Source organism: Carassius gibelio, chromosome B9, assembly GCF_023724105.1.
Source record: "Carassius gibelio isolate Cgi1373 ecotype wild population from Czech Republic chromosome B9, carGib1.2-hapl.c, whole genome shotgun sequence".
Classification (NCBI taxonomy): Eukaryota; Metazoa; Chordata; class Actinopteri; order Cypriniformes; family Cyprinidae; genus Carassius; species Carassius gibelio.
This window is the reverse complement of record NC_068404.1, coordinates 24,965,615-25,219,947: the sequence shown is the minus strand read 5'-3', so window position 1 is coordinate 25,219,947 and position 254,333 is coordinate 24,965,615. Positions and strand designations below refer to the sequence as shown.

The following is a 254,333-nucleotide window of genomic DNA, read 5'->3' as shown; positions in this document are numbered from 1 at the left end:
TGTCCCTTCATCAATGTAATTTTTTGGTCTATGTTATTATCTGCTAACTTAAAAAAAGGAATGAACACTTATGCTTAACAAGCTGCATAATTTGAAGTCTTATCCACAACATAAACAAATAACAATAATACATAAAATATTTGTTCAAAACAATAACCTTCATGTAAATTATGAGCCACATAGGCTTTAGGATCTTCAATCCCATTCTAAAATGTGAAGGCACCCCCCAATGTATATACTATAGAACCATGAATATTATAAATGTCTAAATTATTATTATTTGGAAAATATTGAGTTTCTATAAAGTTACATCAATACTGTACTTTATAGTTTAACTTATTTATTTTTAATATACTTTGTATTTGATGTTAGTTTTATTTACTTATTTTCATCTTTAATTTGTATTCCATGTATTTTTTTATTAATTTAATTTACTTTTGTCAATTATTTATTTTAATCTTATTTCTATTATTTATTTTTCATGCATTCATTTTGTTTACACTTGTTTATGTACTTTTTTAAATCCCTTTTTTACATTTATTTTAACTTAAGCTTTATGTACTTATTTTAATCATTATTTGTATTTATTTATTTATTATTTATTAAGTTATTATTCATTTTGTATGGATTTGTTTTATTCTCATTTTTGTGTATTTTAATTTTAATTTAATTAATTTAAATATATATATATATATAAATCACTCGACAATGACAACAACCAATAACAATGATAACCACAAAAAAAGACAACTATTCTTCATCTCATCATGTAACCATCTATACATTCAGGATTCAGAAAAGCGCACTGACATTTCTTCATCCACCGCTGCATTCTTCTCCAGGGGAGAGTGAAAGTAAAGTTTAACCTACAACTTGAAATGGGGCCCAGATGCAGGGTGCAGACTCATACCAAATTGAAGTGTGCTGGATTCAGATAAGTGTAATGTCCTGGGGTTTGCGGCTCGGCGCTTCGCTCTGCTCTTGGTGACAGCAGGTGTGGCGTCAGCGCGAGCGGGGAGACAAGGTCACCGGGATTCTAGGCTAATAAATGGTGTGAAGATGGAACGGGCCGGTGGAGAGCGAGGCTGTGGAGCGATTCGCCACATACATCAACTCCACTGAGCAGAAAATTGAAATGGAAATCTAGGCCTTGAATGAGTGCAGATCCCATTGTCCCCAGAATGCAATCTGATGATGTATGATATCTTTTAAGGAGGCCGGTCCCGCTCGCCGCTTCATTTTGAACCACAACTGGACAGGTGAGCTCATGTGAAACTTTGCAGGCACGTCTGAATGAGGTTCCCCTGACAGAGTTTGATGACTCCTCAGTGAAAAGTGAGTAGCCTATAGGCTATATAAGTGCATTATAGATTCTTGAAGATCAAGATGGATGTCGGGTAAACTAATTGCTGTAAATAAGCTAAGAAATGTGATTAACACTTGAGTAAAGCAATTAAAGTACATACATAAATCACAATCTCAACTACAGCAAATTTCCACACAAGATTTAACATTTAAGTATAAACCAATAGCTTACAAATTCGCCATCACAGGAAAATACAGTAGGCTAAATCATATCGGACTTGTGAATTTGAAAGCAAATCTTTCTGTTGAACTGTCAATGTGAGTTGCGCATAAAACAAACACACAACACGACCAATGTAGAAGGATTCCCGAACAAATGATTCTTAGGAACCAGTTCTATTTAAATAAATCAAAATCACATAGCTAGCTAATGCGACCAGTATAATCCGATTCCAGAATGAACGACTCTTCTGAGCAGTACGCTCAAGAGCTATATGTGGAAGTTCAAATTTTTAGTACCGGTGCGTACTGGCCCACTTAAAGCATTGACTCAAATGATTCGCGAACCTGCTCCAAACTTCCAAACTGACTCAAATGATTTGCAAACCAGATCCGAACTGCTGAACTGAATCAAATGATTCACACTCCGACCTCCCAAATTGACTCAAATGATTCGCGATCCCACTTTGAACTCCCGACCTGACTCAAATGATTCGCGAACCCGCTACGAACTCCCAAACTGATTCAAATGATTCGGGATCCCCAACCTGACTCAAATGATTCGCGAACCCGCTTTGAACTCTCGAACTGACTCAAATGATTTGCGAACCCGCTCCGAACTCTCGAATTGATTCAAATGATTCGCGAACCTGCTCCGAACTCTCGAATTGATTCAAATGATTCGCGAACCTGCTCTGAACTCTCGAATTGATTCAAATTATTCGCAAACCCGCTCCGAACTCTTGAATTGATTCAAATGATTCGCGAACCCACTCCGAACAAAAAAAGGTCCCCAGGGCGTCCCCTAAATGGCCTCTGCAAACGTTCCCAGGACATCAGCGTGTAGGGTCCGCTTGACGTCGAGCAGACGTTCACGAAGAAGTTCACCGGACATTTACAGTGACGTTCACAGGACGTGCAGCGGCCATTCGAGACGTTTAGGGGACTTTCGCTTTAAATCCTCTAAATGTCATTTTATTGTACTTTTAAGCTAATCAAAGACAACAGAGGCAGTTGCAGGGCTATTTTCGTGTGTGTGTGTTTTGGTGGATGGTGTGACCGCGTGTCTCTGGTTGTCAGCTGTGGTTAGTCGATGGAATTTCTTCCCATTGTCTTCTAACCTAAAACAACAAAATGAACATATTCAGTAGTGTTATGACTTTATATGTCTAGGACTATCGTTTATCCATTGACAAAAGATTTGTAAAGACCGAAATTTAGGGGACATAACGTATGCATTTTTGCCGTAAATAGGCATCTCATGTGTATTTTTACCATACAAGTTCAATATCTGCCAATATCATATACGTTTAATCATTTTAGCTTTACAAGCTAACTTTAGCTAAGAAAGTCTTCACAGAGTCTAAAGTCAGCAGCCGCGGGGGACTACTTCAGAAAAGGTTTAAAAAGGTAAACTTCATCAAATGTAAGCATTAGGAGATAAACAGTAGTTACGGTAGCTATAATGTCTAATAATATAAAAGAATAAATAGCTTTTCGACAAAAGCGAGAACTCAAGGCCCCATCTGATGAAATCACCGGATGACCGTTAACTGTCACTGCTGAGCGTTGCCATGGATACATGTTGCGTGCCCTAAAGTGACGTCATTCGATCATGTGCTCATTTGATCAACAGCTGCTTGGATCCTATCTCCAGTGTGGCTATATTACTTTTTTATTAGAGCTCCATGTAGTATAGCAGTCTTAAATGCAATAACTAAAATAATTTATTTCCTAAATAACTTTTCTTGTCGACTTACCAACATCTTATACAATACAAGTTTATTTATATAGCACAAATAAACAGTTTAATACGTAAATGAAAATAATTAATTTATTTGTCTTACCTGTGTTATTTTTCAGTCTCTTTTCTTCATGTTGTCCTTGGCATTCACTCTATAACATTCTAGTAGAGCTCCTGGGATGCAAACATATTTTCTTCATTAATGCATAAACCTAATTGTAGCTATGTTCAATTATATTATTGAAAGGCATCATGATTTTGATGTTTAAATGCTGAAAACAGACTCCTGATTTAATGACATTTTTCATTACAGAGGTTTCTCCTATTTTCTTTTTCCAGAAATGAAAATTATTAATTTAACATTAACTTTATTTTACAATGTATTCATATAGTAAAAAACATTTTTTTTATTATTATTTTGGAATCTGTTATTATTACAGTTTTTTTTATTATTATTATTTTTTTTAGGATTTTGTTTTAGGCAAAAATACCCTTTAAAATCCAATATGAGTTTATATTAGTTTGATTTTGTCAACTATCTTTGTCTGAGTTGCAAGGTGTCAGGTCCAGTGTTGGAAAGGTTACTTTGGAAATGTTATAGGTTACAGATTACAAATTACCTTATTTAAAATGTAATATGTAGAGTCACTGTTTCAAGTGACTTTTAGTAATATAACTGATTACATTTGATTACTTTTTGATCACTTTTCTAAATTTCTATTGTTTTCAAATTTTTATTATTTTGAATCATTTAAAGCAGGCAGGGTTAATGATACAGTGGTACTCAACACTGATTACTCTCAGATTTCAGAATCCTTCTTCACTTGAATTAAGAAGTACAACCACTTCAAAATAGTACTTTAACAGCTCTTTTCCAATCCAAACGTCTGCCAGTGAACGTCAAAAAGCGGACCAAATCCGAATATCCGCCAGCGAACGTCAAAAAGCGGACCAAATCAAGCGGATGTTCAGAACGTCCGGGGTACGTCCCCTGTTTGCTGGGGAACTGACTCAAATGATTCGCGATCCCGCTCCGAACTCCCAAACTGACTCAAATGATTCGCGATCCCGCTACGAACTCCCAAACTGACTCAAATGATTCGCGATCCCGCTACGAACTCCCGAACTGATTCAAATGATTCGCGATCCCCAAACTGACTCAGATGATTCGCGAACCCGCTACGAACTCCCGAAATGACTCAATTGATTCGCGATTCCGCTCCGAACTCCCGAACTGATTAAAATGATTTGCGATCCCCAAACTGACTGATTCGCAAACCCGCTACGAACTCCCGAACTGATTCAAATGATTCGCGAAGCCGCTTTGAACTCACGAACTGACTCATTAATGTCACATTAATCAGAAATCATACTTGATATGCTGATTTGCTGATTATCAATATTTAAAATAGATGCGAAAAAATTTTCAGCATTATTTGATGAACAGAAGGATCCATAGATCAGCATTTATGTGAAATAAAAAGCTTTTGCAACATTACACTATATAATTCAAAAGCTTAGTCAGTAGGCCTATGTGTTTTTTTTTTTTTTTTTGCAAAGGATTCATTAAACTGATCAAAAGACATAATTTTAAAAGAGATTTATATTTCAGATAAATGCTGTTCTAACTTTCTATTCATCAAAAAAACCCTGAAAAAAATCTACTCAGCTGTTTTCAACATTATCATAAAATGAGTTTTTCTTTTTTCATCTTCTTTTTCTTTCTTTTTTTTAGCAGCAAATCAGTATATCAAAATTATTTCTGAAGGATTGTGTGACAGGTAATGATGCAAAAAATTCAGCTTTGAATTCTCAATATATTACATTTTGAAATATATACAAATAGAAAACAGCTATTTTAAATAGGCTAGTAAACATATTTCAAAATTTCACTGATTTGCAGTACTTTGGATCAGATAAATGCAGGCTTGTTAAACAGAAGTGACTTCTTTAAAAAACTTTAACAAGCTTACTGTTCAAAAACTTTTGATTGGTAGTGGATACTATAAGCAACTTTCATTTTTCTCTAATTTTTAGCTTTTAATTGGCTTAGAAATCTGTAACTGCTGGACAATAACAAATAATAATGATTTGTTTATATACTACAAACACTTTTTTATCACATAATAAGGCAGAATAATAGTTTCTATACTGTTATGAATGCCATTGGACTGCAATTAGAACTGCATTGTTCATATAATTTATTTATCACCTGCTGGAGATTTTTTTGGAAAATTCAAAACAAAACCTAGAACAACTGTTTTCAAACAGCGATAGCTGGACGCTGTTGTCCATATTAGGAGTTTCCTGTTATGACTTTCTGCGCGAGAGCGCCCTCGGCTTCAAGTATGAATGAAACACACACTGCAGGAGAGTTTAGCACTCCGTGTTCATTTCGCCTTTTAGTCCGAATAAAACATCATGTCATGCGCAGACTATCCTGTCTCTTTAAGTTTAAATATATTTATTCACAGCAGCTCTTGAAAACCTCTATACAAACACCCTTGCCCGAAAAAGTGCGGGAGACGAATTTCCATGATGATAAAAGTGGGACGTCCCCCGCGTAATCTACGCCCCTGCGGTACGCTAAAAACACGTTCTGGGCGCACGGAGAGGTGGCGGTACGCTCAAGAGCTATGTGGAAGTGGCGGTACCCACTTAAAGCACTGGCTATATCCCTTGCTACAATCGCGAAATTAGCCTACTGTATTTGCAATACTGTAATGGTAGGCTTAGGTTCTTTTTAATGAATCACAAACCAAAGCGAGATCACACTACAGGCTTGTGCGAGATGAGATGAGTCGGCATTCGGCAAAGCGCAATCCGATCGGTAGTAGGCCCTATCATATCTGACATCAGAGTACTGCGAGAGCGATTAGAAATCATACTGCTCTTTTATTTTTAAAGCTCTCGCGGTAGGCTTTCGAACAAGTCTAACATGATTCCTGAAAAAAATAGTATTGATTCAAATTCATTTTGGTGATCATAAAACAAAGCACAACAATGTGGTCTGAATTCCAAACAAAGATTCTTAAACCTGTTCTTAAATCGATACAAAATATATTTCACTTGAGCAATGAACGTCGGTTGCGCTGTAGTTTTTGATTCACTAAAAAGAACCGGCTCTTGGTTCAGAAGAGTCATTCGTTCTGGAATCGGACTGTAATGATCGCACTGTATGACTAAGATACAAACACAAGGGCAGGTGAAAACTCCTTTCTTGAAAAGATTGAACAAAACTGAGTCAGCAACACAATATATTTAAATTGTAAAATAATTATACATAATATATTGCATTAAAAAAAAATTACATGAATGCAAAATATATTTTATTCTTTATATTGTGATGAAAAGGGATCTTAACATATTTCCTTGAGATTTCCAAAATGGGTACCTGTAGTTTTTCAACACAGACAGGACTGCTGCAGAAGTGATAGCAGGTGGAGGTGTTAATGGAATAACTCCATCTGTTGAGGAACACGGTATCTGAACCAGCAGCTCCAGCTCCATTAAGCAGATCACTGAAGAAAATCAACCAACTACCACAGGGAGAAGCAAACTAATGGCCAAGGTAACTTCATTATGCATGACAAATTCTGTGGTTCTCTTCAGAGAAGTGGAATTATCTTGAATCCTGATGTAGTTTAATCACCATAAAAAGACATCAAACCTTTAAAACCAATATCCCCCCATTATGTCAATAACACGGCATACTGTTGCATGTGTCTGCAGACGAGAATATGATTAATGTCGTTTCTGGAAATTATTCTGGGTTCCCACTCTTTAATGACAGATTCAATTATCATAAACGACTGGAAGCATCACGGAAAAAGACTTCCTAGAAATCATTTTGAGATTGCGGTCTTAAATAGCAAACTAAGCATGATTTTCATCATGAGAGCATGCATTTAAAGATGAGTCATGCATAGCTTTTTGTGACTGAGTGAGGTCAAGTATTCAGATCTAAAAATATATATCTTTGGTTCTGAAGAATTATCAGTAAATAAATCCATGTCAATTATTTATTAACCATGAATGATTCAATGAAGTGTTTTCTCTGAAGATGTGGGGAGTCAAAGCTCAAGGTCACATAAGCGTGTGGCCATATTTCTTTGAAGAATCAGAAGTGCTAGCAAAGAGAAACCAACCATTCAAAGAAAATGATCAATGCTTTTATCCCATTAAGTTATGCACTGGAGATACCACAGCTTCACAAAAGGTATGTGAACTGCAGGGAAGGAATAAAGTTTCATATTTCTTAGCAACCTTCTTTTTTTTTTCAACATTGAAAAACCAAATGTGGAGAATCGTTAACTTTAAGGCATGCACTGAGACAAATAGGTAACATATAAATGAAGTATTTATTCAAGCTAAAAATATTAAGTTAATATTAAAGTAACTTAAAGTAACAATTGTTTAAGATTACGCTCCAAGTACATATTTTACATTTAGTTATTTAGCAGATGGTTTTATTCAAAGCGATTTACAAATGAGGACAATGGAAGCAATCAAAACAACAAAAGAGCAATGATATACGTTTATAATGATATAAGTTTTATAACAAGTCTCAGTTAGCTTAAATGCAGTACACATAGCAAGGGCTTTAAACTTATATAATAAATAAAAAGAAAACCGATAGAATAGAAAAATAATAGAGCAAGCTAGTGTTAGATGTCGTTTTATTTTTATTTTAAATAAAAAAAATTCTTATAAAGCACTGCAATATGGCCGAGTTGACACTGGACTACTTTTTGATAAAAAAATATTTCTATCTATGTGTTATAGACATTTTTATATCCTGAGATATAATTTAGTTGTAAATCTCGTGTCTTCTTAACTAGAGGATTTACAAAATCTTTGTCATCATTTACTTCCCTGACGTATTGTTGCAAACTCCTCTAACACACTCACAAAGAGAAATATTTAGCTAATAAAATTTTCAAGCTTTGCAATGATGTACATTTGAAAGTTTCCTGGCATTTCATGAGTGTGGGAACCTCTATTGCAGTAAATTTACCTCCCGTTTCTCAGCCCATATCAGCTGCTGAATAATTCCCTCTATTAATCCAGATAAAGGAGAAAGACCCAGCACACATGGGACTGAGGCATGAATCTCGATGTGCTTAAGATCTCAGTGAGCACAGAAGACTTCAGGGCTTCCCTGGACTACTACGACTTGAGAGGGAAACGACTCCCTGCCGAACATCATAAGCAAATCCCAGCGTTTTTGAGTGTGTCTGTGCTACTGGTTACTGATTCAGTATTAATAAGAGCACTATGTTTTTTTATATGTATCTGTAGCAGAAGTAGTAATTAAAGGGAAATAGTATTTGTTGGTTCAAGCATGCAAGTAATTTTTAATGATTGAAGTTGAATTCCCAGTTAGTACACCGGCTGAGGAAGAAGTTTTGGGAGAAGTTCTCCAGCACTGCTGTCCTGAAAATACCTCACCAAACTTCACAGGGGCTTGTGGGAGTGACTGTGGAGGACTGCTTAACCTGACAGCAGCAGCAGCAGCAGAGCATGCTCAGTTTCTGCCTGTGCAAGAAATAAAAAGCAAACAGACATCGTGCATGGCAGCGCCTAGATCTGTAACACGAGTGAGTGTCAACGGCACTGATCACAGGAAAATTACCAGTTGTTGTTTTACAGTGTACAGGGACATCTCAATGCCTCAAAACTTCCACTGTGCTCCAGATGGCATAAATGGTGCCTTCAAAGGGCACTTCAAAGAGAGAAAAGTCACCTCAGTCATTTTCCAAACAGAACGCACTAAATTTGTAAAAATGTAAATAAAACAAAGATGGTTATAGAATGTTTTGCAAGAAAATACTGCTTCTGTCTTTCTACTTTCCTAGAAAACATTTAAAGACAAATCACATAAGCTTTTGTGACCGAATCATTTTACATTTAATTCAGTGTGTTAGCCTACTTGCAATTTCTTTGTAATTATTTGTAAACGTAAAAATTGAATTATAAAAAAAAAAAAAAAGTGTTCATTTGGAAGAGTTTACAGAGTTTTTTCTTTTTTCTTCACTGAATAATAGTGATCTGTCCAATTTACGTATCATAATTTATATCAAACACCAATACATTGTGTGTGTGTGTGTGTGTTTATATATATATATATTTTATATTATATATTTATATTGTATATATATATAAAATATTTACCTATAATTGAGTAAAATTTTTATAATTTTTTTTTTTATAAATCACCCAAACTCCCGAACTGACACAAATGATTCGCGATCCCGCTCCAAACTCCCGAACTGATTCAAATGACTCGCGATCCCGCTCCAAACTCCCGAACTGACTCAAATGATTCGCGAACCAGATCCAAACTCTCGAACTGATTCAAATTATCCGCGAAGCTGCTCCGAACTCTCGAATTGATTCAAATGATCCGCGAAGCCGCTCCGAACTCTCGAAATTGATTCATATGATCCGCGAAGCCGCTCCGAACTCTCGAATTGATTCAAATGATCCGCGAACCTGCTCCGAACTCTCGAATTGATTCAAATGATCCGCGAAGCCGCTCCGAACTCTCGAATTGATTCAAATGATTCGCAAACCCGCACTGAACTCTCGAATTGATTCAAATGATTAACATGCTCCGAACAAAAAAGGTCCCCAGGATGTCCCCTAAATGGCCAATGCGAACGTCCCCCGGACGCCAGTGTGTAGGGTCCGCTTGACGTCTGGTTACATTTGATGACTTTTTGATTACTCTTCTAAATTTCTATTGTTTTCAAATTTTGATTATTTTGAATCATCTAAAGCAGGCAGGGTTAATGATACAGTGGTACTCAACACTGATTACTCTCAGATTTCAGAATCCTTCTTCACTTGAATTAAGATTGTAAAGTACAACCACCTCAAAATAGGATATTTAGCAGCTCTTTTTACTTTGCAATCTTTTTTAGGTTAAATACAGATTTAAAATCACAAGATATAGTTTAATAGCTATGATACTGTTTTTTAAATTAAATCTTTGCATAGCTATGACAGGAATCATTGGCATCTAACAATGCCTTGGAAAAAAGGTAGTTAATCTAAAAAGTAAAATAAAATAAAATAAATAAATAATTATTTACATAAACCGAAATAGGAAATAAAACAGTTATGGAATAAGCATGTGTCATATTCTGTGTCTTCAACTCTCCAGAAACATTGGTGTCTCATATTTTAAATATGTATATGTGTGAAAATATTCAAATGTAACTCCCTTTGTAATCATTAACAATATCATAATTAACTGTAATTTAGTTACAGTTTACGTTACATTAACAGATTACAGCTACATTTATTTATTTAACTAGTTACTGCCCAACACTGATCAGGTCTGATGATAAAAGATAAAGTACTGAATTTTTCAAGTGTTGGAATGGAAATGACAGATGAGGGACGAAACAGGGACGTTCACAAACTGTCTCAGACGAATGTCGTCCGAACGTCCGCCAGCGAACGTCAAAAAGCGGACCAAATCCGGACCCAGCGAAAGTTATAAAGCAGACGTACTGCGGACCTAAGCGGACGCTCGGAACGTCCGGTACGTCCCCTGTTTGCTGGGGAACTGACTCAAATGATTCGCAATCCCCAAACGATTTGCGAACCCGTTACGAACTCCAGAACTGACTCAAATTATTCGCGATCCGGCTCCGAACTCCCGAACCGATTCAAATGATTTTCGATCCCCAAACTGACTCAAATGATTCGCGAACCCGCTCCGAAAACTTCCGAAATGACTCAAATGATTCGTGATCCCGTATCGAACTCCCAAACTGACTCAAATGATTCGCAATCCCCGAAATGACACAAATGATTCGCGAACCCGCTACGAACTCCCGAACTGATTAAAATGATTCGCAAACCCGCTTTGAACTCACGAACTGACTCAAATGATTCGCGATCCCGCTCCGAACTCCCAAACTGACTCAAATGATTCGCGATCTCCAAACTGACTAAAATGATTTGCGATCCCACTACAAAGTCTCAAACTGACTCAAATGATTTGCGAACTCGCTCCGAACTCCCGATCTGACTCAAATGATTCGCGAACCCGCTTCGAACTCCTGAACTGACTAAAATGATTCGCTAACCCGCTCCGAATTCCCTAACTGACTCAAATGATTTGCGATCCCTCTCCGAACTCCAAACTGGTTCAAATGATTCATTCTACTCCGAACTCCCGAACTGACTCAAATGATCCACGAACCTGCTCAGAACTCCCTAAAGGACTCAAATGAATCACGCTCTGAACTCTCGAACTGACTCAAATGATTCACAATCTGAAGTTCCCATCCAAATCAAATGACACCGCCAGCGCTACTATTGGCTTAGTTCTCTAATTTCATAACATTTACTGATTTCAAGGTACGAAAAGTATGTTGTTAACAAATAAAATATCAATATTTCCATTCCGAACTGCTTTCCACGTCGAAACATCCACGAACATAACCAGGTGAGCAGATCACTCACTATTTGATTGCTCTAGTCTTTATCCACTCATCATCATCATCCACCAATCAGAACACACCAGAACTCTTTGACCACAGCTGCTGTGCTTCTTAAGGGCTTAATGCTCAATTCCGATTTTTTGAAAAAAAAAATTGTTTTGTTTTTTTGCAAGGCCGTTCACATTTCCAATTAAATGCGACCTTTTGTGATCTCCTGTATGAACGTGAAATGACTCAGAAGTGACCCGCATGCGCAGAAGAGTACTCAATGGTGATCGACGTCACTCGTTGTTTGCGAAAGTAGCTAATGTTAAACATGGATGTCAACAACAGTGTAGTCAACAGCGGAGCTCTTTTTGCAATATTAAAGTTATTTTCCCAACGGAGCCAGCACAATTACAATCTTCTCGTTTTAAGAAGAAAATTAAAAAGGAGGAGGAGAGCAAGGTTTTTGGTCATGGCGTTTTGTGGAGCAGTGTTAGCAACGTCGGTACAGAGAAACGTGTGGGTGCGGAGTCGACTCGCAGCCAGGAGTGGTGGGATACTGATGTGAGTGGCTCTTCTCGTTCCCGCCTACTTCAATGCAGAATTATGACGTTTGTTGAGTATCAATGACGTACAGGTCAGATACATGTGGCCTGGCCGTTCAGACGGAGGTCGCATTTCAAAAGATTGGATAAGTATATGATGTAGGACCACATTCCAAAGTGGCCTGGGTCACATTTGAAAAGATCGGATCTGTGTCGTTCAGACTGTCATGAAAAGATCAGATACAGGAGGCATAGGGGCAAAAGGAATTGGGTCGTTTCAGCCTGCAGTGTGAATGTAGCCTAAAGCTCTTGCAGCAGCTCAACACTGGTTTTCTCTGAGGTGGTGGATCACATCAGATTGTGGTAAATTTTGCAGATCATGACTTATATCTACTCTTCCTCTCCCTGCAGTTTGGTAATATAAAGATTCCTCCTTTGAACTCCCACCTCTTCTGTGGGTTTTTTTGTTCTGGGTCTGAATTTGGGCTCCTCTCAAAAAAGAAACCATCCTTTCAGAACACACACACACACACACACACACACACACACACATATATATATATATATATATATATATATATATATATATATATATATATACTGTATATATATACATATACAGTGGGGATCGAAAGTTTGGACACCCTTTGGACACCGAAAGTTTTCACCCCCCAGCTCTTTAATGCATCTTGTTTCCTTCTGGAGCATCAGTGAATGTTTGAATCTTTTTTAATAGTTGTGTTTGAGTCCCTCAAATGTCCTCAGTGTGAAAAGATGTATCTCAGAATCAAAAAGTCACTGCTGGAAAGGGTTCAAATATGCAAAGATGCTGGAAAACTGAAGAATCTGCAGGACCTTAAAGATTTTCCTGAAGAACGCTGCTCAGTTTAACTGTTCAGAACAAACAAGGGACTCATGCACAACCATCACAAAACAGAAAGACAGTCGAGGATCATCAGGTAACAGAACACAGTATTAAGAACCAAGGGTTCCCAAACTTTTGAGTGGGGTTATTTTAATAATTTCAGCAATTTTTTTGTCTTGTGGACCAAATGTTAATATCTTTTATGTACAATATCTTACTCAGGACAGTACTAAATAAAAAATAACATGCATTTAGTATGATCTCTCTTATTTTTTGAAAATTACTCATATTTTCACAGATTCTGCAAGGGGTGCCCAAACTTTCGATCCCCACTGTATATATATATTACGATATAACATTTCTGTAATATATAGCCTACTAGTTCAGTTTTTTAACAGGAAGATTTTTAATGTTTTGAAAGAAGTCTCTTCTGCTCAACAAGCCTGCCTTTATTTGATCCAAAGTACAGCAAAAGCAGTAATATTGTGAAATATTTATACTATTTAAAATAACTGTTTTCTGTCTGAATATATTTTAAATGTAATGTATTCCTGTGATCATAGGTGAATTTTCAGCATCATTCCTCCAGTCTTCAGTGTCACATTATTCAGAAATCATTCTTAATATGCTGATTTGCTGATTATCAATATTTTAAATAGATGAGAACATTTTTTTCAGCATTCTTTGATGAACAGAAGGATCCACAGATCAGCATTTATGTGAAATAAAAAGCTTTTGCAACATTACACTATATCATTCAAAAGCTTAGTCAGTATGTATGTATGGTTTTTTGTTGCAAAGGATTCATTAAATTGATCAAAAGACATCATTTTACAAGAGATTTATATTTCAGATAAATGCTGTTCTCCTGAACTTTCTATTCACCAAAGAAACCTGAAAAAATTATACTCCGCTGTTTTCAACATTATCGTAATATGAGTTTTTCTTTTTTTTTTTGCATCAAATCAGTATATCAAAATTATTTCTGAAGGATTGTGTGACTAGAGTAATGATGCAAAAAAATTCAGCTTTGAATTCTCAATAAATTACATTTTGAAATATATTTCAAAATTTCACTGATTTGCAGTACTTTGGATCAGATAAGTGCAGGCTTGGTGAACAGAAGCGACTTCTTTAAAAAAACTTTAACAAGCTTACTGTTCAAAAACTTTTGACTGGTAGTGGATACTATAGGCAACTTTAATTTTTCTCTAATTTCTAGCTTTTAATTGGCTTAGAAATCTGTAACTGCTGGACAATAACAAATAATAAGGATTTGTTTATAATCTACAAACACATTTTTATCGCATAATAAGGCAGAATAGTTTCTATACTGTTATAAATGCTATTATACTGCAATTAGCACTGCATTGTTCATATACATTATTTATCACCTGCTGGAGATTTTTTTTGGAAAAAAGTAGTGTTGAAGCTATTTTGTAGAGCAGGCTGCCGGATTTGAGTCCTCTTTTTATATTGTGTTGCACACAGTATTTGCAGTGGTAACGTGCACCTCACTATTTGCAGTGATTGATCTTGTAGTGTCTGTGCCTAAGTGTGAGTATGTCTGTGTGAAAAGGCAACAGAATCCGCAGCACGGGTGGTGTGTTGGTCTCATTCCTCTTCTAGGACAGGCAACCTAGACGGTTGTCGTATTGAATAACCAGTTAATAAATAGTTGTATTTTTATTGAAATCACGTCTCTGTCATTACTTTAGTATCTGTGTGTGAGAGCCCTCTTGTCTAAATCTAGGTGTTGGAGGCTTAAGGTACATCTTGGTGTGAAAGGCCCCAGGTGGTGTAGTCGAGCACCTACAGACAATACCTTTTGTCACTTAGCTCCCATAGGTCACATACTTTATAATATAAAAATTCAGCTAGTTTTCTGTGAAGTACACACACTTTGAAAAGTAAGGAGAAAAATAAACGACACCAATATGCAAAGGTAAACTAAGATCTTTTTTATTCCTTTCTCGCTCTTTTAATTTTTTTTTCTTTTGACTTATGTATATATAGATCTATTTTTTGTTCCTTTTTCTACATACAAGTCCTTATGTCGTCATGCTGGGTGCAGCTTCGGTGAAGTAGCTCATGCAGGTGACCCATGTGGATATTACGAAGGACAGGCAAAAGACGGGGTGGACCGAGATCGAGTTGAGACCGAGCTGGACCACCGCCGGACTCCACTGTACAGGCACCAAATCACAAGACGGTTAGAAACGGGCTGACCAGGACCAGGAGGACTCCTCGCTAAGACACGGCTCAGATTCCCAAAAAGTAGAAATCATAAACAGGAAAAAATCGTGACATCATCAGCTGGCGTCTCACGCCATAAAAATCCCCCGTGACAGAAGATGAAAGCCGAAGAGAAGGTGAAGACGAAATTAGGATGATGCAAAAGAAAAATCTCCAAAGTCTCCCGTCCTTGAAAAGTGTCACCAGCAAAAAGAGCTACTTTTTGCTGAGCCACATTTATGTAGAACCGACTGTGCTCATTAATTTCAGTCTGTAATCGTTTCCATTAGAGCAAAAGCAGTCAAAGTCTACAGTCATTAATCATTACAGTACTGCAGATCCCCATACGCTCATACAGGTCTGTCAGAAATACATTACAGCACTCTGCAAGGACACGGCCGTTCTTGCATTTAAAGTCCCTAAAACCAAAATGCATGTTGCTTTTTGAGTGGAAAATGAAAATTAGTAATACATATGCAAGGAGTCTACTGTAACAGCATCAGAGAGGGTCACAATATATTTACAGCAGTGCATCCACCGTGTACCAGAATACTGAGAATAATGAAGAGCGCGTCCCAAAGCCAGTCCTGACTGACCCAACTCGAACGTGCACATAAAAAAACAAAAATACATTAGAGTGAACGAACAAAATTCAGACAAGGCAGAACTGTAAAATGCTGAACAATCTTTGCACCAATAACCTTCGTGTCTTTTAAAAAATAGTCTCCGTTGGTTTAAATGCTTCAAAGGGAAAAGAAATTGACATCTTTGGTGAAGATTCCACAGCAATCTCTCAGTCTTGTTGCCATGATGTCTCTGCAGAATGCCAACTGGGCTCAGCAGCAGTTGCACAAACGAACACACTCGAACCAATGAAAGGAGAAACACGCATACTGCTGGTTTATTTGAAAGGTTTAAAATCAAAAAGAAACCTGCTGGAGAAACCTGATGCCATCGAGGGGAATGACGGAGGTCTGGTTTCATGGAAGTCTCAGGCTCTGTGACTATCAGTACTTTGAATTATTTGAAGATTTAAAGAAATAGTTGACCTTTCTAAAATCACCATTCCAAGTCAGTATGCAATCTTTCTTTTTTTTTTTTTGTAAGATTTATTTTTGGCGTTGTTGCCTTTATTATGATAGGACCGTTTAGATCTGACAGGAAGTGAAGTGGGATTGGGAAAGGTCCTTGAGCTGGGATTTGAACTCGGGACGCGCTGCCCACGAGGCTATCGGCGCCATGCTTTTAAACAATCTTAATGCAGCTGTACCCCCCAATAAAGACCACTGACCTACTAAATAACATTTATAGTAGTCAATATTCGATATTCAAGACTTTATTGATTGTAAATCTTTCCTTCTGCTGCAGCTCTCAGATGTCAAAAGTTTGGGGTCAGTAAATAATATTAATAAAAAATGAATACATTCATTCATTAAGTATGCACTGAATTGCTCAAAAGTGACATTAAAGACATTTGCATTGTTAAAAAAAGATTTATATTTCAATGAAATGTTAAACTGCATGTTGTCCACATTGATAATTCCATTTTTTTTTTTTTTGAGCACCAAATGAGCATATTAGGATCTGAAGGATTGCATGGCACTGAAGACTGGAGGAATGGTGCTGATAATTCAGCTTTGACATCACAGGAATAGATTACATTTTAAGATATATGAAAATATATATCAGTTATTTTAAATTGTAATAATATTTCACAATTGTTCCTTTTTTTTTTTTGATCCACAGCGCAAAACTTTGAACAAAACTGTACTGCATATTCAACACTGTGATTCTACTGAATAATTCCTTACATATTTCAGTCAATTTCTCATACAAAAAGTTTCCCAAAATCTAACATAAAATGCTCTGGTCATATAGAGAAAGTGAAAAATATACATATAGAGTAACGTTATGCTGGTTTTATGGTGATGTTTTGTCTTTTTTGAGCTCAACTTACAGCATAAATGAGAGTTAGAGGGTGAGTGCATCACATAATTTTCATTTCTGGGTCAACTACTCCTTTAAATACTAATGCAGCCTTGTATCTTTTCTTTTTAAGTGTAAAATTATGACTGAAATGTTATATAAATCCCAACAGGAGTTTATATTATACAGCAACACTCCTGGAATCCGAAAACCACCAAAGCCAAACTTTAAAAATGAATGATCGGTATAGAAAAACCTTACCAGTCAAACATGCTACACTGGATAAGTCATAAATCAAAGAGCACCTGAGCTCCTGGCTCAGACCTTCCTACAGCACAAGTCTGCAGAGGGGAAACCTTATCCTCAAGGACACAACTGAATTCAGTCTTGAAGTGTGTAGGCATTCAGGTCTATGCAGGAAATAAACCAAATTATCAAACAAGACACAAGGATAAAGTGAAAGTCAGAGTCGCCTCTGCAAACCCTCGCTTCCGCATGCAGAGATGGCTTTGTCAATAATAAACGTGCATATTACTGACCATTCTGCCATCTTGAAAAACTCCCACAATCCCTGCTCTCAAACCTGCAATGACTAAATGTGGCATGAATGTTGAAGGAAGAGCTCATCCAGAAATAGACTCACCTGCATGTTTCAAATGGATCATGATTCCAGGTTTGGTCTATTCTTTATGCGAAGCTTTAGACAATTTGGAAATCTTGATATTCATTTTCATATTTGGATGAACTATTCCTTTAACATATGTGTAACTCATTTACATTAGCAGATCAGGTTCACTGGGAAATCTGCGGTTTGGTTTGAGTGATTCGATGGACTCCATGGAGCTCAAAGTCAGTACAGTGTAGACACCTAAAAGTAGGGCTTCTAATGGTCCCATTATAGGCCAGTAAAGTATTAAACCCAGAATAAAGGGCTTTCTTTGAGCCTTATGTTAATTTGCACATGCATTTAAGACCTCTGAGAAATTTTAACATCCACGACACATTGTTTAATAACATCAATGCACTTTGGTTGCATCCATAAGACTACTCCAATTCTATCACTGTTTGGGAATACAGCTTATGTACGAACCATATGCAAAAATTCAAGTTTCCCTCCGAGGTCAAATTAAAATCTGAAATCTATTTTACTAAAAAGACGGCATACGCTATTTCTACAATAAAAGTCCTGACAAAATAAGTTTGTCAATCTAAAGGGACCATGCCGTATCGTTAGGATCTATGTGATAGAATTTCTTCCCCTTCTAAAATCCGGAGGGTATGGAATAAAAATATAAAGATGCTTATGTTTTGCATATCAAGGAGAACCATGCTAAAAAAGGTGAGCCAGCATTTGGGAAGGCTGGACCAGGAAACCATCAGACCCGTGCGCACAGCGGTGTGGTCGACCTGAAGCCACGTAACATGCATGTTTACGGCATCTAGGTTTTTTCAGAATAACCCTCTCACAAAAAACTAAAAAAACAAAACATTTTTCCAGTTACAAATGACATTACGTCCTATTATCTGCTAAAGGCTAATGCCGCTAACTTTAAAACAAACATACATTAAATGAAAATCGGATTCTACATTACAAATTAAAAAGGCAGAGTCATGATTCACACAAAGAGAGCAAAATGACAGACACTAAAGGGCTCTTGGTTTGTCTGAGAACAAACAGCATCACACACACATACACACATCCCCACACATCAAGTGAAGTATTAACAGCTGGTCGTTGTCATGTCCTGGTGTTTTTATGTTCCCTCTTCAAGAGTTCAGTGAGAACTGGTCCTGTTCTATGGGTTTTTTCACCCAGGCGCCCAGACCCGCTTTGTGAAAGGCCTTGATGAGGGTTTGTTTGGCCGTATGGTACTCCACTGCTGCTTGTTTGGCTTCGTGATACGAGCTGGGCTTGGGCACTTTGATTCGGAGAGTCGACGAAAGCTGCAGACACAAAAAAATAAATAATATGTATATATTATTTGTTTTTGCATTATTTTGTAATATAATACAGGGCAAACCTGCAATGAATAAATGTGGCATGAATGTTGTAGCATGAATAATAATATATATATATATACAGCCCGACCAATATGTTTGGGAGTAAAAAAAAAAAAAAGATATTACGGAGTAAAAAAAAAGCCAGATATAAATAAATCGGCTGATATTCTATGTGTATATTACGGTACAGTACCAGTCAAAAGTTTGGACACTTTCCCATTTGTGTGTCGAAACATTTGACTGGTAATATATATAGAATACAGTACATACATAAACAGAATATACAAACAAACAAATTTTTTGCAATGATAACTTAAATATGGTGATCAAACTCTTGTAATGATGTGACAGAGTAATGGAGGCAGGGCATTTAACAATTTAACAATAAACTTTATTATCCAATATGGGTCTGTCATCAGTGTACTGATCAGTAAAATTGAGGATTATTCATGTTAATTCAATTCAATTCCATTCAACTTCATTCTGTTGAAGTTTATTTTACTTGGAAACATTCATTCACAGATCTGCGCTACTGTCTTCACACACAGATGAAACCTACTAGAGAAGTGTGAAGTGTGACATAATAAGTATAACTTTTGAGTACTTTTACCACCCCTGCACAGACAAAAGTAGTTCAAGTCTTTGGTTCTTTTAATTTTGATGATTTTGGCTCACATTTAACAAAAACTCACCAATTCACTATCTCAATAAATTAGAAGATGGTGACATGCCAGTCAGCTAATCAACTCAAAACACCTGCAAAGGTTTCCTGAGCCTTCAAAAAGGTCTCTCAGTTTGTTTCACTAGGCTACACAATCATGGGGAAGACTGCTGATCTGACAGTTCCAGAAGAAAATCTTTGATACCCTTCACGAGGAGCCACAAACATTAATTGCCAAAGAAGCTGGCTGTTCACAGAGTGCTGTATCCAAGCATGTTAACAGAAAGTTGAGCGGAAGGAAAAAGTGTGAAAAAAAAAGAAAAAAGATGCACAACCAACCAAGAGAACTGCAGCCTCATGAGGAATGTCAAGCGAAATTGATTCAAGTTTTTTATTTCATTTGGAAACCAAGGTCCTATAGTCTGGAGGACGGGTGGAGAAGCTCAAGTCCAGTGTTAAGTTTCCACAGTCTGTGATGATTTGGGGAGCAATGCCATCTGCTGGTGTTGGTCCATTGTGTTATTTGGAAACCAAAGTCAATGCACACGTTTACCAAGAAATCTTGGAGCACTTCATGCTTCCTTCTGCTGAGCAGCTTTTTGTAGATGCTGATTTACTTTTCAAGCAGGATTTGGCACCTGCCCACACTGCCAAAAGCACCAAAAGTTGGTTAAATGGCCATGGTGTTGGTGTGCTTGACTGGCCAGCAAACTCACCAGACCTGGACCCCAGATGGACCCTGTAATCTATGCGGTATTGTCAAGAGGCCACTGTCAAAGAAACCTGGGCTTCCATGCCACCCCAGCAGTGCCACAAACTGATCACCTCCATGCCACACTGAACTGAGGCTGTAACTAAAGCAAAAGGAGCCCCTACCAAGAATTGAATACATGTACAGTAAATGAACATACTTCCAGAAGGCCAACAATTCACTAAAAATGTTTTTATTTTATTTTTATTGGTCTGATGAAGTATTAGAATTTGTTGAGATTGTGATTTGGTGGGTCTTTGTTAGATGTGAGCCTAAATCATCATAATGAAAAGAACCAAAGACTAAAACTACTTCGGTCTGTGTGCACTGAATTTGTTTAATACACAAGTTTCACAATTTGAGTTGAATTGCTGAAATAAATTAACTTTTTCACGACATTCTAATTAATTGAGAAGCACCTGTACACACACACACACACACACACACCCACACACACCCACACACACACACACACACACACATATATATATATATATATATACATATACACACACACACAAATACAAATAATATCTTTACTTGACTTTTCTTAAGCCAAGTCCAGCAATAATGTTGAAAGTGAATCAGTGGTACCTTAGAGTGTAGTCGCACCCAGCGGCTGTATAGGGCGTGCTTACAGAGACGTGAGGCTCTGCCCATGTCATCCTTGCCTGTGGTGGCGTTAATAACTTCTAGAGCCTGATCTCCCACCGTCCAGTTCACACTGAAGTTGGGAGCCTTTCCTGGCTGCCGGGCCTCAGCATTACTGATTCCTGCAAACACACAAACACACTAACCATAGTAGAAAATCATGCCTAGAAACAACCTTGGTGCATTTTCTTTTCTGCATGAATAAAAAATCCATGGTGGCCCTTTTTAAGCAGATGACTTGATATCAAGATATTTCTTAAATAAGACAACATTTGTTTCAAGGCTTCTGTTTTTAATGAAAGGACAAAGATAAAACAATGTGCTGAAGTTTGTGTATTCAGTATAAGACCTCTAGTCAAAACTGATGCTAAATGCTACTTTACAAGTCTTGTGAACTCAAAAAAAGAGAAAAATGTTACAGAACAGACCAAACCGGAAACAATTTACATTGACTAAATGAAGCAACAGAAATAAATTGAAAAAAACTTGAAGGCTGCATGCAATTATTCATTCATATTTATATTCTTAAAGCTTAAAATCTATTAAATAATATATTATTATGTAATACTTCAAGAATATTTACGTTAAGCATAAATGGCTCACTGAACTATGCATTACATCTTTACCTGCAGACCAAGACGCACAAGAAAAAAAAAGATTTCACATCATCAAATGAAGATTTTCAGCAGTGAGCCATTAAAAGCTAGTTCTACTGGGAATCTGATGTAACCCAATGCAAAAGCAGTTGGGTGTTTCTCTTGAGGAACAAAGTAGGAAAGGATATGTACTCAATTCATCATATGTACTTCTCCAAAAGCATCCAACATCTCCCTAAAGACATTTTGAAACTCAAGCGAGTCTTTAATCAGGAACCAGTGTCCAATTAAACCTATATAAAGGTTTTATGGAGTATAAACTACATAAAAGTAGAAATGCTACTGACTTAAACATCATATTTCAGTAGCATAACAATAGTTTAGCTTTTTGGAAAAACAGTTAAGGCATCTTTATATATATTGCTACATCTATATACAATACAGATTGTTCCAAAGCAGCTATAAAATGATGAACAGGGAAAAAAACAATCATCAAATAGGAGACAAATTCAAATTTAGCTGTAAAGAAGTTCTTATAGTGTCGTTTTTCCAGTAAGAACAACTGTTTGCACATTTATTGGAAAGAAAAAAGTTAAAACTTTCAAAATTAAAGTGGGAAAATCTGATTTATTTAGAGCACAAAAACTTAGGTACCGTATTTTTCGGACTATAAGTCGCACCTGAGTAAGTCGCATCAGTCCAAAAATACGTCATGATGAGGAAAAAAAACATAAGTCGCACTGGACTATAAGTCACATTTATTTAGAACCAAGAACCAAGAGAAAACATTACCGTCTACAGCCGCGAGAGGGCGCTCTATGTCTTCAGTGTATACTACAGGATCACTGAGCAGTATAGAGCGCCCTCTCGTGGCTGTAGACGGTAATGTTTTCTATTGGTTCAGGTCTCTCGGTTCATGTCAAATTAATTTTGATAAATAAGTCGCACCTGACTATAAGTTGCAGGACCAGCCAAACTATGAAAAAAAGTGGGACTTATAGTCCGGAAAATACAGTAGTTCTCATTTTTTTGTAGTATGCTTTTGTGTGTATATACTGTGTGTATCCACACACACACACACACATGAATGACGGAATGCAATATTTTATGCGCCGAAAATAAGTACCTTTTCATGTTTCCAAACGAACATATTAAGTGGCGGAAGTCTCCGCGTTCAGCGCAAATCCCGCCCTGCAGCTGATTCTAAGGCCGGTGAGGCGGCGACACACTGGATGCGTGGCGCAAGCGTCTCAGCTGCGTGCGACTCCCATGTTAACAGGTTACGCCTATTTCACATATAATCCGTCTGCATTGCGTATGCAGTCCGTGTGCGTCATGTATGTGGTGCTGAAGCAGCACGGACTCATTGTGCTTTCACACAGGACGCGTTTGCAGTCCGCTACTGATCCGCGTCAGTTTAAGCCACAAAAAAACAACATTTGTCCATTATTTTGATATCAAAGCATGTAAAAAAATAAATAAAACAAATCAAAAAAGTTTTTCAGCATTGTGATACTCTTTCATCACAGTACAGTAACAATCTTTCATAGACATATTTAAATTCAAATATAAACAACGTATTACTCATGAATTTGACTGCTAGGTTTTTATAATAAGTTGCTGAAACAAGCTGCAACACATTTAAACACAACATTAGCCTACTTTTCTTGTTAGGATATCACAAAACTTTAAAATTAAAACTCACCACTGACAGAAACACTCTCGTGCCTTTTGCATTTAAATCTTTATTACACGCAATCCAACCGGTCTTAAATAACTTTGTTTTTCTGCCTCTATAAAAGTGCATATATAATATTACCTTGTTTCTCTAAAGTTGCTCTTTTTCTGGTTTTAAATCAAGCCAAAACTCATGTGTTGCGTGTGAAACACAGTAGGCTTTAATTAGTATACATTTATTGTGAAATGACTGCATTTCCGTGTCAATCCATGTTCATTTTAGTTTCCATCATTTTGAACAAGCTTGAACATTACACATCGTGTTTTGTAGCTGAAAACATTAACAATGCGTGCAAACAAACAAAAGTACAGATTAAAAGCAAAAAAAAAAAGTGAACAAACAAAAAAACGTAAAGCAGCCTGCAGCAATTAGGCTATTGTAGAACGTAGCCTACACTTAACTTTGAAACTTTTAAACTGTCAGCAAATCTTTTTTGCTTTTTTTCTATTGTTTATGTTCTTGTTAAGAAATATGGGCATGTAAACATGATCGGGGGAAAGTCGGCTCCTTAGTCTGTTAAAGGGGGGGTGAAATGCTCGTTTTCACTCAATATCCTGTTAATATTGAGTACCTATAGAGTAGTACTGCATCCTTCATAACTCCAAAAAGTCTTTAGTTTTATTATATTCATAAGAGAAAGATAGTCTGTACCGATTTTTCCCGGAAAAACACGAGCGCCTAGAGGCGTGATGTGTGGGCGGAGCTAAAGAATCACGAGCGCCAGTAGGATTTTGAGTTGAGCGCGTCTGGAAGCTGTGACACAGATCCAGAGGCTGAAATTTAACAAGAGCAGCATCAGCAAAGGCGTCTCTATGTGGTATGTACTGAAACTGTATATATTTGCTTAGCGGTTTTGGAAAATGACTAAGTTCCACTTTGTCGTCTTTTTTTTTTTTTTTTTTTTTAAGCTGTACATGTGGAAAGTGCAGTTTGATGACAACATCGCATGTTGTTTACTTGATGTGCTTACACGCCGATAGCTAAGTTATTAACACAGAGATATTTGAAGCAGTTTTACTCACCGCCTGCGGTTCCAACACATGAACACAAAAACGCACTCCTTTTGTGACATTTCGCGACGCTCTCGCTGTGATGAGTGATTGTCTGTGCACAGCCTCTCTCTGCTCTGTTATATGGGAGCGCGCGCTCTTCCGGCAGACGCGCCCTTAGCACCCATATAAGGAAATTCCGCTCCATCTAACGTCACACAGAGCCATACTCGAAAAAAACTTTCCGAAACTTGTGACAAACCGGAAGGAGTATTTTTGGAACAGAAATACTCCTTCAAACTTACAACTTAATTTTTGAAACTTTGTCCATGTGTAGCATGGGAATCCAACTCTTTAACAGTGTAAAAAACTCAGTATGCATGAAATAGCATTTCACCCCCCCTTTAACAATAAGGCTGGCCGTGGAGAAAACGCGCTCTGACGGCACAGACGTTGGCGGGACTAACAAATGATGGTGTGCTAAGAGACCTAAGTTTTGTGAAGCGCTTCGTGTTTTCGTTTCACCACTGAATGGGATCTTCATCTGGTGGAATACATGGCTCCAGCAAGAACTGTTCCCACTCATCTCGGCTGGACTCTCTGTAATCATTGCTGGAGAACTGGCTCAGCCTTTTCCCTGCATTCTCCAAGTGAGCGGTGTTTATTTGCTGCTTGAGAGATGCCGCAACAATGTTCTTGAATTCGGTCAATTTCTGTGATTCTCCACAGCATATTTGAAGTACTGTAGAAGACCGCAGTTCTTAGGGGCAGTACATATAACGCGTATTTTGCACGCTCAAGTTAGTTATTTCCAATGTAGGCGCGCGGTATGCGCGCTCATAATTCAAGTTAAAAACATCTCAACTTTTCAGAATGCCGCAAGCGCACCGCAGGTCATGTGACAAGAACTAAACATTCAGCTGCATCCTTTCCCTTAACAATGTTGAAAGCTCAGCTAAGATGAAGGAACAGCTGATCATAGCTATATATGGATTGCCATTTTGAAATTAATTTAATAGCAGAGCTACTGAAAGCGATTTTTTTGTGCTGCAGATCCATTTATCCTTTGCTGAAATTTCCGCATCTTCATGGAGAGAGCGCGTCATTGTTGCTTAGCAACGACAGATGCCTCAGGAGCGCTTCTGCCCGAGCGCTTTGGAGAAGGAGAAAGGGGAGCGCCTAGCGTTTTCCATGCGTTTTAGGCGCGATATGTGAATGGCGCCTTATTCATTAATTAATTATTTTTTGCTTGCATACATCTTCAAATATGCTGTGGAGAATCACAGAAAGTGAGCGAATTAGGTTTTATTGTTAATTTTTTTTTTTTTTTTTTTTTTGCATAATTTGAATATCATTTTTATTTATCGAATAATTAGAGCAGAGCGAATATTCGAATCTTCAACTATCCGTGCACACCCCTAGTTAACATGGGTGCGTAAAAAAATACGCAACGCATACGCAACGCAGACGGAGTATTTATGAAACGGGCGTTAGAGCTTGCAGGCTGCCTGCGTTGAGACGCGCATCTCAGGTACGGCTTGAGCTGCGCGGAAAACGCCTGAATGCTAGAAATAGAACTGACGCCTATTTTCCACGGGACACGCAACCGTTTTGGAAGCGTTTCCTGGCTAAATAGAATAGGAAAATATGTTTATATGTCATTTTGTACACAGATACATATTAATTCATGACACTTTGATGTTTGAAAGTCTACAGGTTGACATAAATTCAAATATAAATGTAAAAAAAATAAATGAATAATTATCGATTATCAAATATTGCACCTGTCAAACATACTTAGTCTATTTTGCTGTTAATACTGTTGACGGTGTCCTTTATCAGTAGGCTTTATATTTATGCTCAACATGAAGTATAGATATTATTGTCATGAAGACAAGAGCCTGGTCTGTCGGCGGTCTCCCTGTTACCTACAGCAGCAGGCACGGTACGGTTCGGTTGAAGCAGGCTGGGATTGGTAATGCTGCACTGTAATCATAGTTATTTATTTATATTTTTCATTATATTTTATTATATGATATTGGTTTGAGACTGAGAGTATTTTAATTAATGGAGAACTTTGCACAGTATTTTATTTCTTATTCTTTTTTTTATTTTAAATATATTTTATTAAAAAGTATATAAAAAAAGTGTATAGTAATAAACAACCTGCAGTTTAATGTTTGCATTTCTTTCCCTTACTGTACCAAAAATGAACCGAACCGTGACTTTAAAACCGAGGTACGTACCGAACCGTGATTTTTGCGTACCGTTACACCCCTAAAAAAAAAAAAAAAAAAAATATATATATATATATATATATATATATATATATATATATATATATATATATATATATATATATATATATATATATACATACATACATACATACATACATACATACATACATACATATATGTATATATATATATATATATATATATATATATACATATATATATATATACATGAAAAAGTCAGGAGCCTGGTGGAGGGCGGCGATTTAGGACGGGGTGCCGATGACAATCATACATCTATGTATTAAATGCAAAACTATTAAATATGATCTTTATGCATTTAAAAAATTCTGCCTCTGAGCATCTTTTGGTTTGTTTTATTCGAGTTAAATTCTTTTAGGCAAGCTTCTATACGTAGCAACTTTAAAATACACTTATTACTCAATAAAATTATTCATCTGACTGTGTGACTGATAAATTTTGCTACATTGACCATTATTGAATGAACTGAATCAACATTGTTTTTAACTGAATGATTACAGTATTTGTCTTTGTATCATATTTGATGATTTAAAACAAAAAGTACTGTAGAGTATAAAGTGCTATATAATAAAGCTTACTTGACTTGACTACTTGACCTTATGACTACAACTACCATCATTTGAATTGTCCTAAAATTCAGAAATTATTGTATATTATGGGATTTTTTAAAACTTATTTTTTATTACTGATCATACATCAAACTGGCGTTTCCTAATCCTGCTATAGGCTGTGTGGGATTATTTTCCAGCTTCCTCTTTATACAAAAAAGAAAAATTGAGAGAAAATGAGAGAAATCAGCAGGGGAATCTTGGATTTGAGGCACGGTATGAATTACTGAAACAGGCCGGCAGTGGAGAGCAGGCCCATCTAAATTCCAGTAATTCATCAAACCATGGGGAAATTGAAGGCGAGTGGGGCAAACTGTCCGTCTAGTAAATGGTAATACAATTTGACACGGGTGCCATTTTCAATGATTTGCGAGTGGAAATGCGCCGGTGTGATGTTGTCTTACCGCTGAGCAGGGGGCGGTTGAGGGCGAATTGTTGGGGCAGGTCTTCGATGTCAGCGATCCGCTGGTACATGGCTCGAGAGAGATGATCAGCGTGATACAGGCTGCCCAGGATGATGCTGGAGAAGTAGATGGGCTCAGTGAAGTAGCTCATTAGAGAGCCCTGGATGCCCACCACGTTCCACCTGCAGGAAAACACACACACACACGCATGTCCAGATTTGATATTGGGCACCAAAGCAGCAACCTTACACAGACTGTTAAAAAGACTAACAATAATCAGCACTGTCATTTATTAATATTGCTATAAACTGCACAGACCCAACAGTACTGTATGCAGATAAAGTTAGAAAAATAATGGAAGATGCGAAAAGGAGTTATTGGACACGCAACAATAAAAGGTATGAGAAGAAACATTGACAAGCCTATTTACTGAGCAAAGTTTTTATTTTCATTATATTTAATTAGAATTTATTTACTTATTATTGAATTCAATCATAATATAAATATTTTATATATTTTTTTATATGCATTTATTTTCCTGTACACAACCCCATCAAAACAGACCTGCGGCCCATTTTTTTTATATTAAAGTTATAATTAATTTAATTATTATTACATTAATTATAATATAATTTTAATTACTGGCATTGTGTTGTTTTCCCCTTGCTGTACGCAACCCCATCAAGTCCTGCATCCAATTTCTATCATAATTCATTATAATTAATTTAATTATTCTTACTTTTTTATTTATTTAATTATTTTATATATATTTTTTATTGTCATTGTGCAATGATTTCCCCCTGCTGAACGCAGCCCTGCCAGAACACGCTAGTTGCCCATTTTTATTATAATAATACTTCAATTATTATTACATGTATTTATAATTATTTAATAATTTTATTATCACCATTTTGCATTGTTTCTCTCCACTTGTTGAATGCAGTCCCATGAAAACAGACCTGTGACCGTTTATTATCGTAATTAATAATTAAAAAAAATATTTTATAACTTTTATGAATTGCCATTTCACATTATTTCTCTCCATTCTGTACGTAAACACAATAGAGGACCATTATCATAATTAAATACAATTATTACCACATTCAGTTATAATGCAATATTACAGTTTTATCATTGACATTTTGCATTGTTTTTTTCACATCACTTTATTTGCCACCCAATTTTAATTAAATAATGATTATGTTTATAATTAATATTAAATTCAAATAGAATTTACACTTCTTACACAACCCCACCAAAACTTTTTTTCTTCTTTTCTTTCTTTTTTGATTGCAACCCATTTTTGGGTCCCGGCCCACCGCTAGACACACCGACTACACTGTTATTGCATTGACTCGTCATTACAAGAGTCCATCTATTTTGGATTTCATTTGTTACTAGCTTGAAGCATTTCCAGCAGTTTAACATAATGAAACACCGTTGGGGTTCCTAATCTCATTCCATCTAAAACACTGCAAAAATTACCACGTTCAGGTAGATGGAACATAAGACAACCTCGAGCTACAAGAATCCAAAACACAAAAGCTAAAAAAGCAATCTGGCCAGAAGCCCAGATGTGAATGATTTTCAAATTATATATAAAAAAAGCAACAGTGGAAGAATTGTTCAATTAGTGCAGTTCTTCCAAAGCACCTCGTTTACGTGTTTTACTCATTTACTCACCCACTGGGTCTCCCTCCTCAGCCGTACACAATCAAAAGGCCTAATCAGGCCCAGATCTGCTCCCCAAAACAACACCTGCTGTATGCAGCTGAGAAGAACCCAGACTCAAGTGATTGGAGTCGTTCTCGTCCGACCAATCAACAGCCTCCGATGCCAAAGAGACACAGTCCAACTTCTCCTACCGCTAGTAATACCACTTTGCTAAGCACTTCCCTCCTGTAGCCAGAACACTCTGCAGCTAATTTAAAGTTTCTGCTGGTGTTTATCAAGTCTACTTGCTTAACTAGACAGCTTTTCACAGTTTTGTTGACGGTAACCCCACAAATCCAGTGATTATTTCATCCTTAAAAGCATTCATTGCATTCAATTGTGTTTCGCAGAAGCCAGCAAATCAAATAGGGAGTGTTTGAGAGTTTTTGAGTGCAATATACAGCCAGTGAATGGACTTCGGGTGGTCGTCTGAGACTAGCCTTGGACAAGAACACTTGACCCTGGCAGTAAGAGGGAAATAAAAAGCCACACATTACAGATCAGAAGTTAAAAACCCAGGGCAACAGTTAATAATTCAGTCTTATGATATATAGATATATATCAGCAAATGTGCCATTAGATTTTTCTTGATCATTTCTGAAGAATCATGTGACACTGAAGACTGAAATAATGGCTGATGAAAAGCCATCACATAAATAAATAAATACAAATTATATATTAAGCACATGAAAATATAAATACTATATTTAATTATTATTTATTTGCATTTGATTCTGTTGTAAGTTTATGCAAAATAATAAAACAGGAGACCCCAGACAGATTTCACTGTTTCACTGAAATAAACAACATGCATTGGAGCTTCTTATATTCTTAGTATTATTTCAGACATAGGCTCATCACCTCCTGTGAAAAATTCACAGGAACCCCCTCCAGCCGCTGTGTCCCGGTTTGAGACCATGTTACTAGCAGAGCAGATACAGGTCCTGATGGATGAGACACAGTCCTATCAACACACATGCTCATACATCTCAGCAGATGGGCTGCTTTTCCTTGAGAGTGAGCTGTGAACATCACTTCTGCTGTGTGTGAGTGTCCCTGAGCAACACATAAACCAGCCCAGCCCTGACTAAACACTGCTTTCCTAGGAAAACCAGAGCAATAAACTTAATACACTGATAGAAAACAGATACTGAAAACATGAAACGCTCACTGTCTACTTCTCATTTTAGATGCCAACACATACAGCATATAAGTATTAAAGGGACAGTTCACCCCAAAATTAATTTTTTTCATACCATGGAAGTCAATGGGTACCGTCAACTGTATTTTTTTTTTTACCAAAATAACTGAAAATATCATCATCTGTGTTCATCAGAAGACAGAAACTCATACATTTACTCATGATTTGAGGGTGTGAAAAATGCAGTATTTATTTTTTGTTATCTTAGTTTGATAGAGACATTTTTTTTTAATAAAATTATTTTATTGTTTTGAGTATTATTTTGAATCAATTTTTATTTAGCTAAAATGTATATATATTAATAAAAAATTACACACACACACACACACACACACACACACACACACATATAACATTTTCAGTTACATTTTTTTTTGTTTCAAGTAATGAAATATGTTTCAGTTTAAGTTTCAATTATCCTTGGTATTAAGAAGGTTAACCCTAATATTTAAAAATAATTTCTTTAAGACACTGAAGCATGATTTTCAGTGAATAGTAACCTAAATTTCAATCTGTTCCTCAAAGCTATTATATGACTGCTGACTAAGAAGAGTCATATGTATATATTCTTTTATCGTAGTCTTTCGTCATGTATTGAGACTAAACAGTCTTGACAATCACAATCCCCATCCTCTCAGCTCTCATCCATCTCCTTTAGAATTGCAAAGAAAAAACGAAACAAAACAAAAATGAAATCAGAGCGATATGGAAAGAGAAACAGCCACGCTGTATTTTAGGTGGGATCATTTCTTTCATATTGCTTTTGCAAAGAAATTTAGCGCTTTTATTTTTGGATTACAAATAAAACAAAACAACATGAGAAAAAAGTAGTTCTGTATTTTCAACGCTGGCCCCAAACAAACAAATAAATAAACATAATTTATCAAAACATTAATATATGATAAATAGATACTGTGGGATGAGGATGATATATATGTGACCCCGGAGCACAAAACCTCTCAAGTTGCTGTTGTATATTTTTAGCAATAGCCAAAAAATCATTGTATGGGTCAACTTATAGATTCCTTTATGCCAAAAATCATTAGAATATTAATTAAAGATCATGTTCCATGAAGATATTTTATAAACTTCCTACCGTAAATATATAAAAACTTTATTTTTTATTAGTAATATGCATTGCTCAGATTATAGATTTACAAATAGCTGCATCTCGGCCAAATATTGTCAGATCCTAATAAACCATATATCAATGGAAAGCTTATTTATCCAACTTTTAGATGATTTCTATTCAGAAAAAATGACACTTAAGACTGGTTTTGTGGTCCAGGGTCACATTTAAAGTATTGAGCCTTTGGTCACAGCTGTCGCTGACACGTCCTCATCTGTCTGAAGAAGACACATCACAACCCTGACCACACAGGAGAAATGAACACTCCCTCCTACACTGTTAATACACTCTTCTTTATTTAACTAAGGTTACAGTAATGTTGAACCATGCACTTCTTCCCCTGTCAATTATAAGAGCCAATAGGCAATTAAATTCACAAAGCCCTTGTTCTCTTCCCAGCGGTGACAGGTACAGCGTGTACCTAGTGCAGAGAGATTAACCAGAAGGTTCTGGACTATTGCTTTTGCTGAGCTGTCTGCTATTCTAATGGAGAGGGCTGACAATAGCGTCGCTCCAGAAGTAAGGGAGCTCCCTAACTAGACAGCATTTTTAGAAGTAAAGGTAGAAAGAACATTATGCTCAAACTGTAAAAGTAGCATTACAACCCCAGTGTGACAAGTTCGGCTAAGACAAATTAAAAATATTTGTATTTCTTTAAATAACAGGAAGTAGCATTTTAAAAACTAAATTTGATTAAAAAAAAACAACAAAAAACATTGTTATTTTTTATATGCATATTAGCAAACAATGGCTTTAAATAACATGCTTATGGAATTCAGTTCAGGAATCAAGATTAAATATTTTTGTATATTTTTCATTTAATGCTTAATTACTTTTTTTAACAATTACAGTTATTATATATTATAACACTATTTATATATATTTTTTTAAATCTATATAAAATGTACAACAAACTAATGCAGTATAACTAATATTTTTTAATAATCGGCTATATTTTATCAGCTACTAACAGCTATAAACCTCAAAAAAATGTACATTGGATAGAAACATCTGTAAAACTGAGCCCTGCAGCTGTGATCCTTTTAGTGTTGTTGCTGACACAGAGCAATCAGATACATTTATATTTCTGCACTTCCACTGCATTATTCAAGATTCACGTTTATATATCTGTTCACATTTATACTAGATCAGTCTTTATCAGTTAAGATGTCTATGTAGATATGTATGTGTGTATGCATGCTACCAATCTACCTTGCGATTTTGTCACTGCAGGACATCGTAAGGAGCCGCTCGCCCTGCAGGACTCCGTCCCACGTCTGGATGGTGTTGCTAGAGCGCACCGGGATGGTTCCCTCTCCAGACTCGATCTTGGTCCTCAGCTGGCCCCTTGCCTTCCTGTTCGGGTGTCTGTCTCCCTGGTCTGAATTAGACAGAGAAATAAACATTTAAAAAGAATGGGCGGCTCTGAAATGTTTGATCTACTTCAACAAACCAGTAACTGATTTAATCAACCAATAACACTCGCCAATGTTTAGTTGCTTCAACTGCTTAATAATTGTGTGACATATAAAGCCAAGCAAAATGATTTAAATGCATCGCTCAAGAGCGGAATCAATCAGGCCACAAGGGGAGTCAACAAAGCCTGCTAATTAAAAACACTGATGAAATTTGTTTTCGGCATGCAGTCAGACACTCGAGTGAAATTATAATGAAATGCGACCTGATCATAAGAGGACCCATCCTTATCTTAATTGAATATAACGAATCAGTTTCGATCATTCATTTCAAACAAGTGTTTGAGTAAAACACATCCTCATCCACCTCCTGCCAGATCCTGTGTAAAGCACGGAATAGTTTGCTTTTATTGAAGCCTCAGTCTCACCCTCGACACCCGCCTCGTGAGGAGAGAAGATCCGGGCATCTCCGCAGGGCGATGTGCTGATATAAAGATGAAACTGGACGTTGTCTTTCAGCCGGAAGCCACGCTTGTCACACTGCGTGAATATGGACTTTTGGTGCTCCTCTTTATTGTTACTAAATTTAGAGACAAACGGCAGAAAAATTCTTCTCAATTCTACTCATGTACAGATACAAAACCATATGACCATAATTATTTTGACACACTGAACTTTAAGACAAACATTTAAAGGTGTGCTCTTTATAAATTTGTATTTAATAAATATCTCATACACTGACTTTTGAAACTGAAAAACCTGAATTGCATATAAAAATGTAATATGAAACCACAATAAAATCACCATTATAATAATTTGTTTAAAAGTTTGTGTTTACATAATAAATGTACTATGTGTGGAAGGTGTATATTTATATATTAATCAACTTTTAATACACATACTTTAGTACAGGCTTAATCAATTTGACAGTACTAATTATAATGATCACTTTTATAGATTATAAAATGTATTTTATTTTAAATTTCATAACTATTTCAATAGATTACAGTATTTGGTAGTTTAATAAGTTGCAAAAGGCTAGCTCATGATTAATCTATATCACGTATTAAAGCAGAGAAGAAATATTATATAGCACATAAGTACACTGTTTGTTTTGGTTCATTTGAATAACATATAGCTATGATATAAATACATATTAGTGCTGCCAAACGATTCATCGTGATTAATCACATCGAAAATAAGTTTTTGTTTAAATAATATATGTGTGAGTACGGTGTATATTTAGTATTTTTTCCCCTGGGTCATTCCATTTTATTACACAGAACTTATTTGGTTTGTTTTCTTTTTATATATGGATTACCGACATCTGGTGAAAATTTCATGTGAATAGCATCTGTAGAAATATATTTACTGAGAAAAATGGCAATGTGTTCAATAATTATTTTACCCACTGTATATACTGTTGTTCGTGTGCGTGTATATATTTTATTGCATTTTGTTTTTTATCATGAACTTTTCTAGATTACCATTTGAAATATATTTCCATACAAATGAAATTCAATCAAATTGAAGGTTTAATAAATTTAAATCGTAAATTCATCTCTATTAAAAGTGCATCTGTATTTAAAATGGTATACTATAACACAAAACATTAAATGAAAAACTGTTTATGAGTTTAATTTCCCTTCATCATGCTGTGGTGATGTATGAGACATCCACAGACATGCAGGAGAGTAAACCCAGCGTCTCACCTTAAGAAGTGCTCCAGCTGCATGTAGAGATACCTGATCAGAGAGCGGCGAGCGATGATTTCAGCGTGACAGTCGTTGAGCGCCAGGCCACGGTCGCTCATATACTCCCCGTTTATACACTTGGTTCCCGTGGAGACGCAGATGACCTGAGCGTCCTTGACATCGGTGCCTGAAATAAAAGCAAGAGGAATCCCACCAACAAAAAACACAAGACATGAAACCAGCTGCACTGAAGTCGAGGAATATCTAGAGTCAACATTCAGGTTCTGATTTCATTAGTGATCCGTTTAGTAACTTAAGCATCCTTCATTTAAAAGTACAGAAAATAAGTCAGTTCAGTCGGTGAGTGATTCAGATTGATTACTACAGAGTCTTTTTTTTTTTTTCTTTTTTAAACATTCTTAAAATTTGAAATGGAACCGTATTTGAATAAAAATCGTACACGGAACTCTACCTGTTGTCATGACCACACCAGCCAGAACTTTCCGTCGTGCATGTGGAGATGTGAAGTTGTCAGTGAGCTCGCTGAATTTGTCCACTACCAGACGAGAAACGGCATCTGCAAGGACCTGGGTAAAGAGCATACAGATGTCAGGCTTCACACAGACTGCAATGCTAACATCAATAACACATGCTATAGGCAGGCATGCTATATTCAGAACAGTACATGACTCATGGGTACAGAAGGCCATTTCTATCACGGACCAAACATTACAAAGGTAACTGATGTTTCATTTCATAATTCTGCCTTTGTCTCGCATAACATAGAAAATAAATCAGAATTTACCTGAAATTGCATCAAATACAGTTATAAATAAGTTATAAAATCAGAATTCTGACTTTTGTCTTTGGTTTACATATCACAGTTTGTTTTTATTGCTTATGCCATGTAATTAAAACATACAATTAAAATATACAAACTGAGATATAAATTTTGTAATCGCACAAATCCAGTTTTTATTTTTTCCACCCTGTTGCAGAAACAAGCTACCATATATGGGTGCATATTTTTCAAATATAATACAATTATCACTTTTTATCCTGTTTTTATCCCCTATCGCTTTCAATAAACTTGCTTCAGTATGTAATATCCACTTCTCATAATCCAACCGGTTACTGACGGATAAAATCGAGTCATGGTTCGACATTCTTTCTTTTTGAATATGCAATCCACGAATAAAAAATTTAACTTAAAAGTAAAATGTAATACTGAGTTTTGTAATGGACAGAACACAAATGAAACTCAACTGAATATTTCATTGAACCTGTTCCTCTGTGGATGACTATAAAGCAAAATTTACCGCAGACCTCAGATTCACCTTCTGCTGCTGCAATAAAATATCAATATTTCATCGAAACCCTTCAGGCACCTCTGTGATTCCTTTCCGCTAACAGTGCCCTCCACTTCACATTCCTTAAGCTCCCTGCTAATATGCTGGAAAATGATTATGCCAGGGAAAAATCAATGGCCGAATGGGCAAGAATTAGAGACATTAGTCTAACATTACTTCCCAAATACTTGGGAGTCACTCGCTCGGAGACGGCTAATGGGAGATTTAAGTGGAGCGTACACTCGATATATTAGTGAAATCTCCCACCGAACAGAAGGCTGCATTTTACTCTCATGATAAAACACACTAGTTTCCACCATCATCTTTATTTGCTTTCATTTCCCACTAGCGCCTGGGGACAGATGACAGAAATTCACTGGCCAACTAGACGCTGACAGATTTCACATGAGAGGAGCCTAGAAAACCAAGAAACTGGAAAAAGGAGGCTAACGCAGCATGCTAAAAAAACAAACAAACAAACAAACAAACAAAAACTTAGACTTAAGAAATTGCATATATAATTTATCATTTTAAGTGGCAATTACTGTGTAAATTATTGAGTAAATGTATATATAAAAAAAATTATAAATATCAGATATATTATTAGCTAATATGTGCCATAGAATATAATTATTATTACACACACACACACACAATCAATTATTATTTTTATATATTAAAATTTAATCTCTATATATTCCAATGTTTAAACATTTATGTAAGTAACATTACACTAATAAAATAAAATACAAATAAGTATTATTTACAAAAAAAATATTTGTATACACAATATACTATATATATATATATATATATATATATATATATATATAGGAAAACTATATCTGTATTATATGAGAATGTTTTAAATAATGGGCATTACAATTACCATTACCAAAATGTGGCATTATCTGATACTTTTACAGCAAAAATGAACACTGTCATAACACATTACTTTGACATATACATTACTCGATACATTATATACTCTATATATTATATATTTGACATATGGCCCACTGTCACTCCTCCTACTGTATATCATTCAACCTTTCATTGTGGATGTAAGGTCAGTCTGTATCGCCACACAAGAGCAGGAAAAACATGCCTGAAACGATCAGAGTCTATTTAACCTCTCGCCATCTGATTAATACAAATGCACCTCTCCACCTTGGGTCTCGTATTGACAGCATGTTAAATATGCGGCAGTCAGATTAGGGATGGATAATGGGGGTCTGCATTCATGGCGCTGTATCTGTCACGCAGACAGACAGCCCAAGAGCCTTCAGCATCAGAGACTAAACATGCCGCTGACGGGACTGCTCTTTAGTGGACAGGTAGTGGGCAGGCTGAAACAAAATGTTCTTGTTTTGACACGGTTCAGAGGAAGATGTTAATTAAGATTGGGTCGCTTCCAGGCCTGGCCTTATCTCAAAAGCAGGATTAACAGAGGATTTTAGAAATGTGTAAATAGACGTCTTCTCACATAAACGCCAGTCGTTGGTCATTTCAGACTCACTGTTGTTTCACTGACAGGAGTGAGCAATATATTGAATATGCATGACATATATCCAATGCTTTGCTTGTGAAATGACATTATGGGATTCACCAAGTTGTTTAATGATTTTAACATTTTTATTTAGCCACATTTCTTGAAGACCAATTCTAAGGTCCTAATTTGTCTAAACATTTGCATGTACAAAAATGTAAGTTCAGGACAATTAAGTAAATCAATTTAGAATTTCAAAAAATCAGTCAAAAATGATGAGTCTCAACATGAATTTTTTTATTATGTACATAAAAAACATTTAGATAAATGAGCTACTATGTGCAGATATGTTGGTGAAAAAGGTTAAGTCCTCTTTTGGCATAATATAAAAATAATAAACAATATAATAATAATTGTATATGCATAAATGCATAGAAGACATAACGTATATAACATATGCATACACAATGTAATAGTAAAACAAACAAAAAGAAAATTGAGCAAAATAGCTAATAAATGAAATGTATGAAAGAAGAATACCATCAAATGTAATAAAACATATCAAGAAAGGTTTTTAAGCTATATCACTCAATCCATCCCAATATTTTAACAGAGCTCATCTTCATTTCCATTAGGCTTTGTTCCTAATGCAGACGGCCGTTTGTGCTGGTTTAGCGCAGCACGTTATAAGGCTTTAATGATGTTCTCTGATAAACTCAAACAGATCAGAAACTTCAATGAAACACTAAGAGATGTGAAGGATCGATTTTTTTATATTCATCAGATTGTTACAGATCAGATACAATCAGACTTTATCAGCAAATCTGGTGTGTGTGCTAAAGAACCCGCAGTACGAGTTTTTAAAGGTTTAAATGATGTTCAATGGTAAAGTTTAAATTTGTGAATACTTTTATTAACTATTACTGTAATGCAGTCTTCTACAACATGTCTTTACCAATTGCGGCCAGCTTATCTCTAGGGTATTAATAAACCATCACTATTTACTGCTGCATAGCTGTTAATAAACTTGGTTTATAAACCAGGAACTTGGTGAATAAGCCAAAAGGTTAAAGGCCATTTAAGATGCATGGGAATTGATTTGTCTATGTTGTGTTACATCTAGATGTTTTAATGCTAGACGCCAACCCACATCTGTTTTGCTGTCGCATTGTGTCTCAACGGTTAACTTCATAGTTCATCTCGTGGTTTTGGAACATGCTCTGTGTGAATGAACGCTTAAAGGCATTACTCACACCCATGTTGTAAACCCACAGGAAATTGGTTAATCTTCCAAACACAAATCAAGACATTTTTAATGAAAGATTTCTGCACCTCCACTGAAAGTCCAGATAACCAAAACTGAAAAGATCCAAAAGGTTCACAAAGGCGTCATTCAACAAATCCATATGAATCGAGCTGTTTAAGCCAAGTCTTTTGAAGACATGCTGCTGCTTTCATTACTGTGCTAAACATTTAAAAGATTGTGTTTTAATTTTATGGTAGATTAATATATTTACTTGTTTTACGTGAATGCATTTAACAACAATACAAAGAGCAATGTGTAACATTTTACCAGATTTAGTCCTACACTTTCTTTTATTTGTTCCCCACTAAATAATAGTTATTTCATTAAATATATAGATTTTATAAAGCTATTGTGCACTCGTGATTTTGTAGAATAACATTTGCTGCTGAATTATCCACCAACCTAGTTAAAAGTATTTTTGTCATAGATTATGATTATATATATTTTTTGAAATTAAAAGAAGTTGTCCATATTTAGAAGATTGTGTTGAACACACAAAAGATTGACTATCAGGTCAACACACAGAAGTATAGAAATTCTAAATTAATGAAAAAAGAAAAACACCTGCACTGGTATCGGATCAGGATCGGTATCTGCCGATACTCTGAATTTTCTGTATTGGATTGGTTCTGAAAAAAAATGTATTGTTGCATCCCTAGAACAAACCTCATTGATTCATTGTTTTTATTTAAACAAAAGCCTAAATAATTCATATAAAGTTTCATAACTCTTGGATACACCATTGCCTAAATCCATAACAACACTTCCTCCAGTGAAAATGTCCATCTTATGTTATCTGCTCACATAAGCGTACTTGATCTTTGAATATTTCTCTCCTGATTCAGATTAGATGACTTTTTCACTGGAGAAAGCATTATTATGGAGACAGCAACTGTTGTAAGTTAAAAATGTTTTAATGATGTGTTTATAAGCATACAGCTTTCAGTTCACAAGATGTTAATTGATGGACTGGGGTGGTGTGGATTACTTGTGGATTATTGTGATGTTTTTATCAGTTGTTTGGACTCTCATTCTGATGGCATCCATTCACTGCAGAAGATCCATTGGTGAGCAAGTGATGTAATGCTACATTTCTCCTGTTCTGTTCTGTTCATTTTGGGTGAACTATTCCTTTATTAAACTATTTGGGAGATTTGATTACTTGGACTTTTAATGAAGGAATCATAAATGACCACAGAAGTTTCAGTTTTGGGTGAACTATACATCAGTCATTATGTGTAGCCAAGTTTTCTGGTCAGTATGAAAGACTTGTAGATCTCTTACCTGCGGCAGGTGCAGCTGTAGCCCTTCTCTTGGGATGGGTTGGCGGGACGGGGTCTGGTCCAGTTGCATGTTGAAGAGCGCCGACAGAGCCGCTTGGGCAGCCCTGGCTTTAGCAAGTTTCTTATTTCGGCCTGAGCCCTCAAAGGTCTGCAAGTCCACGGTCACCGACATCACAAAGTTCTTAGCGTGGCTCTCCCCGCTCTCTGACACGAACTCGTATTTGAGGCCCGGCCGCAGCTCGTTGAGAATCATGACAGGGTTTTTGCCGCTGGTCGAGGAGGAGGGTGGTGGCAGCGGCGCCTGCACGAGGCTGTTGGTACCTGGCACCTGGGGCACAGGATACTCTCCCAGCGGTTTTAAGGAGCCGTTGCCGTTGGAGCCCAGAAAAAACGTTTCCTCAGACGGTGCCGGCGTCTCAAACCCGTTGAAAAGCATGTCAGGGAAGTCAGCCTGGTCGGAGGTGAAATCCGTGTTGACGGTGAGAGTACGGCCCATGGCCAGGTGCGCCTCAGATGCATTTGGGAACTGCACAAAGGAGCGCAGTGCCTTCTCGGCGGCGTTCAGCTTGGCCTTTTTCTTTGTAGGCCCCGAGCCCTCGAACAACTGACCGTTTACTTCAACAGTCATGACGAAGACTGGCGCGTGGACTGGGCCGGTCTGCGAGAGCAGCTTGTACTGGAGACCCGGTTTGATCTCGTTCAGCTGCATCAGAGCGTTCTTGGGCAGAACCGGCCCTGGCGTTTTCTTACGTTTCTTGGCTCTGAATTTGGAGTGCGCGTGGCCATTGTTGCCCTCCTCCAGGGGCCGCTTGCGACCCCCTCCTCCACTACCATTGGGGAGCTGCTCCACCAGGCCAGCTCCCTCCTTAGAAGAGACGTTGTCCAGGTTGCGGTTTTCCTTTACGTCGGTGCTGCATGAACCTGCGGTGCCCAGAAAGAGTAACTTACAACGCCTTCGTTGCAGGATCTTGTAAATGTAAAATTTATAGATTCCTTTATCTTTCTTTGTAACCGAACAAGTGATGTGTGTTCCTTTTGTTGTGTGTGCCGAGGGATTCTAGCATGACACTTTTTGACTAATCTTGTGAAAAATCATTATGAGAGAAATTTCTGAGATGACACTGACCAAAAAAAAAAAAAAAAAAAAAAAAAAACATTTCAAGAAAAAAAAAAGGATTAATTAGCATAATTAAGGAAGACCATGAGGTATAAAATCTAAATGATCATAATCATCAGTTTAATTTAAAGTACAGTTTCAGTTTTGCAGGCAATGGCCCATGCAGAGTCAATCAATCATCTTGTTGGAGATAAAATATCTATTAATGGAGAACAAAAGCAAAGCTTTAAAAAGACTAAAAACGACTTAAATCAGTCTCGTTTTGAGGAATGACAAATTTTCTTTTTATAAGTGGCTATGAAAATACCAATAAAACTGGGTGAACACTAAACAATACAAGATTAAATATTATTAATGTGTTTAGTGTGGTGTTTTGTGACTTTTTCTTTATCAACCAATCAAGCATCATATTTCAACCTGAAAAAATCGAAAGATAGAATATATATATATATATATATATATATATATATATATATATATATAAAAAAGAAAAGAAAAAATACTGTAGTCAGTTACTTTAAAATACAAATAAAATACTTAAAAACTAAAACAAACAAACAAGTCTACATGAAATTATTAGGCTTGGCACTTTGTCTGGATGACATTTTATATATATGTAAAACTCTTTTTCACTCCTAAAGGTCTCAATAAGGTTTTAGAAATAATAAATTAATTAATTAAATGCCTTAAAAAAAAAAAAAAAAAAAAAAAAATTGGGGTGAAACAAAACCTTGACATTTTTCCATTAGACTTGTCTCATGTGTGTCCTTTTACAGATCACAATTGTTTTGCATTTATAAGCAGACGAAACACACATCATCATGTCCTGTTGACAAAGCGGATGGAACTTTGGCTAAATTTTCATTTATAACATCCTTCAGCAAAAGCTCGCTAGGTTACTGCTTTCAGTGCTCTGGTAGAGAGAGAATAGCATCCGTGAACAGTAGGGGAACAGAGTAAGAGCTCTCTGCAAACAGTAGGAACAACAGGGTGGATAAGGGAGTGGGTGCAAGGCAGGAGGAGAAATAAAATGAAGATATCTGAGAAGAGAGAAAGCCATGTGAGAAAAAGACACTGGGGGAGCAAGAGAGAGAACGTGGAGGAGAAAGAACGAAAAACACATACAAAGAGGAGAGAATTATACAAAACAGTCTGTAGCAGAATCTGAAAAATAAAAACCCTTCTTATGTGGGTGAACGCACATATTCTGTTACAAACACACACTCACTCACATACTTTTCATCTTGTGTAATCAATTTGACCTCATGTGATTAATTCTGTTCTAAATAATGCAAAGCACTCTTGCTAAAACCAAGCTTTGATCCAAAACCTAGTGAGCTGCCTAATTAGGGGGAAATTTAAAGCATCATATGCCCCCCAAAGGGTACTTGTTGCATATTCAATCTCATTCATTGTGACAAACTTCATCCAAAACTCTACAATAATTGATCTACAACAGATGGTGTTAAAAACATGCAATGTAACAACAAATTGACTTACTTGCATAGTATTTGTGTTTGCTATGCATTTTTATGCTGATAAGATTAATCTCAAATCTTTTTAGTCAAATCTGTGCTTTGTGTTAGGATCGATTAACTGTATGATGCTCCCTTTCTAGAATCTTACAAAAATTGAGGTTAAATTTCAATTAAGAAGCAGGCTGCGAGACCCTGTTACAGCCAATGTTACACCGAACAGAAATAAACCCTAAAAGATTTATGCAATGCAACTTAACTTTAACAGCCCTGGAAAAACAAAAACTGCTTTTTTTTTTGTTTTCTAGAGATGTTCAAGCTGTCAGTTTAGAGAGCTGCCCACCATCAGCTGAAAGTCAAATCAATCGCACATGCTGAAAAAACATAAAACTAGCAGTTCTTGCAGTTGGCAGTTAAAAACATTGCCTTGCAACATGCCATAAAATGATTTTTAGTTCTAAATAAAACAGAATATTAGAGTATGTTTTACAAGGGAATACAACTTTAGTCTTTGTACTTCAAAATATTCATGTTTAATTCAGTGTGTTACTTGATGATTCTTTGTAACTATTTCTGAAATTTACCAGCAATTTCTCAGTTAAAATAATTTCTAATGCAATTTTTTTTTCAGTAGATGTAAAAGCACACATTACAGGATCTTTCCCCTACACACAGGAAGTACACAGAAGTCTAGTAGAGTCAAAAAGGCCACCATGTTGATTCTCAATTGGTGGATGGAAATGCAGTCGAAAGCACTTCTTGGTCAAAATGGTCAAAGCGTTCTGAAATTCCTATAGAGAAAATCAATGGAAAAATACTGGCTGCTTAAAAAAGAAAAAAAAGAAAGAAAGGGGGCAAAAAATAATAATTTTTTTATTATTAGTCATAGGGGTGGAAAATCTGGTGCTGAATGATAACTGTCGCTCATACCAAGCAATGAATCGCTGTGCATAATCCTTTACTTTCCTGCTCCTGATAGAGAAATACGCAATGTCACATGAAGAAAGCTTCTGGATATCAACTATGCTTATCAGAAGAAAATCTAAATAAGAAAGTGTCCGCTTCACTACAGATCCGTAATAAATGATGGGACCCTCCATTGTCAGTGGCTCTGAACAGAAGTGGCTGAGTGACGGGACAATAGAGGGTTAGATTTCCTCTGGGTTAACAACTCTTCCCAGAACCTTCTATTCAAAGCACTGCTGAATGAAGACGATTGGGACTCCGAGACAGGGAAAGAACGACGTGTACTTCATCAGCCTTAAATCAAATCAGTCTTCTTTGATCACATTCAAGTAAAGCCCAAAGAAATGGGGAATGTTTTCTAGGTTAACAGGTTATTGAGCATCAATACTCTTAGTTTGATGGATCCACTTTATATTAACAAAAAAAAAAAAAACATACTTAAAAAAAAAAAAAGATAATGTTTTAGTGTTTTAAAACAAATTAAAATAAAATTGTATTATCTCTAATATGTTTTCAATTATTAAAATACTATTTTTTTTCTACATTTGCAATGACATAAAAATAAGCACTTCAAGGCAAAAGAAAAAGAAAATTGTCATCATTTACTCACTATCACCTCATTTATATTTATATATTTGTTCATTATTCAGATCAATAGAATTAATAGAGTTAATAGAATCTTATGTAGTTTGAACCCCAACTTTCTTCAAAATATCTAAATATAATATAATAAATGATGACGGTTTTATTTTTTGGGTGTACTAAGGTAAAAACCAAAAGCAATTATTATGTTTTCTGGTCATATGTTATTTTTTCAGGAGCATGTTGTGCTGTATGTGGATACATCTGGCATACAGTATGTCTGATACATGTTTAAATGAACAAATATTTAAATATTTATATGAATCTAAGACATTATTGCCAACCAAATTCCATTTCATTAACTATTAAATGCCGTTTTATTTAGATGAAAACAAACTACATTAATCAGAACAAAAAGTTATTTTTAAAAAGGCTAAATTGTGGCCTGAATGGACTATCTGTTTGTTTTTTAATGCAATACCAGAATCTATTGTCAACTTTCATAGAAGAAAAAAATATTCTCTCATTATAAAATTTTTAAATTGAATCCATATGTTAATAAGACATTTAATCCCTCAACTAAATTTGGATTAACTTGATTAAAAAGTTGATTGTATCAATTGTATTAAAATCAAATAAAAGAAAAAAGGAGTAGAAAATCCCAATATTTAAAATGTTTGTCAGACAAACTTATGGGATTTCTGAATGAACTGAAGATGCAATATAAAAATTCTGTCCATGTTTAAACACTGGACTCAACAGTAAGTGACCTCGGACATCTCTTGTATGTGTGTGTCAGTGGGATCGATCGGTGTGAGGGGCGTAGAGAGGGATGGGCAGGCACATGAACCGTTCAGTAAGTGACACATTAGTTAAGGGGAGTGTGCAGGGTTTGGGGTTCAGACTCAAGCACTCACTCATGTTCTCCTCCTCATCAACATCCATGGTTGTGAAACGCCTTGATTGGCCCTGCGCTTGCTGAGCCCTGGCCACACCTGACGGAAACACAGACAGATCATCATTAGCAAATTCAAGGAAACAAACGCCCCCCTCCAATCATTAGTCTTACTGAAAATTACACTTTCCCAAAAGAGCTGGTGTAGTATCAAAGAGAGAGTATTGGCAGTCAAATAATGTCTCTAAATAATGGCATCATGCATCCTGAGCTGCTTTAATTAGGCGAGTGGAGCAGGGCGAACAAGAGGAAAAGAAGAGGACAAGAGAGGTGAGAAGAGGACAGAAATGAAAGACGAGAGCAGAGAATAGGATAGAAGAGGAATGAAACACCATTGACTGGGAGGTTAAGCCTACAGTAAGTGTATAAATATTCAGCAGGAGAAACTAATCTTTGAGAGAAAGGGCCGTGCTTGACAGGCCGTAATAGCAGGAGCAGTCTATTGTGACTTTAATATCCATTCGATTAGACCTCATCTTCAGCTGCCTCGGAGGAAAAATACGGTTATTGACATCAACGGGCTTTTAGTCCCCTTGACACAGATGCCGCTTGAGCTCAAGTGAAAAATACAACACAAACACATGAGGAAAAACTCAACATTTAATTAAAAAAGAGCTCATGATAGAGCAGGGCTATAGTGAGGCGGCTTTTATATGGTGATGTGTAGTGGTCGACCGATATGTGTTTTTTGACAGCCGATGCCGATATCTTAAAACACAGGGGGGCCAATAGCCGATATACATGTTTTTTAGTGTTATTATTATTAATATTTAAGAAATTGGAAATAATTTGACAATGGATTAAAACAAAATACATGTGTAAAATGAACATACTTCTACTTCAGATGACAAAGTATTTTTCACAAAAAAAATTATATTATAAAAAAAATATTTAAAAAGGAAGTGAACACTGTAACCAACAGGGAACTCAGTATTCTGGGAATTCAGTATTCAGTATTCTAGTTTAGCATTCAATTCACACGGAGCGACCATCACGCAGAGAATACGTGATCATGCTGGATAAAAATGCACACTTCACAAGATCTCACAGCTGGATTCAACACAGTTTGCTAGGTTTGTGAAATAAATGCTTAATTAGTCATTCAAATATTTGTTTAAATTATTTTCATGTGTATTTGTTTAATACTGATGGCAAATGATAAAGTATTATAATGTTTGCCTTTTCTATTACAAAAAATATAAAAGCAATCGTTATAATACATTTTGTATAAATTAATTCTTGCTTAACCATTCTATTAGATTATTACACAGATTTTAACGTTATCATCGCCCTCAAATTAAAAGTCACGTCTCAATGCATCGGCCAAACAGAAAAACGTATTGGCCGATGCAGATATTTGAAAAATGCCAAATATCAGCAGATATATCGACCTTGCCGATATATCGGTCAACCACTAGTGATGGGACACAAAGCCGATACTGAGAGCTTCTAGATTAACTGAAAGACTATATGATGTCCAGGAAATAATGTCAATATTTCAGCTTTTTCATTATAGACACATTTTAAAGGGTTCGTTCACATGAAAAATTTACATTTTGTCATTATTTACTCATGTTGTTCTAAACCTGTATGACTTTCATCTTTCATGAAACACAAAAGGTAAATTTACCGTAATGGATTCTTCACCCTTATACAAGTTTTATGACTAATAAGGATGCCTAAATTAATACTGCACACCCCTACCATTATTTATTTATTTATTGCATTTGAAAACCTGAACTGACATGGCATTGTAATCTTTAAAAAAAAAAATTTTTTTCTTCCAGTTTTGCAAGATATCTGTTTTCAGTTTTACAATCTCTGTGCAGTTTTACATCTAGACATTTTTTGTACCCCTAAATTTAAACAATAATTAGTTTAGAAATCGAAAAAAGTCACTGTCTGAAATTACTTCATAATACATCAGGGCCATAAAAATTCAACGTATAAAAAAGTATGATGTCATTGACAAAAGCAGTGAGCAACACCTTCACCTATCAGTATAAAGCACAGATGCTCTATGTGAGATGCGAAGCCATGAAATCCAATGAAAGCCATTACAAAGCACATAAAGCAGCCAATCACACCTCTCTGCTTTCGCTCGGGTCCATTCTTCATGGGCAACACTTTCTTAAGCTAAACTAAATGGCCTAATTAATCTGGTCTAATGGTGGGTGACATCAAATATGCTACCACAATTATTATCCTATTAAAGATTAATATTCCATAAGAAAATAGAAAAGAGTCAGGGGAGTGGTGTTGTGGGAGTATTTGTCTGAGCGGAGCTGAAATTTCAGCGGGTGTCAAACGGCTCCTTGATTTTCATCTCTCTGCTCTTTTCTGCTCTTGCTGGTCTGCTAATGGTCTACGGTGTAATGAGCGGCTCCGAGACTCGAGCTCGTTTTGTGGCTGTCGCTTTTGATTTAGCTTCCTCTGCCGTTCTCATTTTGCCCATGAATCCATAAACAGCATTGAGATCAGCTTCAATCTACAAGTGGTAGATACAAAAGTGCGTAAGGATATGGTGATGGCGCTTTGTGAGGCGGCTGGATGTGTCATCTGCATAAAGCACAGGTGACTGGAGGGCATGAAGGTCAATGCCTCAGCTTCACTTCATGCCTATAGTGGAAGCAACTGAAGCTGTGACTGATCACAGACCAAAAACTGTACATTTGAAGCTAACCTTAAAAAAAGCATGAAAAGAAAACCTGATATAAATAATAATAATTTGAAAATGTATATAAAAATGAAAGAAATAAAAAATGTAATTGTGACTTTCTATTTCACAATTCAGACTTTTTTCTCACAATTCTCAATTTAAATTTTGCAATACAATTTTTAACTCACAGAACTGCAAGAAAAATGGGAATAGTGAAAATTCTGAACTTTATTTTTTCATTTATTATTTTATCACATAACGAAAACAAGCTTCCATAGTTGTTTGTCTAAAACTATAATATATTTAGTTTTACATATTTTATGTATAGTTTATATTTATGATTAGTTTTAAATTTATATAAAAATATAATACGATACATAAAAAATAAACATTTCTGAATAAAAATTGCGGTAACACTTTAGTTTAGGAACAAGGCCTAATTCTCACTATTAACTACAGTAGTTGCTTATTCACATGCATATTACAAGCACTTATAATACTGGCATATTACAAGTACATATAATAATGCATTAATGTGCATGACGGTATTTAAGATCCTTTAATCCTACACAAACTGTAGGATGTACTGAACTTAACAACTACCTCACTAAATATTAATTAGCAGGAAGTATGCATTTATTGAGGTAAAAGTTGTTGTTAGTAGTGAGAACTGGTCCACAAACTAAAGTGTGACCAAAAATACATAATGCAAGAAGCTAAATCAGTCATTTGTGCCACATCCATTTCTGTAGGGATGCTACCATAGAAGACAGTTCACTAGGTGTTGAACCAGAGTCATAGGCTCCAGGGTAACCACTAGAAAAGTGTTGACACTGGAACTCAAGCCATGTCACATTTGGCTGGTTTCTCTGGGTTTGGGGCAGCGGAAAGAGATTACAGGATTTTCTGTTTGCACAGCTGTGTCATGTTCCTCCATCTCTGCGTACACACAGTCCAGAGACAGTTTAACAAGCAGCTGGACACACAACAGTTCATTAATGTTACTAGTCAAACACACAATCAGCATCTGCTGTTTTAGAGGATCCCGAAGCCAGTTTAGGGTTTTTAAACTCACAGTATGTGTGTATCATATCAGGACACAGGGAGCAAGCACTTCTGCAATAACAGAGAAACAGCAATCCAAAATGAAAGCAAAAAATAACAAACCTCTGCTCATCTGGCTGATGCAAAAGTGCAGGGCTGTGAAATACAGTTATCTGGGAGATGTACATGCACTCTCTGATTTGTTTTTCATTCATCTCGCATGGCTTTGTGGAGGAGATGTTCAGTACATCTCTCTCAGTGTCTGGCTATAAGACTTAAAAACTTGAAAAATAAAGCTCTAATTGTCTTCATTTAAAAGATAAAACAAGTGACTTGCATTTCATTCAAGGTACACATTTGATCAGTTTATACATTCCATGGGTTTGATTTCCATGCAGGGAATGCATAAACTGGATAAAAGCAATTGTAAATGCATAAAAATATATGACTTTTTTTTTTTGTGAGAAAGAACCAATGGCATTATGAAAGGTAACATTTTCAGTGAATATTTTTTTTACAGTCCATTCCACAAACAAAACAGAAAAATAACACTTTTGAATGAGAGTGAGTAAATAATGATCATTTTTTAGAAACTGCCCCTTCAAATTATCTGGAGTCAGTCAGATTTACTTATAGAAACTGCTGTTTGTGTACCTGTCTGTCACTTACTTTTCATACAATTGGTGAATAATTTGCATAGTTATTTTATGATTACATTTCACATCATTTCTTCATTAAAACATTTAGTAAAAGATAAGTTTAAAAGGATTTTTTGTAAACCCTGAATGCACATGCACTTCTGCTATACATTGCCACACTGCTTACACATGCAGTATGAATGCAGTAACATTGTGTACAGTATTGTTCAAAATAATAGCAGTACAATGTGACTAACCAGAATAATCAAGGTTTTTAGTATATTTTTTATTGCTACGTGGCAAACAAGTTACCAGTAGGTTCAGTAGATTGTCAGAAAACAAACAAGACCCAGCATTCATGATATGCACGCTCTTAAGGCTGTGCAATTGGGCAATTAGTTGAAAGGGGTGTGTTCAAAAAAATAGCAGTGTCTACCTTTGACTGTACAAACTCAAAACTATTTTGTACAAACATTTTTTTTTTCTGGGATTTAGCAATCCTGTGAATCACTAAACTAATATTTAGTTGTATGACCACAGTTTTTTAAAACTGCATGACATCTGTGTGGCATGGAGTCAACCAACTTGTGGCACCTCTCAGCTGTTATTCCACTCCATGATTCTTTAACAACATTCCACAATTCATTCACATTTCTTGGTTTTGCTTCAGAAACAGCATTTTTGATATCACCCCACAAGTTCTCAATTGGATTAAGGTCTGGAGATTGGGCTGGCCACTCCATATCATTAATTTTGTTGGTTTGGAACCAAGACTTTGTCTGTTTACTAGTGTGTTTTGGGTCATTGTCTTGTTGAAACAACCATTTCAAGGGCATGTCCTCTTCAGCATAGGGCAACATGACCTCTTCAAGTATTTTAACATATGCAAATTGATCCATGATCCCTGGTATGCGATAAATAGGCCCAACACCATAGTAGGAGAAACATGCCCATATCATGATGCTTGCACCTCCATGCTTCACTGTCTTCACTGTGTACTGTGGCTTGAATTCAGAGTTTGGGGGTCGTCTCACAAACTGCCTGTGGCCCTTGGACCCAAAAAGAACAATTTTACTCTCATCAGTCCACAAAATGTTCCTCCATTTCTCTTTAGGCCAGTTGATGTGTTCTTTGGCAAATTGTAACCTCTTCTGCACATGCCTTTTTTTTAACAGAGGGACTTTGCGGGGGATTCTTGAAAATAGATTAGCTTCACACAGACGTCTTCTAACTGTCACAGTACTTACAGGTAACTCCAGACTGTATTTGATCATCCTGGAGGTGATCATTGGCTGAGCCTTTGCCATTCTGGTTATTCTTCTATCCATTTTGATGGTTGTCTTCCGTTTTCTTCCACGTCTCTCTGGTTTTGCTCTCCATTTTAAGGCATTGGAGATCATTTTAGCTGAACAGCCTATCATTTTTTGCACCTCTTTATAGGTTTTCCCCTCTCTAATCAACTTTTTAATCAAAGTACGCTGTTCTTCTGAACAATGTCTTGAACGACCCATTTTCCTCAGCTTTCAAATGCATGTTCAACAAGTGTTGGCTTCATCCTTAAATAGGGGCCACCTGATTCACACCTGTTTCTTCACAAAATTGATGACCTCAGTGATTGAATGCCACACTGCTATTTTTTTGAACACACCCCTTTCAACTAATTCAACTAATTGCCCAATTGCACAGCCTTAAGAGCGTGCATATCATGAATGCTGGGTCTCATTTGTTTTCTGAGAATCTACTGAACCTACTGGTAACTTGTTTGCCACGTAGCAATAAAAAAATATACGAAAAACCTTGATTATTCTGGTTAGTCACATTGTACTGCTATTATTTTGAACAATACTGTATATAAGCATCAAACATAAATTTTCACCACACAAGCCTGAGGGAAGAGGTGAAATCAAACTCACACAGGTGATATTTTCTGGTTTCCACATGGCTTCAGTGGAAACTCGCATAAAGAGGTGATTTAGCGGCATGTTTGGCATTGTAAATGCAAAAAGCATTTCCCGCTCTCAGGTCTTATCTTTCAAAGATGTGATTTAGAGCAGACTGATGTGCATTTCAGAATGAAAGCATGTTTGACGAGCCATGGGCGGCTCTTAATGAAAGAGGACGAGAAGAAAGAGGGGGCTATTCACCCTGAGAGTCTTTAATGCCATCAGCGAGCTCACATTCAAATAAAGACAGATCTGCAAGAGTTCAGATCTCTGTGTGAGTGGCTTACAGGACACAGACATCCATCCGCAGTGTCAACATCACAGCGAGAGGAGGCTGAGGGCATTCACCGTGATCTGCCACTTCAGAGCCCACTATGTAATTTCAGCAAAGTGGCCTGTGGCTGGTATTGACAGACAGATGAAAGGTAACACGCCCAGGGCACTTTGGCCTGAACACCTGAGAACATTCTATCATGTCTTTAACTTTAACTGCGGCTGTCATGAGTAATGCTGTTACAGAGAGGCAAAAATAAAAGAGAGATGGTCCCGGCTTGCACATTAAATCACATCCATTTCCACTAAAGTTCAAACTCAGGTCGTGACTAATTCACGAGTACCGGGTGATTTCCAGACTTTGAGAAGTCAGTCAAGTAACAAGAAGACTACACACATATATTATGTACACAAAAACTTATTTCGGATGCTATTAATCGTTTGACAGCACTAATATATACTATGGATGTTAATATAAAACAGGGCATTCTATGAACTACTTTTATGGATTTTTTTTTATGTATTTTGGTGCTTAACAGTACAAATTACCTTTGCAATTACCTTTCCACATTAGCTTTATGAAAAAAGGCCAACTAGGAAATTCAACATTTTACTTGACATGCTAATTTATGCATACAGAATACTCAAGGAATGAAGGATAATGTATAAAAAAAAAAACAACAAAAAAAACAATGCTAAGTATCTTCTGAATCTTAACCACATTACTCTTCAGCATGCAACACACACATTTTCTGCATGTATGAAAGTGTATGGTCCTCGTTCAGCGTGAGTAAAACACAAGGCCCCAGGACAAATAAATTCAGCTCTCCAAATAAATGTAATAATACTGCTGCTGATATGAGTTCCTGCTCTCCGTCTGCCTAAATGCCAATTACTGTGCTCTAATAGAGCGCCGGGGGGAACGCACTGCTACCACCAGACCAGAGACTTCAGCACCACGGACAGGGCTTCAGCCAGGGAACCACGAGACTGCACAACCACGACAAATGACCTCACTTCCTCTAAAAGACACACTTGACTCAGAATAATGTAATCTCTATGGAAGGTGCCTGTTATAATGTTATGATGGAGGCTCTGGACTCTGAGCATAACTTGTTTTTCTATAACAAACTATAAAATATTTTCTATAAAAATGCTAATGACCTGGCATTGGCCAATAGTTTTGGTTTTACTTTAAATTTGATTAATATTTTAAGTTGAGATTTACAAGAAATATTTTAACTACTACTAAAAAAAGGAATACTGTTGTAGAAAATAACCTTATTTGTTTTAAGTAATCGCACGTTTGTTCATATAGCAGTACTTTTAAATTAATAAGGTGCACAATACACTACTTTTGAACTTATTGAATTTTGTCCATAACAATGTGATTCATCTCAGAAAATTGCACGATTTATCGTGATTAAAATTTGTAATTGCTGTCCAGTAGGGCTGTAGCTATCGAATATTTTAGTAATCGAGTATTCTACCAAAAATTCCATTGATTAATCGAGTAATCGGATAAAATGTGTTTTTGCTTAATTAAAGTGCAATATTAATTATGCAAGAGAAAATAAGACTCCTGGGTCTCTTAAAATGAACAACTAAGTTTCCTTTTTTATAATTTTTTTTTTCATTTTAAATGCATAAAATGCAATGCATACATCAAAAATAAACATTTAATTATTACCAATTGTTTCTCTGTCTGTACTTGTACTGTGAACAATGACAATAAAGTTGACAGATGAATTAAGTGCATTTAAGTGCCATTCAGTTGGGGTTTAAAATAAAGCATTTTCTGAGATGCACATTAAACATTAAACACATAAAACATTCATTTAATTTATCTTTTAATTATTAAAAATTAAGCAAACTTAACTTTTTGGTAAACAAAGGGGATTTACTATTAAAAATAAAACATGAAAGAAATGTTGTGTGATTAAACCTTAAAAAACAGACTTTTATTTTGACGGCTTGACTTACCTTTACAGTTCTGTGTGTGATGTGACGCTAGTTTTACTCTCAAATCAAATGGTCAAATGCTCATGAAGTGACTGTCAGAGCAGTTGGCTTATTTAGTGAGACAGCACGCGCGTTTCAGTGTGTGTGATAAAGGAACTCGCGCTTCTGCTCCATTCATTAACAGAGACACGCAGAACATGCAGGATTGATATTTAAATAGACTGTTCCGGCTTAATATTTACAGATATTAGTCCATATCGTGATTTGATGTAACTGCAATGACCTATTTTTGATTAATTCATTCAAAATCTCCGTGCCATTCCGCGTTAAACTGTAAAATCCGTTTTTATGACTGGATTCCGCGATTCCCTCCGCGTTTTCTGCATCGCGGTAATCATAGGGCCCTAGTTGTGGAATGCCAGCTCTATCTTGCAATGGACAGTTGGACACACACCACGACATTCTCTTTACGTTTGTCCACGCCCTCAAATCAAAACACTGCTGACTCCTTGCATTATGCGATTTCAGACTCCGCGCTTGTGTCTCCTTCCGCTTTGTGGGTGACGTAAACTCGCTGTGTCACAAGCATTGCGAAAGAACCTGACGTGAGATTTAAAATAAATTAAAAGAGGCTTCGAAGCAGAGGAATTTTCCTCGATCATTTTTTGTAATCGATTAACTCGAGTTACTCGAGGAATCGTTTCAGCCCTACTGTCCAGCACTAAAATATATATATATATATATATATATATATATATATATATATATATTTATATTTATATTAGGGGTGTAACGATACGCGTATTCGTATTGAACCGTTCGGTACGAGGCTTTCGGTTCGGTACGCGGTACGCATTATGTACCGAATGGTTTGTTGGACTAATTAATTATATTTGGAAAATAAATAAAAAATTGTGAACACTCCACCAGTCCTTTATGTTGGTGTGGCCAGACTCAATCCTCTCAATCCACATGAAAACACACTTGGAATTTGCAAAAAAGCACCTAAAGGAACCTCAGACTATAAACAAGATTCTCTGGTCTGATGAACCTCAATTCCAAGCATCATGTTTGAAGGAAACCAGGCACTGCTCATTACCTGCAGAGTACCATCCCAACAGTAATGTGTGCTGGTAGCAGCCTCATGCTGCTGTAAATTGTTGGCCATAAATGATGACAATTTTCATTTTTGGGTGAGCTATCCCTTTAAGCATTTTCATCTCAAGATAAAGACTAAGACTGAATCAAAAGTGTCTGTCAAAATTAACACTGCTGTGAATGTCCTTGAGTGGCCCAGCCAGAACCTGCGCTTGAACCCAATCAAATATGTCTGGAGAAACCTGAAAATGTGTGTCTGCCCCCATTCAACCTGAACAGGTGAGGAGAAGAGTGGAAGATAATTGCCAGATGCTGATGTGCAAAGCTTGTTGCATATTACCCCAAAATACTTCAAGCTGCAAAGGTGCTTCAGCTTAGTACTGAATACTCATTTCAGTTTTTGTATTTTTTATAAGTTTACAAAGTTCTGTTTTTGCTTTATCATTATGGTGTATGGAGTGGAGATTGATGTGGAAAAAAAGTAATTTTCAGCAGTTTAACATAAGGGTGCTTCATAACAAAATATGAAAAAATGAAGGGGTTTGAATAATTTTGCAAGGCATATATATATATATATATATAAAATGTAAATGAAAATAATTTTATATTATAATATCCTTTCTTTTCACCTTTCGATTCAATTTCTACTGAGAATTAAGTATGGTGTTTCTTAAATATGATCTTGGTTATGTCTAAAGCTCGGTTTAATCCATTCTTGAACACTAGACATGACACTATTGTGCCTAGCAAGCGGAAACTAGCTTCCTTCATACAAAAACATCTAACTCACTGACTTGTTTCAGACGATGGTTATGAATACTCTCCAGCTTTTGAATTTCACTGTTTCAGCAACATCAAGTTTTTCCAAGGGATGTGAGGTTTTTTTTGAGAAGGCTGGATCTAGAGCTGAGAGGAGAAACTCTCTTTTACTGTATTAGTGGATTTAATAACGGACAGCTGGCTGTTCATCTCACTGCACTAGAATTGAAAGAATGGCCAGCAAGAAAGAGCGCGGGATGAATTTTTTATATGATAGTTTTATGTGAGATTGCTTTCTGTGGAGGAGATGTGAAAAGCTGAAGGAGTAGGAGACGGTAAAGATCATCTTCAATCCCTCCATGTGTACTCAAAAGCATGCAAAAACATACAAAAATATGATCCCTCAATGGATGCTACATAATACAAAAATAATAAACACTTTTTTATACATTTATGCAGTAAAAAAAGCTTTGTAAAGCAATTATATATATATATATACATATATACATATATATATATATATATATAGTGGTCAACTTTTGTTTTGTTTCTTTGTGTTTATTAAATAAATAAAATGTAACTTATGAAGTACTGCAGTTTAAACAATAAAGCAAAAGCACATACTGTATCTAGTGTGGGAAAGCTCTACAAACACACACACTTGTACATTACACCCGCCCACCCTGCATGTGCGCTCAGGTATAAATCACCCGCATGTGTAGCTATGAAAGATCAGGCGCTGGAGGAGGGCCAATAAATGGCTGCTCTCCCAGAGTCCATCATTCCAAGGTCGAGTGACCGCCACACCGGGGCAGATGACAGCCCACCTCCCCATCAATCCAATCGATCCTTTTCCTCTCAAATCCCCCTTCATTTGTGACCTCCGCTCCATTTAGGCTGAGAAATACAGCCCGATGCCACTGAATGCTGCCTCAGACAGATTTATGCTCCATTGCTTTAGTAGCTTCATAACAACCAAACTTACAAGACTTTCACTTCAACACTCGGGCAGAAATGATAAATAAACAAATAAACAAAAATGGTAAGACTTTTATCCACACGTCACAAAACCTTGGCATGTATGTGCTAGCAAGTTTGAATCTTAATGTCTCAAGAAAGAAAACACAAATAATAAAGAAATTTCCCATGTATGAACACTTGTCTACATAAATGTGATGCAATAAAATGCAACTCGTGCTATTGAGGATTTCAGGAAGATTACACCGGATTCTTCCAAAGGTGCGGCTTACAATAGAGACAGAAACTCCCAGGGAAAAACAGAAGAGCTCAACACCATGGTTTTAATGGGATTATAGGGGACAGCACAGGGAAAACTGAGAGATCCTGAGCACACTGGCTAAATGCTGCACAATATTGCTTATGGAATTAGTATGCAACATATGAAGCACATCTGCAAACGGGCCTCAACAAAAAAACACAGATTTTGTCTTTAGTGCTGTATTTATATTTGTTTTAACACAAATACAGTAATATTGTGAAATATCACTACAATTTAAATTAACTATTTTCTATTCCATTATATTTTACAATTAAATGTATTCCTCTGACGCAAAGCAGAATTTTTAGCATCATTACTCCAGTCTGTGCTGATTTCAGAACATTTTATAAAATGTCAAATATATTCCATATGTACAATTTTATAAAAGATTCTTTTAATTTAAATTCTTTAAATTTTGATTAAAAGAGTCCATCTCACAAAATAAGTCCTTAAAAGTCTGTCCTGATACAAAATTATTTTCTCATCATAACATTAAAAATTGGGCAGACCAAAAACATATTTATGGAAAACTTGGTGCTACAATATTGAAATTTTGTACTGTAATTTCTTCACCCTTCAGCAAATGACCAAGGGTCAGTCTAGCTTTTATTTGAAATGGAAATCCTTTCTAACAATGCAAAAATGTTTTTTTTTGTTGTTGCCATTTTCGACCTGAAATTTTTTATAAGGTACTTTATGTGCAAAAAAATCTGACTGGTACAGATTGCTTACATGACTTTAAAAAAAGAACTCTTGAAGTGCATGTAAACACGGCTAGAAAAGGGAAGCTGCAAATGTTGATTTTCAGTGCCCTGCAGCCAGTCACAAGGGCCATGGTCATTAAAAATGCTTTTTACATAAAAGAATTGAGAGGAAACCGACAGAAAAGTGCCTGCTTATGAACATTTCTAAAAAAGAGAGGACTCCAGCAGCCTTGAGCTTGTATTTTGCTAATTGTATCCAGTGGCCTTGATACCATACAACCTTATATTGCTTGCAATAAACACAGTGGGACAAAGAAAATAGTTATGCCAAGGTCCTCTGTGCTTAACATTTTCTTTCTTTCATGCTGCAATGAAATCTGAATATACAAACTCAAATATGACACAGCGTATGTTGGGATTGAAAATAAACTACATTTGCATTTCCTAAAGGAAATACAAAACCAATACAAAACAGTATTATAGATTTTGCCAAGTTTAGGTTTGGATTATTTCCGGATACATCTTAGAACAAGCTGCACACTTTATAGGGGGCTTGAAATGATACATGCATATGTGAAAAAGACAATACCAAATCACAAATCTTTATGCAAATAGCTGCAAGAAAGAAGGCCATGCATGCAGACACACATTTTTGAAAAAGATTTTCAGAAGTTGCAGATAAAGTTGCAGATAAAACAGACTACTGGAGTATGTTCTGCACATGTGTCCCTTAAGCCAGCCTGTGAGGTGTCTCTACCGCAGGTCAAAGGGCTCTCTGCAGGAAAAGTAATCATGTGTGAGTGAGGGAACGAGTGAGTAGAGGACAAGAAGACTGAAGAGAGAGGAAGAGTGGACATAGATGGATGGGCTGTGCAAATGGAGAGGGATATGAGACGTGCAAAAGTTCAGCACAGAGCCCAAACCATCACAGCGGCCCCTGTGTGTGGCCTAACACAGATGGATCGCTCCACTGCCTCAAACAGCCACCAACAAATAAGAGCCCTTCCCAGAATAAAGGAGCATCCGCATCCATTACAGCCCCAGACCTGCATTTCACAAAAGTCAATATTTTCTCCATCATGGCATTTATCACTTTTGTTATCTGCAAAAGGTGAAATATATAAAGATGGATATAAAGCAGCTACATATAGTTTAACTATTTTTTTAGATTCTTGTTCAATTTGGCTAATTTTGAAGTTATCTTTAGTAACATTTCAGAATAAAAAAAAAAAAAAAAAACTCTGAAACTACATAAATGCATTTATATTACATGAAATAATAATAATAAATTCTTAATTCCTCATACAATTTGGTCTGTGTACTTTTGCGTCCATATGTTTTTAGCTTTTTAACCATGACGAAAAAAAAACTGGAAATATTTGTGCATTGTGATATTTTCATGATAATTAAGCATTTTGTTTTACTAATTTTCTCATTACAGTAATGACTTCAATAGTTTTTTATTAATTTACTAAATTCTTACTGTAATAAAGTATTTAATTGAAATAAGCATAATGCTATATACATGCAATGTATACATATTTTACTTTTTTAGTTTAGGTAGGTTTTTTTGCAGTACAGTAGATTTTAAGGGAAAAATTTAATAAAATTAGGTTACACTATTTTAGTATGTCCTTTTTTCAGTAATTCTATGTTTAAGTACTAATAATTAAGTAATAATTACAAAAGTAATATTAATTTACAACATGTATTTACGACAGGGTTAGAGATAGAGTTTAGAGTTTAGGTTTAGTTGCATGTCATTGCACGATTTCTTACTGTTGTTATTATTACAGTAAGTGAAAGTAAAAAGGGCACAAATAAATTGAAGAAAAAAAAGCTAAATAATAATATAAATATAATATATATAACAGAATATATAATTCTATATTTAAAAATTTGGGTTGAAATTTGACCTGGATACGATTTTTAAAAGATTCTTCCAGTTTATGACAAATGATGTGACAAAAGATCCTAGAATCTTTTCGTCCTCCTAATACACGCGGTCCAGTCTTTCCTGAAACGTGGCTCCAGAGTTTCTTCTCGCCCGGTTCTGCACCCGCGTAACGATGCTTAATGAACTACACGTGCGGCGGACCCTGGCCGGCCGAGCACCTAATGGAGAGGGGTCCCTGCGGATGGGGCAGGCTGTCGCTCCACCTGATTAGAACTGATGGGCTGGGCATGTTGGGAAGACGAGCGCAGCCACCTCAGACCGGCCCACGAGCAGCAGACCGCCCCGACTGACTGGCACCATGGCAACCACGCGCTGCAGAGAACATCCAGCTCCATTATTGAATTTCAGCACTTTAATGACCAATAACAGATTGGAATTAGTCTGCCAACACTCATTTTTACCTCGCAGCAAATTACGGGGTTTTTAGACCGCAGACACATTTAGTAGTTCCTGCACAAAAGCCTGCGACGAGACACTTTGATAAAGTGGCTCTTAATATCTGGGGCTTGATAAATGAAGCTGCTGTCAAAGCGAGAACAGCAGCTGCCAGACGTGTACCTGCAAACCTCACGCCAGAAGACCACCAGGACGGCCAGAACAAGACCCTATTACAACCCTACACTTTTATAGCTGTGACTTTTTACAGATTTTAGAACATTTACACATTTTCTGAAGGAAACTAGTGGTGCTCTTCAGTGCAAAACTCATGGCCATCATGACAAGCAGTGTTCTGAGTGCTTTTTAGAGCATTGCTGTTGTATTCTGGGTCATTGAAGACATCATTTATGCAAATATATCACAAAAAAATGAATTTTGCTAAAGCATTTTGGAATAAAGAAACGTGCATCCTACGTGTGAAATGGAAGTTGCATCTACTAGAAAAGCTATTATAGCTCTTTCATTTAATGAAATACTTCATTTATTAAAAAATAATTACAATTATTGAATTACTTTGTGGACAAATGCTCTGATGAATTGTTTGCTAGTGATCTGTGGCAGAAGCCTTATGTCTAAAAGAAATAGCATCTTCTGGAAATACTATACACAGTATATAGTACAGTTCAAACGTGTATCATATATTAATATATTACATACCATATATTATACACATACTGATTAGTGTTACAAAAGATTTAGATTTCAAAATAATGCCGAATATTTTCTTTGACGTTTCCACAAAAATATTAAGCAGAACACCTGTTTTCAGCATTGATAATAATAAGAAATGTTTTTTGAGCAGTTAATCAGCATATTAGATTGATTTAATTTTAATACACTGTAACGATGTATGATTCTAAAACAATTTTTGTTAATGAATTATGAATAAACATAACAAATAATGTAAAAATGTAATATGAACATTGCAAAAATGTTTAATTAAACATAATCATGATACCTATTAAATTAACAAACATTAATGTATTGAACCTTAAACAGTCACTTCCAAAGCACCTTAACATGAATTTATAAAAAATAATAAAAATATATATTAAATAAAATAATAAATTGTTAGAATACACATAACTTTTTTTAAATTGGAAAAAGATGTGTTTTTCCCTCAGAAGCGTGAGTCCTTGTGTGGGACTGTAGGAAGGATGTGGCATCTTGAAGCATGACAAATTGCTTCAGAATCTTGGTTATGAACACAGATGAGCCCCTGGAGCTTATATCCAGCTCTGTGTGTGTGTGTTTAATCCTCAGCTTTCCTAACCTACACTGGACAGACAGGAAGTTTGCTGGCCTCAGCGCTATGCATCATCCTGTCTTTCCTCGTCTTTGGCTCTCTCTCTTTCTGGACTCGTCTCCTTCCCTGCCTGTTTTCCTCGCTTCAGTGGCCCTGCTGCTCACAACAGATGACTATCGCTGTACTCCTAATTCAAGGCCAGGTCAGTTACGCTAAGATCCACGTGGAGGAAGGCAGCGCTGGGTGCGTTTACATGCCTGGGTGGATTAACCGGTGAATTTTACAGCCGGTGGCTGGGTTATTAACAGCTCTGAAGGGAACGGTGATGGACAGGCAAGAGAGCTGAGCATCTCAAACATCACAGGGAAATAAAACAGACAGACGGACAGACAGAACTCCGTGGAAACAGACACATGTGCTAATACTGTCAACACAGTCTCAACTACTTCCCCAATAATTAATGACATACAGACAGAAAAAAAAAAGTGAATGAGAACCAATGGAATTACTGAAACAGAAGACACATGAAGGAATGAACTAAAGCATGAAACAAACAAAAGAAAAAGAAACATTGAGTTGACACTTTACTTGAAGCCTCCATATACAATGCATTCATAATGTCCATTGTAATGCATTATACCCTTTCATAAATAACTGTAAATGCATTAAAATATTCTTTGCATCACTTTCTAAAGGTGCTGACATTCATGAACAGCACTGCATGTAAAATTTTAAATTATTTTTAATAACCTGACACGGCATCTCTAAATAACAAGAGGTCATGTTCGAGACGGTGCACAAGATGCAAGACATTGGCCAAATGCTTATACTACATGTCTAGAGCGATTTTACATAGAAAAAACAATGGAAAAGTAGCGCGTTCGAACGCAAAAATGAGTTCTGTGTAAATGGCGCCCTTGTTATACCTTAAGGCAGGCGTACACGGTGCGATTTTTGCTGTCGTACGAGTTCGCATGCGATTTTCGTATTCTCGTATGGTCGCGGCTCGTATCATTTGCAATGAATTACGAGCCGAGGAGAGTGGCTTACGAGCAGTACTTAAATGCATACAGTAATTACACTGTAACAAGGACAACTTAAAATAAAATGTCACCAAATAAAATACAAGTAAAAAAAAAAAAAGATAGAATAAAGATAAAAAAGATAGACAAAAGATAGAATGAAAGAACGAAAACAAAGATATAGCAGAATTAACTGAAGGAAGCAAAACTAAATAATGAAAGAATAAAAAGTAAAAACTAATTTAATAGGGAAGACTAGGGAAAACAAATTAAAGAAAATCAGAAGGAAAGAAACAATCTAATAAGAACTAATGAAAAAAAGCACAAATCAAGGGAAGAACAAGCATAAAAAACTAAAGAATTAAAGACCAAAAGTATGAGAACAAAATACAAACAAAAGAAACAAATAAAATACAAACATAAGATAATTACGTCTTAAAAAACTAAGAAAGAAATGCATGAAAGAATTAAAATCCTACAGAATGAATAAAAGAACCAGCAACAAAAAAAAGAATGGATAAACAGACAAAAGATAGAATGAACATACAAACAAAAGAAACAGAACAAACTGAAGAGAGCAATTAAATTTAAGATAAATAAGGAAAGAATGAAAAAAACAGACAAAGGAAAAATGAAAAGAATGGACAAATAAAACAGAATGTGAATGAATGAACAAAAGACAAAGGTAACAAGTAAAGGACTTGTGACGAATGTGAGCGCAATCACCATTCGAGAGAGAGAGAGAGAGAGAGAGAGAGAGAGAGAGAGAGAGAGAGAGAGAGTGGTCATGAGATGTGGGCGGTCAGCTTGTTTAAGAATTATTTCAGAAACATTAGCAGTTATTTAGACTTCAACCTGCAGGTAATGAGCCTGAGAAACGAACCGATGGAGGGATGACAACAGCATCACACACACACACACACACCAGACGACTCTTCCTCACTGATCCAGGCTAATAATGTCGTCTCCACCATGTGCTGCTGTGACTCTTTCAGAGAGCCGTGGATCGTCTGTGTTTTCCAGTGGCAAGAGCTCATTCAATCAAAGTGCAAAGAAAGAGTTAATGGTATCACTTTAGGGGAATAAGACCTCTTCTTTGAATTGCTTTTGATTATGAATTAACTGACCAACTGGGTTACTAGCTAAACTTATTACATTACATTAGCTGTAACTATTTCTGTATTTAATCTGCTCATATTAGTGCATACAAAGCAATTTAGTTTATTTATTAAATGATCAACATGTTTATAGATAAAAAATTAATTAATTAAATGTCACCGACTCTAAAGAGTGATGTATGAACATTGCTGTGTGTGTTCATACGACATAATAAAGTGAGCAGAGCAATGGGGATGGTCCCCAGATACACCATTATCAGAGCGCACACGCTCCCTTCACTCCATCAGAGAAGCTTCATTTCCTCCAGTCTGCTGGCTGGGCAGAAAACCTCTCCTCCACATGAGGAGAGCCTTTACATGAACCTACACTACATCCCTAATGCCTTCATAGCCTTTGTCAAATCTGCAAGATATTAAGCATTGAAAACAGAATAGTATTATTTCAGTCCTGCACAGAGAATTCTGCATATAAGATATTTATATATATTTTTTATGAGATACAAAAAAAAAAAAAAAAAAAAATAATAATAATAATAATATATATTTTTTATTTTAGCTTAAGTTTGAGTAACTTTGCTTTTGTCATTTTTTATTATTTTTGTGTTTTTTTAAATCGTTCTATTTAGCTTTCATCTAATTTTCCATTTCAGTACTTTAAGATTTAACGTATTAAAGAGTTTTAAGCTTTTACTCTAATATTTATATTTTATTTTATCTCACCTTTATTTGAATTAATAAAAATGACATTTTGCAGTTTTATGTTTATTTAATGATTGAAAGAAATGACATTTGCTTGTTTCTTACTATAAAGCGTTTCCTCCACAAAATCAACTGTAGTTATATTGATGCAGCATCTTCAGGAAGAACATTAAACAAAACAAAAAAAAAATTCTTCAAGAAAAATAAAAGAATAATATAATAAAATGATAAAATAAATAAAATAAAATGGTATGCAAACTTATGAGCAGAAATGTGTTCAGATTTAATGCTTGGACTACTATTCACACCTGATTTTAAACCAACTACTTAAACACAAGCACAATGTGTCACATGTTTGTGTTTTTCAAAGCCACACGACCCAGATGCACAAAGTGCCTAAAGTTCCAAAGATAACTCCGATCCAGCTCAACGTCAGACATCAACCGCACAGAGAGACACCGCCGACACAATACGACCCAATCAGGGAATTACATTAGAAGAAAAGACTTCTTAAAAAGAATCACGCCTCCGTTTTCCTGCTCCTTTCGGCATCCGGCCTCAGATAAGAGGAGACGACAAACTCACGGGTTTGACAAAGCCGCCTTAAGTTGCCAGGCCGCATTAGGGGTGTGAGGCACGCGGAAAACGCCACTTCAGCAGCGTAGGATTTTCTTGGATGACAGGTCTCAAAATGTAAAGGCAAACAGCGGATGCTGGGATAAAGCCTCTAAACGCACACCTCAGCGGCTTCCTCCACACCTCATGGGCTCATCCGCAGACCGCCCGAGTGTGACACCCAATACCTCACCACGCTCACAGACAGGTGGACAAACACATGAGCTGTGCTCCAAAACTTAGTGAGCCGCCTACTTAGCAGTTTAAGTCGCACTCCTGATGCAAAGGCCATATAATTATGCACGACTATGCTGCTGTCTAAGATACATCGTTTTAGCCAAATTCTAAAGCAGAATTGCAAATATTCTTTACGGATAAGCCAATCCAAGAATGCAATGAAAAAAATACATCCACAGTGACTGAAAAGGCAACAACAACAAAACTTTGTTTTTCAATCAACAATAAAACTATAAATATATATATATATATATTAGGGGTGTAACGATACGCGTATTCGTATTGAACCGTTCGGTACGACGCTTTCGGTTCGGTACGCGGTACGCATTATGCATACCGAACGGTTCGTTGGACTAATTAATTATATTTGAAAAAAAAAAAAGAGAAATATAATGATATGCGTTCAACAAGGTAGCCCAATAACCCAAACGACGTAACAGGCAACGCCCCTGACACTCCCGAAGAAGAAAAAAACACCAACTTATGTTTATGTTATGTTATGACTCAGTCAGGCGCTCGCTCACTCAGTACGCGCTGAAGGCTCGTTGCAAAATGGCCAATGCGTTTAACAGACTAGAAAAAGAAGATGACTCTCAAACATATTGTTTGAGATGCATGATTCCATCTATGAGCTGCTCGATCAGAGTGACATGAGAGCCCCTCCTTAGAACATTATTTGTAAATCCATGTTATGGTAAGTGTGCACGTGAAGTCTTTGCACACTTTCTGAAATCCACACTGTGGTAAGTTTGCACACTACACTAGTGCTCTGCATTCTTTCTAAAATCCTATATAGTGAGGGCTTCGCGCGGTTGCTTCATTGCTTTAAAAAAAAAAAAAACACCAGCGTGAATACTTGAAACATGTCAACTCATTTACGCCGACATCACCTTATTGTGTCAGTATCTGGGAAAAGACGAAAAAAAGGAGAAACATGCACGCAACAAACTATGCCTGCAGCATTTAGACACCAGTATTATAGCTTACAGGGAATCCAAAGTGCACCCAAACACCAGACCTGTTGGTTATTTTAGGATCTTATATTTCTGGTCTGTTAAATGCATTAGACATTTTGCAATGAGCCTTCAGCGCGTGCTGAGTGAGCGAGCGCCTTAGGGTCCGTTCACATATCGCTCCTAAAAACGCGTGGAAAACGCTAAGCGCGTCTTTCTCCTCCTTTCCAAAGCGCTCGGGCAGAAGCGCTCATGAGGCGTCTGTCTTTGCTAAGCAACAATGACGTGCTCTCTCCATGAGACGCGGAAATTTCAGCGAAGGATAAATGGATTTGCAGCTCTAAAAATCGCTTGCAGTAGCTCTGCTACTGAATTTATTTCAAAATTGCAATCCATATACAACTATAATCAGCTGTTCCTTCATCTTAGCTGAGCTCTCAACGTTGTTACGGGAAAGGATGAAGCTGATTGGTTGGTTCTTGTCACATGACCCGCGGTGCGCTTGCGGCATTCTGAAAAGTTGAGATGTTTTTGCATTTTGCTGTATCTAAAACGTACCGAACCGAACCGTGACATCAGTGTATCGTATCGAACCGAACCGTGAATTTTGTGAACCGTTACACCCCTAATATATATATATATATATATATATATATATATATATATATATATATATATATATATATAATTTAAAAATTTAAATATTAAATAATATTAAAAAAAAAAAAAAAAAATGAAACAAAATTTAATGAAAAAAAAAAAAGAAAAAAAAAAAAAAAAAAAAAAAAAAAAAAATATATATATATATATATATATATATATATATATATATATATATATATATATATATATATATATATATATATATTAAAAAAAATCAAATAATAAATAAAAATCTTGAGAATGGTATACTGTATATACTTCCCATTTATACTGTAAAGTCAAAAATAAAAACAATTATTAAGACATTTTTTTTTTTTTTTAACTAGTACAGGACACTATAGTTCATTTGTGCGAGGATTGCAACAGAGTAAACTGTGACATTTTATATCCAAAAATTCTTCAGTTGACTAGCAGGAAAATTTGACCTGAAAAATGACCTGATCATGTTTTGCTTAAGTGTTTTTCTTTAATTGCTAATGCAATCTTTTTATACCACAGACTGAACAAAAAGCATTGCTTGGCAATTGATTGAACTAAATGGGTATTATCTAATTGTGTACTTAAATTTAACAGCTGACAGCTATTCAACCTAATTCATTACATTCCTTTCTATCACAGTTATGTGACACTATCAAGATGAATTTGTTCTGACACAGTTTAACTGAGTTATTGTCCTATTTTATTACCATTTTATAAACTATAGCGAATAAACTGTGATAATGTGAGAAATGTTGAAGGTGTCTGAATACATTTTGGTTTGACTCTTCTACTATTTAAACCTAATTTTAACAACCATGTCATATTTGTGATTTCCATTGACACACCACATGCTCACAGCGCATACAGTACATTACAACCAATGTGATTTAACCACATGATCAGGATGCATTTAAGGAGGAAAGCATTAACACCAGAAGCGAAATACTTCCTAGATACTAAACACTTACACCAAGTACTGAAATATTCCAAAGTAGGACAAAAATTATTACACACATTAACTAAGAAAGATGAAAACTTTCAAAAAGGCCTTTAAGGCAGATTCAGGCAAATAAACTAAAATATAACTGACATTCACAAACTTTAATTCCATTACCTGCCGCAAAAAGCAGCTAATTAACTTTCCTACACACTTCTTCATATAAAAATCAGATGACTGTGCAAAAGAAAAAAAATAGCCTTTAAAATAATATTCCCATTTTAAATAGGATTTCACACCTACCTAAATGGAAATGAGTTAATCAGAACATTTTAAAAGTACAGGAGTTAGGAAAGTACAAAGTAAAAGTTGCTGAAAGTGACATTTCCTAACTTCCAGGAGACTCTGAATAAGTTCAGTCCTCTCCAAAACACCACCATCAAGTCACATGACTGACAGCGAGAGAGTGCCTTCGATAGCAGCCCACAGTCAGATTCCTTTCTGCTCTGGACAGCTGTCAAAGAGACAAGCGTGACATCTCAGGATTCAGAGAGCAGGGACCACGTCTGCAGAACATTGCATACAAAATAAAAATGATCTTCAGTGCTTTAGTAACGGAATATAAACATAACACCAATGCATGAGAAATCTATTAATAACTCAATAGAATTCCAGCATGCTTTGTTCTTCCTGTTTGTGGCTCATCACCATGGCGATCCATCATTCCACAACAATCCCAGTTAAAGAACAGCATCCCCAAAACTAACCACAGAAACGTCCATCATTCACAAAACACTGCAGCGATCAATGAGAGCTGAACCAAACCACTTAATTTAAAGAAAACACTGCCTTTTGAATTTTTTGTCTCAATGCAATACTGCATGATCCTATTTAATAATCATAATCATCAGGGTATCTGCATGCTTAATTCCTTTTCAGACTTACAAGAAATGAAATATACATTAAAGGACTTAAAGACCCTCATCAAGTCATTGAATGATAGTGTTAATTATATAATAGGTAAATATCTTTATTATTATTATTATTTTTTTTTAATGAAATTCAGTGTTCTAAATTGGCTTAAAAAGGATTATTTTCACAGAGGAATTATAATTTTGCCCAATTTTGACATCCTATAAATAAATACATTTAAATTTAAATAAATAAACTAACTAATTTTTTGTTTTTTCTGTAAGATTATTGGAAAGTGAATTTAAGACACTTACGGACATAAGACATCCCTCGATTTTATATATATATATATATATATATATATATATATATATATATATATATATATATATATATATATATATAAATAAAATGTAAACTGTGTATGTAAACTGATTTACCAAATCTTTCTAAGTTATTTTAACCAGAAGCAGGGAGAACCATTAGAAGTGCATTTACGTTCATTTCAAATGATAAAAAGATGATGATTCATAAAGCCGAAGAAGCTACAAATATAAAGCTGATGCATAAAGCTGATAAATATTACAAATATTGATATGATAAAGGATTAACAGTTTAGAAGCCACACACCTCAGTACAGATGAACTTCCCTAAAGAGTTCATGTCAACTAATCAGTCTAGAAATGCAAATCACATGCACTGAAGAAAACGCTGCATCTGATCAAGTTTTACAAGTCGAATCCGATCACAGATCTCCGGCATGCCTGTTAAAGAAAGCGTTCTGACCTTTCCGCTCGGAGCGCTTCTTGCGTCGCCGCTTGAATCGGGTCCTGACGAGGCAGTAGTAGGCCCCCATGCAGTGTGCGGCGTCCACAACCAGGGCCATGGCCGACTGACCTCGACGCTGGGAGCCTACCTGACAGCACTGCCCTGCTCTGTGTTTCTGAGGAACTCACCAGCCCCCTTCCCTCGCTCCACCACACACACAAAAACACATGCGTGGTCTCCTCTGCGTTTCGCTACTTGGTGAGAGGAGAGAGAGAAGCAGGAAGCTCAGAGGAGAGGACACTAGTAGAGCTTTACAAGGTTCGACAGAGTAAACCCAGACCGCTGGAGATTTCTCACTTCCCTTCTCTATCACATATCCTGCTATTTTACCTGAGGCAGTCTGCTCTAGCCAGTCCAGCTGATGACATCACAGCACCCTCAGCCAATCGAAAGCCTGGGTTACTCCCCTCACATCCTTTCAACAAGACTACTTTCTTTACCAGAAAAACTGCTTGTGTTTCATATTTCAATTCTTGTTCTGCTTCAGCAAACCCTGCAATGCAATGCGTGTAAGATACTAAACCACAAAAAAATACATACTTGAAATAACAAAAAAATAAAAAAATAAAAAAATAATACATTTAAAAAATCCTTTAACTTACTTTTTTTCAGCTTGTTGCCAGGGCAGTATTTCATTCAGTTTAACTTGCTGTACTAAAACAATTGAATTCAGCTAAAAGAAAAAGAGAATAAAAACTATATAAACTAAAAATAAATAAATAAATGAAACTAGTAAAACTATTAAATAACATTAATACAAACATATTACATAGAAAGTATGTGGATGTAAAAAGTACAGCCAAAAATCTGTTCACACAAGAAGTGTTCTTATTTTTGATAAAAATTTAAGTATATAAGTAGCTAAGATGGGAAATGAAAACATCAGCGACTTAATATATTCCCGCTCACTTTCAGCTGCATTTAACAGCTACACAGAAAACACTCATCCATGCAACTTCTGAAGAAGCTCAGAGCCAATATTTGATGTTGGGCTTTAGGAAGATCTATTAAAAAAAATAATAAATAAATAAATAAATCAGATATTTCCAAAGCTAGTGACTATGCATGATCACTAGATTATGAAATGCAACCGCTGTTTAGTGCAATTCATCAAATATTTCTTCATGAAGCGCTCTGGATCTTCTGGCTCTGTATCAGGTCATGTTCGGGTTCAGTCTGAAACTCTAACGCCATCATGAGCCCAACGCTAACCATTGCACCTCATCCAGAGCAGTTACTGAGCAGAGAACCACCAGTGATCCACACACATTCACTCACAGCTGTATACAATGAGTAAAGAACAGCAATCATCCAGATTTGAGTCCACAAACATGTACAATGATATTTCAGAATACATCTATAAACAGTCCAGGCTCAAGATTCTCAAGAGCTTAGAAACTTGGCCAAAAAAAAAAAAAATGTTTAATGTCCTTCAGCATCACTAAAATAAAAATAATAATAATAATCACTTTTATTATTATTATTAATCGGGAAATTATATAAATTAGGGGAAACATCTATAAAATACTATAATTTCCAATCAGAATAATATTAAAAGCCCTATAATAAATAATCCTCCAACAGTAATAAACAAACAAACAAACAAAAAATAAACCCCAAAAAAGTGGTGTTTTGGACAGGACAGGACAGGACAGGACAGGGAGGGGAGGGAGGGAAGGAAGGAAGGAAGGAAGGAAGAGCACACAAATATGATTTTCAGACGTTTTGGTGCACAATTTTGGTACCATTTGCCAAGTTTGCAAATCTTGTATGCAGTAAAATAATGGTTGATTCAATGCAAAGCTAAAAATGTTATGCATTAAAAGCAACATGGTAGCTACTCTGTGGACAGTACAATTTGTCCAGTAAATGTGTGAATGAATCAAAGATGTCATGTCACTGGGGTCAGAGCAGGATATGTGCACATTTAGCTCTCCAGCAGCCTCTAATGGAACACAGTGGAACTACAGCTTTAAATCAAAGACTCAAGCATTCAGTGGCTGTGATTACTAACACACAAGCAAAAAGCACCTGAACTACACTGAAACGACTGAAGACATTTAATCGCTCAATACTGAACATTAATGGGTCAGCATGACTTTTTTTTTTTTATTTAATTAAGGATGTATTGAATTTATGAAAAGTGACAGTAAAGACATTTATATCACTGAAGTTCTATTCACCAAAGAGCCCTAAAAAAATCAATTTCCAAACAAACAGTAAGCAGCACAATTGTTTTTTAACAGTTATAATAACATTACAATAACATAATAATAACATTATAAAAGAAATCTGACCCTGGACCACAAAACCAGTCATAAGCGTACATTTGTTCAAAAATGAGATTTATACATCATCTGAAAGCTGAATAAATGAGCTTTTGGTTGATGTATGGTTTGTTAGGATACAACTATTTGAAAATCTGAAATCTGAGGGTGCAAAAAAATCTAAATATTGAGGAAATCTCCTTTAAAGTTGTCTTAATGAAGTTCTTAGCGATGCATATTACTAATCAAAAATTACATTTGTAAATTTTTACAGCAGGTACTTTACTACATATCTTCATGGAACATGATCTTTACTTAATATCCTGATGACTTTTGGCATAAAAGAAAAATGAATCATTTTGACACACACAAAATGCATTTTTGGCGATTGCTACATACAGTATATATCCCAGCGACTTAAGACTGCAGGGTCACAAATATTTCTTGAGCACCAAATCAACATATTAGAATGATTTTTGAAGGATCGTGTGACACTGGAGAAACGTCAAAATCAGTTTTGATCACAGGAATAAGTTACATTTGAAAAAAACATTCAAATAGAAAACAGTTATTTTAAATTGTACTAAAAAAAGTATTTCTCAGTAGCATGGATGTGATTCCCGGGAAAGCAAGAACTGATAAAATAATATGTACCTTGAATGCAATTTAAGTGTCTGCTAAATGCATCAAAGTAAATATCGCAAAACCCCACATGAAACATAAAATCAGAAATCAGAAGATACACACCTGGGTTTCCACTGGCCCTCAGAGCAGCTCTAACGCTTGATCACCAAGCCTGCACAGACACAAGAAAGAAAACAGAAATAAAGAATTTACCGCCAAATATCAGCAGAACACGACACATCTTCAGATCAACCACAACGGTATGTTTCTAGCTTTGAGTAAAGCGATCTTCCACAACATCACTTCACAGACACATTATCCACTCGCATACTGCCAGTAACGTTTAGATATGATCTCCAGCTACTGCAGATTTCGTTTCAATCCCCCGTCACGTCACCAACTTTCCAAGAGTCTCCAAGCTTTCACCTGCCCGTGAACGCCACAAAAACATGACCTAACGGCTGTGCTAAACGCATCAGGTGACGTGTCCACTGCATGAGAACAACATGATCTCAGCTAGAAATGTCCCTCATAAAAGTGGAAGAGGACAAATAAGAGTCTCTCGGTCCAAAGGCCTGGCCGGACACAGACAGGAATGACCCGAAATCAGACAGGAGTGAAGAAGATGGAAATTGAGAAAAAGAAAGATGGGAGTTAGTTTCACAATCATAGCAGGAGATGCAAAAAGTAAAGATATTCCCTCCTTTGAGTTCCTTAAATCACACTTTGCATCAATAGGAAGATCTGCAAATGCTTTATGGAGGAAAAATGAAAAAGCAGCCAATTAAAAACAGTGGCCAGCCAAACCATGCATCTACACGCAGCACGCTTCTTTAACCCTCACAACCTCCTTGTGTTCATTAAGGATACATTGTCTTGTTTTCTAAAACCACTGTTTAATTAACATCTGTGCTGATTCTTCAGTAGCACACCGTTGTGTGTTTGCAGTGTGAACTGAATGCAATGAGGAAAAAAATAACAACAATAAATATTAGTCTGAGTTTCAATTTCACCTTTCTTCGAGACTGCATGCAAATGAAAGTGATAGTTCATCTACTTGAAAGTTTATGCTTTTTTTTTGACCGATTCATCTCAAGAAACAGCTAGAGTAACCGTTCCCACAGTTTAAAGAGATATTTCACCCCCAAATGAAAAATCTGTCATCATTTAATCCCCCCCCCCCATGTCATTCCAAATCTGTCTGACTTTCTCTGGGCTGTGGAAAACGAGAGAAGATATTCTGAAAACGTCTCTGTTTTTGCCAAAAACAATGTAAGTTAATGGGGTCCGATGTTGTTTTGATTCCAAATGTCTTCAAAATATAATTTTCTTGTGTTATGCATAAGAATTTTGCAGACAAGGCAGTGTTATGAAGCCAGAATGTTCCTTTTTGGGGGAGTTATCTCTTTAAACTGTGGAAACACTATATTCACATGCAAATAACACTAAACTGGTTCTTGTAAATAATCAGTCAAAAATGCACAAACTTTCAGGCTGATGAACTATCACATTTAACGGACTGAATCAGTCTAACAAATTACTCAATGAATTTGTCAAAATGAAAATGAATACCAGATATATCTGACATGAGCATTCAATGAAAGTGAAGAAGAACTGAGGTCTTCAAAAAGGACAGAAAAAAATAAACAAAACATAATGGTAGTATAAAAGAAACACACATCTTGTGAACATTATACAGTTTGCAGCATTGCTTTCACATGGCTTGGCAAGACTAGAAATACACAGTATGTTTGTCATTTTTAAATCTTTATAATCCCTGGTGAACATTTACTTCCAAAATAGTTCCATTTGTAAACCACAGATATAGATTTGGAATGACATGGGGTTATTTTCTGCAGTAAACACTGCAAAAAAAATCTTTTTTTTCAGACCTCAGATATAGCAAGCGAACTGTGAAGCATATAAATCAGATCTTTCACTTCCAGCCAGCTGAGTTCAGCACAGACTGAAGAGAAGCAGAGAAGCGCGCAGCATCTTTCCGAAAGCTATCGTCAAAAGACTAAAGTGAGCAGGTCAGCCCACTGGGAAACGAGCGAGAAAGTACAGGCGAAAAGTGAGCCTTAAATTTGTAAGGGTCAGCTGCTGTCCGCTCTTTCATTTCAACATGTCTGAGATGTATTAAAAATACTGCCATTTTAGGTCTTCTTTAAGAAGCAGTATTCAAGTAAAAAACTAAAAATCATTAGTTATCAAGAAATAAGAAGGAATCCGTCACTAATACCTGGACTGAAAACCATTAGATTGTTTTAGTGTCTTTTCTATTTATTGCACATCTATTGTACATCTTAAAAGACACAAAAACACTCAAAATAATCTAAAAGAAAGTTGTTAGATAAATTATAATTCATGTGGCTCCACTGGCAATAACACTTTAATACAGGGACCTGTTCTCACTATTAACTTGCTGCTTATTAGCAAGTTTTAACATATTGGCTTTTATTAGAACTTATTCTGCATGACCATATTCAGCATCCCTTACCCTACCCAAAACTAAAATAAAAAAAAAAAAAAATCTACCTTACTAACTATTAATAAGCAGCAAATTTGGAGTTTATTGTGCCAAAGGTTGTAGGTTACATGGTTTGTTAATAGTGAGAATCAGAACTTAAAATAAAGTGTGACCACAGAAGTAAGTGCTAAATTAAACATTTACAACCACAAACAATATCTTAATCCATACAAAGTTTAGGTTGATCCTAAAACCACTAGATATCAGAAATGATAGACCAAACAGAGAGAACAGTGTTTAGGTCACAGGGGGGCGCTGTTGCCCTTTTCTATAGGGTGTTTGTCAACCCGTTTCTACACATAAAAATGAAAATATGACATATTACAGAGAATTTCAAAATCAAACTCCTCATGCTGTTAAAATAAACCCTGAAACTGTATATATACTGTAAACTAACGTGACTAGTGAGAGACTGAGAGCACCAGGGCAACAATGCCTAAAACAATGGAGTAAAGTGCTCAACTTTCTAAGTGTCTCCTCACTCAGTTTCCTCAGGGGAAGATTTATTTCCATTATACTAAATACAATTTGATGGTTGAACAACAGCTTTAGGGCTGGAAATTCTGTAGGGTACCGCACAATAAGGGGGCCACAGAATCAACTGAGATGAGAAGTTTCAAGAGCAGAGCAAATAATCCAGAGAGCAGCCATGAAACGCACCGCAATCTGCATTTAAGAGCATTGTGTGACCACCGCTAAAATGTTGAGAGGGAGATCTTTAAGCAGCACAGACAGTCAGACGATGGGCTCCTCAGTCAGACTAAACGGGATGTGGGAGTCACGCATGTTTGGATCCGAGGGCCTGAACTTCAGCTGTAGAGGACAAAGGCTAATTGCAGATACGCTCTTCATTACAACGATAAAATTACTCCCCCGTCAACCCTCGCCTCCTCCGCATTTAACAGTGGTCTAAGAAAAGAGGCGATAACGAGCTCTAACTGTCTTGTGTGCTCGCGTTTCTTCTTGTGAAGCTTTGCAGGAATAGTTCACACGAAGAAGAAAATTCCCGTTTAACAAAGCTCTGTTACATTTTAGGCACATGCACTTTTGGCAGGTAAAAAAAAAAAAAAAAAAAAACACCAGCCAATCACAAGCCTTCTCATTTCCGAGTATCGCACGTTAAGTGGTTTCATAAATCTCATTCCTTTGCCATGCCTTCTACAGTGTTTGACTGTCTCAAGATCAAAGCATACCAGATGAGACCGGTTTTAATGCTGCCAATGAAACCGAGAGAAACGCTACACAGCGCTGCCATATTCAGTTCAAACAAAGCGGAGGAATTCAATAAAAGAATACATAAATCACACCTCCAGACAGAACAGAGAGTTCTCTAAGACAGGGAAAAAATACAGATAAAGGAATGAGGAGTCCCTGCCAACAACAGACAGCTAAGGTGAGAAATCAGTCGGGGTTGAAACCGTTCCCATAAAACAAGAACCATACGGTTTGCAACCCACCGTTTGATGCATGTTAGTACTTGAGTTCATCTAATGTTTAATAATGTTTCCTTTAAGTAATAAAAGGTGTCTAGTTTTAAAACTAATTACAGTTATTTTCTCTACTGCTGAGGTAAAAATTTGGGAGAGAAATTTGGTTAAAACAATGAAAAAAGCACAAGGTAATGATTTTATTATTAATTTATACATTTATTTATTTTTCAGAAACACTCTGTGTTGTGTATTTACATTTTTCTGGTATATATAAACTATTTCTTAAATGATAAGCTGATGCTTTTATTAGTAATAGTAGTACTATCATTACATAAAGTAATATATTTCTGTCATAGTTTCTTCAAGTTAAACCAAACTTTTATTTTGATGGGTTGATGTGAAGACCTTTAAGTTTCTGTTTGTATGTGATATGACTATAGCCTTTTCTCAAAAGAAATGGTAAAATGCTAATGTAGCGACTCACACTCAGAGCAAATGTGAGTTAAACACTGTGCTGATGTAATTGTAAATGAAACTGCACATATAAACCATTAATTCACACACAGACATGCAGAACATGCAGGATTCATTTTTGTGGCTTAATATTCAGACACTAGTCTATATTATGTTTTGATTTAAGTGTACTGACTTTTGATTTATGGCAAATTCCATGAAATTCTGCATTATACAATAAAATTAAATTTTTATGACTGGATTCTGTGATTCTGCATTTTGTGCATCTCGGAAATCAATAGGCCCTAGTATGCTGTTCTATCCAAATAATAGTAAATAACAAAAATTAAAAATGTTAAATAAAATAAAATTAAAACATACAATGTATAAAGAAATAATATAATTTACCAATATACCGTAATTATTATTGTGGTTATGATGACCCCAGATGCACTTACCACCTTCTTCCTAAAGGGGGCGCAAGCATTCAGCATCACTGAAACGTACAGTACAGAAGGTAACTTCCACTGTATGTACTAGAGATTAGATGGAGGTGAAGGCTGCCAAGAAGATGCTACAGTAGAGTGCACATGGAATGCAGAGAAGAACAGAGGCATTCTCGCTGTCAGTCATCCCCAGACTCGGAGGCCTTCCTCGGGGCGACAGAACCTGCTAGGATGAAGCATGGCCAGAGAGAGTGATAGAGAATGAGAGGGCGGGAGATGCAGACAGGCTATTTTCCCACAGGGAATCAAGACTGTAGATCCTCATGAACATGACGTAGAGGGCAGTAGCTTGTGTGCCCATCTTTGCTGCAGTGTACCGCCAGGCTGTTTCACCCACCCCCTCCCCTCCTCACAACAGCTCCGCTGGAAGAGAAGAGCAGGGCAGGAAATATAGAGCCATCAGACAGTGAAAAAGACATGAGGGAAAATTACCGCTGCAGCCCCAAGTGTGAACTTCCGACAGCAGAGTCAGTAGGATATTGAATTTATTTTAAGATGCCTGGCTAATATCCTGGGGCTTGTATAGCTACCTTAAGTCAACGCAGCATATACAAGCAAGTCACAAAACATTGCAAACGTGCGTCAGAGATTTAGCCAAAGTGTACCTTGTAAACTAGCTCCTCTGTAATATCAACAACATCCGCTCCCGTGGTGAAAGGGCAGGTATCGAGGGACATAGTAAACTTGTAGGATATTGCTCGGTGTGTGCTAATAAGTGGAGGAGGAAACCAATACCATTTACAGACATATGATCTTCTCTTATTCTCCAGTTACACAACTAGGGATCGAAAGCTTCGGCTCATTAGCATATGTCATTAACACAAGTTTAAGTGCAAGTGGTCAAACACAACAACAGCTCTGTTGCAGACTCACCAGCTCCAGAGTAGGAGAAGATGTTCTAGTCCTATTAAAACAAGACAGGGAAAGAAAAAAACTGTTTTGGCTTGAGTACCATTGCTGGTCACTGTGTGAGTTCTTGGCAAGTTGTCGCAATAGTCCACGTCCGACTGTACATTGGGCACGAGAATAATGCGCCACTGTTTCTCTCTTGGAAAAACAACATCCTCTGGTTTCTACCAAGTCGTGGAGACGATCTCAAACGCTGACCGCATGGCCTGAATCAACACTGTCAACACCCACAAGGCCTGCAGGACAAAGGTTGCGACAACCAGAGCGAATCTCCTTCCCGAGAACTTAAAAATCCAAATCTTGCGCCTCCAACTCTTTACTTGCACTTGACAGATTGGGGTTGGTTGTTTGTTTGCGGTGCGTTTTAGTATTCCCTGGGGCTTGCTATTTGGGTCAACTCTCCAGGGAGAAGCATGGATAGTGTGCAGAAACCAGCTGGCTGGCACAGCTGGAGCTCATGGAACCTACCGGCTGACATCTGCAGTTCTGAGGCCAAGGGCGGGTACCCAACTTTGCCACCTGGGCACTGATTAGGCCTTCAGGGAGTGAGCAAACTCAGGAGAAGACCCTTAAAACCGAGAGGGCGATCTGTCAAATATACTTCTGTGGTGTAGACTTTTCCTAAGCCTTGGAGGGTGGCCTTGTAATGTGAAAAACTACGGTGACACAGTGCAGATTGTACCTCCCAGGCCAGGACAAATGAGGGAAGTACCACAACCCCCCCTGCCTCCACACACAAACAATCAGCCCCAACAAAGCCTGCTCTGTAAATTCATCAATAAGACTAAACCGGTTTCTATTGAGCTAAGAGTTTTGCTCTTTGGCAGAAACCAAAACCCAGTGATTACCGAGGTCCAGCACCAACCTGTGACAATCCAGACCAGTTACACCTCTGAGGATAAGATCTTTCACAACACTCTTGACCGCTCTTGTCGGAGCAGTGGAACAATGCCTCTGAGTTTTTTCCCATGCAGGATTAACTGAGGTGCTCCAGCTTGTGTTACAGCAGTTGTGTTTAAGTAGGCCAGGAGTATCCAAAAGAGATTGAAAGAGTTGAGGGATCTCACACTGTGCTTGAGGGGGCACGGAGGACAGTTGAATCAGCCAAAAATGAAAACTGTCATCATTTATTCACCCCATTGTCATTGCTAACCTGTATGATTCTCTTTCTTCTGCGGAACACAAAAGATGACATGCAGAGCAAAGTTTCAGCAGATTTGGTCCGTATTATGAGAGTCAACAGAGTTCAACATTATAAAAAGGACATGAAAGTCGTCTGAAGCAAGATGATGCTTTGTATGATGAAAAGATCGAAATTGAGATCTATATCCACTCTCAAATAAAAAAAGTCAGGGCACACACAGGTGTCACAAACCTCAAATGTCATGATTCTCTTCATGTGATGTGAAGGATTTAGTCTGTGTAGAGATGTTAATACATGTTTTGGATTGATTAGAGTGAATAAAGGTATTAATTTCAGATTTCATAAATCTGTTGAATTGTATGAATTCGTTTCACAGTACTATTCATTTCACACTCGGATGACTTTTATAATATGGACAAACAAATGTCATCTTTTGTGTTCTCCAGAAGAAAGATGTCATAGAGGTTTGAAATAATATCAGGGTAAGTAAAAGAGAAAACTTTTTGTAGAAATAAAAAAAATCTGCACCGAAAATCCGTGACTTTAAAATTAAACTTTACACAAAATCATCTGAAAAAAAAACAGACATTTCACTGCACTGCATTTTCTTGGGCTCTGATCGGGACTCTAGATCAGTTTTCCCAAAGCAGAGGTCTTGGAGTACAACCAAGAATATGCATAATGGATGTCTCTCTTTACCGGACAGACCCATTCCAGGTCCTGGAGTCTCTACTATCAGTTAAATCAGGTGTTTGATTATGAAGACAAAGTGTGCAGTGTTGAAGGTACTCCAGGATCAACATTTCTTCCAATCAGAATCTCACCGGCTAAGACTGATTGATCAAAAGTTTTTTAATTAGTGCTGTCATATATATATATAAAAAAAAAAACATATTAAATCACACATTTTTCTGAAATTAACTTTAAATAATGCCGCGTGGAAGACGCATGCACACTCTGATGAACAGTAAATAAGCACGGAAGAGAAGCGCATGGTGGAACACGTGAAGGAGATGCACTGAAAGAAAGCACATTCACTCTATGAGTTAGTTATACATTAGTAAACACATTAGTTAATTCATTAGTTACCATAAACTGCCAATGAAATGTTCTTCTACTGTTGAAAACATTTATAAAACTATTTTTTAAAGAAATAAATCACACAATATTTCTTCCATGTTTTAATTTTAAAAGCAAATCTCCTTTGTTTACCAAAAAAATGAAATGTGTTTAAATTAAATTTGGGTGAAACTTGTTTACTGTTTTTCATAATTATATTCCTTGTAGAAAAACGTTAAACAATTGTAAATAAGTATAAAGAATGGGATTGGTTTTATTTTTAGTGATAAGTGTTTTTTTTTAAGCATCTTTTTGTGTTTTGCTTTGGTAACGGAATTGGTACTGAGAACCGTGAATTTTCACTGGTATCGGTACCGAATACTGAAATTTTGGTACTGTGATAACACTACACCTGTGTTAACGTGCTAATTTTTACACCACTAGCTTGAATACTACTAAATCATAATGTTAAATCTATAGATCAAAGTAAAGTAAGATCTCTCAGTATTGTGTATAACAAGGCTACAGCATGAGGTAAAGAGAAACAGGAAGGAAACCTCTGAATGGTGATGACTGCAGTCTGTAGAGGAGGGCGTAGAGTTTAAAGTTGGCCGCCGGTCTACCCAGCATCCATCTCTCCAATCAGTGGGCTTACTCCAAAGCAAACACATCCATTTCCATTGAACATGGCTGCTTGTAATTCCTGAATAACCTCATGGGGGAAGGGACAAGTATGCGGCTATGATATGAGATTGTGTTCTCCATCCCGTCTGATTCAATCTTAAGCTCAGAACAATAAGACAAGCTTTCCTCCATCCAACATCAACATCAGGCTGGGCCCTTATCTGTTTCTATCCCAACACTTTACAACATCTGGCCATCTACAACACCCCCAGACGCAGCGAGCCAGGCACACACCAGCCAAACCCAGGCAACTGTTTGCCTGACAGAAAGACTGATAACCACAAAGGGTTCATCCAATCTGCTGTATATCATTTCACAGGAATTATGTTCAGAGAAAACCTCATTAACCCAACCTGCAATTCAGTGACACAAAAAGCCCTGAGGAAGGAAAATAAAAAAAAGAGCTGGAGGTGGTAAATTGCTTCAGAGGACCCGTCTAAATCAGATCAATCATTAGCATACAGCAACCATCGTCCCAATCAAACGCAACCTTCAGATGATCTTTTGAGGGAGCAGGTGATCATACAAAAGCGCACAAAAGAGAAGGCCCGTTTTTGTTTGCACTGTGCAAACATTTATTTTCTACAGGGTTGTTTCTTTTTGAGTGATTTAAGGATTCAGGATTCTTAAACCCAGTTCAGGATTTAAGAATTGGAACAATTTCATTCACCATTTGGACTTTGAGCAGACCAACAGGAAGCTACACTGAAATTCGGAACGCAATTCGATTTGGCTACACCCACAGGAAGTTAAATTGCAATAACTAGGGTAATGCATTCTGGGAATGGAAATCAATCTATCTATCCATCTGCCAGGCTCTTAGACTTTTCAAAACATTCAAACAAGTCTTTTCAAGCTTTGCATTTCTAGGTCAATGTCAATTAGCTAATTCTTCATTACATTCATATTTAAATTGCAATTCTGCAACTTGCATGCTACCTCAATTGAAACAGTCAAAGTATTCAAAGTACATTACAAATATCTGAAGATCAAAACAACTAGGATATTAGCAGTATTACAAATGCATTCTCTTGGAATCTGCAAACCAAAGATCCAAAGAAAATGTAATAAGTCGATCTAAGCCTAAAATACTCAAAGTGAACTTCACAAAGTGATTTAGTCATGTAACCCAAATTCACAGAAACAAACGATGTGCTTTGCTACTCCTGAAAATCAATATTCAGTGTTCATATTTTACATTCAAGGCATCACCAATGGATTGGCAGCATAATCCATTACAATGACATTTTCTATCATCTCTCTTTAAACACATCATCACTTCAGCTTGAGGCTCTAATCAATTCAGTCAGAGCCTTTCCGTGGGGTCAGCCATGCAGAACAGCAGCAGCTGTGATGAGGTAATTTGGAGCCCTAGCGGCACCCACTGATGGGCCATGGTACATTCTCAATGGCCCTCAATGACAAACGGAGCTCCTGTGAAATGGAAACACGTTCTGGTTTCACCTCAGTAAGAAAAATAATGATAGACTATTATGAGAGGTTACTCTGCTTGTGTTAAAAGACAAGGTACGCTAAGTGTAATGTGCTCTTATGACAACTGACGAGGTAAGTCAGGTCCCAACACCAGAGAAATAATATCGGTTTTTACCCATGCGCTTTTGCCTAATTTCATTATCCTGGGTCAAAAATGACTGCCCTTTTAAAAACTGCTTGTAAATCTATCATTATGTTATCTTGGATTCAACCTTTTTATTAACCTTTTTTATTAATTTTCTTTCAATTAGCATGAGTTTTGTATAGGGCATGGTAGCAACTCTGATGTCCCGATTCGATTCGATTTCGATTCTCAAGCTCTCGATATTTTTTTTTAAATTACATTCAGTGAACACCATTTATATACCATGATATTTAAAAAAAATGTAAACATTGTTTTACAAATGGTGAATTAATAATAATAATAATAATAAAAAAAGAACCACAGGCCTGTATTTTAAAACATTTTTTTTTTTTTTTTTGTATAGGGTCCTTTTTTGAACAACAATAGGGTCCTATAATATGATGTTCTTATTTTTTCCGGTAATCTCATGAAGACAAAACATTTAATTTATCCTAATCAAATGAGAATTTAACCCTTTTATTTTTGGACAAAAAAAGTGCTGCACAACAGAGGTTTACTGTTAAAATAAAATAAAAAAGCTAATGTGATTATTCCTTAAAAAATAAATATTTATTAATATGTATTAGTAGTAGTAGCATTAAGTTTTAAGACTGCTAAATAGATTTAGTAATAGATATATTCTGACGTTTCTAAACATTAAACTATAACGTTACTTTTATTTTGATGGGTTGCGGTGAGGAACTGTGTATGTGATGCTAGTTTTCTCAAATGAAACTGTAAAATGCTACTGAAGTGAATCTCAGAGCAGCTGGAAATGATATTTGTGTATTCATATCATTGTAGTGAGACAGCAGAAGCTGAAAACACAGCAATCGTCGGAAACAAAACTGCCATGCCATCCGCCATTCATTCATTCATTCATTGATCAATTGTGGACATCATTCCACCTTATGCATGATATCAAATGCTTCTGCAGATTTATACCAATCCTACAGCATTTCACCTAAACATTGTGAATCAAGCGTACAGCTTTGTTCTTGGTTCTCATCAATAGTATCTCTCTGCCATGATAAACACTGAATGAATGACAGTCTTTCCATTGAAACATCACGCAAGGTAAATAAGGATGACATCTAGTGTAGAAGAGTAATGATAAGATTCACATTAATCAACTCTTGCTTTAAATGTGTGCGGAAATAATTACAGAAAAAGCTTGATTAGTGGCTTTTGAGAATCGATATTGATATCAACGTAATAATATATATATATATATATAAATTTTGCCCAGCCCTAGTTTTTAATTTAACTTTTGACTGCTGCAAGTGTGAGTGCACGGTCTCCAGGAAAGCGTGCAAGTGTTGAATGGTTTAAACTAGGGATGTCAACGATTAATCGATGATCGATTCATTGTCGATAAGAGATGCAATCGATTAAGGCTGTCGATGGTCGGTTAACCGATTCAATGTTGGGCTGCGTGCGGCTCATGCGCACTCAACACGTGCGAGCGGCTGTGAGTGACGGTGACGATATATTAAAGCATCATCATTCATTCACAATGTACAAATTAAGCTTTTAATGTGATTTAAACTTTAAAGTACATTAAAATAGAAACAACATAAAAGTTATTCAACATTAAAAGCAATAGAAATGTAGTTACTAATCATTTCATCAGATGACTGTTTTATATCGTGCGCTTTGCAGGGCTGCGGGACACAGTGACAGGACAGATAGTCTATTCATTCCTACAACTTGTTAATTCATTCCTACGAATTATTAATGTGGCAATTGTCCATGTTTCATTAATTTTGTTCCCTAAATAACCCATGATTTAAGTGAAATAAGGGAACAAATTAATAAATCGAACGAATTCTTAATTCATGAAATCTTTAATTTCCCTTCCCATGTTTACCACAGTAAGAGATGCGAAAACAGTTATTAAAAGCGAAAGATAATAAAATAAACCTGGGAAATTAGAGGGTTAGACTATGAAGATTTAGGAAAAGAAACAATGCCTAAATATACTGAATTTGTGGAAATTCGTGACCAACCGGCAAACCAGAACAAAGCCGCGTAAATGAAGACTATGGGGTCCAAAAGCATGGTCGCGATCTAACATTTTCCAGTTAACCTATTATTCCTCTAATAAACAAAGCTTTTATACCACACTTGTCATAATCTGATCTTATCATTTCTAAATAAATAATTGCTGGATTCAAAACAGCGATTAATAGGCGCTGTGACCGACACATTCCTGGAGCATTCAGTTTAAATAGACCGTAGTATACCGGTCCACTCTGCTGTTATGCCAAGGACGTTTTTGCTCATATGAAGAGGATCATCTTTTCCGTCTATATGCGAATGCGTGTTAAGTACAAGCCTAGTTTACATTATAAATAATAGTTTAACATTCAAATACATTGTGAATATGGAAACATTTCGATTTGTGCCGAATGAGACATGAGCAATAACCTCCAAATAAATCTAGCCAAAGCCGCGCTCGCTCATCCTCGTCTGCACGCATGCACTGTCACAATCTAATGCGCTGTATGCCGGATTTTTAAAAATCTGACATTTTCTAGGACAGAATCCAGCAGGATCAAATTAATGTGAGCAACTGTGTTTTGGTGCAGCAGCGCCGATGTAGTTCACTTAATGTGCAGCGCAGTCACACGCGCTCCACATTTCGGATAATTTTATACAATAATGTCAGTTGAAAACATTGCAATTGTGCTTTAAAATACAACAACGAGCACCACAAAACCATTTAAAGATGCGCGTTCAGCGTTCTCCGTGCGGGATTGGAAACTGTCAACAAAGTAAAATGACCTCAAAAGTATGGCGCGCTCTCTTCATTTTATCAAATGATCATAATCGCATCTATTCATTTTATAATCCTGCTACTAGCATTTTATTCAGACTAAAACCTCTTTAATTCAAGTGAGAAAGCGTTTTGTGTGTGTGTGTGTGTGTGGCTTTTGCACATCCTGTCATACCGCTGACTGCGTGCCTGCAATAGACGCATTTTGCAGTATTATGGTTAACGATTAATCGATTAATTGATCGTTAATTTAAACGACGATCGATCATGGAAATAATCGAAATTTGACATCCCTAGTTTAAACACTTGCAAGAAAAAAAAAAAAAGGAAAAATGCAATTTATAAACTTTAGTGACGATGTGACACTGCCTCCATAGTGCCAGTGACAACTCCTGTTTCGACTGTGCGGCTCACTTATAGTCCAGAGTCCAGACACAATGTGATTTGCAATTTGAGAGAGAAAGAGTGCGCACGGTGATTCACTCACACTGTTTGTGAAATTATGTCTCAGAGAAACTTCTTCAAATTTTTTTTACACCGAAAGTATTATAATTATTTCACCTGTGCAGGACAGAGACTGAGAAGGAGCCGCTGCATTACATGCCAAACCTCTCACGGCAGGCACGTCATCAGCTTGACATTCGGTTTTATGAGACCACTGATCAATCATCCCAAAGATATTATCGGCCGATTGTGATCAGTAGCCGATCAATCAGAACGCCCCTAGAGTGTACAAAAGCGTTTAAGCATTAAAAGAATTAAAAGAACCATAAAATAATCATAAAAAATGTTCAGTAACATAGCGCAACGGTGTTGAAATGGATATATAGATTTTGTCTTTGCAGCAAAGCAGCGGCTGAGGCCTTTTCCTCAGAGGAAAAACAAAACTGAAAAACAATATCTGACACTACTACTCTGATCAGATAGCGCTGAACCATCTTCCAGACGATGTTCAACAGGGCCGATTTGTGGGCTATGATGTCAAATATCACACCATAAATCACACGCAGACATATTCCTCACAGCAGAAGCACCAGTTGTCCCTTGGAGGAGGAGTTTGAGAACAAATCTGCCATTCTGCTTTTGTGCATCATAAACACCTCCTCCTCCTCCCCTTGGATCCATTTCAGATCAAGCCTGTTATAAACTGAATTATAGGATACTGAAATGCCTTTGTACATCTGTGGTCCTAATACACAGGAAGGTAGTATTTACCCAAATGCCAGGTCTCGGCCGTACCACAGCACCATGGGGATTTTGCCTGTGACCACCCTGACATTTCATTACATTCAATTTGCCCTCTAAAGGACAGCAAGCTTGATTATAAAACAAAGACTGTGTTGAAATGGATTTTTTGCACAGGGTTAAAAAGATTTTTGTTACGTGTTGAATTCCGATGAAGATGAAGACTTCGGTCCTGACGATCAGCTGAGACAGGTCATTAGTACCTCCTACCTGAGAGACACACTCACACTCATTAATACATATGGGTATTTTCCCTCAGGGAACTCATTCATCTACCAGGTTTTTCTTTTTTCTTTTCCTCAAGCACTGCTGTGAAATTCCCACTCTGCTGAACTTGCAAAAAGCCTCCACATCCTCAAGCAGGCCAGGATCAATGAGCGATCTACTGAAAAAGTCACTCGAGAACTGAAAATGACAGGCTTGAGAGGACAAACGTAAGGCATGGAAATGTCTTTTTGTATCGTTTAAACTCCGGAAAAGCTGAACATTACAAGAGGACACTGTTTAAAAACAAATGAAGAGTCAGAGCCTAGTGGCCTTGTGGTTAGTGCACATGCCTCAAACATGTGGGCTTCCAGAACATAGGACTGTTATAATGTTATGATTGTGTCTATGGACTCTGAGCACAGCTTGTTTTTCTATATCAAACTATAAAATATTTTCTCTGAAAACTTTAATGTCTGTTTTATATTTAATATACATTAATGTTATAAGTTGAGATTTAGGCTACAATAAATATTTTAACCTTAAAAAGGAACACTTAAAAGCACTTAAATGTTTAAAGTGTTTGCAAACCAAATGTTATCACACTCTTGTTCATATAGCAGTAGGCCTACTTTTAAATGAAAAAAGTGAACAATACACTGCTTTTTAATGCATTATTAGTTTTGTGCATAACAATGCGATTAATTGCAGACAATAAAGCAAATTATCCCGATATTTATATATACATATATATATTTTTTTCTTTTTATTATTATTATGTGGGGTTAAGATTTGATTGACTGATTCAGATCTCAGTGAATAACTTACATGATGGTCTGTACATTATTTTACAAGCAATGTGAAAACAAATGGGAAAACATCTGAATTTGACTGATAAATTATGTGATCTGTATGAGAAACCAAAACGAGCGAGCAGAAAGCTGTAGATATAACCTCTGAGGGGTTCATCTCAGCAAACCCAGACCTCAGAGTTATCAATACGAGCATATCAATTGTTAAAAGGAGCTAGGCGATGTGTACTTTTGAAATACTCCCTCTTTTAGGGGAAAAACAGGCTTTTGAGGCATCACACAGCTCTCTGAAGTCACGAAAACACAGGTAGGAAGCCCTGTTATCAACGTAATATAATATTCTTGGCACTTCTCCTTTCATCATAGTATAGTGGATGGCTAGGAGCAAAAGAGAATGGTGAGGACACAAACAACGGGACAGAAAAAGAGAGAGGAGAGAGATAAAAATAGCTTGTTAAAGCCATTATTTGACATGAATAGATGCTGAGGTCATATTCCTCTTGTGTACTGGTCACCGGTGCCTTTGGCCTCCACGAGCCGTGGTAGGTTGAGAAGTGTGGTGTAGTGCAGAACTGTCTGATTCTTTTTAATGGGGAGCTCAGAGGCCAAAGCCTCAAGCACTGCTCTCTGCTCACCTGCGCTCCACAACCACACTGCAATTTACTCCTGCGGGAGCAAAACTCATACACAAGCGTGCGGGAGAATACTGAGCATGTCTGCAGGATGTGTAGAAGAGAGGGGGAAAAATGAACCAAAAAAATTATATAAACTGGTTATTAACAGAATAGAAAAGGGAAAAAAAAGGAAAATATGAGAAGAAATGAAAAACAAAAAGAAATTATGAAAGGTAATTACAGATAGCAAAGCGTAAAGAATGGGATATGGAAATGAAAATAGAAAGATAAGAGAGGAAAAAAACTGAGAAAAAAACTATGAATACAAAAACAGTGGAATAGTGGAAAAGAAAATGTGAATGAAATTATAAAACAAAAAATAGGAAGAAAATGACAGAGAAATAAAAGAGGGAAAAAAGTTAAAAAAAAAAAAAAGAAAAGAAATTTGAAAGGATCGGTCCAAGAAAAAGGTATGACATTTTTTTTAACAAGAAGTAATTGAGAACAGAAAAAGAAAAAAGAAAGAAGATAACATGTAAAAAGAAATGGTCTAAATGACAAAAGAGAAGGAAAAGAAAAAGAAAAGACGTACGGAAAAAAAGAAATGAAAGAGGAAATGAAAGAGGAAAGGGGAAGTAAAAGGAAAGGGAAAAAGGAAATTAAAAATGGTGATAAATTTAAAGATAAATTAAAATGGAAAGAAAAGGCAAAAGACAAAGGGTAAGAAAATGAAAGAGGAAATGTAAAAGTAAAGGTATAATGAAATGAATGGCAAAAGGAAGGTAAAAAGAAATGGAAGTAAAAATGAAAATGTTAAGGAAATGAAATGCGGAAACGCAAAGCAAAATAGGAAGAGATACATTAATAAGGAAATGTAAAAGGAGAGGTGAGAGGAAAGGGAACAATAAGCAAGCAAACAAATACATATCACAAGCTGTGCATCTGAAGAGGTTTTACAAAAGTAAACAGTCCATGAGCTCATTGAAACAAGATGCAGCAGTGCACCAAAACATGAGGAACCGAGATGAGAGAAACACTGAGCCACAGAAACTCCTGCATCCTGCAGAATGAAGAAATCATCAAGTTTGGATGCTGAGGCAGACTCACTCAGCACAGTCCACACAAAGAGCTGAGAAATGACCTCCCAGACCTCCTCTTATTTCATCAAGCATCCAAACACACCACAGACAAACACAAGCAAAGCACACTCATGCTGTCAGAGGGCTGGTTTCCCTCAGGTCCTATGGAGAAATTCAGCTGTCTCACTGCACCTGCAAGACAGCGTTTGGCTATTATGACTCCATCTCACACTGATATAGTGTGTTTATGTTTAGTGCTTCCAGAATGAGAATTGACTAAAATATTAGCATATGGTACAGCAAGTAGAGGGAGTGTAAATGGCACGGCGGTTTTAATGAGCTGTTGTTGTTCTGTTATTAGCTCTGCGTGTAGGAGGTGACGTTTATTAAAAACTAAAATGATACCATTATACATGTGCACACAAGCAGGCTAAAGGAATTTTTTTTGTTTATGAATGCATTGAAGTATGTGGTAAATCTATATATATATGAAGAGGTTGGTTTCAAAACATGATAAACTATATATTTTTTTTAAAGTGAGTTCCAGCCAAAATCAGTATTATCTGGTCGGCATTGAAAAAATGCAAAATGTGATATCCGACATGTTATTCTGCCATGTTTTCTCCCTATCTTTCCAAACCGCGACAAAAGCCATTCTCTCTTCTCTGCAGAATGCGATACATCTGCTCAACCAATCACAGCGCACCATTCCATGCACTGTAAATAGTAACTGACAAGCTACGCAATACCATGTTCATAATCACAGATGAATCACCTTCGATTATGAACACAATATTGCGTAGCTTGTCAGTGATCTAAGGCTCTGTGTATTTAATGGTGCTCCATCTGAAAGTATGTGATGGAGATTTACTACTTATCACAGAACCGGATTTACTGACGAGATGCGCATGACAAATTGCGATGAGATTTATTGTGCAGCCTTAAAAATAATAATAATAATAATTTTGACAGCATTGATAAATTATATTCCAGTTTTAAATGTGTATCTGATGACGGATAGCCTGGGATTAAACATGATTTGTGTTTTAAAGAGAACCAGTTATAAGGAAGAATAGTTTTGCTTTTATGGTTACAGAGAACAATTCATATACATGAAATTTGAATGGTATGACAAGATTAAACTGTACAGTAATTGAAGTCTAATACACTTCATACATGTAATCATGCAGTGCTGATGTTGTAAACATTAACAATTTGAGAACAAAGTATAACTGCAATAATTAACCATCCTTAGATTTAATCACCATTGGTAGCGTGATTTATTGTAACGCTTTTTTTCCCTCTGTTGGTCAGAACAAATGTGGCAGACTTGTTACTTGTTCACATTACATTTTCCGGTGAAAATTCTTATTTCAGTTATATATTCCAAGACTTAGGCTAGAATCTGTGATTTCTAAGTACAGTATCCACACCGGTGCGGTGACTGACAGCCATACTTACAATTCAAAACATTTGATTCATCCGCGCTGGAGCCATGCCGGGTTTATTACAACCCACGTAATAAATATTCCGCAAGTAACTGCAATTGCAGGTTTTCTAACAGAGATGGTGACGAAGAGGCAAAACTTTAAATACGTTTTTATGAAGTAGTGCAGCTGCTTTGTTTATGGGGTTTCAGGGGTAAAGACTGCATTTCTGCAATTTATCACCATCTGCTATCATAGAGTGAATGTGCTTTCATTCAGTGCATCTCCTTCAATGTCCTGCCATGCGCTTCTCATCCATGTTTGTTTACGTGAGAGTGCACATGCATCTTTCACACAGCATACATACAGCGGTGTTGTGCATTGTGACCAGTGGAAAATATTCTCTAAATGCATTCCAAAAATCTGAAAAGAGTTGTAATAAATTATTTACTGTATTTTGAAGTACCCATGTTAACAATTTTGTGCATGTTAATTATTGTGATATATTGCATTACCGACTACCAGCATATATCATAATGTCATAATGCAGATATATACAGTATATGTGTGTGTAAACCCCTTAATGTTTTATGTTTTGTTTTGCAACCTGATGCTATTGCAGCCTTATGTTAAACTTCATTAAATTACTTTTCCCCCACATCAATCTACAATCCATACACCATAATGACAAAGAAAAAACAGAAAATGTCACAACTTTGTAAAAAAATAATAATAATTGAAATAAGTTCATTGTGTAAGTATTCAAACCTTTAATTCAGTATTTAGCTGAAGCAGCCTCAAGTATTTTGGGGAATGATGCAAAAGGCTTTGCACATCAGCATTTGGCAATTATCTGCCATTCTTCTCCTCATCTGTTCATGTTGAATGGGGGCAGACACGCATTGTGTAGGTTTCTCCAGAAATATTTTATTGGGTTCAAGCCCAAGCTCTGGCTGGGCCACTCAAGGACATATTCACAGAGTTGTCTATAAGCCACTCTTTTTGTCTGCTACGGGCGATTGTCCTGTTGTAATGTGAACCTTCTGCCCAGTCTGAGGTTCTGGATGCTCTGGACTGGGCTTTCCTTAAGACTATCTTTTTATTTTGGTGCATTGAGCTTTTCTTCTATTCTGATGAGTCCCTCAGTCTCTGCCATTGAAAAACAGCCCCAACATCATGAGGCTGCTACCAGCACACTTTACTTTTGGGATTCTAAGGACCATCAGGTTCTTGGTCACCACCTGGTTGTTTCAAATGTCTTCCATTATGGATAAAGTAGGTTACATTCTTCTGTGAACCTTTAATGCAGCAGAATGTTCTCTGAACTATTCCCAAGATGTGTGGTTTGATTCAATCCTTTCAGTTTTTTTTTTTACTTTAGGGCTTGGTCAATTCTCTAATATGCATTTTCAGCTGTTAGACCTAATATTAAGACATGTGCCTTTCCAAATCATTTACTCAAAGTGTGGCAACATTTACAAGCAAAATGAGAGCTCTTGAGCAAAATTTCAACTGTCCATGGTAAGGCTATGAATACTTATGCATAGAGTTGTTCCGATTCCGATACTAGTATCGGAAATATCTCCGATACCACAACAAATTCTGGCATCGGCATCGGCGAGTACATGAACCCATATACCGATCCGATACCATTTTCTTAAAAAATACCTAGTTATGACCGCAAGCTTTGCCTAACTGCTGCACGGTTCTTCTTCGCTGCTCAAAATGCATTGAAAACACAGGAAGTTGTGCTGTGTTGCCACAAGCAACCCCTGTTTAGAGCAGCGAAGAAGAAATGAAAACGCGTTAGCAGCCCTGATCTATATATGACTGGATCACTCATCACATTCTAAACTGCCAAAAGACAGTGAAGCCGCTTCTATATTATAGATCAGTGGTTAGCAGTATGTCTCTGTAGTACCGGTAGTTACAGACTCTCAAGTATATTCAGTACCGGCAGCTGCGTTCAGTCGCTTCCGTGTAAGTCAAAGCGCAGGGCTCCAGACAGTAGCCGAATATATACTAGTGTCTGTGAATATTAAACTGCAAAATACTATTTAAATATTACTCCCGCAAAATCTACATCTCTGTGGGTGACTGGTACAGATGCGCGAGAGCTCGCTGTTTTGTAGTCTCTGCTGTGTGTCATGAGGACACGAACGCATAAACCGTCACTTCATGAGAATTTACCGTTTCATTTGAGAATACTGTCATATCATAAACACAGACACTCAAAGATCTTCATGGCAGCCCATTAAAATAAATGTTTGGTTTACATGAGTAAATTGACAATATATAAAGCTACTGTTGTAGCCTACAGTAATAATAATACGTCTCTATAATAATAATAATTATGCCTAGATGGTTGCTTGTTTTTTACTTGTTTTGTTGTAAAGAGATTATCTGATTAATAGATCTTTTTTTATATTCCTAGACTTATTTGTTGCAGTTTTTTTATACAGTTATATTGTAAAACTTAAATACCTTTTTTAGTTTGCGGTGTTAGATTTTTGGCTGCATTTGAAGTTCTTTTTTGCATATGAAAATAAATAATACTGTCAAATTCATGTTAGATAATAAAAATACTGTAATAAATACAGTAGTTCACCATGTATTTGTTCATGTTTTATTGAGGGATCTGTCTGAAGCACACCATAAAAAGAATTCTAGCAATTTACACAGGGCTAGTAGTATATACAGCTGTATATACAGATACACACCCAGGTATCGGATCAGTACTCGGTATCGGCCGATACCCTGAGCCCAGGTATCGGAATCGGTATCGGGAAGAGAAAAAGGGTATCGGAACATCTCTACTTATGCAATGGAATCATTTAAGATTTTTTATCTTTAAAAAATTAGCAAGAATATAAATAACCTGTTAATTACTTTGTCATTATGGTGTAAGGAGTGTAGATTGATGTTGGGAAAAAAGTAATTTAAAGCAATTTTACATAGGGCTGCAACATAACTTCGTAAGATGAATACGGAATTGCGGAATTGCGCAATACGGAAATCTCTCTATCTGCACTTCAATATTCTATTCCAGTTTTATTAGCAGTTTTCAATACTGCTGAATTCCCATCCACTACATATAACTCAATCGCATCTGAATTAAGGAGATCACGTATGTATGTTTAATTTCAACTCAATTGCTATTTGGACAACTAATCCAGACTGAATAGTGCTTAAATCATCTTGTGTGCCGCAGATGCTCATCGTGGCCTTCTAAGACAGGATCTGCCTAAATTTGATCTTGAGTGTATTTCCACTCTAATCATTTCTCGAGTCAGGAATGCTGCTTGTATGTCCAGGTTGTATAAACGGGAGGAAGTGAATGGAAGGACACTTGAGGACAGGGCATCTGCAGGGTGTTTTCACTATGTCACAGGGTCCTGAATGAAAACTAGCGTGGAACCACAGGCAGCATATTAATAGATAATGCCCAACAGGTTAGTACAAGGACAAATTTCCACACTCTGGGCAATCGGAGTGTTTGCTACATGTTTGGGATGAGTCAGGATCAAAACTAGTGATTTAACAAGCAACTAGCTGATTAGTGATGTCACCCAAACTTTAAATTAGTTCTAAGTTTGTTGTTGTTGTGATATTCTTAGAAGTAGCACTTCAATTAGCATGCTTTAATTAGTATGCTTGCCATATCAAAAACAAGCTTCACTTCTAAAAGCAAACACTTTTAAAAAGTATTTAATTCCATCACAGTTCATGTAACTTTCTCTGAAAGCATAAGCAATTAAATAAATAAAAACACAAGTAACATGTAAGGCCCCCTTAAGAAACGAGTCTAATTCAAACTAATTACAAAGGCCTTCTTTAAAGGGCAGTCAACCAAAAAATATATTTTTCATCATTATCTTTTCAATCCTGTTTTTATGGAACACAAATAATGATTTATTTTTACTGTTATAATTAACTGTTATAATGTTTTTTGAAGAAATTAAGATATATTAATAATAAGCATTATAATTGTACGGTTTACATTAAAATGACATAAAAACGTACCATTTTTGTTAAAAATTTATTTTACAAAGAAATAGTATTATTACAATAGCCATATATTTACGGTTTTGTTTAAAATTTGTATTTAACAATACTCATACTAATTATTATTATTACAAAAAATTTTATTCAGTTAAATGTCCTTTTTTTATTGATATTTTGGCCAATAAAACAAACAAGCAAACCTGGCACTCAAAAAAAAAAAAAAAAAAAAAAAACAGTTTAAATATCAATAACTTTTTTTTTTTTATATATTTTCCAAAAAAAAAAAAAAAAAAAAAAATTATATATATATAATTATATTATATATATTTTCAATTACCCTAATGTCAATCTAAACGCTTTTTTTTACAAAAACTTTTGTGTGTATATATATAAGTATATATATATATATATATATATATATATATATATATATATATATATATATATATATATATATATATATATAAGTTTTGAGTGAAATATCCCCTTAAGATGCTTAGTTGACTAGTTGTTCAGGCAACCAAGTCACTTTCAAAATTCTGCCGTCTTGCACACCCCCGGTGCATTTTCTCTAGACAGCATTCATATAATAGAATACAGAGCACATTGCCAGGAAAAAGCAATGTAGCACTTCAAAGCAGTGGCTACTTCCTGCCCCCTTCATCACCTCCATCCTCATAATGAATTACTACTTGTGCTCAGCCTGTCTGTAATAAATCATATTTTTAAAACCACAACAGCAGTTCTGGAAAACTAATGCTGAAATATGATCCATAACTACGCTTGCGTTTTCTCTCGGTCACCCGTGTCGTGTTGGCACTCTCCATGCTCGTCGGATCGGACTTTTATCGGCACAAAACGGGCAAGATTAAAAGAAGCTAGAACAAAGGAAATCACTGTTGGAGATAATCAGGAGAATAATATGAGCAATTTGCTATCGCTCTACACTTAGACCATTTGCAAATGGGCTTGAGGAAAATAATCTTCTATTAAAATGATTTGACATGCTTGTTCTTCCGTTCAAACTCTTTTATGTCTTTTTTGTGGTCTAGATTAAAAGGGCCAATTATATGGACTGTGTTTGTCTCAAGTCTGGAGAACGGCAGAACTTACATGGGTAAGTTCGCCATTTGACAGTTATTGTGTTGAGTAGCGGATATGAAGAGAGAATGTTGAAAGTTGGAGGGTCAGTCCAGTTAACAGAGTTCCTGCAGAATGAGGTTGATCAGGGATAAACCCTTGTGGAGCTGAGCACTGAAGAACTGCACAGTGAGGAAGACGCCACAGGTCTTGCAAAGCCTTCTCTGCCCTAAATTACTGGGATAAACACAAGTTTGGTAAACCTTTATTTTATCCTGCTGGCAACTAAAGTGCAGTTTTTGTACGCCTCACAGGACCTTGCTTGGCATCTCTCGCCATGTGGAGAAAAACCACCCAGTAACTTTGCTCTAGACTCAACAATCATAATAGTCACCTTCTACTGACCCCAATATTTTCTGTCTTCCATGAAACCCCAAAGGACACCATAAAGCAGAATTCAGAGCTTCTGTATTCCATTTAAGGAAAGCCAAATGTAGTACATTTTTACCATTTAGTTAATTGATAATTGTTCACTCTGAATCTCACTTAAGAGACTGAAAACATTCCGACATTTACTCATTCTCACGAGTTTCTTTCTTTAGCTGAACACAAAAGGAGATATTTTGAACAATGGTGGTAAGCAAACAGCTGATGGTAGCCACTGACTTCCGTAGTATTTTTCCCATACTATGGAAGTCAATGGCTACCGTCAACTGCAAAAAAGTTTTGAGAAGAGCAACAGAGGGGATGATTTTCAGTGAACAATGACTGACATTTTAATTTATTCCTCAAAAGAGCTTCTGAGTGCAATGGTTTATGAATACAATTAACATCAATTTAAATTAATTTTAATAAAAAAGACTTGCCAAGATGGAGAATATATAAAACTTATTTAGGGAAGACTTTGTCATGGACTGAGTAATGTAAATGTGGACTGCTAATTAGGAGAGCTGATAGTACAACACAATATAATAAACAAAATATAATAAAAATAGAATTTAATATTAATATTAATAAAATACTCATAGGTGGAAGGTTTTCTGCATATTGCCTGAAAGTAGAGAGTTTTTAAAATCAACAGGATTCAAAATTAGTTATTAACAGTGTTCATTCAACATTAATACTCCAAAAAGCAAGTGGGGTAGGGGTATTTTCCTAACAATAAATCTAAGGTTAAGTAATTAATTAAATCTAATCTAGTTGTCAACGCAACATTTCTTATTTTAATTTAGTTTAACTTAATGTAGTAAAAATAATATATACAAAATTAAAATTAAAATACATACAAATATTAAAAAGTATATTCATATAAATTACAAAACACTACAAAATTAATAAAACATTAATTGGAAAATAAATAACATTCTAAATATTAATAAAAACTATTGTATTGTATCTCAGTGATACTAAAACAACACTTGTCCCCTATGGAGTCTATGAAATTTCACTATTATATTTAAATGATTTGAACTGAATAGAAAATACATTGCAGACATTTCTTAATTCATAAATTTCAATCCAATGCATAGGTTTCCACTGCATCCTGACATAGGAGATTTCAGCTCCGCGTGTTCAGCAAACACACACACTCTTGTCGATTGGGATGATACAGAGAGAGACAGATGGAAGAACAGTGCTTGTTGTCATGTACATTAACACACAATTGCTGCGTTGGCAGTGAAAGTAATCTTAATTTATAGAGAAACACATCAACACTGATTACATCATGCCTGCTTCACTTCTACAAGCAAGCGCTGTGGAGATGTGACATGCAGTGCACACTACAGCTTCAACTGTTCAAGCACATCTTCACATCATCATGTAATGCATTTGTGCTCAAACGGATTAATCAACAAACAATAATCACAACGGATTAATCTATTAATGAGGCAAAGTCCTCAGCCCTCTACTAGCATTCTTACAGTAGTCTGTATTGGTGCGCAGGACAAAGTGAAATCCATGGAAGCTAGTTTCCACCACAGAATAAAAATAAAAAAGAGAATTGAGTCTTTATTCATCACACAATTCTGACTTTGTTTCCCTTACAAGTGAGTTTCTCATAATTCTGACTTTTCTCCTCAGAACTGCGTTTATCTCACAATGTCGAGTTATAAACTCGTAATTGCAAGGTTACGTTCGCAATTCTCACTTGTTTACCTTACAATTCTGAATCTCTTTGTGCATGTGCAATGCTTCTTTAAATTACTTCTTGCAATTCTAACTTTGTTTCCACCTCGGAATACAAAGTATTAAAAAAAAAAATCTCACAATCCTGACCTTTTAGTTTAATTTTGCAATTACATTGTAATAATAATAATAAAAAAAAATAATAATAATAATAATTCCAAGCTTACATTTTGCAATTCTGTTTTTATTTTCTACCACTGAATTAAAAAAGTAATTGTGGCTTTTCTCACAATTTTGGGATTTCACCCCTAATTCGGTTTACATCTCGCAGTTATGTTTTTTGTTAGTTTCTGCCATAAATAAAATAAAAAATAGAATTGCAACTTTTTTCATATCTCTCACAATGTGGACACTCCTTAGAACTGCATTTTTATATCTTTCAAAATTGTAAGTGTATATCTCACTGAAAAAATAAATCGGAATAAACAAAATTGCGAGATACAGACTCAGATTTAAAGTCAATTTTAAGTCAATTTACCTTTTTTTTTTCATAAAAATCAAAATAAATATGGATGTATTTAAAAAAAAAAATAAAGAACAGCTAATGCATGATGAAACTGAGATAATGAATTTAATCATGCAAGGTCTTCTGATAAATGCAGGACTTTGTTACGTTCACTGTGGTCCTGCTCTCTGGTGCTGAATCTTCATGTTTCAAACCCTATGCAACAAAACGCTCAAAGCTTAATCCACCAACTGTTCCCGAGCAGATCTTATACATAATCACAGATCATATTAAATAGCTCATCTGAACAAAGCACCGTATGGTGCAGGCGGTCTACCAGCAGTCATCGCTCACCTCTCACAGCTTATGACTGACCTACATGAGGTATAGCATGACCAGCACATGCACCGCAGGCTTCAGGACGATATCGAATCCTCCCCATGAGACACAGATCCAGATGACAGCGAGAAACACTCACTGGATGAATCACAGGGTCCCTACACACTGAGCAGTGGATCATTTCGTTAAAGAGCTTTGTTAGAAATTACCTGCATAAACAGGCCATTACAGCCCAGATGAAATTCAGACAAAATGTAAGTAATTAGATTTTTGTTTAGATTTGGTTAATTAAAATTGTATTCTAATTATTATATAACAATAATATAATTTAACATAAAAATGAATTAATTATACATTATAATTTAGTGATGAGTGACTCCTGCAATGTTTAATATGAACATTTTTATAATATTTGTCTTTATTATATATTATAAATTTTTCTATTATATATATATATATATATATATATATACACACAGACACACACACACACACACACACATATATAACATATGGTAAAATATAAATAATTTAAATATTCAATTTCTATAATACATGCCAAAAAAAAAAAAATGTTGTAAATATTATTAAATACCATAACTACAATATAACATTTAATTTAATCATCATCATTATTAAATTAGAATACTACAACATCCTCAAATTTAGAAAAACTTCAGTTTAGTGATAAGTAACTGATGCAGTGTTTAACATGAAAATAAATGTGGTTTGATTCATTTGGTTTATTATTTAACTGTTGTGTGACTAATGGTTATTATTTTGCCATTTATACCTGTGAATAGCTGCATGAAAAATCACATCTGAGGTTCAGCATTTATTTTAGCCAAATTGTGTACTACAGAGGTAGCTTTCCCTCTCCATTTCCTGTGATGTGTCATACTGTTCTCTACGCCGTTTGCAGTGCCCTTTGGACTGGGCACGAACTATGACTTGGAATCACACTTTTGATGGGCAAATACTCAGTGAAGTCCATTATTGAGCGACTTGAACACAGCGTGTAGACCCTGACATCTCAGAATGTGTGTACTTGCAGTGAAAGAGCACGAGGTCACGCTGTGCTGGATAAACAGTCTTGAGCGCTGCAGAGCGGCAGATGGGGCCATGACTCAAACTATTAATCCTTTATTACACGCAAGGACGTCTGTGGAGATTCAGCAGGACTGAGCGACTCGCTGACACAAGAATAAAAGTGCACCTGCTTTCAGACAGTCAGCAGAGGAACCAGACACATTTCCACTAATCCTTCATGGACACCAGAACACTTCGAGAAACCATGAATCTACGACGTATTTTTTAGAGAAACTTGAACCAGAAAATAAAATACGGTCGTCATTTACTCATCTTCATGTCTTTACAAATCTGCATGACTTTCTTCTGTGAAACAAAATCTGTTGAGTTCCAAAGTGCTAAAACAAGCACAAGAAAAAAAGTGCACTATATGCAATTTATAATTTGACTTGTTCACTTTAGTCAAGGTTTTCTGAAGTCGTATGATAACTTTGTCATAGAAACAGTGTGAAACACATTCACCTACAGTCTTTAGTCTGATGATGGATAGCAAGATTGTCAAGATTTAGAATTCAACTTTGATGCTCATCAGACAGTTTTCAGAGGACTTGGAATTAGACACATGAAAGTTAGTGAAAGGACATGAAAGTGAAAGAATGATAACTTCCCTATGCCTTAAAATGTGGTTGTTTTCAAGGAAGAAATCCTATTTCTTTGACAAAAACAGACAATTTTGTGCTAACATTCTGCCTTAATATGAGAACACTGGGCTCTTCAAAGTAAGAGATTTCTGCTATAAAATCTTCATGGAGTTTTTGTGCAAGACAACAGCACACATCTGGCACAACTTAATCATGCAAATGCAGAATTAAAGAGACACTTGTCCCAAAAATGAAAATTCTGTCTTCTACTCCATTCATTCTTAACCTGTGTAGTTTTTCTCTATGGAGCACAAAATAAAAAGCTGAGGAATGGCCAGCCTTTTCTATATAATAAAATTCAAAAGCAGTTGAATTTCAAGATGCCAAAAAAAGCAGTATAATAACGCTATATTCTACATTTTCTTTAGTCATATGATAACTTTGGCAGAGAAACCATCTGAAACTTTTTTTGTTTTTGTTTTTACTTGAATCTTGTTCCTAAAGAAAATGTTCAATACATGTGAAAACTGAAAATCATGTTTTTTTTTAAGATTTTAAATTCAATCTTTCAGCTTTTAAAGTTTTCAGAGAATTTGGAATATAACATAAAATGTGGACTACATATATGGTGCTTTGCATCTCTTTTGGAAAGGTTTTGAAATGACAAGAGTATATGATAAAATTATTTCATTTTGGGGCTTAAGTATATAATATAATATAATATAAATATTTTTGGCTGAACTTTATACTTTTACCAAAAACAGACACTTGTGTGCTAACGTTCTGGTTTACAAGAACCCTGGACTCTTCAAAGTAAGAGATTTCTGCTATAAAACCTTTATAAAGATTTTTTATAAGAAAACAGCACACATCTGGTACAACTTAGTCATGCACATGAAACATTAAGGAAAACACTGGCCTTCACACACTAAACAGCAGCACACTTTAAAATTGGTGTACTGCCTCAAAGATTTCGGCATAAAAATAGAAACACAGGAGATAAATGCACATGGATTAGATCCCACAGGCAGAATTGCAACAGACCATATCATTAAGTGAAAACTACATTATAAATACTGCATTAGTCTCAAAAATAAAAATCAAGAATAGACTGCGCGTCCAGCATATAGAGATGTGAAAATCTGGCTCTGTGCTATATTGGGCTGACAGAGGTCCCTGAGAAACAGATTGCCTTGGCTTTCCTGCTGAGGACTGCATTCTGTCAAATAACTCGGCGCTTGGCTGAACTATCCTTGCTCGTCCTTGCTTTCTGCCCTTATTCAGAAAATGAAGTGGTGTACTGAAGAGCAGAGCATGATGGGTCTCTATAGGACGCTCATCCTCTTGAGGAGGACACCCACCTCGCGGCCGGACTGCTGCTCTGAGACATGAGAGGCTTCTTTCACCTCCACTTCTTTAAACCTTCATAGTAAGCCATTCATGCACCAATGGGAAGCAGCCATTTCCTTTCCAGTGAGGTTCTTTTGAGGTGTATGATTTGTTGTGCTGATATGAACAACTTCCTTTGCATCAGAGGGCCCCTGTTTGAAGCAGCTCAGATGTGAAATGCTTGGATTGCTACATACAGCGACCCCAAGGTGTATTTGGTCATTTTCAGACATTTTTAAAATGTATGGTTTCAATTGCATTGGAAATAAACTGTTAAATCAAGTGGTATCTGCCAATAAATGAGACAAGAGTGTTTCCCCAAGCTTAAGACTGACAACTATAGAGGATTTAAGTTCTAAACCTTTCTTATGATTTAAAAATGAAATGAAAATATGTAACAAGCATGCATATGATATATAAATGTATTTATGAACTTCTCTGCAGTTGTCTTTAAAAAAACGCTGAATACAGAAAAATACTTGACAAATTAAAACAAAAATGTTAATAAAATTGTAGTAAAAAAAAATAAAGTTTTTTTTTTAATTCATTTGTATTTTTAAAAACAAAATATGCAACAAGCATGCATCACATACACATTTTATTTAATTATATTTAACTACTTTCTACAAAGGTAAACATTTCTTTGCCATGTTTATTTTGGAAAATACTGACCAAAAAATGAACATTTAAATATACAAAATAAATATTTTTCCCATATTACATTTTTCAAATAATTACTAGAAATATATTACTGAATTAAGTATGAATATTGAAAAATATCGACAAAGTTTATTTCTATCGAATATTTTTTGTTTCCATTTTTCCATTTGTCATTTTTCATAAATAAGATGCAACAAGTACTGTACATTAATTTTGCTAATAAATTGTCTGCTAGAATATTGTAAGATTTGAAATAAAGTTTCTTTGCTATTTTTTTCTTATTGAAAATACTAAATAGTGAAAAATACTTTTTTCAAAAAGAAAACATGCAACAAGCATGCATATGACATTTAAAATAGTAATAATAAATGTATTCGTTTAAAGTTACATCATCTTCACAGTTTTTCATTTTGAAAACATGGAATATTGCACACATTTTTACTGTTAAAGTACATTTTTGATAATTCAACAAAGCCTTATCCCTATCGAACTCTTCCACAGTTGCTATCATTGTTACTGAGCACTGAATTACAGTGCAAAAATGTGGTTTAATACTTCGTTACATATACAGATTCAGATGGTTTGCCTTACTGCGGCTACCAAAAGTATCCGTACGGTTATTCGTTTCCAAAACAGGACATCTTGTTACTTGCGAATGAGCGAGCAACAGCGGACGCCTCGGGACTCATTCGGCACCGACTCTATGTTCAGAGAAATTGCCACAAGAGGACAACTACAAAACATATCAAGCAGAACAGCACACTGGCTGGCTTTCTACAGCGACGTGTGGCAGACTTTCAAAATTGGCTGCATTGATCCAAAAAGGGGGAGTCGGGGGGGAAATAAATGTCTTTCCAACCATGCAGCCTTTAATCCATAGAGGGTAATGTTGTATTAATGTGCTCTCCGCACTAACATTCAGACCTCCAACCAAAGTCACTGCAAAGAGGAGGAGGGTAAGACGGATCGACTGAGACAGAAATGATGATGTTCAGCTACAGTGACAGTGTCTTCCATTCCCAGTCTCTGTAAGGCAGCATGAGACACATTAAATCAACCTGTCTCTACATTTCCAGATCTCAGCCCCCTCTGGGATGCTCTTCTCTGGCTCTCTGAGGGAGATAAGATAAAACGCCAAAGTAAAATCAGCTTAAAGGAATACTATTAGAGAGAGAATAGAACTATTCAAACAGGATTAGTTTGCTAAATGACGTCTGAGCTACAATTATTATTAACACTGGACGTCTGTGATTTCATGTACTGATTTAGATGGGATTGGGATCTGTGGTTATTATAATAGATGATGAGGTTGTGGAAAGGTCGCGCGCTCTGGATGCATGCAAATAACTATGTATATAATTAAAGGAAAGAATTATGATTGGGTCATATCTGATGCAGAACCTGAAAATCAAGTTATTTTACCCAGAAAGTTGGTCTAAATCTACTGTATAACAAAAGGTGCACCAGGCAGCCATTTAGGATGCTTATAGTAAATAGTAGAAATAAATAGTGAAATAAACAATAAACCAATTATCCTTTTAAACAACTTGCATGTTTAGCATAACAATTTGATGAAAAAAAAAGAATAAAAAAGGTAACTATATAAATAAAAATATTATGACTATAAAGAAAATTTATTAACACCATTTAATAGTGAATAAGTAAAAACTTATTTATTTTTCTTTTTAATAATTATACCTTAGAATTAAGTTCAGTACGCCAAATGCAGCATCATTTATACATGTTAGTTTTGTTTTTTACTATTAAATAAAAAATAATTATTTACTCATTAAGTAATAAATATTTTACAATATATTTTAATATATATTAAGTAGAAACTGTATTCATCATGTATTCTTAGTTTCTAATTATTATATTATTTATTATATAATTGCATTTATGTAGTTATTTTACCGATAAAGTTGGCAAAAGTTGGTCCACATCTATAATGAAAATGCAACAGCCAGGCCACAAAACAAGAAATCCTTCTTTAGTTATGGTGCTCGAGCAAAATCTAAATAAACGAGAAATAGGGTGCAAAATAATGAGATTTCTCACAGAACCCCAGAGAGTTAGTTGAAAAACAGTGGGTCATTTTACTGTAATTTTTACTGAAGTTGTGCTGGGAAACACAGAAGTGCTTGATTTGGATATCCATGCAAGTATATCCATGCAACTCAAATTTAGCTAATCTCCTCAGGAAAAAGCAGTTACACACGAATAAGGCCACTAAGAGAGAGCGAGTGAGCTGATTTTGTGTTGTAAGAGATACACCTGACTGGGTCACGCTCGGATCGGCCCTGATCCTCTCTGCCTCCAAAACATCTGCATGCTGTTCCCCTAATTCAGTGAGTAAGACACGCTGATTAATACTGCACCGCAACTCTTAAAGGGATAGTTCACCATAAAATTCAGTTGGCTACCACTACAGGCTAGAATCGTGCTTTTTATCTTCACACAAGCAGCTGAGAGATGGACAGAAGTCTAAATGTACAGCACACAAGGTAAGATAATGCTATTATTATGCAAGATGACACGCTAATTTCCCCGTCCGCCGCGTCGCATGTGATCCGTCTGGGTTTCACAGACTCATTAATTGCACTCTGATCAATATATGATGGACGGGGTGATGCAGAAATGGCAGTGGAAACTATCGCCCGCCGCACAGACGGAAAACATGACTGAGCCATATGGCCCACAGCTATGATGGAATCAGGCCATCGAGACAAGAGATGAGTCCAACCCAAAAACACAATCAGGACCAGAGCCCCTGCTAAGACCAACATGTGCTGGACTTAAAACTACAGTATCAACAATCCCTCAAACTAATTCTTCGATAAACAATATAGGACAGTAAATTAAGCAACAATTATCAACAGAGATTAAACCAACAATCCTTTTAAACAAGTGTAGCGCATCAAGTAAATTAATTATAATGAAATGAAAGTAAATTATCTATCATATATCTATCTATCCATCCATATATCCATCTATTAGTGCTGCTCTATTACGCCAAAAATCAGAAACATGATTATTTTGGTCAATATTGTGATCACAATTATGAGTGGGCCATATGACCAAGAATTTATGACTGATTCATTTAAACTTAGTGATTTATCAAATACACATTTTCTGTAAATAAGCGAAATTTCACAATCCTCAATAGAAAAGCAAAGGACAAACACAAAGGAAACAAAGATACAAAAGAAACAAACTGTGCATTAAATTTTTTTTTTTTTTAGGGTAAAGTGTCTAAAGTAAGTCTTAAATTAAATGGTATTTTTATTATATACAATTGAACACAAATAGACATTTATTGACTTATGTTATAAGGGAAATAAAATATTTAAGTAAATAAGTCAGTAAGTAATTATGTAAAGAATAAGTAATATAATTTAAATAAGTAAATAAATCTTTATACAAGTAAAAACGTCAAGTAAATAAATATGTAAATAAAAATAAATATTTACGAGCAAGTAATTAAATAAATATTGACAAGAAAATGGTTTAATCTGTGAGAAATCTGTTTGTCAGGGAGTTTTTGTTTGTGCTAATGCTCATACTTAAATTCTCTCTCACAAAACTGTCTTCACTGATTTCTGTCAATTGTAGTCAAATTAAAGCCTACTGGGAGAATCCCGATATCTCCCAATCAAACTCAATGTTCGAATAAGACAAGAAATCCTAAACAAACACATCTTAAACATACCTGCCCCCCCAGATAATAACATCAGTGTGTCGGAAACATAAGAGATACATACAGCTTTTCCAAAGTTCTTAATTTTCCAACTAACTCCTACGGGTTGTTACACTGCTTTGAAAACCCCACAACAGGCAGAGCTAAGTTAGAGGGCATGCTGATGCTGAATCCCTCCAGGCTGCAGGTGCAGAGAGGACACTGACTGCGCAGACACCGACACATTCATCTGCTCAGCCTGTATTTACGTTTCCTCCATCCAGCATCTCACTGTGAACGGCCTGATCAAATCACTGCGGCAGAATGCATTGCTATTCAGCTTATATAGAGGCGTTACTGATTACAAACAAGCAAGCGTGGGCATTCACAATCTGATGCGTTTCTGTACAGCAATGGTGTGAACGAAACAGCTGTTCATTTGCACGGCCGATTTAAGGGAGGAGAAGTTAATTTAGAGCTACTGTGAGATATCTAACTTCATAAAAACTGTCTGCACGCATGAACGTCTGACAGAATGATGTGGAGGGTAAATAAACAAACAAACAAAAACAACAAGGATTAATAATATTAGTACTATTAGTACTAGTTAATTAATACTAATAATAATAACAACGCAAAATAAAACAAAACATTAAAAATTGGCTGATGTGGGGGGTAAAAAGAAACTAAATTAAAAATAAAATCAAAATACAATAACATGTTTTATTGTTGGTTTATTATTATTATTATTATTATTATTATTATTATTATGATTATTATTATTATTATTATTATTAATTAATTCTCTGATTTCTAAAATTTTATTATTATTGTTAAATAATTACATAAAATAAAAGGTTCCGAGACGAACACAGACATAATTAGCACCCAAAGGAAAACATAAATGATGCTGTGCTGAATCCTGGAGCTATGAAAACCTTTTTAAAGCAACATAAACGCTTTATTTGTTTTGTTGGTTCTGACAGAAGTCATTTATCTCATAAAAAAAATGTATTCTTTATTGCTGATCCCATTTTTGCTCATCCTCAACACATACAATTGTGCCAAATCACTTCAATTCAAGTCATCCCCCCCAAAAAAAAGAGGCCAATACATTTCTGGCCTTCAGGGAGAGGGTGGCCTCATGCAATTATTGCTGTGTTAAGGACAAAAATGACCTTTAGAACAAAAAAAAGTACCGGAAAATCCCACTGACAATAAGACGGCAGCGATAAATGAACGTTTTGGACAAATCACATTTTCAGTCAGTTAGACAGTTCAGAAGCATAAAAGGATTAAGATAAAGCCTGACTTTACAAACAGGGCCTTAAATTAATGTTTTGCCAAACATATTTATAAGTCGCCAAGATAAAATATGGTTTGAATCAAAGTCGGTTTGGAAGAGGAAGGGTTATGATTTACTTAATCCAGAACCGAACCCCTTTACCCTCTTGAGTGAACGTCTTCAGGCCCTCGTGAGACACAGCCGGGATCTCTTCTCAGCTTAGAGGACATGACTTCTGCCGACCTGCGGCTTTGATGTTTAATGCCACGTACAGTCTGCCCACCGACCAGGAAAGGGCTGATTCAGAGGCTGACGGCATTGTGGGTCAGAGGGCAGTCTAAACAGCTCTGGGTCATCTCCAGCCCCATACCATCACACACATATGTGCCCCATAACCCTCACAAACCAGACATGGTGATTTCATTTAGTGCACAGATGTGAAACCAGCATGCTGCACCTGAGCTTCTTTCCTAAGAATAAATGGCTAAATCAAAGTTAGAATGACAATGATAGCATTAATAGCTAGTAGCCTACTTCCAAATGTTTTACAAATTTATAATAAAAAAGGGAAAAACAAAGAAGGCATACTGTGGAGGAAATTTTATTTCTATCTGAAATATTTATATTATTTGGTTCACTGTATTAAAGATTGTCTGAGTTTTTGATGAGCTGAGAGATAACTGGAATCTATTTGTGTGAGTGAATATAACAAATGTGAAAGAGTTATTTTAGCTTCTTATAGACGTCTTGGCTACTTAGAAAATGATTTCATTAAATTCTTAGAAACACATCTGGAGGGCATATTTAGGCACCTTAAATGGACATATATGTTGAATATGCATTATGACTGAAAGAGATCAAAGCATCCGCATTAGATGAAGGTATAAATGTTACGTTTGGGTGTTTCCTCATTGTTGCAATTTACAGCCAACCCTGAATGACTGTATGAATGCAGACTTTTTCCTGCAGGAAAATACATATTCAACACCTTTATTAAAATGGAAAATTGCCATGACACATACAAAATACCAACACTTAAAGTTTGGCCAGTACTGAGAAGCCGACCATTCCTTTTAAGTTAATCCTGAAAACCAATAAATGACTGATATAATAAATCATGGTATATTGTTTAAAAAAGTAAATAAAAGAGCACACTAAAAACAAATAGAAATGGTTTAAATGCTACTAAATTACTTTAAGCATCCTAACTTCAATACAGGTACAGGAGGGACTTTTTATGTTTGTGGTATAAAATACCCTTAAAGGGAAAGCACTTTTTACTATATAACAGATACTAGGTAATAGATAATAGCAAGTTTGATCTCAAGTTTAAAATGGGTAGAAAAAATTAAGCGTCCGAAAAGAAATACACACTACTGTTAAATTTTTTTCATTTATTTTTATTTTCAAAGGCAAAGTTTATTTGATATAACATATAGTGAAAAAAAAAACTGTGGAACAGTTTAATAAAAATAAAAAAAGGTTTTCTATTTGAATATATTTTTAAATGTAATTTATTCTTGAGATGCAAAGCTGAATTTTCAGCATTTTCAGATCTATTTGAAACAGAAACCTTTATTTTCACTTCTGATCTATTAAATGCATGCTTGCTGAATAAAGTAATTACTTTCTAAAAAAAAAAGAACAATAAAAATGATAAATACACTGAACAAATTCCAAAAAATCATTTTAAAGTTATGCCACTGAAAAATTCTAAACTGCAAGTCATTCATAATATTTAATAATAGAGCCAGAGTGACTTCCCCAGTGGATACAACTTCCACTCTGCTATTTACTGGCATATTGTTTTTGTGATATTAGAATTTTGCACAAATTAAATGTGCATGGAAACACAGAGCTCTGAATTCCAATCAAGCACTCTGCTCCAGCACAGATCAGATACTGTACCACCGCCGCTTCAGAAAACCATAGCGTTCATGTCGTCTAACACATCTGCACTGAATATTCCAGATAAGACCACGCTCCGTAGAAGCTGGGTCCCCGGGTAAAGATCTGCAATATCACTGACAGCATGCGACTTCTCAGCCAAACAGAAAAAAGAAAAAAAATGTTTTTACAGCAACTGATTCAACAAGCCTCTTTCCCAAAATCCACACTTTATTGATATGAGATACATTTAGAGCTTTATTAAAACTCTGTCAAAGGCCTTAAATAACAAACGGAGGACTATCTGGCAGACTTTTGATTAAAACAGAGGCCCTCGGATGGTTAACGTGCCAGACAGGACATGTATTGGGTTTTACTTTGACTACCCGAGCCACATGACAAAAAATCACACACGTCTACAATAATTGGCACTATTGACGAGTCTGCAGAGGTGGAGCGTTATCAGGACAGATCCGAACCTCCAGGGCTTCAGCTCTGATCTGTGTTATGGGAAACCAGAAGACGACACTGCACTTATTTACATTGACAGCAAATTCAATAATGAACTCACACTCCACGTCAACACACTGAACCCAGAGACCTCCCATATGTCACGCCCATGATGAAAATAAATGATGCTAAAGAAAAAAAAAATACATAATTAAATTCCATCATCACACCACTCATTTTTGCAGCAGAATGTCAGCGTGGCTACAATTCAGACAATTAAATATGGAGTCATTTGCACTTCAGATATTGGCCACCCAGTTTGTATATATCCATCTATGCCAATAAAGATAGTTTGAGAACAACAGAGAATCAAGTTCAAAGCTTGCTCACCCACTGCTGTATATTTCTCTAACAAATAAAGTCTTGAAAACTGTTAGTGCAAAGATTGTTTTGATGTTTTTATTTATTTCTCTTATTCACCACATATTTACAATATTTTCATTTGTGCTATTTCCTAGATTTGGTCACTTTACTGTTCTTCAAAAAAAGTAAAAAATGTAAACATTGCACTGCTACTTCTATTAATAAAACTGTTTTTTGGATTAAATTATTTATGAAATCTATATTTATTTATTAAAATAAAAATATAATGAATAAAATATTAAATTAAAAAAAGTTTTGTATATATAAAACACATTAATATCCAGAACATTAGCTAATTAGTAAATTAATAAATATTTACTAACTAATATAAAAATGTATTTACGTTTATTTTGTTCACTATTTATTTAGAATATTTTCATTTGTTTTATTTTGTAATTTTCGCTTTATTATTATTCAAAATAGTGGAAAATAATAACATTTCACTAGCACTTCTATTAATAAAACAGTTACTTTTTTAATTAAATTTCTGAAATATATAATAATAATATTAATTAAAAATGTATTGTATATATAAAATAAACTGATATCCAGAATATCAGTTAGTAAATAAATAGCTATTTAATAACTAATATACGCTTAGATTTATATTATATTTACTTACTAATATATAAACAGACACACAGACAGAAAATGATATACAGATTGTTCGTTAATAAATAAATATGCATGTATAAAAAAATTTTTATAAAGTGATTAGTAAAATTATATTAATGAATAGTATATTAATTAGTAGTATTTTAGTCAAATTCAGTCAATGCTTTCTTTCTGAAAAGCTTAACTTTAAATTTCCATTGCTGTTGTTTTCCTTTAACAGAAAATAGCTTGTACGCATCCTGTAAAAAAAAAAAAAGTGTGCAGTTCAGAAATATTTTAACATGACTGTATTAAAATAAATAAAGTTTGTGCACAAAGCAAATAAAAAAAATTATAAAAAAAAAACCCTGCTCCGATTGAGTTAAGAACATGTAGACCTCAAACTGTGAAGATCTGCAACCCTCTTCTATTCTCGACCTGTATCGCACAGCGAGAAGCCATTCCCCATGAAAATGATCAATGAACGCTTTATTCCACATTGCCAGTTTTGACATATATAAAGTACTGAACCATTATAGAATTTAATGCCTCACTACCCACATATGAAATAAAAGAGAGATTTTAATATCATTGTGAAAAGATGTATTGCTGTTTTACATGTAAGACACATGCACAAGGAGATTTATCTCTCTTCGATTCGGTTAGCTGCTGCAGAAGTCCCAGATCTGCATTTGAAACGGCAAAACGCATGACACTGCACTGCGGTCCTGCGCCTCTTTATGCACGGGGTCATCCATCAATAGTGAGGAGGAGCGGGAGGCCAGCGAACAGGGCGGCAGAAACAATATTGATGTCAGCGACTGGTAGGGCACACATCAATGAGAGCCAAATAGTCTTGGTTCCCAAAGCATTTTCCCCATTCATTTCCTCTTTATGCATTAAAAAAAACCCTCTTTGAACCAACCAGCACAGAGATGAATCATATAAAATCCTGATTCGCAGCCAAAAAGTACTTGCAATAAAAAAAGAAAGAAGTGAACTTGTGTTTGAATGAACTGTGAAGCTCAGAGTGAATTATATAATCAAATCAGGACTTACATAATGCATCTAACTGAAACAGGAGGATGCATGGTATATTAATACCATATCAGCCAATTTATTTTTTATTTTTGTTAGATCAGTATCAGTGAATAATAAATGCATCAGCTCTTACTGGATACATATCATTATCATCATAAACTTGCATTTCGATACTTGATTTTGGCAACTAATGTGACTCATCAGCCAATACAGAGTTGGACCTATTGAAAACTAGTAACACAAAGTCAGGACTTAAAAAATATATATATATCCATGGGTTGTGTTTAATTACAGTTAGGAATGCACAAAAACTTTCGCCAATTTCGGATTTATAGTGAAATGTAATGAAATTAAATACATTTTTTTTTTAAAAAAGTCAGAATCGTTGATAGATATTCATTTTGCAAGGAGATTATTAATTTTAACAATATTAATTTAAACAAAGTACAATTATGGGAAGTTCAATTAAAAAAAAAGTTATAATAATTTAAAGTTAAATATTTAATATCGGCAAATGTACATTTCTTTACTCTAAATTACAATAAATAAATAAATAATATATTTAAAAAAAAATAACTAAATGTTGTAATGCCTAAATTTATTAACATAAAATGACTGACTGATTTGTTTAAATTAATTATTTATTTATAATTTATTAAAAAATAAATATATATATTGTCTTCCATTTACTATTTAACAATAAAATAGCGGGTCAATACACAATATATTTAAAGTGAACTACAAAACACTGAGCTCTGCAAATCTATACACTGTTAGAGAGTGTAGCGGGGCTGACTTACTGTCTGAAGAAAGCAGATAGGATATGAAAACCCTGAACCACACGGTTGCTTTCTTTAGTGATCGGGCTGTTGTGGTTCTGATCCAGGTATCGGATCATTGGAAATCTGTGCAGAACTTCTTCCAAAAGCTCTCAGATGAGAATTTTGGAAAGCAGTTGTGTAGATTTATGATAAGGTCTACAGGGAGCGACAATATATTTATCTCTGATCAGTCACAGCCCAACTAAATAAGTTGTATAAATCTCAGACTTGAGCAAAAATGTTCTTTATCCGATCTAGAACAGGATCGGGCCACAGCATGAGCCAGATCGAAATCCATGTTTCTACACATTTATTCATCATCATGGGACAGTTATTTGAAAAGGTCATTGCAGATCCTCCCCCTCTGAACCGATGGATGACAGAAATAAAGATCAGACCTGAAAAAGCATCACTGCCTTCAGGTTTTCATTCCTTCCCATGTGTTCTGTAATGCATGAAACAAGGAGAATGGATGTAATCTGTGCGAAATATAGTAAGTAAAGGAGCAACCTGGAGAAAGCAGATAAAGAGAAGACTGAAGATCACATGGAGAAACATCAAATGTTTAACTTCTATTGAGGGACTATTCAAAAACATGGCTTAAATAAAGAGCAGGGGCCATCCTAAATGAGTAAAGAAGACAGAAAACTTTGTAAGTGGTGTTTGTAAGACAAAATGTCTGCATAATCACTGAATATTGATGTAGAATATGAGATGTATGTTTGAGAGTATGAGAATGTATGCTTGGTTACTTGCTATTTACTAAATTATCACTAATTTAGAGTTAAAACTAATACTAGTTAGACCAAGATTTAAAAAAGTGAATAAATAAAAATGATCCCATGGTTTGCATCCAGCGTGTTCCACATAAGTAATTACAATTAGAGATGCAAAATAAAAAAAATAAAAATAAATATACAGTATGAAAGATGGACAATAATTTTGTGTTTTGTGTTAAATATTAACTTTGTGCACTACATAATGAAAATGTAACATTATAGGAAATTATATATACATATATACAGTATATACAGTGTGTGTATATATATATATATATATATATATATATATATATATATATATATATATATATATATATATAAAATTGTGTGTGTGTGTGTGTATATATGTATATTAATAAAAATTACATTTAAAACTAAATATTCAATATTCGCAAACGTATATTGCTGTATAAACATAAATAATTGAATTTAAACAAAATTTTATTTTTGTATATAAGAAAAAAAAAACTGTATTGGCTAAACCCAGTATGGTACCAACATATTGTGCAATGTATAAATACAAACTAATAAAATAAGATGAAATATTGAATTCACAGGCACTGCTATAATAATATATTGCTGTTCAATAAATAAAAAATTTTTGGAGGAAAAACTACACTGTGATAAATACTGCGGCTGTGATATAAAATTACTCATACCATGATATACATGTATGTTTAGTAACAGCACCCACCTCTGTGTGGGACGCTGAGAATGAGACAGAAGAAGAGAGAGATTAGACGCTTTCATTAATCTTATTTAGCGGTGAAGAGTGAATGCCCTTGATTAGAGATCTCAGCTCGTCTCAGGCATCACCTGCAGAGCGGCTCTCTCCGCCCCGCTGCTCCCACGAGCCCGCGCCGCTGTCTTAAGACTGTCGTTCTGTAAGACACTTAATTCCTCAAAGCAAATGAAAGAAACCTCGAAGGACCCAGAATCACAGGAGGCTCCAGACCCCAGGCACCCATGTCTTTAGATGGCTTACTTCTAAAAACAAGAGGCGCTTTTCACCAGGGACGTGCAAAGCCCCAAGGTTTTGTTAAGCTTCTGCAACAAGCACCGAGAGTGTAGAAACAGCTCTCAAACAATGGCAGCTTTGAACAGCCATTCCCATCCGCCTGAACGAACACGGTGAACTCCCTCAAATCTGACAGGCTCCGTGGCGAGATGCAGAGCGGATCATAATAAAATCAGCTCCGGTTTTGACTTTGACAGAAGGAACCAAAAGACCCTGCTCTATTAATCGCCTTAAAATAGCAACAAAATGATGTAAGACCTGAGAGGACACAGTAAATGCTGAACCGCTTTTAAGAGCGCTGCTAATGAAAGTGTATTACGATTTCTTTCTTTGAATTATCTGGAATTGATTCTTGACTTCCCAAGATTGATCGGTTAATCCAAGCCTTTTAGGGCAAATTAAAATATCTGCTAAATATTCGTAGCATGTGTCTTCCAGTTTTGCAAAATTACGCCCACTAGAAATATCATCATGACAATCTCACTGAAAATAAAATTGTGTCCTAGTGGGTAATTTTTTTTTCAGGCAGCTTTTCAATATGCTACTTACTCCTAATCTGAAAGTACTGTATTCTGTCATGGGTGTCATTGAATTAGCTTTGTGCAGTAACCTGTAACAGCCAAAGGTTTATGCAGATGTGAGAGGAAAAGTGATTAAATAACACAAGGCATTTTTTCAAACTGAAATAAATAGTAAATCAGTGTCATTATCCAGCCTTTAAGTGAATAGTGTCTGCATGGTAACTGGCGTCAATGACAGAACTTGACGCACTTCATCAGAGTTGAAAAGTGAGAGGTAAATGAATCCAGGCCTGTGTAATTTCATCTCCGAGGCTGCCGTATGTCTCTTCTGGCAAAGTCATGGAAACCTATCACAAAGGCTATATTCATATCTCCTTTGTTAAATAAATTAATGCAACTCTTCAATTCTTAAAAAGCTGGGTCATATTACCAAGAGAAATATACGCAATTTTCCATTGCTCTTCAACAGTTTGAATCCGAGGACCTACTGGGTGATGTATAAAAAAAAATAAAATAAAGGAAATTTAGCAATGGTTCTGTCCATAAAAGAGAAATCAAGGCATAGTTTTTTTATTTTTTTTTCATTTAAGAAATTAATACTGTTCAACAAAGATACGTGAATCTAAAAAAAAAAAAAAAACTTACATAAAAATTACATTTAATAAAATGGTCAAACTTCATTTTTAGGTCCAATTCTTGCTATTAACAAACAATTAACTATTTTGCTTCAATAAAATAATTTGATGCTTATTATTAGCTAGTAAGGTAGTTTTTAAGTGAATGTTGGATTATGGTCACGCAGAATATGTGCTTTATAAGCACTGATAAACAGCAAATATAATCGGCATGCTAATAAGCAACTAAGTTAATAGTGAGAATTGGTCACCATACTAAAATGTCACCAATAAAATATTAAAGTAGAAAACCCTTATTTTTTTTAATAATATTTCACAATATTACAGTTTTAGCTGTTTTTTTTATGCAGCCTTGGTGAGCAAAAGAAACTAAAAAATCTTGCCAAAAAGGAACATAAGGATTTCTGCAAACAACTGAACCATAATGTCAACGATCCATGAATGACTTTCAGCAAAACAGATATTCTGAAGCGATTCACATATGTGAACACATATTTGCTGCTGATGTCAGCAGACACTAAAAGATCTGCCTTGACAGTCTCACTGTTGAACGGACAGATCATGAAAATGGAGAAAAACACACTGCAATGGTCACAACTCCATGCATCGCTACAGTTCTGATGAAGGCCTCGGAGAAACCCTACACATCATCAACAGTTTGTTTTGCGCAGGATTTCATTTGCTGCACCTTACCATCCGTCTTCTACCTTTCTTTTGTTTTCCCTGCATGCACAGCCTCTGTGTTTGAGTGCGTTTCACTGCAGAGTCACTTACCTGCTATTATAAAGCAGCGGATGTTGCTCCAAACTCTTATAGCCTTGAACAAGATCTTCCTGCTGCGAGTGTCCACTTCTTCCTGAAACACAAAGAGGAATAAAACATCAGGCCACAACTAAAGCAGTTCTCTCTACCGATCCTGATACTAAGAGCAAATCTAAACAGAGGGGAATCTGTGAGAGAAATGAGCACCATAAATGGAGAATTCCCCCAAACCCAGCTGTCACACGTTTTATACTTCATCTACACTTAATCACTGTTTAAACACCTCCTCTCTGCTTCCACATACACCCGGGAAGTTTCGGTTTCCTTACATTATAGACACACACAGACACATACACAAGAACAACTACAAATTTGTCAAGTTTTTGAAAGCGTTTAATAATAAAAACGGCATGTATTTGATAAAAAAAAGAGCAATATTGTGAAATATTATTAAAATCCAAATAACTATTTTCTATTGGAATATCTTTATCAAAGGTAGTTTATTCCGGTGATGTAAAGCTGAATTTTTCAGCATCATGACTCAATTCTCAAATGCTGATTTGCTGCTCAAGAAACGTCTCTATGGAAACCTTGATAAACTACTATTCTGAAGTTTAGGCAAAATAAGATTTAAAAGAAAATAATAATAAGTGGCTGACGAAATGGTTCCTAGATTATCTTATAACATTAATCTTGATAAATATTGTATTTTTTTAAATCAAGCAGACTAACAAACGGCGGGTGGTATCTTTCAAGTGGCACTAACTAGGGCATGTTTTGAAAATTTTATCTCACTGATGTCATTGCATAAGCATCAAGGTTGAGCTCTTCTTGGCAGTCGACTTGTTGGCATGAGATGGTGTTTTACAAAGCAGACTGCAATCTATGAAGGCCTCAGACTGTATTCAGAGTTCATCTGTGGCGTAAAGTAAAAGGCTGTCAAAAGAGTGACTGCCCCTCTTTGTTATCGTAAATACAGCCCTGAGAGCTAAGGAAAGAAAACTCAATAGTAGAGGTTTGAGAACAGATGACATCACTGCCGCCCTGAAATGAAGCTCTAAAAATAGAAAGCATATCCCGCCAAAGGAGAGTGACAACATACTTCAATTAGGCGGCTCAGGAAAGAGAAAGAAAGGTGTATGGAGACAGTAAATAAACCTCCTTTCACAAACATAATAATAGCTCTTTTTCACTGGTGGATGTGTTTTCTCAACATAAGATTTATTCAATGACCAATTGTGTGGCAGTGTAATACTTCAATTAGGACTGGGCAAATATACACATATACATACAAGTATATATACACACAGTCAATCCCAAAATTATTCAGACAACAGATTTTTTATTTTTTTTTAAACTAGTAACACCTAACCATTTTTGCTTGATTATAATCAATACATTTTTTTATCAAATTTATCTGACACTTTCAAGATTAATTTGTTATGCCACAGATTTTATTACCATTTTGTAAACCATAGTGAATAAACTGTGATAATGTGAGAAATATTGAATATTCGTATAATAATAATCGCTGAATATTGATGTAGAATATGAGATGTATGTTTGAGAGTATGAGAATGTATGCTTGGTTACTTGCTATTTACTAAATTATCACTAATTTAGAGTTAAAACTAATACTAGTTAGACCAAGATTAAAAAAAGTGAATAAATAAAAATGATCCCATGGTTTGCATCCAGCGTGTTCCACATAAGTAATTACAATTAGTGATGCAAAAAAAAAAAAAATGTACAGTATAAAAGAGCGACAATAATTTTGTGTTTTGTGTTAAATATTAACTTTGTGTACTAGATAAAAACAAATGAAAATGTAACATTATAGGAAATTATAATATTTTATATATATATATATATATATATATATATATATATATATATATATATATATATACACACCCCGATACATTTAATATTAATTTGTTTAGAAAAAGAACACCATTATAAAAAAAATAAAAATAAATAAAATGTCCTTGATTTTTACCTTCATATTAAAAATACATATTTAAAATAGATACTAAATGGCTATATAAACTGAATTGAATTCAAATATACTGCATTAATATACTATAAATTAACATTATAAGCTGGGTCAAAATAGCATGTAAATTATGCATGTCATTATGAAACTTTCAATGAAATTACTGTAATATTATATAAAAACTGTAATATTTACAATCCTACTATTTTTTTTTTTTTTCAAAAATCACCAAAATAATTATTGAATAAATGTAATATTAAATATATCACATTGCACTACTGAGTCCAAAAAAAGGTGTTGAAGTGATTGGTGAAAAAAGAAAAAGAAAAAAAGGAAGCATGACAGCCTTATTTTCTGCCTCAATGCAACACAGCAAAGCTAAACTTAATGGCTTGGTTTTCCACATAGAAAACTTTTTGTGACACAGACAATGATTGAAACCGAGAGAAGGAAAGAATCGAAAAAAGTATAGCAGCTGGCATGGATTACTGCCCAAACACTTGTCAGCAAGCAAATAATAGATGTGTTCTGAGAATCAGGGAGCAGAAAACAAAGGCTGGATCAGGTTATGGGCAGTACCTGTTCTAGGGTGTTCAGGTGGAGCCAGGGAACAATGTGTGGGCACGAGGCCAAGAGTTCAGTCAGGATCTGGATAAGGTTGCACATGGGAATCAGGTTAGAGGTTATTCCTCAGGGAACAGTTACAGTACAGATGGAAAAAAGAATAAGAGATAGAGTGCCAAAAGGAGAAAGATAGACAAGATTTTGCACAACTAGAGCTGAGCTACAGTAAGAAAAACAACCAACCCTTCACTATATTTAAGATTTGTGGTACAGTTTCTTCACCTAGGTGTCTTACAGAATTAATACAACAACAAAAAAAAAAAGATCATAATTTTAACAGTAAAAGACTGTAAAAATGCTCCGGTACCATTAATGGCCACACTTTAGTTTAGGAACCATTTCTCACAATAGATGAATTAATTTGCAGCTTAGTAACAGTTAGTAAGGCAGTTGTTTAATTTGGGTATGAGGTAGGATTAAGGGATCTGCTTTATAAGTACCAACTAACAGCCAATATGCCAGTAGTATGCATGCTAATAAGCAAATAAAGAATTGATCCCTAAAGTGCTACCCTGTTAATTTGTTAACAGTAGGTCCCCCTAACTATATGCAATCAAAAACTGAAATAAATCAAATGGGACGTGTAATAACGCAGCAAATTACTGTTAAATGTACAGCTTTTATTGAAAACAAGTCATCTTATAATTTTCACAAAAAAAAAAAAAAAAAAACAACTACAGTGTTTCCCAGAATTCCCTGTGTGCTTTTAGTTTTCATTTCAAAAATTATGTTTCTCCTTATTTTTATTTTCTTATCATTATATTTAATGTTGTTAAATTAATATTTTTTGCATTATTGTGTTACCATCATGGTATTATTGGTTCATGTGTATGACTCTTGGAAAATTTACTTGATAAAAGAACCGAAATAAAACTAAAATAAAGCAATATTTTAAGGCCAAATTGTCCTCAAGACCATACTATCAGACTAATTTCAGAATCACAAGCATGACAAAATATTATTTATGACTTGAACTCACAAAAGTGACAGCGTATCAGTTGTTTTAGTTATAATAGTTCCATGAACGGTTTGGTTACACACCTCGTTTAAAATCCCTTCTGTTGTGTTCAGCACAAGAAAGAAATTCATACAGGTTGGGAACAACTTGAGGTTGAATAAATGATTTCTGAGTGATCTACAGTATGCCTTTAAATTTGATATAGTAAATTCCTCAGACCTACTCAACTCCACTTAAGGTAACTTGTGGCAATTTCTACCATTAACATCCATTTTCAGACATCGGAGCGCAGTAACAGTGATCACTGACTGTGGTCAGCACTGACACGGTGTTCACTGTGTGGTCAGTCTGCGATAAAAACCACAGCGTCTGCCATTCACATCAGCTCAGCAGAATGTGGGTTTGTCCTGAAATACTCTGCATGTTTCATAACAAAAATAAATACACATTTTATGCAAACATACAGAGTCATTTTATATAAAAATAAATAGCTAATTACCAGATTTTCCGCTGTTACACAGGAATGCATGAGATTGTGTCATTTAGTTCCTGGCTGACCGAATAAATATCCGATAATATAAATACCCCTGCAGTCAAATGCGCTCTGAGCACTGCAAAGGCATTAAAATGCAGTTTTCCCAGAAATAAAAATGAACTAAGTGCTACCAAAAGGTCCTTTGAGTATGCTTGTGTGTTTTCCAGTCCCTTATCGTTAAAGCCACAGCAAGCTGCTTCAAACTCGACCAACTCCACCAATGAAAAAAAGGATCGATGTCAGTCAATTAGCTTCTTAACCCAACAGGCATCAATTGTGTGATGCATTTCAGGAGGTAAAATATGGTAGATGTCAGTTCGGCTTTGTAGAGAGGACAGAATTAAGACATTACATGCCTAATGAGTCCTAAACCACCAAAGAAGAGCAGCCGACTCAGCAGAAACACAGACTGCAGTCGCCCGGGTAAAAACAAACGGCGTCTCTGCCTCTGCATACAAACACAGCTCACACAATTAGCTCGCTCTCATGTGGCACTGTGAAAAGATCAGCATCATCCTCAGCCTCATTAACATAAACACTGTTGATCATTTGCATTTAAATTAATGCCTTTATCTGCTAATTATCCTTTTAAAAACCAGTGCTTTTTTATGCACTGGTCAATTTTGAGATTTTGCGATATATATTTGGCAACTCTTTAGACTAGCGGAGGAATAACATCTGAAATGCACTTTTAACTGCTTCGTTTTAACTGTACTTCAGCAGAATCTGTAGATCTCAATGTTTACTCAAAATGATGTTTTTTCCTCCTGCACTTGAGTCAGAAATCAAAATTCAGCAGCACTTACATAAACCACACTCAACAGTTACATTAATATCTGTTTTCTGAAGGCTTTTACAGAGGGGGTTGTTCATCTATCATTTGCATGATTTATATTTTTCCTAAATAGTAAAGTATTTCATAAATATTTTAAAATGTAGTTCATAGTCATTCATTTGTTTATTCATTTTTTTTTATATGGATGATGAGAGTATTTTAGTTCATGGGGAAATATTGAGCATTCTTCTTTATAATAAATAAATGAATAAACTTTAAAAAATATATATATATGCAAGAGTTTTGATCCCTGACTTCATCCAACGCTCAGATTTCCGTTCTGGAAAGCCATGCCAATTAGCACATATTTAATATGATAAATGCACCATTGCATATTTAAACATATTTCAGAAAATCCAAAAAGTCACTAAGCCTCAAGTTGTTCAAAACCAAAATGACTTTCTTTCATGGAAAAGACGACGAAGTTAAATACATCCAACTTTTGAACAAATTCTTATCATTTAAGCCAATAAAGGCTTACTTTGTTTGCAACAAAACGTTATTGGTTGAGTTTAGAAGACATAAATATAAGTACAGTGATATTAAATTAATGATGCTTTATTTGGATCTTTTATTTATTTGTGTGCTATTTTTTCATATATCATTCATAGCAATTGGGGGTGGGGATTTCAATTGAAATAGAATTCATATAGTTTTGAAACAATATGAGGATGAGTAAATAGTCCATTTTAATTTTTATTAAACAAACCCTTTAAAAGGTAACAAACTGTCATCTGTTTCACAGCAAGGTAACAAACTGTCATCTGTTTCACAGCACCTAAGACCTGTAAGGAAATCTGATATTTTTACACACCGCTAGAAAACCGTGCAGTCACCAAATCAATGGTCATCTCTCAAGCGACCTGATTAATATCGTCCAAACATGATTTATTATTTATTGCACCTGAATGTCTACAAGGGTCCGGGGCTGTCTGATGGATATCTGTGCGACAGGAGCCCATTATTTCCAGCATGTCATATTGAATTCTGCAGGAGTGCACTCAATTCTCCCTGAGCCGCAGGCCCGGGGCCAGGGGCCAGTTTCAGCGGGGCCGCCACAATGGCAAGAGGAAATCTGACAGGATCTCGCTGTCAAAATTACATTTCAGTCAGATGGAGACAGCCCCTCTGCAAGCCACTAATGGATTGCTCTTTTTTATTTTTTTGTTTCACTGACGGAATGGGGAATTGATGACATCATAGCTCCAGGGACAAAGGCTCCAGATTCAATGAGCGTTGATGACTGTTTGAAAAGTATCAAACCTTGATCTGTGCCTGAACCTTTGGTAATGAGGAAGATAAATTTTGATTGTTGCAGCTGATGATCTATGAGGCTGAGGGAAATTTCATATTCATGCCGAGGCGGCCGATTGTGGCGTCTAATTGAGCATAGGCTTGATTAAAATTCATCTCACTCCATGGGATCTCTATTTTGGGGAGGTTCAAGTAACAGCTCTGTCACCCAAATTGGCTCTTGTGAAAAGTTCGAACCTGTTAATCAGCAAGGGGGAGCGGTAATGTACCACCGGGAATGGGGGTCTTAAAAAAGATATGACAAGCTCCACATTGAAATAAACATCAATCTGATTTAACAAGACAATGTCATTAAAGGAACCTGAGGGGATTTATTAAAAAGAGGTGTGGGATTGAGTAATTCACACAGAATGGGAGCGATTTGGATCAGTTTGGCACATTGAGGGGAACAAGGTGGTATTACAGAAAAGGAGAAGTTTATTTCTGAATACAGAAAATCATACATATGGAAGGCCATTAGCGCATGTGTTTCAGCCGAAAGACACTTAAGCTCCGCCCATGTTTTGCAACTAAATGAAACCCCTGATGCCCCATCGCAAAGAAAATACAAATAAAATAAAATCATTTACAAAGGCTGAAAAAAATGGGGTATGAAATACTAATACTATAAAAACTAAATATAAATTATCAAACAACAATTAATAAAAACAGCAATAAACAGTAAACAATGTATAATGAATAATTATTATTTCAAAGGAATTTATAAAATAACTGAAATAAGACAAAATGGCAAATAAACAAATCTATCTATACATCTATCGTGTGTCCGTGCATATATATATATATATATATATATATATATATATATATATATATATATATATATATACACACACACACACACACACACACACACACACACACACACACACACAACAAATCATAAACAAATAAGACAAATAAACAAACATAATAAACACATCAAAAACAACAATTAAATAAAAACGAATGAAATTAATCAAAAAGTTAATACATTTAAAAATAAAAACAAACAACAAATAAACAAACAAACAAACCCATACATGCATCAAGCCATCAAATTGAGGTACAATAAATCAGTCAGCTTCCTGCCCTGGTTTCTCAAATTCATATGTACTGGAAAAGTTATTAGCCAGTGTCTCGTTCTGAAAGGCTCCCCATCTGTAGACAACAGGCCAGCAAGCGCCCAACTGTGAAATAGAGACAACTGAAAAGAAACACCAGCATTTTGTTTGAATGTGATGGATTACTCCCTTTACGAAAAAAAAAGGTGGCAGAGGAACAGAGGTGGTTCCTCTAAGCTTCTTGTGCATGATAACGTGCAATTACGTTAAGCATGGCACTCAGAATGAACCCTACCAAGACTGACAGTCAGTCTTAATCCCCCCTTTCATAGTGGCTGCAAATTACATATTGCTAAGGATCAGTTACATTATGAAAATATTACAAGCAATTCTAACAAATTATCTATAATGACCACAATGCAGTATGCTTCCAAGGAGCCTATGGAAACGTCAAACAATAACAAAGGCACCCATCAAACAATAAAAGCATGTTGTAAAATAGTGAAAATAGTGAAAAATGTGAAAGTGAAACTGACGTTCTACATAACTGCTGTAGCAGCAAAAGTAACTTCTAATGCTAGTTCTAAAATAACTAAACAAAAATAAGTCACTTTATTTTAAGGTCCAATTTTCGTTATAAACAAACCTTTTACTATGACTATTGCCTCAAATGCCTAATTTGCTGCTTATTGAAAGTTAGCAAGGTAGTCAAAGTTTACTAGGTAAGATTAGGGATGTTGAATATGGTCAGGCAGAATATGTGCTTTATAAGCACTTATAAAAAAGCCAATATGTTATTAATAGGCATGCTAATAAACAACTAATTAATAGTGAGAACTGGTCGTCTTAATATTGTTAAATAAAATTATCAAATTCGTATAATTTTATATTATTAAACTACTGGTAAATAGTTTAAGCTATTGATAAACAATAACAACAACAAAAAAAAGAAAGAAAACAAATAATAATAATAATAATAATAATAATAATAAATATTTTCATTTTACTTCAACGTACAGTATCTAAATACTTTTTAATAATATCTAAATATTTATTTGTTTGGATTAATAACAAATAGCAAATTTATAACAAAATATCTAAAGTTAATTACTATATTAAAAAATAAACCATAAAACAATTTATAAACTAAAAAATAAAATAAATGCTAACTAATAGTTACTGCCAATGAATACCTAAATAGTTAGATTTTTATTTCACCACATTTACAATACACTTAAAAAGAATGTATATTTGCGTAGATTAAAAACAAATGGATAATAAAAATAATTAAAATTAAAAATAAATACAAGATATTAATATAATTTGAAATTGCCCAACACTTCAGTATGCAGTGTCCCATAAAAATGAGTTAAAGAGTCCTTAAGACGCCCAATGGTTATTTTTCTAAAAATGCCCCATAAAACTGTGACTCACTGAAAAATCAGCCAGAAGCCAGTAATTTGATGCTTAATTTTATGCAAATGAGCAGCTACTACCAATGAGAGTGCAGACTGTGAGACACTAATGAGACCTATTTAGTCAGTGTGAACGCACCTTTCACAGAGAAAAATGAGTTCTTGGCCTTTCACACAAACACCAGAATCTTTACACGTGAACATCTCTTCCCTTGAGAGGCCATCATTAGCAATCTGCAACTCCATTGACTGTCCGGCACGGCCTCGACTTCAATGATACATTTATAGTGTGCTTACGGACATCACTGCAGACTCTCTGTCCAGGCAGCTTTCCCATCCACTCACGTCAGCAGATGAATGAATTCAGGGTGTAATCTAGTAGCCTTCACCACTGAACAACTACAACCCGATGCTAAAGCGGGATCGATTGGGTCCGGTGCTGTGCTGCAAACAAGAGGCCCTCCTCTCACATACTGATTCACTTGTGCTGCATCCTGGGCCGCCTGAAGCTATGCTCACTATTCCAGCATGGCTCATTCTGAATAAATGAAAAGCATCGGTGTAATCTGGTGCTGATCTGCCTTCACACTGGAAGTTCAGGCAACGGACTTCACTCTGGAGATGATCTGGATCTTCTCAAAACACCTGTGCTGCACATGGCTCAGCTCTGTGAGGGACACAGGCGTTCAGATGGAGGTCATGTTTAAAGAAAGAAAATCCTTCAGATGGTCCACGGTTTTCAGGAAACTTACACTTCTTTGAGCTTTTGTTTCACTTCTAAACTTTCTCTTTAAACTATGAGAAGGTTGAACAGAGTTTGTAGACAAGAAAGAAAGAAGCAAGCTCTTGCTACAACTACTACTAATAATTAAAAATTAAAAAAATAAAATTTGTTTTATTAAACAACAACTAAGTGTAAACATACCACTTCAAAAACCATTTACTGACAGATATTTGGAAATACACACTGCATTTACATTTGACCTTATATACTGGTATCTACTTTTTATTTTATTGTATTGTTGTGGCATTTAAAATGCTTGAGTTTCTTTAAAGGTATAATTTTTTTTGTTTGTTTGTTTTAGACCGTTTAGTATGGAATTTAAAAAAGGCCATAACATAAAAATAATTATCAGCTTATCAGTCTCGGACAATATTTTATGACAGTTGTACGTGTAAAAATACCAGAGAAGAAGAGACCAAGGGTAAATAACTCTTTGCTGGCAGCTGAAAGCAGTGCAAAATGTTCTAGAGACATTACAACAATCTATTTTGACAGTTCTACAAAGTTTACATGACAACCAGCCTGAGTGAATCTAAAAAAAAACACTATAAATCACCATTCACACATTCATATTTACACATTCATTTGTCACTTTAATGATGATCCGGAAAATCATGGCAAGACAAGTGAGGACAGGAATGTGGCTCTGTTACAATAAACATAAAAACGGGCGAAAAAAAAGTTGACTCAACACTCTCTTTAATAAGAAAGATTTCACCCAAGTCCTTATAGTCAAATAAAAATGTCAATCCTGTCAGAGTAAGAGAACATATATTATAAGATAAGTTAACATATGCTATATACACGCGCACACACACACACACACACACACACACACACTTCTGATTTTAGTTAAATGAAATAAACTATTACATCTTCATAAACTACAATAATTACATTAAACTCAAAACATGTTTTGGTGTAGATGATTTGTTCCAGTGGTCCAAGACACTATTTACCATTTCGTACACTGCAGTATAGTTAGTATTTTACAAAAACATTTCATCCATTTAAAAAATACAACTGCAGTTTAACTTGATTCTAAAATCGCAAAGTATTCACTGAAAGACTCCCTTGAATCAAATCACTGAAACAATATGAATTGAATGAGCAACTCGAAACACCATTTTAAAAACAGTATAGCTTAAATCTTAAAATGTTAACATTCTCAGAACAACTAAACAAGCAAAGACTTCCAAACTAGTATAGTGACATTGCTTTTACTTTTCAAATATTTAACATAATTGCTCAATCCTAGTTAGAAGCATCAATCAGTCATATCACTATGCTCTTTCCCATGTCTAAGACGCAGGGTAACTCATACACCCATGCCCTGCTCTCCTCTTGCCCAACAGTCCATCATCCCACCACAGTCCACAGCCAAAGACGTCAATGCTGCCGGCAGCCAGCAATCTGCTAAAAACCAGGACAGTGCTCCGTTTCTCCGTTTGTCCCATCCCCCTTCAGGATGCAAAGGAGAGAGACCCTTAATGTAGCGCACCACGGGCTGTTACTATATCCACATCCATTCTCCATGAGGTATTACGTATATGAAACGCTCCATAACGTGTCAGGCAGGACCGCCATTATCAAATGCAACATCTTCCATAACGACCCACAAACGGAGACGGGCAGCCATGATGCTCACAGAGGCAGACACAACCTCTCCCAGCACTGTGGACTAGAATGAACAGAGGCCAAACTGCCAAACAGACAGAGAACAGGAAGTCTCTTTTTTTATCCATCCATCCACCCATCTATCTAAAACATTTGTAATGCATAGTTATTTAAACTAAATAGTACAAAATTGCAATTTTTTTATGAATTTTTTTGTTTAAAAAATAAATGAAACCTACTACTGCTGAAAATTGTTATTTATTCAGCAAAGATGCTTTAACTTGATCAAATGTGACAGTAAAACAAATATATATTCTTTCTATATGAACTTTCTGTTCAAGGAATCAAATTTTTTTTTTAATTATATTCTATTCTATTATATGATTCTAAAAAATATGTAGCAGCACAAAAGTTTCTCAACAACATTGCTAATAATCAGAACTGTTTTTTAAAAACCCAATCAACACGTTAGAATGATTTCTGAAGGATCATGTGACACTGAAGACTGGAGGAATGATGCTGAAAATTCAGCTGTGCATCACAGAAAACAAATTACATTTGAAGTTTGAATCAAATAAATTGGTGAGCATAAACTTTGCTTCCAAAAAACACAAATATTTCATATAATCAGTTTATTTAATTTCTTATAAGTATTAACTGAACATCAATGACTTAAAAAAAAAGAAAGAAAGCAGCATCAGCAATGTGCCATGCGTTGTGGTCTTTTTACTGCTTTTCTTTATCAGTCCACAATGGAACTTCGTTTTATCGACTCAGCCGAGTAAAAACCATTCCCAGTCATACTCCAGTAAAGCCAGATGAAAGACTCTTCATTAAACGACTTTGGCCCAGTCCATCGCGCTCTCCTTCAACGGCACAGAGCGTCTATTGAGCCTCCACCTGCAAGCCATTCAACAGACAAAATCTCTCCGAGATGTCAATATGTTGTATTGATCTCAATAAAACATGAAATTAAATATTGACTGACTGCTCTGTTCCAGTGAAATACCTAAAGCAAAGTCCTGAAAAAATTCAGGCCAAAGCACACAAAAGCCTGAGTGTTTTTGGAAACATTTGCCCTTCAAAGTGCATGTCTGGATTCACATGCCCAGTTGTTTCGCTAGAATAAACACATATGAATTTCATTCAGAATTAATTATAGAGTAGTAGCGTTTTAACCTACTGAAACGACGTAAGCGGCATAAGTCGGTGACATATCATTGGCTTCAGAAGCGACACACGTCACACACACACTTATCCCTGGAGTAGTGCCTTTCCTGACATGGAACGCTGCGTTTGCCCAAGCATTTCACCCTGTGACAGCTTCCCTCCCCCAATCCCAGAGGATAAATGCACTTCATATGGGCAGAGGAGGAAAAAACGCTGAATGAGAAAGTGACGAGAGTGTTGAAGATGACAGGGCAGTAAGGATATTTTTCTGTCCGAATTTTTATTGGCTCTGCCAACATGTCAGCATTTTTACTTGTCATTTGAAAAAAAATAAAAATAATAATCCACACTTGGAATATTGCACATTTACAGATTAAATATAGACTGACAATGCAATCAACTAGCAATAAGAATTCCGCAATCTCAAGTTAATAACACATTCCACACAGTTTAAAAAATAAAATAAAATAAAAAAAGAGCCTGTTTTGTTTGTCATTTTCAACTCATTATGACATATGCTTCCAAAAATCTATCTATATATATATCTGTATACAGAAATGAAGGTTATTTTTACCAAATATAAAAAAAAAAAATCTGTAACAACTGGAATTTATATAGAAATTTATACTATTATTGAAATTCCATTACATCCATAAAATTATATAGATTATATTTATTATTATTTATTTATATTTTTTTCCTGGAAAACAAAAGCATGGAATGCATAAAACAGATGCTACACAGGCCTACACATATCAAACGACACACAAAATCTCAAAATCTACCCAAAAAAAAAAAAAAAAAAAAAAAACAAGACCCATAAGTAAATAAATTCAATTACTTCATTAAATAATAGCATTGAATACAGTTTTGAATAGAATGGGGGAAAAAATAATAATAATAATTTTCACCTGGGCTTTTTGATTTGGTTTGTCATTTTCCAAGTCTAGACAATGCATAAATCAGCAGAATTTGCAACAATAACGTTCATTATGCAACAAGAGTTAAAATGTAAGAGTTTAAGAGGAATAGAAATACAACAAATAAGATGTATTGGAAATTTAGTACTGGTTCAACAGGACAAGTGACAGACCTGATACTCTCGCACATCCTTCATTACCTCAAGACGTATTCCTCATGGAGAGACCGACATGACCTTGAGGAAACACTGCGGTTTATTCATGCAATCACTCATGATTTTATTTAAAGTTAAAGAAATGATTAAACTAAAAGAACTTAATGCAAGTTAGGCTCTATCAACAGTAACTGTGGTACTCTATAATATTCATTACCACACAAAATAATTAAACGATAATAATTATACACAATATACATATGATATTCTAATATCTCACTGCATAGCTACAGTATACAGTTTCTATTCAAAAAGGATTATTTAAATTATTAAATTGTAAACACTACAGACCTCTCTTATCCCATCTCGCTAGCTCAACCAATTTCAAGTCTAAATGGTCAATTTCTCAGCTAAATTTCTGAAACTGCTGCAATCAACACAGCCTCATGTCACTTTCAATCTGCTGACCAACAAAGAACAGAAGATTTTGTTCATTTCCCCCGGTGGTGCCCTTCGCTCTGATGGAGTGACAGTGGCCATTCACTGCTTTTCAAATCCAAAGAACAAAACCTTTCCAGTAGACTGGCAAACACAGAAACAGCCCAAAAATAGACACACAGACAGACTGAGAAACATGCTGACAGAAAGTGTGAGAGAAGCAATGACAAGTCAAAAAAAAAAAAGGTGCACCGCTTGATCAACACAACTGCTGAGAATCACCAACACATCAGTTCAAACTGTTCATTTAAAGGGGGGGTGAAATGCTATTTCATGCATACTGAGTTTTTTTACACTGCTAAAGAGTTGGATTCCCATGCTAAACATGGACAAAGTTTCAAAAATTAAGTTGTACGTTTGAAGGAGTATTTTTGTTCCAAAAAAACCTCTTCCAGTTTGTCACAAGTTTCGGAAAGTTTTTTTCGAGTATGGCTCTGTGTGACGTTAGATGGAGCGGAATTTCCTTATATGGGTCCTAAGTGCGCGCTCTTCTACCGAGTAACCGAGTTACTTCTATCAAGTAAACAACATGCGATGTTGTCATCAAACTGCAGTTTCCACATGTACAGCTTAAAAAAAAAAAAAAGACGACAAAGTGGAACTTAGTCATTTTCCAAAACCGCTAAGCAAATATATACAGTTTCAGTACATACCACATAGCATACCGCCTTTGCTGATGCTGCTCTTGTTAAATTTCAGCCTCTGGATCTGTGTCACAGCTTCCACATGCTCTCAACTCAAAAGCCTACTGGCGCTCGTGATTCTTTAGCTCCGCCCACACGTCACGCCTCTAGGCGCTCGTGTTTTTCCGGGAAAAATCGGTACAGACTATCTTACTCTTATAAATATAATAAAAATAAAGACTTTTTGGAGTTATGAAGGATGCAGTACTACTCTATAGGTACTCAAGATTAACAGGATATTGAGTGAAAACGAGCATTTCACCCCCCCTTTAAAAGTGATTCAAAATTCCGAAGCAATGATCCATTTGCACAAATGACTGAAGGAAAATAAAAAAACCTTCAAATACATTCTAAATAAAAAGTGGAACAGGGAAAGCCCTGGGTGTATATGCACAGATCATTAAATCAATAAATATCAATTAGAAAAATGTGCATATGGTGAGCAATCAGTCTGCGCTCAACGGTTTGTTTACCCTCAAGGCACATCAGCATACATTCAGCATAATGCAGAAAACATGCCTCTCTCCACAGCTCACACACACACACACACACACACACACACACACACTAATCAATATATGAGAAAACAAACACTCAGTCTCAAGTGTACATGACTTTTTTTTTATCTTTCACATCTGACAGCAGAAAAACAGAAAATCTGGAATCTGAGGGTGCAAAAAAATTGAATATTGTGAAAACTTAAGCGAAGGCTGAAGTTATTAGCAATGGCATATTACCAATCAAAATTTACGTTTTTATATATTTATGGTAGGAAATGTACAAAATATATTCATGGAACATGACCTTTACTTCTGTCAAGACAACTCTCAGAGGGATTGGCATGGTAATGAACATGACAATTTTAATGTATTTGATCTTGGCGGAAAAGATCTGCTAAGCTGCTGCTGCGGCAGAGCGAGTACCGAGACTTGCTGCTGCCAATACATCCTCAACATGCTGCTGTGAGCATGTAAGAAATACTGCTGCTGCAAATATAACACATGAAATAACCCTCATATATCATGCATGAATCACTTCGTAGCAGATCTATACAGTTGGAGCGTTTCTGAAGCAAGCTGCACTGCTACGGCAAGCTCTAGTCGTATACTTGAATGTTGAGCATCGAGCTCTTTGGCTACCGATACAGGGGAGAGCCAATCAATTGTGCCATGTGATAATGATGTCATTAGGTCAGATTGAGTTTCATGCCAAAACTCTGTATTTAATATCCTAATGATTCTTGGCATAAAAGAAAAATTAATAAATTTGACACATATAATGTATTTTTGGCTATTGCTACAAATATCCCCGTGCAACTTAAGACTGGTTTTGTTCTTCAGGGTCACAAATGATATCAAACATATTTATTCTCAGTGTTGGGGAAAGTTACTTTTAAAAGTAATGCATTAAAATATTGCATTACTCCCTAAAAAGTAACTAATTATGTTAATTATGTTAATTCATGTGTTGCGTTACTTTTGCGTAACTTTTTAAATATGAACAGGGCTTGATTGTTTTTAATATAAGAAGTTCCATTTATAGCAAATGCCCTTTCACACCAAAAAGTATAATGAATAAACCCCATGCTGAAAGAAAAGTAAATTAACGTCTGTACAGTAGAACAGGAGAAGGTTTATAAAAAAAAAAAAAAAAAAACAGAGGCACAATTCTTAGTTTATCTAAAGTCATTTTTGCTTATTAGTAATATAATTATTGCAGGCTTGCATCATATTCTGAGTTTGCATTTCATTCAAATTTTTTTTTGATGAATGCTAAATCAGTTTTTTTTTTTTTTTTTGAATATGATGAATTAATGAATTAATGCACATTCACATTTAGGCTAGAACTACATCATGTTCACACCCGTACACAATGCCCCCGTATTCTGATTTGAGAGATGTCAGTATGGGAAAAGCAACGCAACTGGCATTACTTTTTTGAAATAGTAACTCAGATATTTTCTTGTAAACACTAAGTAGTAGTTTTTTTAAGTAGTGGTACTTTACTAGTTACTTGAAAAAAGTAATCGGATTATGTAACTCGAGATACTTGTAATGCGTTACCCCCAGCACTGTTTATTCGGTCTCTTTTTGCAAAACATTTAGTTGCAGCTGAATACCATGAACAAAGAATCAGCCGTCTATATAAAAACTGGACTTGTTAAAGAGCTGCTTGTGTGCAAAATAGAGCTGCACGTTTCTGGATGTGTGTGTGTGTGTGTGTGTTTTCTTTTTTATGGTGACTGTGGTTTGCTCACAATTCTGACGGAAAAAAAAACTATATCTTTAAATATTATATATCTATAATATTATATATATATCTTTGACCAGTAATCGATATAGGCGGAATCTAAATTTTTAATTTTACAAGTAGTATCCAATTCCTGACCTTAAGTATTCGTTTCTGGAATTGGAATCGGTTTTCGATTCCCGACTCTTATTATTGGTATCAATACTGCATTAAATAAAACTAGTACAACTTTCAAGACACCTTTATTTTTCAGTCTCTCCTGCTTATACGGACCTCCATAGCTAAGTTACAAGCAGTCTATGTAGGCAGAATCTCAAGATAACACACATCCTAATACCTGTAGACATTTATTAAGCCAGACAATGTGTGTGTACTTCTATTCTGCATTAACTTCAGTGAGAGAGAAGACACCTTCGCATTCTCCTGGTTCACCGAGTATGCAGAAACACTGTCTTTATGTCCAAATCCCCCTGAACAAAGCCAATTGTTCAATTAAGGAGATCTCCCTCTCTCATGCCCAGGAGCATCACTGGCACTTGCATTGACAGCGGACATCCATTAGTCTAATGCCACGGAAAGATGAACCTGCGTGAGAGTTTGAGAACAAGTGCATTAAATCATAAAGACTACACTCAGCTGACTGAACATACACTCTCTGGAACCTCATTCAATCTCATTCTAACTAATAAGACATCATCAATAACCGTGTTTACATGTAACAAAGCAAAATAAAAATACTAATTATGTATGACTACATTCAGGTTCAATGAATGAATGAATCTTTAAATTGTGCAAATTTGATCAATAACTACAAAGAAACATTAAAAAAAAAAACTATTCATGGAAAGTATTAACAAGCAACAGCTATGAAGCATGCAAATCTCCTTCTGAGAATAAATTACATAACTAGAATACAGATCATAGCTGAAAAATGATGTGCATTAAAAGTGGTCAGTGATTTCTGAATACGGTCACGTCTACCGTAGGTGTGGAATGAACTGGAAGCTGGCTGGAAGGAGTGTCCTGAACTAGAGGTGAAAAGTTTTAGTGAGTCATGCTTTGCGCAGCTAACAGAAATATTTGACATTTAGATTCATGGGCATTGATTTTCCAATGCAGGCTGGGAAAAGAGATTTTGGGGAAGATACCTATGAATTAATTATGCTCTTGCTCAGCTGAATAAAAGTAATTCAGTTCAGGAATACAACATATATGCATGTGGGGGAAAATACAAAAAAAACTAATTAATAAAATATATAAAAAATATATATAAAATAAAAATAAAACAAAAAATAAAGGAAAACATATATTTAAAAAATATTAAACAAAAGTAACAAAACAAAAAATAAAAGAAAATATATAAAAAAAATTAAAACAAAAACAAAATATTAAAAAAGATAACAAAAATATATATCAGATAAAAAAAATAAAATAGGTACAATTCACAATTATTTTAGTTTTAATTTGTTGACTAAAAAGAGCATCAGCCCAACAGCAGGCAAAGATTGAAGCCCACTTATCTTCATGCTTCAACAGCATCAGAACCAAATACCAAAATGTCACATCTAGGGATGGAGGCTGACAAATAACTCCAACCAAACTATCAATCACAACTATCAGCAACTGACAGCAGCTCACAGCCGCCACGGTCCCCTGGAAGAGCTGCCTCTCAAAATGACACTCACTCCAGCGTTTCAGCTCATTGGCTGGCTAATTAACCGACACCCACTTCATCTCTGACACATCAACTCCAAAGGGTTTCCAAAAAAGTCTGTCCGAGCCCAGAGACATTTGACTGAAGAATGCTGCTCGTAATTGAAAGTCATCACCACGTCTTGAGGGGGTGAAAAAAATATTTACGAAGCACACGCATTAATTATTAAAGTCTCTCCATGACCTTAAGCAAAGAAAATATTAGGTTTGAGCTGGCTGTACATCAGCCGAGCCAGTTGAAAGATTAAATGAGTCTGCAGTGCTGGAACTGCAGTAAAAGAGAAAGTGGCCTTTCAAAACACAAAATGTGTGCTGTTTGTAACTTGTGATGCTGCTCCAAGGACTTTAAAAGTCAACATGTCGAAATCTGCTTGCAACGCATTGATACATCTGTAATGCATTAAAAAAAAAAAAAAAAAAAAAAGAAGTGTTAAAAAAATTTAATAGTGATCCTTTGGGCACATTTATCAACAAATAAAAACTGCCAAATAACATTATTAATCAGCAAAAATACATGTTTGTTCAGTAAAAAAGACATTTATGCACACAGATCACTTTTTATTGATTTATTTTTTTTAATGTTTGAAAGAAATCAAATACTTTTATTTAGCATGGTCACGTTAAATTGATTAAAACTTGTAGTAAAGATATTTTTGATATTGTAAAAGATTTGAATTTTAAATTAATGCTGCTCTTTTAAATGGTTTTAAAATACTTCACAATATTACTGAACAATGGATTGTATTTTTGATTACATAAATGCAGCATTTTATGTCACACAATACATATTTCAACACAGTGCTGGTAGTAACCGATTATATATAATCTGGATTACAGAAATTACAAAAAGGATGATTACGTGATAGATTACATAACGTATGCAAAGAAAAAAATATTCATAATTTGATATGACTCACCCCCTATTTTGTTTTCCCCTTTCATAAATTCATAAATTATACTTTTATAAATTATATTATATTTGTAAAATTCTACTTTTGTACATTCAAAACATCTTTGAAAGGTTCATATATATATATATATATATATATATATATATACACACACCTATATATTTAAATGTACATACTAATAATTATTTTTTTAAATCATAAATTGTCAGAAGTTATTTAAATTTCATAATAAGATGAGATTTAATTTAAATGTAAGTATATCATATTCAATTTGAAAAATATAATTTTTTTATACATTTCTCATCAAATAAATGCAGCCCTATATTCCGCACCTTTCATTTTTTATGAAAACCGTCCAGACTGAATAGACCGTTTCACTACTGGAGCTTTCAGAGAATTAATTGCAAATGTTTATTTTATCACTAAATCTTTCCCAGATGGCCTAAATATATAAAGGACTGTAAGTGAGCCATGTTTAATAAAGTAGAGAAGCCACACTCATGAAACGAAACCGCATCAGCTGTATGATTTGTATGATGTGGGTCTGACTGTGCTCTGCCAGCGAAGAACAGGCTTTTACAAGCTCTAAAACTGCACAGGGAATTAGAAGAGGGCTCCCACTCCCCTTCAACAGCTGACTTTTACAGCTTCTCCAGTGTCGTACGTTTACACCCATAATCCCATGTCTGTTAGTGAGGACCAGGGCCCAGACTGAGGCTCCTAGCATGCGTAGAGCCTTTATTCATATGAGCTGGTGATTTAGGGTTGCAGGGAAAGCCTTTCTGTCAAGTGTCTCTCCTTCAACACAGGACCTGGGCCATGAATTACAGAAAGTGCCGAGACCTGCAGAGGAACCTTGCTTGCATCTTCCCTAATACTCACACATGTACACACACACACACACCGCTCTGAGACTGAGTGATGGCTTTATGGAACGCCACAAACCCAATAGAATGGTAAGTGACACTGATATTATATAAATGTGAGGAACGGAGTGAGTATGCAACAGAAATTCAGCAATGCTATGAATAAAAACTAACACACTTTAGCTCTGTCAAGAACAAGAGCTATCATTTCTAGCAGATTCCACATGAGACAATGTTTCACTCGGGAAGAGATCTACAGATCGCTTCAGGGTGTTCACACTGAGAGCGAAGTTCACCAGAGTCAATTTTAAAGACTGACACAGGTGCAGATACCTGGAGACCAGGATCAGTACAATGCCATACATCATTTAAAATGTAATGAGTGCAAAAATTCACAGAAATCAAACACAATATTTCACTGAAATCTAAAAGTGCCTATAATGGCTTTGTCGTTAAAAACACATAAATACCTACAGAAAATTGCATACCAAAAAACAGACTCTGCATGACTTTGCATGAAACAAAAACAACAGATAAGAATAAGATGATAAAGTAAAGCAAAAAAAAAAAAAAGACCAGAGACATATGATAATATATAAATATTTTAGATTAAAATAAACATTATTATAATTATTTATTATTATTAATATTACTATTATTATTATTATTATTATTAACATACATTTGTTATTACAAATAAATCATAAATGGTCAGAAAATAGTCAATTAAATTTAAAGAAGGCAAGATAAGAAGAGCATTATTATATAAATAAAAAAATTAAAATAAAAAAAGTTTTAAATTAATTTCATACATCTACGGAATGACTGGTGCAGCATGTCAAAGAGAAACACCTGAAAATTCTCTGGTAGGTGTGTAAGAGGTGTACTATTGTGAAGAAAAAGATTATTATGGAGAAAAGAAAAACAAACAACATCCTGCACATCACAAAAGAAACCTGTTGCATAGCATCCGTCTCAACACGTCAGAACAGGCGCTTCCAGTCTATACAGTGGTGTTGGGCTACACTGTGTTCGGGGACTTTCTGTTTGCCAGTCAAAACAAAATCCACCGTTCACAGTTTCATAAACTCTGCAACTTCTTTCCATTGATTATCCACAGTGCAGAATTCACTATGCAGCCAAACAACAACAAAGCAGCAAACAATCTTGTTGATTTGATTTGGTCTCAGCCACACAACAAGTATGAAGCAAGCGTAGGACTTGAGCTCCCATGGTGTGACGCATCGCAAAAAGACAAAGAACCTTGACAAGAAAGGGTCCGGGTTTGACTGAACCCCATGCACGGAAAGAACAGTGACGAACACAGATGTCAGCCCAAATTTACCAATACTGCATGCATGACGGGGCTTCACCACACCTCTAGGCTGTATACTTTGAGCACAGAATGAATAAATGGAAAAAACCATGGGACAAATGGGATAATTTTAGTTTGCCGTCTTCTGCAAATGGTTTTTAAATTCACAATTATGCATTCATTGCGATTTGATCTGACAGCCTCAGCCTTCCAGGCAGGATGGGGTGGGGGTCTGTTATTACGCCAACTCTTTAATTGCTTTTGGAAGAGGCAGGCCCAAATCAGCCATCTATTTGGATGATGCTCATTCTGATTCTCCAGCAGCCAAACATCAAAAACATGGCAGAAATTGAATCTGGTTTGTTTGGATATGAAACAAAAGGCATCCTGAGAACGTCTGGCCTCCAGTCGTCAACTAAAAAGAGCCAGAGGACGTCGGAAAGATTCTGCTTTGCACTACAGTCCAATGTGTTTTTGGTTCAAGAATGTCAGCCAACATGTAATGCGTTCCACTTCAGAAGGTCTCAGGACATCTTCAATATGGTGTCAAAACGTTTCATGCTTTGGGCAATGCATAACATCTTTTCCACCCTTATATCATCAGGGTCACTGGAACATTCCTCTTTTGCACTGAAGGGGGTACTTGGAAGTGTGGGAGTGCTGGGAACATGTTATAAAACTACTCAGCCCGACTCATGAATATTAATTACTTGAAATGAAATTCACCCAGAAGTCCTGCACGACTCGCTGACAGGCTTTGGTAAAAAAAAAAATAAAAGCACTGGTTACAGTCACTTACTGCTTGCTTGTAGCCAATGCAACCATTTTTCAGTAGCTGTAGCTTGGCCTTTATGTTGTCATTTTACTCAGAATTTTGTTGTAATATTTAAATGTTTTTTTAAATGACTGTAAAAGATAAATATAATATAATATAATTCAGTTTATTATATTAAACAAAAAAAAAATAAACTAAAAAAATATTTACTTATTATATTATAAATCATAAATCTTCTGAGAATAGTCATTTATATTTAATGAAGGTAAGAAAAAGTGATATACTATAAAAATATTACAAAAAAAGATATTTCAATAATTTAATCCAGCTAGAGAATAACTACAAACACGCACACTCAAATGTAAGGGATAATTAAGTTTTTCTATGTATTTTTTTTTTAAAGAATGCTCTTTTGTTAATCAAAGCTGCATTTACGTGATCGAATATACAGAAAAAAAAAAACTATAAAAATATTAATAACAAATTAAAAGAACTTCTATCCTTTATATTATATAATTTATTCTTGTGAAAAGCACAGCAGCCATTACTCCAGTCTTTAGTGTGACAGACAGACAGTTTTTTTAAATGATAAATATTTCATAAACCTTGATAATGGCTGGAGTTGCTCTTACAGCTTGTAGATCAAAATTACAAACACCAAAAAAGGTTAGTGTTTTTGTGTTGCTTTGCTTTTTTTAAAAACAAGCTAAACGAAACCCTCTAGTCCCCGCTAATGGTTGCTGCATGCTTGGTTGAGAAACCGAACACACGTTTTAGGGTGAGGACACCCTTGGAAATGTTCAGACACGCAGTTGGTATCCTTGTGCGGATCTGATGGACAGTTTCACGCCTCCATGTTCCTGATCACACACAAGTGACGTAACATATGACAGAAGAATGCATCTGATTTGGTTCAACCGCGGTAACGACGACAACCTCCAGATATGCAGAAGTGCTATGATGATGCCTCGTCTTAGATGTTCTAGGTTCTGTGAGCAGACAAAATCCCAGTGGCATTCTGTGCCACGGCAACCTATATTTAGCTGACAGACCCTTTCAGAGATCCTTCAAGAAGCGTGCTGACGCAGACCTGATCTCCCGCTTAACACAGTTTCCCATAACCCTCAGCAATAAAATCAGTCCAAGAACGAAACAAACTCTCTGAAAGTAATCATCATGCAATTGACAGCATCTCAGTGTCATTTCTACATTAAATGAATTCAATTCATACAGAACATACATTAAAAAATAGGTCACTCACATGACGAATGTAAACAATGGCGTTAACTGCAGGGCTAATGCATGATAAAGCACACAGTCATATACGGCAAATAAATATTTTGTCATTTAATTTGAGGTTGCAGAATTAGTCCTATTATTTAGCATGAGTCACACTGACTTATTATCTTAATTCCATGCAGGTTGTTCAATTAAAAGTATTTTGGACACCACTGTGGTGAATCACTAGGGAGTGATTCAGAATATTTATGGTTTATAGGGCTGCACAATTAAATCAAATGAATTATCGAGATTATGACTATGGCTAAAAGGTTTCATTACTGCATTCCATTCTGGCTTTCTTTTTGCAGTGGTTGAGCTCTGTAACCAGTGACAGGCATAAATACTGCTGCAAAGTAGGGTTGTTACGATATACCAGCATGACCATACACCAGGATATAAACATGTATGATTATCATACCGTGTAAATTTGCAATCTCGGACTCTCTCTCGTTCTCTCTCTCTGTGTGTGTGTGTGTTGATGTGTGTGCATAAATTAAAGCAGCGCATTAATATGGAATGGTGATTAAACTGACTTTGAACTTTGGCTGCACAATTAATTGAATTGAAATGGAATCGAAATCGTGATTCGACAGAAGTTGTGATTTTCATGCGTTCTGTGATCATCAGTAAATCTCCATCCGAAGGCCAGAGAGTGCTCTCGCGCTTAAAAAAACAAAACAAATATGCCACGAAGAAGAAACCCCGGAAAAACCTATCGCTGCATCTGAAAAAACAGAAGATAATAATATTAATGATTCATTACATTTATATAGCGCTTTTCTGGGCACTCAAAGCACTTTACATAGTCAGGGGGTATCTCCTCATCCACCACCAGTGTGAATTATCCACCTGGATGATGCGACGGCAGCCATAGTGTGCCAGAATGCCCACCACACACCAGCTTACTGGTGGAGAGGAGACAGAGTGATGAAGTCAATCAGCAGATATAGGGATTGTTGGGATGCCATGATGATCAGAGGCCAATGGGTGAATTTAGCCAGTATGCCGAGGTCACAACTCTACTCTTTCTAAAAGACATCCTGGGATTTTTAATGACCACAGAGAGTCAGGACCTCGGTTTAACATCTAATCCAAAGGACGGTGCTTGTTGACGGTATAGTGTCCCCGTCACTACACTGGGGCGATAGGACCCACACAGACCACAGGGTGAGCACCCCTTCCAGCAGCAACCTAGTTTTCTCAGAGGTCTCCCATCCAGGTACTGACCAGGCTCAGCCCTGCTTAGCTTCAGTGGGAAACCGGTCTTGGGCTCCAGGGTGATATGGTTGCCGGTTTCATTGATTCAGCGTGACTAAAAAACACACGACTATGACAATATATGGTTTATAGGAGTTATTCTTATTATTTTATATTAAAATGAAGTATATTTATAATGCAGTGCCATTATCACCGCTTAGAATACTATGAAATATGTTTTTCACCATTATAGGGTGGTAAGATCTTTGCAGAAGCCCGAGTCGCCATTGATCTGTATGCAAGCGGATCGGAGGAGTCCACTCAGCTGCCCAGTGGATGCAGTGTGATTTGTTTTTTACAGGGAGACAAAGATAGAGAGACTCTTGGCAGCAGCTTGAACAAACAGACAGCATCTGAACCGCCAGTGTTGCCATTTTCCCCAATCGCTAACCGCATCACTCTTGTGCAGGCCCTCAGGCTGACCAGAGCCAGCGTGAAGGGTTGAAAATATCCACCAACGTCTCTGAAAAACAGCCCATAAACTGGCTTGCTTTGAAATAATTATGCACAGCTCAATGCACTAAGAAGAAAATCTGCAGAAGAGGTCTCGGGGTCCGCAGCTGCTTGCAAGACTGGAGACGTCAGCAGAAAAGACGAGTTGGATTAGAGCCACGCTCTCTGCCGTCCCTGTAAACTAAAGCAAGCTCATGTCAGAAACACAATTGTTGAGAAGGCTCAGAATAGCTAAATCCCCTCAGACCACAGTCAGACACAAACCTCCTACCGAGAGACGCGCGGTCAGGCGGCCATCACACCAGGCACACGTCCCTCAAGGACGCTTTAAAAAACGCAAAGCAAACAAGCATTACGCTGCGGCTCTAAGGAGATAAGGCGGCATTATTTTGACTCATCTTTGGGCTTTGGCAATGTCTTCCGTGCTGTTGCATGTTGCACGAGGGCTTCGGCGGGGGAAAAGGAGCCAGATGTGCCCGGGTCTCCGGCGATGGGGCTGATTCACAGAGACGGGGGCAAAACGCTGCGAGGTCTGAACATTCTCCACCACTGAGACCTGGAGCTCGTAAACTCCTGTGCGGCTCTTTCCCATCAAGTCTGAAAACATCCGTTGGGTTTATCAGCTTTGAATTACTACAGCTAAACTCAACATTAAGTAGCTCGTCCGCTGAGGTTTTGTTTAACGGAGGAGATGTGGGGTTTTACTAAGAGCAGGATGTATTTGGGGCCGTAGAGAAAAGAACAAAAGAGCTGAACTTCTGTCCTGCATAAATACTGACCATCTGTCATCTAGATCAAAGAAGCCCATCATTTGTACCAGGGCCACTCACATATTTTCGCTGCAAAAACATTTCCTGATTTCCTGAAATGAGAAACCATATTTTTATCATAACATCTGACAGACTTAAAGATCAATTGAAATCAACTTACAACTAATACTACTGGACATTCAGATATTCTAAGCACATCATGTCTCAGCCTTTTACCACCCCACGATTCAAACAGTAAACTATAATTCTATACTAGGTACACAAAAGAATTAAAACAATTTATAGTCTTTTCTACTGTACATAGTGCTGTGACAACAACAACAACAAATCATTAGTATTAAACGTTAATGATAATTTTACATTAATATTGGACAACACTTTCTAGTTGTTGCATTCCTAATTAAAATTTACTTACAAATAATATCAATAAAAATTAGGTTCACATATACCCCATATTATATCACATATAAATTGTACACTGGTAATATATATGTTAAATAAGTATTCAATCATTACCATTAATTGTGCCAGCTAATATTTCCATATTAAATGCAAGAGAATACTTTTTGTACTCGAAGAAAACTAAAATAACAACTTTATTCAAAGACGAACAAAGCTTTTACAGGTTTGGAATGACATGGGGGTAAGTTATTAAATGACAAAATTTCCATTTTTGGGTAGAGTAACCCTTTAATGCTTTACACGCCTGCTTATCATATATCACAAAGCCACTGTGATTCCCCAGACTCTCAAACTCAATAAAGCAATTAAAGCACAATCGCTGGAACCCATATTTCTGCATAACTGACACTTTCTAAACCAGGAACTGTAAAACAGGGACACTATATTCTTCATTCAGGTTCACACATTACTAATGCAGACACTTTCTGCCTAACAAGCTCCAAACAATTAGGCCTTTCAGAGGGAGGAAGTTCCATCTCGGAGCCATTCCTGCATCATTAGGAGGAATCCAGCAGGAACTGTAATTCACTGTCAGCAGTGCAACAATTTATCCTGCACGTCTACACGGGCGACACCGCATACGCTCAAGATGGCTACATTTCCACTGCACACATGCAAAAGGTCACCCAGGGGTCGATAAAAAGACATGCACGACTTCTAGGACAAAAAACTGCAGATGCAGAGAGACGGTTATGACAAGGTCTTTGTCAGCAGAACGACACCCTTGCAGGCATGATGTGTCAGAGGACACGCATACATTGGTCATTTTTCTCCAGACCACAAGGTCAGGGCAAAGTCAGATGAAGGGAGGGGTAAGTGTGGAACACAAGAGGAAGGAGACGAAAGAGTGTTTAAACTCAGGGTCTCTGGTGGGCTTCATATGATCTCTTCCCCTACAGACTTCTCCATAACAGCTACTGCCAAACTTACACTGATCACTGTCCACAGCAGGGTCACAAATTAACAACAGGAAGAAAATGCCACAGGAACTGATAAACAAATGTCCTACAAATTTCGGATTTCACACTATTTCCAAACATGGTAAATATGGAAAAAAACGTGTGCTTTTCTAAAGTTTGAATCCTCAAATGTCAAATATACGTCGCATTGGTTTCTTCTTTCAATTATATAAAAAACCTAAACATATGAATGGTATAGTGTTAAACTAAAACTAAATTTAAACCAATGTAAAAACCCTTTAGATAACACGTAGAAAGAAAAAAAAACATCTTATGCACAAAGAATAACATAAGTGGACTTCGAACGATTAATTATCGCTTTGAACAATTTTCAAGATTGTGGATGCTCTGTGGCATCAATAATTGTAATCGCGATTAGAAATTTTATTAATTGTGGAACCCTAGTTGTTGTAATTGTTATTTATAATATTATAATTACTACTATTATTATTAACGACATTTAAAAAATAATATGAATTGGGGACAAAAAAAAAATCCTATTTCAATATAACCAAGCATATGATATCTATTATTATTATTATTATTATTATTATTGATTATTATAACATTCAGCCTCTTTTCATCAGCAGTGACTGTGTGGAGAGTAGGGATATGCCGGTATCAAATTTTCCTGTTGCGATTAATTGCTCATGCTTTTATCACGGTGAACGGTATTATCATGGGATTGACATTTTGTTTAAAAAAAAAGTATAATACATAATACAGTATAACAGGTTATAAAACTGTTTTTCTTGTAACAAAAATAACTGAACATTTAAATACAATAAAGAAATACAGAAAAATATATAATGTTAAACGTTTTGCACCGATTAAAGTGCAAAATAACTATAAAAGACCCATAGGTATCACTTTACAATAAGATCTCTTTAGTTCACCATTAACATTCACAATAGCTACATTTGCTACAGAAGTTATTAATCTTTGTTAAAAAATAAAAGTTTTAGTTCATGTTAGCTCATTAAATAACACAGCTGCAACTTTAGATTTTATCAACGTGTTATTAAATATTGGAATACCTAAGATGAATGTACAGAATAATTTTTCATTGGCAGTATATATTTACTAATGAATTAACTAATGTTAAAAATGGAGCCCTAATGTAAACAATATAAAAATGAAAACACTTTTAAACAATTTCTGTGTCATGTTGTACTCCAGATTAAAATAGCCTATTAAGACGTAATACTTAAGTATTTGGCACTGTGATGAACATCATAGCAAATACACAATCTGAATGGCTATTTAAAATTATTAAATATAGTTTAGAAAGTAACAGCTGCTTTATTTACTGTGTTTACAGGGTAAGGGCTGCATTTTAGCGCCATCTGCTGTCAGATAGTGAATGTGCTTTCATTCAGCGCGACTCTCCCGGGTTCCTCGTGTGCTTCTCATGCGTGCTTGTTTACATCAGAGCGCACGTGCTATTTCAAGCAGCATACAGCGATGTTTTGCATTTTGACCAGTTGATGGGAATATTATTCTTAAAATGCATTCCATATCTGAATAATTTGTAATATATAATTATCACGGTATTTAGAAGTGCCCACGATAACAATTTTGTGCATATTTATTACCGTGACATATCGCATTACCCAATACCGGCACAAGTCTACTGGAGAGGGTCTCAGACTATCGGTTTCTGGGCATCCACAGTGTGTCGACACCACTTTTATTATCAAGAAGGCACAGCAGAGACTGCATTTCCTGAGAATACTCAGGAATCACCAGCTCACACAAAACCTGTTGGTGTCCTTTTACCATCGCTCTGTTGAGAGCATTCTGACACACTGCATTTGGTGTGTGGTTTTCTAGCTGCACTGCGGCGGAAAGGAAGGCTCTCCAGAGGATCATCACCACAGCCCAGAAGGTAATCGGTAGTCCCCTCCCCTCTATGGAAGAGTTACACAGCTCCCGCTGCCTCTTGAAAACTCAAAAAACCCAGGACATTCTCTTTGTGAATTGCTACCTTCAGGGAGACCGTTCTAAAAACTCAAACAAACAGATTAAGGAATAGTTTCTATGCCAAAGCTATTTCTGGTCTGAATACTGCAAAAAACTGGTATGTGTGTTAAAAATATGAAGTGTTAAAGGTGAGATTAATAGTTTACATGCTATGCCATATCGATTTAAAACACTGCAATAACTTATTATGTGCAATATTGAATGAGCTGTGCCATCCAGTCATATGTGAGATTACCAGTCTTCAATGCTTAAGCCATCTGTTTGGAATACTGCAATAACTTAACTAAAGAGTATGTGCAATATTGACTGAGTTGTGCAACTCTGTTGAAAGTGAGATCAAACAGTTTACATGCTTAAACTTTCTGGTTATGAATACTGCAATAACTTAACTGAACATTTAATGTACTCCTAAATATGAGTCATGTAACTGGCTGTTGAATGTGAGATGTCTTCTGTGTATAATCAAAGTCCTTTTAAGACTAGTCATATCACTCGACGGCCATCTTTGAAACGCCTCTCGGGTATGCAAGTGCAACCCCATCTCTTTAAATGGGGAAACATCAAATTCTCCAAAACTATTTACTAAGTTTATATTTAAAATCACCAAAGAATTCGGAAAAATATCTTATTATAATATAATATTCTTTTGCTCATTCATTCACTATTGTTATTATTATTACTAGAAATATAAAAATTACTATTATTGTTGTTGAACTTAAAAAATAATATTATGGCCAATAATAACAATTATTATTACAATTTAACATGTAACCAACCATATGATATCTTGTACAAATCAGTTGTTAAGACAAATTTTCATTATTGCTGTATACAAGAAATAATCAACTCATAAGACATCAACAAAAGCTATTAGACTTCACTGAAAATATAGATTATAAATGCTAATACTATTAGTATATTATTATTATTATTATTATTATTATTATTATTATTATTATTATTATTATATTATAGTATTATTAAAATATTTTTTTATTATTATCACTATTAGTAGTAGTTGTAGAAGTAGTAGTAGTTGTGTAGCAGTATTAATATAATATATATAATATTTTTTCTGAATTTATAGGTAACAGTTTAATGAAAAATCTAGCCTAAGTATGCCTTCATAAATTTAATTTCAGTGGGGAAAAATGTTAATAAACATTTATTTTTGATGCTAGACTGCAGGTGCAAGTATCCAAAGTCATGCCTGAATATGGCCAAACTGCAAAAATAATTAAACATTTATATAAATATATCCCAAGATGCTTAAATATTAAGCTACCATTACTCCAATCCATGTCAATGTACGAAGTTCAGGGCAGTACATTTGCAAAGTCGATTCTTTTTGGTCTCAAGGCTTTTGACTAATTCAGCATGTAATATGCTGTCTGACAGACAGAGAGGGAAGGTTTTTTTTTTTTTTGTTACGGCCCTCAGACCACTATGATTGCAGCAGCTCAGCTAAATTTCAGTGTCTGAGTGAGACTGTCTGTTCGCTCGGCCTGCCCATGAATAAAAGACCATGAGAAACCCAACCGTCAGGAATCCAAGGAGGAAATCCAAACCTTTACAATAAACCCACTCTTGAATAATTGATGCTGTAACATTTTCACAAAACAACTTAATGAGATCCCAGCGTGTGTGCGCATTTCTATAAAAATGTATATAAATGTGCACAGACACAGGCAGTATCCCTGTCTACACGCTGAGAGCAGGACACTGGGAAGCTTTGTTCCAACTTCCTATTGAGGTTAAAAAGAAGCATTAACACCAGACGCCCACGACGATCCGTCGCAGATAGACCCAGAATCAAACACCTTCTAAACACGACTGGATAAACAACAAACAAACACAGACAGTTAGATCACGACGAGGTGGATGTCGTTATCTGGCCACAAAACTGCAGTGCAATTATTTACACTTCAAGATTATTTTTACATGCAGATCCTTATGAATCACATTTACTCTCAGATCTGGTTCTGTAAATATAGGGCAGCGACGAACATAATTGGCGCTTCATTAAATAATAATTGTGCTAGTTAAGTGGCCTTTGTCTCAAATGCAGAGTGTTTAGCTGAAGTGCTCTAAATAAAAGAGGCACAGAAATGCCTTTACATAAAAACGTAAAAAAAATGCATGAGCATTTGTGAAGCAGCGGCACAGTAACAGTGGTCTTAAACAAATATACTAACATATACACATGAACATTTACTGCAATAGAGTTAGTAAACATAACAGACTCAGACAAAAATTCATTAATAACATAAGAACAAAAATTACAAACAATGGCACAAATAAATACAACAAGATACAACTGAAATGAACATGCTTTACGTTCTTCAGGTAGGTATAACAGCTAGGGCCGGGACTCGATTAAAAAAATTAAATTAATTAGAGGCTTTGTAATTAATTAATCGAAATTAATCGCATATAAATATTTGACCCGAGAACAGTGAGAAGTAATTTTTTTCACATGGATTTATAGTATACCATTGAATAATGACTGAATACATAAGCTTAAGCAACAATATTGTTTATTTTTGTTCCACCAAGTCTAGCAGACCAGTGCAATTTTTGCCATGAAGTGTAGCAATAGCATATTTAGAAACAATTTAGAAATAGTACATTTCAGAAATTCAGGAAGCTTATAGGTGCTGGAACCTTCTGTAAAGTGTTTTTTTAAGTAAAACACAATACTGTCAATTACATTCAGAACATTGGAAACCCTGACTATTAGAAAACATCTCTCTGTTGCTTCGGAGGCCATAACATACTAAGTCCAACTCTCAATAACCTTGGCCAAAACAATAAAGAGTTCAACATAAACTGTTGCACCAACAAAATAATACATAGTTCAACATAAAGTGTAAAGTCCACGCTAGCTGATATATGTTTTGCGTTGAGGTGATACTTGAGGTTCGTCATGTGCTGCGGTGAAATGCGAACGCTAGTTGGTGCTCCAGTATAATCGGTCCGCCGAAACAAATCCAGTGAGAAACGTTCCGCGGTGCAAAAATAAGTTATTAAAAATGCGGGAATTTTTTTTTCTGTAATTAATTAATCTTAGTTAACGTGTTATTTTTTGTGTAATTGATTAATCTCAATAAACGCGTTAAAGTCCCGGCCCTAATAACAGCAATATTCAGGTAAAGAAATACCAAAGAAACTGAATAATCTATTCAACTTAAAAAATAACACCAGTTAGTCTTCAATGTTTAAATACACATTCATTTTGAAGACAGCACAGAAGCAGGTTTATTTAAGTTCCTGTCTCTTTAAACCTCATGCAAGAATCTAACATATACTGTTACACATAAGATTTGTTTCTCAACTGTTTACATTCACTTTATAGCCTACATACATCCCTTGTTTAGCATAAATTAGCTTTGCTTACATTAATTCTCATTTTGATAATTTTGTATGTATTTGGTAGTTTACACACACACACACACAACAGATCTCAACACAACCTAATTCTATAGTAACACACGGTTTCAGATGCTCTGTGTGTGTGTGTGTGTGTGCGCGCGCTTTGGGTGTGAGCTCACCGATAAGAGTCTAACAGACATCTTGCACAGACTAAAAACCATGTGCAAATGATACAATCTATGATCTGTCTCGAGCGTCTTTCACAATGAAATATTTGCGGGAATTTTACAAGGAGTGTTACAAGTGTGGAAATTACAGGAATGAGTAGAATTGTGTGCAATACCTGCAAATCCTGCATCGAAATTCAAGTCTGGACTGGAACCTGCGATTTTTCAATTTTGGATGAACTACCCCTTTGTAATACTGCCTACACAGGCAGCTTAGCATTTTTTTTTCTAGTTTCAATGCGGTTCACCTCAATTCCACATGAATTCAGAGCATTGTACATGGTCCTTACATTGACGAGCTCAAGTAAAACGTGCCATGGAAACCGTGTAACAGAAAACAAAACTCTCCATTATTAACAAATGAAGGGGTAAGTGATCAGTGGAAAGTGCAAACAGACGACACGAGTCACGACCTTCTTATTTTAGCCACAACAGCTCTATCCAAAAGGACTGGGACAACAAATACCACATTTTTGTCAAAGTCCTTGTATCCCCAATGTGTCACGGACAGCCTGTCAGCATTGCTAAGAAAGGAGAGGAAACAAGTCTCCATGGCTGGAGTGCTCCCGGTGGAAGCTGTCACTCAGATACTGAGAGTCTGTGAGACAGCAGACAGGAAGAGATGGAGAGAGACACAGACAGAGGCAGAAGAAGTGTAGCATGTACTTACAGATATACGAAGCAACCTAATATATATATATAGTGAGAGAGTTTAAACTTTTTTTTCCCCTTTTATGTATTTTTTTTTAAAAATGTGGAAGAATTTTTTGAACAAATCACTATCACAAGAAACGGAATATTGTATACTCGAATACTAGTGGCTGAATTTTGCTATAAAAAAAAAAAAAAAAAAAAATCGGCACTGCACATATTAAAAGCAACCACTTGCACCGCAATTGCATAAAAGCAGTAATCCAAGAAAGAATGTAATGCACTACAGTGATTACACCATGGTCAAAGGCAACAGAATATCTCATGTCTGTTGGAAAACCCCTAACGGATAGCTTCTCTTGAATCACTATTTTATTAAAGCCGCAAGTGCATTAAAAATATACAGAAAAAGCTGAACACTTGGCAGTGATTGACATGAACTAGAAAACACTGCTGCATCACTCTCACCCTGCTGAGTGCACCTCTAGAGACACTCAGAGAGGGAGAGAGCAAAAACATGCTGACAAAACTCAAAGAGATAAGGAAAATAAATGCCAGAAATAAACAATCTCAGCAAAGCAGATGACGACTGCAAAATAAACAAGAACCGTCTGCTTGTCCACAGTGCACCTCATTGCACTTGACATTGTTTTGATATTCCGGTTTCATTACCGAGCCGCGTTCAAAATCTGAGTGCACTCAATGAAATGTGACCCTGATGACAAACAGGACGGTCAAAACACAAGAGCTTTGCTGAGCACAAAAGAGTGGCATTTCAAGCTAAGCAAAGGCGGAATTAGTTTCCTTTCCCCCAAAACACATGATGCAACCTGTAATCGAAGATATTCTGCACCTCGAGTCACTCCGGAATACATGGAGGAGGAAAGAGACTTCCTTAAAAGGAATTCATTTGCTTGGATGTTAAACTAGTTCATACTGCAACACTGAGCACAGACTGATGTTTTTCTTTTTTGTTAGACATAAGACTTTCATTCAATCATATGCACTACCCCTTTGCAGATTTTACTTCAGTCAAAATGTGATCAAAAAGCCACGACTAACGACATTCTATATGTACAACAAAGTCTTTACAATAATAAATGGTGTCATGCAAGGCTAATGAATAATGCATGGCAGAATAATTGTTCCAATTATATAATAAACATAACTTTTTATGGAATATTGAAAAATGAAAAATTTGTTTGTCCGTACTATAAAATCAATGGGATCCAAAGCTGTTTGGGTGGGAAAAATGGTAGCAATTGTGTCTTGCAGCAGTAAGTCATTGAAGGCCATGTATTATACTCATTTTACCAGGGTTAAGGAGTATTTAGGAGTATAAGGAGTACTTTTACCCAAGTTTATTATTATTATTTGATGAACGAAACACTTAGCATCCGTTTTATTCGCACCAACATTATTTGATTTTAACAATTTGGAATAATATATTTATATAGCATAATTTTATTTAGTCACACTGGTAAAGACACACTGGAATACTGCCTTTTTTTAACCAAATATTAAAAACTAAAATACTGAATGCTGATAAAGAAACCTTATTGAATGAGTGTTGATTGTGTTGTTTGGATTGTAGAACTATGCAATTATTGCCTTTAATTTCACATGGTTACGGTTTATTTTTTTCATTTAAGCCTGTTGTAGTTTCAGCCTATGTAGTTTCAACTCAATTAAAAAACAAAAGCTAAATGCTGATGTCTATACCATCTATGTTTGTATTAAATGTAGGCTACTGTGCAGATACTGACGTTAATTTCAGATGGTTACAGTTATTGTTTACAATGGCCAAAAGCCAGTTTGTCCTATTAAATACCAAATAAACATCTTGTTTATACACACTTTCCTTCTTTCTTGTTTGTTGTTTAAAGATTGTTTTAAAAATCGGAAATCGGTATCGGCCAGTTTGCTTGTAAAAAAAAAAAAAAATCGGTATCGGCCATGAAAAATCATGATCGTGCATCCCTAGTTTTTTTACCTTGCATGTATGTCAACCTGTTGTTGGGGACTTCCAAAACCAAAATATGAACCTTTCATTACCCATAACTTTAAAATACACTGCTATCAAGATGTACATTTTAAATTAGCAATACAATTATTTAATTGATGCAAGTAATCCCTTGATCAACATCACATTTTATAATTTTTTTTGCTCAAATCACCACTCAAATTACAGTTCAGGCCAATCCACACTGTTAGACTTTTCTGTAATTTCTACAGTTATTTACCATATATCAACCAGTATAATACTGTAAATTCTCTTTACAGTTCATAACTGTAATTCCCTTTGCATCATGGGAATTTTCTGTGACATTAAACACCAAATACAGTGATTTGCTGTATTTTTTAAAATAAAGTATAATACTGTATTTACCACAACGGACTATTTGGCGCTATTTGGATCTCAGGATTTGCTTTACTATTAAGATTAGGAACCATCAAGTGCAGGGTTGAAGTTTTGCCCGAGGAGAGTGATCAGCTGACGATGCCGGAGAACATAATAAGAGCTGCGTCCAAGGACAGACACCTTGCGAAGATTTTTTCACCCCCGTGAGTAAGGAAGAGGAAGAACAGCAAACAAGCAAGGTAAATATGTGTGTCACTGCGTGTGCCCGCGGTTGTCCGCACCCCAATTTTATAGGTTAACATTTGTCAGCATTGGCACTAAAAATGAGGTAAACTTAACGTTTTTTATATAAAAAAAACGTTGTGAGTTTAATTTATTGAATTAACCCCGCTAACAACACGGAACAGTTAACGTTACGTCGTGTTTTAGCAGGGAAGTTGATTAAAATCATGATTTTTTTAATCGAGAATAGCAGCTTATTAAAACGGAGTTAGTAAATTGACGTTGGCCTAACACAGTTGCGAAATGGCATAGTTTATATATATATATATATATTTTATTTTATTTAAACTCGTTTTTTGTCATTTTTTGACATCTGGGTCGACTGGGTGCTTTACGAATTAGATTAGGAACTAGCAGTGAGTGCAGTCGCAAGTTTTGCTCGAGGCCAGAGCTCACGGTTCTGGAGACTTTAACGGTTTCTTGTCAGCATTGGGGCTAAAAACTGAGGTAAACCTAACGTTTTATTTAAAAAAAGACTTTGTGGGTTTATTGAATTACCGATTAAAAGCATTTTTATTGAGCACAGTTAAGCTTAACGTTACATTAAGACGAAGTTAGTTAGTAAATAACGTTGGCCTCTAACAGTAATAGCATCGGGTTTTTTTTTTTCATTTAAACGGTGTTTTTATATTTTTCCTCATTTTTGACATTTGGGTCGACAGTGTGCTTTAAGAATTTGATTAGGAACTAACAGCGCAGTGCAGAGGCCAGACCTCACGGTTCTGGATTCCGTTAACGGTTTCTTTTCAGCATTGGGGCTAAAAAACTGAGGTAAACTTAACGTTTAAAAAAAATAGAAAAGACGAGTGTATTGAATTAGGATTAAAAACCAGATGTTTTTTTTTTCCGAGCAAAGTTAATCTTTCATTTAAGACGAATTAAGCCTAGTCTATTGTGAAATACATGAAATGTTATTTTTAAGCTGCATTTTAAACATGTAGTAATAATAGGTATTTTTGTGTTTTAAAAACAGCTACAACAAAGGCATCCATCGAGAAAGACATGAGCCTTCCAGCCACACCAAGACTCATAATGCTTGGTAAGAGAAGGTTTTGAGCAATGTTAGTGTACTTCAATGAGTGTTTGCCTTTTAAACATTTGTAATTTTTTTTTTTTTTTTTTTAGGGAACAATTTCTCTCTTCCACAAAGTGGATGGTAAGGATTGAGGGAAAGGTGGCCTATGTTTTGGATGAGCACCTGGGATGTGCAGATGCCTTTCTGTATTCTTCATCTTCTTCTACGTTTTAAACATTGAATACCAGGAGACTGCCTGTGCAACACTGGAACTCATAAAACAGTAAGTACATCTTCATTTCTCCACACTTCGTTTTGTTCTGTTAATTCAAAGTTTAACATGTTTAGTTGTCTGTTTAACTAATTCACAAAATTATATATGTTTTTACTTTCTTGTAGCTGTAACTAGCCAGGTATCATTATATTTCATCTGCCAAAATAAACTACAAAATAAAAAATTCCAGAAGATAAAATTATCTTGAGAAATTTAAGTCCTGGACAAACAACATTTTTGGATTGTTTTGGCAGATAAATATAATTTATGAAAACACTTTAGAATGATGGCCTGTCATTTTACGTAACTATGCAGGATTAATAACTAATATGGAAACAAGATTTACTAACCAGTAAGTAATAGTAAAGTAGGACTGGGATATTTTTTATTAGGTAATCAATAATTACTGAATGAGATTGGCCTCATTAAATACTAATAATTATGAAATACCTTTTTACTAAGTTAATTACTAATCACAACCTTAACCTGTGTCTTAGACGTTATCACTTTTCTTTTCTTTTTACACTGAATATGGACCAGTGGTTTTGTCTCAGACAAAGGTTAATGTTGTGATTAGTAATTAACTTAGTAGAAAGGTATTTCATAATTATTAGTATTTAATGAGGCCAATCTCATTCAGTAATTATTGATTACCTAATAAAAATATCCCAGTCCTACATTTAAAATTATGTACTGATTAGTTATTCTTTTTTACATGTAAGTTATTGGTAGTAGCTGTATTGATACTGTAGAACTACTCATTTGTCCTGCTTTACTTCCTGCATTTACCTAGAAAAGGCAGTTCACTCAATAAAAATGAAAATTCAGTCATCATTTAGTAGCCCTCAAGTTTTAAGGCTTAAGAAATACAGCACACAGACTCAAAAAATATTTAAGCCTGTTTTTAAGATTCTTTTGTACTTCAATTGTATAGTAAAATTAATTTTCCTTTAAATTTTATTTATATTAAGAATTAGATGTTTTTTTGTCTTACATTCATTGTTTCTTACTTAAAGGTTTTTCTTGAGGATAAACCCAGAGGAGGGAACAAAATGCACCGCCAAAACCGGAGTGAGTCGGAAGACAGGGGAAGTTGTGAAGAGAAAGACAACAGTAATAAACAACAGTGTCATCCTTTCTTCGCCACCTAATGGAGTTTGAGTGGAGAAACTCGGACTAGGTGAGATGCTTCTTAACAGGACATCTACTGTATACAGACACTTTTCAATTTGAGGATACTAATGCAGTTTACTTTTAATTCATCCTGCAATAATGGTTACAATGTTGTTTTTGATTAAATTGAATTGAGGTGATTCAGTAATATGATGATTTTGGAGGATGTAGTTTGTGCTGCTTCTATTATGTACTGACAGTTTTCTATTTAATTATCTATTCTGTTAAGCTAAATAACCGAAACACCTCTCTGTAATATGGAATCAGGTTCAGCATCACTACAAAGAACATTCTTCAAAATATTCATAGCATTGAATCACCACCTCCCTAAAATAGTTTCAACAATCTTCATGATGGCATTGCAGGACTGGATTAAACAGCATTTGTTTTGTTAGTTTACCTCAAAGTGTTAACCAAGTGTATAAAATACTGTCATATGATGAAATGTAATAGGATTCATTTTTAAAATTTACATTCTGTGTAAATGTGCACATTTTATGACTAACTTTGTCATTCTTACCTAGAGGGACTTCTGACAGATTCCTGCCATAATGAAGAATATTCCTGGTTGTTTCAAGTCATCAAATGTGCCAGGTTTATTGACTTCCAAAGAAGATGAAAAACTTGAGTACTTATCTACTTTCACAATTTATTGGCTTTGGACATTTAGGTTTTAGTCATGTATATGAGTATTTTACAACAAATTTACAGTATTCTTAAGTGACGTATTTCTCATGTATTTTCCTATGAATTTAATACTTTAATGCACATTCAATAATATGTTATTTTGTCAATTCTTTAATTTATTCCTTGTTAATGGATTTAAATGTTACATCCAGTATACAGACAAAGGACAAAAAATTGTTGCACTGTCCCAGCATTGTATCTTTAACGACAGTTCTTTATGCATAGTCCAGATACTTTGTTTTAAAAACAATTTTCTGCAGTGTTTTTGCCATTGAATGCACTCTAATTGCTTTTATACATGTAAATTCATGCTCTCTATATTTATTTTATTTTTTTCAAAATAAGATATGAATTGAGAAAGTTTTAAAGTGAAGTTTCACACATTTACATTTTTCAAGTTTAAGTATTTGCAATGCTTTAAATAAAGAATTTCATGTTTCATAATAATTGTGTCTTTTTGGACTAAATGTCAGGACTTGTGTAGGATAAAAATTATAAAAGTGTAATTTTAATTTAGTAAGAATTAATGATGGATTAGGATTAATGTACTGTTAACCAAGTTTTTTTTACAGTAATGGTAATAATACTGTATTATATGATTACAGTAACATGTAGTTACTGTAAAACATGATTACAGTAACATGTAGTTACTGTAAAACTAAAATGCGGTTCTTGTACTGTAAATCTCAAATACAGTAACTTACTGGCAACAGTGTTGCCAGTAAGTTACTGTAAAAAACCCTTGAAAAGTCTAACAGTGCAGCTACTGCACACATTTAGTGTAAAAAACACAAACTACACCCTCATCAAAAACACCTTTGTCTGTTTAACTAAAAAGTGGGGCTTTAATTCCTACAGATACCATTTATTGATAACTGTGATTTTTCCTATTCATTTTTCAACAAGTGGTCCATCTCCTCCTCACACTGCCTCATATGCACCAACCGCTGCGTCATACAGAGAAAAACTGGGTCACATTAAAATGTTCCCAGCAAGAGAACGTTGTGTTAAAAACACCCCACCAAAAATCCGCCACCCTAAAACCTGTCAGGAGGGCAGTTAATAATCTATATTTTCCAGCCATTTCATTATTTTTTTTCCATCAATCGATTCCAGGTCCACCCGTCTTCTCTACAGCATAAAGGAGTGAGGTAACTATAGGAATGGAAGTCCATATATCCTCACAATCCAGAGACGAGGGAAACATAACTGTAATTTACCTCAACTCCTTGTTGTAGTTTTATAATTGAGACGATCGCTTCAAAAAATAAAATCAGTTTCAAATGATTTCAGGCCGTCATCAACCTCTGCCCTGAAGTAGAGATCAAGCAGAGGAAGGGGAACAGAGAGAGGAACGGTGGGGGTACTGACTCATCCATCAAACACACACACACACACACAAAAGAGCTGTGAGCAGTCATGACAGAAATAAAGAGTAAGAGGATGACAGTTCGTTTGAGGACTCTGCTAACTAGGGCTGGGAATCGAGAGCTTAGAGAGTTCACAATCTCAATTAAATGTGATGAGAAACTGATCACTGCAAAATAAGAGACTACACTAAAAGTTTGGAGTTAGTATGAAATGAATACTTTTATTCAGCAAGGACACATTGAACTGCTCAAGAGCGACAGTTGAACATCTAGAATGTTTCAAAATAATTCTATTTCAAATAAATGCTGTTCCTTTGAACTTGAAAATTCTCTTTTCAAAATGTATATTAAGAAATGTTTTTTGATCATGATATCTGAAGGATCATGTGAAATTTTACAGTTTGTAATCATGTGAAGACTGGAGTAATGATGCTAAAAATCCAGCTTTTAACTAAAAAAAAAAAAAAAACGTTTTGTGTGAACTGCATATTATATTGTGAAGCCAACAATCATACAGCACGACCAGTGTAGTCAGATTCATACAATAATGACTTCCATAAATTCAATAAATTGGTCAAAAGTCCTCATTATTAATTTCCAAATTTGTAAGTGTACAGGTTTTATAATTGCTGTCTGGTTGTTCATGTGTTAACATAGCTAAAAAGACACTTTTAAAAGTGTTTTTTCCATTATTACTGGTAAGTGAAAAAAAAAAAAAAACTCTTAAATGTCATTAAAAATATTCCATATCAATGTTACCAAATATATTGCTTTCATTTAGTATACAGTTAGTACGTATACTAAATACTTAATACTGATTCTAATGCCAGCGACACACTGGATGCGTGGCGCAAGCGTCTCAGCTGCGTGTCGTGTCCGTTTTTAATTCGGCTCCCATGTTAACAGGTTAGAGCTTGCAGACTGCCTGCATTGAGACGTGCATCTCAGGCGTGGCTCGAGCCGTGCAGAAAACTAATGCATGCTAGAAACAGAACCGACTCCTATTTTTCAGGTGACACGCAAGCGTGTTGGAAGCGTTTCCCGGCAAAATAGAATAGGAAAATGTTTATATGTCATTTTGTACACAAATACATATTAATTCATGACACTTTGATGTTTGAAAGTCTATAGGTTGACAAATTCAGATATAAATGTAATTTAAAAAATAAATGAATAATTATCGATTTTCAAATATTGCACCTGTCAAACATAGTCTATTTTGCCGTCAATACTGTTGACGGTGTCCTTTATCAGTAGGCTTTATATTTATGCTCAACATGAAGTATAGATATTATTGTCATGAAGACAAGAGCCTGGTCTGTCGGCGGTCTCCCTGTCACCTACAGCAGCAGGCACGGTACGGTTCTGGTGAAGCAGGCTGGGATTGGTAATGCTGCACTGTAATCATAGTTATTTATTTATATTTTTCAATATATTTTATTATATGAAATTGGTTTGATTTAGTGGAGAACTTTGCAGCAGTATTTTATTTCTTATTCTTTTTTTATTTTATATATATTTTATTAAAAAGTATTTTTTTTTTAACGTGTATAGTAATAAACAACCTGCAGTTTAATGTTTGCATTTCTTTCCCTTACTGTACCGAAAATGAACCGTGACTTTAAAACCGAGGTACGTACCAAACCCTGATTTTTGTGTACCGTTACACCCCTAATATATATATATATATATATATATATATATCTCTACTTGGCATGAGAGTTCACGAAAAAAGCTGCAATATTTATTTGTAAATAAAATATTAAAACCAGTTAATATTTTTGTACAGTGACCACCAAGTGAATTGACTGATTCATTGAAAAGATTGACCTGAAAAAAACAACTCCTTCATGAATTAGACATTATTTATCTCAGGAAAATGACAGAGAACTAGATTTTACATTAGTGAATAATCATTTAAATTGGAGTCTGTTTTTCAGCTAAACATACTGTTTGGATTCAAAAGACTTCACAATAACAACAATGAGCACATTACATTTGGCAAGACACACTTGAGTTAATGACCATTTGTATTTTTTAGGGTGAACTATTCCTTTAAGATTTCATCGCAATTTGCGGTTTCCACATACATTCCAGCTTGCTCTTAAATGACTGAGCCTATATTCATGATTTACGCCTGCATATAACCCTCTTGTTTAAAAATTAAAGTTGTATAACAGCCTTTTCAGTTCAGCAACATCATAAAACAAAACATTCCACAGCCTCAGGTGAGCATGATCGTCAGCATCCACATGAAGGCGACTGTGATCAATTATTCATTAAATTAATTCCTGAAAGCCAATCCCCCGACCCACATAATTGGGGTGATGTCTACAGCGCTCTCTTTCATAGTCACAACACAGGCCGAAAGCCAAGAATATCTGAGCAAGTGCTGCGTTACGCTGCGCTGGATTGTTTGTGAATAAAACAAACAATTTCTCCCATCATTTAGCAAAGCAACGCCCCATCATGTACCTACAGGCAATAATAGCTGCATCACTACTGCAGTTATGCATATGCGCAAGAAAGTACAGTACATCTGTAATCCCCTGTGACTACGTCATGCAGTTTCTAAGACAAATAAAATCCGACAACAGTCAGGCACGCTATGACACAACCTTCACTGCAAGCCAGAGGAGCACGTGAAGTTTCCATGAGCATCTGATACAGCGGTGGGAGACGGACAACGGACAGACACAGCGAGGCAGATTGTGCAAAGATGCCGAGTAAAGAGCAGATGGCCTCGCTGCCTCCAACGGAACAATGGCTCCCAGGGAATCCACCATCGGCCAATCATTGAGTGGCAAAAAAACACCCCGATGCTCGGTTTAGCCTCATGTGCCACAGAACACTAGCGGAAAAAGCAGGGCAGGATAGAGAAAGGCAGTAAATATCGGTGTGCCGGTGCGTTGAATGAGGGTCTCTTTTATTCATAAATTAGTGACAAGAAGCAAAGCAAACAAACCATTTGAAAGGCTAATCGAGATCAGGCCACAAAAGAATGCTGCATCAATAAAAAATAAAAATTAAGCATGCTTGATGAGCAGAAAAACTTCTTTCAAAAACATTAAAAATAGTAATGTTTCCAAACTTTTGGTCTGTACTGTGTATAAAAATCGGAATCAGACAAAAAAAATTGCAATCAGTTAATCTCTAGTTTAAAAAAAATAAAAAGTTAAAAGCTCCAACTCACTGTCAGTGTAAAAACTGAAGTTAAAACGTTGTGTACCCACATTTTATAGTGGACTCAAACCTCTTTTCAGTTGTTATACTGTATCTCAAACTACACTACGTTAGTGAAATACTGTAAACATCTGTCCACAATAAATGTTGGAAATTATGCAAATGTGAATATAATGTGTAACTGGCCCCCGTTGTGTTCCCAAATGCATGTTAAACTCAACACGTGCAGAGGAGGAGTTTCCTGTGAACTGATATGCCAAAAACACTGGATCATGAGCTGATTGAAGAAGAAAAAAAAAAAAAAAAAAAAAAAAAAGCACTTTGCTTTGAAACACGCAGTGCTATAGACTACATATTTATTAAATTAAAACTCCACCTTTTGCAATTTGATAAATGCAGTCAGTTGTGTTGTGCTTTCGATTTTAATTCATTTTAAAAGATGCTTTGCCAAAACAATGGTGCAAAACACAATATTAGATTAAATGGGGGAGAATTCCCCCTTTTGGTGACTCTTCTGGGGGGATTTTTTAATATGTTTATTTTTAAACAACAATCATCTAATCTAAAATTATTTAGGCATGCAGTGTATATGTGTTTTACAATTTATAATGCTGATTCATATTTATATTATGAGGAGGATACTTTGAAGTTTGATTTTAAACTCAAATTTAAAATTTATTTTAACTAAAAAACACAAATAAAAAAAAAGCAAATCGCAAAAAAAGAAAAGAAAAAAAAAGCAGCACATTAATTTTAGTTGTGTTATTAGTTTTTTCAGGTAGGCATAACAGTAATATTCAGGTACAAAAATACCACAGAAACTGAATAATTTATTCAACTTTAACAATAACACCGGTTAGTCTTCAATGTATAAATAAACAGCAGGTTTATTTAGGTTGCTGTCTCTTTAAGACCTCATGCATGGATCTAACATATACTGTTACACATAAGATTTGTTTCTCAGTGGTTTACATTCACTTAATAGCCTAGGCCTATATACCGACCATGTTTAGCATAAATCGACTGCGTTTACGTGAATACTCATTTTGACATAATTTGGTATGTATTTGACCGTTTCTATTTCATCATCTGTCCAGAGCATCTTTCACGATTTAAAATCTGCTTGAATTTCCCACCTTACAAGCATGGAAACTGCGTGAATGATTAGAATTATGCGCAATTCTGCAATCCCACACCGAAAATTCAAGCCCTGAGCTCATAGTACTTTGCTCATGAATTGTACAATAACTAGAGGGAAAAAAACATCTTTCTACAAACCTGGATTCAGACCTATCTGCTGTTTCCATTCAGCAAAACTGAACTGCAAAATACACTTTTTCTTCAGTAATCAGCTTGACGACGTTAGCCTAAATAACATGTACAATAAACTATTTTCTTTAGCAGTTTAAGGAACCCCACATTACACAGACTTTATTCGTCCACAGTAAACACTGTGTATCCACCAAGGCACTCCATTTACACAGAAAACCAGTGCTAAGCTACCAAAAAACAAGACAGTTGTTTCTCCCAGAGGCACTTAAACCCATGTGTATTATTCATGGATCTTTCATTCCATCTAAGATACAAGTCTTTCTCGATCATGACTTCTTGAGAAAGCAACAGAACACATATGACTTGCAGATATGTGCTTGTCCTCTGTTGTTATTTCACTGCACTGAAAACAAAAGGGCTGAATTATTGTGAATCACACGGCACTGACAGAAGCTTTCACCAGCGATAGTTGAGGAAGCACTCACACAGCTTCTCTCAAAAGCCCACCGATCACGCAATAGCCAGGTTTCAGAAATCCTGAAGATCAAACCTGCAGTCAAAGTGATGATAATCAAGCTCAACTGCTAAAGGTCTGGCAATTGCATCTTAGCATTAGGCTATGACTCATAGTGTCTGAGGCCCCGATCTTAAATTCTGCCTCGAACACACACCAATCAAACAAACCACTTTGTGTAGGATCAGAGAAACCATATCAAAGCTGAAGAGAGTATCTTTAATCACTCTTGGGTGCCTCCATACAAGCGGACTGTTCTCCTGATGTCCAGGTACATTCATCACTGCTGCTTACTGCTAACTTGTGTCATTTAATTGTAGGGCAAGACCTCATTTCGCTGGTTGTGTTTTGCTGCATTTAACTGCATCCCTTAATGATTCAGAAGAAGAAAAAAAACGTCTTAAAAACACTGTTGGGGGGCGTTGCACTTACATGATTCAGTTTTGCAGGAAAATGCACCATTAAATTCAAGCAAACTGCTTCACTTGTCTTACTACAAATGAAAAAACTGAGATCAATACAAAAGCACATGATGCAATGAGAAAAACCAAATCACAAGCTTTAAACAAAGGTGAAAAGATGAATGAATGAGAACTAAGAAATAAATGTTTGGCAAAATAAAATGCAAGCCAAGACACATGACTGTGCTTATGACGGACGGCAAAAATGTCTATTGAACTACTCATAATATTGCAACAGCGGCCAACAACATTACAGTACTGTGCAATAAAAGACTGCAAAACAACTTTGGATACACTTAATAATAATAATAATAATTTATATTATTATTTAATTTAGATATTAACTTAACTAAACTTGGTAGCAAATTTGGATACATATACTAATTTTAATGCTACTAATATTAACAGTTATTTTGCATAATACAAGCAATAAATAATATTTGTATTTCATTTTAGCATTTTAAGTCTAATGGTTAGACAACTAAAAACACTGCATTAAACAAAAGCATTAATAATGATAATAATAATAGTAATGTTATTAATATTAAAAGTTATTTTGCACAATACAAGCAATAAATAATATTTTTATTTAATTTTAGCATTTTAAGCCTAATTGTTAAGCAGCTAAAAAAGCATTATTAATAATAATACAAAGTTTTTCCATAATAATAAAAAAATTAATAAAAAAATATTTTAAGTATACTAATAATATTATAACATAAATAATAATGCAATATTGGGTCATAACTGCTAGACATAATAATAATAATAATAATAATAATAATAATAAATAAATGCAGATATTTTGCAGAAATTTTGAAAAAAAAATAACAGGATAGATCAAAGAGAGATCAATCAATAGATCGATAGATAGTGAAAAAAAAAAAACTAATATATATATATATATATATATATATATATATATATATATATATATATATATATATATATATATATATATATATATATATATGTCATCTAAAATACAAAATTATTCCATCACTTTAACTTTTATCTATTCATGTAGGCTGGCTGGAAGCTGCAGCACTGGTGGAAAGCGTTTGGAACCAGCTGGAGCACGCATTTAGACTTTCAGTGACTCTGCATCATAAATCTGGATGATGCACAACCATGCTGGAAAATGCCTCCTTTAAGGTGTGTGTTGTGCTTGTGGTCAAACATCTGTGCAGTACAAGGGCGACCTTTGAGCAATGGTAACATCCCGCAACAGGGCTCTGAGACATCATCTGACATGCTTCACAGATTCAGACATTGTTATACACTATGTGGGATGCCATTTCCCCCTCTTCACTAATGATTGACTCCTTTTGTGTAAGAAGTTATGAAATGGGTTATAAAATGCATGCTGGCCGTCCCCAGCCCTTCTATGTGCAGCTGATGCGATTGGTGTACTTTCTTAAGGCCTTGTTCTTGCTCTAAAAAGGAATTATGCAACCGTGGTTCGAGCATACAAACTTATTCAGCACGAGTAATTGCTGCAAACCTGCAGGTTCTGCACCACTCAGGCTTTGTGACGAGGAGATGAGGCAGCAAAGATGTGCCCTCTGGAAAGCTTTCAGGATGTCCCAGCCATGTTAGCCTCGGTTTTATCACCAGGCCCATGACCAAAACCCTACATCCCGCTCCTCCATTTCCATTGGCCATGCTGCTGCCCAATTAGTCATTCTAAAGAAGCACCAAACCCCCCCCCCCCCCCCCCCGCCTCTGACCGAAGGGCCAATACTTCCAGTCCAATAAATCTACTCTTAAAACTTTACTCACAGCTTTAACACATCTTTGAGTCACGCTTTCCAAATATTAACACAGAACAAAGCAAAAGAAGAGAGAAAAAAAGAAAAGAAAACACCAAGTTAGGCTGATTTTAAGACCTGTTTGGTCATTTAAAGGCTTTGGTGTTCAGTCAAAATCAACCCAAAGAGAAACAAAAAGGTTTTACTATTTAAGAATGTGAAATTGTATTAAGTAGTATTAAATATAAATAATAGGGATGGAAATTTTGGTAATTTGTTATGGAGAACAGCAGTGCCACTGCAAAAAAAAAAAAAAAAGTCAATAACTGACTTTCAAAACTTACAAAGACTTATGTAAATGTCCATAAATGAAAATAAAAGGGTTAAATGTGTTAGTTAAGTGTAATAAAAAAAATACAAACTTTAAGAAAAAATTATAATTGTCCAATTTGTTTTCTTTTTCCTTTTGTCAAACTAGTTTTAAAAAATGCCATTGGATTCTTAACAAGGGAGATTTAAAGCACAACCTCTCAAAATATGAAAAAGTAAATATTTTTCAAAAGCTTAGATAAACTAATCAATTCACACTAATTGCTAAGTTGGTACCACTAATTGCTGATGTTTGACCAAATCAAATTCATAAAACCATATCTTATGTCAATATCTTAGAAGCAATATCCATGTCAACAGATCAACTTCTTGAACACCTCAATATGGAAATCACAACAAACAGAACCACATAAGATATCTTTATCAGTATATTTCGAGATCCATTTCAGAAATTTAACAAGTCCAGATGCAGTTAAGTTATATTAATAATATATCACAAACACAGGCTTAAATCAGTGTAGCCCTTTTCTTCAGATTTCAGCTAAACTCCATTGTGGTTTGACTCCTCCTCCAGATTCACCACTTGAAATATCCTTATTTATTTGGAGTATTAATTATGCAGATATTATGAACACATGGCTCAAGACTGGGTTAGAGTAAGGACATGAATAGGGCTGCGGTTTTCATACTGTGACACACAAAGCCCCATTATTTATGTGCATCATACCATACAATAACTTACTGTTTTTCCTGCTGCTGATGCTCATTATTCAGTCTTCCCTCTGGACGAACTAGAAATTAGTGCTGTTAGTTTCCAACTGACTAACTGTCCAAGATATACAACAGGAATAGTCCAGAATATAGGGTACTTGCACACATGGCTGGGCGACATAAACATAAATAAATAAATAAATATTGGTGATGAATAAGCAACATCATGAATATCACAGAGACTTAAAGGAAACTTATGCACAATCCACTTTTACCTGGTGTTCTGGACATAAATGTGTGTCCGGCCCTACGGCTTGGTCAATTGATCCGATTTTATGCAAATGAAGTGCTACAGTTCGAGAATTTTCCACATTTCATTTTGGATGTATGAAAATATTAATACTTTATTCAAAATAATGAAACAAATAACAGAATACAAAAAAAAAAAAACAACTAAGAACTAAAAATTATATAAATATTTAAATCATTTTATGATATGCACATAATAAAATGTAAGTATTTTTTAACAAATATTGATTTATATTTTCGACTAGATTGAAGATAATAAATTTTTAGTTCAGTCATTAAACATTTTCAATTTACTCAAAATATGTTTGATTGAATGATGAATTATTGGTTTAAAATTGAGAACTAAAATAAATAAACCAAAAGATCGAAGTGAAGGATAAAAAAATATATATAAATTTATATTATATATAAATTTATATTATATATATATATATATATATATATATATATATATATATATATATATATATATATATATATATATATATATATATATATATATATATATATATATATATATATATATATACAGCATGTGTGTGTATCCTCCATATTTATTTAGCCCAATGAACAAATTGAAGTCAATTGACTCGAGATGGAATTTAATCTGACACATCTGCCGTTACAAAGTGCCACAGAGAAGAATAAACATGCAGCTAAGCCTAACCTTCAACTCTGAAATTGACATCAAATGAGACACCCAATACTCATTGGCACTTTTTGTGTGCCCTGTGGACAAACTCATCTCAGTCTGACTAATACATACGCAGCACAGGAATCTCTCCACATAACCGTAAATGAGCTGGTCGAAACCGTATTAACTGATGCACTGCTCAAGTAGACAATGCCATGACCCTAGGGCTGGGTGATATGGCCAAAAAAAATCATCACAAATTTCTTTCATATCTGTCGATATCGATAATTATCAGGATAAGTGCCAAATCTTCATTTCTTTCAAGCTTAAAGCCAGATTTTTTCTCCAAAGTGAAAGTTGTAGAAACCAGACCATTCATTTTCCTTAACAAAATAAATATCTTGATAGAAAAATACATTTCTTAGTTTCTGCATGTGATATTTTTTGAGTGAGTAACAGTGTTGCCAAATGTACAATAATTATAGTATTTGTACGATCATTTTGACCTCTGTGTAAGATGTACGAGGAATATTGTTTAAAAAAAAATCCCATAATTTTCTAATAATGCTCATTGTAATCATAGGGCTTCTATACTTCTACATGAAATTGGTTCATTACAGACACTCTAAACAGGCACGTGCCCTCCTTTTAAGCCATCGAGCACTATGTTACAGTCCATGAGGGCATGAAATCTGTAATGCAAAAGAACCCCCTCAACATCTGGCAACACAGGCTTCTGATGACAGCACCTCAGTGGTGAAGTTTGGTCCTTCCATACTGTTGCACCGCACCTCAACAGCTGTCTACACTGGACACAACAAAGCGACCATAAAAAATAATGTGAACTTTGTGTCAGCACACCATAAATAGAATGTGGCAGCAGTTTACTGTCAGGGATTTGTCGTGTCGTGCCACGCTGCATCCTGCATCCGCATCACTGATTAAAATGAGTTCTACAGTAGGCTATTTTGCCATGCCATGCCGCTTGCATCTAGTACTTATTGTAATGGGTTCTATAGTAGTTTGTCGTGCCACTCACATCTGGTGTAGCCACAGTGCAAGTTAGCCTACACCGGTTATTTATCTATTGCGGTAATTTACATGTTATGTAAAAAGTTGTTTAAGATATAAATAGCTGTATTCTCTACTTATATATATTAGGGCTGTCACTTTTTATTCGATATTCAAATATGCATTCGAACATGACGTGAAATATCAGTAATCGAATTCTAAATAAAATATCTGGTTTTTAAAATGCCATGTGTAGTGCATTTTTTACAGTCTATGATCAGACCGTTTAATATTCGAATATATTCGAATACATTGCATGATATTCGGAGTCATTATTAGGAGCTTTGAGTCTTCAGAATATCAGCTGGAAAAAAAATACAGATTAACTGAATTGCATCAATAGGTTCTTGTTTTACTTGATAGACTTCAATTCTTTAGATATATATGACGATGTTGACATTTACACTAGTTTACATTTTAAGAGAGAGAACATTAGGTAAATTAATTACTCAACACAAATCTGACATAAAAACACGGCCTCCGTGTGCATCACTCCATTTTCAATCATATCAAATCAATCATAATAGAATTTCTTCAAAAGTATTTATTGATTCTTATTAAATGTCCAATACGGTTTCTGAATGTTATTCACGATTTTGTAGTATTGCCTTTCAACTTTTGCATTTGTATGAATAATTCCATTTCACTTTAGTTAGCAAAAGTTATAATAAACTTAAATTCGCTGCACTTCAGAACACAGCTAATACTCATGATGTATTGGATAATTGAAGGGAAGCATAATATTATGCAACTATGCATCATTTTATGGTGAGTTTATGACCTACCAATACATTCTGCCTCAAGAACAAATCATGCAACCAAAAAAAGGAAAGTTAGGTACAAACTAACTAGTAGTTCAGCTAATGTAGACTTTATGTTCCAATTTAAATTACAAACGGCTCCTGCGATCTCTGAACTTTACAAGCACTACTGATATAAATGAGAGATATTGTCTTTGGCGATTCACTTAGTGCCCTTAGTGAAAAGACATGACCAAAGTTGGAAAAAAATACAACAAACATTTAAGGTTAGGCAAGTACATAAAACAGGCAAATTGTCACAGAAGAGAAGGCAAAGCATCTACGTGATTGGCTGATCATGCTGTAAAATAGAGCAATGCACACCTATGATATCAGGTGCACTCACTGTCAGCCTGAATGCACTGAACTGGTAAAAATGGACAGATTAATTACAAAGTCAACAAATCACCCACTCAAAAATCATAACTTGTGGTCACATTCAAATTTAAATGACTTAAAAGACAAAAAGATCTGCATGTGAGCTGGTTTTCATACACTAAAGCTGCACCTCCCATCACCATTGATATACACTTGTGGTGTTTACCAAGAATTTGATGACTAATCGTCCAAAAAGTTGATGATAATAGCAGCCAAACAACACTGTGGTAATATTAAGCTATACAAAATGTTATTTTTGTTGTAATTTTGAATAAATAAATATCTACCTAATGGGACTCTGAAGTGTCTCGATGGGAATAAAAAGTGTGTTCATAAATATAGTAAATAAATCCATTGATCGAATAAAACTCAAATTATACAGTATTATAATGTTGGTGAAATATCATAATATTTAATATTAAAATAACACCGCTAACTGTTTATATAGTAATAATATTTTATAGAGTGGTTAATTTAAATATTTGCATGTTTGACAGCTGTCACCTTGCATCTTCAAAAAAAAATGTCATAGAGCAACTTTGACGTTTTGATGACTAATGGACTGAAAAGAAGTTGAATATTAATAACAACAGCCAAACAACATTATATGATAACACAATATATTAGTGTAACCATGTTGTAGAAGCCTTTACATCTTTAATGAATGCACAGAGCCGCTTTGACGTTTTGATAACTCATGTGTTGCCTTGGAGAAACAAAAAGTCAAACAATGACTAGGTAGATGATGACATAATTATTGTAATGCAAAGGATATGCATACGGTGCAAGGTGCAATTTGACTTGACCAAATTTAGACACGTGAATGAATGGGTGATTTCTGACTTAGCCCATCACACGAACACTTCACGACAGAAATATTTGGAAGTTGCAGTCAAAAATGTATTTGGCTGAAAACATCCAATTCCAGTCCGCACAGCCTGGTTAAACGCGGTTATTTCTCTATCCATAGTGCGCGTTTCCATTGTGGACTGTGGAGCTGCATTATGACATGCTCGCGTGCCCCGCTTCCGATCAGAGCTGCAGCGATGCGTCGCGTTCATTATTACAGTTTCACACTACAAGCGCATTATAACGCACCTACCAACAGCGGGGGCGGGTTAACATCTACTGTAGAACAGTTCTGCTTTTACCCCTGTCAAATAACCAGACGAACAACTTGCGTCAGGCTCTGAGAAGCTTACATATAGAGAAAAGGAAATCTGTTTGCGTTACATAAACACAGCGGGAACACGCGCAAAATATCCCGCTTCTAAAAATAACACAAGAGTGGAGATACGTCAATACTCACTGGCGCGAATGAGGCTATCGGCACCTCAATACAGATTCAAAGCACCCCGTCCACCATTGGAATAAAGTTGGGAGCCCAGCTCTAATCTCGATGTTGTTCCCAGGAACGGAGTGGCTCTGTTTGATCACACGAGCGGCCTAGAATACTCTCGCGGGGTCGCCAGTCTGCAGCGCGCAACGTGGTTAAAGAAGCACGTCGTGATTGGCTGAAGCACTACAGGGACCGCCCACTATCCGTCGTCATGGCAGGAGGCTGAACCCAAGCGACGATTTTGATTGGCGGAGGACACCAACGCGAAACAGATTGGCTGTAAACAAAAACGGATGATTACATTTGTAAGATAAAAATGCTAATTTGTTGTGTTTAATTAATTATATGTGTAAACGACAGAGTGATGATGATCAGTTGGCGCTTGGCCGCGGCTATTACAGGGTTGCAGTCTACTAAAATATTTATGTTAGTTTAATACTGAGTTCCCACACTTTGTGACCAGTGCTCTGATTCTTGAGACATGCAAAAAACATAGTCTATTCAATATCTTTACTTGACATTAATTTAACAGTTTCAGTTTAATATTAAGCAGACATAATCCTAATATTGTTCTTTACACAAAATTCGTTTGATTTAGTCTTTATTTATTAAATGAGGCAAAAGTCTTCATTCATCTTTCTATACAGTATTTCACCCACAACATCACATACTCTTAATTCATCTACTCATTTATGCTAAATTCATAAATATTATGTTAGTATCTGACTGTGTTTAGGAGTATGTAGTGATTTTTGAGAGAAAATGAGAGCAGCAGAAGCTTGCACCATATGTGAATATCTCTGAACATGTTACATTAATCCAAATAATGTTGTGATGCATAAACACTCTACACTAGAACTGGCAATAAATATGTAAATATTTTTAATCATGACTTTCGCACCACGACATTGTACGATTTTCAAGTTCCATTTACATAAATTTCCGGATTTTTCCAGGTTTTCTGTAAGTATGGGAACCCTGTTTATAGTCTGTACGAAAGCTGAGGGAAACTTACACACACACACACACACACAAAAGAAAAAGTGAAATGCAATGAAAAATATTGCTTTTAATCAACACAGACTGTGCATTACATCTGTGTTTGTTTATCCTCCTCTTTACTAATATGCAACTAGGTAGTTCATTGAGCTCTGAGTCCAGACCAAATTGGAAGAACAAATGGGGAGAAATCAATAGAGGAAATGTTTTTTACGAGTGCACTGTTTATTGATTTCCCCATCATTAGATATTGAAGGGAAGAATTAGGGGTTTGAAGTATGTCAGAATGTAGGTAATGTTTTTCAGTTTTCTCTGACTCATCCAGTCCTTTCTTGATGCTATACAGAACTGTGGATTATGGACCTTGTCCTAAAATATCAGCATTCAAGCTTTTAAAAAGCTCTATAAAAGTATCATACAGCTTCTCCATTTAACTTGTGTGCTATTTTAAGTCATCACAATCATATGATAGCACTGTATGATAAACAGACATCATTGGTGCCAAATATATTATGTAATTTAGAGCTTGACAGACTCAGTTGTCATTCACTTTCATTACATGGACACTTTTGGTCTCCATGTAAAAGAGAAGGTCATATAGTTTTGGAATGGGCTAAATAATGATTATTCAATGTTCCTTTAAGAAATTGTACAGTTGAAGGAGAGTTTTTATTAAATGCACAATATGTAGTTAATTTTGCAAATGTATTTGATTTCCCCTATCAGTGAATAATAGACACAACCCTGTCCACCCGTCAACTCACCTTATCAAAGCCTGTGTGAATACATTTCCATACTCTGTCCTCTCTGTCCGACAAACAAAAAGACATCGGAAGGAATTTAAAATATTGCACAAGATTGCATCAGTGAGAGTTTGGACAGGAAGACTTTAAGGTCACTGATTTTGTGAAAAGCAAGAACAATTGGACCACCAATATCGTTTAGAGACCTGTGCTCAAAATCCTCATCAAATATAACCCATGTTGTTCATTCACAGTGAACATCCAAACCTTCATTAACCTCGATGCAACTTGTATCACATATATATATATATATATATATATATATATATATATATATCTAAATTGTATATGAAACATCAAGTCTTTTCTGATCAACTTTGATTGTTTCACACCACACAGGAATTCTTCAGTCAATGTAGACAAGAGCATGAAAGGAATTTCAAATCTAGCCCTCAGCGCACATCAGTCCCTGTTGTTATTTCTCCTATGGAGGCTCTTTACCCCTGTCTGTTCCAGGGGACGTTTAAAGCTGCCCTGTGATCTGACCCTTCTCTCTCTCTCTCTCTCTCTGCGTCAGACTCTACAGAGAGCAGACACTCTAAACACCCATAAAAAGCAGGTATAGTACAACTGCAAAGATCTGAAATCTTCAGATCTGAGGTGTTAAGCTGCTTGAACGCAGCTTATATGTTTATGTTTTACAAAATGTTTCTTATTCATTTTGTATGTGTCCTTCGAGTCATCCTACAGGAAAGGCCAAGGGCTATAACTCTCAGAAATAAAAGTACAAAAGCTGTCTCTGGGGCATTACCTTGCTGTAAAGGATGGATGGATGGATCTAAAACATGTTGATAAAACATAACCAAGAACAGTATGAGCTATAACTGAGCAACCTCTGATTTGTGTCAAATCACTTACTCTCAGTACAAACAACACCATCGTGTCATGGTATAGCACTCAGCTGCTAAATATACATCTCTGTGAGCTTTGCAGGAAGGATGAACAAGGTGAGTGTGGACATATGAACATGCCGAGCATCTCTGGAGATTGGCAGCCTTCTGCATCATTGATAGAGAGCAGAGACAGGAAAAACACATCCTGACATGTCTGAACTCGAAAGCTTTACCCTTCTACTGTATTATGGCAGGTCTCTGCATTAGATTGGGATCAGAAATAACTATTTTCCTTCTTTTGCCTTTGTCTTGGATGATCAGATTATATGATCAATGGGCCTTATTCATGAAACAAGAGCAGAATAAATCTTTGTAAATCGTTCACAATTTGCTTCGTAAATAAATTGTTGCATTCAAATCAATGCAAGAAATTGCATAAGAATGGATTTATGAATGATTTAAGCAGAAATCCATTTAGCATGTTTCATGAATAAGGCCTGATGTTCTTTTCCAAGAACATACACAAAGGGATAGTTCATCCAAAACAAAATTTGTACATGACTGTCTACTTTCAGACAAAAACATCAGAGTTATATTAAAAAAGAAAATCCAGATCTTACTTTAAACCTATGATGATGAGGACATAGGTGTAGAGTAAGATCCAGTGAGAATATGTTATTATAGTCTTGCGAGAACCAAGTTTTGTTTACAGCAAAGGAAAACCAGTCTCCTCTTGGCTTATATCGAAATCCCTCCAACATTTTTCTGTACAAATCCTTGTTGTGTACTTTGTTTTGTTTTGCTCTCTCCTCTGCACTTCTGCGTTCGTTACTTCTCACTCTCTCGTGAACACACTTATGATGTTTAGCAGAAGCTATACGTATACTACAGTTCATAAAGTTATAAATATGGATATTTTTCTGACACAAACTCTTCACTTTGCTTCAGAAGGCCTCCTGGCCTACTTTTTTATGATGGATGGATGGATGGATGTAACACTGCAAAATCTTTATGAGAATATAGTGGCACTAGTATGTGTCTTTGTTTAAGGGTCAGGGTTCCCATCTCTGCTCTAGTGCTCAGACATTGTGTTTACAGATGAAAGCATGAGACGACTCCACTTAGGATGCAAGACTGTCAGGCACTGCAATTGGATGAAAGAGAAAGATTAAAGAACACTGGGCCCAGCAGCATGGATAATTAATTCATAATGGATTAACGAGACTACAGAGGCAATGACTAGGGAGGGAGGTGGGATTGACTGGGAAAAGCTGAGAGATGGGATTTAACAAGTGTGGTGAGTCCTCTGTAGGGTAGACGTGCAGAGGCCAGTGGGTAATGCCACTGCAAGATGCTACAATCACACATTTGATGGTCTGTAAATGCTATTAGAATGACTACTGCTCTGTGGATACTCAAGTGTTGCCTTGAGTGATGCTTCTAGAATTACTTTGCTTCAAGACTATAGACACCAAGTGGCAACCAAAAACCGCACCAACTGTGTTATGTTAAAATGTACTCACTCACAGACCATCCAGGATGAGTTTGATTCTTCATTATAACAGACTTGCTCACCAGTGGATCCTCTACAGTGAATGGGTGCCGTCAGAACGAGAGTCCAAATAACTGATAAAAAACATCACAATAATCCACGCAAATGTACGTTTGTAAATGTTTTTGTTCGTTTGTTTTTCAAATCAGCATTTTGGATGGCCTAAAGAGGAATACATTTTCAGAAAATTTTAATTTTGGGGTGAACTATTACTTTAACTTGAAAAGTTAAAATATGTTTGATATGAAATATAGATGTCTAGATGTCTTTTGAAAATGGTTTAAGCCTAAATACATTATGCTGTTTTTGACTCACTCTTACAAAATAAAAGATGTTTTTGTCAAAATACTCTATTTGTTTTGATGATTTTGATGTAAACAACAACAGGATGGAAAGCATTTTCTGAACCCTTTCAAAACTCTGTTTTGTCATCTTAACATTTCACAATGAATTTTTCACAGCTGAATTTTGTTATTGATATTTGATCTTTTTGGGTCGAGGTCCTTGATTGGGACTAATTTAGATACATTTATATGAGACAACAATGCTGTTGTGCTATTCTAAAACATATGGGGGTAAAAAATATGAGACTGTTGTACTTAGTGAAAATGCATCTACTTAATACAATTTTACTTTAAATTTTCATATTTTTTTTACTATTGTTTTATTTTTGTATAAAACTTTGAAACTCTTGCAACACAGATTTGATGTTTAACACAAGGGGCTGCTGACAGAAATGGCATTTAAGTAGGGACATCCAGGCTACATGATGCTGAACTATTTTTTCGAATTAAATGTTAAAATTTCAAAGGTCTTGTAAGGGCATAGTAAGTCTCTTCATATCAACATTAGTGTCTCCTCACATACAAGATCAGCTGTTGTGTAGAAAAACTGCTGTGCAATTCAGGATGCTTTGAAAAGCCTGTTTTGGGCTCTCAGCATTAATAATCTATTTGAAAATGTTTTGCAAACAGGTAATGTTTATTGAGCCTTTACTTGTAGCGTGAGCAAAAAGTCCCCTAGATGTCTCTGACATTTGATTTAAGGAGAAAAATATAAATTATGCAATTGTAAGGGATGAGTTTCTGTCTTGTTTTCATGCGCCTTTGTCGCTCCCTGCTTCTCAATGTCAGCTCAATCAATCAAGGGCTCTCTCAGGCTGGAATCCTCATTTTCCAGGTTCTGCTTTTCAGCAGGCGAACAATGGAGCTTTGCCTTACCGATTCACCTTGAGCGCAGGTGAAACCTCAGCGGGATCGAGTGACACTTTCTGCCTTCTTCCGTGTCTCTCACTCTCCCAGCTGTCTGCTGAGACACACGATACGTATTCTGGAGGTTCGAAGTGGTTTAGTGAATTGGTTTAGTCCTGCACGTAGAGATCACATGAAGCATTGAATATCACGCAGGGACAGAGATTGCCAGACTGTGACAACATCAGCGGGTGCTTTTGTTAATGTGGTGGATGTTCAATAACCGCTCGATAGCCTGAATTACTATTGATAAACAGATCTGCGGCATGGGTGACTTGAAAAGTGGGTTAGTGTTGTTTAGTGGCCTAGTTTGTAATGTTTGTGACCGTACATGCATTATAGCAATAGTTCACTCAAATATGTAAATGATGTCATTTACTCACTCTTATGACACAAATGAAGATGTTTTGAAACATCTCCAAAAGACTTTTTTAAATTTAAGGATATCAAGGCATTCCTGTAGTTCGAACAGAAGAGCACTGCACTAGCAATAAGGCTATGGGCTTGATTCCCAGGGAATGCATAAACTGATTAAAATGTAGATCTTGAATGCAGTGTAAACTGTTTAAGATAAAAGTGCCTGCCAAATGCATAAGTGCAAACATATATCACAGACCAAAAAAATGCTAAATAAAAATAAATATGGTAGTCCATATGACTTGTGCACTATTCCAAGCCTTCTGACATCATATTATAGCTTTATGTGAGGATTGGTCTTAAATGTAAGGCTTTATTAATTGATAATTTTTACTGACATTTTAGCTTTAGCATTAGCTTGTTTAAAGAGGCATTCTAAATTTTTTAAATGCAATTTTTCAAACAAGGGTTGAAAAATGCAAACACAAACGAGATTTGACAGTTACAGCAGATAAAAATGATCAAGCCACCATTCATTGCAAATTTAGCTCACTTGCTAATATTCAAATTTGGCACCTCAAGACAAGTTGCACGGTTTATGACAAAAATGATATTAAATGTTATTGTTTTTTCTGTCTTATAGCCAGTTATTAGTTCGAAAATGCAGAACAGTGAGGAAAATCAATGGAGGCAAAGTGTTTTGGTGTTTGTTCCACACACAAATCTACAATACAGCTTCAGATGATTTTAAATATATTGCACAGGTCATATCTCTATATCACAAAAAAAAGAGAGTACTGTGGGTTTAGAACAACATGAGGATGAGTAATTGACGCCAGAATTTGGCGTTTTAACAAGGTGGCAAAGAAGACCAAGCAGTTAGACGTTCCTCATGGTTGGCGAACTGAACCTCCTGGCATGCCTATAACCGTGGGGAGGCACATAAACACAAAACTTGCCTTCCCTTCAACTTCAGTTACACTACAAACTGTCACAAAGCTGGTAAACAACAAGACTCAAAAGTGGCAATATGCCACTTTATAAACACTTCTCTTCACTCGTTTCAAACAAAGCTGCCGAAACGTCTGGCTTAAATGCAAGGAACAATTCAAAAACATCTCATTTTGGCAAGTATGGCTGTGGTCTGTCAGCCATAATGCCTATGTAAAGAGAGAGAAGAGAAGAGGGGTATTGTGAAGAACCCTTGGTGAAGAAAACGAACGATGGAGCTTTGGGACTTTGCCTACGGGGCAAAAAATAAATAAATTGTCAAATATATATATATATATAAATGTCAAACAATTTAGCCTAGCCTGAAGCTGTGTAAAAATGCAGTTGCTCACCCTCGTGGTCTCGTACTAATTAGCTACTTTCTCAACATGGTGCTGCAGGCTAGGTGTTTCCAAGGATAGAAAACACTGTTAAACAATGAATAATGCTGCTTTACAAGCAGTGAGGCAGAGAATACAGAGTGACAAAAAAACAAAAAACAAAAAAAAATACAATATGATAGCTTTTTAAGAGTCAAAAGGATCATGTTTAAGTTGACTTACAAGCTTCCCAATTTTTAAAATCTCAATTTTGCCCGTTTTTTTTTTTTTTTTTGACACTTTATTTTTAGTAACACATTTAAAGTCATTTTAAATACAAAATTGTACAAAATGTCAGCTCAAAAGCATAAATGAGATCTGAAAGCTCCGGCGAGAGATTATCTTTTGTCTTATGACTTCGGAAAACTTGGAATATATAATGCACAAGTTGCATGGAATACTTTCTTTTCATTATTTTCTATTGGACAGAAAAGGAGCAGCTCATTTTGTAATTTAAAGATGAAAGAAAATTAGATGAGGTCATGACAAAAGTGTTTCATTCTTAGGTGATCTGATATATTTTTGATCATGAAATGTCTTTTTATTTCCATACACTAACTTCAAAGACACCTTAAATGGCACCAAATATGATTGTAGGGCGAAATCAGGCGATTAATCTTTTTTCTTTCTTTCTTTTTTTTTTGTTTTTGTATGGCACACACATTGTCTTGAAATAACTGGAGAAAAATGTTTGAGTAAATTACAACCATCCAGCATGAGGCCATAATTGGCCGTACACTAAACACAGACTCAGACTCAACATTTTGTAAAAATCATCTGACCGTAATCATGTCATTTGAGTATTTAATTAATTCCTGCAGTTGAGACCAACCCCTGTGTCTTTTCTAAATTAGAATTCAACATGAAGCACTCGTCAAGGTAATATCCTCCGTTGTGTAATTCCTCCAATTTCCTCATTAGCATCTAACAATAACTACATGAATGAAAAATAATCCATTTCACATTTGACATCCATCATTTTTGTAACATATTGAGTCTGTCTTCAGCGCAGCGTAGATTTCTAATGAATACCATACCATGTACTGCAAAAAGTGGAAAACATGCCAATACAGAGAGTGGGATGATTCAGACAAAGACATTCCCTAGCGTACAACCCCAAACCCTTCTATTGTTTCTTAAGAGCTTTCAGATGGTCCCGTACAAACCACAAGGACAGTAATCATTCATGCACAACAATAAATGTGGGAATACATTAAATTATAATGACACAGAGAAAATTACTTTTATATTACAGTAGAACATTTTTCATTTCAAAGTGCTTGATGCACAAAAGGAAAGTAGATGATAAGCCGATCATAGCTTCTGATAAAGGCAAAACATATAAACATCATTACAGCATCTGCAAAGCAATTTATTGATATTTCTTAAACTTTCTTTATTCCACACTGCAAAAAAAAAAATAAAAAAAAAATCATATATTACCTATACATCCTTAAAATGAGTAATGCAGAAAATATTATGTCTAGTTTTTATGCATGTGCTTCCACTGGACTAATATTTCTGTGTCCCTTTGTTAATTGTTTTCATTTTTATTTATGTACTTTTTGTTTATAACCATTTATAAATTAAAAGGGGAGAAATGAATAACTAAATATTTTACCACCTAACAAAAAAAGTCTTGTTTCATGGTTTAAGAATAAACCTCATTAGATTTTGTTAAACTCATGCTTATGAAATTATTTGCCAATGGGGCAAAAAAAAAAAGTTGAAAAAGTAAATTAATTAATTAATGCATGAATCAATTAATTAATTCAAGATGTAGTCTCTGAACAAGTCACAACTTCACATGCAGTTTAAAGCTGTTTAAATATTTTACTGTAAAATCTGTGATTATAAGTATTGCCATAGAAGCAAATAATCTCTGTGTCTGGTAACATGAACTGATCCAAATGGCTTCACAATCCTTATATAATTACAATACCTCAATTGAAACATGACGTAAATGGATTATTAGGCAGAAAAAATATATTTTATGAAGCAGACGTCAATGTTTGGATGTAAAAGTTATGTTATGCATAGCAACCCATCACGCTTTTGTGAAGGGAATGACAAGAGTATAGCCTAATCAAGTTTTAAAAGCTAGAAGTGTTTATATTCAACACTATAGTACGTTTACTAGAGTATTTTTAGCCATTATATTGCAAAGATTTCATCATAACAGAAGCAAGGACAGCTGTTTCCTTCAGGAAATGCAAATCCAGTGCCGCTTGTCATCATGTCAAGCGCTTTTGTGGAAAACTCACTGTCAATACGTTCCACCTTGTCTTGACACATCGTAGAAGTTGATATCCATCCGACACTGTTTAATCAGAATGCCAACCGCTTGAGGGTACAGCCATAAACAACCCAAACTGAGAGTCGACGCAGTAAATGAGCTGTTATTTGCGTTTTTTATAAGGAAATCAGAACATTGGGTGTGCATGTTCTTGCCAGGTGGCGTACCAGTCATGCAACAATGCCTTTATTTGGATAAGAGCTGCAGCAGCGTGTCTCTGAGGTTAGTTTCACGATTCATAGCTACCGCTGCAAAACAACAACATTTTATGGTCGTTGTTATGGAATTGACCTAGTCTTTCAGCGAGCTAGCAGCTTCAAAAACTGCACCGCTATATACGTGTATAAATGTATACATTTAATATCTCCGCACATGGTTATTTTGTGGTCATTCTGTCTGATGGCCAAGTGCACGATTACAGGAATTATGAATACCTTCTCTAGCAACACCGCAAGCCCTGTTCTGTTCCCTTTTAAGGTCTTTAACATAATATCTAATAGCTTAAGCAACACATCAGACCTGTAGAACCGGAGCAAAACATTTGCTTTGCCCCCTCAGCTTCCTTTCAAATCCACCAAAGGCACTGATTTCCTCATGAGAGAAAAGCCAAGAAATGTTGGATTTTTCAGTAATGGCTCCCAGAAGCAAATAATATCTTTATACCCCACATACCACATTTTCCAGTTTATTTATTTAGTCCACTCCAACACATCTGTAATGGCCGCGTCCTACTTAACCTGGGGAAATGCAATCCCTCATCAGGCTTGCAGTCAATCTAGCTGCGGAAAGCAGATCTTGGCAGTCAAACCCAGTGTTTATCAATGACTCCCATAGGTTCTGTGCTCACTGGCAAAAAATAAATAATAATAAAAAATAAATAAAAAAAGAAGCCGCTTCCGTCACTTGTCAATAAAACATATTATTAGGATAAGGTGGCAAAGAACATTGGAAAAGTAAGACTGACGCTTCAGCACGGATGGTTGATCGACACGGCGTGTTCCTGTGCTCGTTATTTCCATCGTTAAAACATGAAAATTCATGCCTGTGAATTTCATGACCCAAACTGAACCTTTTCTGCACAAACAAAGATGTTTCAGGTACAGAATGGATGCTCAAAGTGGAAAGAAGAACTGCAAATGAGCTCTCCTTAGCATTATAATTAAAAAGCAAAAAAAGCAAACGGAGACTTATAGGGAAATGGTTTACCTGGGAAAAAAAATGTTTTATCAAGATACTAAAGATCTCAAGTATTTCTTATAATATTCTTATGACGTCCACATTTGTTTTATAGCTTTTACCATGAGTCAACAACTGTCTCATTTGTGTCTATTTTTATTCCTTCTAAGGAATTTAGGAGACATATCTGAGACAAAGGAGTAACATTTTGCTCTTGGAAGGCAATCTGCATGACAGACTAACCTCAGGAATGAGAAAAATCACTATGATGTTTGTAATATTCCAGTGAAGGAACTTCCCTTTTATTTTAATGGAAACTAATTACAGGGGAAGTTTTGCATCAGTGACCATATACCACATTCCCACCATTTTTTGTTGCACAAAAATATTGCACAACCTAGTACCAATTCGAGATCCAGAACCAAGATTGGTTCCAAACGAACGACAAAACATTTCTTAAATTTCCATAATGTACATGTAGCCATATTGTACTGTCTTCACACATGACAGGTGGTACTGAAGTTAAAAATCAAGAAATGCGTGCACACACATACATACACAGTTAATCAGTTTCAGCTGCTTTGGTGTTAATGAAATTAACCATAGGTGCACTAGATGGGGAACAATGCGACAACCATCAAAACAGGAATGGTTTTACAGGTGGAAGCCATTGAAATGTTTTCCCTACTCATCTTTTCTGTCTGTTTTAAAATAGTTTAGCATTTTTCTAGAGTCAGTGTCACTACTGGTATCATGAGGTGATACCTGGACCCTACAGAGATTGCACAGGCAGCCCAACTCCTCCAGGATGGCACATCAATATTATGTGCCATTGCCAGACGGACAGTCTCAAGACCATGGAAGAGATTCCAGGAGACATGCAGTTACTCTAGGAGAGCTGGACATGGCAGTAAAAGGTCCTTAACCAATCCGCAGGACCGGTATCTGCTCATTTGTGCAAGGACGAACATTATGAGCACTGCATGACCCCTACAAAATGACCCTCAGCAGGCCACTGGTGTGAATGTCTCTGACCAAACACTCAGAAACAGACTTCATGAGGGTGGCCTGAGGGCTCAGTGTCCTCTAGTGGGGCTTACTGCCCAGCACCGTGGAGCTCGATTGGCATTTGCCAATGAACACCAGAATTGGTAGGTCCATCACTGGCACCCTGTGCTTTTCGCAGATGAGAGCAGGTTCACCCTGAGCTCATGTGACAGACGTGAAAGAGTCTGGAGAAGCTGTGGAGAACATTATGCTTCCTGTAACAACCAGTTTGGAGGTGGGTCAGTGATGGTCTGGGGAGGCATGCCAATGGAGGGACACACAGACCTCTACAGGCTAGACAATGGCACCCTAACTGCTACTAGGTATCGGGATGAAATCCTTGAACCCATTCTCAGACCCTATGCTGGTGCAGTGGGACCTGGGTTCCTCCTGGTGCATGACATTGCCTGGTCATGTGGCGAGAGTATGCAGGCAGATCTTAGAGGATGAAGGAATTGATACCATTGAATGGCCCATATGCTCGCCTGAACTAAATCCAATAGAACACCTCTGGGACATTTTGTTTTGGTCCATCCAATGCCAGTCCATCCGTTGCACCTCAGACTGTCCAGGAGCTCAGTGATGCCCTAGTCCAGACCTGGAAGGAAATACCCCAGGACACCATCTATCTTTTCATTTAAAGCAAGTGGAGGCCATACAAACTACTGAGTACCATTTTAAGTTGTTGCAATGAAATTTCAGTAAAATGGACTGGCCTGCTGCATAATCTTTTCACTTTGATTTTCGTCTTTGAATTTCACCCTCTGTAGGTTGATAATTTTAATTTCCACATGTTCAGAATGGCCATATTCTACATCCCTAATTCTACCCAATACCTACACTGAACAGCTACCTTACTAACGATTATTAGCAAATTAGGAATTTATTGAGGGACAAGTCATAATGGTTTGAATTGGAATATCAAGAATTGGACCTTAAGGTAAAGCGTGACCAAAAGTGACAGTGATAAGTGCTACATTTTACCCAAAGCTGAACATTCATCTCTCTGCGAAAAACAACGTGCATTTCGGTCAGTATGTTTATGGAACAACCATATGTCAACCATGTGAAATATGTAATCACCTCATGACCTGTCCTTATAAAAAGATCACGAAGTAAGCTTTCAACATCTGTGCTCAATCTCTGCCAGAAATCCAAAAATGTGCTGTCTGTGTTACAGTGTTTTCTGCTGTATCCTTAGAGACAGACACAAACCAGCTTGAGAGTGTATTTATGTTAACTGATTAATCACAGTGAGGTGGCCACTGCGGAACTGAATCTAAACTAGTCCTGTCTCATAAGCCATCTTCTATGGATCACCAGGAAGGAGAGGTGACAGCAAAATATCACAAATGCATAATTTCTCAGTAGTTTCCCAAGATACACAGACAATTAGGTACAATAATTCAGCCTAATGACTTGTTTATCAGAACATTTCACCCAAAAATGTAAATTCTGTCAGTATTTACCCGCCCTCATGTCAATCCATTTTTGCAAGCTGTTATTTTTGCTGTGGATCACCAAAGGAGCAACTCTGAAGAATGTTCATAGAGTTTTTTTTTTTTTTTTTTAAGTAAATTTGAGCCTTCTAGTGCATAAAAGCAATGCGATTGTGTAAAGAGCAATGAGGTTGCTTAAATAATCACATAATCGTAATTTTTGAGTGAACTTTTAAAGTTTAAACTTAAACTTACTGTCACCCAAAAATAAAATTTGATGACAATACCAACCAAGATGTAGATTTGTTTGTTTCTGAACAAAATTTGGAGAAATTAGATCACTTGCTCACCAATAGCTCATCTGCAATGAATGGGTGCCGTCAGAATGAAAGTCCAAACAGCTGATAAAAATCTCACAATAATCCACAAGTAATCCACACGACTCTAGTCCATTAATTAATGTCTTGTGAAAGCTGTGTGTGTGTGGTAAACAATTCCATCATTAAGGTGCTTTTATTTCAAACTGTTGCTTCCAGCTTGAATCTGAGTCCTCTATCCATAATATTGTTTCTCCAGTGAAAAATTTGGGAAATTTCCACATATCGAGCACAGTTTACAAGCAAAAACAGTCCAAAATATTTCTAAACAAATATGTTGGTTGATCTTGATGTGGGTTGACATCAGGGGATTGACATTTTTTTTACATAAAGCTTTTTACTTTACAAGATGTTAATTGATGTACTACAGTGGTGTGGATTATTGTGATGTTTTTATCATCTGTTTGGACTCTCATTCTGACGGCACCCATTCACAGCAGATGTTGGCAAGTGAAGCAATGCAAAATTTCTCCAATTTTGTTCTGAAGAAGAAACAAACTCATCTAGATCTTGGATGGCCTGAGAGTGAGTACATTTTAAGTACATTTTCATTCATTCATGAACTATTCCTTTAAAAGTCACGAACATCTATGCCTGTGCAAACTGCAGCACATTTCTGCGCTAATCTTACAGCGCTTTGTTTTACAAGTAGTAGTCTCAGCACATCGGAGATCTGTGTTAGCTACCCAGACAGCATTTCTTTCTGTGCCCTTCTGTTTCCCTGGAGAGACAAGAGCAAAGTCCACTTTATCAGTGTCAACCTCACTGCAGCAAACAGAGCAAGCACCAGCAATCTCTGCACCAACCACCACAGACCCCAACAAAACCCAATCCTCTGCGTAGCTCCTCGCTGAATTTCCAGACCGTTGGATTCGAATGCCAAAGTCTAGATGCCAGAAGGCAAATCAGCATGTTAGTCCAGGGGTTGTGGATTGTATGTGTCTGAGGGATGTTTTCATCTGCTAAATTCACACTGGGACAGAGAGGTTCTAGATGTTTACATCTGTCTAGGGTGATTTGATCACAAGTGGTCTATTGAGACACATTACTATTTAAACTTGATATTAATGTGACTCAAATGCATCTCCTGTGACCACTTATGATTAGAGTGGAGGGCTTAATTCATCCAAGAATATAGAAAAGCAGCAGAATATTGTAAAAACAATTCTCCACTTCAAGGGAAATTAGTGCAAATTGTGAATTATTCAGTCACACGCCGTAAATAAATGTGTATCTGTCAAAGTTTATGTGATGAATACACACCATACCCTTATATAGACAATACCCTTTATAAGAAATACAGTAAATATTATGAAATATTATATTAATATTTTAAAATAACCATTTTCTGTTTAAATATGTTTTAAAATGTAATTTTATTGCTGTAACATAAAGCTGAATTTCAGTGTCACATGGCCCTCAGAAATCATTTTAATATGCTGATTTAGTGCTTAAGCAACATTTCTTATTATTATCAGTGTTGAGAACATTTGTTACGCTCTTTTTTGTGTGCAAATCTATTGTTGTGACAAATAGAAAGAATAGAACAACAATTATTTAAAATAGAAATCTTTTGTAAAATGATGTCTTTATTTTCACTTTTGATCAGGTGAAAGCATCCTTGCTCAATAAAATAAATACTTTAAATAAAATCTTTTATAAATTCACTGACCACAAACTTTTTAACAGTAGTGCAGTACATGCATTTTTTTTTTTTTTTTGCTTCTTGGTGTTTCCTACTGCATCCAGCTAAATTTTGAAAAACATTACTGAATCGATGTTGATTAAGTGCAAAAAAAATCATCAAAGTGCTATCAAATATAGCCAATTTGATTGCATACTTGTTTGATATTTCAAGCTAAATACCTTGTCATTTCAGTCAAGTTCCTGTACTAAACCAAATGTAATGATTTAATCCAAGTCATGTCAATGCATACCAAATATTAAGATGCATTTTTGACCTTGTTGTAATGCATTGGTTTGCTGATAAATATTGCGATGCTTGAATGGGATGCATCAGCAATGGTATGCATTTACAGTGCACTACAAATGTGTGTCAGCACCTGAAGTGAGTGTAACCGCACAAGACATTGTGTATCTCATACTGTACCACCAAGCTCACCACAAGTGCCAAAGTGCACTCCCAGAGGAGCTCTCTACTTCGAGATGAAAAGGTGATCCTGTAGAAGAGGGAGAGTTCAGAATCACAGAAGCCCAGTATTGATTAATCTTGCAGCTGTAAATCCCTGGGACTTGTGGATCAGCGCTGAACTGGCAGTGAATCTGCTGCTGAGAGGGACGGGGCTTTGAAATAAGGGCCAGAGTGAACGGCACTAATCTTCTCACAGCAGGCCCTCCCCCTCCAGGTCTGGCACCCCGCAGTCAGGCAAGAAGCTCCTTTTCGCAGCGCAGAGAAACCCCTTTTGGCCAAACTGCACTCTGGACGGAAAATGTATAAACCTCTCTCAAAATATCCATTTTAGAACCAACTTTTCTTCGGTGAAAAAAAAAAGACTGGTCAAAATTCTGGTTGTAATATGCTTTATGCAATGGAGAAATGCATCACAAATTTTATATTTTGTTCAACGTCCATTTTGAGTCAGATCTGACATTCAATCCTGACAGAAGTCCATAACCTTTGAGTCTGTAAGGTGGAAGTCTTACAGAGCTATGTGTCATGATTCCTCTGGTTTCTGTTTAATAAACTTTCTGGCAACGGACTTTAGAAGTAGACAGCTGTTGTAGGAGCTCTGGGATGCATATGTGACCCTGGACCACAAAACCAGTCTTATAAATATAAATAAACTTTCCATTGATGTATAGTTAGTTTGTAATGATAGGATAATATTTGGCTGAGATTCAGCTATTTGAATCTCTGAAATCTGAGTGTGCAAAAAAATCTAAATAAGGAGAAAATGGCCTTTAAAGTTGTCCAAATGAAGTCTTTAGCAATGCATATTACTAATAAAAAATAGTTTTTGTATACATTTACAGTTGGAACTTTAATAAATATCTCCATGCAACATGATCTTTACTTAATATCCTAATGATTTTTGGCATAAAAGAAAAATCTATCATTTGAACCAATACAGTGTATTTTTGGCTATTGCTGCAGATTTCCCTGTGCAACTTAAGATTGGTTTTGTGTTCCAGGGTTACATATGTGTTTAATCCAAAAGAGTCATTCCCAAAATATGTTGACTTTTTGAATTTGGTTCAGTTTTTTCTCCATGATTTCCACCAATGCTTAACAAAAAAATAAAAAAATAAAAAATAAAGAAATGATAATAATAAAAAAATAGATACGTCAAAATAATTAAATAAATAAATAAATAAATAATGTGTGAATCAATACAGTGAAAACTGTTCATATTTTATACAAAATTAGATTATATGATTTAGTTATTTGCATTTACATTGCATTTTAACCCCCAAAGAACCATATAACAACATAAGAATCCTATATAGGTATTATAGGTGTTGTTAAGAAAAAGGTGCACTGCAGCTGGTTCATTGCTGTGAGTTCCTCATAAAGAAGTTTCCGTACCATCATTGCACTTGAAGAACTCTCAGATAAAAGCAATGCACATTCCAGTCGAATCCATCTGAGCAGCATGTCTGACTGAATGACCTTCACTCTCTGTGCAATCAAAGATGCATGCTGCAAAACAAGCTCATTAAAGATCTATCATCTGTCGACAACGCTGTGAGCGAATGCTGCATCCTGTTATTGAGACGTCAAACTCTTCTATAAAAGTCACTCTCAGTCTTACACACACCATCGAAAACACACACACCTTTTGTCTGGCCTGTTTCTTTCCCCCTATGTAACAAACAGACATTGTGCAACATTTGTTTTTCTCTGGCACGTTCACACACACTTAGATTCTTCTGCTGCTGAACGCCTCGTCCCGTGTGAGTCACAGTGGGGCATGCAGGAGGCTGCGGGTGAAGCAGCCAAGCGTGTGGTGGCTGCTGCTCCAGATAGTGACGACAAAGCACTGTGAGTATTGAGCTGCAACATTGCTCATTTGGAGACAAGAGATTAATTCAGTTTTCAGCACAAAAGGGAAAACGGTCTCCACAACGTACTCAATTTGTCTCCAGTGCCTCTGTGTGAACACACATCATCTTCATCTGGCAATGCTTGTGCTGAGGAACTGCAGTGAAGAGTGCTGGTATCCAAGCACTCAACTCTAACACTTGTCTATATCAGCTGGTGACATGTCCTTTAACTACTTCAAACTGAAAATAATGTCAATGAAAAATGAAAAAGTGAAGATGCTTTTATACCCTGTATTTACCCATGAATGAGCTTTCAAGCTCCAAAAAAAAAAAAAAAAAAAAAGAGCACAGAAGTGTAATAAAAGTAGTTCATATTAATTTAATGCTATATTTCAAATCTTCTAAAGTCAAACAATAGTTTTGTGTTGTGGAGAGGATCTAAATGGAGGATTTCTGAAGTATTGAGCAAGTATTTGAAGTTGAGCAGCAAGCTCATTGGCAGCTGATACAAAAAGAACCAGCTGCACCATCTGATAATGATGTCATTATATCAGATTGAGTTCATGACAGCACTTTGGATTTGTACCAAAGTCATGTTGATAAAAAAAAATAAAAACTTGTAATTGCTGAAATTGCTTAACAACAACAAGCCATTAGTTCTTAGATAATTTGAGCTTGAGAGCCCTTTTTTAAACAAGGAGTTAAAAAACAAAGCAAACTAAGTTAAATGAAACTATTATTATTTACTCACCTTCATGTTGTTTCAAAACTTGCATGCTGTCTGCACAACACAAAATACAATTTTGAACATTTAAATAAGTTAATAATGAGAGAATTAAATAATATTTTATAAATAAAATATAATTTAATTTTTTTATTTGAATAAAATAAATTACACATATTTTAAAGTATATATTTAAAGTATATATTACTATTTGATTTGAAATTAAATACATTTAATTTCAAATCAAATTTTAATTTTAGAATTATACCTTTAAACACAGGATGGGTTTCATCACTTGAAGGGTGTCTACAAAACCTCCGCCCTATCAAAAGACTAAAAGTTCTTCTTTTACATTCTTGAGTACATTGTGATTAATGTTTAAGCTCCTTATGAGACACTCCTAATGCTTATTTTATTATAAGCTCATTAGTAACAAGACACACTGGCATTAGAGGATAACTCCTTCAAAGCATAAAGAAGTCATCTACTGTATACAAAAGCATGACTTTGATTTCTAATGTATAGATGAGTCACAGAATTTCTTTAGAAGAGTGGACTCACGGTCATTTCTGTCTCTCAGCAACACCTCCATTAGGGAGCGTATGTGTCATTTGTAAGATTTGATGGGCCGAAAAAGATTTGGCCTTTCCCTCATTCAATTCAATTCTGTTGAAAAAGTGCAATCTGTCGATGGTTTTGCTGCGACACATTTTCTGATTGGGCCGGTTGCCAGCCTCAATCAGTCTCAGTATTGAGAGCAATCCATACAGGAAACCACAGGTACGTGTGAACTCCCCTGGACCGATCTTTTAAAGAGACCACCATGAAGCTGTCTGAAATATCACCGGCTTTGTCAGTAACTGTAGGGAGAGAAATTAACTAACAGAATGCATATTCACTGAGTAATGAGCAGCTTCAGTCTGACTGTGAGTAAAGTGATGTTTCATCAGTTATCAACTCCCTGAAAGACTCAAATGAGAATATAGTTGAGAATCATCCTCAATCAAACTATCACTCAGTTCAAATTACAGAGATAGATAGAATGACAGATGGGCCTATATAGGCAGACAGAACAATTAATTGAGAGACAGAATGAAAGACAGAACAAACATAAACAATAGAACAATATGATAAATGATAAAACGATAGATAGATAGATAGATAGATAGATAGATAGATAGATAGATAGACAGACTTTCCATTTCAAGCCATTTTTGCTTTATTAATGGACTGTTTTGAATAACAGTTCTTCCCATTAATTCATCCTTTACCAAACCGTCATGCTGTTTGAGAGTGTCACCTTAGTTAGATTGATGGTTAGAACATGCTAATTGACTTCACAGCATGCATTTGCCAAAACTATATCAGCTATTTAAAGAAGTGTCAAACATGCATTTAAACAGAGCTGTGGTTTCGTCTCAGCAGATATACTTCTCTTATTTTGCCAAATGTAAAACTTTTAATTAATTTCCTTTTTTAATTTGGCCATGTTATTGGATGCAATTGATCTAATATGCCCCATATGTTAAAGCGATTAAACTAATTTAAGACACATTGCAGGTTCTTTTTACAAACTCAAGTGTCACTAGCTTACTGCTCATGCAGAGATGCTGTGGTTATCTTCTCCAGTCCAGATTTGAAATGAGGATCCATTTCTTGTTTTGGCTCTGTATGTACCAAAGACCAAACACAGCAGCTTAAAAACATGTACTTAGAATCATTTTAAATCATATTTTGATGCAGCTAAGCCAACGTCCAAGCTTTCACAGCCCAGTAAATCTCTGACAGATCTATCTGGAGAATTCTAAAAGCATCTGTGGTTTTATGTTATATATCTCACTTGCTGAGGCTCTTATTCTGCAGAGTTTGTACTACAGACATGAATGACATCTTAAACCGGGCTTGTTGGTGAGAGCTGTGATTATTTTTCGAAGCGAAATGATTTTAGCCTGACAGACTACAAAATAAGTGACATAAACTGGACGGACCTGAACCGTAGACCAGAATATGGTCTGGACTTTTCTCGACTTGGGTCAGAAAGAAATGGCAAGTGCATGCAAGCATAGACAGTAGTCATTTTGCATTAGAAAAGCACAACTTATTTTCTGCATAAATATTATTTATTAAAGTTTTTGATTATATGTCTCTTTGAAATCCCAGTTAAAAGTGTTTTAATGTCTGTGTAGAGTGTTTTTATCTGTTGGAGTGCTTGGCCTCAATGTTGATCCTTCCTGCCTGGATTCTGGTAAGATGAATGTGACTTTGATAGCTTTTATTCTTTTTTATCAAAGCAATGACCTTTTTCCTTAATCCGTTCCATGATACAAGATTTGAATTTCAATATCAATCCTATTATGTTTTGCTTCATTAATGCATTTAAAGCCCTTTTTTATGGCTCCACACAGGTTTGCAAGGAAACCAATTTTGTAAGATTCCATCTACTGATATGATGGAATGAGAGCGAGAAAACATAAAAACCTAAATCATACTGTGACTACTCCTCAATTATTAATACATTTTTATAAGAAACAATAATCGACCACATGAACTACTGTGACACGTGGTCCCACCATACACCTGGTAGCGGAGCGCGTCGTGGTTGACCATCTCCTGCGGGCCCTTCCCAGCCCGCTTCGTCAGGCAGCCTGTATGCAGAACCCAACCAACGTGGATGAGCTGGTCGAAGCCATTGAGCTGGCGGAGGCCACCCAACACTGGGAGGTTGGGGAGAGGGCCACCGTTTCCCCGAAGGGTGGTCCAGGAGCGGCGCACGCCATAGGGCACCCAGCAACTGGTGAGCGGGCCGGCGCTTCCCGGCCATCAAGATGAGCCCATGCCCACTGAAGCACCCCGCTCCCCGGGACGACCTTGGATGGCAGGCTGCGCCGTGCACACAGAGAACACGCTGCGGGCGGAAGTGAAAGTAAATGGCTGCCCATTCCTCGCCCTTCAGGACTCCGGCAGTGTGATCAGCCTGGTCAAAACGTCGGTCCTACCTCCCCAGGCCGATGCTAAAACAAAGCTCCCATTACACGTGTGCACGGCGACACCCGAGTATTACCTGCGGGGTGGGTTACTATCGCTGCGCCAACCGGCACCTGGCCAATAGACGTCGGGCTCATTTCACTTCATGGTGAAAAATGGCCTGCTTTACTGTGTCACACAGCAGAGGGGGGAGGAGCCGCCTGCAAATTCTTGGCCACCAAGAATTGGAAACAGGACCAGCTCTACCACATCAATCTCCTGAGGCTCTGGGTAAGAACTGGGCCTCAGCTCTCTGCCTACACCAACTCAAATCCCGTGGTTGTTGATATGGATCCTCAACTCTCGGCCGCCCAGAAGTTGGAGCTGCAACACCTGGTCAGTCAGTTTCCTGATATGTTCTCCCCCCAGCCTGGGTGGACCCAAGTCTTGGAGCACGACGTCTGCACACCACCGGGGAGCATCGTCCAGCAGCGGCCCTTCCGTGTCCCGAAGGCTCCGCGACACGCCGTCAAGGAAGAGGTACAGGAGATGCTGAGGTTAGGAGTCATAATTGAATAATTGAAGTCATAATAGGAGTCATAATTGAATCATCATGCAGCCCATGGTCCAGCCCCATCATAATGGTTGCAAAGCCTGATGGCACCCTCTGCTTCTGTAACGACTTCTGCCACCTTAACGAAGTCTCCAACTTTGACTGCTATCCAATGTCCTGTGTCGACGAGTTGTTGGACCATTTGGGAAGGGCTCGGTTCATCTCGACCCTCGACCTCACCAAGGGCTACTGGCAGATTCCCTTAACGGAACAGGCCAAACTGAAGACGGCCTTCTCGACCCCAAGCAGTCACTGGCAGTACCGGGATCTTCCTTTGGCCTCCATGGGGCCCTGGACACCTTCCAGCGAGTCAACGACTGATGGACCTCCTCCTATGGCCACACCAAGCATACGCGGCGGCCTACCTCGATGATGTCATCATTCACTCTGAGACTTGGGAGGACCATCTGGAGCGGCTGCGGAAGGAGCTGTTGAAACTACGCAGGGCTGGCCTGGCCGCCAACCCCCTGGGGTGTCACCTGGCCCTCGCCGAAGCTAAGTACCTGGGGTACCAGATGGGTCGCGGCCTCATAAGACCGCAAGAGAAGAAGGTGGCAGCTATCCTTGCCGCGCTGCGGCCTACCTCCAAAACTCAGGTACAGGCCTTTTGGGGGTTGGCGGGGAACTATCACTGCTTCATCCCTAACTTCTCCTCCTTAGCTTCTCCCCTGACAGACCTGACCATAAAGGGGCAGCCGGAGAAGATCCTGTGGATCCCCAGCTTGTGGAAAATATCACTAATTATACCTGTCCCCAAGATTGCTAGACCACTGGACAATAATGATTTCAGGCCTGTAGCCCTGACATCTGTGATTATGAAATGTTTTGAAAAATGTGTTGTGTCTATGTTAAAAGCAGGAGTTGCAGACAAATTAGACCCCTTACAGTTTGCATATAGGCAAGGGAGAGGAACTGAGGATGCTATTAATAGCATCATACACTTGATTTTGAAACATTTAGAGAGTCCTAAAGCTTACGCCAGGCTACTGTTTATTGATTTTAGCTCTGCTTTTAACACTATCCAACCTCAACTGTTAATGGAGAAAATTAAGCCGCTGTGTTGACCCACTTATTACCAAATGGTATTATTCTTTTTTAACAGACAGAACCCAATGTGTAAAAATAAATGGTTGCATTTCACAGCTAAAGAGTATTGGTACTGGTGTTCCTCAAGGCTGTGTCAGTTCACCTATTCTTTTTACACTTTTCACAAACCGGCATTCGCAGAAATATGTTTTTAAATATTCAGATGACGCAGCCATTTTAAGTCTACTTTACTAGCATGATAAGGTTAGCACCATTTATCAAGCAGAAATAAGTATGTTTGTTGACTGGTTTGATAAAAAAAAGAGTTGGTAATTAACACAAAAAAGACACAGGAAATTGTATTTGATTCAAAATGTATTGGTGACCATCAACCAGTGGTTATACACAACCATCATATTACCCAGTCGCAGACCTACAAGTATCTGGGTGTATATAGAGAGATCACTTACATGGAATACACATATTGAATAGGTTTGTACTCACCTAGAACAAAGATTGTACTTCTTGTGCAGATTACGTCTGTATGGTGTGAACAAAAATGTCATGAGGCTGTTTCATAAAGCTGTTTTAGAAAGTATTGTTAGGTATGGGATCACAGTATGGTTTGGTAATCTTTCAGTGAAGCTTAAATCTAAGTTGATGCACCTGATATTGACAGCATCTAAAATTGTCGGGCATGAGAGAGATTGTAACCTCCAGGATTTATATGAGGAATGTATTCTTAACCAGGTGGAAAGGATCATTGGCGATCAGAGTCATTTTTTTTTAACTCACAATATGAACTGCTTCCCTCTGGCCAACCCATTCTCACTCCAAATGCGTCAAAAACCGAAGCATGGTCAAGCGCCCCTAGCGTCACTTTTATGACGCCAAATGTGCCTCTCGGCGTCGACTATCGAAGCACTACGACCTTCATTGCTTTCAGTGGGAAACTTTTGGCGTCAGAATTCGACACGAGGACATGAGATGTTTATCGCTATGAAATCACGTTCAAGAAGTCTCATTCAGCACACATCGCGCGATACTTGCTATCAGTTCCACAGTTTGGGTGAGTAGTCGTATATACGCTCTTTTAATGCCTTTTATCAAATGTATTCTGTCTTCTTTATTAATCAGATTAGTGCCATATGTTTAATCGCTGTATTATATCGGTCATCCGCGGCTGTCTTTGAGTTTCATTGCGTTTAAATAAATGAACACAGCTGCTAATTAGTGTGATCAAACTCTATCTGTCACGTGACGTGCCATAGACCTTCGATCCGTTTTATATTATTATTAATTTCATGATCAATGATGTAAGTTGTATTTGTAGTAAAATCATGGTAATCACGACACAATAATAAATGAAATGTGAAGTTAAAACACAGTAAATGGGACATTAGTAACTGTAACTGTAGTTTTACTATGGTATATTAATAATCAATACAACAATACAATAATCACCAAACCAGCTATGTTTGTATCACTGTAATGCTAGTGTTTTTATGTGCTTTTATATGACAGATATCACAGTAATCATGTGTTCTGTACCATGCTTTTAATACCTTTTAATGTGAATCCAAAAAAATTAAAAATAAATAATAAAACATGTATTTTTCCATCTTGCAGTTCATTCATATCAGTTTATATATATATATATATATATATATATATATATATATATATATATATATATATATATATATATATATATATATTTATTTATTTATATATATATATTTATTTATATATATATATATATATATATATATTGCTCACAGATCATTATTAACATTCTGTATATAATTCAATTTTATTTTCTCTCCCCTTTTTTATTATTTATATTTTTAGCTGAAAAGACGTAAAGGCAGTCAGCCCAGTGGTGTTTCTGGAGAGGGATTCCTTCAGAAATGGAGAAGACAGAAAGCTGCGGAGGCAGATATTTGCAGCAGTAAGTCTGTGATAGTTTGTCTCTTTTATCAAAAATTCCTGCTGTTATAATTTGTACAGCATTTGTTGTTTCTTAAACTGTTGCACTGTCCAAATACCCACACTTGCCATCTTTTCACTTGACCACTTGATTACTTATTTAACGTCTTTCCTGTATTTGGCCTAGTGTTCGAGTGAGCATGATAACCACAAGTGTGTGTCAAACTTTTCATGACCTGATGACTGTGTTTGCCAATCCTGATCCTGGAGAACCCCAGCACTGCACGGTTTTGGCGTCTCTCTTATCTGCCTTGGAGTCTTCACTGATGAGCTGATGAGTTGAATCAGGTGTGTTTGATCAGGGAGACATCTCAAATGTGCAGTGTTGGGGTTCTCCAGGACCAGGATTGGGAGCCACTGCCTTATGGGACACTTATGTGTTTAAAGAGATTTTTAATATCTAATTATCAATATTTCACATACTGTACTAAACACATCACAGTCTTAATAATCCAGTTTAACACTTGTATGATATTGTACAAGCCCCAGGACGGTCTCATCTGACACTATCAAAAGAATTCATATGACTATAGCTTGTTATTAATTACTTGCTTTCAATAATGGATTCATTTAACATTTAATTTTACAGCATCTTTACAGAGGCTGCTTTTATGGTCTAAACAAAACACAGTGTAATGTATAAGTTGAATGTAATGTAATATTTCTGTTTTACAGGATTGTTTGAGGATAACACTGCAGTTCTCCATCATGCACAAGGACTCACCTCGTTAACTCTTTATCCCCCACACACACAGATATGGTCCCTGGATCAGTGATTAGACTTTGCAGTGGTTAGATTTTTGCAGAAGATGTAACTTTGTTTTATTTATAAGCTCATAATGAATACATTACAGAACCAGTGATGAAAACAATAGTTAAAAATAGTATTTTTCGTATTGATAAAGCATTTTGTTCTCTTTTTCAAGCTTCATACAGTGAACTTTTTAGACTTTAATTAAGAGTTTTAGTAAAGGAGATATTCATACACAGTCATCCCCTAGCTCCAGTCATGAAGTGAATTCATGATGTTATTGTCAAAGCTAGCAGGTGTTTGTTTTCCTGAACACTTTCTCTGTCTTCCATTGTTCAGACAATCAGTGTTTATTTGATGCTGTGCTGATTGAGTTTTATAGATGATATTGCACACTTGACATGCATGTCTTCATGGTATTTTTTTGTGAGTTTGAAACATTTACATTGTGTTGTATAACATTTTGGTCAATTTAATTTTTTTAATAAAATTGATCTTTTTCCAGTGTTCTCTGAAAGACATACTGTATTTACTGTTTTGTTTTTTAATAAAAGCATTTTCATTTGCATACTGAAAATAGTTAATGTTTACAACATAACTGCCTTTTTATTCTTTATGGTGGCAAAAACGAGCTTGGTGACAGAGGATGCAGTGTAGTAATTTGGGCATGTTGTCTTTAAATGAGTTTGACATATCAATAAATAATGGAAGATCCTTACAAAAATATGCATGTTTATTATGCTTTATGTATTTATTTGTTCATTCATTCATTCATTAATTTATAATTTCTGTTTTTATTCCTAGGGTTCAAATGGTAGAGAATGGTAAATCACAGAAACACAAATGTGAACAATTTTAACTTTAAAACACAATGTAATATACAATGTAAATTTTAGAAGCACGTCATTTGATTAGTAAATATATTTGTCTTTGGTCAAAAAAAAAAAATACAAATCTTAAAAATGTGTCTTATATTTAATGAGAGGAATCTATCTGTTGGATACAACTGCGACTGCTGGGCATGTGCACATCAATATTGCCCAATTTTTGTCAAGCTGAACAACGGAGGAAGGTGAAGACGTTAATAAAACAGAATCTAATAAGTAGCAAGCTTAATCTATTGTTAACCGAATCTATCCCTTCAGCCGAAAAACGAAAGACATCTGTCATACATGTATAAGGAAGTGTGACGCTGCTGCTCAGCTTAGATGTCATTGGCTATGACTTTTCAGGACAATCTGTGGTTGGACTATCTTTTAACCCATATTAAACAGCGCATCATGTTAAAAAGTATGTTTTGCTCCTATCATCACATTAGTAATATATTAAGTCAACAATGAAGTGTTGCTATCTTGAGAAAAATGACATCTTTAGCGAGATCCTAATCCTAACCCTAAGCATAACTTCAATGAACTACAAAAAACAGCCCCCTAGTGTTGCCTTTCTATAGATAGAACGACGGAGGCTTGTGGGTAATGTAGTTTAAAACTTTTTATTAACGAAACTAAATAAATTATTTATTTTAAGGTAAACTGGATATCTAAATATGTTTATTGTGCAAACATCTGTGATATATTTGAGAGGCAGGCTGAAATGTGGTATTTTACAGTGAGCAATATTTAAAATGCTTTTATGCCAGCTTTCCACTTATTTCTGAAAACTGAGCTCAACATTATTTTATCAGCATAGCATAAGTAATAATCCTGCCCATTTTCTCTTTGATATGTTAATTGGACTCTGATTTACAGCCATTTGAATTGTACAGTTTTGGGCTCTTCGGGGGGGTGCTACTGGGCCCCTGGGGGTAGCAGGGCAGTAAAACCTACATATATGTATTCTCCTCATCATGAACAACAAACTGATCTGAGTCACATTTATATCTGACAGTTTTCACAGTCCTCTGTTTTCTATTCTATTCATCATGGCTATTATACCTTTTGACAGGACATTGTGAGGCCATCTGATGAAACATGGAAAAATTAGAAAGAAATGATTTAATAATGAAAATAATAGATTATTTCTTTGATTTTTGAAGTAAATGGCAAGAAATATAATGGATGAACCTGCAACAACTTGCCATTATCTATTCCCCACTGTAAAGCAGTAATCAAGGACAATGTATACACATTGTGATACTTCACTATTACACAAGGACAAATTCATGCAGTGCTAAGAATATTAATTTATATATATATATATATATATATATATATATATTAGCATTATATATAACTAATTAGCCGAAATCAGTGTAAAAATGTCCTCCTCACCCCCGTATCTTGCTCCTCAGGTGCTGGACATCAGTAATGTGCGTGCTCTTGGTTTTAATGCAGTACAAGATCCACGTTGATCATTCCTGCTACATTCTCAGTTATCCCTTAAGTGTTTGTAACAATAAAGCCCATGGCACCATCTTGTAATGCAGAATAATTAATCTTGTAACTCCCTGTATTTCACAAAAAATGTGCATATTTGTTACTAAAATATAAAAAAATACTTTCTGGTGTACTGATGTCCCAGATGTTATTAATCCGATCAAAAATGTTCATGTCTTAAATAAAAAAATAATCCCAATAATTAATATGTCGTTTTTCCAAGTCTAAAATAAACACATATGAGCCTACCTAGTAAAATGATGTATTTACCAAGAATCTTCAGAACACAATATTCACCATTTTCATTTTATTGAAGCATAGACTATAAAGTTGATAAAGTAGCATCAAGACAAATAAGATTCAATGAAAATAATTATCATCAAAGATACATTAACCTCATATATAAATCAGTTCCCACGGATGAGTGATGAAATGTCCTTAAAAGTCACACAGTCCCATCCAGTCAACTGTGATATACAGATCATGTGATACATATAAGACATGTGATACTGTTCCAGAAAATAATGATTCCCATCATCACATCTAAACTGGTTTCATCTCCCCATCGTGTTCTTCTTCTCTCGTGTCTGGAAACAGTTTGTGGTTGATGTCCAGCACTGATGTGGTGTAGCTTGTTCTCAGCCAGAGGATCTCTCAGTCCTAACATCCCAGACCTGGTCAAAGTGAAACACACAATGCAGAAGAAGTTGTTTAATGGACAGAGAGCGCAGCTTATGTTCTGTGTGGTTTTAGCAGGGTGAGCAACTATGACCCTTGTAGTACTGTACACTTACCATTCTTCAAGCTGCTTTAAGACCTTTTGAGAAGCTTTTTCTCTGAAGAGAATTTAGCACATCCTCTTCTTTCTCTCCTTTCAAGAGCATCACTTGGTCAAAACCCCTCATTTGGCTGATGAGATCATCTGTACAAATAAAAATACTGCAATAAATATGTCATTCTGCAAGAATTAAGAAAAAGTTACAGAAGCAAAGGTCTTGCTCATGAGACATTAGCATGTGTAGTTCTCAGAGACTCTAGAATTCATCTGTTGTTGCAGTAAATGTGTTTTTTTCCTCTAGAATCTTTCTCCAAAGTTCCTGACTTCTCTCACAAATGTGTTTTAGTCTGTGCAGTGTAAGGCCTGGCTTCAAACCAATCAACTATCAATTCACAATTTATAACATAACATTTACAAAACAATGAAATAATGTCAATTGGTGTTTATATCAACTAAACCAATTTCATGATACTTGTCTGCTTTTAAAACAGGTGGTGTGTTTTTAAAAACATAATATTAAAAATGTCCAGTCACACTTTGCTAACATGCTGTAATTGTAATAGTATAAAACGAAATCAAGGCTGACATGACCAGTTCTGTGAGAGATCATCATAAAATGTTGTATAACATTGCTTCAACACACACATACCAAAGGACTTCTGTTTGTTTGAGCACAAGATGGCCGTCTTCATTTCTCATCCTGAGCAAATAATTTCCTTGGTCTTCCTTCTCTTCTGTGAAACAAGAAAATCTCTACTTACTCTCTTTGCAATTAATATTGCTCATTAAACATAATTAAGTTAATTTAAAGTAAGATTCAGACCAGAGCATTTGAGGAGTAAATGTTGATTAAAAAATATTCTAAACAAATGTACCTGGGAAGAGCTGATCATGGCAAGATTCGCTGAGACTCAGTAATAGCTCTTTTAGGTTTTAGGAAGGTTTGTGAGGGTTGGCTCTTAAAATAGCTGTTGAGCTCGATATTTTAGACCTGAAAAAGAAGAACAGCATTATCTGGAAAAAATCCTGTAAGACAGAAGGAAGGACATATTATTAATTACGTGCAGCTTGTACATTACACCTCTGTAAAGATGCTGTATAATTAAATGTTAAATGAATCCATTATTGAAAGCAAGTAATTAATAACAAGCTATAGTCATATGAATTCTTTTGATAGTGTCAGATGAGACCGTCCTGGGGCTTGTACAATATCATACAAGTGTTAAACTGGATTATTAAGACTGTGATGTGTTTAGGGATCATTTTTAAGACTTTGACCCTGTCCAGATACCCACACTTGCAGTCTTGGCCACTTGAGAGTGTGTGTATGTGACAGTGTGTGCACAAGACTGTCCCCGGTCTTAATAATGCCAAAGCACAGCGTCCTTAACACACACTAAACCTCTCCAATACTGCTCCGGAGCACTATACAAAGCTTAGTGTATCCCATCATGCATCATGTTTTGGAATAAATCGTCAGACTTTTTGCCGAGATCTCACAAGAGGTCATGGAAAGCTGTCCAATGTACAGTATGTGAAATATTGATAATTAGATATTAAAAATCTCTTTAAACACATAAGTGTCCCATAAGGCAGTGGCTCCCAATCCTGGTCCTGGAGAACCCCAACACTGCACATTTGAGATGTCTCCCTGATCAAACACACCTGATTCAACTCATCAGCTCATCAGTGAAGACTCCAAGGCAGATAAGAGAGACACCAAAACCGTGCAGTGCGGGGGTTCTCCAGGATCAGGATTGGGAAACACAGTCATCAGGTCATGAAAAGTTTGACACACACTTGTGGTCATCATGCTCACTCGAACACTAGGCCAAATACAGGAAAGACGTTAAATAAGTAATCAAGTGGTCAAGTGAAAAGATGGCAAGTGTGGGTATTTGGACAGTGCAACAGTTTAAGAAACAACAAATGCTGTACAAATTATAACAGCAGGAATTTTTGATAAAAGAGACAAACTATCACAGACTTACTGCTGCAAATATCTGCCTCCGCAGCTTTCTGTCTTCTCCATTTCTGAAGGAATCCCTCTCCAGAAACACCACTGGGCTGACTGCCTTTACGTCTTTTCAGCTAAAAATATAAATAATAAAAAAGGGGAGAGAAAATAAAATTGAATTATATACAGAATGTTAATAATGATCTGTGAGCAAAATATTTATATATATATATATATATATATATATATATATGAAAATAAATAAATATATATATATATATATATATATATATATATATATATATATATATATATGAAAATAAATATATATATATATATATATATATATATATATATATATATATATAAAATATTATATATATATATATATATATATATATATATATATATATATATTAAAAAAAAAAAAAATATATATATATATATATAAACTGATATGAATGAACTGCAAGATGGAAAAATACATGTTTTATTATTTATTTTTAATTTTTTTGGATTCACATTAAAAGGTATTAAAAGCATGGTACAGAACACATGATTACTGTGATATCTGTCATATAAAAGCACATAAAAACACTAGCATTACAGTGATACAAACATAGCTGGTTTGGTGATTATTGTATTGTTGTATTGATTATTAATATATCATAGTAAAACTACAGTTACAGTTACTAATGTCCCATTTACTGTGTTTTAACTTCACATTTCATTTATTATTGTGTCGTGATTACCATGATTTTACTACAAATACAACTTACATCATTGATCCTGAAATTAATAATAATATAAAACGGAATCGAAGGTCTATGGCACGTCACGTGACAGATAGAGTTTAATCACACTAATTAGCAGCTGTGTTCATTTATTTAAACGCAATGAAACTCAAAGACAGCCGCGGATGACCGATATAATACAGCGATTAAACATATGGCACTAATCTGATTAATAAAGACGACAGAATACATTTGATAAAAGGCATTAAAAGAGCGTATATACGACTACTCACCCAAACTGTGGAACTGATAGCAAGTATCGCGCGATGTGTGCTGAATGAGACTTCTTGAACGTGATTTCATAGCGATAAACATCTCATGTCCTCGTGTCGAATTCTGACGCCAAAAGTTTCCCACTGAAAGCAATGAAGGTCGTAGTGCTTCGATAGTCGACGCCGAGAGGCACATTTGGCGTCATAAAAGTGACGCTAGGGGCGCTTGACCATGCTTCGGTTTTTGACGCATTTGGAGTGAGAATGGGTTGCTCTGGCAGAAGATACAGAGTCCCAAGGTGTAAGCTAAATCGATAGAAGAATTCCTTTGTACCAGTATCTGTGTGCCTGTTTAACAGATGTTTATCTTAAGGTTTTCTTTCTATTTTATCTTTTATATTGTTTGTTTTATCTTTTTTACTTGTCTATTGTATGTAGATTGTATGTAGGTCATGCAGCAATTTTTTAGTCCAAAACAATTTTCCTCTCGAGGACAATAAAGTATACTACTACAACTACTACACCTGCACCTGCTCGTCACGGGCTGAGCGGCCACACCTGCGCCCCATCAAGCTCTAGTTACATAAACCCAGCAAATGAAATTATGAATTTTTGTCTTGTTTGTTTGTATTGTTGATGTATATTTTTATTTATGTGTATTGTTGTCATAGTGATTGAATGTTATATGATTGTTGGTTATTTATTTTTTTGTTAGTTTTTATGTCACAGGCCTAGGGACTGCAGATGAAAAATAATATCTTTTTACTAATTCTGGCATATTTACATGGTGTATTTTCATACAACAATGTACATGAATATGCATGGTCCCTATTAAATAAACTGATAAATAATTAAATAAATAAATAAATGAACGCAGAGGTGAGAGATGTTTCTGAAAGTATAAGGGGTCGCTCTGAGTGCATCCTTGATTAATAAAATAATTAATTTCAAGAATTATTTAAACTAAATAATTGTGATTAATGCAAAAATACAACCAAAAATCACAAAGAACATATCAGATACTTAAATTAAAAAAATAAGAATAATATAGAAAAATATAGAAAAATAGAAAAAATGTAAAATGTTGGTTGCAACAACCAACATTTTAAATTTTTTCTATTTTTCTATATTTTTCTATATTATTCTTAAAGTACTTAAGTATTCTTATTCTTAAAGTACTAAAGTACTTAAGTATTCTTATTCTTAAAGTACTAAAATACCATTAATTTTTTGCTACAAAAATAATAAAACACTGATCATTAGAAACAATATTTGTCATTTAACCAAAATAAACACGCTTATTATGATACCGATGTTGGTCAATAGACAGTCGTTAAGAGCTTTCATGTGGTCTTTAAAAGGAATTGGAATCAGAGTTAGTTAAATTCCATAAAATTCCCATCCCTGAAGAACGAAGCACCCATAATCCCCTCTTCATTTTTACCTCTTCTGTTCTGATAAGCCTTTTTGAGACCCATGTAGCGTGAGCTTTGACTCAGAGAAGAGCGTGTCAGGGATCTTCGAAATTTCATCCCTTTACAACGAATAACAAGAGATTTAAAGCTGGAAGTGTAAAACAGATCTCTGTTTCACGAGGTCAGTTGACATGTCAGGGTACAGTATCTATCAGCCTGCTGTAATCAGCTACCCCAGATGATAATAATGGGACCTCTGTGCTTTATTTGTGATGCATAGTACAATCAGTCACACTGATGATTATGTACAGTGTGTTCTTAGAGACATTAACTTAAAATGGATTAAATTATAGCCCTGCACGGTTTTAATGTAATAGGGAGGAGATCGATACAGGTCTTAATTGCAGCAGGAGTGAAGATCTGCCTGCTATGAGACTTTATTTCTGTTCAGAGATTCAATAAGAGCCACAGGCCACATGGTGTTACCCATTTTCCTTGTGTTTTTTTTTTATATCACGGGGTATGGATCTGAAATACTTTATTTGTGCAATTAAATTTTAATGGAATCCTAATTGCACTATATCACATTATAAGAAACCCAATTTAGGGCTAAAATTGCACGACACTGAGCTAGATCCTTTTAAAATAGTGTTAATTACTGTAGCAGTGCTGCCACAAATCAATGGCTAGCCACAGTGAATGAGAAGTAGCTCAACACTCTGTAGCAATGGAGAGAGAGGTTTGCTTCCTGCAAACACAAAATATTGCTGGGGTGCTTCAGGGTTTCCTACAGAATCTGAAATCCTGCAAATAATTTGGTAAACAATTTTTTTTTTCTGAAAGTACCCATATTTTATAATTCTTAAACTTTCCTAATTACATTTCAAACTTCTTTTTTTATTATATCTTATACTATATTTATTTGATTTTATGTATGTATGATTGCATGTGTGTATATCGAGCACCTAATTAGCATATTAAAATGATTTATGATGCACTTCTAGGTGGTTGTCCTGCTTCTTCAATAAACAAGCTACAGGTCGTCCAAAATGCAGCAGCTAGAGTCCTTATGAGGTCAAGAAAATATGATCATATTACCCCAATTTTACAGTCTCTGCACTGGCTACCTATTAAGTTCCGTATCAGTTACAAATTATCATTACTTACCTATAAGGCCCTAAATGGTTTAGCTCCAGCGTACCTAACTAGCCTTCTACCACGCTACAACCCATCACGCACCCTAAGGTCACAAAACGCTGGACTTTTGGTCGTTCCTAGGATAGCAAAGTCCACTAAAGGAGGTAGAGCTTTCTCACATTTGGCTCCCAAACTCTGGAATAGCCCTCCTGATAATGTTCGGGGTTCATACACACTCTCTCTGTTTAAATCTAGATTAAAAACACATCTCTTTCGCCAAGCATTCGAATAATGTATCTTTTAAATTGTGAGTGTAGTTCCATCTGATCAAAGGTGCATTTTTATTCATTAGCTTGGGTTAAACTAATTTTACTTTGTTGGATCAGCAGCTATTCTAATGATGTCTGTATTTAGTTTCTATGTTTCGCCACGGGATTTACATCCCGTGGTAACTAGGATTTAAACAAGCTCCAGTCTGGATCCAGAACACCTGAGAAGAGATGATGCTGACCCTCAGAGGACCCCAGATGATGCTAACCTTGAATCAACAAACAGAACTAACAATTATTGCTAAATGTGTGACTGAATCATATAATAACTTAATAATATTGATAGTTCATCGTCTAGCTGACTACGTCTTGTATTATTATTATTATTTTTTCTAAAATCCTGTCAAATGTGCACAAACTACTAGCTACTACTAAATATTGTAGAAACATAATTTTCTGTAAAGTTGCTTTGTAACGATTTATTTTGTAAAAAGCGCTATACAAATAAACTTGAATTGAATTGAATTGAATTTAATGTGATGACGGCTGCTGAAAATTTAGCTTTGGTATCACAGCGATTTAAAATATATTAAACTGTAATTCATTATATTTTACAGTATTATTATTATTATTATATTTTGCTGTATTTGAAACTGTATTTTTTATTAAATAAATGCAGCCTAAGTGAACATAAAAGACTTCTTCCAGAAACATTATATATATATATATATATATACACACACACACACACACACACAAGTAGTGTATATTTATTAGACTACTGCATATATAACTGTCATACAGAATAAAATACAATTAATAATAAAAAATAGTATAGTATAAGATATAGGAAAGACATAATTTTGAGAATGTCTGAAAAAATAGTATTGTCATTGTTTACATGATTTCTAATCCTGTAGCAAACACTGAAGCACCCCAGCAATATTTTGTGCTTGCAGTGTAAAATTAATTTACAGTTCAACCTTCCCCTGCATCTTTCCTAACCTTGTTGTTTCTCTGTCTAGTGCGCTCTCCTCCAAAGGCAAGGTGAATCCAGCCGGCTGCACAGCGTGGGGCTCTGACGACACCTGCATGAGGGGCCTGCTAATGGGCCTCCATGATCTCTGTCTTACCCAGAGGAAGTCCACTCCACGAAGCTGAGAAAACCGCAGGGCAGGCGTGATGAGTGCTGCGGTGAGTGGGAGGTTATCAATCAACCTTTCCGGCACACTCTCTGCGCTTGGGCAGGGAACACACCTCAGGGTCCTACCAAGAAAGCAAGAGAAGGAAGTAATTGATCTCACATATATTACATCCAGATCCAGCATTGATTTGCCAAGGTTAAAATAAAATGCAAATTCAGACATTCAAGATGTGGAAAATGTGTTGTTTTGACCTTCCATCTGTGGGCAGACCTGAAGCTGTTCTGAAACCTAGTAAGCTCCTAAAGAGGATATTTAAGGGATCTTGAAGGTGGTTTCAAATGGTAGGCAGCAGCCTTGCACTGCATTCTGAGACACTTCATTTTTGCACAATTCTAAAGGTGCATAGCCATGAATACAGCAATGTAAGAATGCATTTTAGCATCTTTTAGATACTATTATAGTTTTTATTTATTTGTGAATTGTGTGTTTTTGTCTCTCTTTTTATATTATGTTTTATTTTAGTCAAGTTAAACTAAATTGCAACTAAAAAAAAGTTTGTTCTGGCAAATTTATATTTTAACTTCAGTAGTGCAATGTAATGTTTTTTTATTATTGTTTTTTAATGGTCAGTTATTGTAGTTTTAGTTAACTATAATATCCTTGATCACATACAACAATTAAAAACAATTCAGTCTAATTAAAGAAAGAAAGAAAGAAAGAAAGAAAAAAAAAAAAATATATATATATATATATATATATATATATATATATATATATATATATATATATATATTGAATGCTTATAGAAGTCTTAGCACAACTACTAATAAAATATAATTTTATAAATAATATGAATATTATTTAATAAATATTGTTTAACACTTTGGTAACACTTTAGAATACTGTTTCTTACTTACTACATAACTAATAAGGAATTATTGAAGAACTAACAGGTGATTATTCATTAACACTTAATTCACCACTGTTAACTACTAAGAAAGATGTGTTAACTAATCAGTATGTAATATAATTTTATGATTGTGTTAAGTAATTAATTAATTAAGTAATTAATATATTCTGTGAAACCTCCTGAAGAACTACTATTAATTATATACTAGTTAAGGTTCAAGAAAAATAACTATGAAGTAACTACTAATGAACAGTTTTACGCAAATAATCACTATAATAATCAGGCTGTGGCCCACAAATCAAGTACTGGAGTAAAAGTACAGATACCCCAATTAAATATTACTCCAGTAAAAATAAAAAGTAGGCCTATTCCTTTTCAAAATTACTTGAGTAAAAGGACAAGTACAAAGTACTACTACGGTAGCAACTTTGTTACAGCCCACTTATTAGCTTATAATGGAAATGAAATATGGATTTTGTTTGCTTCTAAATGTTTAACTTTTGATTATGAAATGTTTGTTAAATTAGTTAGAATGTGGGCAGTATACATGTTAAAATGGAATAAAATATGCTGTATTAAGAAATGTTCTCATCTGAAATAACCAAGATTTCAGTCAAAATGATGTAGTTTATTATTATTTACTAATAGGTTCACTTTAGAATTCTGTTTCAGGTTCTAAGTAAATCCTGCAAAATTATCTGATAATTCTTTATTAGTTACTATTGGGTTCCCTATGTTTTCACTTTAGAATACTGTTTCAGGTTCTAAGTAATTCCTGCAGAATTAGCTAATAATTCTTTATTAATTACTACTGGGTTCTCAACATTTTCACTTTAGAATAGGCCTAATGTTTCAGGTTCAAAATAAGTCCTGCAGAATTATTTGTTCATTAATTATTAATTACTAATGGGTTCCCTATGTTTTCACTTTAGAATACTGTTTCAGATTCTAAGTAATTCTTCAGGAATTATCTGATAATGATTTATTAATTACTAATGGTAACCCAACATTTTCACTTTAGAATAGGCCTAATGTTTCAGGTTCAAAATAAGTCCTGCGGAATTATTTATTCATTAATTATTAATTACTAATGGGTTGCCCATGTTTTCACTTTAGAATACTGTTTCAGATTCTAAGTAATTATTCAGGAATTATCTGATAATGATTTATTAATTACTAATGGGTTCCCAATATTTTCACTTTAGAATAGGCCTAATGTTTCAGGTTTAAAATAAGTCCTGCAGAATTATTTTATAATTCTTTATTAATTACAAATTGGATACCTGTATTATCACTTTTCCGCAGGCTTTGCCTTACATAAAGAAATTTAATGAATGATAATTTATATAAAATATAAAAACTAAGGTAAGTTATCGCAAGGTACTGGGGTCATGGTAGGGTTCCTATTGGAAGCTGATGTCTTACAAAACACTCACAAAACAATTCCCTATATAGGCAAAACCTCTATAAAATGTATTACATTTATTAATATTGCATTTTTATACTACTACTACTATTGCTAATACAATTTATATGAAAGGGTCACAATTCAATGTAATTGTTTAAAACTGTTCATTAGTAGTTACTTCATAGTTATTTTTCTTGAATCTTAACTAGTAGATAATTAATAGTAGTTCTTCAGGAGGTATGACAGAATACATTAGTTATTGATTAGCTAACTGTTACTTAACATAGTCATAAAATTATATTACATACTGATTAGTTAACACATCTTTCTTAGTAGTTAACAGTAGTGAGTTAAGTGTTAATTAATAATCACCTGTTAGTTCTTCAATAATTCCTTATTAGTTATGTAGTAAGTAAGAAACAGTATTCTAAAGTGTTACCAACACTTTTTATTATAAACACAAAATACAATTGCATCAATTAAATTTGTAGAGAAATATCTCCTTCAATACTACAAATAAAATACTTGCAGATATAAACTACTGATCTGGTAAGATTATTATTATAATTTTTTATAAATTAATTAATTTATTCCTCAAATTATATATATAATTTCAAATAATTGCTATTCTGTATAAAATAGTTATTTTAAATTGTATTCATATTTCACCCTATCACTGTATTTTTAATCAAATACATTTTTAAGCTAACAAGTGTCTGCATTAAAATTTCAGTGTACCAAATCCATCACTTATAAGGTTTAATTTCAGTTAACATGTTGCCTTAAAAGGACAAGAGCAGCTCACTAGGTTCTGGAACAGAGCTAAATGGACTGAACTGAAGTCATTTATTGCGAGTTTATTCATTCGGCTTGGGGCTAGCTTCTTGCTATTCCCCTATGGGGGAATAGCAAGAAAGAGGAAGGTGAGCTTGGCATCCTGCATCTCTGGCATACAAGAGCTCCTTTTTTCTGCTGGGTCAGCCTCTGCCTCAGCCTTTAAACAAACAACACACTGCCCCGGCGAATGCTGTCCGCCCCTACAAACAGCCATAATAGAGGGCCCTCCCAGACAGCCAAAGAGAACGAGGAGGGAAAAAAGAGAAGAAACAAGAAAGAAATGACCCCTGTTCTCCTGAGATAGTGCTGAATCCCACTGCACTGACAGCTAAGGCAGGGATTTTTAAATGCACAGTTGCTCAACAAAAGCAAAGGACAAAATGAAGGTCAAGGTAAAACCAAGGTCAAACATCTAGTCATCAAGCAGTGCCTGAAGCAATTTTGCTTGCCTCTTAGAATATGTAATTAACTAAAACTACATTTTGCATAAAAATATGCACCAAAAAAACACAGCAATTCAACTCTAATTCATCAGGTATGGAAAAAGCAAATTAATAAAATAATGTTATACCTGATAAACCTTGAGTATCTCATGTGATTGATGTGGGCATAACAGCACCATCTGGTTACAAAATGCCTATTTTTTCCATCCACCTCATTTTTAATGGAAGACATTGAGTAGGCATTTGAAGTAAAAATTCTTAATGATAGATTTGTTTCGTACAAACATGTAGCCTTTTGTTTCTCAAGACATGTACTGATGGACTGGAGTGCTCTGGATTATTGTGATGTTTTTATCAGCTGTTTGGACTCTCATTCTGACCGCAACCATTGAGGCAAATTGTAACCCCATGAAGAGTGTGCTTCTAGACTCTAGACTTTTTTAATATTGCAAATGTAACCTAGTTGCTAGGCAACAATAAATCCCATACATCCAAAAATTACCAAAATGACTTGAATTTCAGTTTGTTTCTCACAGAGAGCTATCATATATTTCATTTTTTATGATGTTTTTGGAGCTTGACAGCTGTGGTCACTATGGACAGTCATTGTATGCAAACCATGCTGTGAACAGCTCCTCCAGTGCGTCATGGACAGCATATGGGTTTAAAACAGCACGAAAGTGAGTAAAAAACAGAATTGTTTATTTTTTTGGGTGAACTATTCCAATAAAATTGGAAAGAATAAATCATGCAAGTTGTTTACTCAATGCATGACCAGATATAATATTTAATAACATAATAATAGTTCCCTTCACTGCTTTCTGACATTAGAATAAAAGGGATTTCTTCTTCAGATGAGTAATGCTTTGCTTTTACAAAACACAAATATGTATTTCAAACCTCATCAAAGTGTCTGACACTCTTGGATTACCAGGGAATTTGTTGTTCATGTAATAAACTAAATGCAAATAAGTTCCCAAAAACAAAAATCACAAGACATCTGTTGAAAGATCAGTGCTTTCTAGATTTGAGAAAAATAATGGTCTACATCTCCCGAACGAGTTGCACAAATTCGTTCCAATCAGTGCAGAATGAGGTGAAACAGTGTAATATTTCTATAAAGTGTGAGGGAACAGATCCCTCTACTGAGAATACCTGACCTTGAAGCACACTGTTGTCCTTTACTGAAGTTTCTTGGAGGCCTTTCAAGAGGCAGTTTACTTGATTGTGCTTCAGATGTTATATAAGAGACGTCTGATTTTGGGGCCCCCCGGAAGCACTGCGGGATGACTGCAGACAGAGCCACTGGGTATACTGTCATGCTCTGATAACATTTAATAGCATTAGTGTGTTGATATGTTGATAAATCAGATCCTGGCTTCTCCTGGCGTAGTGGGCGGAACACATTGAGAGTCTAATGTGACTCATAAAAGATGCCTTTTTGCATATGAGATTGAATCACACAAAACGTGCCCAGGTCCAACACAAGACATTATGATTAGTACAAAGAAAATAAAGATTATTTTTGGACATTAATTTTTTTTTTCCATTGTAATATAATTATACCAACGATGATTTCCAAATGTTCTTGTTACTGTAATACATTTGGATGTTTTGCTTATGAGCTGATTAGTAATATTTCCACTATTCTCAATGGTGATTGTCATTACAATCATACAATAAAAAATTAAAAGCAGCCCAAATTAAAGGCTGTACAACTAATACTACGATGTATAAATCCCATACATTAAAATAAATAATTATTAATTAATTAATTAACTTATTTTTTTATTACAATAATAATAGTGTGGGGGATGTGCTTATTTGTCTTATAATAACAACGTACTGTATATATGTAATATAATAAATTATATATATAAATAAATATATATATATAAATATATATATATATATATATATATATATATATATATATATATAATTGTTTCTCTCTTTTAAGTTTTGCATGAAATTACTTGATTTAATAACATATACTAATACTTTTAAGTAACAATAAAGAAACTATTTTCTAATTAGCACTGATATCAAACTGTGATTTGGACCAATACAAACAAAAAAAAAGTCACTCATGACAGAACATTCGATGGGAAATAGAGACGGCATGTGCCGGCCTTCTCATTTGACACTCAAGCATATCTTTGTGGTGTCGGTTTAGACATCTTCTAAAGTGCATTTGCTCAAGCCCTCCTGCTGTGTGCCCATCGTGCTGATGAGAGCGTACACCAGGAGGAACAGACAGCTCTTTGAAACATACTGCCAGTATAACAGAGCCAAATAAAGTCAGACGTATGGATCAAAACTCAATTACCTTCAAAGACGGCAGAGGCATGTTTGCAGGTGAGAGCCATCACACATTCCAGTTTTCAATGCTTCGTGTTGAAGTGTCAGAGCCTAAGGAGCTTGAAGTTCTCCGTCTCCTACTGATGACAGGTCATGCCTTTAACCAGACACAGAGAGAACGGTGTGTGTCAGTCATCACCTATTCTTCACATGCCACTCTTTTCAGCGGCTGGGATCATCACTGGAGATTCACAAACAAAATGAACAACTTTCAACAAGAAACATGTCAGAATGAGAAACTACAGAGCTTCACGTCTCATTGATCTTTTGCATTATTGACCCACTATTTTCCTGTTTAATACTGTAAAGTTGCGTTGACACAATCTGTATCTTTAAAAGCGCTATATACAGAAAGGTGACTTGACTCCTAACAAATGATGGAAGCTATACCAGCATCGTCTAAACACTGTAAAAATCGACTTAAACTTACTTTTTCAATGCATGCTGATTGTGCATGATTCATCTGTGCAAACTGTCCAAACAAAAACATTTGTAGCCATTTATTTTTATTTTTCAAAATGACGGAAAACCCTTAATTGTTACCTGTTCTCACAAATCCTTGTGACTAAACTTAATAATTTACTGTTAAAAATGTATACACTCAACCATTTAAGTTGTTAAAGCACACAAACTTAATAACAATAGACAATTATTACGTTAAACATGCTAAACTATGAAAAAAAGCAAGCAGCTTTAAACTTCAAGGAGTATTAATATGGGTTGATTTAACTAAGTACCAGTAGACATAAGGATTTCACTGTAAAACAAATAAGGTTAAAATTACAGTATATATTTGTGGTCGAAATCCATTTTATACCTCAAATGTACTGTTAATCTTCATAATAATACAACACGTAACAAATCGAAGTTAATCGAAAATTTTCTGTCCATAAAATGTGGCCTATACTCATGGTTCATACCAAACATTAGAGTAATGACACTAAAATATTGCAATAAACATTAAATAAACATACATTATTGATAACAAAAACGAGAAGAAACAACCATTTTACATAAAATGTAATCATAAGTGAAAGTGATACTGTATTCATTTAGAAAAAATATAATTTTATTGTTTTTGACTATAAATAATTCTAGTCAATAATAATTTATAAAGCCCAAAATCATAAATTTGACACTATTTTACAGTAAAATTACATTTCATGTGATTTTAAAGCATTTATAAATGTTCACTATATGGTGAGGTTTTAACCTAACTTTTGTGAGCTGAACCATCATATTCCCATGCACTGCAAAAAAACAAAAAAAGGTTTGAAAATAAAGCAAAGATTATTGGACTGTGTTTTACAAAGTAATATTTTAGTTTTTCTGCTTCAGAATTTCATGTTTATTTTAATGTCACATGCCATTTCTTTACTAGCACTTTCTAAGAGAAAATGGTTTCTACACCAATCATTTTTTCAGTGTAGTTTGTAAATGGTTATGCAAGTCTATAAAGCAATTACCTACTGAACACAATCTGTTTCTTAACGGCCTATTTTCTACATTCCGTTCAATGAACCATTAAAATGAAAGTCGAATTTTTTTTAAAGAAATATGATTTTTTTTTTTTTTTTACAGTGAATATTGTGTCTAAAAACACAGGACTCTGTCTTGACTCTGACTCTGGATTAAAGCATTTGACTGTCATTGACATGAAATCTTTCTTGAGGGATCACCCGCAGCAACTGTACATTACAGGTTCAGATGAGATGTAAAGCCTTTTGTCTTTCGTAAGCTAACAGTACTTCACCATCACGAGGAATCGGCATTCTCGCACACATCACGCTGTTTTGACAGCCTCGCTGTGTCTGAGCTCTATATATACGGCATATGCTGGCAGTTTTGTCTTCGGGCTCTCCACCTTCTCTGTCAGTCCTCCCAGGCGCATCACTACAGCTATTTCTGCATGCCATCTGCTAATTTGTTCGCTATTCCCTGAGAGACTCTGACAATACGATCCCTTTTCTTTACAAAGCTGAGTCTGTTCCATGTTGCCATGTTGTTTTTAATTAGGCACACGCAACGATGCTACAGCAAAGGACTGAAAGGCAATGTGATGCTGTGTGGCATTAATCTGCATGCTGTTATAATTGTGTATAAGTGCATGTCAACTTAGTCATACACAGACACCTTCTTACCACCCACTCATCGTATTTCTTTATTTTACGCCTCCTTTACTTGAGGCTGTGTATTAGCTGAGGGAATAATGAAAAATGTCATCATTTATTTACCCTCAGGTCGATTCAAACTTGTATGACTTTCTTTCTTCGGTGAAACAAACGTTTTTCAAGAAGATCCTGGACACACTTTTCAACATAACGAAAGTAAATAAAGACTGGAGCTGCCTCTACAAAATGACAACAAAAAAGTACAGTACAAAAAGTATCATTACATATATATATATATATATATATATATATATATATATATATATATATATATATATATATATATAAAATATTTAACTTAATGTAAAATTGAAGTCGTGACTCACTGAAAAACTTGACATCGATTATATTTCTATTCAGCTCACAAATCAGTACAATTCATGTCACTTGACTCAATGATTTCTGCACTGTAAATATGATCACAATTTTAATGGTAAAAGATGGTAAAAATGCTACAGTAAAAAAAAATGTTTATAGGGTAAATATATATGTACTGTACATGTGTGTGTGTGTGTGTATGACTAGAGGACAGAGTTCTAAGTCTTTTTGAAATGTCAGATCTCCAGTGCACATACAATATAATTAAAAGGAAAAAGAATGGCCAGTGCATTATTTAAACCTTTTCCTTTTGTGTTTTGAGGAAGAAAAAAGGCATACAGGTTTTCACACGACATGAGGGCGAGTAAATGATGACAGAATTTTCATTTTTTGGGTGAACTACTGCTTAAATGGCAGATAAAATATTTTCCAGAAATAAAGATGAAAGAGGGACACAGTCAGTCATGACTGCTTGTGTGTGTGTGTGTGTGTGTGTGTGTGTCACAGACAGGTAATGATGTAAGAAAATGCAAACAGCACTCAGAAGGCAGCTGTCCCAGAACTTCCACACTGATTTGATGGATTATTGCTGTTGGCGGTCTCAGAAGTTTCCAGAAATCTAATCACTAACTGTGGACAGTTTGTTAGCAAAGTTAGTTTGTTCAGTCGCTGAAAGTTTAGATATAGAAAATTAGAGGAGGATGCTGGGACAGCGTGCCGTTTATACAGCATGAGTCATGGCTTGGTAAGTGAGATATGCCTGGGCGTTTAGGCATTCAATTACAGAGGCTTTCTGCAGCTGGGATCAAGAGTAAATTACCTGAGAATTAAAGGGATAGTTCTGAGCAAATTCTGGTAAGATTTACTCACCCTCACGCCGTTCCAAATCCATATGACTTTCTTTCTTCGGTGGAATGGATTTCAACTGAAGCAGCAAACAGGATGCAGAATTGCAAAGCAGAATTAAGATTGAATGCTTGAGTGCTGCTGAAAATTGAGTTTTGAAATACATTTTACATGATATTAATATATATTTTTAGCTCGCACATCTGTTTGGAGACCAATTCTCAGTGTTAAACTCCTAATTTGCTATTAATTAATAGTAAGTAATCTGGTTGTTAAGTTTAGGAATGGGTAGGTTCAAGAGATCTAAAATGTGGTCATGTCGAATAAGGCATAAATTATGTTCTTTACAAGCACTTACAAACAGCAAATATGCTAGTAATATGAATGAGAATATGCAGCTAGTTAAAAGGGAGAATTGCTCCCAAAGTGTTAACTATTTTAAGTATGAATCTTTCATAAATATGTTATTGTTAACAAAGGTGGAAGATACATTTCAGTAAATTAATAAATACATATCAAAACAGTTTGCAAGTGAGTTATTCAGGCCAGTTTGTAAAAATGTACATAAAACAATAATGCCTTTACAAAAATGTATTCAGCAGTGAAATTTCAATGATTTTTGGGATTTTATTCATTTGCATGACTCCGGATCTGGAAATCACTAAATAAACCAACAAAAACAAACAATCACATTACTCAAAGAAATGTTTAACTTCTGTAAATGCAGCTTTTAATATAATTTATATACGTTTTGTTAAATGTTTACTTGTATACTAATAGTATATTTAAGTAATTTTCATAAACATGTTATCCTTACTGTGACCACTTCCATAAACGTTATCAGTTGTGATCATGTTGAACTGATTCATGAACTGAAATCCTGTCTCAACATCCTACAGTCCACAGATGATTTGATTCACATCATGCACTGAAAGAGAGCCGAGAGAGAAGAGAAAACGTATAATCTTCCATCCTTGTTCTCTATGCGCTTTTCCCTTTACCATCTCCTATCATCTGCTTGTCAGTTCCATCGCTCCCTCCTCATTATCCTTCCTGTCATACCTCTTATCACGGACATCCTGAGCACAGGGATCTGTGGGTATTCTGTACAACTGCTTGTAAAAGCAGGGCTTATGTGATTGCATGAGAGCGAGAGGAATAGGACACATGAGCAGAGATCTAGTCCTTCCCTCCACGCACTTGTTTCATCTGGACCAGCTCACTGAGGACTCCAGCATAATGAATTATAGAAGCACAGAGCTATTCTACTCGGCCCTTTTAATAAACATTCACAGACATGCACAAGCCAATAAAAAATTCAACCGACCATAGTGACTAATGACACCCTGATATGTGAGCCCAACTAAGACATGGTAAACACAGTAAGTCAGACAGCTAACATATGGGGAAGCTCATGGGAAAAGGTTTGTCTGGGAATTTAAGGGTGCTGAGGCCGAACACTTTTGTTTAATGCAGTGATTGCAAACTGTGCATCCTCTTGAGAAAAGCATGCTACAATTAATTAAATGGAAACAAATTATAAATACAACTGTAAAGGATGGATGGATGGATAGATTCTGAAATAATGTTTCTGAAACACTGTGAGTCTGTTATGCTCAACGAGACTGCATTTTTTGTTATCAAAACAGTAATACTGTAAAATGTTATTAACATTTAAAATAACTGTTTTCTATTTGAATATATTTTAAAATTGAACTTATACCCATGATGCATTGCTGCATTTTCAGCATGGGCATGTTCAAGTTCAAAACGGTGTGCAACGTTTTGCTACGGTTTGCGGATTGAACGTCATGTTTCCTGGAAACGGCGTGCACCGGTGTGCAACAGGGTTTGAGATGCGTTTTCTCTTGTTTGGTGGGTGTGTCAGAACTGCAGTCCAATCAGCAGCAACATGTATATAAAGCACGCAGTATTAAAGTGAACTCTCACAATGGCTTCAAGGAAAATAATGTACAAATGTGTTCGTTGCAGCTCGGTATACGCAACAACTGAGGATATTAGTTTTATTGTAAAAATATAGGAAATCAACATAATGATGTAGTTGTTTATATTTTTAGCTTCATTGCAAGTGTATGACATTTGGTATAGAAATAAACAATGGTAATTAAGTGCTTTTCCTAAAAAGGAGAAAGAAAATACAGGGTAATAAAACCGTATGAACTACAAATAAAGTCAGTATGTAATGCTAATTAGATGTCTCTGAAAATTCTTCACAAAGAACACAAAGAATGGCCTTCTCAGCTTCCAAAGTTGCAACTCTTGCGTCATCAGTGTGTTCAACGCATCACCGTTTCTGTTTAAAAAACGTTGTGCAATGTTTTGTCGGGGCTGAACGCAGCCCATCATTACTCCAGTCTTCAGTGTCACATGATCTTTCAGAAATCATTCGAATATGCTGATTTGCTGCTCAAGAAACATTTCTTAATGTTATCAACATTGACAACAGTTGTACTGCCTAATATTATTGTGCAAACCATTATACTTCTTTTTTTTCAGGTTACTTTGACGAACAGAACAAGAACAGCATTTATTTAAATGAAAAATACAAATTTGTACTCTCTTTACTTTCACTTTTGAACAATTTAATGTGCCCTTGCTGAACGAAATTGCACAGTATGCACACTGCATAATGCAGAAATTGTGAGCACAGTATAGTATACTATTCCAAACACAGTCCAAGAGGCATTTAAAGACAAAATCATACAAACAAAAACTGACAATGAAAGTTAATTGAGCACACAAAACCTGTTGCATGCTTAAAAAAACAAAAAAAACTATTTTTAGAGATGACATACGTAAAAAAAAAGAGCTAATGTTATGTCGAGCTACACTGATAAGAGCACACAAAACCTGTTGCATGCTCAAGTAGCCTAATGTATTTTTTAGAGGTTTCATCATAAAACTGAATTGCAAAAATAAGACACATTTTGGCTCAAATTTATTCCACGGGCTGAGCTAATGTTGTGAAATTCTGAAATAGAAAGACTTTTCCCTTGTAAAACGTGCTACAATAATCTTGGTTCAATTACAACTCAGATCAGTTTTAGTGTGGTGAGGATGACACAGCAACATTACTAATTGATGCCTCTGCATGTTAAGATGATAGGAAGAAGTATTTTAGCATTGCACACATCACCTTTAAAGCTCATTAATGGTCTGAAGCAGAGAATGTGTGAAATTCATTATGAGCACCACCAGAGTAAAAGCTATGTGGCTAGTGTGCTCTATCTGCTCTGTTCAATGGGACCTAGGGCAGAAAATCTGGCTCTTACAACTCTGCAACGACCGATCAATTTACAGCCGATGAGTAAGAACAATGACCACCGAGCTGAACACAGATAAATCTACCACGCGTGAGGCAGCCAGCTTTCCATTTATTACACCGAATTATCGGCTCATCTGGAATACAGCATTTTGTTGTCTGCGGGACAAATGATCTCAGACAATCCAGCCTTTGTTATTCAAGATGTTTTAATGAGTTTGGGTTCGGGCCTGCATCATAATTAAAAGTGCAGCTGGTACATCTGTCAGGCTACGCTAAGTTGACTCGCAGGGACCAAACGCATGCTAGAAATAGAGCGAGGCTTGCTCTTGTGAAAGAAACACATGATCTACATCTGTAAATGCAGTTCGCCTTCATTAAAACTTCAAGTCTCGATAGCAAATATTCGCCGTTTATTTGCACCTCTTTAAAATTGACGCGAGAGAACGATGCATTCTGTAGAGAGTTTCCTTGGCAGCCGAAAAGGGCCTGCGGATTTGAAATATTGTGTGCCGTTCTTTCAGCCACCGTGAAAAGTTTACCGGGAAAGAATTATTAGATCCCAGAGCTCCCAAGAACATGAGAATGCTAACAGCGTACACAGGCCAAATGTAAATACAGTCACTAATTCGGGGCCCAGAATCCTCGGCGGCACCCACAGTTGACTGCTCCAGTTGTTCCTGCAACGCTTCAGCTGCAGTAAGGAGAAAAAACATGTCAAGCGCCAAGGACTACAGCATGCAGGAGAAGGTTCCAGAGAAGGACGGACAAAAGATGCATCCTTTCTAACAATACTGCATTCATTTTATACAAAACAAACATTGTGACAAAAGATACTCTTAATGAGCATGGCAACAAACGAGTATGAATACAGCGGAAGACAGATGGTTTCGCTTAAATCCCTCTATGGCACGACCTTCTGTTTTCAGCTGATATTCAGGAGAAGAGGATGATGACAGATCCCTGAGTGATTTATGCGTGCTGCTTTTTTTCTTTTCACTAGCGCTGGTATGAAATTAAATTTGACCTATCACTGAAATGATTGTCCTGAGGAAATCACACCTGTCCTGGCGCTCTGGATTTGTCCCAAAACCTAGTGAGCCACCTTCCTGCATGCTCAGCATAATAATTCACTTCCTAAGTGGGAGATTTGGAAATCTACATATACAGGTATATTGCTAAGCTAATGATGCAATACTCCAATGAGCATAAAAATACATAAATTGGATGTAATATATGACATATTCAGTTGTTATTAACTAAGACTAAAATCATTAAAAACTGAAAAAAGTGTATATATATATATATATATATATATATATATATATATATATATATATATATATATATATATATGCTAAAATATATAAGTGCTAAAAGTATATATAAAAGTATATATATGTGCTAAAATTAATAAAAAAGAAAAGAAATCAATTGTTTTATTAAAGTTAAATATAGATGTTAAAAAACTAATACAAATGAAAAATACATATAACAAAATAAACTTAATAGAAAATAGAAACAGAAATAGTAGATTATTAAATATATGTATCTATAAGTAACTAATAATTAAAATAAAATATAAAAATAAATTGTGATAAAATATTAGTAAATATACACACACACACACACACACATATATATATATATATATATATATATACAATTACTATGATAAAACTTTTATATTTGTTTTGTTATTAATTTAGAATTTCTTGCTGCCAGACATCTTATATGGAGTTTTTAATCAAGGTTTTTTTTTTTTTTTTTTTTTTTTTTTTTTTACAATGCATTATGGGATTACATTCTCACAAAAGAGTGCATGCAATGCTGCTTTAGAATTCATCCACCATAAAGTAACTATTTTTGGAATAGACGTAACTATATAGACAGCTAAGTCAACCTGAGCACTTTAGTCACTCGGTAACTATGAGAAAAATTCTCTGCATGCAAATCATTTTGTTTTGAGTAGGTCTAATGGCAGGAGAAAACAACCATTACCATTCCTATTCATCTCAATGGCAGTTACTCGGCCAGCACCTGGACCTGGTTGTTGCATCATGGGCGGTCGTAAATGTCCTGTGACTAATCTCTGGACCTGCTGTTGACATTGCTGATTGGTGAATGGAACCACAAGAACATAAACAGTCCTGTCGAGCAGCTATCCTGCATCAAAGTCCATTCTACACTTTTAAGAGGGCACTGTTAAAACATCTACTACAACATAATGAAATATTAGTAGTTAATTTGTCCTGCTGTGGTGGATAGCCCTGTCTAATATCGTCTGTTTCATATCTGCTTTGAGTTTGAATGCACCTGTTGGTAACTGAACGAGACAGCTACAGCTTGCTGGTGTAGCTTCGGAGACCATTAGAGCCCTCAAGTTTGTCTTTGATTACATTCTTTTCCTGAAGAATAGCAATTCCGTCTAACAAGTTTAAACTACAGCCACTCAGTTGTCAACACATGGTTATTAACTGCTGCAGGCTTCAAGAAGTTGAGCTGGGCTTTAAATCAAGGCTTTGAATAAATGCAGTGATCAAAGCCAGAAAGAAATATTCAAACCAGATGCTGGTTGAATAGAAATGCAGCCTTATAACAGGTGCAAATGAGACTCATAAAACTTTACATGTTCAATATGAGGTTGGGGATGGAGAAACGGCAGTATGGCTATATATTAATGTCATGTAGATCATCTTGTTATGACATTTGATAACCTCTTGGGACAGCAATTCAATTTTGTCTTCTAGTAGAAGGCTTTTTTTTTTTCACACATTTGCCAGAGTCCTGGTGTAGTTGGAAAAGGTTTGGCAAGGATAACTTCAAATGTTTTGTTTTGAATGTCTGACATGAAAATGAAGGGCTGAAAAAAGCACACAACCACAGAAAAGAGTCACGAACAATCTTCCTTTACACTGTTTTTCATACAATATATCATTATATTTTAAGCATAAGAAAACATATGTTTTACGTATTTAAAAAACTGTAAAGGAATATATAGCAAATCAAGAAACATTTAATTTTATAAAAATATAATATTGTATTTTATACATGTTCTTATAGTTTTTTTCCACAATGTAAATTTTCTTAATAATAAAAAAAACGTGTTTAAGAAAAGCAAAAATAAAAATCTGTAAATATATTGGAAGACTATAAATATATAGCAATATATATTCTAAAATATAGAAAATATACATGTAAAGCACTGATCATTTATTTTTTAACTATTATTATTGAATAATACATTTTTATATATTACATACCAGTTTTACTGTTTTACATACCAGTTTTTTAAACATTAGAAACAGCTAATAAATACAAGAAAACATTAAACAAATGCATTACAATATATGATAAAATATACAAAAATATACATGTGAACATATCAAACTTAATACGCTCACACAAAGAAAAACTAAATTCCGAAAAGTACTTTTTTCCTGGGTGCCAGGAGGTCATAAGTGGAGAAGGATTTTCAAAGAAATAAAGCACTACTGAATTATACATGAATGGCATTACAAATATTATGAAAAGAATCAAAGTGCTTTTACCATAAATGAATAAACCAATAAAAATCATATAGGATCTTGATTCAAGTTCCTTATTAACTGCACTGCCACAGAGAAGCCAGTGTGTCTTGAGAACAGCACTTTCACAGGCAAACAAGCAGATTTAACCCTGAGAGAAAGTGCATCCCCCATCGCTATGTTTATTTATTTAATACTTTTATTTTAGATAATTCCTCGGGCAGAAAAATCTGTTGAAAAGAGGAGCACAGACACAGCTGGGAACATGAGATGCCAGTGTGAGAGCGGTATGTTTAGGAATGTAGAATCCATTCATATGATAGATAGTATACAGTTATCAGGGCCACATGCTAGTCTCTCACAGTTTATGATCAAACAGCGTGTATGAATGCTGTATTTCAGCCAATATATTTCCCAAGCATTTTTAGAGAGAGAAAAAAACATATGTTTAACGAAACAAAAAAAACTCTCAAATATTGATCTGACTATTTAAGCAACACACTTTTGAGAAAAAGCCTATACTGGTTTTCTGTTTCTTTAGCTATAGGCTCATAAGGACTATTATTAATATTCAATACTGGACATTTAAATGGTGCATGATTATTTCAGTCTTTGTTTACATAATTAGAATAAATTAATAAATAAACAAAACAAAAATCCTTATTAAGATTTAAAAGCATTTAAAAAAAATCAAAAGTAGTTTCCAAGACTTTTCTTAAGTTTTAAAACTCAACCCACTAGGATTTGACGTGCCTGCAGTTGAAGTAATACTAACATATGAAACTGTTGACTTTCCAACTTTTGCCATATATTCAGGTATACAAAAAAACAACAAAAATAAAAAACATCTGCAATCTGTGTTTCTATCCCCAGTCTCTTTGGGAAGATCTTGTCAGAGGAAAGTTATACATTTAGCTAGGCAGTGATCCTTTATTTTAACAAGGGCCCTGATCGTTTCAGGCTGACCTTCGCAGTCTGGGTGGCACATTTCAGCACAGATCCCGATGTGATCCCGTCACAATGTAATACAGGCTTTAAAAAAAAAAGCATGTTATTGACGGATTGGCCAGTTACATATCATGACAAATTGCCCTTGATCTTTCAAGATAAAAGAGCTTTATGTGCCATGAAAACACAGTGTAACTTACAGAACTCAAAACTTCTTTCCCAGAGCAAAGGGAAGACTTTATAATGTTCCACAGTGTGCCCCAGATTGTTTTGTGAATCTGTCACAATACAAGGTATACAAAGAGACTGATTTTGAAGAATGGCTCGGTTAACTAACTATATCTGACACCACAGCACACACGTGTGAGTAAAATTGGAGAAAACATTCAATGCTGTTGCTCATTGCTCATGTGCAAAGGGAGAGTTTCACAGGCACAGCAGTGAAAAAATGTTTTATTTGCAATCCAGGCTCATTATAAGTATATGCAAGTGATGGCATTTCTGCTAAATTAGATTGCATTTTTTTCATGAACATTTCAAAATACTTTCAAAGTGAAATATTCATAGTGGCACGGACAATTTTCAGTTTGATCCAAAACAACATTTCTGATTAATAAGAAAAAATGCAAATGACTACAGGTATGGAATGACATGAGGATAAGTAAAAGATGAAATGCTGCTTTAACACTATGATTAAGACCTGAAAAATTCATAACCAACCGTCTGACACAAAGGTTATGCATGACTCATTCACAGTGTGAACACGGACTGAGTCACACATGACCAGGACCGGGCTGGGACTAAAGGTTTCATTCCTGTTACACTGTGCGCACTCTCTCTAAAGCCAGAAACCCCCTTCACCCCAATCTACAGCTCTTGATCTTGATCCTTTTATTGATCTTGATTCTAGGCAGGATGACACCTCTCACACAGGAAAGCAGAGAAGAAAAGTGGCGTTACCCTTGATCAAAGTTCAGTGGGATATTCCCATCCCCAATGGTATGTATCTTATATCTCTCATTCAGATTCATTTCTTTACAGCTCATCAATCATTTGTAGTTGGGGAAAACATATTGGGACATCTTCAGCATATACAAGATTATAGACTGTCCTGGAAATATGAATATCAGATCCTCATTTCGTTTGTATAGCATCTCGGAAGTAAGGAGGAGTGTGGCGAAAAAACCTACAAACCTAAAAAGTCTTTTCTGTTTGAATTTAAAATGTAATTATAAAGATATGATAAAAATAGTAAGAGAAGTATGCTTTTCTGAATTCAGCTAATTAGAACTAATTACACCTCTCACTATTTCTACCTCAGAAACATGCATTACAGATACAAGCAACAAAATCAATGTCTATATCTATCAATGTTATGAATATGCATATCTTTATTTTGTTTACAGGTTGCATAAATAAAATAAAATATCTTAGAAAACACATTTTGCTTTTATAAACTTACGTGCTCCTGGTCAAATATTTATATGGTGGGTTTTGTGAAATATACAGTATACATTCTGAAGCCTGTAATTCTAGTTTTTCCATTCATATGTGAAGCATATTATTAATTCATGTTCAACAGTCTCCTGACATGCATCATATAAACTTGTATAATGTTTTCCGATAATTAGTGTCATCAATTTTTTATTAGTTATTTAAATTTTCCTCCATTTTTTTTTTTGTGAGCTGGAGGCCTTACAGCATAAACTATACCCATTTGTTTTCACCTGTATAATATAACCAGTATTTCAGTCATAACAGCATGTATGAAATGAAAGACGGTTCTAAAAAGGTTTGCTAACTTCTGCCATTTTGCTAATTTCAACCACAAGTCGTGCAAATAAAGAGTCTTTTTTTTTTTTTTTTTTTTGCTGTTTTACAGAGCCTAGGGCTGTCAGAGACTGATGTGACTTCCCAGGACACATATTGAAGTGACATCTTTCAGGTGCTGTGGACATTTTATGGGTTCTATTTCAAAATAATTGCTCGCAGCATAAATAAAGTAAAAAAAGTTTAGCACTATTTTAAGTAAAACACTATTGCTGTCAAACGTCTTTTCAGCTCTCTGCTCACGCATGCAACAGAGTTTTGTGAAAAATCATTTTTATAAAGTATTCACTACATGCTCAATCATTTTCAACCTGAAAACAGTAAATTAATAATAAAAATGTGCTAAAAGTGACGGATTTAGAGAATCCTACCGGAGCTATCATTGGCCTGTCCGCGTTTGGCTTGAGGAAGACAACTGGAATCAATACTTCAGCATTTCCTTGACTTTGCAAAATGAAGTGTCAGGGCTCCAGTGAGCCTATTTTGGGACGTTGACGGGATAGCTTTTGTAATTAGCAATGCCAGTGTCCTTGACATCTACGTCTGGGTATTCATCAGCTGAAGGACGAAACCCTGTTCCCCCATGTCTCTTCTCTGTTGAAAAACCAAGCAGCTAAGAGCAGTCAACTCTTCGTTTTATCAAAAGCCTGTGTTTTACCAAAAGGACTGGTAGTATTCACCTTGCTCAAGTGAAAGGCTGGTTTTGTCCTATTCCTGGTCTCCCTAGGCTGCTGTTCAGAGCGACGGTGATGGAATAAGGGGCAGAGTTTCACTGCCGCATCTCTAGAGGTGTCCTGCCTCGTATCCATTACATTGATTGATGGCTTCAGTGGGGGACTCATTTTCACTCACGGTTGTGTGCAAAAAAGATTAAAAACAATAAATTTGTGAATGCTCCCTCCAAGGTTGGAACATATCATTCTTATACATCTAGTCCGGTGCATGCAGATATAATTAAAGAGAAAGGTTATCTGCACATATTGTAGAGGCGGATGCTTTTTTGAGCACATTGTGCTGAATAATAACATGGTAACATTTCAATGCTAGTATTAACAAGCTTCATAACTTAAACCTGCTGTCTTGGAGCAATGGATTTGTAATAGTTTTATGCATGCATAAAAGTTTGAAATTCTGTTTTGATGCTTTTGAAACATTAAATTCACAAAATAATAGAGATCTGTCACAAAACGTTTGCTTTCTATTGCAAAAGTATTACATTTTCATTTGAAAGTTTTTTTTTAGGTTATTTTATAATACATGTCATTACTATGTTTCTGAATGTTGTAGTAGCATTGCTGTCTATGCAGGGCCAGAAAGCTCTCGGATTTCATCAAAAATATATTCATTTGTGTTTTGAAGATTAATGTGGGTCTTATGGGTTTGGAACAAAATTTGGGTGAGTAATTGATGACAGAATTTACATTTTTGGGTGATCTAACACTTTAACTTGCAAAGTTATTTTGCAAGTTAATTATTCAAATCTTCCTACAAAAAGCACTATAAAAATGTGTTATTTAGAGATGTATTGAAATATCTCAGAGCATTCTCTTGTTCATTAGAGAACAATGATGGTGAAGCAACAGACTGAGGAGAGTAATTTAACTAAACAAGCTACATGAACAACAACATATCTGGCTAAATAACAGAAAAGTGAGGGTAACTCTATTGCCCCTTTGAGTACTGAGGTCTGTTACTGTTGCAGTAATTCAAGAATGCATTTAAGTGCATGTTCAAAAGAAATACAGACTTGCAGTGCCCTAACCAAGCACATTCTTACATTTATATTTCTGAAAAAATATTGCAAAATTGCTCCAGATGTCAACAAATGATCTGACGGAGCTGAAATCTCCCTTTTGCAAAGTAGGAAATAGCAGAAGCTTCATGCTAGATTCTCAAATCGCTGTCTGTTTCACTGTGCTTAACTGACAGATCAGACGCCGAATCCTCTGCCCTGCATTCTACCCCTTCAATTAGTCCAAGTCTCCTCCACACATCTGTCTAGCCAAAAATCCTCAGGTCTCAAATGACTGAGAGATGAAGTGATACTTCCTCTTTGCAACTGTTCAGGCTTGAGCAGGGATCAACACAGCTACAAAAGATATGTCTTAATGCTTGAGATTTAACAAGCCTCTCTCGGCATGATCTCCCTGCTCTGACATAAGGTTTAGATCAAATCTAAAGATGTTTCATGAGGTGTTTTATGGAGGACCACCTTGTGTGATGTTTTCAATGTGTTTTTCTGTTGATGCAGGCATGGTATTCTGTATGTGATGCATGACAATGTGCTTCAGCTTAAGTGTGATTTTAGGCCTGAGGCCACACTGAAGTGGAGGAGAGCCAGAAGACCCAAAGAAGAAAGTAGAAAGAATCATCTGAAAAACAAACTCGGAAGAATGTTTTCCCATTCGCACAGCAGGAATTCTGATTATGCACCAGCATCTAAAATGCTCAGCGCTGTGAATTTTAATACATCAACAACAATCACAGTTTTACCACCACAAAATGTTTCCAGCAGAGTTTGGTTTTCAACCTCAAAGCAGATTGAGCGATTTTGCAACAAATGGATCTTCTGTTTCAAATGATGATGAAAAAAAGACATATAATTAGAATTTGTAAAATAAATACAGAAATAAATAGAAAAGTAATGCAGTCTATGCAGAAAAAAATGCATCTGTAAAATCATTTTACATTGTTAAATATATGCACAATATTATATATTACGTTTACCTTTTTACATTTAAGACATCAGTATCTCAACATGATAGTTTTGTTTTAAATAATGTATGTATTTAACCCCATAAAGCATACAGCATCATATATATTAGATATTGTCTCTAAATTATCAACTTTTTTTGTATACGGCTAAGTATCCACCTTCAGGTGTGTCTTTTTCCTATGAAATCTTTATTGATGTTTAGTAATATTTAGTAATATGTAAATAATATTTTAAGACCAACATTTACTAGAAAAAAGCTTAGGAATCAGCTTAGGTTACTTGCTTATCCATATACTGTTTCTTAGTAAATCATGTTAAAAAAAAATAGGCTGCTAAAACACACACAAAAAAACAAGATTTAGATTGCATTCAGTGCATTCATCTAAAAAATAATATAAATGGTGATAATGGTTAATATGAAGTGTGTACTTTTTAGTGTACCACTAAAATTAATGACGTTGGATGATCCAAAGATGGACCCAGTCAGGCTCGTCAAATCAAAGTTTGGCTAGTTAGCATGATCATAATATTATATTATGACTGTATTACTGCAGTCAATATCGGACAGCATCACATAAATCAAATCATACAGACTTTATTTAAATTTTCAGCCACTCACTTCACTTTAAAATAAAAATACAACCTGAGAAGAAGAAACCGAAGGAGCCATTGAAAATCCAGAAAAGCTTTTAGTATTTCCAGTTTGTAAGTTGGAAAGAAAAGACAGGATATGCGAATCGGTTTGTTGATGTGGTGCAAGCACCAAATGGGATCAAGGTTCCACACAATCTACCCACATATCCAGGAATGTCTGGAAAATGCAGTATATTACAGATAATATGACAGATAAGTTTACCACCTGATGGTAATTACTGGTCGTATCTTCGCGGTGAACCTCAGAAAATGCCACGGCCTCCGGTTATTTTCCTAAACTAATATAAAATATTGAGTCTAATAAGAATCCTTTTATGCGTCTTGGCCCGAGTTTGGGGAAGTCTGGTGTTTATTTGGGGTTTTGGATGGCTGTAGTGTGCTGGTTTTTGAAGCATATCATTACAGTCAGGCAGAATGGGACTATTTCAGTCCGAATCATTTCTTGGGGCTCAGCTTGAAGCCACAGAGGGTGTGTGCCGCTCACAGGCTTTCCCTGATTTCGTCAGTGGAGGACCAAACCAGTCGAAATAACATTTAGAAAAACTTCTAATTTTGCAAACTTAAAAAAAAAACAAAAAAAAAAAACATGTTTGATTCAAAATTAAATAAATGAATAAATTAAGTTATTTCAGCATTCTTTGATGAACAGAGAAATGTCTAGATCAAGTTAATTGCTGAAAAAAAGTTTAGTTTTTCCTTCTTTTTTTAAACTCTTACCACAAAGCTTGGAATGATGCATTACGATTTCCACGGTTTTTTTTTTTCAATATTGAGAATAATAAGAAATGTTTCTTCAGAATCAGAATATTTTGATTTCTGAAAGATCATGCGACACTGAAGACTAAAAAATTCAGCTTTGCATCACAGGAATACATTTTTTGAAACATAAAAGTAATAAAAATAATTTTAAAGTATATTAAAATAGAAAACACCCTTTTAAATTGTAATAATATTCACAATATTTCTGTTCTTACTGCATTTTGGATCAAGTCAATGGAGCCTTGGTGACCACAAGACATTTTTTTATGTAATTATTTCAAACTTTTGACCTGTATTGTACAATATTTAAACTATATAAAAAGTTAAACAAGGGATATGTGCTTGGCACATTCTGTGATGAATCACATTAAAAGTATTATATTACTTTTATACATGATCAATAAACAAAAAGTTCATATTGAGAGATTTTGCACAAATAATTGTTGAACAAAATGGTTGAGCAAATGATTCAGTGACTTCCATTCCTGTGGAACAAAAACAAATCAGTTGAGTGATCATTCACTCAACTGAGTGAAGTCATGGCCTAATGGTTAGAGGGTTGGACTCCCAATCGAAGGGTTGTGAGTTCTAGTCTCGGGCCGGACGGAATTGTGGGTGGGGGGAGTGCATGAACAGCTCTCTCTCAACCTTCAATACCACGACTTAGGTGCCCTTGAGCAAGGCATCGAACCCCCAACTGCTCCCCGGGCGCCGCAGCATAAATGGCTGCCCACTGCTCCGGGTGTGTGCTCACAGTGTGTGTGTTTGTGTTCACTGCTCTGTGTGTGTGCATTTCGGATGGGTTAAATGCAGAGCACAAATTCTGAGTATGGGTCACCATACTTGGCTGAATGTCACTTCACTTCATTCGAATTTCTCACTCATAAAGACAGCCACCTACTGGTGTACTGTAGCTACATAACTAGTAACTAACAATTCCAATGCACACAGACTGACTTAGTGATAAATAATGAAATACATTAAAGTACTATTGATCAGCAAATGACTTTCCATTCATGGCATTACATAATATACTATACTTGTGGTCTGCAAACTGGTTATAATAAATGTCTTTGGTATGCAGATAGAAGACAACCCTCCCTCCACCTCCACTAATGAGACTCAGAGAGCTGATCTAAATGTCATCCCACTGGTTAGCAATCTGCTCTCTACTTACCGGCAGCCTGCTGCACCTGAAGGGTCTGGTCTCATACACAGTGTCCTGAGGAGTGTGCTGCTGAATTCAGTGGCACCTCCAGGACATCTTTCATGGGATACGCAGATGGGGATAGTGGAAGTCACACCAGAAAGGCCAGACTGCAAAGAACATTTGAGTTTAGTTGTGCACTTGATTTGCTTCTAGTTGTGTTTTTTTTCATTTTGATTTATGAAAAGTATAAAAATTACATATATGTTAAAAAACATTTTTTTTTTTTGAAGGAAGTCTCTTATGTTTTCCAAATCTGCATTTATTGGATTAAAAAGAAAGAAAGAAGAAAAATAATATCATACAATGATTTCTGACTATTTGAAGATTGACAATGAAGATTGGAAAATGCTGCTAAAAATTCAGCTAATAAAATACATTTTAATTCATACATTCATTCATATTTTAGTAATATTAAACAGTATTACCATTTATCTAAATTTTTGATCAAAAAATTGAGCCTTGATGAACATGAGTTCTCTAAAAACCATAAAAAATGATAATTTATTTAAACATTTTCAGAAAATTAAATTGAAACAACATTGATCCATGAAACAGCAAATTCTTAAAATGTTTTTTTTTTCGAAGATCAAGTCAATTTAACCTTTAATATTTTAATCACAAAAGTTTCACTCTAAGTCAATATTTAAGGTACATTTTAAAATCTTTTTTTTTATGTATTAGTTTCACTCTATTTTTAAAACTGCTTTACAATGTTCCAGTTTGCTCTGTCTATTGATATTTATGAAAAACATTTTTACATAATGTTTAAACGGCTCTTATAAAACATGTCTGATCTGTAGTATGACCTTAATACAATGAATAGGGCACACACTAATTAGGCAGGTTTAAGAATATGATGTAAAGTGCCATGTCTGATAATATGTGTGCTAAATATGCTTAATAATACATAAATGCGGGTCAACATGATGGACAGTGTTTATTTAGATGGACTTATGTGAAAATTCAGATGTGCTTGTTGATAATTCAGTCATAATTTCTGAGGCTTCAGATGAACGCAACTCATTATGATGAAGCCGCCAGGAAACGCTCAGTCTGAAATGACAGTCTTTCAACAACTCAGACAGCAGCATGTAAATATTGTCTGCTTTTGGGGTGGTAGTCACTTTATAAGTGTTATGTAACAGAATGTCAGTTGACACAGAAATAGTCCACTGTTCCTCCCACAAAACATATGAAGGATGAGACTCATCTCAGTCCTGCCACCTGCTGCCACCTGTACCATGAAGCATGGATGCCAGTGATGAATAGTGTTCATTAAAGCCTTCAGCTCATGAGGTTTACTCTGAGGTCATGCTCCAACTAATTACAAAAAAAAAAAAAAAAACACTGACCTTCTCTGGTCACTTCTCCTACAACTCCATGGTCCTGCATTCAGCATAACGGCCTGGTTTGACTGCATATACTGCGGTATTTCCTCCAGGCATGTTTTGCTGCTCATTGCTTTCTCATTGAGCTGTTAAACCTGAGGGCAAACAGGGAAGTGTGAGGTTATGGGAGGTATACTAGTCAAACACACACACTCTGCGCTGCAGGAGTACAGCAACACACATGGAAGCAGCTTCACGCTGGGAAGATTTTCTGTCTGTTTTCCAGGTGGGGAAATCTTTCATTTAGAGGAACAGGTCTGTTTTCACTGTTGGCGCTTTTCTAGACTGTGCTAAGAATGGGGTTTGGGGAAATTCAGAAAAAGAATGGGTGCCTCTTCAATTCAGAAGCTGAATAAGTGAAATTCACTGAAATGCAATTGGAAAAAAAGTTTGTTGGTTCAACATCATGGCCAAAGACTTGTAAACCTCTTTCATGTTGACAAGCTCAACTGTGAAGACCTTGGAGCAGGATTTTCAAAACCTTTTGCTGTGCCCCATCAGTATGGCTAAATTAACAAACATTATTCTAGATATGTTCACTAAAAATATCATAGGATTGTGATTCATTATATTATAATATTAATGTATTCAATTCATTCATTCAATAACAGCCTACTGTATAAACCAACATTCATAAAAAGAAACACCCACCCACACACACACACACACACACACACACACACATATATATATATGAATCATATTAAAACATAACATTATAATAAATACAACAAAGCTACACAATCCTCTCTAGAAGCATTGTGTGCAACTCAGGAAGGCCATTATGGTTACGTTTTCTACTGTATTTCCTAGGTCACGGCTGGATGACCCGTGAAAGAAGAGCTGAGCGAGGACACCAGATGGGTGTACCATCTGGCTCTGTGCAACGCAGCGGATGGGCTGGGCAGATGCCACCAGTGAGCTGGACAGAAACCAAGCACAACAAACCCATACCAAACAAAAACAAGCCGGACTCTGGAAGTGGTGGCATGGTGGAGCTCAAACTGGGAAGTATCGTGACATTTCAGCAATTAGACATGAAGGCATATTGCCATTATAGAGGTGATGGTAATCTAAAAGATAAACCATATGAAGAAATCATATGCAAGTCTAGATGTGGTAAGCCATGGAACTATTGGGATGAAATTAGCTTTACCACAATCAGTTTACCAGCATGAAATGAGATATTAGAGTAAATCCTTTTAATGAGATCAAGTAGACCAGGTGCAGGTCTTATGCAAGCCCCTGGGGTCCACTAAGATGGTGGGCAAACTATCAAACCACTGAAGTAATGAATACTGACTGGTCGTTTGGTGCCAACTCTCCTCCTGTCATGGATAAAACAGTGAAGCAATTAGAACAGCAACTGCACTCCCTTAATTCTTCTTTTTTTAATTACTGCACTCTGCTTATCCTCAGGGACTGTGAAGACCTTTTTTATTTTTATTGTTTTTTTTTTTTTTTAATTCAACACATCTTTCCCTGTGCTCATGGCATCAGTTTTTTAGTAAAGTATGCCTACCAGCTGCTTCGGTCTGCAGCCATCACACTAGGGCTTTTGGTCTGTTCAGTTCAGTTATTTGGTGTGAAAACTAATGTGCACTAGTAAGTCAACTGAGGCAGTATCTGTCTGTCTGTCTGTCTGTCTGTCTGTCTATTGCTAATACATCTGAATGTACTTCCCAACAATATTATAACTTATTATAATTTATTTTTCAAAATTTTAAATTTCATGTTTAATTAAATGTGATTTTTGTGATTTTGTAAAAAAAAAAAAAAGTCTGAATTGTAGAATATACACTCAGAATCATGAGAAAAAAAGACTGAATTGTGAGCTAAAAGGCCATAATTACCTCCCATTGCATAACTCAATTAATTTCCCACAGCTAACTGCACAACATTTTAGGTTATTTTTATGTAGTGAAATTATTTAATACTGTAATTACGAGCTGCTTAGATTGGCTAGTTCACCATCTGTGAATATAAAAATGTTAAGTATAAATGCCTGAATAAGACATTGAAACTTTTTCAAACTTTTTTCTTTATGTTTTTTTATGTAGTGTGTAGTGTGCATGGTAGTTCTGCATTAATGATGCAAAAACATACTGTGGTTCGGACCCAGAAATCAAAGAGATCTGGAGAGGCAGAGGAAGGGTTGACTCGAACGAGCAGCTTTAATTACATGCCATAATCCAGGCAACTTTGATTTATGTAATGGGCTGTAATAGCGCCCTTAGCCCCAGGTAGGCATCTGGGCTGGGAAACAGTGAGGTAGAGGAAGCTCAGCTGCATTACAGGATGGAGTAACATGCCCCTTAAACCCTAACCAGCCTGTTTAATGAGATTCACAGAGAAGGAATGTGTCAAAGTCATACTCACAGCTTTGGAAACTCTAGTCCCTGTGCACACATCCTCCCCATGAACCATACTATCACACTCTCTAAATATACTAACATACCATCTTCTGTAACGTGTTAATGCAATTTCCACACATCGGTGTGAAAATTCTATTTAGAGTCGTTGTGAAGAACCTGCTATCGGCAGTGTTTGAGCGTTCAGGCATTTACCGGGGAAAACACTGTCGGTAATTAAGAAGTAGTTTAAAGTGGAACTGCCTACTTCAGAGTCTTCAAGACCTCTGGCTAAATTATGAAATGATAATGGAATCTCGTTAGCATTATAACTTACTGAAAGACTGAAAAAAATAATTAATAATGAAGCTAAGTTATTAAAAGTGTCTGCCCTTTCCTTTCAGGTGGGGATGACCATAATGATATTAAAGCAGATTTTTGGGCTAGAAGTGATCTTTCAGGGAGGATGAGAATGAGATTATCATTGATAACTGGTTTAAAATTTACAGCATCTGTTGTATCTCTACTCAACAGATTGATTGAATTGGTTGAGTGAATCACTGAAAAACAAAATAGGCAGGATTTTCAAAGTAAAGAAATGAAAAAAAATTATTTGCTTTTTTAAAGGGGGGGTGAAATGCTATTTCATGCATACTGAGTTTTTTACACTGTTAAAGAGTTGGATTCCCATGCTAAACATGGACAAAGTTTCAAAAGTTAAGTTGTATGATTGAAGGAGTATTTCTGTTCCAAAAATACCTCTTCCGGTTTGTCACAAGTTTCGGAAAGTTTTTTTCGAGTATGGGTCTGTGTGACGTTAGATGGAGCGGAATTTCCTTATATGGGTCCTAAGGGCACTTCTGCCGGAAGAGCGCGCACTCGCGTATAGCAGAGCTCTGAGAGCACAACAGACTTCACTGATCAGAGGCTCAGAGAGTCGCGAAATGTCACAAAAGGTTTTTGGTTGCCAGGGCAAGACAACCCTGCACAGATTACCTAAAGAGAAACAGCATTAAGGGACCAGTGGATGGAGTTTATTTTTACAGAGCATCAACGGAGTTGTGTAAGTGTTTGTGTTTGTTCCCCTGTATTTCGAAGATGCTTGTTTTACAAACAAGGCCCAGTTTGATGCCGGATTTGCACATCGTTTATTTCTTAAGGATAATGCAGTCCCAACGAAAAAGGGTCACAATCGTGTGTTGGAACCGCATGCGGGGAGTGAAACGGCTTCAAATATCTCTGTGTTGTTAACTTAGCTGTCGGCGTGTAAGCACATCAAGTAAACAACATGCGATGTTGTCATAAAACTGCATGAGTAAAACTGCTTCAAATATCTCTGTGTTGTTAACTTAGCTATCGGTGCGTAAGCACATCAAGTAAACAACATGCGATGTTGTCATCAAACTGCACTTTCCACATGTACAGCTTAAAAAAAAAAAAAAACGACAAAGTGGAACTTAATCATTTTCCAAAACCGCTAAGCAAATATATATACAGTTTCAGTACATACCACATAGAGCCGCTGTTGTTGCTGCTGCTCTTGTTAAATTTCAGCCTCTGGATCATAAATATACGCTGAATCTGACTGTTAGCAATGGTTTGTTTTGGTTGGTTTTGTCCTCAGGTAATGTCACAGCTTCCAAACGCTATCAGCGCAAAAGCCTACTGGCTCTCGTGATTCTTTAGCTCCGCCCACACGTCACGCCTACAGACGCTCGTGTTTTTCCGGAAAAAATCGGTACAGACTATCTTTCTCTTATGAATATAATAAAACTAAAGACTTTTTGGAGTTATGAAGGATGCAGTACTACTCTATAGGTACTCAAGATTAACAGGATATTGAGTGAAAACGAGCATTTCACCCCCCCCCCCCCCCTTTAACATTGTCAAAACAATCTCCATTTACACAGATTAGCAAAAAAAAAACAAAAAAACAGTGCATTATGCATGCCAGGCCAGTGGTTGGCAATGTCATTTTGACTGCACAATTATACACATTCCTATAGAATTAACATGTAATACATATGTGCATTACATCACCGTTTTTACACATTTGCATTTTCATAGTTTAAACTGAGATGATAACATTATCACTTTCAAAAAATTGCATTTTGAAACCTGTCAATAGTTTGCATTGACAACAAAAATACAGTTGTCGTATAAATGAATGGCCAAAACGCATATTTATTTCTTCCATTTAGTAAAAAATGGTGTTGTCTAAATACCCCTGAATTCGAAATAGCATATACTACTCTTACTATTTCTTCCATATTAAGACAGTAACTCAGATGTTTTTTTTTTCCGAATCTGTGTTTTTGAATGAATCGGATGAGTGAATGATTCAATGACTCATTTGATCACTGTACTGAGTGAATACTGAATGAATCAGTGTTTTTAAATGAATCCATTGATAGAATGAGTGCACTCATAAAGGCTAAAACAAAAACAACTGATTGCATTATGGTAATGAGGATTTGATAAATAAATCAAATGTTCCAAATGATTTCCTTTATGCAAATGTCTTTTTTTTTTTTTTTTTTTTTTGCTTTTGAAAATGAAATTGGCAAAAATAAAAACAATACAAATCCACATATTGTGCCAAAAAACCCACATATTTAAATACATTTGTGAAGATATTATTACTATAATTATCATTACTATTATATACAGTGGTATTTTATTCATTACATTTTACAAACCTAAATTAAAATGTGACATATATTCTAATGAAATTCACTTAAGTATAAAAATGCTGAAATCCTGCTCCATTGAAGGCTACAACTGATTCACAAATTACAGGACTAAAGGACCAGAAACCCCATAGCACATGTAATCACACAGACAAATGAACAGTGGCTGTAATTATTACAATTAACAGACCTAGACTGACTCCATGGGTGAGCGATTAAATAACAACAACAACAGCTGTTTCAAACAAACAAGGAAATATTCAATGTCAGACACACTTCATCACAGGCCAAAGGGTTACTTGTCTGTCTGGAAACAAAGTTTTTTTGTTTTCTTTTCTTTTTACAATATTCCCAACTGCCACAATTAGCTCTTTTAGAGGAAGAATTGATCAAAAGCTTTTCTTGATTTTGTAATGGAGCCTATGTGAATTCAATCAGTGCTGCAAAATGCCATGATACACACATTCTGTCCATGATGACACAGCGAAAGTGGTTATAAATAGAGTCAGGATGTCTCTGGATATTACTTTTCACTAGCTGTTTGAGAACATGTTGTATAACAACAGATTTTGCATTTGCAAAGAAGAAAGCACTTAAACCCACACTCTACTTTTCCCAAATCCCTCAAAAATAGCACCACATGGGGCTTTCAAAGGGGTGCACCAGAAGATAAAACGAAAAGTGTTTTTATCAAAAGATGCCACAGATAAAAGCTGGAAAGCAACAAACTGATGGATGTAATGGAGAGATGCTAGCCTACACAATGTATAATTGATGCAAATGCTATTTTTAACAGACAAGGTAGCAAAGAACATAACATCAAGGAAGAGAAGGTATTCCAAGTGACTGATATCAAAGATATTATGCCTGAAAAGTGCTATGAGATTGGTAGGTTTAAGTTTGAAGACACAGTAGAGTGCTGCAGACCGAAAAACCTCCATATACAGATGGTGCTTAGGATAAATATTTCATTTTTACTTATTTGAGAGAGTCAGGATAGTTTGAATGCAAATTATTAAGATTAATTAAGTGAGAAAGCAAACTAGCAAAGTGAGATTACAGAATATGATTGAAGTCCATTTACGCCACTAAATAAATAAGAAAGGTAATTTTGACTTTTATCTCATAATTCATTTTTACTTAAAAAAAATTATTCTTAGAGATATGACATCTTGAGTAAAAAGTTTGAACTGCAAGATATATTATGTCTCACAATTCTGAGTTTTGATTTTATATGAGAAAAAAAGTCACCTCACTCACACCAGATGACCTTGAACCAGATTTTAGTGGCCACTCAGCTAGGTTAAATTAAACACATAATTTCATATGGTGTTTACTGAGGACTTGTTTACTCATTCTTTCTCTCTCTCTCTCTCTCAAACATAAAATAAAATAAAATAAATAATTCATAAAAAAATAAAAAATATATATACATATATATGTATAAAAAGTATGTATGTATAAGATGCACAAAATATGCTTGTTAATGCTTTTAAGCATTGTTTTAATCACTGCTTCACAGTACTAAACATGAAAACAGCAGAATCAATTATGCAAATTGAACTATTGAGACAATTCAGATTCAATCTAAGTTCATCTACTTTCGAACAAGTTCAGCTCATAAGAAGTTTTACAGAAGACAGCAATGTCATAATTCAGCTCGAGTCAGTTCAATGTTGATTCAGTTCAGTTGGATATCTGTTGATGCCACAAGATGTGATTCAGCTATAAAGCTGCTCAACAGAAGACAACAGTAGCATTGTTCAACTTAATTCAGTTCAAATTTTGTTCTCAGATGATGTTGTCGGTGCAGTCGATGACTTTACTGAACATTAAGGGTCTTTTAAACCCCAGCGAAGCAATCCGGATGACAGTGGCAGGAAACCCAAACTACATCAAGTGACACATATAAAGCAAAAATACCTTGAAAGAAACCAGTTCTCCTCTGGTCTAAACTAGCAAACACAGTTTGATATCAACCAAAGAATGTGGGAAAGGAAGATTTATAATCTGTCCAGTAGGTTGAAACATTTAGCCAGTAGTAGGTGACCAAATGAAATAGTACTTATTGATAGATGTGACTTGCGCCATGATTTCGAGTCACTTTGATTCTTTTGCACGAAGGTGAAAAGAAAAGTCTTATGGCACCACTGAAATGGTAATATCTCAGCAACTGTCTTAATTAGAAACATAATAATCAGAAAGATTATGCTTTTTGTATTAGTGCATGAAATAAAAACTGGGTCAAGTGACTTAAAATTATGAAACAGACCACATATTATAAGGTAAAATGGTATTTCAAATGCTTTTAATCCCAAAAACCACCAATGAAATTGAAACACTGGAATAAATAAAAACCAAACCCAAACGAGATTTGCCTCCTCATTTCAAAGGATCACCACAGACTATAAGAGTTTATCAAAGTCATCTTTCCACGTGAATGGAATTAGAGCATCTGTCTGCTCTTTTAGTGTACTCAGATTAGCCCCTCCCCATGTTTTTCACTTCCTCTTCTTTCCTCATTTTCCCCTGTGGATTTGTAGAAAACGGTTTAATAAACGAGTGAATCAGATTTTCTTTTACTCATCCTCTGCCCTTTTCATTCTCACTGGAACACTCACATCTAGACAAAAGCCAGTGAATTTCTGAGAGATAGAATTGAACCCCATCTGAGCGACACAGCGGTCACAGCCCTCGGGAATTAAACCAGCGGATCAATTCAGATCCTGTCCACGAGTAATTACAGATTGTGACACACACGGTAATATCTATCCCGCGTCCCATCCAGCATCGGTAGGGCCAGAATTTGTTCTCCTCAACAGACCAGCAGAACACCAAAGAAAATGTTCATACAAAGTGAAAGAAGGCGTAAATTAAGGCTGCATAATGAAGATGATATTTGTCATGTGAATATTGACCTAATGCTGAGGCTGGTCTGACAGAGTGATACGCCTGAATAAATTACCAAATTGCCTTTTTAGATTAACTATGAGCTATATCCAGGAATGATTATAGTGATTTATGTTTGTGTCATGTGAAAGTCAGTGGAGTATTAAACAATGACACATAATAAGGGGAAAAAGAGTATTCAGCCATCATGTTGATATTCATTGGCTTGTTAATGGAACAAGACAATCTAAACAACAATTACTTTCTGCACAGAGCTACACACGTTCCTCTTTACCACTCATGCAAAACTTCCACCTGATTCACAACAGGTGTGTCTGTACATAAATTAGCCTGCCGTTAATAATTAGCATGAAACACACCCAAACCCTCTCCATATAAGGGCCTGTCTAATAAAGTTATAATATGCTAGAAGGGATGAATCCACCTCGAAAAGAGCTTTTCAGAGAGAGAACAATTGTGGTGGCCATACTAAAGGGTCGTTTCAAACTTAAGTGCTCAAAGCTGGGCACTTCAAAGGGCCCTTCGGAATCTGAAGGGTACAACAGATGGACATGTAGCTCCTATGATTTTTTTTTGTTTAATTGTGCAAAGAGGGCACCTCCTTAATTGGCTGGAGAAGATGACACAGATGTGTGTTCTGGTCCCCTACTCCCTTCATCCCTTCGAAGCTCTCCTTCTGGAGGGTAAACCCTTCAAAGGGATTAGAACATAGGGATGAGCCCCTCAGACTAAAACGCAGCAATAGTCACTATTCAAAAGTATGCTCTCTTAAAATGAGGGACAAGATTTTAGATTAAAGCTAAATGTGCCATTCACAAAACAAAAATTTTACATAGCCATAGATTACTCATGATGGGTTGCATTTTCTATGCTGAAACAATCCTAGATTGAGTTACAGAAATATTATATGCTTTATCATGTTAACATTTCAATAATATTGTCGACGCGATAGCCTCGAGTCCGATTCCCATCTTGTGGTCCTGTTCCCCTCTCTCCACCCAATGCTTTCGTGTCTCCTTTCTACTGTCCCATCACATTAATGGCATTAATATATATATATATACATACATACATACATACATACATACATATATATATATATATATATATATATATATATATATATATATATATATATATATATATATATATATATATTAGGGGTGTAACGATACGCGTATTCGTATTGAACCGTTCGGTACGACGCTTTCGGTTCGGTACGCGGTACGCATTATGTATACCGAACGGTTCGTTGGAGTAATTAATTATATTTGAAAAAAAAAAAAAAAGAGAGAGAAAGAAATATAATGATATGCGTTCAACAAGGTAGCCCAATAACCCAAACAACGTAACAGGCAACGCCCCTGACACTCCCGAAGAAGAAAAAAACACCATCTTATATGTTTATGTTAGGCTACTCAGCAGGCGCTCGCTCACTCAGTATGCGCTGAAGGCTCGTTGCAAAATAGCCAATGCGTTTAACAGACTAGAAATGAGAAGATCCTCCAATAACCAACAGGTCTGGTGTTTGGGTGCACTTTGGATTCCCTTTAAGCTATAATGGTGATGGCAAGAGAGTGGTGGATAAAAAAACAACGGTATGTCGCATCTGCAACATGACAGGGTACACCAGCGGGATTACAAAAAAAAAACAAAAAAAAAACAGCGGGAATATCTGGGATATATGCGTCAGTACTATCTGGGAAAAGACGAAAAAAAGGAGAAACATGCACGCAGCAAACTATCCCTGCAGCATTTAGACACTATAGCTTACAGGGAATCCAACCCAAACACCAGACCTGTTGGTTATTTTAGGATCTTATATTTCTGGTCTGTTAAATGCATTAGACATTTTGCAACGAGCCTTCAGCGCGTGCTAAGTGAGCGAGCGCCTTAGGGGCCGTTCACATATCGTGCCTAAAAACGCATGGAAAACGCTAAGCGCGTCTTTCTCCTCCTTTCCAAAGCGCTCGGGCAGAAGCGCTCATGAGGCGTCTGTCTTTGCTAAGCAACAATGACGTGCTCTCTCCATGAGACGCGGAAATTTCAGCGAAGGATAAATGGATTTGCAGCTCTAAAAATCGCTTGCAGTAGCTCTGCTACTGAATTTATTTCAAAATTGCAATCCATATACAACTATGATCAGCTGTTCCTTCATCTTGGCTGAGCTCTCAACGTTGTTACGGGAAAGGATGAAGCTGATTGGTTGGTTCTTGTCACATGACCCGCGGTGCGCTTGCGGCATTCTGAAAAGTTGAGATGTTTTTACATTTTGCTGTATCTAAAACGTATCGAACCGAACCGAACCGAACCGTGACATCAGTGTATCGTATCGAACCGAACCGTGAATTTTGTGAACCGTTACACCCCTAATATATATATATATATATATGAACATGGCTCTGTTCCACCCTTAGTACCCATGGCTGAAGTGCTCTTGAGCAAGGGACTGAATGCCCAATTGCTCCCCGTGTGCTGGAAAAAATAGCTGCCCACTGCTCCAGGTGTGTGTGTGTTTCCTACTCACTGCTGTGTGTGTGCACTTGCATGGGTTAAATGCAGAGCACCAATTCCGAATATGGGATACCATACTTACAACACACACACACACACACACAAACACACATATATATATATAGCTCAATCTATAAATCATTTGGAATAATAGCACATATTGATGATTTATGTTTAAAATTGTTACAAATATGAATGCATTTGAACGCACTGTTAGTGAATAAGACCCACTCTGTCTCATGTCTTTTCATGTCATATTTTTCATTCCAAAAAGCAGTAAGCCTCAAATTATTCTTAGTTTAGAGTTATTCCAGAAGATATGTATACGTTAATCTGTCATTAGTGCATGTTTACGTTATATCCGTAAATAAAGGGAAGATGGTCAGGCCACTACCACATGCAATAAAAGTATAACTGAACCTTGAACCAAAAAGAGTTTGAGAGCAAAAGGAAAGTGACAATAACTGTAATAAAACACGAATCAACATAGTTTGCACTGCATCACATTTGCAGCACCGATATCTAAACTAGTTGGATATATTTGCCTAACCTTGCCAGGTTACAGTTTACACCGTTTTCTCATCGTTATGTCTAATGTCAGCACTGAAAATTCAATGGCTAGGTGTCTTTTTAACCAGTCCAGTTTCTTTTTACCTCATTATTGTACATTTGCCAAAAATGTTATGGCACATTTCTATGACAAAAGTTTTGAAGTTAATTATCTATTATTTGCCCGATTAAGGTCTCCATAAACAAACAAAGCCCATCCTACAATTGAATTACAAATATTACGTATTTATACAGAATGAGTTTTAATTGCATTTACACCATTCTGACATCACTAGCCTTCAAACGGAATAATTGTGTGAAGCAATTGGTTCAATTAATTCAACATTTCGTAAAGCGTAGCACCTGAGTGACCTGTTTATTTAACAATATAATAGATTCTTGGAAAACAAATCGCATAAGGCTGTGATTAAACATCATTATTTCCCTCAGGAAATGAGTGTAAGTTTTACTAAACCATTATAGTTTTCTCTAAAGGTTTAACGCTTTAGTCAAGAGCTGCATTATGAAAACACAAAGCTGGCAGGTAGCAGAAACACAAGCAAAAAGAAACCAGAGAATACTCGCATCAAGGGGCATATTATCTCCAAAAATGCAATAATAAATACAGCGAAACAATGAAAGCAGTGGTATTTGGTGTTCTGCAGCATTACTGCCATCAGCACGGCTCTCTGCGTGTGTCTGGCACAGGAGAATTACCTCTGCCTCCCACGCCTGGCAGTGTGGGTGGCTGAGAGTCACGCTCAAGGTTTCTTATGGCATTTTCATCCTTCTCTGCTCTCCTTCGGTGAAGTCACTTTCGCTGTGCTACTCTCTTATTGAGACGAACAGAAATACCCCGACAGAGATCACAATCACAGCTCGCTGCTTCAGGAATACTAATGCCATGTGATGAAAAGGGACCCAACATCTGAGGATATGACATCATTGCTGTTCTGTCTGACACAATGTGATCTGAATATTAAAAGTTTTTTGTTTTTTTTCATTGTCCTTTTCATATGTAAATCACAGATTATGGGCTATAAGCTATTTTCCACATTCCCAGTGTGTTGACAGCTATATTTTGAGTCATTCATGATTCATATAACTATAATTCATTTTTTAAACTGTATTGATTTTATTATTCCCTTAGCCAAACCATTGATTTTGAGGTGGAGGGATCCTAGGTGTCTAACTATTACACAGTAGATTTCAGAAAATAGGCTTTAGGGGCTCTTCCAAATGGTTCAATAAAGCTTGGAACCCTTTTAAGCTATATGTGAGTGGACATGTTTTTTTGTCTGAACTAGACTGAATCTCACCAGCATTCACTTGTGCTGAACCCTCGATGTGAATTTTTATTATTCTGCTAAGCCACCTTGTTATTTAATTATATAGAGTTTTTAAAATCATGTATTTTCAGTTATGCTTTCTTTTTTTTCCAGTTAATCTCATTTAATGGTCTGTAACTCAAAGGTTTTTTTAAAAAACGAAAAAATTTTCAACAAGCAACTTTCTTTAACCAGTAAACTTTAGTGATATGTGAAATAATATGAGCTGAGTGAAGGGGGGCGGGGGTGGGGGCTATATCTCAGTGCAAGTTTGCAAGTGAACACACTGTCTCTCGGGAAATGCAATACTTTTGCGAGAGTATGCAAATGTTTTCAGATAGAATGTTAAGTTTCTTGGGGAATGCAATACTTTTGCTAGAGAATTCAAAAGCATTCAAATATCATTTGTCCTTCCATTTCATATTTTTTCCCCTTAGGTGCTCCAACTCATTCAGCAAATAGTAGTTTTCCAGTCTGAACATTACATAAAATGGCTTTGTTTTCCCTGACCATTTACACAAGTATAACATAGTCTTCCTCTTGTGTAAGCGCTCTAACTCTATCACACACATACTGAGAGGCATCTGTCGTCACTTGCCACAATCTGTCCTTTGGCGTAGCGAGGGCAAAGCAGGACGTCTGGCTCCGTGTGCTGTAGAGAAAGCAAGCTGTGTGGACACTAGCATGCCAGCACCTCCAAGTGGGCTCAGCCTCCTTCACATTCCAAGCCTAATTATGACTTCAAAATGAGAAGATACTCTTGGCTAGTCATTAGCTTTCAATGGCATTGCCAGCAACATCTCTTATACATTACACCAGCACTGGCTCACATATGAGCAGATGTTAATCTGTGCAGTTAGCAACAAGGCTGACGATGATGCAGAGCTGAATCAGAAGATGATCTACTGGAGGGCAAAAAGTGTACTTGTTAGATTTTCTGCTTTTCAAAAACACCCTGTTGGGTTTATTTAAGATTGACATTGAAATATAAAGATAACATTGTTTGCTAAAAAATAAATATTCTTTATTGCCATCTACTGTTCGATCTTTACCATCTTAAAACATTTTTTTTCCTTTTTTCCAATAATGCAGTAGAACCATTTTTTTGTTTCTCAAAGACCCCTTCAGTGAATAAAAGAAAAATGTTCTTATTGTGAAGAACATTGAGTGATCTAAATAAACTTTTTCATTATAAAGAACCGTTTGTGCAGTGGAAAGGTTCCATGGATGTTAAAGGTTCTTCACAGAACCATTATTGCCAACAATGATTTTTAATAGTGTGGAACCTCTAATCCTATCTTTTCAAAAATCTTAAAAATAAAGGTACTTTTTTGTATCAATGGTTCCATGAAGCTTATAGAATGTTCCAATTACACAAAAGGTTTTTATAGTGGAAAATGGTTCCTTAGATTATTATAATATTTGTCACTCTTAGAAAAAAAGAGGTTATTTTAAGAAGTTTACTTTGGTAATCAAAAATTGTTCTTCTGTTGTTGCCAAAAAAAAAAAGAAAAAAGAAAAGAAAAAACCTTCTGGAGCCTTAATTTTTGACAGAACCAGCTAACATATTTTTGGAAGGAAATACTGTCTAATTAAGTAGTTTAGATAGCCACTTAAAGCACATATTAGATTTGAGTTTGTGTACAAGAAGCTGATCCTAAACCAGCAATTAAGGAGCAGTTTTATCTCACAGCAGCAATCTGAAGCAGCAGGCAGTGAGGTAATTCACCATGGACCCTCTATCTCCAGCATATTGTTAGCGCCACAAAATTCCTCCAGGACTTCATTTGGAAACCATTTAAAGCTAGACACTGTGAATTAGCCTAGGGTAATTGGGACAAATAAGGCCAAGGTGCAGTGTCATACTGATTTGCACATTTCAACTACTCCCATTATGTCTGCATAGTTCATTTGCAGCAGGACAAAAGATTGAGAAGAAAAAAAAACATCAATGGTGAGAATATTGTGTAGGCATGTGTCTTTTGCTGAAAAGACAGCTGTAGATGGCATTGATAAAAGATCAGTAAAATAGCATAAGAAGCAAGAGAGACTTAAAAATATTCATTGTTTAAAAAATGTTGTGGTCAAAATTCTGAAAGATTTTTACTTTAATTCTATTATACAGCAAGGATGCATGAAATTGATAAAAAGTGATATATATATATATATATATATATATATATATATATATATATATATATATATATATATATATACATTTATAGTGTTACAAAACCCTTTTAATAAAAAAGAAAAATTAATAAATACTTTTGATTCATCAAAGAATCTTGAAATAAAAAGGTTTCCACAAAAATATGAAGCAGCACAACTGGTTTTAACATAGATAATGCTAAGAAATGCTTCTTGAGCAGCAAATCAGCATATTAGAATAATTTTTGAAAAATCACATGACAATGAAGATTGGAGCAATAATACTGAAAATCCAGCATAGCATCACAAGAATAAATCAATTTTTTAAATATATTAATATAGAAAGCAGTTATTTTACATTGTAATAATATTACACAATATTACTCTTTTTACTATGTTAATCAAATGAATGCAGCCTTGCTGAGCAGAAGAGACTTCTTTCAAATGTGTGAATTAAATCTAGCTAGATCTAAAAAATTAAAAAAATATTTGCATGTTGTGTCCATATATTTATATAAACACTAATCTCTATTACATAAATGGTAATTGCATTTCACATTCAGAGCCATATTTTATATGAAGTAGGATGCTGTTTTCTATATTCAAAATGTTCCTAATCACTTTAGAAGGAAGCTGCATATGCAGAAAGTAGCAAAACAAGAGTTTGTATTTAACTGTGTTCAATACTGTGGTATCTGTCCACCATACACCAGCAGAAGTAATGTGTATGCAGATTTTTATTATTTATTATACTGTTTGATGGCATAATGGACCAATAATGGGATGATGGACTGGTTGGTGCCATAATGTAACACTGATGGCTCTAGATCCTGCATCCCATTTTATTTTATATTGAAAGCTTATGGAAGAAGCAGACATGGAAAGACTACAAATTAATAATTGGGCAGATTATTTATGATATACGTTAATTTTATGTACTGTCCATGATTTTACAAAGCTGTGCCAAAAATGTACTCTTCCATAAGGCACCTTTTCCATTAGTGTGTCCAGGGCTGGCTCTGCCAAGACGGATGAGTGCAATCGAATGATGCATGCAATCCACAAATAAACAAAACGCTGAGGTTAATCTTCATCCTCAATTCCCAGAAAATATCATCTGGAAAAGATTAGGAAGTATGAAAACAAGAATTTCAGAAAGGGTGAGTACATCTTTTCCATGGAAAGTCTGATTTGAGTTTACAGATTCATCTGCCTTAAAATAAAAATCAAACATAACCTTCAGTTATGCAAATGCTTGCAAACAATGAGCTGCCCAGTGCTGGAGAAAAACTCAAAAGCAGCAAATCATTTTAGGTACAGTTTCCAGTATTGTAAAAATAGTTCAGATTTTGCCATTAAAGCTAAACTATTTCCATCTACAATCTCTTTTTTCAAACAAGTAGCAGTGTGGTGTGACAAAAACACTAAATTTTGTGCCTGCAAGGGATGGTTTATAATGAAAATTTGGTGGAAATGTACTCACCCTCAGACCATCCAAGATGTAGATGAGTTTGTTTTTTAATGGAAACAGATTTGGAAAAATTTAGCATCACTTGCTCACCACTGGATCCTCTGTAGAGAATATTATGGATAGAGAAATACTTGTATTTCAGTCAAAAGCAATGTTATGAAATTAAAAAAACAAAACAGCTCAGATTATTGTGATGTTTTTATCTGCTGTTTGGACTCTCATTCTGATGGCACCCATTCACTGCAATGGATCCATTGTTGAGCCAGTGATGCTAAATTTCTCCAAAATCTGTTTGGATTAAGAAACAAACTCATCTACATCTTGGATGTCCTGAGAGGGAGTATGTTTGGGTGGCCCCTGTGCAAATTTATTTTCACACTACAATACTTATTCAAAAAAATTGCTGTCACCCAAACCAAGATTCATTTATTCAAAAGCACCCTTTTTTCTAGCCAGCACAATACGCTAATTATGAATTGTCCTTTTTAAATAGCTTCATTGTCATTGAATACTTTTTGTAAGTAGCTTGTAGTGTGGCTAATTACTTCTCAAAAGAAGCACTGGAGTACTCTAATTTATGTCGCTTTCTAAGCCTAGTGAAAAAGTCCAGCAATAGAGAGTCTATGAATAGATCGAGTCATTTCAATCAGAAGGGGTCAATTTTGATGGTTCCTGGCCCTGCCGAAAGAAGGGAATGAAGATGTTTCTCAATAACGTGTTGATGAGCCATGAGGTGACTCTTCACACATCCCCCACCCCCTTCCACCGGCTATGACGGGCGTCTGCATGTCTCCTCTCTTGTGATGGATTGCCTAGGTCTTCCTCTCAATAATTCAGAGCAGGGAACTCTTATGGGATGCAGAGGCAGCATAAACATGTCCCTCGCGGGGACAGGACACGACTTCTGCATTGTCTCTCCTTCACAGCCTCTAAAACTGCCAGATCTTGAAAGAAAAATGAACAACCTGGTCCAAAAAAAAAAGAAGTTTTAAATAAGTTCTAAATAAGGTGTTGAATTATTGAAAATTAGATATTATTAATTCTGATTCACTCATAAAAAAATAAAAGGCATTAAATGTATTTGTGATATAAATATGCATTAAAAAGGTCTAAACGCTTAAAAATAAAGGTTCTTTATTGGCATCTATGGTTCCATTAAGAACCTTTACTAGAGATCGACGATATGGGTTTTTCTATAGCCGATGCGGATGATTAGAGGTCAGGGTCAGTCGATAGCCGATATGTCCTGCGGATTTTTAGGGCCGATATCTTGAGGTTTTCCCCTTCATTTGCATGCTAAAATGTCACACCAATAATAAGTGGATGCACAACATTTCTAAACTTATCATTTATTGAGCACTGACTTGAACCATCTCTCGAATCTTAATTTTGTGCACTGCACGGTATTAAAATAAAAAATGTATCCAAAGTTAACCAAACAAATCAATAAACTTACCAAGTATTAAATATATAAAACAGGTAAAATATATATGTAGCCCTCAATCACACTGCAGTGTTTTTGAGAGCTGCCCACTTCTCCACCCCATTTACAGAGTGAAATTATCTGATTACCTTTATCTCCCAGGACTGTTGTTAAATCTTCCAATTTTTTTTAGAATTGGGGTCCTTCACAGCAGCACTTTCCACTGCACCAATAGCACGGGGCTGCCCGCCGACATGCCTGACTTTAAATTGGTGCAACTAAAAAAAAAAAAAGACAAATATCAGCCGACCGATATATCGGTCTACCTCTGACCTTTACTGTTCTATTCCTTTCTAATAATATGTTTTAACACTGAGAAGATAATTGTTCTTTTAAAAAGGTTCTGGCATCGCTGCAAAAACTCCCTTTTGAAATATAATTTTAAAAAGCAACTAAAAACTAAAGCAACTCATTCTAAATTGCTAACAATTTTAAAAGAAATAATGATATCCTTTTACAAAATTAATGTTGCATGTATACTGTAAGTCCTGCTATCTAAATGAAGTTTCATTAACAAGATTCGGGAGGAGCACGTCAGATACTTAGTCTAATTAGCACAGGTGGAGCACACTCAAGATAATCAACAATAGGGTATAAATACAGCTGACTTACCTGTCTCCATGGACAGTTTATCAGCATCCCCCCTCCACCCCATCTATTCCACTTAGAGTTTATTTTACACTTTTATATACGGGGGGAGAGGTTACTCTAGGTTCGGGCCATTCCTGTGCTTGGAGCCCTTCCCCTGACAGCACGCCAAATATGCACTATAATACTTCAGCTAATTATATGTAAGTGTGAACTCGTGAAATCAGTTAATACATCCTAAATGGATAGTTAATCCAAAAATGAGAATTCAAAGTTTAAGAAAAAATACTGTGTAAGTCAATGGGAGCCATAAATTTTTTGGTTACCTATATTCTTAGAAAGAAATTCATACAGGTTTTGGACAACTTTAGGGTAATGGAAACATATTTGGAGAAATGAAACATTACATCACTTGCTCACCAATGGATCCTCTGCAGTGAATGGGTGCCGTCAGAATGAGAGTCCAAACAGCTGATTAAAAAAAAAAAAAAAAAAAAAGAGTAAATGACAACAGAATTTTCTTATTGTGTGTGTGTGTGTGTTAACTATCCCTGTAAGAGTAAATATGTGCACACATCTATAAGGAAAGTGCATTGTGTGTTCTTGGTAGAAATGTGGAAGGAAAAGCTATTAATTATAACATAATATATCAAGAGGGAAGATTTGACAGATGTATTTAGCTCACTTCATTGTGCAAAGCTGGGAAGATATAAGACATAAGATATAAGATATAATCAACTCTGTGAGAAAACAAACTTAAAGTAGCTTATAATAAGAGGACATGGCAACACTGACTAAAATCTGTCTGAATCTGTTATGAAACAAATGTGGATTGTGGTTTCCTGTCTCTTATGCACACAGCTGAGTATTTCAAAACACTGGGATGTAAGATAAATTAACCTGAAAATTATTGTTTCCTCAGCATGCATTTCAACTACAATGAAACTCTAAAGCAAGAGGAACATGTACTCGGTTCGTCAAATGATTTTCATATAGATATCTGGATCTTATTTTCAATCCACAAGTGTAAATTAACAAATACATTGATATTGAGATGAAACTTGCCCTGTGGATTTTCACTTCACATCCGTTGTGTTTATGAAGTATTATTCAATACTTTGATAATGGTTTCAGCTCTCAGTAAGCCTATAGCACTCTCAGCTCTGTTTGACAAGTTTTAACATTTCCCCCTAAAATCAGTGTGATACATGTGATAAAAGTCAGCAGATTACGTCTGGGCATAATATAAGTGGTGCATAACCGCATCCCTTTATGGGAATCTTTATCGCTTTAAGGGAGTTGTATGAGTCTGGTTAATATCCGGTTGTTATGTATTAAGCAAAATATCCTGGTGTGATTATGGATTGCTGTGTTCTCGAATGCAAGAGCACCAGTGAAGATGACCTAATTTCTCCCTGAAATCTCAATGGTGAATTCAGTCCATGTCGTTCCACATCAGTGACATCAGAGCACTCATTTGGGGGACGCGGATTGCATTGATTGATTATCTAACACTGGCCGCTCAATGGACCTCAAAGTTTCCAAGTTATCCTTTTGGGGAAAGCCCATGCACACTAAAATAGATGGAACAAATAGAGAGATATAAACAGTCAGAGGTAGAGTGTGAAATAACACAATTTCAGTGTAATCTTTCTCCGTTCCACTGATATGCTGGCATAAGGGTTATTAAATAACAAAATCCTGTCTACTTAGAAGAAAAAACAATCAAATCATAATGCAATTCAATCTTCACACTGAGGCACAGAACAGAATATTACATCCTCAAGGAGGACTGATTAGAAAACATATTAAATAACAGATAAAGAGTGTGGAAAAGACAAGAGCATAAAGATAAACACAGTGAAGAGGAAGGGAGGAGGACCAGGCATCAAAGGGGTCTTTCAACTTATGGGTCAAACCTACTGGACACATAACAACCCCAATTTTATCCTGAATGAACCAAAAAGCAAAAAGCCATTGAAATGATTGAATGCAATGATAATGCTTAGTTGTTCACAACCGTATCAGTTATTGTCTGTTATTAGATGTTTTTTTTTTTAGTAATTATGACTATCAAAGGGGATCACAATTGTCCCTGAAGACCAAAGGAGCTGCAGGCATTTCATTTTGGGTGCTTAAGAGGGGTTAATAACTAATGTTGATTCCTCAAGTAGCTTTACATTTGAAATTGTCCAGAAATTCATTTTATTTTGTAAAATAAACTCAACATCAGTTGCTTATATCTTCAAAATAAACACAGCAATTATGGAAGCCCAGACTGAAATTCATGCAAGGGAGACAAACTGTATGACGATATGTGGTTTTACATAATGTTTATATAACTATGCGGAGCAGAAACATTCTCTGTAATGGAAACAGCATTGACTGTGTACTTAATTGTAACTGTCTGCAGGGTACTGACAGAAATGATAAGCACCATTAGCATATGAGCTCTCATTATGTTTAGAGGTCATTTCAATCAATAGCTTGTTCTGTGGGCCTGTTTTAACACACTGGGGATAAAAAGAGAGGGATACATGGGTTTAAGAGAAAAAAAGAGAGAGCTAATTACATTTTTCTTCATGTGAGGGTAAATCTCATCAAACCTGTCAAGAACATGTCCAGGGCACGTTAATTTCAAAATGCAAAATAGTCCTACAAAAACTTTTTAGTATTTTTATCATAATCCTTAGATTTAGGGATGAAATGTGACATTTTATGAGATTCACCTATGAGTTTTTTCATGTATATTTTATTTTTATATTTATGTTTTGCAATTTATAAAAATGCACTTTGCTTTTATTATCGGTACAAGAGAGACTGCATTTAGCAATATTTTCTGAGCGGCGCTCCCATGCAGTGTTATGAAATTGTGGTAATGATTCTTTTTTTAAGTGACAAATAAACTGAAACACATGCACCTAGAGGCTTTTAGACACTGTTTACAGGAAAAAATACAACCCTAGAGAAACTGAACTGATGCTAAAGCAAAAGACAATATTAACAAATAAGCATCATGCTGTGAAAAGGAAATTTGATCTCATCATGCATATTAGAGATGATCATGCTCACGGATAACACTTTTAAATTCACTGGGAATAAAATACGTTGGGTTCATACTCCGTCGACCTGGAATAAGAATCCAATATGGGTCTAGAGAGCCACTTACTGCCCCGGAGGGAGAGAGGCTAACGGTTAACAGCGGAGATTGCAAGGAAGTAGCTGTGCTGACAGATTTCAATAAAGCTAACAGGAATTCCTCGTGGAGGTTTTTCAAATTAATAGTCCAGTTGAGGAGCCGGGGCAATCAGTCTAGTTGAGCTGTCGGAGCGTGGCTGAGGCTCCTGAATAATGAATGTGCAGGGGCAGACAGTGTTTGGACATGGAGCAGAGCTCCGTTAGGCCTCTTCTTAGCTGTGACCTTGTCAAGCTGCCGCCTCTGCAGACAGGTGCAAGTCAGAGCCCAGATGGGACTCCAGCTAAGAAAACATGTAAATGTCATGGAGAGCATCGGAGGACTCTTGGACTATGTGCTATTTGTGAACACAAGTTCATCAGTTTGATAAATAACCTTTGCTGTGCTTTATAGCAGCTTCATAAAGACTTTCGGCTCACTTCTGCATCAAAACATTAATTATTTTGTAAAAAACCAGTTGAGGAGATTTTTCAATAACTGTCCTCAGTAACTCTAGGCTGATTATTTACTAAAGGCAAAAAGTCTAATTTAGCCAGTAGATTAAAGATCAAATCAGAATAAATCATCAATTAGCAACACATGAAGTGACCACAACTTGAAAAAGTGAACATTGTAGAAGTAAAAAAGATTAGCTTTTGATTATACAACTGCAAACTAACAATCTAAATAATAATCTTATAACAGAAACAGCATAATTGATTCATGCTGCAATGTATGTCGGGGGCTCTAAGACTCTTAACACATCCTCTGAATTGCTCAATAGTCCAGGCGACTACTTTGGGATACATGGTAGGGAATGTGTTTTGTCTTAGTGTTGGTTTGTCTAAGTAATTCACATTTCTTTGGATTCAATAAGCAAGTCAAATTTTTATCAAATCAAATTTCTGCATTTTTATAGTGCACATCATGCCAGGTTTCTGTGGAATCATAGTTAGTCTGCAAAGAAGGCATCACAGGGTGTAAATATTGTGCAAAATAACTTGATCCTTGAACTAAATTATGCTTCTTTTTTTGTGTGATTAAAATTATGAATGTTAATTGGTTGTGTTGCTTAATATGTGAAAACAGCGATGCATTTTCTCAAAAGTCTTTACTGAATAGAAATAATGTAAAAATACTTCTCCAAATAGTTTTTAAAGGAATAGTTTAACCGAAAAGAAAGTTTGTGACATTTACTTATCCCCATATTGTTCCGATCCCATATTATTTGCCAAGAGGAGAATGAAGAACTTAAGTAGCTTTTTTCAACTGGGGATGGCATTTTTATTGCCAGTCTACTAAAAGGACAAAGAAAACACTATAGTCCAGGCTCAAATATAACATCGACACTGACAATGTGCCATATTTTAGTCATGTAATTTCAGGCTACTACATGCTTTTTCGTTTTTTTTTATCTAAATGTAGGTTGATTTTTCTGCCACTATCAGGACGGCGGAGGGAGGCATGCACCAACTGACCAGTTAAGAAACACCCGGACCAC

General features: G+C 35.6%; 1 protein-coding gene and 2 long non-coding RNA genes across 8 annotated transcripts; 1 reads left to right on the top strand and 2 right to left on the bottom strand.

Annotated features, from left to right (window-relative positions):
- Positions 1-15,068: 15,068 nt before the first annotated feature.
- Positions 15,069-170,510, bottom strand: LOC127965048 (double-stranded RNA-specific editase 1). 5 transcript variants are annotated; one of them, XM_052565592.1, is made up of 13 exons: positions 170,331-170,510; positions 119,228-119,296; positions 116,665-116,746; positions 72,613-72,661; positions 45,598-45,675; positions 40,542-41,461; positions 35,586-35,700; positions 35,132-35,300; positions 33,848-33,999; positions 33,217-33,385; positions 27,962-28,143; positions 21,291-21,469; positions 15,069-19,227 (listed from the first exon to the last, which is right to left on the bottom strand). In XM_052565592.1, exons 5-13 carry the CDS (start codon positions 45,623-45,625, stop codon positions 19,051-19,053), a joined length of 2,091 nt encoding a protein of 696 aa, XP_052421552.1. In that variant the 5' UTR covers positions 45,626-45,675; positions 72,613-72,661; positions 116,665-116,746; positions 119,228-119,296; positions 170,331-170,510; the 3' UTR covers positions 15,069-19,050. The 5 variants fall into 5 exon arrangements, with proteins under 5 accessions (XP_052421552.1, XP_052421551.1, XP_052421553.1 ...); XM_052565591.1 differs by lacking the exon at positions 119,228-119,296; XM_052565593.1 differs by lacking the exons at positions 72,613-72,661; positions 119,228-119,296.
- Positions 152,812-156,606, top strand: LOC127965050 (uncharacterized). The gene is made up of 5 exons (XR_008155240.1): positions 152,812-153,045; positions 154,062-154,127; positions 154,214-154,386; positions 155,394-155,557; positions 156,075-156,606. It is a non-coding gene; the product is annotated as an uncharacterized LOC127965050 (long non-coding RNA).
- Positions 170,511-198,797: 28,287 nt separating the features above from the next.
- Positions 198,798-202,526, bottom strand: LOC127965460 (uncharacterized). 2 transcript variants are annotated; one of them, XR_008155304.1, is made up of 6 exons: positions 202,069-202,526; positions 201,076-201,175; positions 199,960-200,910; positions 199,734-199,818; positions 199,101-199,228; positions 198,798-198,980 (listed from the first exon to the last, which is right to left on the bottom strand). It is a non-coding gene; the product is annotated as an uncharacterized LOC127965460 (long non-coding RNA). The 2 variants fall into 2 exon arrangements; XR_008155305.1 differs by having other exon boundaries at positions 199,960-200,075.
- Positions 202,527-254,333: the final 51,807 nt, after the last annotated feature.

Bases quoted from the DNA above. Each gene is read 5' to 3' on its own strand.
- LOC127965048 (XM_052565589.1), bottom strand. From the start codon at position 69,656: ATGGCCCTGGTTGTGGACGCCGCACACTGCATGGGGGCCTACTACTGC. The intron at 35,701-40,541 runs GTAAGAGATCTA...CTCTTTACCCAG, and splicing joins TACAGCTGCACCTGCCGCAG to GTCCTTGCAGATGCCGTTTC. The intron at 21,470-27,961 runs GTAAGACAACAT...GTGTGTTTGCAG, and splicing joins CAACCGCCCCCTGCTCAGCG to GAATCAGTAATGCTGAGGCC.